Source organism: Schistocerca gregaria, chromosome X (assembly GCF_023897955.1).
Source record: "Schistocerca gregaria isolate iqSchGreg1 chromosome X, iqSchGreg1.2, whole genome shotgun sequence".
In the NCBI taxonomy this organism is placed as follows: Eukaryota; Metazoa; Arthropoda; class Insecta; order Orthoptera; family Acrididae; genus Schistocerca; species Schistocerca gregaria.
In genome coordinates, this window is record NC_064931.1 from 333,662,674 (window position 1) to 333,906,466 (window position 243,793).

The window sequence follows — 243,793 nt, forward strand, 5'->3', positions numbered from 1 at the left end:
ACTAAAACATTACAATGGACAACTGGTTTGCTTCTTCTGAAGTAGCCGACAAACTGGCTGACAAAAAGTTGACAATGGTTGGCACCTTACGCAAGAATAAACCAGAAATACCTGAATCCCTGCTTCAAACCAAGAATAGGCCAGTTTCTTCACCTGTATTCATTTACAGGAGAAAAAAAATGTGGGAGTCATACATTCGAAAGAAAAATAAAAACATTATTCTCCTATCAACGATTCATGAGATAGGTGAAATAGAGCAGAAGACAAAGAAGTCGAACATAGTACTTTTCTACAATGATAACAAAGGGGGAGTCGATGTATTTGATTTAATATGCCACAACAAGACCACAGCACGAAAAAACAGGCGCTGGACAATGCGATACATGTATGGGCTTTTAGATGCATTAGGAATAAATACCTATGACTTGTATAAGGATAATGGCGGCACAAACAGCCGAAACAATTTTCTCAAGTCATTGGCATTCGGGCTGGTTGAAGCAGAAATCATGGACAAAATCACGAGAAAAAAATTACCCAAAGAGCTTCGCATGACCATGGAACAGATTTTGACACATTTTGGGAGCGATATTCCACGCAATATTCCAAGATCAGCAGCACAACCAGAAACGATCTCAAAAAAAGTGGACGATGCTTTCTATGCAGTCGAAAAGAAGACCAGAAAAGTTCCTTTGAATGCTGTGTCTGTTCAAAACCAGTGTGCAAGGACCATCGGAAAAATATTAGCCAAATTTGCCATAACAGTTTAGTTTGAAAATGTTTGGTATATTCAAAATATCATCAAATTTTGAAAATAATTTATAAAATCTGTGTTTCCTTTCTCTTGAGTAACTATTTTTTCGCAGTTGTTAGCTTTACACTTTTTACCAATTCATATGTTATTTCCTTCAGTGATTCTTATGCCTTTTGATTTATTCTATTGTGTTTTGCAATGGCATAACACAGAGGGTAACTGAATGCAATAGATAAGTGCAGTGTCATATTTCTGTATATGACAACCATTATACAATTAAATGCATTGATATTATAGTTATGATTTGCTTTGTCATATTATAAAACATAACTATACTTTGTAATAAATGTTTCATATTGTGTGATTATTACTTTATGTTACTCCAAAACCTTTTTTGTGAAACAAATAATTCAGAAAAATGTGAGGTAAATTTTTACCCCACCTTGTTATTTACGCCTCAGAATTAGCACCTTGTTACTCTAGGGTTAAAACCTCGATAAGGAATCCAGTAGAGTTTGAGGAAGTAGCAGAGGCTGTTACCTCTGCCATAGTGACCTCATACCAGGACAACTACACAATCACCAAGAAGTGCACAAATAGGGGTGTGCCTTGGTGGAACAATAACTTGGAAACGCAAAGAAAACAGATACAAAGTCTGTATACCCTTGCGACCTGCAAAGGACAATGGGCAAAATATCGTGAGGCCCTTGTCAACTACAACCCTGCAAATAGACAAGCAAAGGAGGCATTCTGGAAGCCATTCTGTGAGGAAGTGGAGAGCACAGCTGCATAAGCCAGACTTCCTCACTAGAGTACCAGCTAATCCAGGAGGTACATTGAGGAAGGGGAAGGGGGAATATACAAAGACAGCACATGAGACGCTGGAACTGCTCCTCAAAACTCACTTTCCTCAATATGCTCTAGCAGATAACACAGACAAGAATATGTAGTCTTTCCAGCTCTCCTGCAACAGCCAGGAGAAAATCTCGTAAGAGTCCTATGTAGGCTATTCAGGGTTGGCCTAGCAGTGCGAATCATTCCCAATGTCTGGAGGGCAGTGGAGGTTGTCTTCATTCCAAAGCCAGGGAGAATAGATCATACCAAGGCCAAGGATATGAGACCAATAAGTCTGTCCTCCTTCATTCTTAAAACATTGGAAAAATCGGTTAATGTGTATGTTGGGGAGAGGAGGCTAATTAGGGCCCCTCTATATTCAAACCAACATGCATATCAACCAGGTAAATCATCTGAGACAGCTCTCCCTCTCCATCAACTCGTTGGGAGGGTGGAGAAAGCACTTCACTTTCAAGAAATAGCCCTCTGCATCATCCTTGACATCGTGGGGGCCTTCAGTAACACAACCTTCTATTCCATGGTAAAAATCTGAGGTGCATGACCTAGAGACTACTATATGTAAGTGAACTAGGGCCACGCTTAGTGGAAGGAAGCTAGAGGCTACCATGATGAATGAAAAGATGGTAATTAATATCACTAGACGTTGTGCACAAGGATCAGTTCTGTCCCCTTTATTGTAGGATCTAGTGGTGAACTATCTCATTAAGGAACTAAATTCCAGACAATGCTTTTGCCAAGGAGACGCAAATTTACTAACACAGTTAGAAATATGGCACATGGTACATTGGACATTGTGCAAGACTGGTGCATTAAACAGGATCTAAGGGTTAATCCTAAGAAGATTGCTGTGGTGCCATTCAGAAAGAGGCATATCCAACACTCAAGTTGGAATCTAAAGCCCTTTGATGAAACTCTACCTGTGAAATGGATAGTGAAATACGTAGGGGTAACCTTACATGAGAAACTAACATGGTCCCCTCACATAAGAGCATTTGCTCCAAGGCGAAAGGTACTCTAGTGAGTACCAGAAGGGCTTGTGACAAAAACTGGGACCTAAGTCCCAGATACACCATGGTGCTTAGGCCTAGGATTTCCTACAGGGCCATAGTTTGGTGGAAGAAGGTACAACACCAGGTTGCAGCTAAGGAGCTTGCTAATGTGCAGAGACTGGCCTGCTTAGCCATAACAGGCGGAATTAGTAGCACACCTTCCATCGGGATGGAAACCGGGATAGACATGCCTCCACTACACTTTTGAGTCAAGACAGAGGCAGCAGCTGGTGCATACACACTTAAAACTGGATCTCATAGGGATATCCAGAACCACACACTAAGATAGTCAATGAGGTAAATATAGGAATGGCTGGGCAAATGCCAGTTGACTATATAGTAACTCCCAACTGCTTGAGCAATCCTTACAATATAATAATTGGAAGCGGGGAGCAGTGAGAAAAAACTTTTCAACACCGTACTGGGGACATTTTTTTGTTCACCGATGGGTTGAAATCAGACCAAAGTGCTGGGATAGGGATGTACGGGGTTTTCTCTAGGAAAACTGTCATCGGTATTCCAAGCTGAAATTACTGCAATCAGGGCATGTGTGAAGAGAATATGTGTAGATGCTACAAGGACTGTAGCAACTACATCTCTTCAGACAGCCAGGCGGCTCTGAAATCATTGGCAGCTCTTTCAACGAGATCTAAAATTGTTGCAGAATTCCACAGGACTCTGGTGGAGCTAGGGGGAAGCAATAGTGTCGGTCCTTGGCCACTCAGGGATCTGTGGCAATGAACAAGCCGACAGATTGGCCAGGATTGGGGCAACGACTCCATTCATTGGACTGGAACTGTCGTGACAGTTACCACGGATATGATCAGACTAGAACTACAGGACTGGCTTAGTAAACAGAACATAGAATACGGGACAAAGGTCTATAAACAAAAACATGGTAAGGTAATGATGCCTAAGCTGTGTTTTAAAAGAAGCTCTGCAATCTTGGGATTGAACAGGAAAGAGATTAAACTCATGACTGGACTGATTACCGGCCATGTGAATTTCAAAAAACACCTATATACAAAGGGGTATAATGGAAGAAGATCCTAAATGTAGGATCTGTGATGGAGGTGAAGAAACTGCATCATATGTAATCTTCGCATGCATGGCACTGGAGAGCAAGAGATACAGAATTTTCGTTACAACTGGACCTGAAGAAATTGTGTTTAACAGAGAACAGGTAAAGGGACTCCTTGTACTATTTAAAGGCATTGGTTGGCTTTACTAGATATACAGTGAGCGACACAGCACAATAAACTCGGTTTCGTGCGGGCATTGGCAGGTTAGACCAAAGCTGTTTTAGCTTCCCTGCCAAAATCAAATCAAATCAAGGGAATAGATGATGAGAGAAGCAGACCTCCACCGATCTGAAAAACATATTTGGGAACTGTCTGATATTCGGCACAAATTTTAAAACACAAACACATGGAACTTGTGAGGTCTGTTCAAAAAATTCTGGAACATTCGTAATGTTTTCTCAATTGTGTGTTGGAGTGCTGTGCGGTTGGCATCGCTGCACACGACTGTGTTTAATATGTAACTGCAGGAGGTTTCATTGTTTTATATCTGTTAATTATGATTCAGTTCTATATTGAGTAGAACGTTGTGTCACACAGTTTGTGAATTTCGAGACGACAGAGTTAGAGGAACAACAGGTCTGCATCAAATTTTGCATGAAACTCAAGAAAACCTTTGCAGGAACACACCAAATGATGCAGGAAGCCTACAGTGATGAGTGCTTAAGCTATACTTGGAATTACAAATGGTTCACATAGTTTAAAAATGACCGAACGGAAGTTGAAAGTGACCCTCGTTCAGGAGGCCCACCGACCTCTAACACCGACGCTCATGTGAGGAACATCAACGAAATTGTGCGTGCCAACCAAAGACTGACTGTTCGAGAGATTGCAGAAGAATATTATGAAATCCTAACATAGCAACTTTGAATGCACTTTGTTGCTGCCAAGTTCGTATCATGGCTCATGAGGCAAGACCGGAAAGACCTTCGCTTCGCAATCTTTGATCAGCTTTTGGATCACGCAAATGAGAACGTGACGTTCCTTAGGACGATCATAACTGATGACGAGACATGGGTCTATAGTTATGATATTGAGAGCAAGGTTCAGTCTTCACAACGGGGCCGGAAAAGGTTCTCCAAGGCCAAAAAAGGGTCGTCAGGTCAGGTCAAATGTCAAAGCCATGCTGATAGTTTTCTTGGACTCTGAAGGATTGGTTCACCATGAATTTGTGCCACAAGGACAAACTGTTAATCGATGCGACGCCTACGGGAAAATGTGAAAACGAAACGGCCTGAAATGTGGGGAGACTATTCATGGCTCTTGCATCACGATAATGCACATGAACACTCTGTTGGTAAGTGACTACTGAACAAAAAACGAAATCACTGTGCTGCCTCATCCTCTGTAATCTCCAGATCTGGCCCCTGTGGATAGCTTTTTATTTCCGAAATTCAAAACCCCGTTGAAGAAGGAAGATTTGGAAATATAGAAGAGATAAAAGAAAATTCGCAGACGGCACTTGGCGCGAACCAGCAAGAGGCATACCAAGACTGCTTCCGGAAGTGGAAACAACGTTGGGAGCGGTGAATCAATTGTGGAGGAGAGTATTTCGAAGGATACCATGCACAATAAGTAAAAATTAAGTGTAGAAAAATTTTATCGACAAACTTCCAGAATTTTTTGAACAAACATCTTATGAGGGAGAATTAGCTTACTCACTGTTGAAAAACCTTTCGGTAAGAGAAATAAGTCAAATACAAAATTTAATTTTTTAAAATTCATTTTTGATCTCCCAACTTAAAAGTCGTTTTACAATTTTTAAAGCAGAAACAGAAATATTGTTCTCTTCATCTTCGCTATACATCTTGAGTTTGAGGATCTCCAGACAACTGTAAGATTCAAGATCACGTACTGATGCGTTCTTGACTATTTTCTTCAGCCATAACACCTTTTTCCTACCTTTAAGGTAAACTACACTATCAGTATGATCCAAATTGAGGATTTTCGTCAATATATCTTCCAGAAAAACGCCAGGTTTATCACAGTCCTTTGAACGATGATTTTTTTCAGCCATAATACTATTCTCTGAAGTTCCAGACCTCTTCGACTTCTGAATGGTTGAGGTATCTGAACAGTCATGAAGAATGTTGCTATTACATGTTCAGAATCCATAAAAGCTAGAAACGCAAGGTCTTTACACACAAACTATCAAAATTAATCTACAAACCCTTGGGTATCAGCAACAATATCCACAGTCTGAGACTCTATCGTGAAATGGTGCTAATGTGATGTTGTTGTTGTTGTTGTCTTCAGTCCTGAGACTGGTTTGATGCAGCTCTCCATGCTACTCTATTCTGTGCAAGCTGCTTCATCTCCCAGTACCTACTGCAACCTACATCCTTCTGAATCTGCTTAGTGTACTCATCTCTCGGTCTCCCTCTACGATTTTTACCCTCCACGCTGCCCTCCAATGCTAAATTTGTGATCCCTTGATGCCTCAAAACATGTCCTACCAACCGATCCCTTCTTCTAGTCAAGTTGTGCCACAAACTTCTCTTCTCCCCAATCCTATTCAATACCTCCTCATTAGTTACGTGATCTATCCACCTTATCTTCAGTATTCTTCTGTAGCACCACATTTCGAAAGCTTCTATTCTCTTCTTGTCCAAACTAGTTATCGTCCATGTTTCACTTCCATACATGGCTACACTCCAAACAAATACTTTCAGAAACGACTTCCTGATACATAAATCTATATTCGATGTTAACAAATTTCTCTTCTTCAGAAACGCTTTCCTTGCCATTGCCAGTCTACGTTTTATATCCTCTCTACTTCGACCATCATCAGTTATTTTACTTCCTAAATAGCAAAACTCCTTTACTACTTTAAGTGTCTCATTTCCTAATCTAATTCCCTCAGCATCACCCGACTTAATTCGACTACATTCCATTATCCTCGTTTTGCTTTTGTTAATGTTCATCTTATATCCTCCTTTCAAGACACTGTCCATTCCGTTCAACTGCTCTTCCAAGTCCTTTGCTGTCTCTGACAGAATTACAATGTCATCGGCGAACCTCAAAGTCTTTACTTCGTCTCCATGAATTTTAATACCTACTCCAAATTTTTCTTTTGTTTCCTTTACTGCTTGCTCAATATACAGATTGAACAACATCGGGGAGAGGCTACAACCCTGTCTCACTCCTTTCCCAACCACTGCTTCCCTTTCATGCCCCTCGACTCTTATTACTGCCATCTGGTTTCTGTACAAATTATAAATAGCCTTTCGCTCCCTGTATTTTACCCCTGCCACCTTTAGAATTTGAAAAAGAGTATTCCAGTCAACATTGTCAAAAGCTTTCTCTAAGTCTACAAATGCTAGAAACGTAGGTTTGCCTTTTCTTAATCTTTCTTCTAAGATAAGTCGTAACGTCAGTATTGCCTCACGTGTTCCAACATTTCGACGGAATCCAAACTGATCCTCCCCGAGGTCTGCATCTACCAGTTTTTCCATTCGTCTATAAAGAATTCGTGTTAGTATTTTGCAGCCGTGGCTTATTAAACTGATAGTTCGGTAATTTTCACATCTGTCAGCACCTGCTTTCTTTGGGATTGGAATTATTATATTCTTCTTGAAGTCTGAGGGTATTTCGCCTGTCTCATACATCTTGCTCACCAGCTGGTAGAGTTTTGTCATGACTGGCTCTCCCAAGGCCGTCAGTAGTTCTAATGGAATGTTGTCTACTCCGGGGGCCCTGTTTCGACTCAGGTCTTTCAGTGCTCTGTCAAACTCTTCACGCAGTATCGTATATCCCATTTCGTCTTCATCTACATCCTCTTCTATTTCCATAATATTGTCCTCAAGTACATCGCCCTTGTATAAACCTTCTATATACTCCTTCCACCTTTCTGCCTTCCCTTCTTTGCTTAGAACTGGGCTGCCATCTGAGCTCTTGATATTCATACACGTGGTTCTCTTCTCTCCAAAGGTCTCTTTAATTTTCCTGTAGGCAGTATCTATCTTACCCCTAGTGAGATAAGCTTCTACATCCTTACATTTGTCCTCTAACCATCCCTGTTTAGCCATTTTGCACTTCCTGTCGATCTCATTTTTGAGACGTTTGTATTCCTTTTTGCCTGCTTCATTTACTGCATTTTTATATTTTCTCCTTTCATCAATTAAATTCAATATTTCTTCTGTTACCCAAGGATTTCTAGCAGCTCTCGTCTTTGTACCTACTTTATCCTCTGCTGCCTTCACTACTATATCCCTCAGAGCTACCCATTCTTCTTCTACTGTATTTCTTTCCCCTATTCCTGTCAATTGTTCCCTTATGCTCTCTCTGAAACTCTGTACAACCTCTGGTTCTTTCAGTTTATCCAGGTCCCATCTCCTTAATTTCCCACATTTTTGCAGTTTCTTCAGTTTTAATCTACAGGTCATAACCAATAGATTGTGGTCAGAGTCCACATCTGCCCCTGGAAATGTCTTACAACTTAAAACCTGGTTCCTAAATCTCTGTCTTACCATTATATAATCTATCTGATACCTTTTAGTATCTCCAGGGTTCTTCCACGTATACAACCGCTTATGTGATGTATTGTTAGTTAATTTATACCGCCTACTGTACGATTCCGGTGAGTGGACAATAATTCACCACCCCATCGTGTAACAACACTGAAAATCCGGTAGTTTCTTTTGGGAAATTGTCTGATGACTCAAATTGTATACGAATATCAACAGGTCTGCCTTTGATGAGATTGTTTTGCTTTAATATTTCTACACAACAGGCGGAGCTAATTCATTCAACTTCTGTTGGCTCAGTGTTCATCTAGATCTGTCATCCGACTCGTAATAGGAGGTACAATACTTTGGATATATGTTACATAATAGGTTGTACACTGTATTACTCCAGTTCAGCTGTAAGTTATCATACGGATAGAATTCTCTATTTAGAAAGACCTTAGCATTTGTTAGTTTACAGCTGTGGAATACACTTGAATCTTTGTTTAAGTTCACTTTCTGTTTTGTCTGAAATGCCAGGATAATGAACCTCAGACACTCCAGCTGAATACTCGTCTTAACTGACAACGACTATCATCCAGTCGTCAGAAAAGCTGGATGTTCAAATAGTTCCCATGAGCGGAAGTATAACGACAGCATAGCAGAGAATTTCAGTACCCCAAGGAATCATAAGTGCTCTTCGTCCGATGCTGCAATGTGTTGCATTTCCAAGATGACCTCCAGCATTATTTTATTCTCTTCCAGATTTTGCTCTCCCTGAACATAAAAGTTATTATCCGTCACACTTCTTACTAAAATAAATTCTAGTTTCGAATGTAAAATAACATGTTTCGTATCATCCAAGAATCCAATGAGCATCTTTAGCGGTAAGCATACAGTAAAGTGGTTATAGTCACTTATCGATCTGTCTATGAACCATCCTGCAGACAATCCTCGTCAGTAGTTAATGCGGAAATGTATGTCTCAAGGGGTGATGCGATATACACGTTGTGAGTGTGGTTGATGTCGATTCCATTCAGTTCACATCTTATTCCTTGAAACAAAAAGGTGAACTATTATGAATCATTCTTGAAGTCAATGTGAGTTCTCTATTCTGCTTTTAAAAACTGCCCTTCTATGTAAAAGAAACTGCTACTTAGAAGTGCGAATGTATCCTGGTGTTGAATCAAAATTTGTATTTCATCGTTACTATCAAATGTCACTGAAACAAATGGTTTGTGGAAACGATATTCCTAACGGATGATTCGTTCATCATATTGAACTGGGAATGTTATATTGGACGATGTTATTGCGTGGTTTCAAACCTATCACTTTGAGAAACTTTAAATTCCCTGTTGTTGTTACACTGTGGTTCTGTTGCGGCGTGATGTGCTGACAACTGTGAGAGTCACATTTATATCTGATAGGTACTCATATTGCTTCAGGTATAGGCTTGCAACTATTTCCCTGCAACGATAATTAACGAAACCAGAAAGATTATCGTGTTGTGTGGAACCTGTATAATCTTATATCCTGGGCCTAATGTAGGGTAGTACCCAAAGATACTATATATTAGTCGGTCGTTCAAGTATGAATTCGTCGCAATATTACACGTGATTGTTTTTTGTTCACTGGTAATATATTTACAAGTTCTGCCGACTTGTAAAATTGGCTGTAAAGCTTGGCTTTGCGTGTAACTCGAACCCTTTTACAAATCGTTTTATATACACATTAAGACTGTCAGTATCATATGATCCTGGATGTATTTCCAAAACTTCGCCACGTGCTAAATGAAGCTTGTTGTTCGCCTCAGTCATGTTAGAAATGACATTGTACGTTCGAAGACCGATCAACGCAATACCCCACTCTCTCTCGCTTACGACAACTGGCGGAAAGTAATTCGCCTTTAATAACCGAGGACCGTTCTTTCAAAGTTAAGGTGTGTGACATGACATCTGGTGTCGACTGATGCTCTCATGTACATGCAGTTGTTTCTACCAAGAGAAACATTAGACAGAAATATCCACAGAGAGTTGAATCGAAGTCTTGGTAGTGTTGGAAATTGTAAAAGATATATTTGCTATTAGTAAAGTACCGTCGCAGTTGTTCTGACAGACGTAAATCACTATATGAGTCAAAGTAGTACAAATTATTCCTGTTCGTCTTAACATATGTAACCCAGTGATTTCCGGATTCCCGTGCAACATCAAGGTTCACAATGCTACATTATCCACATTTTCTTCAGAGTTCATCTCTCATAAATACTGCATGGAATCTCTGGATGCACGATTTTTTGACGAATTTGGGCAGACTTTTTAAGGTGTCTGCCAGGTAGTAGGGCTATGAGCTTCTTTTTTCTCATTCGCCGTCCAAATCTTTTCCCGTATAGTTTTAAATAGAGCCCTATGCCAATAGCTGTAGACAAAATAAGCTTGTTATGTCTCTGCGATTCCTAAAGTTGGTGTTCTGTGTTCTGTGCATTATTCGCTGTACATGCTGTGGCGTGAGCGCTGCTCGCCAGACACCACGCCTGACTAGCCGGCCCATGGCTGAGGATAAAAATGGAATAATTCCACCTGATGGCATAGGTAATGGTAGAATCCAGGACGTTTTCACCCATATTCCTCTTCTTCCTCCTTTCTGCTTCAGAGCACTTTCGGCCAGCGACAGCGATGACTGATTGCAATTTTTTAAACATCCCACAGGTTTCTTCACCTTCTTAAGTGGCTGACAAGTGGTGTCCATAATCTGATTGAAATTCAGTCCAGCACCAAATTTAAGTATGGCAAGCATTGCCTTATTGATTGCAAAAGCTGTGATACATTGACTTATGGTTATGTACCTTCTTCCATGCATTTGTATAGATTTATCGGCGAAAATTTGATCTGCGATGTGACACTCTGCTATACTTTTATTTGCATAGCAGGCAAATGCCCCTTACATATCTTCTCTAGTAGATAAATCCCCCTATCATAATGTGCCAGACGCTTTTGTAATTTTGTTTTTGGTCGACAATAGTGATACCCAGGTATATGCAATTCGATTGGCAGACTTTACCTTGCACGATGCGCATTGTATGATATGCATTATGATACTGAATGACTGGAAGGTTTGCACGCATTATTATAGACCATGGCTTTAGCATCCATGCAGCTGTTGTGCTTTGAAGAGAAGCCCAACGATTTCGCTAATGCCATCCTCCCTCGATGTCTTATAACGTGCTCTATGAGAAACACAAAGTCTGGCAATGTCTTGGCCTTCACTGTCTGTTTATAGGTAAGTCCTTGGATTTCTGCATTGCGTTTTTGAAACTGAAAATATCTTCATTGGCCAGTTCGGTAGATATGATTTGTCAAACACTGTCTTGCATTTTGAAACATGCACCGAATTGCCTACATTAAATTTCTGTTTGCATGGATCGAGCATTTAAATGCGATTGTATACTGTGTTTACAAGCTTGTTAAAGGTCGCATTTTAATGGTGTTACGTCGACAGTTGTTGTATTGCGCAATTATTTGTGGAAGAATATTGAGCCATTGATATGATCCTCAACGACTAAACTGAACCCACATACGGTTTTTTATTGTCCTGTTCAAATGCTGCATAATGCTCACTTTCATATGAGTGAACATCGAGTAGTCATGTATTCTGCACCAGTCCATTACCAGCCTGAAATAGCGATTGCAGAATTCACCTCCTTGACTAGTTTGAAGATTGTCAGGGCAGTTTTCCTCCCTGTCTGCAACAGCTATTCAAAGATCTCTGATACTTCCTAACCAGCCTTCACCAATCTTCCAGACGAATTTTGAATATATATCTGTAACCACTAAACTATACTTCAGACTTCTATTTACCCTTGAATATTGTCTCATATCCACAAGGACTGCTTGCTATAAATCATCCAAACGATGTAAAATGATATGTCTATGTTAAAATGACCTTCTAGTTGGTTTATGGAGCTTTCAGACATCCGTTTCGCTAATGCAATTTTCTCTTAGCTCGGAAATGAATGATATAATTTCGATCGTGTGCACTACACTCCCCATCATGAACGATGCTCTGAGTAGCCGTAATCGTTCTATGATTTTGTTAGGGTTGACATAGTGTATTTATTCCACAGGTCGCTTGTTTATTCTCTTATGCTCAATGTCGATACTTTTAGCTGCACCCTGTACAGCTTCTAACGCAGATCAATTAATATATATGTATCTCTTACTGCCCGGGCTTTTTATTGGTCCATGTGGCGTGTCGGTTAGACTGTGAACATTGGACATCTGGGGAGATACATGCTAGGTTTCGAAGTTTTTATGAATATCAGATCCACTAAACCACGTGTTCACTCAAACCTCCTCTCTCCGACGTGTAGTAAGTACCTGGTTAAGCACATTGGATGCTGTCTCAACATACATAGTTTACCCTGGTGACTCCATATGTCTTACCTATATTACTAGCTCTGTGATGGTTATTGCAGCCAGTAATAGTATATCTCTTGTCTTCCTCCTCCTCCTCTTCTTCTTCACCCCTTCTTTTGTCTCCATTCTTCGTGTGTGAGAGACTTTCATTTACTGGCCTAAACGTCTGTGAGAGAGTAGCCTATTACCTCGCTCCAGCTGTTCTAAGTTCAGCAGCAGTAATGTATGGAAAATAACCGAACATGCCTTGATACCTTTGTGTGTTGTCAATATACTATTGCCTAATAAACGATCTTCAAGATAGTATACAACTTATATACATACGTTAATGCATAGGGTCTCCATTTCATTTAGCTAACACTCCTTCAACCTCGTTAACTGTTCATTTACTAACCGTATTTTATCGCATAAGCTCCTCGCGTGCATATTCTCCTCCCCCTTAGATTTTTCATCATTAAAAACCTATTTTATTAATATAGAAATAACTGCCTCTTCTCCTCCCCCTTAGATTTTTCATCATTAAAAACCTATTTTATTAATATAGAAATAACTGCCTCTCCTGGTTCGGCATTCAAATGGCTTGACAATTGACAACAATGGACACACTCATACTTGGCATAAAAATATTTCCTTGTCACAACATACAGCAAATTTGAAAAGGGAAGTTGCAGACGTATTTATAAGTCAGTTTGTCACAAGTCATCATAATGACTAAATATTCAAACAAAACTTCAAAATTTAAATTAAATGTGTTATGCCGATATAGCCGTCGTGATAGCTGCAGGAAGACAATTCTCTGTTGATCCTAATTCAGTGTGGTATTGGTGGAGACAAAAAGATAAACTCATGGCTGCAAAGGTAAGCTCCAAATCTTTATGTGGGCCTAAAACTCGGAAATATCCTAAAACTGATAATGGTGTAATTGCTTATGTCAATGAATTTTGAAATGATGGTTGTGCTGTCTCTTGTGAAATGATTCAGAACAAAGCTCGCAAGATAGCTGCCATTCTTAACATTGACAGAAAGGATTTTAAAGCAAGCATTGGTTGGGTGATTCGTTTTATGAGTTGTCAAAATCTCAGTCTATGAAGGAGAACATCTTTACGTGAGCATTTACCTCAAGACTACACAGATAAAGTAATTGAGTTCCATCGTTATGTAATATAAGTGCGACAGCAATATGACTATTTCCTCTCCCAGGTTGGTAATGGTGACTAGATGCCAGTGTTTTTGATACACGTATGCCACATAATCCCACCGTTGCTCCAACTGGTTAAAAAAGTGTCCTTGTGAAGATGACTGGAATGGAGAAACTAAGAAGTACAGTGATGTGCATTACAGCAGATGCAAAAAACTTCCATTGTATCCCATCTTTAAAAGGAAGAATTAAAAGGAGTCTACCCCACGTGGTATTCACTTATGAGTTCAGGTAAAGGCCTGTATTACAGCAGATTTGATGGTGGATTCGTTGGAGAAAGTCTGGGGAAGACGACCAGGGACATTATTACGAAAGAAGTCCCTTCTTTGTCCTAGACAGCTCCGTGTTCACCTTGTGGCAGCTGTAAAGAAGAAAATGAAACGGATTAAGTCTTATCCTGTCATCATTCCTGGATGTTTAATGCCCATTCTTCAATCTTTAGATGTCAACATCAACAAACCTTTCAAAGAACATCTTCAGCGCCTGTATTCAGAATGGCTGGCAGTAGGATCTTATCGGCTGACTCCACGAGGCAAAGTAAGGAAGCCACTTATACCGACGATGTGCCAGTGGATAATCCGTGCATGGGAGAAAATTAGTGTCGCTATTGTTAAGAAAGTTTTTTTTAAGTGGAAATTCTTGTACCATTGACAGTTCTGAGGATGACATGTTATGGAATAGTAAAAATGAAGAAGATGATGTGTTATCTGAGTCTGCAAATAGTGATGATAGTGACGAAAGCAGGGCTGCAAAATAGTGAGAGCAAACAAACAATGAAACAATGCATTGCTGCTTTTCAATGTAGTTGTAATGAAACCGTGATATGAATCCTAACTTCTGTATTAATTGAAAATAAATACCGGTAGGTACCACTTTTTTACAAATTACCATAAATATAACTTTTACCTACCTAATTCTTCGTTACTCTTCCTTTCTGAATTCCTAGAGGCACCACTCTACTGCTCGCATAATTCTCTTCCTTGTGTTTTCAAGAAAAATTTTCGGGAAAAAGGGGGAATAACGGCTATAAAGTACGATATACTGATTAACCTCAGAATGCTTTAGTGCTTTCCCATCCACTTCGTTCCTCAATATTTACAGGAGAGATTTTTCCATATCTCCTAATGTAACTTCCATGACATTGGCCTTTAGATTTCCATTTTGACGGCATCCCCCATTTCTACAGTATGACGTTTAAGAGTTTCATTGATTTTTTTCCGTGGAGCTTTTAAGACTTTCAGTTTTTGTGTCTATGTGTAAATGGATGTGACGTCCTTGTAAACCTGTCCATAGCACACAACGCACTGATGCAGTTACATTACTGGTACACCATCTTTTGAGCAGAACGTCCTGAAAATTTCGTCTGTATGGGAAATCATTCAATTTCCTAGTTTTATCTATAACGAGAGAGCAATACGGCGAGTTATTCTAGCAATCATCGCATACAGTGACGAATTCACTGAATGACATGTCGGTTTCTACATGAGCTTGGCAAACATGTTTTAAATTTAGACTGACCTGTTTGACAGTGATAATAAGGTTCGTATTATCCGTAATCCGCTGCTTTGGGATCCTTAAGTGTGTCTGGCTCAAATAAAAGGCATTGACTTTCATCTGGTGGCCAAAGTAGAAATATTTTCAGATCTCATCCTGGCTCTCCAGTGCGACATCGTCAAATATAAAAGTGGTGTATGGTTTGTCCTTTTCAGGTGGGGGAACATACCTGCTTTTACTGAATGTCTGGTACGTTACTCCAACGATGTTGTAAGGAGTCTGTTGCAATAGCTGATATCTGGGCTGATATGATGTTTTTGAAAATATTTGTACATGCTCGAAGTGGACTCCCTCAGAGGGAGTTAGCAGTTATAGAAAAGCAAAGTAGTTTTTCCACAATCTGATGAGTCAGTAACTAGAAACTGGGAAGGAGTGACCCTTTCTTCTTCTTCTTCCTCTCAGTATCATTATAGGGCCACTTGGTAACTGCAAAGTCCTTGTGACGAGGATGTTTTGTCCTCTAGCTATGACTGCAGGATTATGTTGGTCTACAGAAGGTTTTATAGACAGAAATAAAACACATACTGCTCTTACTCTTTAAACTGTGGGTGACGTTATATAACGTAATTCTAAGATCCGATGGTTTTGGCTCAACTGCAGGAAGACGAAGAAATGTGCCTTATATTCATACATGTGTAGTCACACTCAGTGACAGCTGTAGGTATACATTCTGGGGATTCAAAAATTTTTAAATTCTGATAAATATGAGAGTGCGAAATTAATAGCATCTACTGTTTAACTGGTATGCTTATCAACATATTTATGCAACTTCAGCCGCTGTCAATAATAAAACAATAATAATAACACTAATAATAACATGTAGAACTTGTCTGAAAAAAGGAAGAATTTTTTTGTGGAATTTTGTTGTCTTGCATATAATTAAGTACAGTTTATGGCAAGAACGAAAAACTGTTTAAGATTTCGCTACTATCTGTTTCGCATTTATGTGTAAGTGGGAATTTTCGTGCCTTTCCATTTTTGGGGACAAATGTACAAGCACCCTAATTCATATATTAGCTAACGAATAAACTTCTAGGCTGAAAAATCAGGCACTCTTACGTTGCACCCACACAACAACTTGCGCTTATTTACACTTCTTTGATAAATGTTCGTTTGTACTGATGCTTATTTGATTTCGTCACTTTCTCAGACAACAGAACTGGTCTGAGATGCCCTAGTTTCATTGCGGCTAACATTTTCTGGTAATTTTCTTTTCTGTTAGCCCTTAATAGAATTTCAACAGAGTCGATACTCCAAAGGAAAGCCGATTCCTTCACAGTAGACAACCAACTCCAAATACAAACCGCCGTTTGCAGAAATGTTCCAACAAGGTCACTTGACTAGAATATAAATGATACGCTGAGAGAAATAAGGGCCAAAGGCACACCGTCTTCGAAACCCCATATTTAAGTGAATATCAGAGAAATCAGTGTGACAGCTTTTTGTAAATGTTCAGATATACATACAACGTGGACCTACAGTATAGATAAAACTCACTCACCATAAAATCAACAGATGTCAGAAGTATTAGGAAATGCTAGTCTCACAATCGACGATGATATGCTTTATGGTTCTCAGCGCTTCAGATGGATTGCTCTATGATAAAATCCAAAACTTTACGTACTATATCTCATTCAGACTCCCATAAAATAGGTTTTTCTATCATTATAGCTATAACACATACTGATGTCCTAGCTGATTTTACTATACAGTGACTGAATTCTCGTATCTGTGCAGTACGCTACCACCTCGGTGATCTCGGAGATCACTGTACCGCCTAGCAAGATTTACGCCAAGCAAAGCTAGATAAAAGTGTGCTGCCACCTTGTGGCATTGAAGCAAACTTGTAGTTGAGTGGTAAGGGGTGGCATTGCACGCCATGAAGCGTGCACATTGTTTATCAAATCCGTATGTATTTGGAGGAATTACGTCACGCCACATGCACATGCGCAGAAGCTCCTTAAAACATACATAAGTGAAGGTGTACTCAAGGCCCAGATGCCAAGAATCACCGAGTCTAGAGGAACAATATATAGTACAGCACGGTAGATTTAGTGCCATGTATTTCAGATTACAGCAGCTACATTGTATAACACCATTCGAAGAAAAATAATCAATAAATCTGCAAGGTGTCAAAATTTAGGGTGTTCATATGCTCTTGTGCTGTTGCACGGCAGCAGCCACTGGTCACACTCTTTTTTTGACTAACCCCACTATGACTAATACTTAATTATCGCCTGCATCGAAGAGGATAGCCGAGACAAGTGGTTCAACATCTTCTCCCTTTAAGAGCTGTTACTCGTCTGATAGAGAGCTATTTTGCCCTCATTAACGTATATAACATTCGCAGCTGAATGTGACACACTGCAAAAACTGGAAACTATAGGTATAACATCTTTGATTTCAGGCAGATAAAACGAACCACGCAGAGAGTGTCACAATCAGTTCATCAAATGACAAACAATGAATAAGGTCATGATACTGGAGACTAAATGCGATAGGAAGAGAATAATCGTTTTAGTCGTCAATTTACACACAAGCGATAAGTGTATACTACAAATTCTCAGCACTGAAGCATCTTTCAGCACACTGCAGTCAACCATTCATGCAGTTAATTGAAAGGAAGTTGGATTTAACGCCCCATCGACATCGAGGTCATTAGAGGTGCAGCACTAACTCAGATGGTGTCAAGGGTGGGGAAGGAATTCAGCTGTACCCTTTCAAAGGAACTATCCTGGCATTTGCCTAAAACTACTTAGAGAAATCACAGAAAACATAAATCTGGATGGCCGGATGCGGGTTTGAAATGTCGTCCTCCAAATGCGAGTATTTTGTGCTAATGACTGCTCCACCTCGCCCACTCACTGTTAATGGCGACTGCTGATTGCAGGACATTCAGTGAACCTCAGAGTTCAGTCATTCTATACATTCTTGAACTAATTATATCAGAATATGTGATGAAGATGCAGCTACAAGACAATGGATTTGATAAGATGTCAGGTGCTGTCACATGTTATATATTCAAATGGCTTGGATCTAAATACACTCCTGGAAATGGAAAAACGAACACATTGACACCGGTGTGTCAGACCCACCATACTTGCTCCGGACACTGCGAGAGGGCTGTACAAGCAATGATCACACGCACGGCACAGCGGACACACCAGAAACCGCGGTGTTGGCCGTCGAATGGCGCTAGCTGCGCAGCATTTGTGCACCGCCGCCGTCAGTGTCAGCCAGTTTGCCGTGGCATACGGAGCTCCATCGCAGTCTTTAACACTGGTAGCATGCCGCGAGAGCGTGGACGTGAACCGTATGACAGTTGACGGATTTTGAGCGAGGGCGTATAGTGGGCATGCGGGAGGGCGGGTGGACGTACTGCCGAATTGCTCAACACGTGGGGCGTGAGATCTCCACAGTACATCGATGTTGTCGCCAGTGGTCGGCGGAAGGTGCATGTGCCCGTCGACCTGGGACCGGACCGCAGCGATGCACGGATGCACGCCAAGACCGTAGGATCCTACGCAGTGCCGTAGGGGACCGCACCGCCACTTCCCAGCAAATTAGGGACACTGTTGCTCCTGGGGTATCGGCGAGGACCATTCGCAACCGTCTCCATGAAGCTGCGCTACGGTCCCGCACACCGTTAGGCCGTCTTCCGCTCACGCCCCAACATCGTGCAGCCCGCCTCCAGTGGTGTCGCGACAGGCGTGAATGGAGGGACGAATGGAGACGTGTCGTCTTCAGCGATGAGAGTCGCTTCTGCCTTGGTGCCAATGATGGTCGTATGCGTGTTTGGCGCCGTGCAGGTGAGCGCCACAATCAGGACTGCATACGACCGAGGCACACAGGGACAACACCCGGCATCATGGTGTGGGGAGCGATCTCCTACACTGGCCGTACACTTATGGTGATCGTCGAGGGGACACTGAATAGTGCACGGTACATCCAAACCGTCATCGAACCCATCGTTCTACCATTCCTAGACCGGCAAGGGAACTTGCTGTTCCAACAGGACAATGCACGTCCGCATGTATCCCGTGCCACCCAACGTGCTCTAGAAGGTGTAAGTCAACTACCCTGGCCAGCAAGATCTCCGGATCTGTCCCCCATTGAGCATGTTTGGGACTGGATGAAGCGTCGTCTCACGCGGTCTGCACGTCCAGCACGAACGCTGGTTCAACTGAGGCGCCAGGTGGAAATGGCATGGCAAGCCGTTCCACAGGACTACATCCAGCATCTCTACGATCGTCTCCATGGGTGAATAGCAGCCTGCATTGCTGCGAAAGGTGGATATGCACTGTACTAGTGCCGACATTGTGCATGCTCTGTTGCCTGTGTCTATGTGCCTGTGGTTCTGTCAATGTGATCATGTGATGTATCTGACCCCAGGAATGTGTCAATAAAGTTTCCCCTTCCTGGGACAATGAATTCACGGTGTTCTTATTTCAGTTTCCAGGAGTGTATTTATGAAAGGTGATTCTTGAAATTTCTAAGAAACTTAGGGAAGAGTGCTATAAATTGGATGGACTGGATTACTACCTGTTTCCTAAAGAACTGGTACCTGCTTTATGTAATATTACACACAAATTTCATAAGCTGCCACCAGTGTTTCAGAATGATGAGTTTATTTCCAAGCACAGGTATTGAGACAAGCATTTTCAGTTGCATAGAGATTGCAAGGTTGATGGTGACCCCTTACTAAAGTGTGATGTGAAGGTTGTAAAAAAGGGATCAAATAAAAAAATAAAAAGTTTTATAGTTATGTTGTCTCTCATATAAAAACGCGCAACTGATTAAGCAGAATCAGCTCATAATGATGGATGAACTCCCTTTTTTCTGTATTTGCTAGTACCCTACCGACTGCACTAAATATAATACTAGATAAGATGGCAGCTAGTGTTGATATACATAGTGTTCATGCGAAAAAAAGTGAAAATTATACCGATAAAAACAGCGTGTGCACGAATTGTAGTGATTGAATCAGAAAGTTAAATGATCGTGTAAGTAGTCTGCATCTAACCATTAATATTCTGATGAGCGAACCGGCGCGCAAGCCGGGTGCATCACGCTCCACTGACTCCTCGCCAACGACATCTAGTGAACAAATCTCCAGCTGCGACATAGGTCTTAATGTATCCAACACAGTTTTGAGTGCAACGGGGACAAACGGTGTTAATGGACAAGCACACCAGCAGAAGGACAGTAGAGGTAGCTATAAGAATCTTATTATTCTTCATCAAAATATCAGAAGTCTCAAAAGTAAATTAGAGTTTTTATCTGTAAATTTAGGGGACATGGACACTGTTGACCGTCCTCATGTTTTATGCCTTACTGAGCATCATGTAACAGTTGGAATTGATGGGCTGCAGCTTGATGGGTATGATCTAGCTACTCATTACTGCAGAACAAGTAAGGAGAAAGGTGGTGCTGTAATTTATATAGACAGTAAAATCATTTATAAATCTTTAGATCTAAGTAAGTATTGTGTAGATCAACATTTTGAAGTTTGCGGGACTGAAATTTCTGCAAAGGACATGTTACTTACTGTGCTTGCAATTTACAGAGCTCCAGCAGGGAAGTTTTGCATCTTTATGAATAAGTTAGAATCTCTTTTGACCAAATTGTTCTCTAAAACTAGAAATTTAATAATTGTAGGTGACTTTAATGTCAACTTCTTAACTGATAACAACCTCAAAACTGACCTGGACCACTTAATGAATTCTTACAACTTGGCTGCGATGGTTACCTGGCCCACTAGAGTTACAGAAAATTGCAAGAGCCTTCTAGATAATATTTTCATTGACAAGAATAGAGTCAACAGTGCTAGTGTGAGCAAAGTAATTTATGGCCTGTCTGACCATGATGGACAACTTCTGAAAGTAAATAACATCAGTTTGTGCAATAAAATCTCCCACACCTATAGGTCCTATAGATGTATAAACACTGAAACTGTGTCTGCCTTTAACGACTATTTGTCACAGATAGATTGGGAGCCAGTGTACAGCACATCAGATGTTAATGATAAATTTAACCTTTTTTTAAATGAATTTATATCTGTATTTGAAATGGCTTTCCCAAAAAAAACTGTCAGAAAGAACAATGAGGTTTCTTCCAGTAAACCATGGATTACTGGAGGTATAAAAATTTCTTGCAGGGCTAAGAGGGAGTTACATGCCTCACTAAGAGTATCAAATGATCCCCTTGAAAGGTCTCATTATAAGTTATATTGTAAAATTTTAAAAAGGGTGATAAACAAATCCAAGAGCCTGTATATTAAGTCTGAAACTGATAAATCTGAGAACAAAATAAAAGCAGTTTGGAATGTTATAAAGAGAGAGTGTGGCAAGAGTAACAAGAATGTTAATACCACAGAGATAAGCTATAAGGATGAGGTTATTCATAATCCTGTAACAGTTTCCAACATATTCAACAATCACTTCATAACTGCAGCAGAACAAGTAGGTTGTAACGGTTCCTTAAATGCTGCTACGCATTTATTACACAGAGCTAACCCTAACACATATGACCCAATTTGTATTGCCCCAGTTACTATTACTGAAGTTAAAAATACCATCAAGGCCTTAAAAAATAAAAATTCCACTGGTATTGACAACATTTCACCAAAAATACTGAAGCATTGTAGTGACCACATATGTCAAGTCCTGTGTCACATTTTTAATGAGTCTATCCAGCAAGGTGTTGTCCCAGAGAGATTAAAGCTTGCCGTTGTGAAACCACTTTTCAAGAAGGGTGACAAAACTAATTTATCTAACTACCGTCCAATATCACTACTAAGTAGTTTCTCAAAAGTATTAGAGAAACTAATGTATACAAGAATTGTAGAACATCTTAACAGCCACAACATACTCAACAGAAACCAGTTTGGTTTCCAAAAAGGTAGATCAACTGAGCAGGCTATTTTTTCTCTCACAAATGAAATTTTAGAGTCAATAAATAATAAAATGTCACCTATTGGAATTTTTTGTGACTTGTCTAAGGCCTTTGACTGTGTGGACCACAACATTCTCTTACATAAGGCTAATTTTTATGGCTTGCGAGGTAGCATTGGTAGATGGATAGAATCATATCTGCAAAACAGAAAACAGAAGGTGATAATTAATGGTGCCAATGATAGTCCCATTTCTTCTGATTGGGGCACATTAAAGTGTGGTGTGCCTCAGGGGTCCATCCTAGGACCTTTGCTTTTCCTTATCTTCATCAATGATCTCCCACTTTGCACAGACACCGAGTGTAAATTTACTCTTTTTGCCGATGACACCACTATTCTGCTTGAAAGTCGAACTAACAGTGACCTAGAAAATAAATGTAATGCTGTACTCGTTGACATCCTACACTGGTTTAAGTGCAACGGACTAACTCTAAACATTCAGAAAACTCAGTATATGCAATTTCACACATCTCAACAAGAAAATGAAGTATGCCACTTAAACTGTGGTAACCAAAATATACTACACTGTGAATCATCTAAGTTCTTGGGCATTCTAATTGATGGCAAGCTGAACTGGTCTGAGCATATCTTAGACCTACATAGAAGGCTCAGTGTGGCAACTTATGCTCTGCGTGTAATCACCCCCATTGGTGATGAGGACGCTACTAAAGCTGCCTACTTTGGTTATTTTCATTCTATCATGTCGTATGGCATAATATTTTGGGGCAACAAGCCTTTAGCCAAAAAAATATTTACTGCACAGAAGAGAGCTGTTAGAATCATGAGTGGTGTTCATCCAAGATATTCTTGCAGAAGTCTGTTTCATAAGTTACAAATATTAACACTTACCTCTCAATTCATATTTTCTTTGATGATTTTTGTTTCTAACAACCTATCTCTTTTTAAAACTAATAGTGAATGTCATGCTCATAATACTAGGTCTAAAAATGATCTACATAGGGATCTGAAACATTTAAGTCTTGTTCAGAAAGGTGTTCATTATTCAGCCACAAAAATTTTCAACTCCCTTCCATCAGTTATTAAAGATCACATTAAGGTCTTACCTACTTTTAAATGTAAATTGAGAGAATACCTAATGGTAAATTCCTTCTATTCTCTTGATGAGTATCTACAGATAAAGCAATGATTTTTTATACTGATAAAAATTTGTTTGCTATAGATCACATTAACTGTTTAATTTGGAAAATGTACTATATTTCCTTTTTAGGTATTGTTTTATATTACTTGAGCTATACCTTTGATTTGATTTTAACCTACAAACTTATTCATAATCTTATGGTACATTTTTGTCATTTTATATATGTGTATTATTTGTTTAATTTGGAAAATGTACTATATTTCCTTTTTAGGTATTGTTTTATATTACTTGAGCTATACCTTTGATTTGATTTTAACCTACAAACTTATTCATAATCTTATGGTACATTTTTGTCTTTTTATATATGTGTATTATATCTGTTGTATGTAATCATGACTCATTCCACATCCTTGTGATTTATCACAATACGGATTAATGGAATACGAAATAAATAAAATAAAAAAAATAAAAAAAATAAAAAAAAATAAAAAAAACTTACTTCCAGATAGTGTGAACCTACAGCAAACTTTTCTCACAATAACCTCGAAATTCCAGGCAAAGTGAAAAACAAAGTGCCTCATTCTCATCGAAGCTAATTGTATGAACCTAGTATCGTGTCTACAAGCAGATTCAGCGTGGAATCAACTGTGCATGTGATAAAACTAATTTCCGAGGTAAATATGAAACTACAAATACGCGGAGTAATACATCCAAAATAATGCCTAACAACTCAATTACTGTTATAAAAGAAAATGAGACTGAAAGACCTGAACACTTGTGTGACTTAAATATCAATTGTTTGTCCAGCGCCCATACTAAATATTTTGGCTATAACGCCTGTGGCCCTTCTGAACACGCAGAGAAACCTAAACGAAGAAAAGTAGTTGTGATGGCAGACAGTCATGGTCGTGGATTTGCTCGCCTTCTGAGCGGTCAGTCCAGTTTACAAACAATCGCTTACATAAAGCCTGGTGCTTCTATGTCGGCAGTTTGCAAGCATGTACGATCCGCTGACATTGCTGACTTATCCTCTGAAGACTTTGTTGTGCTATTTGGTGGGTCAAATGACGTGTACAAAAACGAAACTCACAAAGCAAAACAGGAACTAAAAAGGTGTTTAGGACAGTTGACACATACAAATGTTTTAGTTGTGAACATCCTACATCGGCATGACTTAATGTCATGGTCATGCGTAAATAAAGAAATAATCAGTGCCAACCAACAAATTTCATTACTTTGCAAACATTTCAGAAATGTAGAACTCCTAAATATTAACGGTATTGGGCGCAGATTCAACACATTACATAGATTGCACGTTAACAACGTGGCGAAGAAACTTCTCGTCAGAAAAATTAAAGAAATTATCAACAAGAGGCATCAGACACTCAAAAGCAAAATAATCCTGGAATCCCCCCCAATATACGAAGGAAACAACGCCAGCAAGACCTCACTCACCATCATCAACAGCAACAAAAGAAGAAACAAGGTGCCTCCAATATTCAGGCACAGCAACAACAATGAATGCAGTAACAGCTCCAATTGCAGACCCAGCTCTAACACCAGCAGCAATATTATCAACAGTAGCATCATCAGCAGAATCAACAACCAGAGCAGCTGAACAACTACCAGTGGAGCCAGACACAGAAGAAAATTCAGCTGCAGATGATAGTAAAAGAATAAGTGCAGTCGGGAAAAGAAAAGCAGTACTTCCAGCACACCTGAATGATTTTTTATTGACAAGATAAAGGTAAGTGATCAATTAAATATTCCAAAGTCTAACAATGTGTCAAAGCCTAACAAATCTTATAATTTAATAATATTGGAGGGGGGGATTCCAGGATGATTTTGCTTTTGGGTGTCTGATGCCTCTTGTTGATAATTTCTTTAATCATTGCTAAACAAATTAAGTGAATTTGAAATTTTATGTACTGAAGGCAGCAGAGGATCAAGTAGCTAAAAAGACGAGAACTAGTAGAAATCTTTGGGTAACAGAAGAAATATTGAATTTAATTGATGAAAGGAGAAAATATAAAAATGCAGTAAATGAAGCAGGCAAAAAGGAATACAGACGTCTCAAAAATGAGATCGACAGGAAGTGCAATATGGCTAAGCAGGAATGGCTAGAGGACAAATGTAAGGATGTAGAGGCTTATCTCACTAGAGGTAAGATAGATACTGCCTACAGGAAAATTAAAGAGACCTTTGGAGATAAGAGAACCACTTGTATGAACATCAAGAGCTCAGATGGAAACCCAGTTCTAAGCAAAGAAGGGAAAGCAGAAAGGTGGAAGGAGTATATAGAGGGTCTATACAAGTGCGATGTACTTGAGGACAATATTATGGAAATGGAAGAGGATGTAGATGAAGGTGAAATGGGAGATACGATACTGCGTGAAGAGTTTGACAGAGGATGAAAGACCTGAGTCGAAACAAGGCCCCTGGAGTAGACAACATTCCATTGGAACTACTGACGGCCTTGGGAGAGCCAGTCCTGACAAAACTCTACCATCTGGTGAGCAAGATGTATGAGACAGGTGAAATACCCTCAGACTTCAAGAAGAATATAATAATTCCAATCCCAAAGAAAGCAGGTGTTGGCAGATGTGAAAATTACCGAACTATCAGTTTAATAAGTCACAGCTGCAAAATACTAACGCGAATTCTTTACAGACGAATGGAAAAACTAGTAGAATCCGACCTCGGGGAAGATTAGTTTGGATTCCGTAGAAATGTTGGAACACGTGAGGCAATACTAACCCTACGACTTATCTTAGAAGGTAGATTAAGCAAGGGCAAACCTACATTTCTAGCATTTGTAGACTTAGAGAAAGCTTTTGACAATGTTGACTGGAATACTCTCTTTCAAATCCTGAAGGTGGCAGGGGTAAAATACAGGGAGCGAAAGGCTATTTACAATTTGTACAGAAACCAGATGGCAGTTATAAGAGCCGAGGGACATGAAAGGGAAGCAGTGGTTGGGAAGGGAGTGAGACAGGGCTGTAGTCTATCCCCGATGTTATTCAATCTGTATATTGAGCAAGCAGTGAAGGAAACAAAAGAAAAATTCGGAGTAGGTATTAAAGTCCATGGAGAAGAAATAAAAATTTGAGGTTCGCCGATGACATTGTAATTCTGTCAGAGACAGCAAAGTACTTGGAAGAGCAGTTGAATGGAATGGACAGTGTCTTGAGAGGAGTATATAAGATGAACATCAACAAAAGCAAAACGAGGATAATGGAATGTAGTCGAATTAAGTCGGGTGATGCTGAAGGAATTAGATTAGGGAATGAGACACTTACAGTAGTAAAGGAGTTTTGCTATTTGGGGAGCAAAATAACTGATGATGGTCGAAGTAGAGAGGATATAAACTGTAGACTGGCAATGGAAAGGAAAGCGTTTCTGAAGAAGAGAAGTTTGTTAACATCTAGTATAGATTTAAGTGTCAGGAAGACATTTCTGAAACTATTTGTATGGAGTGTAGCGATGTATGGAAGTGAATCATGGACGATAAATAGTTTGGACAAGAAGAGAATAGAAGCTTTCGAAATGTGGTGAAACAGAATAATGCTGAAGATGAGATGGGTAGATCACATAACTAATGAGGAAGTATTGAATAGGATTGGGGAGAAGAGAAGTTTGTGGTGCAACTTGACCAGAAGAAGGGATCGGTTGGTAGGACATGTGCTGAGGCATCAAGGGATCACCAATTTAGTATTGGAGGGCAGCGTGGAGGGTAAAAATCGTAGAGGGAGACCAAGAGATGAATACACTACGCAGATTCAGAAGGATGTAGGTTGCAGTAGGTACTGGGAGATGAAGATGCTTGCACAGGATAGAGTAGCATGGAGAACTGCATCAAACCAGCCTCAGGACTGGAGACCACAACAACAACATGTACTGATGAGCTAAATAACGCTTCTGTAATGTGTATAACTGAACACTGGCTGCCTACAGATGCAATGTCAGTCACAAAACTTGCAGACTTCAATCTTTCATCACCATTCTACAGAATTACACCCAGTCATGGAGGGTCATGTATATTTGTTAAAAGTATCATTGATTGTCGTAAAGTATCCGCCGTTGATCTCTCTGCATTAAAATTAATAATCATCTGTGTATATAGAAGCCCTGATGGGAACTTAAATGATTTCTGTCATCAACTAGAAGCAGCTTTAAATACTATAAAAAACTTCAACAAAGCAGTGATCATATGTGGAGATTTTAATATCGATTTTCAAGAAATCTTTAAAGACCAGCATAGCTTAATGGCCCTATTGGAATCATATAACATAAAAGTCATCATAGATTCTCCCACAAGAGTTACACCAATGACTAGCTCAACAATTGATCAGATATTTATAAATACAAATGTAAATCACAATTTCTGTGCTGGAAATATTAATACTGGCTTCAGTGTTCACTATGCACAGTTTATTGCTTTACACAACCCAAGTAAAACAAACGAGGAAGAACTTGTAAAAGAAACAAGGAAATTCACTAACAAACAAATAAACATTTTTATACAGACACAAAGTGAAGAAACCTGGTATGAACTGTATACTTGTGAAAATACTAACAAAAAGTTTGAAAAAATCATGGCAACCTTCATGTCATACTTTGAAGCTGCATTTCCATAAAAAAAACTAGAATGTCAACCTCACTTCAAAAAGAACAAATGGATTACAACAGGTATTATAATCTCTTGTGCAGAGAAAAGAAGGTTACACAATATAGTAAAGACACAGAACATGTCTCATGAATTTAATTTGTACCTGAATAATTACAAGAGGATCCTCAAAAATGTTGTAAGGAAAGCTAAAACACTGCCAAATGACAAATACATTGAAAATTCAAAAAACAAATCTAAAGCTATATGGGAAGCTATAAAAATCAAACAACAAATGAAACTAAACAATATAAAAATATAAACTTATGTTATGAAGGACAAATGATTTCTTGCCCAACAAAAATTGCAGGGACCTACAACAAATATTTTGCAAACTTAAGTGAACAGTTGGTGAGTGGAGTCGAAGAACACAACAAAATATCCCATCCATCATCCAATACTGTGAGAAATGTGTCTACATCATTGTTCCTTTCACCCACAAATATTGAAGAAATTTTATCAGTTATAAAAACCTTGGAAATAGGGTACTCATGTGGAATCGATGGAATACCAGATGCAGTTATTAAATATGCTGTCTTGCCTTAGCTGAACCCTTGACAAACTTGTGCAACAGCTACTGGCATCAGGAACTTCCCTTCATGCTGGCACCTGCAGACCGAGCATGCCTCTATCACCTGCCAACATACACTTGAGCACAGTGTCAATGTATGAAGAAAATAAAGTGCATACATAAACAATACCAGTGTTATATTAGAGGAGCAAGAGAGAATTTTCTTTTTTCGTGCAGTGTGATGTTACTGGGATATTTTTTTAACAAGTGGTTGCAGGTTATGCATTGTGATGTTAGTCGCAATACCATATTTTTTAGTGCTCTGGGATGTTAAGTTCCACAATCGTATTCTTTTTAAATAAAATCGATTATGTATTGTGTGCAGGGGCGTATTATTGTGCTGGAAACTGAGAGTGCTTCAAGGTGGTGGCAGTGTTGGTCCAAAGTCCTGATTAAAAACGGCAGTCTGAGGATTATGCTAAGGAGCAGTTGGAGTGATGGTGGTGGTGAGGGAACGACCAGTTTCAGAGCAGTGGGTGTGTAATTTTTGGGGTCATAAATTAGCATAATTAAAAATAACAGTTATCACTTCCCATTAAAGCTTTGAATACGTAAGTAAACATGCCGCCATCATGCACATAAATTATGGTAATTATCATGCCATCCATTGATCATTAATTATAAACAAAACATGGGCCCAAGTGACAAGTTTGTTAACATAAGTGCCATTAAATTAGGTTAGCACAAGTGGTTGTTTGTTTACATAAGAGAACAATACTCCCCCCCCCCCCTCCCTGAAATTGCTGGTGAACCTACACAGACATTTTCCTATTATACATTTATATACACTCCTGGAAATTGAAATAAGAACACCGTGAATTCATTGGAAGGGGAAACTTTATTGACACATTCCTGGGGTCAGATACATCACATGAGCACACTGACAGAACCACAGGCACATAGACACAGGCAACAGAGCATGCACAATGTAGGCACTAGTACAGTGTATATACACCTTTCGCAGCAATGCAAGCTGCTATTCTCCCATGGAGACGATCGTAGAGATGCTGGATGTAGTCCTATGGAACGGCTTGCCATGCCATTTCCACCTGGCGCCTCAGTTGGACCAGCGTTCGTGCTGGACGTGCAGACCGCGTGAGACGACGCTTCATCCAGTCCCAAACATGCTCAATGGGGGACAGATCCGGAGATCTTACTGGCCAGGGTAGTTGACTTACACCTTCTAGAGCACGTTGGGTGGCACGGGATACATGCGGACGTGCATTGTCCTGTTGGAACAGCAAGTTCCCTTGCCGGTCTAGGAATGGTAGAACGATGGGTTCGATGACGGTTTGGATGTACCGTGCACTATTCAGTGTCCTCTCGACGATCACCAGAGGTGTACGGCCAGTGTAGGAGATCGCTCCCCACACCATGATGCCGGGTGTTGGCCCTGTGTGCCTCGGTCGTATGCAGTCCTGATTGTGGCGCTCACCTGCACGGCGCCAAACACGCATACGACCATCATTGGCACCAAGGCAGAAGCGACTCTCATCGCTGAAGACGACACGTCTCCATTCGTCCCTCCATTCACGCCTGTCGCGACACCACTGGAGGCGGGCTGCACGATGTTGGGGCGTGAGCGGAAGACGGCCTAACGGTGTGTGGCACCGTAGCGCAGCTTCATGGAGACGGTTGCGAATGGTCCTCGCCGATACCCCAGGAGCAACAGTGTCCCTAATTTGCTGGGAAGTGGCGGTGCGGTCCCCTACGGCACTGCGTAGGATCCTACGGTCTTGGCGTGCATCCGTGCGTCGCTGCGGTCCGGTCCCAGGTCGACGGGCACTACGGTACGTCCACCCGGCCTCCCGCATGCCCACTATACGCCCTCGCTCAAAGTCCGTCAACTGCACATACGGTTCACGTCCACGCTGTCGCGGCATGCTACCAGTGTTAAAGACTGCGATGGAGCTCCGTATGCTACGGCAAACTGGCTGACACTGACGGCGGCGGTGCACAAATGCTGCGCAGCTAGCGCCATTCGACGGCCAACACCGCGGTTCCTGTTGTGTCCGCTGTGCCGTGCGTGTGATCATTGCTTGTACAGCCCTCTCGCAGTGTCCGGAGCAAGTATGGTGGGTCTGACACACCGGTGTCAATGTGTTCTTTTTTTTCCATTTCCAGGAGTGTATATAACATACATATTAAAAACATGTAGGCCTTGTCTGTCTGAATGTTTATTAGAGAATTGTGTAAAAATGTTAAGTACGTCAGTCAAGAATATTTTGAAGAAAAAATGCTGCACTTGGTGGTTGGCTTGTGATTCCTCATTCCAGTTCAAGACAAAATTGTACCTAACAAAAACTTGCGACGAAATAGGCTTAATAGAAATGCAATTAAGAAACTGAGGCCCTTGCAACGCTGTAACTGCGCTGTAACAGGTAGCATGAACTTTGCACTAGGTCACAGCTGTGCCACTAGCTTAGTGAGACGAGGGAATATCAACATAAATGATATGCAGGCTCATAAATGTTAGTGTCGCGTTCAAGCCAAAGTTTTTTTTCAGAAAATTATGTCCAATTTTTTAAATATAAATGCCCTGAAAAACACTGTCAGTGAACAGTTACTGAAATCAGTTACATTTTCGTTTAATTTAATTTCTACTGTAAATTTCTTAACTAGGGTATACAAATGTTCTAAGACTGCCATTGATAATATCTTTATAGACAGTTCTAGGCAACTAAGCCACATTACAAAACCAGTAGTAAATGGGATATCTGACCATGACATGCAACACCTAACAATAAATTTTGAAAATAGCCAGTGTGAAACATCTATCTAAATGAGTACAGAAGGCCATTAAGCTAGTAAAAAACTAAGAAATTTAGGAGAGTGCTTAAAGAAATTAATTGGATGGATGTTTTCAGCATACAAGACAGAAATGGAAAATACAAAACATTCAATAATAAAGTTAGCACCTTATTTGAAAATTGTTTTCCTCTGAAGGAAACTAAAACTAAGCAGAAGTCTAATAAGAAACCATGGATCACACAAGGGATAAAGATATCATGTAAAGCAAAAAGGAAACTATGTCTGATATGTAGGGACATCGTTGATACTAGCATTATAGCTCATTACAAAAATTACTGCAAAATACTGAAGAAGGTTATCGAGAAATCTAAACACCTGCATTATGAGAAGAAGATAAATACATCCAGCGATAAAATAAAAACAATATGGGATATAGTTAATCAGAGACAGGTAGGACCAGAAATGGGGAGGAATAAATACCTCTAAAAATAAATGAAACCCTGGAAACAAACACATGTTGTGTTGCAAACCATTTAAACAAAAATTTTGTTTCTGTTGCTGATAGCATGGGGCTGTCAGGTTCAGTAAATAATGTAATGGAATACCCGAGACCAGTGCACACAAGCAATCTCAGTAAAATGGAATTCACACTTACTTTACCCACAGAAATAGAATCCATCATAAAGTCCTTGAAATAAAAGCATTCTAGTGGTTATGATAACATATCAACAAAGTTAATAAAAGAGTGTTCATGTGAGCTTACTCATATCTTAAGTCATTTGTGTAATCAATCACTTATCACAGGAACATTCCCAGACTGGCTTAAATATGCTGAAGTTATACCTCTTCACAAGAAAGAGGACAAACAAATGCCGTCAAATTACAGACCAATCTCACTTTTGTCAGTTTTTTTCAAAATCTTTGAAAAGGTTGTGTTCAAACGTCTACTTAAGCACCTAAGTAAAACTAACGTACTGTCAAAGTCACGGTTTCAGTCTCTTAAGGGTTCTGATATTGAGAAGTCTACTTACACTTAATTCATTAGATAACAAATTAAAGGCAACTGTCATATTCTGTGACCCGTCAAAGGCTTTTGACTGTGTAAATCACAGCATTCTTTTAAGTAAATTAAAATATTATGGCATCACTGGTAGTGCTGCAAAGTGGTTTCGGTCATATCTTACTAATAGAAAAGAAAGGGTGTCATTACGTAACACGTCAGCAGTAGGCAATCTGACATCATCTAACTGGGAAGAAAGTACATGTGGTGTTCCCCAAAGTTCCATACTAGGTCCACTACTTTTTCTTCTGTATATTAATGACCTGTCATCTGTTACATTACCAGATGCCAAGTTTGTCTTATTTGCAGATGATACGTACATTGCAATAAACAGTAAATAAAATATAAATTTAGCAATTGCAACTGATCAAAATTTTAACAACATTAATAAGTGGTTTCTTAGCCAATTCACTGTCATCAAACTCTGAAAATACCCACTATATGCAGTTCAGAACATCCAAGAGATTTCCTTCTAGTGTGTGTACAAAATATGATGACATGGAAAGAGGAGAAGTTGAGAGTGTAAAGTTCTTAGGATTACAACTTGATAATAAATTCAGTTAGGAGCAACATACTAATGAACTGCTAAAGCGCCTAAACAAGTCTGTGTTTTAATGCGAATGATGTCAGACATAGGAGATATAAATATAAAAAAAACTGCCATATTTTGCTTATTTTCACTCAATTATGTCATATAGTATCATATTTTGGGGTAACTCCTCAAACCGAGGAAAAATTTTTAGAGTACAGAAGAAGAGTAATGGGTAGTGTAAATCCAAGAATATCATGTCGAAACCTATTCAAAGAATTGGGAATACTAACCACAGCTTCTCAGTATATTTATTCCTTAATTACGTTTGTTGTAAATAATCCATCTCTTTTTCCATCTAACTGCTTAGTTCAGAGTATCAATACTAGGAATAAGAACAAAATACATAAATATTTAAAATCACTTACTCTTACGTATAAAGGAGCCCAGTATTCAGCAAAGCATATTTTCAATACATTACCAGCAACCATTAAGAGTTTAGTTTCAGACAAGGCACCATTTAAATATAATTTAAAAGAATTTTTGGTGGCCAACTCCTTCTATTCCATCCATGAATTTCTCAACAAGTGCAGTAGACCATTCTAATGAAAATTTATTATATTATAATTTTTGACAATACTTTGCTGTAACTACCTACTGTGTGAATGATGGATGTATGGAAAGCAGATGTAAGTCTTGAGTCTGTAAATAGTGGAAGTTTAATTTTAAATCTTGTTCATAATTTGACTGTTCTTAACTGAAGATCATTGAAATGAATAAGTTACTTTAATTTTTGACAATACTTGGTTGTAATAGCCAAGTAACTAGCTACTGTGTGAATGGTGGATTTCACTAAAGCAGATGTAAGTATTAAACCTGTAAATATTAGAAGTTTAAATTTAATTCATGTATGTAGTGTTACTGTTTATTGACTAAGGATTAAAATTAATGATACTCAAGTTTCTCTAATTGTAATTTTGTAATGTGTTTTTCTGACATCTTCCACACCCAGAAGGATATCCTGTTTCTTGGGTATATGGAATGAATGATTAATCTAATCTTATCTAATCTTTACACCTCCACAATGGGTGATATTGTCTATTTATTTTTGTTACCATTACCTTTATTTAAACATTAAGACATGACATTAACTGCTTACAGATTTAAATGTCCACCTTGTTTCGTTCATGACACAATTCAAGCCAATAGAAAATAGCAGTGGTCACAGTAACATCGTTTGTATCCAGTGAGGTACAAAAAAACACAGTAGGTAGGCTACACTAGATTGCACATTATGCTACCTAAAATAATTCCATTCTGAACATTTGACGTTCAGTCTTTATCTTCCCAGAGCTGGTACATACACATATGAGCAACGTTCACTTTAGAGAAGTAGTTCAAAGGGACCGCCTTGTATTTGCAAACACTTCGCCACTCGCAGGCGCATACTTTGCTGGACCCTACGCAATATATTTGCATCCACTACTGTTGAAGGGCATGTGCGCGACCTGTTAGGTTGTGTACATCTATAGGTGAAGTACTACAAACTTGTTCCTTTAAGTGTCCCCATAAATAAAAATCAAATGGATTAAGGTGTGGGGAACGTGGAGACCATGGCATTGGACCTCCACAACCAGTACATTGCCTTGGAGACGCTTCATTTAAATAGTAATGCAAGTTAGTTCTAAAGTGTGGCAGTGTACCATCATGCTGGAACCATAACTGTCGCTGAACACCAAGTAGAACGTTTTCTAATGCATCAAGCAAACAACTGCAAAGAAACATACGATACAGAGGCACATTCAACTTGTTCAGCAAACGGTAAGGACCCGCCGGCCGGTGTGTCTGAGCGGTTCTAGGCGCTGCAGTCTGGAACCGCGCGACCGCTACGGTTGCAGGTTCTAATCCTGCCTCGGACATGGATGTGTGTTATGTCCTTAGGTTAGGGACTGATGACCTCAGAAGTTAAGTCCCATAGTGCTCAAAGCCATCTGAACCATTTTGGTAAGGGCCGAAAAGCACTCCTCCCATGATTCTGGTTCACAAGTTTATGCCAAAGAATGCCTACAAGCCACGTTCACAGTTGACATGGACTGTGTTCTGACCAATAATGGCTGTTGTGGAGGTTGAAAATAACTTCACAAGTGAAGATAGACCCGTCAATCCATATAATGATATTTACAAAATGTTTTTTATCTTCCACTTGGTGCAAAAGCAATTCACAAAACTATACTTTTCGAATGCGGTCTTCTGGGTGCTAGTGTTGAGTTAATGTGTTACGATCTGGGTGCAGTGCTTCATCCTGCAACACTTCAACAACCAGTCTTTGTGATATCTGGATCTGCCTTGCAATATCACTGGCACTTCGCTGAGCAACATATTTACAAAATGTTTTTTATCTTCCACTTGGTGCAAAAGCCATTCACAAAACTATACTATTCGAATGCGGTCTTCTGGGTGCTAGTGTTGAGTTAATGTGTTACGATCTGGGTGCAGTTCTTCATCCTGCAACACTTCAGCAACCAGTCTTTGTGTTATCTGGATGTGGTGTCACCGCCAGACACCACACTTGCTAGGTGGTAGCCTTTAAATCGGCCGCGATCCGGACCCGCGTGTCGCCACTATCAGTGATTGCAGACCGAGAGCCGCCACACGGCAGGTCTAGAGAGACTTCCTAGCACTCGCCCCAGTTGTACAGCCGACTTTGCTAGCGATGGTTCACTGACTTCTACGCTCTCATTTGCCGAGACGATAGTTAGCATAGCCTTCAGCTACGTTATTTGCTACGACCTAGCAAGGCGCCATTATCCGTTACTATTGATATTGTAAAATATGTACCGTCCAGACCGACGTTCATCATTAATGAATTAAAGTTAAGTATTCCACCAGCTACGTCCGTTTTTCTGAAGTCTAATTCCCTTGTCATGTTCCAGACCTCACGCCAGCCTGCGTGAGCTGAGACGCTTGCATTTCGGCCACCTTTAGTAATACGGTGTTGGCTCTCCTGCCAACCACAACATTGGCGACGAGAGTAAAAGTGTTCTTGTCGATATTGCCCTGATTTACTTGTGTAATAGCTTCGCCACAATCTGCAGATATACTGTCCGAATTTTATCGCTTACAGAATCAGCAGACGCAGGCCTTACTGGATGCCCTTGGACAGCTCGTCCAGGGTCAACGTGCAATGCAAAATGATGCGGCAGCCGCCGCTCCACCGCTAACGCAGCCACAACACGCTGTTGCACCCACTTTTCGACCTTTCGATGCTGCACTGGAAAGCTGGACGGAGTGGTCCCGCCAATTTGGATTCCATCTCGCCGCATACAGAATTCAAGGTAACGAGCGGCAGCCTTTTTTGTTATCTTCCGTCGGGGTGACCACGCACCGTGTGATAGTTACTACGTCGCGTCGGGAAAATAATTTGACTCTGTCCTACGAAGAAATTTTGTCTGCATTGGATGCATATTTCAAAGAATCAGTCAATGTAGTTGCGAAACGGTATACCTTCTTTCGTACAAAACGTACGGCAGGTCAGACTAATCGGGAGTGGGTTGCAACCTTGCAAGGTCTTACTAGGGATTGTGCTTTTGAGTGTCAATGTGGACTCCCTTATTCAGATACTATGGCACGTGATGCAATTGCACAGAACGTTTCTGATGTTCGTATAAGGGAACACATTTTGAAACTAGTAAATCCCTCCCTTCAACAAGTGATGGACATATTGGATCGGCAGGACACACTTGACTTTGCCCAGGAATCATTTGAAACTTCGCCAGCAGTGTGTCAGGTTAACCGGCCCGCCGGGCGAGCTGCACGGAGCAGTAAACAGCCCTCGCGCCCGGCCGCGCCGCTGCCGCCAGGCTCTCAGCCACGTGTGCCGCGCCGCAACCAAATGCAGTGATCAAATCATGCCCGCGGTGTGCTACTAAACATTCGCGTGAGAATTGCCCGTGACGCCAAGCTATTTGCTTTTATTGTAATAAAAAAGGACATGTTCAGAGTGTTTGCCAGAAAAAGCTCAGATCGCAAGCGCAAAACCGTTCCAGGCCCTTTGCTTCGCGCCGGAATCGGAATCGAACCAAGGATACTCAGGCTCGCGAAACTTCGCCCATGGAAATTCATGTAGTTCATTCCACTCCGCCTAGTGCCACTCTCTCTAACAGTGACTGTGTTCGTCCCAAAAATAGTGTGCGTCGACATCGCCGGAACTCCCTTCAAGTCGCAAGTCGTTGCACGAGACAGTCGCTCTTGTCGTCAGCAGGACAATAAACTTTTTGTAGACTTGGACATTAACGGCAAAGTGATACCATTCCAGCTCGATACTGGAGCTGCAGTTTCACTGATCAATCAAGACACTTACAAACTGCTGTGCACACCTCCGTTGCGTGCCGCAAGTGTTCAGCTAAGCAGCTATTCAGGTCAACAGATCCCTGTGTTAGGACAGTGCAGCCTTCTTGCAACATACAAAGGACAAACAAAACTTGTGTCATTTTACGTCCTTCGTTCTTCTTCTGCAGTGAACTTGTTTGGTCTCGATTTATTTCAGTTGTTTAACTTGTCTATAGTAAATCAGGTCCTATCAGTGAACCAGACGGTGCCTTCAGACAGTGTTTCTCGTCTATGTGAAGAATTTGCAGACATTTTTGCACCGGGCCTCGGTTGCGCTAAGAACTATGAAGCACATTTGGAACTGAAAGTGAACGCGCAACCGAAATTTTTCAGAGCGCGCAATGTTCCCCACGCATTGCGTGATGAGGTCGCATAAACATTACACGATTGAGCGTGTGCAGGCTTCTCTCTGGGCATCACCCTTAGTAATTTTGCCAAAACCTTCCGGAAAGTGGAGACTTTGTCTGGACTTCAAGGCAACAGTGAATCCACAACTAGTGATTGCAGCTTTTCCTTTACCCCGCCCAGAAGATCTTTTTGACAACCAGTGCCCGGGTAAATATTTCCGAAGTTGGACCTAGCAGGTGCGTACTTGCAAATACCGGTGGACGAAGAATTCCAGAGCGTTTTGGTGGTTAACACGCATCTTGGGTTGTATCGATTCAAACGACTGCCATTCGGGTGTACATCCGCCCCTGCATTGTGTCAGCAATATCTGCAAACTGTTTGTGCGTCGGTGCCTACTGCAGCAAATTATCTGGACGATATTGTGATTTCTGGAAAGACGGAAGAAGAACATTTGACCAATCTCAGAACATTATTTCAGGTCTTGCGACAAAATGGTCTTCGCTTGCGGAAGGACAAATGTGTGTTTTTTGCTCGGGACGTGCCATACTTGCGCCATGTACTCAATGCCCAAGGCATACATCCCAGTCCCACGCACCTTCGTGCCATAGAAGACTTGCCTTCGTCGCAGAATTTGAAGCTGCTACTGAGTGTGCTGGGACAAATTTCGTATTATAACAGATATATTCCGCATGCATCTTCCATTTCAGCTCCGCTTCATCGCTTACGCCGTAAGGGTGTTCCGTTCGTCTGGACGACGGAATGCGAACGCGCCTTTCGCCGGTTGAAATCAGCGTTGCTTTCCAATACTTGCCTTACGCCATTCGATCCCCAGAAGCTCCTCTTGTTGATGGTGGATGCATCGGATTTCGGGATCGGTGCTGTGCTTGCACATAAAGATGGATCGCACGATCGCCCTATTGCCTTTACGTCCAAATTGCTCTCGTCTGCGCAAAGAAATTATTCACAGATCGAGAAAGAAGCATTGGCTCTCGTATTTGGTGTTACAAAGTTTCATGATTTCTTGTATGGTCGTCACTTTACAATAATCACAGACCACAAACCTTTGACATCGCTTTTTTATCCGACCAAGCCTGTACCTCCACGTACAGCGCAGAAATTCATTCGCTGGTCTATTTTCCTCTCGCAGTACGGCTACGATGTCTTGTATCGGTCCACTGCTAAGCACGGAAACGCCGATGCGTTGTCCCGCTTGCCTGTTGCTGAGGATAGGACATTCGATTCCTCCGAACTTGCTTGCATGTTCATTGATGCGGAAACCGATGACGTGGTTGAATCGTTTCCGATTGATTTTCGTCGTGTAGCTACAGCCACAGCTGCCAGTCCTGTCCTTGCTCCCGTTCTACGTTTTGTTGCTACGCAATGGCCCTTGTCAAAGTCACGGTTCGGGGACCCGTTGGTTCGCCGATTTTTTGCTCACAAGGAGAGACTTTTTGTACGACGTGGTGTTTTGCTGTTGCGTTCTGATAATGATCAGTCCAGGGTCGTGGTCCCACCTTCGTTACAGTCCTCTGTCTTACAGCTTCTCCACCAAGGACATTGGGGTATAGTGAGAACGAAACAACTTGCTCGTCAGCACTGTACTTGGTTCGGAATCGATGCCGCGATTACGAACATGTGCTCTTCTTGCATGGTGTGTGCCGAACAACAATCAGCACCACCGCGGAAATTCTTTGCATGGCCAAAAGCCACTTCCCCTTGTCAACGCTTACACATCGATTTTGCTGGTCCATTCTGGAATGCACGATGGTTGGTTGTGGTAGATTCATTCAGTAATTTTCCTTTTGTTGTCCGGATGTGTTCCACGACGTCATCTGCCACCATCCAAGCGTTATCCGCTATCTTTTGCATTGAAGGTCTTCCACAGACTATTGTTTCCGACAATGGCCCACAATTCATGTCCGCAGAATTTCAGTCATTCTGCAAGGCCAATGGTATTCAACATCTGACGTCCGCGCCGTTTTCGCCACAGTCAAACGGTGCCGCTGAACAATTGGTCAGGACTTTCAAGTCACAGATGTTGAAGTTGAAAGAGTCGCATTCTCGGGAGGACGCGTTATTGCTCTTTTTGTCCTCGTATCGCTCTCAGCCCCGAGATGGTCGCTCGCCGTCTGAGTTGCTCCACGGTCGTCATCATCGAACCTTGATGTCTTTGCTACATCCGCCGCATCAGGTTCCTGTGCAACGGCAGACACCTGCTTTTGCTCCAGGCGACGTTGTCTACTACCGAGGTTCACGGCGTTGGCTCGAAGGGAGCATTCTTCGCTGCCTCGGACGCGCTATGTATCGGGTTTTGGGGGCCTCTGGTGAGGTGCGCCGGCATCTCAACCAGCTGCGCTTTTGTCGTCGCACGGGATCTGCCGCTCGCCGTCTACTTACAGCGACGGTGCCGTCCGGTCAGCGCCCCGGGGACCCATCTACTGGCTCGCCTCAGCCCCAAGTGTTACGGACGCTGCCTTCCATTTTGCCCCATGGCGACGCGCCGCCGCCACCGCCACCGCCGCCGCCGCCGCCGCCGCCTGTTCTCCCGCCGGCGACGCGCGCAGTGGACGCGCCGCTGCAACCAAGGGGCGCCTCCCTGGGTCACGCGCCTCCGATCGCTTCCCGTGACCAGTTGTCCTCCGACATGGAACTCTTGCCCGCTCCGGACCATATGTCGTCTTCGCCCGTCGGGTGCCCCGGCCCGATGGAGGTCGACCCTTCGGCCCCTCCTGTCTCTCTACGGGCGCATACACCGCATGTTGGCGTGCACCCTGGAGCAGGTTTTCAGGCGTTTTCTAGCTCCCCGCGGTCCGAATGGCAGGGTGCGGGTGGCACAGCCTCGCCTGTTGTTAGGCTCCCCACCTCGTCGCATACGTCAACATGGGGTCCTCCCCACGGGCGGAAGCCTTATGCCACAACCGTACGCCGATTTGCGGGGGAGGAATGTGGTGTCACCGCCAGACACCACACTTGCTAGGTGGTAGCCTTTAAATCGGCCGCGATCCGGTAGTATACGTCGGACCCGCGTGTCGCCACTATCAGTGATTGCAGACCGAGCGCCGCCACACGGCAGGTCTAGAGAGACTTCCTAGCACTCGCCCCAGTTGTACAGCCGACTTTGCTAGCGATGGTTCACTGACTTCTACGCTCTCATTTGCCGAGACGATAGTTAGCATAGCCTTCAGCTACGTTATTTGCTACGACCTAGCAAGGCGCCATTATCCGTAACTATTGATATTGTAAAATATGTACCGTCCAGACCGACGTTCATCATTAATGGATTAAAGTTAAGTATTCCACCAGCTACGTCCGTTTTTCTGAAGTCTAATTTCCTTGTCATGTTCCAGACCTCACGCCAGCCTGCATGAGCTGAGACGCGTGCATTTCGGCCTCCTTTAGTAATACAGTGTTGGCTCTCCTGCCAAACAAAACACTGGATCTGCCTTGCAATATCACTGACACTTCGCTGAGGTGCCTGGTGAATTGCTTCAAGAGTCACGTCCTCTGTGAGTGGAGTATGTCTAGTGCTTGGATAACCTCTGTCCATTAGTTGAGGATGAAGACCATCACTTTCCTGAAGGCGTTGCACCGGGCAATGGGGCAAATTCTTATCAGGAAGGTGCCTTTGAGGGTAACATCCAGCAACGCACAAACATCAGCTGCAGCTTGGTTATTGGTTGGAATCAGCACCAAAAGCATCATTTGTGTACTCCATTGTGAAGCTGCCCTACAGCAGCTTGACAGAACCAGTTATGGTTGGGCACTGTGCAGTCAGTAGACACAGGTATGCACTTTAACGGATCCCACTGTCATGTGATAGGCTACTGTCATATGATGAAGTGATGTCCTACTTATAACGACGAGAACTAGTGAACGGACGTCTAAAAAATAAAAAAAAGGTACCTGATGCCGATTCAAACCATAGCTCTACTCATTCCTATGTACATTCCGATGTGCTGCATGGTGTAACAGTGCTGCCAGCTCCTCGTTTTCATACGTGTGTTTTCAAAATGTACCAGATGTGAATTCGTCACACAAACTTTTGTCTTGAAATTGGATGAGGAATCCCATGCCATCCTCCAAGAGTGGCATTTTTCCTTCACCCTGTATATCGAGGGACCATAAAGGGTGTCTTGAGGAAAATATTGAGGACAGGAAATCATGTCCAGAAACATTATCCAACGACTCTACCAGGCATCAAAGCTATAGGCACCAGTGCCTACCACTAGGCCACCCCTTTCACAGTAAACGTGACTTTGAACGCTTATGGACTGTAGTCAGGATGTCTGGCAATGTTGGTTTTTTTTCAGTGATCACAACTGATTGCCACGATCGCCAGTGGAGAAGAGCTAACTGCTTTGTAGAAAGGCCTTATCTCTGTGGCGTCTTTGGAGCAGAGCTCCCTATTTTTGGGAACCTTTTTCTTTGGACTAGCGAGTCTGGCATAAACTTTCTGCCCTTGATATGTGTAACAGCCATAATTGTCGTATGTACAATTCTTCAATAAATGTATATTTCATATCAAAGTGAGTTATTTCTCGATTAATCTCTCATGATAACCACAGTGGTGACCCTGACACCGTCGACGTCTTATCCAGCGTTATTTGTGCTTGTTTTCGTCATTCATTCACATCGCGTGTCAGACTGCATTGTTTATGCCACAATACATCTACCTGTGACTTCCGTTGCAAGTATAACGACCCCATTAACACTACCGACTGCGACCATGAGTGGACAAGTCCACCTCCTTCGAACTTGGTTAAAAGTAAACAGTTATTTACCCCCGACCATGCTGGCGATCACCTAACCTTACCCGATTCAACATGGCCAACAGATAGTGTGGCAGCACACCAACAGCCACAGCATGGACAGTGCTCAGCGGCTAACCACAACATGGAGGACGTTCCAGTTAAAGACATTGTGGTCTATTCTTCATGTACATTGTTACCTTCAGGATGGCTTGGCGCACCAGCTAATTTCCTGAACTGTGACTCGAACATTACAATGCACAGGGTAGCACATTCTCATTTACATAGTGTCGCAGAACTCCCTCCCTCCCCCCCCCCCCCCCCCCCCCCCCCCCCGCCCGCCCCTCGCACATCGTTTCGGCGACGCCGGTTGCCTCGACCGCGCCAGTTTCCACGACCGTCGCACCGTGGTTGCACCACGACCGCCTTCTGCTTGCTTCTGTAATGGCGATGGCCGTTCCACCCACGCTGGTTCAGGAGTCCGCCGCCCTGTTGCTCCACCACAACCACCCTCTGCCCCCTGTTGCACACGGCACCAGCTGTTACACCCGCGCCGCGTTCTTTGTCAGCCCTGCTGGCTGAACACTCGTTGCTGGCTTATATGCCCGCTGCCGGCTCTCGTCCCACCATATCGTGTGCTGCATGCAGCCACCGTCCCACCCAGACCTCGGACGATGCCCTGTTCACCGCTACCGCACTTTCGGCCTCGCAGGGTGTCGGAGGCGCCCTACTTGGCCTGCACCGATCTCCAGCTGCCAGCGCAGACTCAACATGTGTTCCCAGGCAGGTTCCCTAAGCATTGCAAAAAGACAACCCATAAACCTTCTGGACATCCACGGCATCTCCAACGATGGCGCCCGTTTTGTCCGCCTGGTGAGCCATCTAAACACATATACAGACCTCATCAGTGACTTCCTCCTCTCACTGCCCTCCTCGCACAAATATTCGATGGCCAAATCACTGCTCATCGGACGCCTTTCCCACCCTCTGACAGAGACTACCCACCACATAGCACATGAGGAGAATTTTGATGACCACACACCTTCCCAATTTTGGCGGCATCTATGTGCTGTAATCGATGACCACGCATTGCCTCTTTGGACGTTTCGGATGACAACAGAACCTGGTGTGAAATATCAAACATTCTAAAAACGTCTGAAGTTGCTTCAGGACCCTACCTTGACATTTGGGTAAGCCCATTACGCCACATCTGGTTTACACCTCAAAATGAACGGAAAATATTTTAAAATGTACTGTGTTTATGCAGCAAGTAATGATGAACATTTAGGTGTATCAGTAGGATGGATAGAAGCGCTCGCCGTTGAAAACAGAGTGAGGCATCAGCAAATAGAACCAAAGACAGTTTCCAGCCGCGTGTGAAGTGTGCGGGGCTGGCCCGGCGTTCAGGTGGTTGTTAAGGTAGCGGTCAGCGCACCAAGGAGTGAGTACACGACTGGTTGCAGTCTTGGCCTCCATCATACCACCACCTAAGCTCCACCTCCTCACTATCTCCAAGTGGCCCACCGTTTACATGCAGTTAAATATCCAGAAGGTGCAAAATCTGAAAAGGGAAATGCAAAGGCTCAATCTAGGTATAGTAGCGGTCAGTAAAGTGAAATGGAAAGGAAACAAGAATTTCTGATCATATGAGTATAGCATAACACCAACAGCTAGTAAAAATGGTATAACGGGAGTACGATTGGTTATGAATAGAAGGGTAGGGCAGAGAGCGTGTTCCTGTGAACACTTAAGTGAAACGGTTGTTCCTATCAGAATCGACAGCAAATCAACACCAACAACGACAGTTCAGGTATACGTCCGGCGTCGCAAGCTTAAAATGAAGAGATAGAGAAAATATATGAGGATATTGAAATGGTAATACAGTACTTGAAGGGAGATGAAAATCTAATAGTCACTGGGGACTCGAATACAGTTGTAGGGCAAGGAGTAGAAGAAAAGGTTACAGGAGAATATGGGCTTGGTACTAGAAATGAGAGAGAAGAAAGACTAATTGGGTTCTGTAATAAATTACAGCTAGTAATAGCGAATACCCTGTTCCAGAATCACAAGAGGAGGAGGTATACTTCGGAAAGGGTTATACAGGAAGATTTCAGCTAGACCACATAATGGTCAGACAGAGATTCCGATATCAGATACTGGATTGTAAGGCATACACATAAGCAGATAAAGACTCAGATCAAAATGTAGCAGTGATGAACAGTAGGCTGAAGTTGAAAGAGATTAGTCAGGAAGAATCAATACGCAAAGAAGTGGGATACGCAAGTACTAAGGAATGATGACATATGCTTGAAGTTTTCCAAGGTTCAAAAAATGGTTCAAATGGCTCTGAGCACTATGGGACTTAACTGCTGTGGTCATCAGTCCCCTAGAAATTAGAATTACTTAAACCTAACTAACCTAAGGACATCACACACATCCATGCCCGAGGCAGGATTCGAACCTGCGCCCGTAGCGGTCGCGTGGTTCCAGACTGTAGCGCCTAGAACTGCTCGGCCACTCCGGCCGGCGAAGTTCTCCAAGGTTATATATATATATATATATATATATATATATATATATATATATATATATATATGAGTCAGCTAACATTACCGCTGGATGTATTTCGTAAACCACATCAAATACTGACGAATCGATTCCACAGACCGAACGTGAGGAAAGGGGCTAGTGTAATTGGTTAATACAAACCATAAAAAAATGCACGGAAGTATGTTTTTTAACACAAACCTACGGTTTTTTTTAATGGAACCCCGTTAGTTTTGTTAGCACATCTGAACATATAAACAAATACGTAATCAGTGCCGTTTGTTGCATTGTAAAATGTTGATTACATCCGAAGATATTGTAACCTAAAGTTGACGCTTGAGTACCACTCCTCCGCTGTTCGATCGTGTGTATCGGAGAGCACCAAATTACGTAGGGATCCAAAGGGAACGGTGACGGACCTTAGGAACAGAAGAGACTGGAACAGCACATTACGTCCACATGCTAACACCTTTTTATTGGTCTTTTTCACTGACGCAAATGTACATTACCATGAGGGGTGAGGTACACGTACACACGTGGTTTCCGTTTTCAATTACGGAGTGGAATAGAGTGTGTCCCGACATGTCAGGTCAATAGATGTTCAATGTGGTGGCCATCATTTGCTGCACACAGTTTCAATCTCTGGCGTAATGAATGTCGTACACGCCGCAGTACATATGGTGTAATGTCGCCGCAGGCTGCCACAATACGTTGTTTCATATCCTCTGGGGTTGTAGGCACATCACGGTACACATTCTCCTTTAACGTACCCCACAGAAAGAAGTCCAGAGATGTAAGATCAGGAGAACGGGCTGGACAATTTATACGTCCTCCACGTCCTATGAAACGCCCGTCGAGCATCCCGTCAAGGGTCAGCCTAGTGTTAATTGCGGAATGTGCAGGTGCACCATCATGCTGACACCATAAACGTCGACCCGTTTCCAGTGGGACATTTTCGAGCAACGTTGGCAGATCATTCTGTGGGAACGCGATGTATGTTGCAGCTGTTTGAGCCTCTGCAATGAAGTGAGGACCAATGAGGTGGTCGCCAATGATTCCGCACCGTACATTTACAGTCCACGGTCGCTGTCGCTCTACCTGTCTGAGCCAGCGCGGGTTGTCCACGGACCAGTAATGCATGTTCCGTAGATTCACTGCCCCGTGGTTTGTGAAACCCGCTTCATCGGTAAACAGGTAGAACTGCAACGCATTCTCTGTTAATGCCCATTGACAGAATTGCACTCGATGATTAAAGTCATCACCATGTAATTGCCGATGTAGCGACATATGAAACGGGTGAAAGCGGTGACGATGCAGTATGCGCATGACACTACTTTGACTCAGTCCACCGGCCCTTGCAATGTCAAATATGGTTCAAATGGCTGTGAGCACTATGGGACTCAACATCTGTGGTCATAAGTCCCCTAGAACTTAGAACTACTTAAACCAAACTAACCTAAGGACATCACACACATCCACGCCCGAGGCAGGATTCGAACCTGCGACCGTAGCGGTCGCCCGGTTTCGGACTGAGCGCCTAGAACCGCGAGACCACCGCGGCCGGCCACTCTCGCAATGTCCCGTGTACTCATGTGTGGGTTCATGGCAACAGCAGCTAACACACCAACTGCACCCGCTTCCCACTTCTCCTATGACGGGCCTGTTACGGACCCGTTTGCGTGCTACGACCATACCTGTTGCATACAGTTGGCGGTAGATGTTTTGCAATGTGCGGCACGTTGGATGCTCTCTGTCCGGGTACCGTTCTGCATACACCCTGCAGGCTTCAGCTGCATTTCGTCGACACCCGCCATAGACGAATATCATCTCCGCCTTTTCAGAGTTCGAATACACCATGGTCACAGTTCCTAAAACACTACACTATCACAGATGTCTGGTTACACGGTGTACTACAGGTGGTCTGCGTGCGGAGACGAATGCAGAATAACAATAGCAGCAAGCGCTACATGCGGACACTGCGACAGCTAGACCAAACCACAACAGTGCACTACAGCCACACTCGTAAACACGGTCGTCATCGTAAACATGTCCCTGCAGATGCTGCTCGCCGACCGTGGCCCGTGTTTGTTACAACCCGCAACTGAGCGTCGGAGGTTTCAAGCGTCAACTTTAGGTTACAATATCTCCTGATGTAATTAACATTTTAGAATGCAACAAACGGCACTGATTGCGTGTTTGTTTATACGTTCAGATGTACTAACAAAACTAACGTGGTTCTATTTTTAAAAAACCTAGGTTTGTGTTAAAAAACATACTTCCGTGCATTTTTTTATGGTTTGTATTAAACAATTACACTAGCCGCTCTCCTCAAGTTCGGACTGTGGAATCGGTTCGTCGGTATTTGATGTGGCTTACGAAATATATCCAGTGGTAACGTTAGGTGACTCACCCTGTATGTGAATAGCTCAGTAGGCAGTAAAGTTGAAGAGGGATGGACATCTCTAAAAAGGGCAATATCGGAAGTTGGAAGGAGAAACATAGGTATAAAGAAGGTAACTGCGAAGAAACCATAGGTAACAGAAGAAATACTTCAGTTGATCGATGAAACAAGGCAGTACAAAAATGTTCAGGAAAATTCAGGAATACAGAAATACAGTTTGCTGAGGAATGAAATAAACTTCAAATGCCGGGAAGCTAAGACGAAATGGCTGCATGAAAAATGTGAAGAAATCGAAAAAGAACTAATTGTCAGGACTAACTCATCATATACGAAAATCCAAATAACCATCTGTGAAGTTAAAAGCAAGGATGGTAATATTAAGAGTGCAACGGGAATCCCACCATTAAATGCAGAGGACAGAGCAGATAGTTGGAAAGAGTAAACTGAAAGCCTCTACAGGGGGAACATTTGTCTGATGTGCTGGAAGAAGAAACAGGAGTTGATTTAGAAGCGATAGGGGATCCAGTATTAGAAGCAGAATTTAAGAGAGCTTTGGAGGACTTAAAATCGAATAAGGCAGAAGGGATAGATAACATTCCATCAGAGTTTCTAAAATCATTGGGGGAAAGTGGCAAAAAAAAAAAAAACGACTATTCACGTTGGTGTGTAGAATGTTTGAGTCTGAGGACATACCATCTGACTTTCGGAAAAATATCATCCACACAATTCCGAAGACTGCAAGAGTTGACAAGTGCGAGAATTATCTCACAATCAGCTTAACAATTCATGCATCCAAGTTACTGACAAGAATAATATATATAAGAATGCAAAAGAGAATTGAGGATGTGTTACATGACGATCAAATTGGCTTTAGAAAAGGTAAAGCCAGAGAGGCATTTCTGACGTTGCGGTTGATAATGGAAGCGATACTAAGGAAAAATCAAAACACATTCATAGGAGTTGTCGACCTGGAAAAAGCGTTCGAGAATGTAAAATGGTGCAAGATGTTCGAAATTCTGAGGAAAAAAGGGGTAAGCTGTAGCGAGAGACGGGTAATATACAATATGTACAAGAGCCGAGATGGGATAATAGTAGTCGATGACCAAGAATGAAGTGCTCAGATTAAAAAAGGTGTAAGATGGGGATGTAGTCTTTCGTTGCTGCTGTTTAGTCTGTACATCGAAGTAGCAGTGATGGTAATGAAAGAAAAGTTCAGGACTGGAATTAAAATTCAAGGTGAAAGGATATCAGTGATACCGTTCACTGATGACATCGCTATCCTGAGTGAAAGTGAAGAAGAATTACATGATTTGCCGAAAGGAATGAACAGTCTAATGAGTAAATCAAAGAAAGACAAAAGTAGTGAGAAATAGCAGAAATGAGAACAGCGAGAAAATTGACATAATGATAGATGGTCACGAAGTAGATGCACTTAAGGAATTCTAGTAGCTAGACAGCAAAATAACCAATGACGGATGAAGCAAGGAGGACATCAAAAGCAGACTAGCACTGGCGAAAAGGGCATTCATGGCCAAGAGAAGTCTACTAGTATCAAACATAGTGCCTAATTTGAAGAAGAAATTTCTGAGAATGTACGTTTGGAGCACAGCACTGTATGATAGTGAAACGTGTGGGAAAACCAGAAGAGAAAAGAATCGATGCATTTGAGATGGGGTGCTACAGACGAATGTTGAAAATCGGGTGGACTGATAAGTTAGGGAAAGAGTAGGTTATGCACAATTGAAGAAGAAAGGAATATGTGAAAAAACACTGAGAAGAAGAAGGGACAGGATTGTAGGACATCTGTTGAGACATCAGGAAATGACTTCCAAGGTAGTAGAGGGAACTGTACAGGAAGACAGAGACTAGAATAGGTCGAGCAAATAATTGAGGACGTAGGTTGCCAATGCTACTCTGCGATGAAGAGGTTGGCACAGGAAAGGAATTCGTGGCGAGTCACATCAAAACCAGACGACTGATGACTAAAAAAAAAAAAAAAAATCCAATGTGGTTGGCACACCTTTCAGGTCACATTTCTTTATCAGTGTCAATAATTGTCATTATAGTGACTAGAATCTGACAAGACTAGAGTCGCCTCGAGAACCAGTACAAACAGGCTGACTGGCTGAGGGTGCCACAGTGAATCACCAGAGAGTAAGTCGGTGGACAACAACTAGAGAAGAACAAACAACGGAGATGGCACAGCAGAATAAAAAGTCCCACGAATAAACCAAGATCGAAAACCTAAGGTGTAGCGAATTCAGAACCAAAAGCGATGTGTAGCGAGATCAATACAATAGCACATTACAGACTGTGGAGCTGCTGTGCTGCTGACTTTAAAAGGACCACCGTGGGCGCTGATAGGCTGGCAAGATGGCCATGTCCTCATGGCAGAACTCACAGTGGTGACATCAGCAAGACTTAGCAGCACCATCTAGCAGCTGTCATTGAGTTCCATACCTTCCAATGGACATTCAAACTCGCCAGGTCAGGATACCAGAGCCCTCCCCATGAAATCGACATGTAGAGCCAGAAGTATCCAAGACGATACTTGGAAAGGTGACTTGATGGAATTGGTTTAGATCCAGCACAGAAATACGCCTGTTGGGAGGTAGAAACTGGGTTGCCTGGCAATGTGCTGGTGCCTGGCAGTGCGTATGGTAACGATGATGGTAGCTTAGAGGGTGGAGGGCGCAATGAGATCTCCACTTCCGTGCCTGCATACTCAGGTACTACCACTAGTGTCCTTGCACATCAGCTGTACCAGTGCAAGTATGGGAGCAGCGAGGGCAGGCATTCCCGATGTTATTGAGCTGATGGCAGTGGCACAGTCGGGAGACATGGATATAGCTGGTTAGTATGCCAGCACTCAAACCCCTCAGATAACCCGTTTGTATGCAGCATTGACAGTGAATTGGCACCAGAGAAGAATCAAACTGTCACCATATGTGGCTTAAATATGGGAGGGTAGGACCAAGGCTGGGGAACCAAGACTAGCAGGTGTCCAGAGTTAGTCAAAGAATAGTAGCTCGTACGTCCACATGGAAACAGATCTCCTGGTTTGTAATCTGGAGGTTGATAAACAACATAATGGCAGAAGGAACGCCTCGAGAAACAACTGCCTGAAATTCATGCAGCATCCCTTCACGCAAGTGGAGAGTGACATCTGGCTGCCCTGACAGCTGATGACAGGTAGTGCAGAGATGCCAATCTTCCAAAACAGGTGCAGTGTGCCCAGCGATATGGACAGTACACATGTGGGTGTGCCAAGAAGTAGTCAGGACATGATGGGAGAACCCACTGCTTTCGCCAACGAGCTGTGGCAGACTGTTCAGAGGCCACTGGCAGGCTGTTCAGAGGGCACTGACACGTCAAAATCGACGAATCACGATGCTGCCATCGTCAGAAAGACGAAAATTCCACCCCGAGGTGGCAGCTGTACTGCAACCACTGGGGCTCGAGCCATGAGGCATTCGTTTGCTTCCTGCATGATCTTCAAAGAGTTTGTGATTTTCAAAATATCGTCCAAGGAGGGGAGGGTTGTCGAGTTCGAGAACTGCTGCGAATGCTCTCGGATCAGGAGCCAATCGGATCACTCTGTCGTGGATCAAAAAAATCTGCATATGAAGTTTTGCAAGCCAGGTTTGTGCAAGTCAAATTGCAATGTAGACTCAAGCCTTGCAAATCCGTCCCCACGAGTGGTATGAATGATCTGTTTGCTTGTGGTATTGACGTAATTCGAGGCAGAATATGATCACATGGAAAAATTACAAATAACAATTGAGGAGTAATAAACACATCTTCTTGAACATGAGTGCGACAAGTTTAGAGAATGGAGTCAACTGTTTCAGTAAGAAAATCTTCTGAGAGGGAAGCCCAAGAAAGGTAGAGCGACCATTGGAGAGTGCCATCCGAAACTTGAAAAGCGGCGAAGAACTGTTCTAGCTGCTGCAAAAATGTGTTCCAATGCTCTTTGGAGTCGTTAGACGGTGGAAACACGTGTGAGCGACACACTGCCCGTGAAATGATCACAGCCTGGATGTGTTGGGAACCCCGAGCCTGCAGTAGAATCTTCAAAAGCTGAATTTGTTGCTGCTGTTGTTGAAATTATTGTTGGAACTGGTTTCTGCTGCTGAAACTGCTGCTGAAGGAGCAGCTATTTCAGTTTCTGTTATTGTTCCACAAGCTGCAAGAGCTTTGCATCCCTGGAAGGCTGATAACATGTTACCTCATCACCAGTTATTGTGGCTGGAATCTTACAAGAAGGGAAACGGCTCAAGAAGCCAAAGAAACAGGCTGACTGGCAGGGGGGAGTGCTGCAACACTTTGTAAATGAGAATGTGCTAACCTGTGGATTGTAATGTTCGATTCACAGTCCTGGAAATTAGCTGGTGCGCCAAACCATCCTGAAGGTAACTATGTACATGAAGTATAGACCACTCCATGTTGTGATTAGGCGCTGGGCACTGTCCATGTTGTGACTGTTGATGTGCTGCCACACTAACTGGTGGCCACGTTGAACGGGGTAAGGTTAGGTGATCGCCGGCATGGTCGGGGGTAAATAACTGTTTACTTTTAACCAAGTTCGAAGGAGGTGGACTTGTCCACTCATGGTCGCAGTCGGTAGTGTTAATGGGGCTCGTTATACTTGCGCAGCGATTATCCAGAGTGTAATTAGGTCAAACTCAAATGACAGAGGTAGCACAGTACATTAAGAAGTCCAGCACGTAAACCAATATCAGAAATCTAAGACGTAGTGAATTCAGAACATAGAGAACGATGTGTAGCGAAATCAATACAACAGCACAGAGAAATCGTGACTGACTAAAGAGCTCCTACACTGCTGGTTTTAAAGGGGCAACTACAGGCGCTGATAGGCTGGCAAGGTAGGTGTGTCCTCATGATAGCATTCGCAGCTGCGACATCAGCGCCCACAGATGTAGCTGCGCCATCTAGCTATTACAGAGTTGCATATCTTCTGGAGTACCTTCAAATTTGCTGGGGCCAGAGTACCAGAGTCTTGGTAAACCATTTCCTCAGAAAAGAGGTTCGTAATGGATACAGTGTGAATATGTTACATTAACTGTGCTCTAAAGTGTGCTTATGGTTCAAGATGGAGGTAACATCATGGTGGGTATGTATCCTGACTACCCCAAGAATACCCAGACCATAAGAGGGGGAGTGTTGTCACCCACTGTATTACAGGGAGTGTAAAGAAAATCTCGAAATGCATCGTACAACATAAAGACACTGTCATACTCTAACAATAAGTATTATGTGGTTATTATTCTAATAGTCCTTGGTGAATTTCGGTCATGTGAACCACTACAAAGCATATATGAAAACTTCCACCTCTGTAGCTGCAAAAGAACATATCGTACACAGGCATTTGCTTTAAAACAAAATGCTGAGCAAACAATGTGGCGTTAGCGGACGCTTTTAGCAGTATGTAGCAAAATATGAAACTCAGTGGCATTCAGCCTGCTCATTCTTGAAAAGAAAAAGGCAGGAAACTGATTCGATCACTATAGCAGTAAGCAGTACAACAACATAGAGCAAGAGCCTACCCAATGGTAGCACATAAGGGTATAGAACAGCAACTAGTGAACCCAGTGCAGAAGTAGACCATGAAAGGATGACCAGAGAAGGCTTAAATGACTTATTCTTCTTTTATTTGTGCTTTTGTTCCACATCAGTGCATGGTAGGCATGGTTATGAACGGATTTGGTACGATTTATTTAAGGAGTGGCCTGATGCTTTTTCTGTTGCTACCTCTTTACCCCCCACCCCCACCCTTTTCCCTCATCAGGGTGGACTGTGTGTACCTCAACGGTTTGTGTATGGTGCTATTCATGTGGAAATGGACAAAAGCCTTTTGAATGTTTGCACATTGTGTAACTGAAGTGGGGCTTGATTACCAGTCCAGTTTTCACCTCGTGGTATGTGAGAAACTGCGTAAAAACCACATCCAGGCTAGCTGTCACACCAGTCTTCACTGTTAATTAACCAGTTGGATTCGATCCAGGGGCAACACACCTCTTATCCCAGAAGCTGCACTCTAACACACATTTCTATCCAGGAGGGTCAGAATCCTTAAATTACAAGCTTCCAAAATTTAGTCTTTCTTTTGACGCAATGTCAGGAAATTCAGCAGTCCACAGGAAAGATCACAACAGGAATATGGCAGTAAATGGTGGTTGCAAATGGCTGGACTGGAGTGTGGTCACCAGCCACACGTTGCTAAGTGCAAGTCACTGATGGAGGTCTGTCCAGAATGCCATTAGGCGACGAACGGCGCTCACGTTCGCTTGCCACCTGAGAAGTGAGTGCTCGCAGTTAAATGGGACTGTCAGACGTTATTATATAGCACAGGGGAAGTGCAAAAAAGGCGCTGTCTTCTGAGGAATTGGCATAGTTAATTTCAGTGTATATACATATTTACTGTGCAGTGCCCAAAGTGGAGAGCAGCTCGTTTTAAATCAATGAAAAGCAGCATGATGGCCAGATTAGGAAATTCAAAATCAAGATCAGACACAACAACATCAAGTTACAACACGTCCTTCCGGATACCTACATGTTTGTGGTATGCGATGGTGTCTTGATATGCTTAGAATGCTGCAAAGAACAAAAACCTGTAAGGACTTTACAATACCTTCCACGCAAATTAGGCCTAAGGCAATTTGAAGGCGAACAGTGTTAAGCGGAGGTGTGAAAATTCAAGAAAGCGCTGTTAAGCAATGTGACTGAAGGAAGTTTTGATCAAATGGAAGTCGAGAAATAACATCTGAATAATTTTTCACAACATTTTCACTGTGTGTTTTCTTTTTTTTTCAGGAGGAATGCTCAACAAATAACTCTACAGTTAGAACATGTTACGATACTGCTTTTGAGTTTGCAACGCATTGCTCAGTTTCATAGATTTTTCAGTTGATGTTGACAATGTGGGAACTGAGCTACACTTTGGAACTTAAAGGCCTACAATGTGACAGTTATCTAGTAAGTCTCACAAAAAGTTAGTCATCCAGACTTCTATTTCCTTCACATAAATTTCCAAGATTTTACAAGTATATAGCTACAGTTACGTCGATGTTTCGATCTGCATACTGGTGTGAACTTTTCTGCAGTGAATAGAACGAAACCTGCCCACAGAACCTCACTGGTGCGTTTAAACTTAAAAGCGCTTGCCTTTTAATTAGCAGCGCAGAAAAAGTGGTACCAGTCATTGACGCTTAAGTGAACAGCAAAATAAGCAGTATTCATTGACATTCTATGATTAATGTTTAAATAAAATGGTAACAAATAAAATTTTGTCTGCTATAATTTCTTGCTAAAACAGGATTCGTGATAAAGTGGTGTGGATAGTATGATAAATCATGCTTCATACTTTGCTGCTCCATGTTGATCACTTCACAAGAGTATAAAAAGAGATGCTCCATTTCGTTGTTATTTCTCATTAATACAACAGCCTTGGAAAATAAATTTGTCATGAAATGCATTAATGAGTTATCATGAAGCAATGTATCTCTATAGAACATGACAGTATCGGCAGTAGACTTTTAAGATTCGTTGTGAAGCTGTCTTGTTCCTATTCCTCCCCCCTCCCCTCCACCCAATCCCATACCTTCCTCTCACGCCATCGTTCCTCACCATATGTCGCCGTGAACCAGCCGGTTGCTCACTGCTGTGGCATGAGCGCAATCCAGTTCACACAAGCAGATCAGTGAACAGGCCTGGTCTAAAACACTGTTGGTTAAGGCAACAGATGGTTCCTAGTCATATTGCTGCAGCGCTCAAGGATGCTCGGATCAAAGGTGCGCCTAGGCTGCGAAATGGGCGACTCCTTCTTTGTCTTTGGTGCTCCTTTAACTGTGCGAGCTTTATCTCCTGGCTGTTCTTCAGATACAGCAGGTGGGGATGGCGTAATGTTTCACTGATAGGACTTTAATCTGACAGACTCGACTACCAACGAACTACATGCCAGTAGTATTTCTGCATTGACAGGAGACGTTAAGTTTGTAATGTCTAGAGTCCTTCATAGAATAGAGAGAATTTCTTTATCTTTCTCTTTTTAATCACTATGTTTCGCAACCCAATCCAGTCATAACGCTTGTCCGTACCTGTTTGGAAGTGGTTTTGAGATTATTCTACTAAATTCACCTCTAAATCATGACAAGCATTTTACTTTCTCCAAATCAACACCCAGAGGTAGTTTATCTATTTCAAAAGATGAAGTCATTGGGCATTCATACACTACTTCATAAGATGAATGCCCTTTTGGATTTATGGATTCCGCTATTTTAAAAGAACAGAATGTGGGGGAGATAACGATTCCAGTCGTTACATGTCTTATTCACATAACAGGATAACATTCGAACTGTGGACGCATTCAGTGCAACCATTGACCTTGGGATGGAAGGGGGTCATTCTCCAATTTTTTAATCCTTAACAGTTTACTCACTTTTACATATAATGTGGATAGAAAATTTGTTCCTTGGTCCGCCAATATGGAGTCAGGATTGCGCTACAGGCTTTGCCGTCATATCTGTAATGGCACTAGCACTAAATACTCGGAAACATGATCAATATTTGACAGAATATATTTAGTTTCCTGCTGTGTCTGAGAAAAGGGTCGCAGGGCGTCCAGAGCCCTGATTTCAAGAGGTCTACAAGCTTCCAGCAAGGCTTGTTATGGACTTTTGTGCCTCCATAATATGGCGCCTGGGGAACACACAGATGTAACCTCCTATGTTCCAGTGTCAATTGCACCACAAATAATAGGTAGCGACTAAAATGTTTGTGGCCCATTTGCCACTGTGACAGGCTTGTACGCTATCATGGCATTGGACAATGACAAGAGTTTGGGGAGCTTTGGTAATACTATCAGAGTCCCAAGAGAAGTATTGTAGTATAACAAAACTTTATCTACCTACACTACACGAATCTTTCTACTCAACGAATCAGCATTTTGATAAAGTTTGCCTGGTTTATGATTGTATAGTAGTTATATTCACTCCACTTCGTGGCCCAATGCATTAATTGTCTACTGGGGTCCTTCAAATTAATGAGCCATAAAAAGACAGCATGGTCAGTCTCCACTGTGAACTTCCTGACATACAAATAATATCTAAACTAGTTCATACCAAACGCCTAAGCTAACATCTCCTGCTCTGTGGTGCTGTAATTAACTTCAGCATTACTCAGCTGGCAGGAAGCATAACCAAAAAGTTTTCATTTGCCATCATGTTTCTGGTTCAAAATGCAATGTACGCCAAAATCTGAGGCCTCATCTAACAATATGAATGGCTTCCCAATTTCAGGGTATACCAGCAAAGGGGAACTCGTTAACACATCTTTAACTTATTACATAGCAATTTCACATTCTAGAGACCATTCAAAGGCTACTCTGTCCCTCAATAGCTTCATTAGACATTCAGTTACTGTTTTACAATCTTTTACAAGATAATGGTTATAGTTCACCACTCCTAAAAAGGTATTTAACTCTCTTAGATTAGAGGTAGCAAATAACTCTACTACTACTACTACTACTACTACTGTCAGCCACAGATCTGATTTTACCCCAACACAACTAATACTTAACTTGTGGCTCTGCAATAGAACTTTCTCTAATTTCAAACTAAAATGGGCACTTTGTAATCTTGGACAATACAATCCTCTATCATTCAGTGTGCACCTCAATGGTTTGAGAAAACACTGTGATATAATCTAAATAAACGAAACCTGATATAGGTTTCAACCTTCACAACAATTCTACAAACTTCTGAAACATGGCAGGCGCAGGACCAAAAAGCATCCTTGAAAACTTGTACATCTGGAAGGTACTATGAAAACAGTCTTTGGTCTTGTACTGAGAAGGTATTATAATTTGGGGATTGCCTGATTCCATGTATAAAGTAGTGAGTAATTTACAGTTCCCCAATCTGTTCAAGGTTTCATCAATTCAGGGCAAAGGGTAAGTGTCTGGTATAGGGACATTATTTACACCCTCATATCTACATCTACATGTACATGACTACTCTGCAATTCACATTTAAGTGCTTGGCAGAGGGTTCATCGAACCACAATCATACTATCTCTCTACCATTCCACTCCCAAACAGCGTGCGGGTAAAACGAACACCTAAACCTTTCTGTTTGAGCTCTGATTTCTCTTATTTTATTTTGGTGATCATTCCTACCTATTTAGATTGGCCTCAACAAAATATTTTCGCATTCACATCCACAGACAGGCGATAGGACTTCTGACTGTTAATTGATTTCTTAGGTACAACCATTTCTGGTGAAGCTCGGGGGTTAGGAGATGCTTGTATGACTCCTGTATCAGGTTGTTGCTGGATAGTTTCATCCACAAGTTTGTAAATGATCTATTCTGTACAGTTTCTGTGCTATTAGCTTAGCATCTCTGGTTAGAATTTAATGTTAAGTGAGCTCAGTAGCTGGTAAATATTGCCTTTTCTCAAACAACCAGGTGTAGTCCTCCAACAAGGGGACTACATGGCATCGAATTTTCGTAATATTTTATATTTACGGTATGTTCATAATTCGAAGGTACCTCTCCCCAAGCAGTTCGATGCAACTGTACAAAATATTTAAGAATATAGACTTGGAAGTTTTGTGGCCATTTTTAATATGTTAAGCTAAGGTGGTATTCTTTTGACAAGCAGCATGGCTATGCAGTAGAGCACTCACCTAAAGCCTCACACTGCAACTCTGAAATTTTCTCTGTTGACTCAATTTTAGTACATATTTTCTCCTAACATGTACCTCCTCATGCTCCTCTGGTGACATGTTTATGTGTGTTACAGATGCCTTACCTCCCAGATTATCTTTAAATCTTATATGTTTCCAATTTCCACCACTTTCAAACTTTAAACGTCTGTTCTTACAGTGTAGGTTGGTGTGATAGTGCGTCAAAACTCTGGGCCAACAATTACATCATTAACTAGTCCTGGAACGATCAAACAACCTATTTTAAATTCCTGTCCATCGCACTTAATTCTAATAACAATTCCTGTTTCAAAGGAATATAATATTCCACCTGTTGCCAGATTTACTTTCGCCCCCATCACAAAAAAACCACCTTTCTGTCATTTTAACATTTGCATAAAGGGATCTTCTGCAGCTAACACGGAATTTCCAGAGTCCCAAGCTCCCCTATCTTCACCCCACTTAAATTAATTTCAATCACTATTTGTAGGTATGAGAACTTATTCCGCTCCCAGAGACCTGGGTTAAACAATTTATTCAGTGCCACACAAATCTCCAATGATTTACACAAATATCACTTTCCTCCTTACACAACAAATTAGAATCTAATATACTGTCCTGAATCAGCTACAGTACTTAATAATCATTCGTTTACCTCCTATGCAGTATTTACGAGTTCTGAATCTTGCTGCAGCCCATCATTAAACATCATCTTCTCTCCTATTAGCTGAAAGCTTATCAGTTGAGATGCCTGCTACAGTATCACCTGCTTCAAATCCTAATATGTTAATTTAGCCTCCAGCACACATACTTCTGGCTCCATTATTTCCATGGCACAAACAATTAACTCACCAACATCAGACTCACTGTTATCACTGCTATATGCTGCATCTTTAAATTGCTCCACTCATCTAATCTCTGCATCCAATAGATTTATTTTTCCTGCCAACTCAGTCACACATGATTCAGTACTTACTTCTTCCACACATCTCTCTCTAACACCATTCAAAACATTAAACAACTAGCCAATTTGACAAATATCTTTAAAAACCATTCTTCCTTTTCGTAGATTCCCTGTTCACACTTCTCCAACCGCCAAAAATTATGTCCACACCATATACTTGTTCACGCTCTGCTCTTCTGCTTTATTTAATCTTTTATTCTTCCTGCTCATAGTGCTTTTCTTCACTGTTTTCTCAATTCATCTTGGAATCCAAGATGTGGTGCACCTTAGCTTTCCATCTGATGTTGCCTGTTATTAGCATTATTCTGGCTGCTTTGCCTGCTTCCTTCATCATTATTCGTGTTGCCACTACATTGTTGACTGAAATTTTCCTCCTGTTGAAAATCGCTGGCCCTGTCCTCCATCAGTTCCTGTTCTAATTACTGATTTCTATTTTTGACATCCATGACTTCAGAAGAAAGTTCACCCATTTCATTTCTGATTGTAGCATTTTGAAGTTTCCATCAATTATTCTCACAATTTTACCTTCAACCTTTACAGTTTTGTTTTACATACTACCCATTTTATTTTCCACAACACCCAACTGTATTTATAACACTCTTATTGACAGAATAATCATTAATACTTGATCTGTGGCTTCACTTTCTTGTCTGACCATTACATACTTGGCGATTGATCACCTCTGCACCATTCACACTTGCAAGTGACTGTACAGCAAGCTGCACTATTTATCTCAGCTGTCTCGCACTGCATGATTGCTGATGGCAAGAAGTTGGTGGCTGCTTTCATATATGACAGTAGCTGCTGTTGGCTAGTTGTTGGCAGTTCTGCTGTACAGTTTGTTACTGCTTGCAAGTCCCCAACAAAATGCTTAAGTGCTTTTATTAATCAGTGCTGCACTATGAGATAACCTAATCTTGGACCTGTCACCCCTTACTGAAGAATAATAATGGCAGTGGTTCAAGTCAGTGATCGAGCTTATTGACAGTTTGGCTCTTAGTCTAAGTTTTTACACTAGTAACAGCACCAGTGGTCGAATCTAAAGGTTTTTAACAGGAAAATACCAATCACACATACACACTGCCAGACAACAAAGAAAATAAATAAATAGTTCCTAAACACTTTAAATAAAAGTGATAAACTAAATGAAACATGTAATTGGATAAGGTAGTCAACACAGTGACGAAGTTGATTTAAAATTGAGTGCTGTGTTAACAGTAGAACTCACAAACAAGGTGATTGCCTTACAAAAGGTTATTAAAAGCATGTTGTGACATGACTCCCCTATGATTCATTATTAGCCTTTGGTAGCTCATCATCTAGTATCCGTCATCTTATTGCTGGCTGTAATTTAATTTTCCACCAATTGTTGAAATGATGTACACGACACAGCATCAGTTCACATTTTATATATTCACGTTTACTGACAGTAACTCACTTGATGATCAGGTTAGTTTAAGTGTCTCATGGTGAATATTAACCACAAGTAAGCACATTTAACTATGAACTACTTAGAAAAGGTAATCTCTTATACTATTCATTCCCATGAAAAGTTCAGACTTAATAACACAAATACAAGACACTTTCTATGCAATGCTGACAAAGTGAATTACTCCTGCCAGTTTGAGAAGACTTTTACCATGACATTTGCACTGATATATGAATGTTAACATACTGGGGGTAAACTCTGACATAGATGTTCATACTTTGATTACCGGATGCTGACTGACTCACTTATAGATGCATAGGAATACTTATTAGACAACGTTATTATGTTATAGTTTATGATAATAACAATATTGAAGGAAGTTGCAGTGATGTTATAAATAAACAATTACTAATTTGGTTTAGCTAAATGAAGGATTACTGAAAAATTAATAAAGGAGGCTGCACTATTTACTAAACACTGTGTACACCTCTGCTGGTATTCACCAATTTCTTGTAACATTCTCACGTTTGAAATTATCATAATTTTTTAATTAAAACATCATAATAAAAATATATTTTTATTCAAAAAAATATGGCTATAAATTATTACATCATTTCTCAACATTACACCATCTTAAAGGTCAAGATAGCCAAAATATGTTATGGGAGAAAGAAATTATAATTACAAATATCAATAGGTTTTTGAAAAACATGAAGTACTTACTAAAAACAAAAACTGAAGAGCTTTTGGCTGAGGTACATTATTTTACAAACCATTAGCTATTTTCTTACTGAAAATCTTAATTTCATGTGTTTTGCAGGAATCTAATGTTTTTTTAATAATTCTTGAAATAAATTGTTTTTAGGCAAACTATCTATCCATTTGCAGTTAAATGTCATTAATGTACTTTATTAATTAGACATGGAATAAGCAATTAATCATTTTACATGATAGAGTGTATGTCTTATGTATATAATGAAAAGGGGAAAAAATACATGTAAGGAGTAGAATTATAGCAAATGGAGCCATGCCCCACCTCACATCGTTTCGTTACCCCAATTAAATTGTACAGTTAGCTATTACAAATAAGCAACTGGATAATTCAATGTAAAAAATTCAAGCAATATACACAAAAATTATCTAACATACAGTTTTTGTAGAACATGAAATTTTCTTGCTAAAAGCAAGATTATTAACTTCTGAATTATATGTCTGTTTAGATATCTAGCCAGTAGTTATTACATATGCTATATTTCAGTGCAAAAATTCTGAGCCAAGCTGATCAAGTTTCTATAACACACAGATTACAAATTTTCAAAACACAAAATTACTCTGACACAAGGAACTGGAAATCAGTACAATGTTATTCGCAATTTAAACCTTTTTTCCCTTTAAACAAATGTTTTAAATTGTTGAAACAAACATTAATATAAACTATTTTCTGTCTTTTTCGATAAGTCTTTCCTACCAGCATTTAAATCAGTTTACTTCAGTACCTAACTGTAATGATAAAAATGACAGTAAGGTTTCCCTATTCTTCACTCACTGCACATGCTTTTTGTAGACCCTGTATGCAGTCACCATTGTGCACCAGTTTTGGTCTGGCATGGCTCCCATTACTATCATATTACATTAAACCCCAATACTATAGAATGCAGTACTGCTTCACAGTAGCTGAATATGAATCAAACTTGTATACAAAACCCAGTCGCCTTCTCCCAGTCCATCTAATCCTTCCTGTCCCTTTCTCCATCTCCTCATCATCCCTCTCTGTCCATTTTATCCTCCTCCTCCTCTCACTCTGTCCATCTCCTCTCCCCTCTGACCTTGAGCTTTATTGTTATTGCAAACAAAACCTTGATTGGGAAAAAAATCAATTATAACGAATGGGTAAATCAATTGGTATCATTACTATAAGGGGTGCAGGAGAGGCTTCATCATCTAATGGGTCTCTGAGAAGGATAAAAACTTCAATGATAATATTTCTCTTAGTTTTTATATTTAACAGGTAGGACTACAAAATTTCAGCCGATTCAGATTCCATAGTAGTATTCTAATCACAAGTCTATAAGCCATAAGTATGTACCTCTTTTATTATATGTAATGAGAAAGAATATATCTAGAATAAACAGTTTGTCTAATGATTTAAATGCCTTGATGTGTAAGCTAAAACTGACTGTGAGAAAGAAAACGAAACCAGGCATTTTCACAGCACAGCATTTTCTTTCTCAAAGTCAGTTTAAACACAAAGTCTGTAAATTGTTGTTTAAAAAATATAGGCCTATAGGTTATGTCCAACTGAATGTTAGGAGAGTATTGTGAAATAATTTGAAGTAAAACTGTCACGAACTCTTTGAGATGTTTCCTAGTGCTGTTTCCCTTTTGTGTATTAAATATATAGTTATGCATTACACGTATTTAAAAAAGTACAGCAAATGAACTTCTAAATATTTATTACAGCATCATGTAAGAGTTGGAAATAAATCGATCAAGAATTTTTGAGGTTTCTGCTAACTAACATTTCCCCTTTATGTATATATTTATAAATTATATGTATTTAAAAATATACAACCCTATGTCTGTCCGATTTTGTATCAGAGTATTTTGTAAAAATTTGAAATAAACTGATCAAGAACTTCTCAGGGTTTTGCTAACAACGTTTCCCCTTTATGTATTATATGAAAATTTATATACCATATATATTAAAAGGTGTGGGCCTGTGTCCATACAAAAGTTTATAGGAGTGTAATGTAAAAATAGGAAAAAATCAAGATTTTTACTAAAACCTTTCCCCTTTACCTGTTAAATACATATTTATGTACCATATATATTAAAAATGTGTTGCATCTGTCTAGCCAAACGTTTACAGAGCATCCTGTAAAAATCTTTAGTAAATCAGTCAAAAGCTTTTTGAGCTTTTTCCTAACAATGTTCCCTCTTTATGGATTACACATATATTAAAAGTATCTAGCTCATGCCTCCCTGAGCATTTATTACATTATTATGTAAAAACTGTAACTAAATCGACCGAGAATTTTTCAAGACTTTTGGTAACAACCTTCAACTACAACTTGTTTTCGTGCAGAAAAATGGATATATATATATATATATATATATATATATATATATATAAAATAACATATGCCTGGCCAAACATTTATTAGGATTTTATGTAAAAACTTAAAGTAAATTTGTCAAGTACTTCCAAGATTTTTGCTACAAACCTTTCCCTTTTATATAGTAAATGTACAATTACATGCAATACACATTAAAGAAATGTGTAGGCTACGTAAGTCTGAATGTTTGTTACAGAATCATCTAAAAATCTTAATTAAATCGATCAAGAATTTTGGGAGATTTTTGTTAACAACATTTCTCTTTTATATAGTGTATATATACTACATATGTAGTTATATACCATTTATATAAGTAGTGTTGGCCATCTGTACATTTATTAGAGTATCATGTAAAAATTTAAAATGATTGTGTCAAGAAATTTTCGAGATTTTTGCTGTCAACCTTTCCACGTTATACAGTATATGTACACTTACATACCATACACATATTTAAGATAATTTGTAGCCTATGTCCATCTGAATGTTTATTACAGGATTGTGGAAAAATCTGAATCACATTGGTCAAAAACTTTGAGATTTTTTAACAGTGTTAAACTACAACTTGTCTTTGTATTATAGTATAGATACAAATAATTGTGTACCATACGCTTTAAAAGAATATGTAGCCTATCTTTGTCCCAAAATTTATTAGAATATCACGTAAAATTTGTAATATATTGGTCAGGAACATTTCGAGTTAAGTAAATGAAGGTGTAAGTAAATAAATGACAAACACTAAGTTCACATAACGAAGGTTTATTCAGCACTTGCACATACAAAAGCACAGAGCGAACTGCCAGAACACATGTGTATATATACAGTTACAGGACATTCCAGTACAATGCTTCTTCACATTTGTGGATACTTCTAGAATGGACTCGAACCGAATACAGAAATTAAAACTGTACAGTCCAGGTGAGTTTTGAACTCACAACCCTCCATGCAACAATTTAGTATCGTCACCACGACACCTGGTGCTACTCAGCTTCTTCTGTGATAATATTTATGTACCAAATATATTAAACATTATATAGCCTATATCTGTCTTAACGAATATTAGAGTACCAGGTAAAGTGTTTAAGAATGTTTCTCTTTTATATAGTACATATATATTTATACTCCACATATATTTAAAAAAGTAGCATATATCCATCTGGTATGTTTTATTAGAGTATCATGTAAAAATCTAAATTAATTTCGTCAGGAACTTTCTGACATTTTTGTTAACAGCCTTCCCCATTTATATGACATACATATACTTATATACGATATATATTTGAATATATGTAGCCTATGTATCTCTGAATGCTTATTAGAGCATCGTTTAAAAATTTAAAGGAGACTGGTCATGAACTTTTCGATAGTTTTGGTAACAACATTTAACTACAAATTGTCTTCTTATATATATATATATATATATATATATATATATATATATATATATATATATATATATATATATATATATATATATATATATAAAATCACATGATTTGCTATCAAATGTACAGTTCAGCTGAATGTTTATTATGGCATCATGTAAAAAGTCTCAAAGAAATCAGTCAAGCATTTGAAACCTTTTGTTTAACGCATCCAGTACCTCACAAAGAAAAGAGAATACTTCTAAAGCCGAACTGTAGATTTGATAGCAAATAGTGTGATATAAAATGATCAATTATCCTTATATACACATCCTTTTCAATAACTTTTACAAACACTGATGACATAGAAATAGGTCTAAAATTATCTACATTATCCTTTTCTCCCTTTTTATAAAGTGGCTTTACTACTGAGTACTTTAATCGCTCAGGAAAATGACCACTCCTGAAGGAAAAATTACAAATGTGGCTTGTATAGAGGGCTAACATGTGCAGCACAGTACTTTAATATTCTGCTAGACACTTCATCATAACCATGAGAGTCCTTAGTCTTCAGTGATTTAATTATTGACTCAATCTCCCTCTTGTCTGTATCACAGAGGAGTATTTCAGAGATAAATCTTGGAAAGGCATTTGCCAAGAAAGTTGTATGATTTCCTGTAGAAACTAAATTTTTGTTTGATTCACCAGCAATGCTCAGAAAATGATTGTTAAATACTGTACATATATCTGTTTTATCAGTAACAGAAATATTTTTATTGCGAACTGACTTTACATCGTTGACCTTGTGCTGCTCACCAGACACTTTCTTCACAACTGACCATATGGTTTCAATTTTATCCTGTGAATTAGCTATTCTATTTGTGTACCACATACTCTTTGCCTTCCTAATAACATTTTTAAACATCAAACAATACTGTTTGTAATGGGCTACTGTATCTTGATTGTGACTACTTCTGACATTTTGATATAATTTCCACATTGTTCTACAAGATATGCTTATCCCACTAGTCAGCCACCCGGGCTGCATATTACTGCTAGTACCCCATTTAGAATGTTCCAATGGAAGGAAACTCTCAAAGAGAATGAGAAATGTGTTAATGAAAGCATTGTATTTACCATCTTTGTTATCGGCACTATAAACATCCTGCCATTCTTGTTCTTTGACAAGGTTTAAAAAGCTCTCTAATACTGTTGGATTAACTTTCCTACATAGTTTGTAATTATATGTTACATTAGTTTGAGTACAAAAGCCTTTTCGTGTTAAAATTTGTGTATCATGTCCTGAAAGGCCATTTACCCTTTCACTAACAGACTGTCCATCTAGTAATGAAGAGTGAATAAAAATATTTTGTATGTCTGTGCTACTGTTCCCCTGCACCCTAGTTGGAAAAAAACACCATCTGCATCAGATCATATGAATTTAAGAGATCTACCAACATCGTTTTTCTTGCACTGCCATATACAAAATTAATATTGATGTCACCACATATAACTAATTACTGGTACTTCCTACAAAGTAAATCAAGAACCCTCTCTAGCTTGAGCAGAAATGCTCTGAAGTTGGAGTTAGGGGACCTATAAACAACAACAATTAGAAGTTTATTTGCACTAAATTCAACTGCCCCTGCACAACATTCTAATATGCGTTCAGTGCAGTGTTGTGATATGTCTATGGACTCAAATGGAAGACTGTTTTTTACATACATAGCCACTCCCCCACCCCACAAGGAACTCCTTGAAAAACAGCCAGCTAATCTGTATCCTCGTAAAGGAAACCTCTGATTCGTCAAATTATTTAAGTGATGCTCTGATATACCAATAATTTCAGAGTCAACATCTACAAGCAATTCCTCTCTTCTGCCTCTCATATTTTGATGAAATATGCTAATTCCTTCTCTACTTGAAACCATTACATCCTCTGAAGGTGAGCCTTTAGTAAGAGCGACTTCCTTTAAGCAGGTACACCTATCAGCTGACTTTAATCTAAAAAAGGTGCAGCTCTAACACCAACTACTACAGGAATTTTTCCATGAGTGACACCACCACCACCACCACCACCACCCACTACACTGTCACATATTAGCTTTGCCAACCTCTCCTTCCCATACCTCTAGAGATGCATACCATGCCTTTTGAAACCCGATCTAGTGAAAGACCCAACTGGCACCATTGAGATACGACCCATGCCGCCTGCCATCAGCGCCGTCCCCGGCCCCATGTTAATGCACCTAACAGCCGCATTAAGGTGAGGCCGATCATGGCACATAAACAGTTGCACGAAATGCACATTAATGCCACCAGTTTGAGTAGCTATCTTTATCAGGTCACCACCTAAATCATATTCCCCGTCCCTTTCAAGACTGTTACCTGCTCCACCCACTACCACTACCTGATCCTCCTTCGTAAAATTCCTACATAACTCCCCTATGCTGTCAGTCACTTGAGCCAACCCTCCACTAGGCTTCACAATGGTAGTGACCTGGTACTCACTCCCCAACACTTCCTGCAACTACTGGCCCTCACCTCTACCATGACAACTGCCAAGCAGCAGAATGTTCTTCCTTGTGCTAGACTTTGCAACCGACCTAGCTGCTGAGGACTGCTGCATGCTCCCTACATCTACAGCTACATGAGGCTCCTCTCCACTCAACTCTGACAGTTGGTTAAATCTATTGGATATATGCAAAGGCTCTTCCTAGCTGCTTTCTAGCCAACTGCCAGTTCCCATTCCACACCACCCTGCACCCTCCTCAACCAATCTAGTTCCTCCTTTGTGCGATGTAACTGCAACTGAAGGGCGAAAGAACCGACACGTCACTGGGTGGGGAATGTTTTCAAACTGCATGGGCACCCATGCTACACATATTGTAAAAACGCCTGTGAAGCTGCATCAGAATTGGTGGTAGTGGCAATACATCCAAAATTGAGAGGAAAATCTTGGAGAGTTTCAAAATTCTGAGAACTGATTTCGAAACATGATTCCTCAGACAAATTAAATGCTTTATTGGTACTGGCCAGTAACCACAACAATATCTGAGCATTCTAATGTTGTGCATTGGTACTGTACAGCAGCTAATACTGATAACAGGACAATATCAGAGCCTAATCGTGTAATTTTTACAGTTCGGGGTGGGACAGGCTTGGCAGAACTGAAAAAGGCTGTCAAAAGCCAATGATCTGTCAGTAAATAGAACTTCTGACTATACAAATACTGGTGGAATTTTGTAACACCATAGATAATTGTGAGCCCCCCCCCTTTTTTTCAAGCTTAATGTAGTTTTACACTGCACTTTAAGAGTTTTCAAGGCAAAATCAATAAGTCTATGAGAGAGCACCTTTCTCCAATTAAAAAAAATGGTTCAAACAATTCTAAGCACTATAGGACTTACCATCTGAAGTCACCAGTCCCCTAGACTTAGAACTACTTAAACCTAACTAACCTAAGGACATAACACATCCATGCCAAAGGCAGGATTCGAACCTGCGGCTGTTTCAGCAGTGTGGCTATGTACTGAAGCGCCTAGAACTGCTCGGCCACAGCGGCTGGCTTTCTCCAATTCCATAAGATGCATCCAGAGCTAACATGACTGACTGAGCTGAGTCAAAAGAAATCAAACATCTAAGACTTAACAATGCATCTTTCAATTGGTGAAACGCATTTTGGCATTCTTTGGATCACACAGAAGGACCATTTATCCAGTACAGCTGGTTAAGTAGAGCAGCAATTTGTGAAGCACGTAGAATAAATTTCGTATAATAGATAAGCTTCCCCCATGACTGATTGGAACTCCTTAATGTCATGGGGCATTTGCATATCCCTAATTGCAGTCTAGTGCGAAGGATATATACACTGTGAGCTTATGACACAATCTAAGTACTTCAGTTCTTCCCGGAAGAAAGAGCACTTTAAGCCAGCAGCAGAACGAACTTAGAAAAAGCAGTCTAAATTTGCTAAATGCTGAGCACGCATACGATCTGCAATGGCAATATCGCCTAACTAGTTTGCACTAGTGAGGATTTTAGCTATTAATTGTTCAGAAACTGTTGAAAAATTGCAGGAGCAGAAGTCTTCCAAACGGTAGTCTCTGAAACTGGAACAAACCTGAGTGTTTATCGCCAAGTACATATACCTCTTGCAAATCAGTATCTGCCCTGTCCATCAATCCCACTGGACGTAGAGCAGGAAAAGAATCCATTAATGTTTGTTTGTGTACTGTTGTCTTAAAGTCTGCACACAAACTTAAACCACCTGAAGGCATCTTCAGAACGACGATGGGTGATGCCCATTGCTTGAGATAATGGGTTGGATAACCTCTTTGTCTTACAATTGTCGCAATTCCTGATCAGATTGGTTATGTAAGGCATAGGGGACAGGTTGTGTGCGAAAAAATCGCGGCTGTGCATTGTCATTCACAGTTGTTTTAGCTTCAAAAGCTTTACCCCTACCTATACCTGGTTAAATAATTCCTTGTACTTACTACACAACTCAGAAACGCTAGTATGAGGCATAGAAACACTGATTTGTAACACATTGTTTTGAATGCACAGACTGAATAAATGAGATAAATCTAATCCGAAAATGTTTGCGCCGTTCTTAGAACGTGAAACGAAACACACTTTGCCATGCCCTGAGGTTGCTGTCAAACTACACACGCCAAGGACTGGAATGTCATGTCATGTGCACTGTCGGCAAAGAAATTATGTTGCTGTAGATGTTGATCCTGTCGTAAGTATGTTTGTTTATACAGGAATCAGAAGCACCAATCTCCCTCTGCAACTTCATTGTATTTTGTAAAACGTTTAATTGAACAAAGAGTTTGTTTGCCTGCTGATGTACTGCAGTGGGAGATTTCCGCAATGCGGTAAGTTCTTGGTTCGGCTCATGAATGTTGTGACACATACTGTGGACACCTGTTGACAGCATATATGCCTTTAGTGTGTGCTATCGCAAGTGGCTGTTGCTCTGGCCTTGCTTTCCACATAAACACATTGATTGAAAGTGAATGTGTGAAAGGAATTTTCTTTATGAGGAAGACAGCCTTTCCTATGATGCATCTACAATTACTGGGGAAATGCTTTTCCTTCCAGAGTGTTGTAACACACACTGGTGCTACAAAGCTGAAAGTTTGTACTTCTACTGTTCTCACTTTTTGTCTGAGGTCTCTTCTTATTTACTTGAACACTATTTTTTATATTTTTTATTTACACGTCATGCTCCATAAGACCAAATTGAGGAGCAAATCACCAAGGCCATGGAACATGTCAGTACATGTAATTACAACATAAAAGTAGTAACAGATAAAGAGTCAGTCCATAAGTTTAAGTAATTGCAATCAACAATACAATAAGAATCAGCTTAATTTTTCAAGGAAGTCCTCGATAGAATAGAATGAGTGGCCCATGAGGAAACTCTTCATTTTCTATTTGAAAGCGCATGGATTACTGCTAAGATTTTTGAATTCTAGTGGTAGCTTATTGAAAATAGATGCAGCAGTACACTGCACACCTTTCTGCACAAGAGTTAAGGAAGTCCGATCCAAATGCAGGTTTGATTTCTGCTGCATATTAACTGAGTGAAAGCTGCTTATTCTTGGGAATAAGGTAATACTTTTAACCAGAAATGACAGCAAGGAATATATATATATATATATATATACACATCCTTTTAGAATTGGAAGAGTTGCCCCAAAATATAATACCATACAACATGAGCGAATGAAAATAAGCAAAGTAGACTAATTTCCATGTCGAAAACCCACTCACTTCTGATACCCTTCGAATAGTACAAAAATGCCAGAAGTAAGTCTTTGAACAAGGTCCTGAATGTGGGCTTTCCATGACAGCTTACTATCTATCTGAATACCTAGAAATCTGAACTGTAAAGTTTCAAGAATCATACACCCATTCTGTGAAATTAAAATGTCAGGTTTTGTTAAATTTTCTATTAGAAATTGTAAAAACTGAGTCTTACTCTGATTTAGTGTTGGTTTATTATCTAGAAGCCATAAACTTAGTTCATGTACTGCACTATTTGAAACCGAGCCAATGTTGCACACAATATCCTTTACTACCAAGCTAGTGTCATCAGCAAACAGAAATATTTTTGAGTTACCCGTAATACTAAAGGGCATATTTATATAAATAAGGAACAGGAGTAGCTCCAACACTGATCCCTGGGGCACTCCCCACTTAGCAGTACCCCACTCAGACCCATCATCACAGCCGTTATCAACATTGTGAATAATGACCTTTTGCTGCCTGTTGCGAAAGTAAGAAGTGAACCAATTGTGAGCTACTCCCCGTATTCCGTAATGGTACAACTTCTGGAGCAATATTTTGTGATCAACACAATCAAATGCCTTAGTTAAATGGTGTTCTGCTGTTGCACACAGAGAACGACGACGAGCGTTTGAGGTAGAGGAATGTGGTTTCGTCAAGAAATTATGGAGTTACACCAGAGTCGGAAACGCACATCGATACCACAAACGTTAGCGAGGTTTCACTGCAATCTGCAACGACGAATGGGAGAGGCTGAGGAAGACATTCCCTCCCTCTTCTCAGCACAGCAGTGCCCTTGCACTAAGGTCAATACATGGAAGCCCTCTGTCCCAGTTCGTGACCTCAGCTGAGCAGTCAACATCACTGAATAGAATTTAAGTGTTATTCAACTCTCAGATGGAAATGTATTTCTTTAAACGTTGAAAATTGTACTTCAAGTGAAGAGTTAGTTAATTAGTGCATCAAGTTATGCTTTAATAGCCAATGACAGTTGTAAATTATGAAGCACTCCTGTGGCAAAGGATTATATCAAGTTAAGTAAATCTCTTTATAATTATGTAATAAAGTGAACTAATATTTCATCTGTTTTAGTTCCAACGTGTCTTCCCCCTGAGAAATCAAAGAACTGACAGTTATGGCTGAACAGTTTTAGTTTCGTCTGGTTGTAATGGATGTCAGGATTGGGATAGTGGTATATATGTAGTATAATCAACCTTTTAAACGTATATTGCTTTCTCATCTCTGTAGCTGGTATCTCTACATGCTTTCCTCACTGAATGAAATAATGTAATTTCTAACCTTACAGATATGCAGGATCCATCAACTCTCGTCGTAAATGTAACTCTATCTTACAATTATAGAGTGTGGGATTATGGCTGTTCGATGAATTGTAAAAACAATATTCCAACAGCCATTATTTTTATAACTTTTTATTTAGACTATCAGTTTCGATTCCTCAATAGAGGAATTTTTTGGCCCTGTAAGACAAAAAAGCATCCAGTTGTATAAGAATATAACAGGAAACCAAGAAGTACACGTCTGAAGAGCACACATTACTTGTGAAATTTAAGGAAAACCAGGGGCAAATATTGGTTTCCTGTCATATATATGTATGGCTGGATGCTTTTTGTCATTCATGCTACAGGACCTGAAGATGACTGTTGAGGAGTCGAAACCGGTAGCCTAAATAAAAAGCTATAAAAATAGTGAGTGTTGGAATACTATTTTTACAGTATCGCTCATAGTGGTTCTACTATAATGGCATGCTGCGTTATACGAGCTTTCAGTGACATATGTTATTTCAGGTCCCCTGTACTATAATGTTATGTTATGGAAACAACTGAGCTATCAGGAGTCTTCCAGCTGTTGCACTTTATTTCTTATGGACAGGAAACTTTGATGGAGACCTGAGCACCACTGAGAACTGCTTACCTTTGAGACATTTTCATTTTACCTGTTTTTGTGTAAAAATTCATTTGGATGATTAGAAGCTACAGTTTTTTTGCCGTTGACTTCTCGTCCCCTGCTGTGTTTTGCTGGCACTGACAATGGTTCTGTCGCTTCTATTTGTCTTTCAGGTGTTTTTGTTGTTCTTTGGATCTAGCAATGCGTTGCGACTAACGTTTTGGTTTCTGTAACCTTTATTATTATTATTATTATTATTATTATTATTATTATTATTATTATTATTTCCTTCGTTATCGGGTTCGTTAGATATTCTTTCCCCAAGCCATTGAGGTATAGTCCATTTTGTGTTTGTAATGTACGACCTATATGTCAATGCATTTCTGATTTTTAAAATGTCTGCAGATATTAGCAAACAGATTATTGGTACTTTGTATTGCTGCCTTAAAGCACGACTGTCTGACAAGATCATGGTGATAAGAAATATTCGAAATTACGACATTTATAAGTGTAACTTTTTCAGACGTTATTTAAGGCTCAAATCCCACAGAGTTGGTATGGCATAGACTCGCCACTTTGTGGTGTGCACCACACTTGTTTGTCGACATGAGTGGCGCACCGAAGAGGAGTGTGGCAAAGATGTCCAAAAGACAAGCTGCTGTTTCCATTAACCTCAAATCATCCTATCTGTCTTATAAAATTGTCTTATATAGATTCAGCGAAAATACATCTGTCTCTGTAAATAGTTTCTCAGTAAAACTTTCACTTTTTCACATAAAAAATTAAAAACCACTGTTTTCAGATCCATGTGAGTTCTCCACTTTTCAGTCTCTCTCGTTAGATTTTTCGATATTTAATAGTCTGACATCACAGTTTAAAAGTGAAGTGATTTTATTTTCTTCATTGCCCATACTTACTGCTGCACTTCCCAAATAAATAAACCACAGGGCATATTTTGAAAAGTTTGCAGTGAAGCACGTGGCCTGTGGCCTGTTTACATTTGGTGGATTTTAGGACACACATTGCTGCACACACGTTTCAGTGTCCTATTCCTCTACTTCCAACAGCGCCCCCTAGAAGTCTTGTAAACCGAGATGGCTGACATTCTCACAAAGATTATCACTGTTGATGAAGAGCGACGCGCAGTGGAGTCCCGTTCTTCGGCAGGTAAAATAGTACACTGGGTTTTGAATCTGCATGCAGCACATGTCAGAATACCAGGTGCTGGTGGCTGAAGTATAGTGGCTTGAACTAGGAGATCCATAGACCTTGTGCAATCTCATTTCTTGAGGTTTTTGTTTTTGCCCACACACTGTTGTACCTGATGTACACTCAGAGAATTTGCTAGCAGGCAGCACCCACAGTTGGTGGCAGAGAAGCGATGTTGGCAGTTGTTCTGAATGCTAATTTGATGTAATTTCGGCATCTGAGGTGATTCAGAGACACTTTGCATCTATCATCATACTGTTTGATGAGGAATCGCTTACCACACTCCACTACGGCCTCCTTGTCCGCATTTAGAGCTTTAAATATTTGCTGGTCCTATTGCAATTCACGGTTTTTTTCAGTGTAGTGATGCATTTCACTCTGTCCTCATTGTAAATGGAAGAGATAGTGTCACAGCTATTGAGTGCATGCAAAAACAAGATCTTTCCTCAAATGTGGTGGCCAGTTCCCTGAGCAGAGTAAAACTGCTGTGTGGTTTTCCCTTTCCCCAGGTTAATCAATTATACATTGCCTTATTGATTGAGATCTGTTACAATGACGAGAATGACCATGTCTACCCCAAAAATTACGACAGATGAATGTGTGGGGGCCAAAGATAATGTGATGTTGATAACCAAAGGTATCAGCATCTTCCGCAGTTTGCTTGGAAGCTCTAACCGCTTTGGCCATTTAAACCTATATTTAGCAGTCCTTGTTCTTCGACTCAGAGGGGAAGTTTTTCTGAGCGACATGTGTTAATATCATTTCATGGAACATTATCCCTACAGAGCTGTGTTTGTGGAACATTCTCACTCGCTTGTTCACCTTAATTTTTCTTTAGTGTACTTTGTTTCAACATGGTTCATGAATATTAACCACAGTGTTGCCCTTCAGAGGGGCAGCCTTCCCATCCTCCCTCTTCTTACTTGCATCAAGAACGTTCTACAAGCCCACTTTGGGCCTAAGTGGTGACACTTTTCTCCCATCGTCCATTATACTACCACATAGAACACACTTTGCACTTGAACTCACTAAGTATGATTATTTTATACATTTATAGTGAACTTATCGACTGCAAATACGTTCTAAGCAGCCATCTGACGGCAGAATCTTAAACAACTGCCAGTTCATCTACATCTGTATGTCCATGGATAGTCTGCAAATTACATTTTAAGTGCCTTGTAGGCAGTTCATCGAAACACCTTTACAATAATTCTCTATTATTCCACACTCTAACAGTGTACACAAAAAAATCAATATATGTGTGGTCTCCGATATCCCTTATGTTATGATGTTGTTTTCTCACTATGTAAGCCATCATCAATAAAATATTTTTGTATTCAGAGCAGAAAGTTTGTGATTGAAATTTTCATGAAAAGATCATGCCACAACAAAAAACACCTTTGCTTTAATGATGTCCACCCCAAATCCTGAATGATGTCCGTGACACTCTTCCCCCATATTTCTTGGTAATTAAAAAGGTGCTCCCCGTCTTTGAAATTTCTCCTTTAAACCTATCTGAAACAGATCCCAAACTGTGCAGCACTGTTCCAAACGAGAAGGGACAAGTGTAGTATAGGCAGTCTCTTCAGTAGATCTGATGCATCTTCAAAGTGACTGCCAATAAATTATAGTCTTTGGTTCACCTTCCTCAGAACATTTTTTCTGTGAATTATTCCCAAAGTAAGTTGTTCCTGACTACAATTCATAGGTAATTAGTTAAATTCAGGGAAGGGAAAACTGCCTGGGCTAACAGCAAATAACTTAAGGGGGTGGCACTGTCACAAGTGACAGATCAGCAGTTTTTTAAGGGTAGGGAGGGCAGAAACAAAAGATGTTCAGAGGCAGGCTGGAAATGATTTTCACATTGATGAAACAGGTTTGCCAGAAAGCAAATTTTAATGTACACAATTCATGCAGACAGCCTCTGATTGAAACTAGAGATACACAAAAATTGGCAGGAAAAGTAGGTTCATCCAGTTGTAATTCATCCAGTGCACAAAATCAGTTATCATTACTGCATCAGAATATCTGAGGACTAAGAGGTAAGTTGAATGAGTTGCTTATTTGTGTTGAAGAATGAGAGCTGAGCAAACCAGTTGATATAATCTGCCTCTCTGAACAGCATGTGACCATTTGTATAGATATGTCAAATGTTAATTTCTTATTTCTGTATAGAAAAGATGGAGAAAGGAGGAGTTGCCATATTTGTCAGAAACAGTTTATTAATATCAATATTCTTGAAATCAAAACATTGCTCAGGGCAACAATTAGAATCTTGTGCAACAGAAGTAGTCTTTCATAATAAGTCCTTTGTAATAGCAGTGTATACAGATGACCTTCAGAAAATTTTAACCTCTTAATTAAAAAATCTGGAAGATCTGCTGTCCCATCTCATGGTAAAAAAAAAAAGGAAATAGTGGTTGCTAATGATTTTAATGAGGATTTATTGAAAAGTTCTGTCAGTGAACAATTGTTGCAGTCAGTGACAATATCATTCAATTTAGTTCCTATTGTGAACTTTGCTACCACAATATGTAAATGCTCTGAAACTGCTTTTGATAATATCTTTGTAGACCAATCTAAGTGGAAAAGTCATATCACAAAACCAATAGTTAATGGGCTATCTTATCATGATATGCAACTTCTTGTGTTAAATTTTGAAACACATCAGGATTAAAAAATCTATTAAATCTGATTACAGGAGGGTAATAAATAAGTCAAATAGTGAGAAATTCAAGACATTGCTTAAAGACTTAGTGTTTACAATACTCTGACTCAAATGGAATTTGGTAACAAGTACATGTAGTGTTGTAAACCTCTTAAACAAGTACTTCACTTCTGTTACTGACAGCTTGGGGTTATCACATTCGGTTAACAGTGCAATGGAGTCTGAGACCAGTCTTTAAAAATAACTTCAGTAAAATGGAAATGACACGTCTCCCAAAGAAGTAGCATCCATCACAAAATCCTTAAAATCTAAGTATTCCAGTGGGTATGATAACATATCAAATGAAGTTAAAGAGTGCTCATGTGAGTTGAGTTCTATCTTAAGTTATTTGTGTAATCAAATTTTTTACCAGCATAACATTTCCAGGCTGGCGAAAATACGCTGAAGTTAGTCTCTTTACAAGAAGAGGGATAAAGAGATACCCTCAAACCATCGACCCAGTTCACTTTTGCCAACTTTCTCAAAAATATTTGAAAAGGTTGTGTTCAAGTGTCTCCTTAAGCATCTGACTGCAAATGATACACTCCTGGAAATGGAAAAAAGAACACACTGACACCGGTGTGTCAGACCCACCATACTTGCTCCGGAACCTGCGAGAGGGCTGTACAAGCAATGATCACACGCACGGCACAGCGGACACACCAGGAACTGCGGTGTTGGCCGTCGAATGGCGCTAGCTGCGCAGCATTTGTGCACCGCCGCCGTCAGTGACAGCCAGTTTGCTGTGGCATACGGAGCTCCACCACAGTCTTTAACACTGGTAGCATGCCGCGACAGCGTGGACGTGAACCGTATGTGCACTTGACGGACTTTGAGCGAGGGCGTATAGTGTGCATGCGGGAGGCCGGGTGGACGTACCGCCAAATTGCTCAACACGTGGGGGCGTGAGGTCTCCACAGTACGTCGATGTTGTCGCCAGTGGTCGGCAGAAGGTGCACGTGCCCGTCGACCTGGGACCGGACCGCAGCGACGCACGGATGCACGCCAAGACCGTAGGATCCTACGCAGTGCCATAGGGGATCACACCGCCACTTCCCAGCAAATTAGGGACACTGTTGCTCCTGGGGTATCGGCGAGGACCATTCGCAACCGTCTCCATGAAGCTGGGCTACGGTCCCGCACACCATTAGGCCGTCTTCCGCTCATGCCCCAACATCGTGCAGCCCGCCTCCAGTGGTGTCGCAACAGGTGTGAATGGAGGGACGAATGGAGACGTGTCGTCTTCAGCGATGAGAGTCACTTCTGCCTTGGTGCCAATGATGGTCATATGCGTGTTTGGCGCCATGCAGGTGAGCGCCACAATCAGGACTGCATACGACCAAGGCACACAGGGCCAACACCCGGCATCATGGTGTGGGGAGCGATCTCCTACACTGGCCATACACCTCTGGTGATCGTCGAGGGGACACTGAATAGTGCACGGTACATCCAAACCGTCATCGAACCCATCGTTCTACCATTCCTAGACCGGCAAGGGAACTTGCTGTTCCAACAGGACAATGCACGTCCGCATGTATCCCGTGCCACCCAACGTGCTCTAGAAGGTGTAAGTCAACTACCCTGGCCAGCAAGATCTCCGGATCTGTCCCCCATTGAGCATGTTTGGGACTGGATGAAGCGTCGTCTCACGCGGTCTGCACGTCCAGCACGAACGCTGGTCCAACTGAGGCGCCAGGTGGAAATGGCATGGCAAGCCATTCCGCAGGACTACATCCAGCATCTCTGCGATCGTCTCCATGGGAGACTAGCAGCCTGCATTGGGGCGAAAGGTGGATATACACTGTACTAGTGCCGACATTGTGCATGCTCTGTTGCCTGTGTCTATGTGCCTGTGGTTCTGTCAGTGTGATCATGTGATGTATCTGACCCCAGGAATGTGTCAATAAAGTTTCCCCTTCCTAGGACAATGAATTCACGGTGTTCTTATTTCAATTTCCAGGAGTGTATATTGTCCAAGTCACAGTTCGGATTTCTTAAGGATCTGATATAGAGAAGGCTATTTAAACTTACAGTGAGAATGTACTTAATTCACTAGATAATAAATTAGAGACTACTGGCATTTTCTGTGACCTGTCAAAAGCCTTTGTGTGAACCACAGGACTCTCTTAAATAAATTAGAATATTATGGTGTCACTGGCAATGCTGCGAAATGGTTTGAGACTTATCTAACAGGAAACAAAGGGTATCGTCGTGAAATACATGTGCCGTAAGCCGTCAGTCTTCATCTGACTGGGAATTAATTACATGCAGTGTTCCTCAATGTTCCATCTCGGGTCCATTGCTTTTTCTTGTGCACATTAATGTTACATTGCCAGATACAAAGTTTGTTTTGTTTGCTGATGATACAAACATTGCAATAAGTAACAAGTCAAGTACAGATTTAGAAATAGCTGCTAATCAAATCTTCACCAACATTAATAAGTGGTTTAAGACTAATTCACTGTCATTAAGCTTTGAGAAGACCCACTATGTGCAGTTCATAACATGTAAAGGCTGGCCCACACTGAGCGCGCCACGCCGTGCCCGCGCGTCAGCGGCGTGGTTGCCATGGAAACGCCGTCAGCGGCGCGGAGATCTCTGCGTCGCGGTTTGACCCTGTCGAACTGCTTCCGCTGCCGCGCTCCAGGTCCGCGCCGCCAATCACAGAACGCGCTCAGCGTGACGTCAGGTCCAAACGAACTTTCGCCGAACCGCTGGCGCGGCGGCAGCTATGAAATACTTTTCATCCGATTCCAAGGAAACTATTCGGTAGAAAAATTTGATTCTTGTGCATGTTACAGCCTGATATCTTCTCTCGATAAAGGACCGAGTTTCTTTTGTTATTCGTCGTGGTTACTTGCTGTATCGCATTTATGTAACCCTTTACACGAAATTTTAATGTGTGCAGAGGTAAAAACGCATTGCGTGGACTTTGCGTACAGTTCATCTTAGGAAATACATTATTGCGTATGAAATTTAGTCAACATATCGACATTGTTTTTAAGCTGAGAGCAGAACGATAGTTATCACAGTTCTCGAGATATTGAATGATACGTCGGCGGACGAGCTGTGCGGTGACCGCGCGCGGGTTGCTCGCGACGCGACCGATACTTTGTCCTGCTCATCGTAAACCATGTGGCTGTATCAAACGCAAATTTCGTAAACGGTTCAAGAAACCGAAACTTTTTTTTTTGCAAACAATAACTTGTAAAAAGTCTTGTATTTCGTCGCATGATAAATTTCCAAACTCTGTTTATCTACCGAGATATGAAAGTACCTACAGTTTTTTCGGAAGGGATAGATGAATTTTTTAAACGGCATTTAATAGCATGTGGAATTAGAAGTTAAACCGAAACTAATTTGCTGGTATTTCATAAGATGTAATTTTTATTTATCTACAGCTATTGATTATTTCCTTTGGTAAGTAATAAATGTTTTTTTCTCGATCCAGTGTACTTTAGTGGTTCAAGACGCGTTTCGCCTTTTACTTTAAGGTATCTTCGGTGGAATCTAGAATGGTTCAGTTTTGTTTTGATATGTGATACTTGCAGATTATAAAACAGTTCACATCTTTTTTTACGTGAATAGCTGTTTACTTACAGTTAATCGAGTTTTTGGCGGACATATACGTTTCCCCTCACCTGGTCACATGCTGGAGGTTGAACTAAAACTTAGAGTATGGAACATAAGCACATTTTCATGTTCGCTCTTTTTTCTTCTGTCACTAGCTGTAGACATTATACCGAAAACTTTGCAGTCGTAACTACAATGTGTTCACATGTCCCTTCCTGTTTTGTTTATGTACATGTTGCCAACGTAAAGAATTATCTGCTGAAAACTAATGTTTGTTTATTTCTGTTCTCCTTATATTTGTATGTATGTGTGGCTAGCCAGTGATAGTTGTAGAAAGTTGAAAGTGAATGCAGTAATTGTCAGACAGCGGTTGAAAGATTTGGCGTTCAGCTGATTTCAGTTTTGGTTTAAATGTTTTGTGGAGGAGTGCATGAAAAGAGTCAATTCAATGCTTACATTAATAGATGAAACAGTAGAATAGCATTTCAACAGATGATTATCATCAGAATACTACCACCCAACTTCTTTGTCCTCACTCTTTGACCCCTCATAATATGTCCTGTCAACTTACCCCTCTTGTAGTCAAAGTTGTACCGTAATTTCCCCTTCCTCCTGTATTTAATTCCGTACCTCTTCTTTAGTTACACGATCCTTATACCTAATCTTCAGCATTCTTATTGATCACCACGTTTTGAAAGCTTCCATTGTCTTCTTGACAGAACTGTTCATCGCTCATGTTTCACTTACATACAAGGCTGCACTCCACACAAATACCTCTGTAAAATCATTAGAATTTATATTCGATGTGAACAAATTTTCTTTTTCAGAATGGTTTTCTTGCTATTCACAGTCTTCATTTTATATCCTCTCTACTTCTGCCTTCTCAATTACTGCTTCCCTTTCAAGTCATTGAAGTCTTAGAAATGCAGTTTGGTTTCTGTACAAGTTGTACATAATCTTGTGGCCCTGTGTTTTATCGGTGACATCTCCAGAACTTCAAAGAATGTTTTAAGTAAGATTGTCAAAACCTTTCTCTAAACATGCAAATGCTACAAACAGCAGTTCTTCTGTGTGTGTGTGTACTTAGCTAAGTAGTATTGCCTTGCGTGTTCAGACATCTCACAGGAATCTAACATTTTGCTTATGTTAGTTTGTACAACCCCTCCCCCTCTCCTCTCTACATATTCCTTCCACTTTATAGCCTTCTCTTATTTGCTTAGTTCTGGATTGCAAATGAGTTCTTGACAGTTGCTTCTCCTTTGAGCAAAGTTTTCTTTGTTCTTTCTCATTTTCATTCCCCTATGTTTTCCAAGTGCAAAATCGCGTTGCAATTTTGGACTTTGTCGACATCATGTTTAGACATTTCTATTTCCCATGGCCTACTTTATTTGTTGCATTTCTTATATTTTTCCCTCATGTCAAATTTAATATATCTCGTTTTATCTAACGATTTCTACTGTACCTTTTACCGTTCTCATACTCTGCCGCATTCACCACTTCTTCTCTCAAAGATATCCATTCGTATTCTAGCGGATTCCTTCCTCTGTGTCAGTCAGTCGCTGCATTACAGTAACTTTAAGATTATCGAAGAACTGTGAGTCTTGACTTATTCAAGTTCCATTTCCTTAATTTGCTACTGTTTACTGACTCTTTAGTTGTGTTAACTGCATCTCGTAAACAGTAAATTATTGTAGGTTTGCGTCTGCACCGGGAAATGTCTTATAATTTAAAATCTGGTTTCGAAAACTCTGTTGCAAATATGTATTATTCTTTCATGATTCTGAAGCAAGGTGCTGGCGATGATTACATTATGCTCTGCGCTAAATTCTATCAGGTGGCTTCCACTTTCATCCCTTCCCCCAAGCCTTTGTGTTCTTACTGTTTTCCTGTACCTGCTACCGTATCACATTTTAAATTTTTGTCTCACTTAACTATCTGAATAATCTCTTTTGTCGTACATTGTTTCAATGTGTTAGGAGATAGTGAACAATCATGAACAGTAGTCATGAAATCTGTTTATGGTGAAATGAGAAAATATGAGTAAATATGTGAAAGAGTAAATTGTACAGAAAATGAAAAACTGGTATGTCTTCACCCAACTTCGTCTTTCCTTCATGTAGGAGTAAGATGTAGTTAATTAACGCACCGGGCATTTCAGTGGGTCCCGCTCCGTACCTCAGTGGCTGTCCGTCATTGGCTACCACTAGCGTCTGCCGCTTCCAGATGGGAACGCCAATTCCGCGAGCCGTCGGGGCGAAGCGGACAACGCTTGCTGCTGCCGCCGTTGCCGCGCTGTAGTGGGAACCGGCCTTCCAGTTGGAGCGCGGTCTGAAGGTGGAGCGAGACGAAGCCCTGTCTAAACTGAGCGCGCACTTCCTTTGATGTACCGACAACAGCCGGAAAACTGCGCGGCGTGGCACGACGCGGAGCGGTTCGCCGTCCGCACTGAGCGCGCAGAGCCGTTTTGCGCAGCGTGGTGCGGCGCTCTCAGAGTGGATCTGCCTTGAGAGATTTCCTTCCAGCATGTGTATAGAATATGAAGACATGCAGATCAAAGAGGTTGACAGTGTTAAACTTCTGGGAGTACAACACGATAATAAATTCAGTTCAGAAGGGCATACCACAGAATTGTTGTAGTGCCTAAATAAGTCTGTATTTGCCATAAGAATGATGTCAAATGCAGGAGATATAAATATAAAAAACCTGCTTACTTTCATTCTATTATGTAATATCGGATCATATTCTGGAGCAACTCGTCAAACCGAGCAAAACTTTTTAGGGTGCAAAAGCATGGTGTAAATTCGAGATCATCATGTAGAAACCTGTTCAAGAACCTTTGTATTCAAACCGCTGCACCTCAGTATATTCATTCCTTAATGAAATTTGTGGCAAGTAATACATCTCTATTTCCAACCAATAGCTCAATACATAGTATCAATACTAAGAATAAGACCAGTTTACACAAAGACCTAAAATCACTTACCTTGGTCCAAAAAGGGGTCCAATATTCAGGAGCACACATTTGCTATAAATTGCCAGCAACCATTAAAAATTGGTTTCAAATAAAGCACGGTTTAAACAGAGTTTGAAAGACTTTTTGATAGTTAACTCCTCTTACTCCATAGACGAATATCTTAACAGAGACTGTTAAGCCAGTTTAAGTAAAAATATCTGTTATATTTCAGTTTTGACAGCACTTGATCACAACAGTCAAGATTACGTATTTTGTGTATGATAAATATGTTAATAGTGCATAACAATGTTTCATTCTGACAGCATGCTAATTCTGTAAATATTAGCAGTTCCAGTCTACCACATAGTATTCACCTATTTCGACAATCTCCTGACACATGAACAGGGTAGTAAGTATTATATTCAAATGCTTTATGTTTTAATGTTATACTTGATGACATATTCCACACCCACGAAAATCATTTCATGTTTTGGGCCCATGGAACGAAAACTGAATCTAATCTAATTTATGGCATTTACATTTGATTGATTTGTAATCGAAATTTAACTTTTAGAACTACTCAGCTTTGCCGAAAAGTGCGTGGTTTCCTAGTTAGAAGCATAAAACTCATGAAAGTTTCATTTAATAGTGGTTTTTCTGTTTCGATATATTTCCGGGCCGAAATTTTGGTGGGATTTAAAAATGTGGATCAGCACCCTTGAAACATATAGAAAGTTTGTAAAAAAAAAAAGGCTTCTACAAAAAATAAATTTCTTTCATTTCTATCAACAACCACAAAACGTTTGGCCCTTAGACTACCGGTTTCGGTCAGCAATTACCAATCTCGAATCTGTTTTTGTAACACGTCTTAATATAACAAAGCCATAGTATCATCGTTGCAAAATATACACAAAATCGCTTTAGCATCCGCGCACATATTTAAAATATGGCATACACGGTGCCACAAACTATCCACTATTTGGTCTTTTTGATCACCATTTGCCTGGACTACAGCGCCACGCCATTTCTGTGTGAAACTGGCCTAGATTACGCGTATCACTCGGAGTTTCATTTTGATATACATCGTTTCAGCCTCCCAGAAGTACGACAATGTCTTTATCGTGTAGATATTTTACCTCTGCAAATGGAAAACATTTCCTGGTTTCACTATGCCACACGAATATATATTAGTGTTTTCTTTTAGTTTATTTGCAAGTACACAGCCATAGCTGTCTGAAAGTACGAACATTTTGCTATTATTGGACTTCACAGTTAGAGGGTCGTTTTGTATTGTTTCATTGAACACTTCATTACATCTCTGGGTCGCCAAATTTGCACTGGACACATTCATACATAATTTCTTATTTGGTAGCGTCGATAAATTTTCTTCTCCTGCCTTATTCACAGTCCTTTTCCTTTTTGTATTGTTCACAAGAACTGCATACTGCACTACCACAATCGGCAATGGGATGTACCTGAAATTAGTTTTCGTGAACAAAGCTTATTACTTTCAGAGTTTTTCGATTTATCTCTTTTTTCTTGCTGGTATTGGATTTCACATTTGTCCTACTGTTTCCGTAAGGGTCGTACAACCACGCGGAAATTTTATCATGTTCAGTTTACTTTTTCCGTGCTATAATTTCGTCCTACGCGTTCTTAAAGTGCAGATAATATTACTATGGACTCCATTTGCAATGATAACGATGTTTACGATATTTCATTTTGTAAGTGATGCATATTATTAATCTCAATGAAAGAAACATTAAGGCACACATCAAATATACGACAAAAAACACTGATAATAATGTTTTACATTTGGAGTGCTACAAACACATCGTGTTCTCCAAGTTGTTGCCACTTTCTCAGCATACCTATTTTTTTTCTTTTGTCACATTTTTGCTTACGTTGAAAGTTATTTCATCCATTTTTATTTACTGGGATCTTTTAATTTTACCGTAAGCAACTATGAAGACGTTAGCAGTGCATTTAAACATTGACGGAAAAAAATCGTAACACCAAGGAGAGTTGTGCGACAAAAACGAAAACTGGTAGGCGTATTTCTACATCAGAAAGATGACGTCTATTCAGATTTTGCGCCAGTCACGTAAGAGTGGAGTAGTAACGCCATTATGAGAATGCAAATCAGGTGTGCATTCTGCGATACTGTAGAAAGACTTGGCAGCTATGTAGCACCTGTACATGACTGATGGCAGCGATGGTCACGAGATTGTACAGTCGCAAGAAGACTGGGCTCTTGACGGTCATGTGGCACTACCAAGAGGGAAGACCATCACGTCCGGCGTATGAATCTGGCGCATCGTACTGCATGTGTAGCAGCAATTTGGGCAACAATTGGCACCATAGTGACACAAATAATTGTTGCAAATCGGTTACTTCAAGGAGAATTCCGAGCCAGATAACCTGTAGTAGCATGCACTCCACCGCCCCAAACCACCACCATTTGCGACTTCAGTGGACTCAAGGAGAGCTCATTGGTGGGTAGGGTAGAGGTTTTTTGTTTTCTGACGAAAGCTGGTTCTGGTTGGTTTGTAGGATTAAAGGGACAAGACTACTATGGTCATCGGTCCCTTGTTCCATAAGAACTAAAACCACCCGATGAGAATAAAAAACGAACAACAGGAAAGACAGCAGAAGAAACAGGACATGAAATACTCTGACAGAGATCAGACAAAACAAATTAAAACACACAGTGTGACGGTGGTTGGCCGACCATAGAGAAAAAGAGGAAAAGCCAACCACGAAGAACACTTTAAAAACTCAGTTTAAAATCAGAGGCTAAAAGCCAGAATCAACACTAAAAAACATACACTCAGATTAAAGGATAAAAAACCCCTGCCCGAATAAAACACAAAACCAAGTCCACCATGACAGAGTCATCTGATAAAAGAGCAGAGAGCGTGTCAGGCATTGCAAAAGTATGCCTGAGCACGGTTAAAAGGGCGCACTCAGACAGAATATGGACCACCGTCAAGGACGCCCCACAACGACAAAGAGGGGGATCCTCACGACACAGTAAATAACTGTGCGTGAGTCGGGTGTGGCCAATGTGGAGCCGACAAAGGACGACTGATTCCCTGCGGCTGGCTCGCATGGATGACCGCCACACAGTAGTCGTGTCCTTGACGGCATGGAGTTTGTTAGGGGTGGTCAGACCGCTCCATTCAGCATCCCAAAACGAGAGAACTTTGCGGCGTAAGACTGCCCGCAAATCAGCCGCCAGGAGGCCAATCTCCAGAGATGGCACACTGGTGGCCTCTTTCGCCAGGCAGTCAACAGTTTCGTTGCCAGGTATACCAACATGGCCTGGGGTCCAAACAAAGACCACAGACCTGCCGCTACGGGCGAGAGTATGCAGGGACTCCTGGATAGCCATCACCACACGAGAACGAGGGAAACACTGGTCGAGAGCTCGTAAACCGCTCAGGGAATCGCTACAGATAACGAAGGACTCACCTGAGCAGGAGCGGATATACTCTAGGGCACGAAAGATGGCAACCAGCTCAGCAGTGTAAACACTGCAGCCAGCCGGCAACGAACATTGTTCAGAATGGTCCCCTAGAGTTAGTGCATAACCGACGCGACCAGCAACCACCGAACCGTCGGTGTAGACAACGCCAGAGCCCTGATACGTGGCCAGGATGGAATAAAAGCGGCGTCGGAAGGCCTCCGGAGGGACTGAGTCCTTCGGGCCATGTGCCAAATCGAGCCGAAGGCAAGGGCGAGGCACACACCACGGGGCTGTACGCAGAGGGGACCGGAAAGGAGGTGGAACAGGGAAACACCCAAGCCAAGAAAGAAGCTGCTTGACACGTACGGCGATCAGACAACCCAACCGGGGCTGACGTTCTGGCAGATGAACGACTGACTGCGGGAAGAGGACACGATAATTTGGATGCCCGGGCAAGCTAAAAACATGGGCAGCATAAGTAGCCAGTAATTGTTGGCGTCGTAACCGCAGTGGAGGGACACCTGCCTCGACAAGTATGCTGTCTACAGGGCTGGTTCGGAAGGCACCAGTGGCAAGGCGTATCCCACTGTGGAGGATTGGGTCCAGCACCCGCAACACAGATGGGGATGCTGAGCCATAAGCCAGACTCCCGTAGTCCAGACGGGACTGGAATCACGCCTGGTAATGCCGTAGGAGAGTAGATCGGTCGGCGCCCCACCTGGTGTGGCTCAGGCATCGCATAGCATTTAGATGCCGCCAACACGCCTGTTTAAGCTGCCGAATATGAGGCAGCCAAGTCAACTGGGCATCAAAAACCATGCCCAAAAACCTATGTGACTCCACCACTTTAAGAAGCTCGCCGTCAAGATAAAGCCGCGGCTCCGGGTGAACAGTGCATCGCCGGCAGAAATGCATAACGCAGGTCTTGGCTGCGGAAAACTGAAAACCATGAGCTACAGCCCAAGACTGCGCCTTGCGGATTGCGCCCTGTAGCTGACGTTCAGCAGCTGCAATGCCAATAGAGATGTAGTAAAGGCAGAAGTCGTCAGCATACAGCGAAGCGGAGACAGTATTTCCCACGGCTGCAGCGAGCCCGTTAGTAGCTATTAAAAACAGACACACACTGACAACAGAACCCTGTGGCACACCGCTCTCCTAGACTTGGGAGGAACTATATGAGGCCACGACGTGCACGCTGACGGTACGATACGACAGAAAATTGCGGATATAGATCGGCAGAGGGCCCCGAAGACCCCATCCATGAAGCTTAGAAAGGATGTGATGACGCCATGTCGTATCATACGCCTTCCGCATGTCGAAAAAGACAGCAACCAGATGCTGATGGCGGGCAAAGGCAGTACGGATGGCCGACTCCAGGCTCACCAGATTGTCGGCGGCGGAGCGGCCTTTACGGAACCCACCCTGAGACGGAGCCAGAAGGCCTCGAGACTCCAGTACCCTATTCAAGCGCCGGCTCACCATCCGTTCAAGCAACTTGCAAAGAACGTTGGTGAGGCTAATGGGACAGTAGCTGTCCATCTCCAAAGGGTTCTTCCCTGGTTTCAAAATGGGGACAACAAGACTTTCCCGCCATTGCAATGGAAACTCACCCTCGACTCAAATGCGGTTGTAAAGATCGAAGAGGCGTCACTGGCAGTCCACTGAAAGGTGTTTCACCATCTGAGAGTGGATGCTATCTGGGCCAGGAGCGGTATCAGGACAAGCGGCGAGGGCACTTCGAAATTCCCACTCACTGAATGGAACATTGTACAATTCAGGATGGTGAGCGCGAAAAGAAAGACTCCGACGTTCTATCCGCTCCTTAATGGAGCGGAAGCCCAAGGGGTAGTTGGCAGAAGCGGAATTCATAGCAAAGTGCTCTGCCAAGTGGTTTGCAATGACGTCGGAGTCAGTGCCAACTGCTCCATTCAGTGAGAGCGCAGGGACACTGACAGGGGTCCCATAGCCATAGAGGCGGCGAATCTTGGCCCAGACCTGCGATGGAGTGACATGGAGGCCAATGGTGGACACATACCGCTCCCAGCACTCCTGCTTGCGTTGGCGGATAATGCAGCGGGCTCACGCACACAGCCGTTTGAAGGCGCTAAGGTGGTCGATTGAGGGATGTCGCTTGTGACGCTGGAGCGCCCGCCGGCGAGCTTTAATCACTTCAGCGACCTCAGGCGACCACCAAGGCACAGTCCGCCGCCGAAAGGACCCAGAAGAACGGGGAATGGCAGAGTCGGTGGCAGTAACGATGCCGGTGGTGACCGATTGAACCACTGCATCAATGGCATCGTTAGAGAGAGGCTCAATAGCGACAGTGGAGGAGAACAAGTTCCAGCCAGCCTTATTCAGAGCCCATCTGCTAGGGCGCCCAGAAGACTGACGCTGTGGCAGTGACAGAAAGATCGGAAAGTGGTCACTACCACACAGGTCGTCATGCACTCTCCATTGCACAGACGGTAAGAGGCTAGGGCTACAGATGGAAAGGTCAATGGCGGAGTACGTGCCATGCGCCACACTGAAGTGTGTGATGGCACCATCATTTAAGATCGAGAGATCGAGCTGCGCCAATAAATGCTCAATGATGGCGCCTCGACCTGTTGCCACTGACCCACCCCACAGATGGTTATGGGCGTTAAAGTCCCCCAGCAACAGGAAAGGTGGAGGCAATTGAGCTATCAGAGCAGCCAGGACATGCTGCGCGACATCACCATCCAGTGGAAGGTAAAGACTGCAGACGGTAACAGCCTGTGGCGTCCATACCCGAACAGCAACAGCCTCTGAAGGTGTGTGGAGAGGTACAGACTCGCTGTGAAGAGTGTTCAGGACATAGATGCAGATGCCACCAGACACCCTTTCATAAGCCGCCCGGTTCTTATAATAACCCCGGTAGCAACAGAGGGCGGGGATTCGCATTGCCGGAAAACAAGTTTCCTGCAGAGCAATGCAGAGGAAAGGGTGAAGGCTGATAAGTTGGCGGAGCTCAGCTAGATGGTGGAAGAAACCGCTGCAGTTCCACTGGACGATGGTGTTGTCCATGGCTGAGAAAGGCTTGACGGGACTGGGAAGGGAGATTACGCCGCTGGGTCACCTGCTGCCTCCTATTTAGCACCTGTGATAGTGCTTTCCATGGCGTCTGATGGACCGGCGAGATCGAGGTCCTCAGCGGACGCCAGAATCTCCACCGCAACCTCAGACGCAGAGCTGGAAGGTTGCGGTGGGATGGCTGCCACCGCGAGTTCCTTGGACTGAGAGCTCTTCTTGGGTTTCTCACGCCGTTCCTTGGGTCGCACCGGCTGGGAGGGCTTCACCGATTCAGTCTCCGGGACGGAGGAGGATCGTGAAGCCCTACGACCACCTGATTGCGGGCACTTACGCCATTTTCGGTCGTCAGGCTTCTCACTGGCGGAAACCTGGGAAGGGAGGGACCCAAGGGACCCCTTGCGAGCGCGAGAAGCCGAAGAAGTTGGACACTTAGAAGTGGGGACGGATGTCCCCGATGGGTGGGATGGTGTTGCTCCTGAGGTAGGTGGCGCAGGACCAACCCGGTGGGTAGAGCCCCCCACTGGTGAGGGTGCAGGAGGAGTTTTACTACTCGTCGATCTGGCCACAAGTGGTGAAACAGACGGGGCGAGCACAGGTGTTGTAGCAGCAGCATAGGAAGATGTCATTCTCACAGGATGGAGTTGGTCGTATTTCCTCTTGGCCTCAGTATAGGTTAGTCGGTCCAGGGTCTTGTATTCCATGACTTTACGCTCTTTCTGGAAAATTCGGCAGTCTGGCGAGCAAGGTGAATGGTGCTCCCCGCAGTTGACATAGATGGGAGGCGGGGCACATAGAGTTTTGGGATGTGATGGGCGTCCGCAATCTCGACATGTGAGGCTGGAAGTGCAGCGAGAAGACATATGGCCGAACTTCCAGCACTTAAATCACCGCATCGGGGGAGGGATATAGGGCTTAACGTCACATCGGTAGACCATCACCTTGACTTTTTCCGGTAATGTATCCCCTTCGAAGGCCAAGATGAAGGCAACGGTAGCAATCTGATTTTCCTTCGGACCCCGATGAACGCGCCAGACGAAATGTACACCTCGGCGCTCTAAATTGGCGCGCAGCTCTTCATCAGACTGCAAAAGAAGATACCTATGGTAAATAACTCCCTGGACCATATTTAAACTCTTATGGGGTGCGATCGTAACGGCAACATCCCCCAACTTGTCACAAGCGAGTAACCGTCATGACTGGGCAGAGGATGCCGTTTGTATCAGGACTGACCCAGAGTGCATTTTTGACAAGCCCTCCACCTCTCCAAACTTGTCCTCTAAATGCTCGACGAAGAACTGAGGCTTTGTGGAGAGAAAAGACACCCCATCAACCCTCGTACAAACTAAGAAGCGGGGCGAATAACTGCTACTGCCATCCTGAGACTTACGTTCCTCCCACGGTGTGGCCAGGGAAGGGAACGTTTTCAGATCGTACTTCTGAGCATTAAACTGAGCCCGAGAACACTTAGAGACTGCTGGCGGCTGGCCACCAGCGAGAGACGATGTACCACGCTTCATTGCGGGTCATCCGCCCTGATGCCACCTACTCCGACCAAGGGCCCTCCCCACGGGCGCCACCCAGCCACGGCAAGAGCCACCTGGCAGGATGGCCGTTGCCGGGAGTCCCGATACCCCAGGAGGATAGGCATCTACTCCTTGGCATACATGGGGAGTTAACGGCGCAGGCATCAGTAGAGCAATCCCTGTGTTGTCAGGGGGCTACAACCAACAGGGTACATGGCGGCTCCACCACAACAGACTGGCTACCGTGCTGGATGTTAGGTAACATGTGGTCCATGGTCGCCGTCGGTGCAGAAAGAGGCACTGCACAGTGCAAGGTATAATCTGCACGCAGAAACAGAGTCATGCCCAAGAGATGGAGAGCGGACAGGACTGCAGTTCAACGGTGTATAAGCTGGCGAAAGGTCTGACCGCAAGATGGACACAATGCGCCAAGTAAGGCGCCCTTCTCCAAATGGCTCGCTCTTCGGAAAATTTTGAGAGATGAAGGTCAAACCCAACAGGGGACCATCATATAATGCCGAAAAGTTTGAGACTCCTTTTAGTCGCCTCTTACGACAGGCAGGAACACCGCGGGCCTATTCTAACCCCCGAACCCGCAGGGGGCAAAGCTGGTTCTGCCTCGGTGGCAGTGACGGTTGTGTGTTGGTTAGGTGGCGGCCTGTCGAGGTCCTACAACTGACCTGTCTGCATGCGAGACATACTGCATCTGCACCTGGAATTGTGATCTGGCGTGCGATTTCGTATGACACCAGGAGCACTCTCGTGGTTATCCGACGCACCCTGACTGCAAAATTTATGTTACTCTGGTGATTTGACCTGTCACACTGCCATTCATGAATAGGTTTCCAGGTGGTGTTTCCAACAGAATAACGCCAGCCCACATACTGCAGTAGTAGCAACAATGTGTTTTCAGAGTGTCAACATGTCTCCAGAAAAAGTCATTATACTCTAACATAATGCACGTTTGCATGCTTGTATTCAACACTCTGGCAGTTACATCATTTATTAATGTACCAGCATTTCGCATTTGCAATGGCTTATCTTGTGCTTACTTTAACATGTGATCTTGCAATGTTAATCACTTAAATATGTTACCTAGACAGAAGTAATCCTGGAATTTCATCACTCTTATATTACTTTTTTTGGTGTTGCAATTTATTTTTCGTCAGCGTCTTTCCAACTGTCTTCTTGTTTATGTTTTCAGATCACTTAAGTGCTGTCGGGTTTCGCTAATTTTTGGATGGGTCACCGTCTGGGTCTGCCGAGTGCTGTTGGCAAACGGGGTGCACTCAGCCAATTGAGAAGCTACTCAACGGAGAAGTAGCGGCACCATTAACGGAAACTAACAACCAGGAGAGCGATGTGCTGACCATATGCCCCTCTGTATCCGCATGTGGTAATTCCTAAGGGATAGGGATGATACAGCACCCAGTCAGTACTGTTGGCCCTTCAAGGCCTGTTTGGACAGTGTTTGTTTTTTGTTAATGTTTAGCTTTACTAACTTGCTAGTGGCCTGAAATCTTAATTCACCCCCATAATTGCATACTCTTATACTGTACATTAGTTACACATCTAGAGAACTTCCCTTTGATGTATCTCATTCATAATTATTACATATATTACTTTTGCTGAGATAATCATCCTATCATACTTTTACATTTACCCTGGAACCAGTCCCCAACATTGAAAATTATCACATGACTTCCTCATATTATAACCACGACTGTACCCAGGCACACACTTCTCCCTGAAGCCACATTCATGGACATCATTTTGCTCCAGATGAAGAGGTGCATTCCTCAGTACGATCCGTTTTGTAGGCAACCGCATACATTTTTCCATGAATGCTCTGACCATCTTGTCTTGCAGTGGGATAAACACATCCATCCATACTCCGCAAGTCACCTGACAATGTGTGGTGGAGGGTACCTTGAGTACCTCAATCTGTTATCCCTTCCATTCCAGTCTCGCATTGTTCGTGGAAAGAAAGATTATCAGTATGCCTCTGTGTGGGCTCTAATATCTTCGATTTTATCCTCATGGTCTCTTCTCAAGATATACATAGAAGGAAGCAATATACTGTTTGACTCCTCGGTGAAGGTTTGTTCTCAAAACTTTAACACAAGCCCGTACCGAGATACTGAGCGTCTCTCCTGCAGAGTCTTCCACTGGAGTTTATCTATCATCTCCGTAACGCTTTCGTGATTACTAAATGATCCTGTAAAGAAGTGCACTGCTGTCCGTTGGATCTTCTCTTTCTCTTATATCAACCCTATCTGGTACGGATCCCACACTGGTGAGCAGTATTCAAGCAATGGGCGAACATGTGTACTGTAACCTACTTCCTTTGTTTTCGGACTGCATTTCCTTAGGATTCGTCCAGTGAATCTCAGTCTGGCATCTGCTTTACTGACGATTAATTTTATATGGTCATTACATTTTAAATCACTCCTAATGCCTACTGGCAGATAATTTATGGAATTAATTGCTTCCAGCTGCTGACCTGCTATATTGTAGCTAAACAATAAAGAATCTTGCTTCCTATATATTCACAGCACATTACACTTGTCTACATTGAGATTCAATTGCCATTCCCTGCACCATGCATCAATTCGTTGCAGATCCTCCTGCATTTCAGTACAATTTTCCATTGTTACAATCTCTCGATATACTACCGCATCATCCGCAAAAAGCCTCAGTGAACTTCCGATGTTATCCACAAGGTCATTTATATATACTGTGAATAGCAATGGTCCTAAGACACTACCCTGCAGCACACTTCGGAAGACTTCTCTCCATTGAGAATGACAAGCTGCATTCGGTTATCTAGGAACACTTCAATACAATGACACAATTGGTCTGATAGTCCATATGCTCTTACTTCGTTCATTAAACAACTGTGGGGAACTGTATCAAATGCCTTGCGGAAGTCAAGAAACACGGCATCTACATGGGAACCCGTATCCATGGCCCTCTGAGTCTCGTGGAAGAATAGCGCAAGCTCAGTTTCACACGATTGTCTTTTTCGAAATCCATGCTGATTCCTACAGAGTATATTTCTAGTCTCCAGGAAAAGTCACTATACTCTAACATAAAGTGTGTTCCAAAATTCTACAACAACAACAACAACAACAACATTGGTAGAAGTAGGCTGTGATTCAGGAAAAGAAGAGTAATCACTACCAGGTTGAGGCTCCATGCTTGTCAAAACATGTACTCACGTGGAATAGAAACCCTCTGGAGGCTTTTAAGCATTGGTTTTTGTTTTACCCTCTGGTTCCCAGCCCAGTTTTGCATCACTGGCTGAAATCCCGTATTTACTATTCAAGGCAATTGCAGTTACAGAACACCACCCAACAAGGTCTTTAAATATTGCCTTACTCGAAAACACCATTCTGTTAAACATAGTAGATTAATTGACTACTGCCTTCCTGAGTACATAGTGTCAACTTATTCAAATTATTTTTAAATAATTCCAGCTCCATTATTTTATTGCCAGTTTCAAAAGCCTTGCACTATTCAATCTGGCATTCTATCACAGTATCACCAAATGTATCAGTATTTACATAAGCAATTTTCTCAGCAAACCAACCTGTCACATTGTTTATCTCATCCTTCCCTATTTGCTCTGTTTTAAAAACCAGTTCACTACTACTGGTATCAGATCAACTACTTCTGACTCAGTCTAACAAGAATTAACATCCATATGCTTATAACATTTATCTCCAATTTCTTTTCTCCTAACACACCTCATACATTATTAAGAGTCAACTGAAAAACTGTATTCTGTGTTAACATTTTTACCTTTGATTTTAATACATTCTTTCACTGAATGGACTGCATCCCCTGGTCCAGCTGAGAGGAAATAGTTACTGTATGTTCCACTACTTTGAGACCATCTGCAGCCATGATGAACTTCATGTTCCCAAACAACAATGTCATGTCACTGGACCACAATTGTTCATGACTGATTTGAAGAACAGTCTGGACAATTTGAGCAAATGATCGGCTACCCAGATCACCCAACATAAATTCCATTAAACATTTATGGGACATAATCAAGAAGTCAATACACACACAAAATCCTGCAACAGCAACACTTTCACAGTTATGGACGGCTATAGAGACAACAGGGCCCAATATTTCTGCAAGGGACTTCCAATGACTTAAGTCCATGCCACATCAAGTTGCCACACTATGGTGGGCAAAAGGTGGTCTGACATGATATTAGGAGGTATCCTATGACTTTAGTCACCTGAGTGTACAGTATAATCATCACTGTCGCAAATGAATACAACATAAGGAACTCATCCTTCCCGACTAATGATTGACTGCTGCTTTAACCTTGTCACTTTGACTGTCACTGTGGCTGGCCAGGACGACTGCTGGTCAAAAACATATGACCCCAAGGTGCTTCAGCACCACCTACTTTAAACCTCGTTGACCAGACCATACTAGTCATATTCATGACTGGTTACAGAACTGTCATTAAAATGATCACCATCAACAAGTACATATATTTCATTACAATAATATAGATCAAACGTAAGTGTATTCTGATGCTGATTATTCCCCCACCTTCCATATCATTCGAACATGAATATTGCAGCAGTTATTGATAAAAACAATGGATGGTGGCATCATGCACTACTTTAAAATGAATAGACCAAAGAAATATACTGAAGAGCCAAAGAAACTGGAGCACCTGCCTAATATCACGTAGGGCCCTCGTGATCACACAGAAGTGCCACAACACGACATGGAATGGACTTGACTAATGTCTGAAGTAGTGCTGAAGGAAATCTACACCATGAATCCTACAGGGCTGTCCATAAATCCGTAAGAGTACTTGGGGGTGGAGATCTCTTCTGAACAGCACATGGCAAGGCATCCCATATATGCTCAATAATGTTCATGTCTGGTGAGTTTGGTGGCCAGCGAAGTGTTTAAACTCAGAAGAGTATTCCTGGATCCCCTCGTAACAATTCTGTACGTGTGGGGTGTTGCATTGTCCTGCTGGAACTGCCCAAGTCCGTCGGACTGCACAATGGACATCAATTGATGCAGGTGATCAGACAGGATGCTTATGTGTCACCTGCCAGAGTCTTATCTAGACATATCAGGGGCCTCATATCACTCCAACCACACAACCCGAAAGGTACACAAACTTCTACTCTTTCTTGTGTTTCAGTCAGTTCATAGGTAGCACACATCAGATTTGAATCACGACCAATTTACATAATGGCCTGGTTCAGTCTACCTTTTCAGCACATGAATGTAATTTAGATCTAAAACAAACCGTAATTATGGAAATGCGAAAAATATAAGGGAACACATACTGACTCTGAGCTCTAGTTCATTTGATGAAATTGTATTGATTAGAGATGTCATTACTCTGGTACTATTTATGTTTTTGCATAACCAAGTTATTATGTGTTTATAGCATTTATAAGCTATATTCTGAGTGGCTGCATTGGTCTGCCAGTAGTTTAACTAAGATGTGTGTTAAATCATAGTTTACAAAATGCTGTGTTGCTTGTGAACTCTAGATCATGTAGTGAAGTGTAATGCTGCAAAGAGCTCATGAAGTCAAGGTTGGTTGGTTAGTTTGGGGAGGTAAGGAACTGAACGACAAGGTCATCAGTCCCTCAAACCACGAGTGATGGACCCGAAAGTAGAGTTGTCCACTAAAATTGTTTTCTGATCCAGTCAGGAGATTCATAACAGTAAAAGTGATAAGGTTAAAAATGTAATGGACATCATTTGTACTGTCAATAATAAAATCAAGATGATGGGCATTCAGAGAGAAAAACGAGAACAAGTTCAACCATTTGTGAATCATTCCCCAAGATGAGAGGCAAAGTATCCACAAGTTGACACTTGATATAGATGGCCGAAAGGTGGGGGCATTCCACCAAGATGTGAGCTACTGTTTTTAAGAATCCACAAGTACAATGTGGGGATGGCTCATTACACAAAAGAAAACCATGAGTTAACCTGGTATGACGGATGCAGAGATGACATAGGTCTGTGGATTCCTTCTGGAAGAAGTGGAAGGCAGAGCATAATGCTGCTCGACTGTGCTGAATTTACTAGATGGGGTAGCAGCTCATCAGATGGTGATCCATTTCCAAGTGAGCAATGATCTCACAGTCATCCTCAAGTCCACACTTGGAGTCGGCAACGTGAACAAGGAACAAGTAAGTGCTCCTCTAGTCAGATGGTCAGCCAGTTCATTCCCCAGAATACTCACATTATTTGGAACCCAGAAAAAAGACAACTGAGCATGGAGCATGACAAAGGTTAGTGTAAAGGTCATGAATAGTGGAGACCAAAAGATGGCAAGAATAGCATTGGTCAATAGCCTGGAGACTGCTCATTGAGTCCTACATATTAAAACACAGTTAAGGGAGACCCATATAATAAAATGGAGGGCTCTGTTAACGGCTGTCAGTTTTGCTGTCAAGACACTACATGTTTACGAAACCCAGCAGATGTAAAAGCATACCATAGTCTTAGAGCTGTGTGTCTAAGAGACAATAGCAACCTGGAACTCTTTAAGAACTGGACGTAACAGATGCAGAAAGATCATGGGGGTGACACACTGTAGAACCTTGGAAGAGATTGATCCTAGTATGTGGCCTGGGCACCATCCAAGGCACAAGAAAACTCAGAGCACAGTCCAGGGAGGGGAGACAGAGAACTTAAGTGAGGCAAATTCCAACTGCTAATACCACAGAGTGTGGGGATCAGGAGGATGGCACCCTTTGTATGTGAAGAGAACGGTATATGTGGGATGATCACGGAACTGTCAAATGGCAATTGCAAATGAGACCAAGAGCTGGTACCATTGAATCTGAAGAGGGAACACAGATGCTTTGGCAGAGAGACTGTCTATGGGACTTACTAGAAAGGCACCAGTAGCCAGATGCATGCCACAACAGTGGACTGGGTCTAACAGTTTTAAAACTGAATGAGCCACTGACCCACAAACTTGGCAACCAGAGTCCAATCAGGACGAAACCAGGGACTGGTAACTAAGGCTAAGAGTAGCACAATCTGTGCCCCACAACTAGTGGGCAAATAAGCAGAGAACATTAGGCTTCTGTATGCTGCTAGTGTTTGGATGACAAATATGGGTCAGCCAAATCAGCTTTTTAAAAAAGCAGGCCCTAGAAATTGGATTGTGCTACAACATTGTTGGATACCTAAGTACAGCTGCTGGTCAGGATGAACCATACTACAATGGCAACAATACATGACCTGTGTTTTTGTAGAAGAGAACTGGAAACCAAGGAAAGAGCCCATGCAGAGGCCCACTGGACGGCAAGTTGAAACTGGCGTTCAGCAGAGGCTACTAAGGGAGAGCTGCACTAAATCCAAAAATTAACATACAATTTCTTGGACCCATGGGGAGCAGAGTGAAGTGCCGACTAGCCTGGAACTACCAGAGGGATAAAAACTGGCAGAGGGCCTAAAAAGTCACAGTCACAGACAGTGAGTAACCAGGCGGTGTCATATGCCTTATGCAGATAAAAACAGAGTGCAATGTCAGATGGTTGATTCTCAACCTTCCCTCTCCGAAACCACATTGGTCATGGAGGAAAAAGGGCCTGTGACTCAAGAATCAATCATAATCTGTGGGCAACCATACTTTCATGCAGCTTACAGAGTATCTTGGTCAGGCTATTCGGCCAGTAACTGTTGGGAGACATTGGGTGCTTGCCTGTCTTAAGGACTGGGACAACTATGCTATGTCTTCATTCCAAGGGGAAGGTATCTTGACCTTGGAACCAAAGGCAGTTTAAGACACTGAGGAGATGTTACCTTTTGGGAACATTCAGGAGGTGGATCATCCGATTGTGAATTGAATCAGGAATTGGGACTGTGTCATGGGACAAGGCAAAAGATTAAAGGAGTTTCCAGTGAATATCTTCAACTTGTTGCTTTTGCAGTGTAAAGGTGACTGGATAGGAAGAGGACACCAATGCTGTCACAAAGTGGGTCACAAGGTGATCCTCAAGAACTGAAGAATAGGTACGAAGACCACCCTGCACCACAAGACCTGGAACAGCTGTGGAATACTGACAGCCCATAAGACCACAGTGCTTGTAGCACACCTGAAATGAAGAGGCGTGTGTCCCCAGGCAGGAGACATAATGCCCCCTAGCATTCTTTCTTACTGCTTTTGATAGACAAACTATGCCTTAGCACAAAGTCACCTGAAACTGATAAGGTCAGTCTGCAAAGGATGTCATTTGAATCGTTGCAGGGCTTGTTGGAAATCCTTAATAGCTACTTAAATATCCTTGGTGCACCATGGCAGTAGCTGACAGTGGAGCAACCTGTAGAAAGAGGAATAGCAATCCCAGCAGTGTGGATTATCAAGTATGAGACACCTTGCACAACCTCATCAACACAGTCCACCAGAGAAGTGGTGAATGTAACAGCAGCGGAGGCATACAAAGGCCGGCTGGTTCTGTGAAGTGGTCAATGTGATAGTTGTTCTATCTGGTGGTGGCAAGGAAATGACAGCATCACCAGAAAGTGGTCACAGTCACAAACGTCATCATACAGTGACCAATGTAGAAAAGCCATACAATTAGGGGAAAATATTGTTAGATCAACAGTTGAAAATGTGCCACAGGTGGCACTGAAATGGGTAGAAGAACCATCACTGAGGAGGCACAGATCGTGGTCTATGACAAACTGGTCAACTAGAAGACCCATACCAAACGAAGTGGTATTTCACACAGGTGTGGTGTACAATGAAGTCCCCAAGCAGGAGAGGGGGAAAAAAATAGGGGAGGGGGTTACAAATTAATGTGGTCAATTCTATATAAGTAAGTGGCCTGCCTGAAGGTAAGTAAATGTTGCAAATGGTAATCACTGAGGTGGTTTGCACCCACACTGCTATTGCCTCCAGTGAGGTAAGAAGGGGAACGCATTCGCTGATATCTGTATGAACCGAAGCACAAATCCCTTCTGATGCCCTGTTTGGGCCAGCACAGTTCTGACAGAATGAATGCTAACCATGGAGTGTTGGAGGATGGTCCCCAGTGCAGTGTGTTTCTTGAAGAGCAATGCAAACCAGAGAAAGAAAGTTTAAGTCATTTCATGTGCGACTGTTCTTTATGGTACCACCAACTCCGAAAAGGGGCTCTCCCCGTGAGCACCACCCAGCCACAGCAACCATTACCTGGCCAGTAAACCATTGCCCGTAGTCCCTGTGCCCCAGCCACGACAGGCACATACTCCTAGGCTTGTGTGAGGAGTTTCCAACTCAGACAACAACAGTGTGGTCCCTGCGTGGTCACAGAGCTACCAATGAACAAGTACATGCGACCCCCCACCCATCCCCAAAACAGAATGGCTACCATGCTGGGTTTTGAGCATAGTACTTTTGCGAGAAAGGATGGGTGCAAACAGAGAAAGGCACAAAAGGAGGAATTTACACCACACTGAGGACTTTTCCTGCATGATTTGCATTTCTGTAAAATTTAGAAAAGGAGTAGAAAGTCAAACACAACAAGGGAACCATATAGTTAGCAATGAAAAGTTGTTGAGTGCCAGAAGTGAAGAAAACTAGTGTCCAACATCAAAAATCAGATCCAAGTACAACTATCACTAAGAAGACCATTCAATGGAAAGGCAGAGAGGAAGAAAGAATGGTAGAAGGACAGACTTGCAGCAAAAAAAGGAAAGTTGGGCTAGGGGCACATGGTCCCAAGCCTGTTCTCATGAGAGAGATGTGAGCCCCATGGGAAAGGGTGTGGGGTTTGAAGTTAAGACACGCAATTTGGTATCCTCATATACTTTGAGTCCGCATTATATTAAGTTTTTGGTACTTCTCATATATCTCCAAGGTATTTTCAGTGGTTGGAAAGTGTCACTTTGCCACCAGAGTGCATGTCCCTCCCACCATCTGCATTGTACCTGTCCTTATATGGCACAGCTCACCCTCTGTGCCCATACTAGCCAAGTCAAACAGGGTGCTCTTGGTCCTGCACGCCTCTGCTGTACCTAGCCGAGACCCAGACAGGCTCATAAACGCATCTAAGTGGGTAATAGGTTAGTTACTTGGTTGATGTGATCAGATAAAAATTGATATAATAAATGCAATGAATCTCCTTGTAGGTGTCAGTTTAATTTCCTTTCCCAGGTACAGGGCACACTTGGAGAGAGTATGTACTGCATCATAATTTTGTGTTTGTACAGCATCACATCTATCAATAGAAGCTGAATCTTTGTTGTTCCAATATATGTCCATGTTTTCTTTAAGAATCTGTAGTGAGGAAGTAACTATTTATTTGCTAACAACATGAAGTATGAATTGGAGATATGTTATAGGTGTGCGGACAATTATTTGACATTTCTTCAATAGTAACAAATAGTAGTGGAGATAAATAAGTGGTATGCAGGATAACTTCTATGAAGTTTGGAAGGCAGGAGATGAGCTACTGGCAGAAGTAAAGCTGTTAGGGTAGATCGTGAATCGTGTTTGTATAGCTCAGTCAATACAGCACTTGCCCACAGGAGGCAGAGATCTCAGGTTTGAGCCCAGATCTGGCACACAGTTTTAATCTGAAAGAAAGATTCAATTCAGCACACACTCAGCTATAGAGCAAAATTCTTTCTGGTAAGTAAGTGGTTGCTGGGCTATGGAATCAGAACATTAGGGGAGGATTGCATACTACTCTAACAAATGCTAAGATTTATATGATATTAAAAAGAAAACACTTGCCTACAGTTCTGCAAAATTATTTTTATTTTGCTACGAATGGCTTTCAGCTTGTTGGACCATCTTCAGGTGACAACAGTTGCCACCTGATGATGGAGATGCTGGAATTGGGCTCATGACAATATAAAACAAATTTTGCCAACAGTAAGAATATTCTCATGTCCTGCCAAGCAACAATGAAAAATTCAGGTAATGTTAACTAATATTTAGGTTCGAACTGAATAGAATATTTTATCTAAATTATTTTTAAATGGTTGTAATGATGTAGAAACCAAAGTTTCCTGCACATCTTAGATCTTCAGCAACTAGTCATATGAAGAATGAATTAAATAAAGGGAAGTCCAGGATGGAATAACAATAATATTCCAAAAAAGGGTAGATTGTTACTCACCACTGAAAACTGCTATATATTTACACTTTTGGTAAGAAAGCCTTCTTCTGAAATAGAAAGACACACACATTCACACAAGCACATGGCCACTGTCTCCAGGCATTCGTGCTGGACTGCAACTGCATCTGCAACTGATGGGTGCAGCAATCTGGTCTCTGCAGTGGGAGTAAGAAGGCACCATGGGGTATAGAGAGAGGGAGAGGGGGAGGGGGGAAGGGGGAGAGGGGGGGAAGGGGGGAAGGGGGAGAGGGGGGGAAGGGGGGAAGGGGGGAGGAGAGAGAGAGAGAGAGAGAGAGAGAGAGAGAGAGAGAGAGAGAGAGAGAGAGAGAGAGAGAGAGAGAGCAGGGTAGTGTTGGCAGAAGGTGCTTATAGGTGCATTTAGGGATATGGTGAGGACAGGGGAGGGCTGCTAAGTGCATTTGGGCCATTTGTGTGTGTGTGTGTGTGTGTGGGAGGGGGGGGGGAGACTCGAAAAAGAGAAAAGGGGTAAAAGACTAGTATATGTGTTGGTGGAATAAGAGGCTGTGTAGTGCTGCAGCTGGGGATAGGTAGGTGAAGGACAGTGACTAGTTAAGGCTCAGGCCACGAGTGTTATGGGAAAGTACCATATATTGTAAGGACAGTTCCCACCTAGCAGATTCAGAACCTAGTATTGGTAGGAGGATAGGATCCAGATGGCACAGGTTGTAAAGCAGTCATTGAAATGAAGTGCATTATGTTGGGCAGCATGCTCAGAAACTCAGTGAACCAGCTATCTCTTCACCACAGTTTGGTGGTGGCCATTCAGACAGAAAACTTGTTGGTTGACTGCTTCCACAAGTAGTGCTGCCTTTGATGGGATAGGAGATGTCTGTGACCAGACTGGAGTATGTGGTGGTGGGAGAATGTATGGGACAAATCTTCCATCTAGGTCCATTGCAGGGATATGAGGCATGGGGTTGGGAGCAGGGTTGGAGTAGGGGTGGACAAGAATATTGTGTAGGTTTGGCAAGCGTCAGAATACCACTGTGAGAGGGATGCGAAGGATATTCCCCATTTCAGGGCATGATGAAAGGTAGTCGAAACTCTGGCAGAGAATGTGATTCAGTCGCTCCAGTCCTGGGTGATACTGAGTCACAAGAGAAGTGCTGCTTGTGGCCAGACAATGGGTATGTGGGAGGCTGTAGGCAACTGGAGAGGAAATACATGGGAGATCTGTTTCTGTACAAGGTTGGGAGAGTAATTTCGATCTGTGAATGTCTCAGTGTGAACCTTGGTATATCTGGAGAGGGACTGCTGATCATTACAGGTGTGATGACCATGGGTGACTTGGCTGTACGGAAGGGACTTCATATAGAATGGGTGGCAGCTGTCGAAGTGGAGGTATTGCTGGCAGTTGGTAAGTTAGATAGGGACATAGCTACTGATGTAGCCATCTTTGAGGCAGTCGTCAACATTGAGGAAGGTGGCTCATTGAGGAGCACCAGAGGAAGCAAATGGGGGAGAAGGTGTTGAGGTCCTGAAGCAATGTGGATAGGGTATTCTCATCTTTGGTCCATGTCATCAAGCTGTCATCAATTAATCGGAACTAAGTGAGGAGTTTGGGCTCCTGGATGGTGAGGAAGGATTGCCCTTGATGGCACATGAACAGGTTGGCATAGAATGGTGCCATGCACCTGCACTTTGCTGTACCACAGATTTGTTTGTAGGCATTGCCTTCAAAGGAGAAGTAATTGTGGGTGAGAATAAAGTTAGTTGATCATGGTCACCAGGAAGGAGGTCGTAGGTTTGGACTCAGTTGGGCATTGGGAAAGGTACTGTTCAATAGCTCCAAGGACATGTGCATTGGGGACGTCAGTGTAAGGCAGGTGGCATTGACAGATGAGCAGGGCACTGTGTGGTAAAGAAACAACAACTAAGTTGCAACCACTGTGCCATTCTACATGGGCATGACAACTAACAAGCTGTATGCCCACATTAATGGCTATTGCGTAACTGTGACCCAGAGACAGTTGGATCACCTAGTTGTTAAGCATGCTGCCCAGCATGATGTGCATCACTTCAAATATTGTTTCACAGCCTGTGCCACTATTCCTACCACCACCAGATTTTCTGAACTGCGCAGGTGGGAGCGCTCCCTGCAGTATCTCCCATGTTCCCATAACACCACTGGCCTCAACCTTCGTGAGTCCCTGTCCTCCATCAATCTATCCCCTTGCCTGCTCCAATTCCAGAACTACAGAACCTCCTATGATGCCAATGCACCCACTAGTTCTTCCCCCTTCTCTACTTTTCTCTCCATTCCCACCCTCACCTCTCAGTCCCTCCCAAATGTCCCAACTGCACCTATGAGTCCCACTTTGTTCCCACCACGCTGCTGAATACTTCCACAAGCAGCCCTGCACCATTCCCCCACCCCTATCCTGCTATCCATCACTCGATGTCACCTCCTTATGCCCACTGCTCTCACCAGGCACAGTCCCAGTACGGCCTGTGTGTGTCTTTCCTGTTTTAGGAGGAGGCCTTTTGGCTGAAAGGTTAAATGTATAGCTGTCTTTTCACCGCACCTGTCTGCGACTCAACATCGCCTCTACACGAATGATAAATCAATGTTTTTTTAATACATATTAAGAATTTATTTGAACACAGTACAATAATAAAACACTTATTTCATTTAGGACCTTCTAACTTGGCACTCAAAATCCAAAATACTTAAAACACCTTCTTCATTGTATTCTACATAATCTTCATCAAGATTTATATCAGTGAAAGTGCTATTATTCCTCTTTGTTGTTACAATCCAACCACCCTGAAAGTTAACACACAATGTATTAGTATTTTTCCAACAAAAATGTCAGTACCATAATTTATTACATGGCAACAAAAGTTCGATGTATACAAAGACTGCTAAAGTTCACTGTGAATTTTTCCTTTAGTATGATGTTCAGGTGAATATAACAGAAGTTTTTTGTGCAACTACACAGCAGAAGGCCTCACTTAAGAGTAATGGATGACTTTATACAACCCAATGTTTTTTTACATTAACTCTCACAAGTGGAATTCAACATCTTAAGGGGTGCTTACCACCACCAATGTACGACTCTAAGATATCGTTCAAGTACAACCTTTCAAATAATATGCTTCATGGACCATGGTTGGTTGGTTAAAGGGACCAAACCACTAGGTCATCAGTCCCTTTTTCTTCGAACAGACAAGTCTACAAAACTGTACATCAGAGATGGCCTACCGCGCAAAACCCAGGGAAAGAAAATCCCAAGGTCTACCAAAGATCAACAAAGACAAGATAAGGGGCAAAAAAGAGGAAAGGGAGATATAGCAAAAAAGGCAAACAAGGTTCCCGGTGTGCAGAGCAGCCACAAGCCCCTGAAAGAGTGCAATGAGGGGAAATACACCCCCCCCCCCCCTCCCTGCAACTTATCAGAGACATGCCACTCAGAAATTGTCTAGAACAGACTAGCAATGCAGACAGAGCATGAAAACCACAGATAGATAAAAGATACACATGGGCCAGGGTGGACTACAAAGCCCGAACAGCTGCAGCCTAGTCTGGGCAGAGGAGGCAACAAAGTGATCTGCCAATGGGTTGATAAAGCTAAGTGGCCCTCCCTTAAACAGAGTGGTAAAAGCCCCTTTCGTGAATAAAAGGCATTTTTTCCTAACACCAGCGGTAGCAAGTCAGGGAGATTAAGCATCCGCCGCAGGGCACCTAGGTTGGGACAGTCAGCAAAATGTGAACCACCATCAAACAGTAACCACAACAACCGAGCAGGTGGGTCCTCACACAGGAGGACATGGACATGAGACTGCCAAGTGTGGCTGATGCAGAGCTGGCAAAGGATGATAGAGTCCTAGTGAGGGGCCTGCATGGAGGACCTCTGCAGATTCGTAGTCTCCTTTATCACCTGTAGTTAGTTTGGTGAAGTCAGAGTGTGCCATTCCACATTCCAGATAACTAAAACCGGACGGCGTAAGACCAATTGGACCTTGTGATAGGTCAAGGCAAAGCTTTGGCCAAGAGATGCACCATCAAGGTGTACATGAATGTGGCTGGAGGAGAAGTGGTAGAAAAAACAACTGGAATTCAGTGAGAAGGTACCAGAGACAGGTTGCAATCATAATCCCTCATCTGGGCTGCTGTTGCGGGAGACGGATTTCTGTGTTTGTAAACAGCAGATGGTATTTAAGATGTTTAGGGGAGCTGTGAACATGTGTAGCATAATTGACAAATCATTGAAGGGTACCCAGCCTCCACATGTAAGCTGTTCGCAGGGATAGTTCAAAAGACACCTTCCGCAAGTCTAACCCCACAGTGGCGTATCTGATATAGTATCTACAATGCTGAGGGTGATACCAAACTGTAATGCCACACTCCCAGGATGAAGATGGCATTGTATCAGGGTTTTGTAAAGCTGCAGATGGGTAGTGCAATCTGCACCCCAACTGGTGTCACTCAGACAGCGAAGTGTATTAAGATGCAGAAAACACTTTTGCTTAAGCTGGTGAATGTGGGGAACCTATGTCAACCAAGCATTGAAGACCAGTCCTAAAAAGCAGTAGGTCCCCACCACACTGAGAAGTTGGTTGTCAAGGTAAAGTTCTGGTTGTTAGTGAAAGGTAAGATACTGACAGAAGCACATGGCAAGAGTCTTGGCAGCTGAAAATCAAAAGCCATGGGTGGAGGACCATGCCTGCATCTTTTGTATGGCACCTTGCAGTCAATGTTTAGCAACACCCACGTTAGAGGAGCAATAGCAGAGTCAAAAGTCATCAGCGTACAAGGAGTGTGGTAGTGAGGAGTCAGCAGCTACTGTTAGACCATTGATTGTTATTACAAAGAGGGGCACTTAGTACAGAGCCCTGCAGGACCCACTCTCTTGGATACGGGGAGAACGGTGGGAGGCACCAACCTGAACCCGGAAAATATGATGAGACAAGAAGTTTTGTATAAAAATCCAGAGCTGACTCTGGAGATCTCACTTATTTGAGGTAGCGAGGATGTGGTATCACCATGTGGTGTCATAAGCTTTTATTGCATTTCAAAGAAGACAGCTATAAGATGCTAATGTCGGGCAAAAGCTATTCAGATGGCAGACTCCACGTAAATCAGATTATCAGTACTGCAACGACCTTGGTGAAAACCACACCGGGATTGAGCCAGAAAACCCCTAGATGCAAGAAGACAATACAGCCGCCGGCTCATCATATGTTCAAGAAACTTACAGAGAATATTGGTGAGACTAATTGGGCAATAACTGTCCCTCTCTCGAGGGTGCTTGCCCAGTTTCAGTACTGAGATGATGATGCTTTCTCACCACTGTGACGGGAACTCGCCCTTGCTCCAGACGCAGTTAAAGACAGCAGGAATTTGATGCTGACAATAGTCTGGAAAATCCTGAAGAATTAAGCTGTATAAATTGCAGGTCATCTACCACAGAAACTCTTAGACCAGCAATGCCACATTGCAAAAGATAGCTCTGAGCACTATGGGACCTAACTTCTGAGGCCATCAGTCCCCTAGAACTTAGAACTACTTAAACCTAACTAACCTAAGAACATCACGCACATCCACGCCCGAGGCAGGATTCGAACCTGCGACCGCAGTGGTCGCGCGGTTACAGACTGTAGCACCTAGAACCGCTCGGACACTCCGGCCAGCGCCACATTGCAGCAGCTGTTGTTACTGTCATTTTTTATATGCTGAGTCAGAGATGGGCATAACTGGACCACAGATTAGATGTGTGCTGTGCGATGAAGGGTGCAAAAAAATCTTCGAGACTTTATCTTTTAAATACTGTATCATTTGTTACATTGTTCTTGTCCATTGATCTTTACTCATTTTTCAGAATGTTTCACGGAGTTTACAAGTACGCCGTACTATGAATCAATACAATATGTGAAAAAGTCAGAAACATATATCAATTCTCTGAACTGAAGAAACTTTCAGGAATTCCTCGTAGTCATTTTCACGGTTATAGAACATTCTGTGTGTGATATAAAGGTACAGAGAACCACTCACAATGTAGACATTAGATAGAGAAATGAACAAGTAGCTGAACTTGCTTTCCTCTTAAAGTCCAGTTGGGATGCAGCACCACTGTGAGGGTGGAGAAGTGGGAGTAAAGAGGGGGCCAGGTGTACTACTGTTCAGCATTTCCCCTACACAGTGAGTAGTTTTCTTTAACAAGTGCACCATATTTACTCCCATTAAACTTAGCACTTAATTAAATAAAAGTACTTACACCTGGTCTAATGCCAATCAGTTCAATCCCACGACACTCAAACGTAGCAATAGGCTGGAAATCATTTCTGTTTCCATCATATGGCTTCATGGAATCCTCCATAATAACTGAATCAAGAGAGAGAAAAAAATGCAATTTAAGTATTGAAATCAGAGACAGAGTTATAATTCAGGTATAATACACAGAGGCCACCCATCCAAGTCCTAAACTACATGTTACAGAACAAGTAAGGTTAAAAAATCATTTGTTCATTAACACGTTCACACTGGAGTGTAGCACTGGTGGCTCACACTAGCTCTTCCTCTTGCTCATGCTCAATTCCAACAACTGTGCTACCAGCAACACAATAACAGGTGTATTACCTATCAGCTAGGCACAACGAACAAGTTTGAATATAATTTTTTTGTGACCCTTTAATGGAGAACTTTCTGAACAAATGAGGTATCACATAATTTCTGATTAATTCAGTGTAAAATTATATGATCTCTCATTGGATTAAAAATATAAGTTCAAAGTACTGAAACAGTAGTCTTGAGTGTTTGAATAAGACCACTGCCCCATGGCAAGAAACAGGGAAAGTAGCATTGCCAGATGGAGGAAAGTACAATTATACGTCCCACCCCACAGCAGTAAACACAATTCGCAGTGCCACTGTGAATATGTTAATTTACACACACATATAGAAACTAAAGTTCTTGCAAACACAAACAGTCAAACTAGGATATATGAGAAAATTCTGCTCCCACTTATAATAATGGGTCGCATCATTATCACCCCCTGAATCCTTTAAGAGGGAATACAAAGATCTCTGCAAGTGATATCACCTGTCATTCAACCCGTATTATTAAGAGTGACTTCCAGGAAATGTGGGAAGACACCAACTTTATCCACACACATACTTCATTTGTAATTTTGAGCTTATCATTGTTATATATCTACAAATTTGGATAAATTATAAGTATGTGGATAAAGCAGGTGATTGATTATTTGTACACATACTATGAAATGCAATATATTGTTCTTGGATATGTTACACAAAGACACATGTAAATTTTTGTTTCTGTATACATCTACATCCATCCATCCATCCATCCATCCATCCATCCATCCATCCATACATACATACATACTCCACCAGCCACCATACGATGCACTGCAGAGGGTATCCCATACCACTGTTAGTCACTCGCTTTCCTGTTCCACCTGCAAATAGAGTGAGTGAAAAATGGCTGTGTACACTTTTGTATGAGCCTTGACTCCTGTTAACTTGTCTTTGCAGTCCTGACACAAGATGTGTTCGTGGCAGTAGTATCATTCTACAGTGTCACAAATGCTGGTTCTCTAAACTTCCTCAACAGTGTTTCACAAAAAGAATGCCCTCTTCCCTTCAGAGGTTTCCCCTTGAGTTCATAGAGCATTCTGTAATATTCACATGATGATTGAAGTTACCAGTAAAAATCTAGCAGCTTAAATCTGAATTTCTTCAATGTCTTCCTTTACTCAGACCTAGTGGGGATCCCAAACAATCTAGCTGTTCTCAAAAATGAGTTCCAGAAGTGTTCTGCATGCATTCTTCTTTACAGATGAACTACATTTTCCTAGAATTCTCTCAATAAACTGCAGTGGATCATTCGCCTTTCCTGCATCTGTTCTTACACGCTTGTTCCATTTCACATTGCTTTGCAACATTGTGCAGAACATTTTTATCTTTGCATTATGTTAGCATTTCAGAAAACAATGACAAATTGGTTGACAAGTGTCAATTAGTAAAGAAGGTGTGTTTCATCTTAAGATGTCTGAGCAAAACAGTAAACTGCCTTTGTTATGTGATAAAATGTGCATGTGTTTGAAGATGTGTAGCTGCACAGTGAGTTACTAGGAAAGTTTGGTTTGCCTCAAACCACCTTTTATAAGACTGTAAAAGACAAAGGTTCCATGAAGTCTTGGTTCTCTGAGGGACATCGAAATATTTGGAGACTGTTAGTAAATATCCTAATGTTGAGAAGTATCTTGGAAAAAAAATCATAAAAATATTCCTGCAGATGGCTCACAGACGAAAAACTTAACAACTCACAAAACAGGGAGTATCAAATTTTATAGCTAATAATGGTCAGTTTACAAGGAAAAGTAGGGGGAGGGGGCGCACATACATTGCTTAAAAAAAAAAAAAAAAAAAAAGAACCCATGTGAAATTGAAACACATGAATGGCATGTGTACTCAGTTACGTGAAGACCAGCCAGTACCTTTAAAAGTGTACACTCCTGCAATGCAGACAACACTTAATGTGTGGATGGCAAACATTTTTCAACTAGCTCCCAGGTAAGCTAAAACATTCACATTTAGAGGGGAAGAGCTTACCAATATACAGATATATCTAAACAAAGAAGCATAGGAAGCTGACAGAGTTCTAACAGTAAGCACACCATCTTACATATAAGTTATTACAGTATTTTACATTTAAACACATACTCTCTTCATGTTTCTCCTTTAAGCTTGACTAAGAAACTTAGAGGTTTTCATTAATCTATGTACAAATTCACTTCCAAATATAAGAGAGGAAAAATAAATCTCAGTCCCTTCAACGCTCTCATCCACGTTTCACTGTATCATAAAAAGAATGTTAGAGTCTTTCATTTGATCTGTGTGGTTAGATGACCACTAAGAGAGACCCCCCCTCTTTCACCCCTCCTCAAAGTAATGTTCACACACCACAAACATTTTAAAGCTAGTATTACACTTAGCCCACTGCAGTTTTTAAAAAGATTCTTCATGGAACATAAGGAACACACACAATGAGACCAGTCTACCAGAGTAACTGCCTTCATTGTGATGTTCTACATACATAAAGAACATTTATATTTCATTAATGAAGTGTCATAAGGAGGAAATCTCTGGCGCAGGACATTTCTTTCACCTTTTATTTTATTTTACATGGCTAGTTCCAGAGGACCAAACTAAGGAGCAAACTAAGGAGCAAACCTCCGTGGTCACAGTGTTTCAGTACATGAAATTAACATCAGAAAAGTTAAAAACAGATAAAATTTATGTAACTCCTATGCAGATGATATCGAGATTTTGGCATCAACAATAATTGTGATGGCTCCTCTTCTAAATGTCAGAGTAGCAGTCCTGTACCGTTTACAACATCACGCATAATACACTGGTCTATCCTTCAAACAAAAATGCTTTCGACAAAATTTCCAGTTGGGGTGATTAATGACAGCTAGTCCTAAATGTGGAAAAATGTAAATTAATGTGGGTGAGTGGAAAGATCAAACACGTAATGTTCAGGTACAGTATTATTAGTGTCCTGCTTGACACAGTCAAGTTGTTTAAATATCTGGGAATAACTTTACAAAGTGATGCAAGATGGAACGAGCATGTGAGAATAGGGGTGTGGAGATGAATGGTCCACTTTGATTTATTGGGAGAATTTTACTAAAGAGTGGTTCACCTGTAAAGGAGACCGTATATATAACACTGGTGTGACCTACTCTTCAGTACTGCTTGAGTGTTTGGGATCCATACAAGGTCAGATTGAAGGAAGACATGAAAGCAATTCAGAGGCAGGCTGCCAGACTTGGCACCGGTAGGTTCAAACAACACGTGAGTGTTATGGAGATGCTTCAGGAATTCAAATGGGAATCCCTGGAGGGAAGGCAGTGTTCTCTTCGAGAAACTCTATTGAGAAAATTTAGAGAACTGATAGTTGAAACTGACTGCTGAATGATTCTACTGCCGCCAACATACATTGCGCATAGACCACAAAGATAAGATATAAGAAATTAAGGCTCATATGAAGGCATATAGACAGTCGTTTCTTCCTCACTCTATTTGCGAGTGTAACAGGAAAGAAAATGACAAGGCTCATATGCAGTCATGTAGTCAGTCGTTTTTTCCTCACTATTTGTGAGTGGAACAGGAAAGGAAACAACTGGTAGTGGTACATGGTACCCTCCACCATCCACCATATGATGGCTATCGCATGCAGAGTATCTATGTAGATGTAGAGATATATCAAATGTAGTTGAAAGCTCTTTAGAATCCAAATAATCTTAAACAGTAAGTCTTTGGAAATATGGAAAGAAGTACCCTATAGCAATATGTTATATGGAGATCAATGCAATTTTAGTCCATTTATTTGATGATCCATGTATTAGATGATCTGACAGCAGTATATAAGTGCCAACCAGATAAAAGTGCATGAAGTCTGTCCTGTATCATAACATGTTTAATATAAAACTTGATGACATTTATAGTAATGAAACCAATTGATTTTCTACATACACCAACATAAACAGGCAAGAACTGACGAGTTCTCTTATGAAAAGTTCAAATGGTTTTGGCAACAAGAGACTGGATTGCTAACTTCTCACTGCTCTCATGTCAACTGACTTTCTTGAAATGTTTAGCTGATCCTCTTCTGTGGGTAGTCGGCTGCATCGATTACAACAACTTTCTTCTTTGAAGAAAGAATGCTGGATAGAGGAATTTAAACGACTCTCTCACTCTCTCTGCTCTTGAAATAATTTGGTACTTGCATAATACTTTGAGTTCAGTTCTGTTATATTTTCATTTCCACAAAGAACAATGTCACAAGTTTCACATACGCATTCAAACTCTTGCAAGTCAACTGTGTCGTTAACCATTAGAATCTATTTTTTTCTCACTATTTGTGAGTGGAACAGGAAAGGAAACAACTAGTAGTGGTACATGGTACCCTCCACCATGCACCGTGTTGTTACAATATCAAAGACAGGTCTTGCTTCTAGCAAGTCTACACCAAGGATTAAGTAAGAGTCACAAGTCAAATCCTGTCTCATTTGTCTATAACGATTACAATTATTCCACCACCAAGGAACAACACATAATTACCCCTACTTTGCATACAGCTTCTATGGTGCAAGAGGCAAACACTTGTAGGCATCGATCAACTGCCCCGCTTACAGTTTTCTCATAGCCAACTTCCCACCTGTACACAGAAACTGATGTGGCAGTAGATACTTTTCCACTATTCCACACTCATACTTCAAATTCAGGTATTCAAGACGAAGGAAAGACAGCCGCTGATGAAGTATCAGTGCAGCAGCAGTGCAGTAGCGAGTCACATATTTAGCTTTCATATTTGTTTTGTAGTTTGATTCTTAATTTCTTTCCGAGTGTTTGTGTGCTTGCATATTTAATTACACAAAATTCTTGCGTATTCTCGTATTTTAGAGGAGTAATATTGCTTATTGATAGCTGTAGAGTATATATTCGCAGAGTCATTAGATAACAGAAGTAGGATGGATAGGGTGTGTGCATGTTGTGTGCGGGCGCAGGAGGAACTGGCCGTGGTTCGTGAGCAGCTGAGCGTGCTGTTGGCCACAGTCAGAAACATTCAGGCTGCTGCCTCGAGGTGCAGCAATGGCGGAGGGTCTGGCTCGTCGCTTGAGACACCCCAGGTGTCGCTTGCTGCGTCTGCTGACTCAGCCGCCAAGGCACCTTCTAGTGTACCCGTCACGTTGGGGCTGCCCTCACCTCAGGGTGAGTGGCGGACTGCAACGTGTTCGCGTCGCTCGTGGTGGAGGGTCAATGTGGAGGCTTTCTGGCTCGCCTTGCACATTTGTCTTGTCAGTGGGCAGGTGGCCGCTCCTTCAGCAGGGCCCGAGCAGACACACGGGGACAAGGGCTTGCTGGTTATTTGGAGCTCCAATGTTAGGCGGGTGATGGAGCCCCTTAGGGGAATAGCGTACAGGGCTGGAAAGAAATCCAACATGCGCTCGGTTTGTCTGCCGGGGGGGCCTCATCCGAGATGTGGAGGCGGCCTTGCCTGCGGCTATCGAGCATACGGGGTGCAGTCGTCTGCAAGTAGTTGCTCACGTCAGCACCAATGATGCCTGTTGCTTGGGTTCTGAGGCAATCCTCAGTTTGTACAGGCGGCTGGCAGATTTGGTGTAGACCACTGGCCTCCTACGTGGGGAGCAAGTAGAGCTCTCTACTTGCAGCATCGTTCCCAGAGTGGATCGGGGTCCTTCAGTTTGGAGCCGAGTAGAGGGTCTCAACCAGAGGTTACGTTGACTCTGTGACAGTCTTGGCTGCAGATTTCTAGACTTGTGCTATTGGGTGGGGAATTGTAGGATGCCCCTACATAGGTCAGGGGTGCACTACACAAAGGAAGTGGCTACTCGGGTAGCAGAGTATTTGTGGCTTGCACATTGGGTTTTTTTAGACTAGGCAGTAGTGCGAGGTGTCCTGATGAACACTCAGTCGACGTGCCGGCAGGAAAATCAGGACACGCTCAGTGTAAAGACACTTCAGCTATCAAGATATTAGCAGTAAATTTTCAGTGTGTTCGGAATAAATTTCCTGAATTTACTGTCCTCCAAGAAGCGTGTGGCGTGCAAATTATTCTCGGGACTGAGACCTGGATGAACCCTGAGATAGGAAGTTCTGAAATATTTAGTTAGAGTTGGAACGTGTATTGGAAAGACAGATTAGACACCGTAGGAGGTAGTGTCCTCATTGCAGTTGACAAAATGGTGCAAATGGCTCTGAGCACTATGAGACTTAATATCTATGGTCATCAGTCCCCTAGAACTTAGAACTACTTAAACCTAACTAACCTAAGGACAGCACAACCCAGTCATCATGAGGCAGAGAAAATCCCTGACCCCACCGGGAATCGAACCCGGGAACCCAGGCGCGGGAAGCGAGAATGCTACCACACGACCACGAGCTGTGGACGCAGTAGACAAAAATATTGTGTCTACTGTGGTCGAAGTAGAGTGTGATTATGACGTTATCTGGACACGTTTAACAGGTATAGGGGAAATAAAGTTAATTGTGGAGTGTTATTACCGGCCACCAGGTTCTGCCGTGACAGTTCTAGATTCATTCAAAGAGAGTCTACATTCTGTATCACAGAAGTACTCGGATAATGCTATATTAGTCGGAGGCGACTTCAACCTACCTAGTATAGACTGGGATGTCTATGGATTCATTACAGGCGGTACAGACAAGCCGTCGTGTGAATTACTTTTGAACACATTATCCGAAAACTGTCTTGAGCAGCTAAATCGACAGCCAACGCGTAATGGAAATATTTTGATCTGGTAGCCACAAACAGACCAGACCTCATTGATGGTGTCAGTGTTGAGACAGGGAGTAGTGATCATGATGATGTCATTACGACTATGGTTACGGAAGTTAAAAAGTCGGTCAAGAAGGCTAGGAGAGTATTCTTACTAGAAAGAGCAGATAGGCAGTTGTTAGCATCCCACTTAGTAAATCAATCGACTTCATTTACTTCCGGTACGATGGACGTGGAAGAATTATGGGCAAATTTTAAACACATTGTAAATCACGCATTGGACAAGTATGTGCCGAAAAAGTGGGTTACGGACGGAAAAGACCCACTAAGGTTGAACAGTGCAATTCGGAGAATGCTCAGGAAGCAAAGGCAGTTGCACTTGCGGTACACGAGAGATCGGGAGAATGAGGACAGGCAAAAGTTAGTAGAGATTCGTGCTGCTGTAAAAAGAGCGATGCGCGAAGCATTCAACCACTACCGCCGTCATACCTTCGCAAAAGATATTGCTGAAAACCCAAGGAAATTCTGGCCTTACATAAAATCGGTAAGCGGGTCGAAGGCTTCCATTCCGTCACTCACTTATCAGTCTGGCCTGGCAATGGAAGACAGCAAAACGAAAACTGAAATTTTAAATTTAGCATTTGAGAAATCTTTCATGTAGGAGGATTCGTATAAACATACCGCCGTTTGAGTCTCGTACAGATTCGCGTATGGAGGACATCCCTGGGGTTGTGAAACAGCTGAATGGGTTAAAAATAAATAAATCACCAGGTCCTGATGGGATTCCAATTTGGTTTTACAGAGAGTACTCTACTGCATTGGCTCCTTACTTAGCTTGTATTTATCATGAATCTCTCGAACAATGTAAAGTCCCGAGTGACTGGAAAAAACGCAGGTGACACCTGTATATAAGAAGGGTAGAAGGACAGATCCTCAAAATTACAGACCAATATCCTTAACATCGATTTGTTGCAGGATTCTCGAACATATTCTCAGTTCGAATATAATGAATTTCCTTGAGACAGAGAAGTTGCTGTCCATGCATCAGCACGGCTTTTGAAAGCATCACTCCTGCAAAATGCAACTTGCCCTTTTTTCACATGATATCTTGCGAACCATGGATGAAGGGTATCAGATGGATTCCATATTCCTTGACTTCCAGAAAGCATTTGACTCGGTGCCCCACTGCAGACTCCTAACTAAGGTACGAGCATATGGGATTGGTTCCAAAGTTTTAGGTGGCTCGAAGACTTCTTAAGTAATAGAACCCAGTACATGTCCTCGATGGTGGGTGTTCATCGGAGGTGAGGATCTCATCTGGAGTGCCCCAGGGAAGTGTGGTAGGTCCGCTGTTGTTTTCTATCTACATAAATGATCTTTTGGATAGGGTGGATAGCAATGTGTAGCTGTTTGCTGATGACACTGTGGTGTACGGGAAGGTGTCGTCGTAGAGGGACTGTAGTAGGATACAAAATAACTTCGACAGTATTTGTGATTGGTGTAAAGAATGGCAGCTAGCTCTACATCTACATCTACATGACTACTCTGCAATTCACATTTAAGTGCTTGGCAGAGGGTTCATCGAACCACAATCATACTATCTCTCTACTATTCCACTCCCGAACAGCAAGCGGGAAAAACGAACACCTAAACCTTTCTGTTCGAGCTCTGATTTCTCTTATTTTATTTTGATGATCATTCCTACCTATGTAGGTTGGGCTCAACAAAATATTTTCGCATTCGGAAGAGAAAATTGGTGACTGAAATTTCGTAAAAAGCTCTCGCCGCGACGAAAAACGTCTATGCTGTAACGACTTCCATCCCAACTCGTGTATCATATCTGCCACACTCTCTCCTCTATAACGCGATAATACAAAACGAGCTGCCCTTCTTTGCACCCTCTCGATGTCCTCCGTCAATCCCACCTGGTAAGGATCCCACACCGCGCAGCAATATTCTAACAGAGGACGAACGAGTTTAGTGTAAGCTGTCTCTTTAGTGGACTTGTTGCATCTTCCAAGTGTCCTGCCAATGAAACGCAACCTTTGGCTCGCCTTCCCGACAATATTATCTATGTGGTCCTTCCAACTGAAGTTGTTCGTAATTTTAACACCCAGGTACTTAGTTGAATTGACAGCCTTGAGAATTGTACTATTTATCGAGTAATCGAATTCCAACGGAGTTCTTTTGGAACTCATGTGGATCATCTCACACTTTTCGTTATTTAGCGTCAACTGCCACCTGACACACCATACAGCAATCTTTTCTAAATCGCTTTGCAGCTGATACTGGTCTTCGGATGACCTTACTAGACGGTAAATTACAGCATCATCTGCGAACAGTCTAAGAGAACTGCTCAGATTGTCACCCAGGTCATTTATATAGATCAGGAACAGTAGAGGTCCCAGGACGCTTCCCTGGGGAACACCTGATATCACTTCAGTTTTACTCGATGATTTGCCGTCTATTACTACGAACTGCGACCTTCCTGACAGGAAATCACGAATCCAGTCGCACAACTGAGACGATACCCCATAGCTCCGCAGCTTGATTAGAAGTTGCTTGTGAGGAACGGTGTCAAAAGCTTTCCGGAAATCTAGAAATACGGAATCAACTTGAGATCCCCTGTCGATAGCGGCCATTACTTCGTGCGAATAAAGAGCTAGCTGCGTTGCACAAGAGCGATGTTTTCTGAAGCCATGCTGATTACATGTCAATAGATCGTTCTCTTCGAGGTGATTCATAATGTTTGAATACAGTATATGCTCCAAAACTCTACTGCAGACCGACGTCAATGATATAGGTCTGTAGTTAAATGGATTACTCCTACTACCCTTCTTGAACACTGGTGCGACCTGCGCAATTTTCCAATCTGTAGGTACAGATCTATCGGTGAGCGAGCGGTTGTATATGAGTGCTAAGTAGGGAGCTATAGTATCAGCGTAATCTGAAAGGAACCTAATCGGTATACAATCTGGACCTGAAGACTTGCCCGTATCAAGCGATTTGAGTTGCTTCGCAACCCCTAAGGTATCTACTTCTAAGAAACTCATGCTAGCAGATGTTCGTGTTTCAAATTCTGGAATATTCCATTCGTCTTCCCTGGTGAAGGAATTTCGGAAAACTGCGTTCAATAACTCCGCTTTAGCGGCACAGTCGTCGATAACAGTACCATCGGCACTGCGCAGCGAAGGTATCGACTGCGTCTTGCCGCTTGTGTACTTTACATACGACCAGAATTTCTTCGGATTTTCTACCAAATTTCGAGACAATGTTTCGTTGTGGAACCTATTAAAGGCATCTCGCATCGAAGTACGCGCCAAATTTCACGCGTCTGTAAATTTTAGCCCATCTTCAGGATTTCGCGTTCTTCTGAACTTCGCATGCTTTTTCCGTTGCCTCTGCAACAGCGTTCGGACCTTTTTTGTGTACCACACGGGGGATCCGTTCCATCTCTTACCAATTTATGAGGTATGAATATCTCAATTGCTGTTGCTACTATATCTTTGAATTTGAGCCACATCTCGTCTACATTCGCATAGTCAGTTCGGAAGGAATGGAAATTGTCTTTTAGGAAGGCTTCTAGTGGCACTTTATCCGCTTTTTTAAATAAAATTATTTTGCGTTTGTTTCTGATGGATTTGGAAGAAATTGTATTGAGCCTAGCTACAATGACCTTGTGATCACTAATCCCTGTCATGATGCTCTCTATCAGCTCTGGATTGTTTGTGGCCAAGAGGTCAAGTGTGTTTTCGCAACCATTTACAATTCGCGTGGGTTCGTGGACTAACTGCTCGAAATAATTTTCGGAGAATGCATTTAGGACATTCTCGGAAGACGTTTTCTGCCTACCACTGGTTTTGAACAAGTATTTTTGCCAACATACCGAGGGTAGGTTGAAGTCCCCACCAACTATAACCGTATGAGTGGGGTATTTATTTGTTACGAGACTCAAACTTTCTCTGAACTGTTCCGCAACTGTATCATCGGAGTCTGGGGTTCGGTAGAAGGAGCCAATTATTAACTTAATTCGGCTGTTAAGTATAACCTCCACCCACACCAATTTGCACGGAGTATCTACTTCGACTTCACTACAAGATAAACCACTACTGACAGACACCAACACTCCACCACCAATTCTGCCTAATCTATCTTTCCTGAACACCATCTGAGACTTCGTAAAAATTTCTGCAGAACTTATTTCAGGCTTTAGCCAGCTTTCTGTACCTATAACGATATCAGCTTCTGTGCTTTCTATTAGCGCTTGAAGCTCAGGGACTTTTCCAGCGCAACTACAACAGTTTACAACTATAATTCCGACTGTTCCTTGATCCAAGCACGTCCTGTAATTGCCAAGCACCCTTTGACATTGCAGCCCATCCCGCACTTTCCCGAGGCCTTCTAACATAAAAAACTGCCCAGTCCATGCCACACAGCCTCCGCTACCCGTGTAGCCGCCAGCTGAGAGTAGTGAACTCCTGACCTATTCAGCGGAACCCGAAACCCCACCACCCTATGGCGCAAGTCAAGGAATCTGCAGCCAATACGGTCGCAAAACCGTCTGAGCCTCTGATTCAGACCCTCCACCCGGCTCTGCACCAAAGGTCCGCAGTCGGTTCTGTCAATGATGCTGCAGATGGTGAGCTCTGCCTTCATCTCGTAAGCAAGACCGGCAGCCTTCACCAAATCAGATAGCCGCTGGAATCCAGAGAGAATTTCCTCAGATCCAAAGCGACACACGTCATTAGTGCCGACATGTGCCACCACCTGCAGCTGGCTGCACCCTGTGCTCTTCATGGCATCCGGAAGGACCCTTTCCACGTCAGGAATGACTCCTCCCGGAATGCACACGGAGTGCACACTGGATTTCTTCCCCTCCTTAGCCGCCATATCCCTAAGGGGCCCCATTACGTGCCTAACATTGGAGCTCCCAACTACAAATATAACTAAATATAGATAAATGTAAATTAATGCAGATGAATAGGAGAAAGAATCCTGTAATGTTTGAAAACTTCATTAGTAGTGTAGCGCTTGACATAGTCATGTCGATTAAATATTTGGGCGTAACATTGCAGAGCGATATGAAATGGGACAACCATGTAATGGCTGTTGTGGGGAAGGCGGATAGTCATCTTCGGTTCATTGGTAGAATTTTGGGAAGATGTGGTTCATCTGTAAAGGAGACCGCTTACAAAACACTAATACGACCTATTCTTGAGTACTGCTCAAGCATTTGGGATCCCTATCAGGTCAGATTGAGGGAGGACATAGAAGCAATTCAGAGGCGGTCTGCTAGGTTTGTTACTGGTAGGTTTGATCATCATGCGAGTGTTACAGAAATGCTTCAGGAACTTGGGTGGGAGTCTCTAGAGGAAAGGAGGTGTTCTTTTCGTGAATCACTACGTAGGAAATTTAGAGAACCAGCATTTGAGGCTGACTGCAGTATAATTTTACTGCCACCAACTTACATTTCACGGAAAGACCACAAAGATAAGTTAAGAGAGATTAGGGCTCGTACAGAGGCATATAGGCAGTCATTTTTCCCTCGTTCTGTTTGGGAATGGAACAGGGAGAGAAGACGCTTGTTGTGGTATGAGGTACCCACTGTATGGTGGATTGCGGAGTATGTATGTAGATGTTTCTAGAAATTACTCCGAAATTCTCGAAGCACTACATATCCCTCCCGTCAGCCTGAACAAGCGATATTTTACACATAATCAATATGAACCTTAATATCATACATCATAACAATCTACATTTTAAAAATATTAGATTTCTACATAGATTTATATGCATATTTCTGTCATTCTGTATTACTTTTACTTGTGAACTGTGAGGACACTGACCTTAACTCCAATTATAAACTCCAGGTGTCATGGACACCTGAATATTTCATGCTTTATTCTAAAACTTCGTACTACGTTTTCTCAGTACGTACAAGTACCATTATTATATCAGTCTGTAGCCTGGAGGAACTTTGGGCAAAAATAAAAGTGTTTTTGACACACCTAAAACCTAATAATGCTAGTGGTCTATAGAATCCAAACTTACCAGACTAATTCGTATCAAATTCTGTGACTTCTGTCACAATACTGTAATTTTTCCCTTTAGGGCCAGTACCTACACCTTACATATGGGTTGACCCTATGAGAGTCCCCCCTCCTTCCGTTTCGGTAGGTACGCCCCTCTAAATTCCTGTTCTACTATGGTAGAAATCAATCCCCTTCTTAGTGCCCCTGTCCGCACAGTATAGGTCAGCCTTCCTTTGGTCCGCCTAACTGCCTTTTATATACAATAAATACTGGGTGTGCCCCCTTATCCTTCCGGAGTAGGCCTCATGGTTCATTGCCCTAGTATACATCTTTATGTACACTATCATTAAATATTCTCTGGAAAATTTGAAAATCTACTTCACTTTTCACACTCACTCCTTAATAATTCATTTCATACCCTAGAGTCGTCCTTTACTTATCACTTCTACGTTTCCAGCATATACTTCATGCCTACATACATTATTCAATCTATAATATGCTTACTTAAGTTACGAGTCCCACTATCCTACAAGTCATCAGAATATTTGTTACTCTGACAATCCTTACTAATTATCACAATGTATTCCTCTCCGGCTTATGCTCTCCTTAATTTACTCATGCTTCCTTCTCAGGTGTATTTGATGTGTAGTTTATCTTACTTATATATCTATGTATATGTACGATGTAAAATCATCATAGTCTTTACATATCTAAATATATTTCTTTAGATACAGATACGCGATGTAGAACCAACAATGTGTGCATTTCTTTACATACAGATATGCGATGTAGAACCAACAATGTGTGCATGTCTTTCGAGCCGCCTCCTCATGTGTATCTGGTATAGACTTTTCATAGTAGATGTATACAATATGATGTAGAACCATCACCATGAACAATGTGTGCATGTCTCTCTAATGTACACATAGCTTTCCCCCTACAACCCTTGGCAGTTCTTACATCATTTCAGTACGTCCTTTTATTGTTTGTGTCTTTGTGTTCCATTGTGTGTATGCGTAAACGTGTCTATGTATCCTGATTCTTTGGCCTGCTTATATGAAATAAGTTGTAGGTTATTGGAAACAACGGACATTAAGAAGGCCTTCAGCAACAGAAGTTTTTAATATGAAAAGCGGGAAAGATAGGAAGGTACTTAAATGAGAATTAAGAAAGGAAAATGTAGAAATGGTTGCTAAGATCGAAGGAGTGAAAGAAGATAGCCCCAAAGACAGGAAACCATTCCCATGGATCCCTACCTCACCGGTACTTTAGTGAGAAGCCAGAGGTGGTATGGTGTTAAATCATCTCCTACAGAACGGACATTCTCACCTTCACCCTTGAAGTCACCGAAAAAAATCTTAGCAACACCTATGGAACGGCAAATGGTGAAGAATCGGTCACACTTATCTGCGAGGGTTGTTTGAAAGGTGTGGTGTGTGTTTAGCGTTAGTTATGTCTGTACCTACATTACCCACCCCTTTCAAAATTGATACAAACCCTCCCATCTGCATTACATCTCATAAAATGTAAAAAATATTCTGTATTAAGTATAAAATTATGTATCACATTATCACAATTATTTAATTATTCATATATCATCATTTGTTCTGTTAATCTAATATCCTTTGCAGTTTTTTAGTACCCCTACACTGAGGTTTGCATAGAGGAAGTGGAGAAGAGATTACTTTCAAAGAATAGCTTAGGCAAAAATAAGACATAACTATACATGGATGGCAGGAGAGACTGGCTGGCTAGACAAATTTAGTCTATCTTACCTCAGGGGCAATGTGCGCACCCACTCCCATCTCATGTCGTGGCCTAGCAAGTCAAATAAGTTGAGATAACATGGGACGAGTCATGAAGACAGGCAGGGGTGCCCCTGATATAACCGAGGATGGATAATGCCACAAAATTTCCTAACATGCACAACTCTCAAACAACCAAGGATGACTTAATCACTTTTCTTAGTGGGCACAATCCTCTAACAACTGATGTACTGCTGCCTGTGGTAACCAAACATCCTATCAAGTAACATGTCCCATCTTTTGTAATGTCCAGGGGACCATCACGAATTGCAGTGACTTCAGTGGAATTATTGTCTTTGAATAAAAGGACCATTTCTGTTTGTCTCTTTTTTCTTACAGTTACCTTCTTTACTAGTCTATAGCCGTTCTTTTAATGTATGGACCACATTCACCATCAAGTTATGATACTTGGGAGTGACATATATCATGTGAAACTTAGTTTTGTCCTGCAGTCTTGCACACCAGTGTATATTGTAACAATATCATATCGTCAAAACATTCTCATGATGTTGCAGACATACTCAAAAACCTATCTTCATAACAGACTAGTTCAACACACATGCAACGACATTCCCTAAGCCTTCTCTTTTTATTGATGTCATGGATACAACATCCTCTTTTCTTTGCAGCTGCAATTTCATAGTGTTAATATGAGAAACAGTTGGTCCTCTCATCAAAGCTACTCATTTCTGTACAAAAGCTGTAGCTTATAACAAAAATATAAAATTAAATTGCAGTATGCAAACAGACCAGATTGATCACACAAAGATATAGCATCCCCCATGATGCTACCAAATCATCTACTACCACAACAATCTCTCAATACGATCAAGCTGCTACTGCAGTTTTGGCCATTTTCATAGTGTAACAAGTGACACAGCAACAGCAGTTGCTGTGGCCAGCTGATCTTGACTGTGTGGCATCCCTTGCTGTTTAACACTGCCACCAATCACATGGCGTGCGCCACGCCAAGACGGACCCAAGTTTTAATTCTGCTGCTCCTAAATATGAGCCCAGAGCCTTAACCACTGTGTCATTTTGTTTGGCACATTAATTAAAAAGAAGGATATTCTGTAACTAGAACAGAACAGGTAGTGTGATATAGTATGTCTGTAAAATGAAGAATGACCATCAATCATGTTTAGAGATGTGGCCTTTGCCAGAAAAATGCTATGGCTGCCATACAGCCACATTAAGAATTTGTTTCCCTTTCTATCAGTAGTGCAGTATGTGGCAATTTATATAGGACCATATTTTTGTCCTTGTTACATTACTTTCTGGAATCAGCTACTTCCATTTATATACAATGCCTGACAAAAAAAAGTGATGCACCCAAAACATGTGCACAGATGTCAACTTCGTATATGAATGCACCATCAGGCGATGTGTAAATGAAATTCTCTGGGACACACAGAATGGCCACCAGGGTGTAATAGTTTTGTTCATATTTAGTGTTGTTACCAGACACAGTAGTGTCAGAAGTTGTACTGAATGGGAACATGAGGGTAGGCATATTTGTCACCAAGGTACCAGCTGAACCCATCTGACCACCACATGGGACGATTGCCATATTATGCACCAAGCAAATCATAGTCGATTCACATCTGTGCCTGCCAGCCGAGAACCAGTAATGGATGCAACATTGTGTGTCATGCTGCACCAGTGCTTGGAGAATAGCAACAGACGGACTAGTGAATCACCCTCCAAAGCGCAGGCTGCTGCTACACCACAGCACAAAAGGCTGAGTTTGGAATAATGATGTGACCAGAAAGCATAGACTGCTGATGAATGGCATCTCATCATGTTCGGTCATCAGTCACAGTTCTGTACAACTCAGAACAACCATTGGTGGCAAGTACGGTAGCAGATTGAGGAGAGATCCCACTCTCCTAATGGTTTGGAGAGATACAATGCTGTTAATCCTGGTTTATTATGGTGTAGGCAGTCACTGGGTATGACTTCAGATCATGGGTGATAGTGATTGAGGGAACTACGAGAACATAAAGATATGTCACGGATAGCCTGTATCCTCATGTGTTACACCTCATGCAACAATATTGTGGTGACATTTTCGAGCTGCACAATGCTTGCCCACAAGTGGCACTTGTTTCTGTGCACTGTCTGCATGATGCTGAGGGACTCATTTGCCAGTAAGAACCTCAAGATGACAAACTCAGACGTCAACCCTGTCCCTGTGCCAGTATATCAAGGACCAGCTACAACATTTGTGGGCCAGCTTTCCTCAGGAGAGGATAAAATTGCTTTAGGATACCCTTCCCAGCCAAATCAGTGTCTGCATCAAGGCCAGAACCGGTGAAACATCATACTAATTAGTGGGCTCATACTGCCAAGTTTTTGTACTTTTGGTTTGTTTTTGTAATCACGGAAATAATATCACATGCCCTCTTAACCCATGAAGTTTCATTTCTTTTCCTCCTCCTCCTCTTGGTGCTTAACCTTTATTGTCAACCAGTGCATATAATGAATTAGTTGTACTAATGAGAGTATACGGTTATTTCTAATGTAATTAGTACTTTGTGCTACAGAGTTTACATAAAAGGAACTGTTGGGGTACTATCTCAAGTCCTAATGAAGAGACTGTGATCCACAAAAATTACTTCTTGCTGTAAAACAGACTACAGTCCTTAGCAGAAATATGTTTTAGACAAGATACTGCATGAAAGGGATTTCTCTGAAGGAGATGTGGAAATTAATGAAAAATGGTAGTAGAGGAAACTGGTATAATCGACTTACAATGCAAATACTTGATTACAGCAATAAAATTAATAGAAGGAAGGCAAAGAGGTTTCTCCCTTATCTATTAAACATAAGGTGACAGCAATATTACTTTCAGAAAATGTGGCAGAATCTCAACATTGAAGCCACCATGACAGTGGAAATAACAAAATTATCAAGGCGAATACTTGAATTACTAGCGAGTTTTTAACAAGTACATGGTCAATTTATGACGAACTGAATTATGAACATTTTTTCAACTTGATTTTGATGCAAATAATTCCTACCTTGTCACCAAAAAGTATTATTGTAACTGACAAAATGTCATACCATAACAATGCCTACATTCTTTTCCCCTTACCTTTTTTTAACATGCTAATATGCTCCATACTGGATGTTGTCCTTTGTAACTCCCATATGGAGAAAGGGCAATTGCACTCCTTCCTTTCGAGAAAGACATCTTTAGGATAGCTTGGTTGGTTGGTTGGTTGGTTGAAAAGACAGGTATGGGACCAAACTAAGAGGTCGTCGGTCCCTTGTTCCCAATAAACTAATTACACAAGGGAAAGAAGAAAAGATAGACATACAGCACAATAACAAGAGAAAGGAAGAACCAGAAGAACGACGGAAGGGCAACCATTCACTACTATGGACAAAAACAGCAAAAGAAAACCATAGTGAGAAGCAAGAAACAGGTAGAAGGGATAAAAGCAAAAGAGCAGATGACCATGGCTTGCAGACACGAGAATAAAAATAAAAAGCCAGACGCACTGTGACACATTAAAACATCCAGCCTAAAATCATTAGAGTGGAGAACACCAAGGGACAAACGACATGCCCTAAAACTTATACAGAATCATAAAACCCACCGTCATGTATAAAATGTAAAACAAAATTAGCCGATGAGGCGTTGTCAGCTAAAATTAGTGGCAGTGAGTACGGTAACTGTAGAGTCCATCGCAGGGCAGCCAAAAAAGGACAGCTCACAAAGATATGGGCCACTGTCAGCCGGGCACTGTACCGACACTGAGGTGGGTCATCATGGCGCAGGAGGTAGCCATGTGTCACCCAAGCGTGGCCAATGCGGAGCCGGCAGAGAAACACAGAGTCCCTGTGAGAGGCCTGCACAGAGGACTGCCACACATTCATAGTCTCTTTAATGGCACACAGTTTGTTGTGTGTGCTGAGGCTATGCCATTTCGTTTCCCAAAGCCACAATACCTTTCGGCATAGTACTGAATGCAAGTCAGTTGCAGAGAAACCGATCTTCATAAGCAGTTTCTGCGTAGCCTGTTTGGCCAGCCCTAGTCAGCAAGTTTGTTGCCTGGGATTCTGACGTGACCTGAGGCCCAGATAAACAGCACTGAATGACTGGACTGTTCCAGGGCATAGATGGAATCCTGGATGGTCGCTATCAAAGGAGGATGATGGCACCACTGGTCGAGAGCTTGTAGGTTGCTCAAGGGGTCAGTACACAAAAGAAACGCCTCCCCAGGGCATGAACGGATGTGCTCAAGAGCATGAGATATAGCCACCAGCGCTGCAGTGAAAACACTGTAGCCATCAGGCAAGGAATGCTATTTATTATGTCCTCCATGGACACATGGAAAGCCGATGTGAGCATCAGCCATCGAGCCGTCAGTGTAAACCACTCTGTTGCCTTGGTACTTGTCAAGAATCGAGAGGAAGTGGCAGCGGAGGTGCTGCCAGCACTTCCGCTTAAGCTGACGAAGGTGAGGAAGTCAAGTCAATCGGGCATGAAAAACCAGTCCTGAGAATCAATATGCCTTCATTCCAGTGAGAGGATCATCGTTAAGGTAAAGTTCTGGTTCTGAATGAATGGTGCGATGCCGACAAAAGTGCATAACACATGACTTTGCAGCCGAAAACTGGAAACCGTGGGGTAGAGCCCAACACTGCGCCTTGTGGATGGCTCCCAGCAGGCACTGCTTGGTAACACAAGTTCTGGTGGAGTACTATGAAATGTAGAAGTCGTCTGCATACAGAGAAGGTGATACTGACGGCCCTACAGCTGCTGCTAGGCCATTAATGGTCACTAAAAAGAGAGATTTACTCAATACAGAGCCCTGCGGAACCCTAGTCTCCTTGATATGGGGGGAAACTATGGGAGGCACCAACTTGGATATGGAAAGTATGAAGCGACAGGAAATTCTGGATAAAAATCAGGAGTGGGCCTCAAAGACCCCACCTGTATAACATGGCAAGGATATGATGTCGCCAGGTCGTGTGATACACTTTTCATAAATCAAAAAAGACGGCAACCAGGTGTTGGCCTCTGGAAAAGGCTGTTCAAATGGCAGACTCTAGGGACACAAGACCATCAGTAGTAGAGCGACCCTGGCGGAAGCCACCCTGACATGGAGCCAGTAGGCCACATGACTCCAGGACCCAACCCAACCGCCAACACACCATACGTTCCAGCAGCCTACAAAGAACGTTGGTGAGGCTGATGGGCTGATAGCTAGCCACATCAATTGGCTTTTTACCAGGTTTGAGCACCGGAATGATCGTGCTCTCCCACCATTGCGATGTTAAGACACCATTGCACCACATCCAGCTGAAGATGATGATGAGTTTTCGCTTGTAATCAGATGAGAGATGTTTAGTCATCTGACCGTGGATCCAATCTGGTCCAGGAGCTGTGTCGGGGCATTATGCAAGGGCACTGAGGAGATCCCACTCGGTAAATGCGGCATTATAGGGTTCACTGTGGCGTATAGTAAAATAGAGGACTTTTCATTCCAGCCACCGGTTGAGAGTGTGAAAGGCTGGAGGGTAATTCTCCGAAGCAGAGGCTCAAGCACAGTGTTCAGCAATGGCTTTTGCGTCGGTAGATAACACGCCATTTATGTTAACACCGGGAACACCTGTTAGGGTCTTCTACCTGAAAAGACATTTGATCTTTGGCCAGACTTGGGAAGGTAATGTATGGCACCCAATGGTCGAGACATCTCTCTCCCAACACTCCTGCTTCCGCCATTTAATAAGTTGGCAAACGCGAGCACGGAGCCGTTTGAAGGCTATGAGGTGCTCAAGGGAACAGTGCTGCTTATGCCACTGTAGAGCTCGCCGATGCTCCTTAATTGCCTCAGTGACTTCCAGCGACCACCAAGGGACTGTCTTTCACCGGGGCACCATAAAGAGCGAGGGATCATGTTTTCTGCCACAGAAACAATCGCTGAAGTCGCCTGCTCCATCATCACATCAATGTTACCGTGTGGGGGAGATTCAACGGTGACAGTAGAGGTTAAACTTTCCCAGTCCACCTTCCTTAAAGCTCATCTGGGCAGGCGTCCATGGGCTTGACGCCAGGCCAGTGGCAGGAAGATGGGGAAGTGGGGAATTAGAGAGATTCGAGCGCGCACAGAGGCTTTCTGGCAGTCATCCTTCCCGCGAACCATATGTGACTGGAACAGGAAAGGGAGGTAACGAAAGTGGCACGTGAAGTGCCCTCCGCCACACACCATTGGGTGGCTTGCGGAGTATAAATGTAGGTAGGAATGTATGTGTAGGTAGGTAGGAGGATGACGTCATCGTGAGACTGGGGAGGCGTGGAACCTTCAATGAGGCAGTTTACATCTCAGGGTCACCTGCTGACACCGACTTTTTGCCTGAGCAGTCTATATCCATTGTGTCTGAGGATCTGGCAAGATCTAGGTCCTCAGCGGACACCAAAATCTCCACTCCATTCTCAGCCGCAGAGCTTGTAGGTAGCGGTGGTGTGGGTGCCACTGCAATTCCCTTGGTCTTGGGGACCTTCCTTTTTGGATTTCTCTCGCTGTTCCTTGAGTTTCCCTGGCTGGGAGGACTTCACCAATTCAGTCTCTGGTACTGAGGATGAGTGTGAAGCCCTCCAATCAGCTGCTTTTGGGCTCTTCTGCCAATGGCAGGTGTCATCTCTCCCTCTAGCAAACACCTGGGAAGGGAGTGACCAAAGGGACCCCTTCCTAGCGAGAGCAGCTGAAGAATTTGTGTGCTTCTCCAGCTTAGAAGTGGGGACGGACGTCCCCGATAGTTGGGGGTTGTTGCTCCAGAACTAGGTGGTGCAGGAGCAACAAGGAGGGAAGCGCCCCTCACCATCAAGGCAGAGGGTGTAGTCTTCTGCCTCTGAGAGGTGACTGGGGTTGACGGAGCTGATGGGGCTACAACTGTTGTAGTGGCAGTATAAGACGCTGTCATGCGTACAGGATGTAAGCATTCAAATTTCCTCTTAGCCTCACTCTAGGTCAGTCGGTCCAGGGTCTCGTACTCCAGGATTTCCCTTTCATTCTGGAGAATCCTGCAGTCTGGCAAGCAAGGCAAATGGTTCTCTTCATAGTTGACACAGATGAGAGGAGGGGCACATGGGGTATTGGGATGAGATGGGCGTCCACAATCTCGAAATGTGACACTAGAAGTACAGCGGAAAGACATATGACCAAACTTCCATTTAAAGCACCGCACTGGGAGAGGGATATAGGATTTTACATCACAGAAGTAGACCATCACCTTGACCTTCTTGGGTAATTTATCACCCTCAAATGCCAAGATGAATGCACCAGTGGCAACCTGATATCCCTTGGACCCGGATGGACACGCTGAATGATACGTACACCTCGCCTCTTCACATTCTAAAGTGCAACCAAGCAAACAAGTCCATTATTATCATCAGTGTAGAAAATGATACTGCACAGTGGATGGAAAAAATACGCACCCAGGAGGGTGACCTCGCCCAACAGTTGAAGGACGAGCATAAGTGTAGATCCACATCGACGAAGGATGCAATAGGTGTCAGTGCATGATGGACACAATGCACCATGTAGGGTGCCCTTCCCCAATTGGCTCGCTCTGCAGGAAAATTTTAAAAAATGGAGGTCAAACACTACAGGAGACCATCACATTAAGGCTGAAATGTGAGACACTCCTTTTAGTCACCTCTTACGACAGGCAGGAATACCTTGGGACTAATCTAAACCCCAGATCCGCAGGGGGTAGTAGGTGCTGCCTTTGGGTAACATCCAAGTGTTGAATCATCTGTTTGTGGATGGAATCTGGGCCTGGGGCTGTGTCATGTGAAGAGGTTTGAGACTGCAAGAATTCCCATTCAGTGTAGGGTTCAGCATGGTGCAGATTGAAACAAAAGGGGGTCTGTTCAACTCGGCGTTTCTGCTGGAGAAAGGCAGTGGGATAGGAAGAGGACACCGAAGCTGTCGCAAAGTGTGTCACGGGGTGTTCTGCAATGACCAATGGGTCAGTGGACAGAGCATCAGTCTGGACAGTTGACTGTCGCTGGTGACCTAGAAGGCTACAGAGCTTGGACCAAACCTGCGATGAAGAGGCATACATCCCCAGTGTAGAAACATAGCGCTCCCAGCATCGCTTTTGACTCTGCTTAGTAAGTTAACGAGCCTTAGCATGGAGATGCTTAAAAGTGAGAAGGTTGGTCTGTGAAGGGTGTCATTTAAATTGCATCAGCCCCTGTTGGCTGTACTGGACAGCAACTGCTATGTTCTTGGTCCACTACAGTACCACCCAACGATGAGGGGGACCACGTGTGGATATGGGGACAGCAGTGCCAGCAGCATGAAGAGTAGTGGCAGGGGCTCCCTGCACGACCACATCAATGCAATTTGTGAGGGATGTTTCAAAATGCACAGCAAACATACATAAAGGCCAACTGTCCCTGCAGAATGCCCAACATGTGGTAGAGGAATGATAGGATCACCGGAAAGTGGTCACTGTCACAAAGCTCACTGATTGATAGCAGTAAAAGTGCCATGAGGAGCACTTAAGAGAGTAGGGGAATCTTCATTGAGGAGACACAAATTGAAATTGGTCAATTAGGAGACCCCTACCTGCTGAAGTGGCACTGCGCCACAGGGGATGGAGGGCACTGAAGTCCCCGATGAGGAAACAGGGCAGGAGTTTCTGTATTAAGGTAGACAGTTCAGCATAACGAAGTAGCTTACCTGGACGGAGGTAGACATTGCAAATGGTCTTTGCCAGTGTTGTTTGCACTCTAACCACTATTGCTTCCAGATTGGTATGAAGGGGGATCCAGTTACTAATGACATATGACATCGGAGCAAACCAAATCACAGACCCCCCGATGCTATGTAGGGGCCAGTAAGTTCTGACAGAATGCCTCATAACCACAAAATGTTGGAGAGTGGTCATCATGGAAGTGCATTTCTTGAAGAGCAAGACAGAATGCATAATACAAGGAAACAAGACACTGTATTTCTGATAGGTGATGATAGTATCCGTTGGATAATCCACCGGATTATTGTCTGGTGAGAGTTCAGGTTAGACAAAGAAGCCGAGAGGTGGTCATGTCACTCCATCAGTGGTCATCACCACCAAGGATGGGGTGATCCATAAATAAGATGACAGACAAAGGTTGTGACAGGGGAGATGGCACCTTTGGAAGCACCGCAGAAGGGGGAGTGGCCTTATCTTAGGACTTAAGTTTCTTCTTCTTCTTCTCATTTGGAGGTGGAGGAGGGCAGGGCACAGGAGGAGTACAGGCGTCCACAAGATCCACAACCAAAAGAGAGCAGATGACCTTGGGGCGCACAGATGGTGCGTTTCATGGCCGAGTTGTGGTAGTAAGTTTCTGGCCTGAGAGATGCCAAGAATAGGGGTCTTTGGGGGGGGACCATCACCAGTAGGTACCAAAGAAGGGGGGCACTTCTTCAGCCAGGGAAAGTGAGTGGCTCCTGGAGGTTGTGGGAACTGTATGGGAGGGGGATGGGAGAGGGGGATGGCACTGGGGTAAGGAAGAGGTAGGAAGGGGAAAGGATGTAACAGAGGCAAAAGTTGAAGAAAGTGACACTGGATGGAGTGTCTCATATTTTTTGCAAGCCTCAACATAAGACAGGCGATGCTGGGACTTGTACTCATATAAGTTCTTTTCTCTCTTGTAATCTGGCGAGAGAGGGGGTGGGGTGGTCATGACAATTGACACCCTCATGGAGTGGGTGTCCACAATCACCACACAGAGGGTCTGACATACATAGTGAATACATATGTCCAAAACGCAAGCACCAGAAGCACCTCAATGGGTGGTGGGACGTACAGCTTCATGTCACATCTGTAGCAAACAATGTAGACCTTCTCTGGGAGGGTATGCCCCTTGAAAGCCAGAATGGAGGTGCCGGGATCAGTGCGGTTGTCTTTGAGAACACTCTTCCCACATCAAACAAAATGCTCCAGTTTAGCCTGGAGTTCACCAGTTTGTGGAATGAGGTCCCCATGAAAAATCACTCCCTGGACCATAGTCAGATACTGGTGATGGTTAATAGGCACTAGGACATTGCAAAGTCGATCACAACCACTAAGAGCTACAGACTGGGCGGCAGAATAAACTTGAATCAACAGAGAGACCGCCCACATCTTACTGAAAGACTTCACTTCACCAAACTTGTCCTCAATTTTCTCTACAAAAAACAATGGCTTTGTGGCGGGGAATGTGTCCTGTACGTCCTAGTACAGATGAGGTAGTGGGGAAAGTGTTTCTTCCCAAGATGGTGAGCCTGGGCCTCCTCCCACGGTGTAGCCAGGGAAGAGAAAGCTGCATTCAATGATCCGTCACCATTCAATGATATGGCCTTTTGAGAATGGCCAGGTTCTTGTAGCTTGATATGCTTTATGCGCCAAGCATCTGCCCTGATACCACCCACTCCCATCAGGGGCTCTCACCACTGGGCACCACCCAGCCACAGCAAGGGCTGCCTGGCACAACGGCCGTTGCCAGGCGTTCCGATGCTCCAAGAAGACAAGCAACCACTCCTTGGCATACATGGGGAGGGAACAACTCAGGTATCAGTAGTGTGATCCCTGTGTTGTCAGGGGGCTCAGCCAGACAGGTACATAACAGCACCACCACATGGACAGGCTACACACGCTGGTGACCATGTAGGGTGGAGGGGGGCAGGGGGGCTATGGTGGGGAAGGAAGAAGGGAAGGAGTCGGGAGAGGAATCCACACTGTAGGTGCTAGAGAGGGAGTTCTTACCCAAAGGGCTCACACTAAAAATAGGAAATTTAGAAGTGGAGGTCAAACCTCAAGCAGGGACCTAAACACCAAAAAGGATGAAAGACAACAGGCAGGATGAACAAAAATGCAAGCAATACAGGGAACCAGGTGGATAGCCAGGTCAACATAAATCAGAACAGAGAGAGAGAGAGAGAGAGAGAGAGAGAGAGAGAGAGAGAGAGAGAGAGAGAGAGAGAGAGAAGGGGTAGCAGGGAAGGAGCAAGGATAGAGAGGGAGGGGCAGGGTGAAGGAAATGCAGCCAGTATAGGAAGATTGCGCAGCAATAGCTCCGGGCCCTGTGTGTGCCACGTACAAACTAATGAAACAATCATGAGCCCCCCCCCCCCCCCCCCCCCGGGGGGGGGATTGGCTAACTTGATTCTTCAAGAGTAATATGACTTTCAGATCACCCCCAAACTGACACAATGTCAAACATCTATAATATTTTAAGGGAAATAAAGTTTGCTTTACTGAAGCAAAAATTGGTAACTGGAAGGCCTACGTATATAGAACTGTCCCCCTCCATCCCCCCTCCATTAAGCATTTGTGTGTCTCCTAATATTTAACAATTCACTATTTCTTTATCTGTCAATCCCCATACAGTTTTGCAGTGGTAGTAGACCCATCATCGCTGCATGTTACCATAGATCTACTACCTGTGAGAATACAGTAAAGCTTCACTAAAATGCACTACTACTGCATTTGCTTTGCATTTAGCATCTTGGTGATTTTCAATTCTCCCATCTCAACCAATGATGTATCATTACACTGTGTCATGACAGATTATTCCCAGCCCATTACAGACATAGAACAAAACAAAATTGTTTAATATTTCTTTGGTAAGGGACCAACCTGTTTTCATTTTGTTACTACCTGCACCAACAGATGTGGTCACCAAGATAAAATTTTTCATCTCATGTAACAAGAAATTAACTGGAAACACTCCTTTGTTACACTACAGCAACAGTTTATGACACAATTTAAATGTTAACAGCCTTATTAGTTTCTACACAGTGGTGGTATTATTCTTGCTAATGAGACTAAATATCAATCCAATGTGATTGTCTCACTAACAGGAACACTACAATCTCAGATTTACCATTTGTCGTAATTATGACACCGTATATGTAATTTCTGGTGTGCATGTCCTTATGAATCTCCTATCCATCTTGCATCTATGTTCTCTGCTCATGAAACACAGTGCACCACTCTCACAAAAGTATCCATCACAGAAGATAGATAAAATGAATTTAGTCCAATTCATTATATGCACTGTAGACCTAAAAACATGATGTGATTAAAGTTAGCAAAGTTTAAGCACATTTTCACAAGTACTAGAGGGGGAGGGGGAGGGGGCACCCCAAAGGCACTACAGACGTTGGGCACCAGAACTGCCATCGACACAAGAAAAGGGGAAACAAAAAGGAAAAAAAGACCAGACAAAATATGGGGAAAAAAGGGGAGAAAAATTGACTGGCATAGAGGACAGGCCAAAATCCTCCCAAACCAATGGCAATGCTAACCGAGGGCCTCCAATTCCGGAAGGAAATTCAGGTGTTTAAATCTCTGAGGACAAACCACTCATGAAGAAAACTGAGAATGGATGTAAACCATGCGAGGATCATCCACTAAAACACAATACAGGTAAGTTGGGACGGCATACTTTGAGCAAAGGGCCAAAAGGCAGGGGCAGTCCAGTGAAATATGGATCACTGTGAGGTGGGCCCTGCAACTACAAAGGAGGGGAGGGGGGAGCAGGGGCTCATTACAGGGTAAAAACCAAGAGTCCACCACGTACGGCCAATAAAAAGAAGGCAGAGGATTGTAGGTTCCCAATGGGAGAAGCAGAGTGAAGAACACCATGGGGTGGGAATCCCTTAGAACACAAAAAGTTTATTAGACAGGGCATGGTCCTCCAATAGTGCCCCATGACTGAGCCAGAAGGAATTTGATGTGAAGCAACAAAGCCACCCCTGTAAGTGTCGCAGAGAATGAGGGGTAGGTGACTGCCTCCCAGCCAGACAATCAGCAAGCTCATTATCTGAGATACCCACGTGGCTAGGAACCCAAAGGAAATCAACTGGACAAGCAGCAGGGTCCAAACAGGTGAAGTCACAGATGACAGATCAAGGGGTGGTGGGAAAAACACTGGGCTATAGCCTGAAGTTCACTCACTGAGTCCGTACAATGGAAAAACTAGGGTGAGGGAGGACCGTTTAATAAAGTAGATGGCACAATAGATGGCCATCAGTTCCAAAGTAAACACCCTACACGTGGCAAGCAAGAGACTGTGTTCCATGCCAATAGGAGATATGAAGGCGTACCCTACATCATTGGTGGATTTAGAGCCATCAGTGTAAAAAAACAATCGCATCCTGAAACTTCCGTAGGAGCAGGTGGAACAAACAAAGGAACATTACCTGAGTGATGGAGGCTTTCGGATCCAGGAAGAGATCCATCTGAATCCACAGCTGAGGAACTAACCAAGAGAGGGTGTCTGGGAGAAAACATAAGGAATGAGACAAAGAAGCAAGATGGAAACTGCAGCAGAGATAAGAGAAGTGGAACCCAACTGGTAAAGCCACCCGAGGTTGGGAAGTTGGTGAGCCACATCCCGAAGTGCGAAAAATATAGAATAGGAAAGGTGATCAGGAAAAGAGCAGATCGTGATGGCATAGGAAGCCAGGAGCTGGGACATATGAACTGAAGAAGTTGGGAGTGGGGATCCCAGCATCAACCAGAGGACTGTCGACAGCGCTAGTGCGGAAGGCACTGATGGTGGATGAGGTTCAAAAGGGGCTGTGTGGAAGGGACAGCTAAGCCATAAACTTGACAACCATAGTACAGACAGGACAGAACTAAGGCCCAATAAGGGCAGAGAAGAGTCGAATGATCCAAACCACAAAAGTTGTGAGCAAGGAAGCAAACGTCATTGAGTTTATGGAGACAGCCAATCTTCAGAAGCAGATATGGGGGCACCCAAGTAAGCTTGTTGTGAAAAAGAAGGCCCAAGAGACAGAACTAGGGGACCACAGTCAGGTGTTGGGTGTTGCGGTAGAGCTCCGGACAGAATGGGCCATAGTACAGTAGCAGGAATGCACCATCCACGATTTGGGGGAGGGGGGATTGAAAACCATGTTAGTATGTCCTCACAGAAGCATGATGAAAACCTGGAGGTCTTGCTAAACAGAGGTCACCGAGGAGGAACTAGTCCAGATACAGAAATCATTCATACACAGAGCAGGGGTGGCCCACTGTCTGACAGAGATCATGAGTCCATTAATAGTGATGAGAACAAGGAGGACACTTAATACTGAGCCCTGTGGAATATCATTCTCCTGGATCTGTGAAAAGCTGAGAATGTTGTCAGCCTGCACTTTGAATGGGAGAAGAACTGGCAAATAAAAATTGGGATGGGCCTCAAAGAGTGTAATAAAGATTTGATGGTGCCAAGCTGTCACAGACCTTATGAAACTTGCAACTGGCCAGTAACTATGAAGAGAGAATGGATCCTTACCAGGCTTAAGGACATGAATCACAATACCGCCTCTCTACTGAGGATGGGTGGGGGATGCCTTGGAGCCAAATATAGTTGAACACCCAGGGGAGATATTGTTGTTGTGGAGGATTGAGGTGTTGAGGCATTGGTTATGGATGGAATTGGGGACAGTGGCTGAATCGTGGAAAGAGGAGAGGACCAGAAGAAGTTCCCATTCAGTAAAAGGTTCATTGTAGAATTCTGCGTGACAAGGGGTGAAACAAAATTGGGAAGCTTCAGCTTGATGTTTCCAGAGGAGGATGGTGGCTGGACAAATGGGTCTCAAGCGTTTCGCGAGAACTGAAATGATAATTAAATGGACACCCTAGCTGCAAACAGGCGTTGATGTACTTCATTAGGGACATGTTGAAAATGTATGCCCCGACCGGGACTTGAACCCGGGATCTCCTGCTTACATGGCAGGCGCCCTATCCATCTGAGCCACCAAGGGCACAGAGGATAGCGCGACTGCGGGGACTTATCCCTTGCACACTCCCCTGAGACCCACATTCCAAACATGTCCACACCACTACATTCGAGTGCGCCTAAGAAATGTTTGCCCATCATACTCATTACTCGTGGCAGATTAATCTACCAAGTCCCGTACGAGTTCGGGCATAGTGTGTGCCTTCGCACAAGGTGGTCAACGGTCGGAAGCCATATTTTAACTATACATGATGATAGTATCTGTTCCTGAAAGAACAGTTATCGTAGATGACCATGCAGCTTTGCTAGAAATGAAATGATAATTAAATGGACACCCTAGCTGCAAACAGGCAAGAACCAATGGACCCACACAAAGGACACCTGAAAGGACAAGGACCAGGGTAAAAGATATGTCATTGGCAACCTTGGAGAGTGCAGATCATAGCCCATACCCGTGACAAAGGGACAGAACAACCAAGGGAGGAGAAAGTATTCGCAACACACCCCCTTGCTCTGTTTGATTAAAAAGCTTCACTGTGAAGACATTTAAAGGTAATAAGACGGGCAGAGGGCAGGTGTCACTTAAGGCACTGCCAAGCCTGATGGCGATCACGGATACAATGGCTGTGGCCATTCTCCACCACGCAACTGGCTGGCAGCAAGAAGGGGACTGATTGGGGGGGGGGGGGGGGGGGCAGCAATGCCAGTGGTGCGAATAATTGTATCAGGCATGTCACAGATGAATTCATCAATAGAACCTGACAAGGAGTGGGTAAACATGACATGGGAAGTATATAGAAGTGAATCACAGTGCAATGGAAAGCCTGGCAGGATAACCTGGCCATCAGGAGGTGAGAAGGGAACAAGAGAATTAATGGGAAGTGATCACTATCACAGAGGTCATCGTGCAGAGAATTAATGGGAAGTGGTCTCTATTGCAGAGGTCATACTGAGGTAACCAGTGTAATGAAGGGAGAACAGAAGGGGAAGTGGGCAAAAGATCTATGGCAGAGAAAGTGCCATAAGTGGCACTTAAGGGGGTGGGGGAACCATAATTACGAAGGCACAGTTTGTGGTCTGCAAGAAACTGGCTTACGATGATACACCAACTACATAAAACACTGCCCAACAAGGGGTGATGGGTGTTAAAATCCTGAGGAGGAGGAAGGTAGGGGGTAGACACTGGAGGAGAGAAGTTAGGGCAGTGGGTGTAGGTGTCCTGTCATGAGGGAGATAGAGACTGTACACCATAACTGCAGAGTCCGAGTGGACCTGGATGTCAACTGCTTCCAATTCGGTACGAAGTCGACGAGTTGTTTAATTCTGTCATCAGCACTTTGAAAATCCTAGAGTTTTCTTTGTCAGAGACCATGAATGTTATGATATTTCCTTTCTTTTTAATCTTGCCTGCATCTCTCCATTTTCATGGAGAAAATAGATTGTGCTGGTTGAGATGCAGTGCACAATTGTTTGTCTGTTGGATTACAAAGACTAGCAGACATTTTCATTAGCAGTTATTACCATCAGTTTTGTCAGAAGTACACTTCAGACAGTAAACTCAGAAGTATTGGTACCAGCTTCCTTTGTTTCAGTTTGTGCAAATGTATTTACCTTTATAACAGGTGTTTAAGAGCCAAAGTAAATGTCAGTGTCAAGAAAATAGGAGTTGTGACACCAGCAGACATTCTTTGCTTTAGTACATTATTGTTTCAGACCTCAATGAGTGATAACTTTATTTTGGATTAACAGATAACCTCAACAGTTCATGCAGACTTTTTACACAAACATATTTTCCCAGTTCGTGAAGGTAGATACTGTCTTCAACCCATAATTTTTTTCCAAGTCTCATGATTAGAGTCACATTCTATCCTTCCTCTCACTCGCAAATATACAATATATTTAATCTTCCTTCACTATGCCAGATTTCCACTAGAATCATGAGTCTTGGATTATTAACCAACAAAGTTAATCAAGAAGGAAGGTTAGAGTGTAACATCTCAATTGCACTGACATTGTAAGAAGCTGAAGTGAGAGAGGGTCTGCTGTTTTTTTTTTTTTTTTACCTTCAGATATTTTATTTATTTTTTTGCTGCAATTGTTATTCATCTCCTCAGCAACACCATAACTGATTTTACTCTAAAAATACAAGGGACACACATGGAGACAGTAATAAATGTACTTGTAACATTACTAGACAGAACCAGCAGCCATTACTTACCATGAGAGGTAAAATATCAGTACTGCCAATAGGCACTATAAAAACACACCAAACTATCTTAGTTTTTGGAACTTACAGTTTCATTCTCAGGGAGGAGATAATAATTGTTTGGTGAAGGTTAAGACAAAAATGCAGGTCCCATAGGCTCAGAAAGTCTGAGTGATGTGCCGTTCCTGTCTCATCTTCCCCAACCTATCTCACTCTCCTCTACCCAAGAATGGAACCATTAGTTTCGAAAGCTAGTATAGTGTTGTGGATTTGTTTATGTGCGTAATGACAGTACTGCATATTTAACAATAATCCAAAGCTTGTAGAGTCACTACAACACTGAACACTGTTCTTATGGCTATCTTGGTAATAGAATACTCTCACTTACTGATGCTATTCTCCATCTTGCAAAATTTACACTTGGACGAGTAGTGAACATATCCTCTTCCAACACGTAGTGGTTTGGTTACACTTTTACATAATGTCTGCCAGTTGTCATACACTTCTTTACAATTAGCACACTTCACCTGAAATACACAATTGGAAGTTACTACTGTAAGAAGAGTGGTTCCCCACTTAGAAAATTATTTTAAAAATTACTATGTAGTAATATAACTCTACTAATACCAAGAATGGTTTCTTAGTTGAGGGAGCATAGCTCTGTGCTTATGTTGTCCTGTTTAATAATGTATGTAACAAATTGTGTCCAAAGTAAGAAAACAGTACAATGAAGTTTCATATGTTAACAGACACAGCACCCATGTATAAAACAAATGGATATGAAATCACCAATTTATTTATTTGTTACTACCTTCATTAGCATTGGAAATTATATAATGGCAATATAAACAAAGTTCTTTATATGTCTTATAGCAGAAAGAATGCCATTTAAAATTGTGTCAGTTCCACTTACATAATAAGTGCAAAATCCAGACTTGTTAACATAACACAATGTTGTCCACGGAAGGTACTGTATAGGTATTACAGGCACAAACTGTAGTTGACCACAGAATACGATCCACATGATGTACAGAAATGAAGCTTTGTCAGATAAGAGGTATTAATATGTTTTTAATCCCTCATACATTCTTGTTTCCAATTAAAATGTCTAACATCTTGTAAAGTCATAAAATATTAAGTAATACAATGACAGCGTGAGTTAAAAAAAGTTAGTTATGTAGATACTTGGAAACTATCATATTTTACGGACTATAAGATGCACTTTTTTCCTTCGAAAAAAAGCCTTCAAAATTCCCACCAGTCTTAAAAATGGCCATATATTCCATGCTGCAGGAAACCTATCTCTATCTGGCAACATTCAATTCAACTGGCAGCAGCAGTGCACCGATTCAACAAACACGAGTTGAAGGATTTACAAGCTTGCTAACACTGACTTCCTCCCACTCCACCACCATAAGCCCAGAACACTGCCTAGCATATGATGCGTCACTGCGGTTTAAGGTGCCACTGAACTTGAATTAAAAGTGATTTGTCTTATGTACTATCAGGAACAGTACAATATTTTTGTTAGTAGCTAGTTTCGTAATGTAAAAAAATAAAAATAAAAGGTATTCATATGATGCATGCTATAAACAAAGTAATAGCATACATGGAAGCAGCAGCTGAGAGGCATTTCAGGCCCCACCAACAGAAAAAACCATTTGCAACTGAGAGAGAGAGAGAGAGAGAGAGAGAGAGAGAGAGAGAGAGAGAGAGAGAGAGAGAGAGAGAGAGAACTGAATGCAAAATGGACAAAACTGGAAGACGACATACTGAAATGGATTCAAGGAAACTGCCAATAGGACATTGGAATTAATAAAAATGATTCAAATACACATTCATAAGCTACTGCTAAAGTGGAACTTAGCAGTCTTTAATGGTGGAGTTGGCTATAGCTACAGGTTTATGTAGCGCCATGGATTTAGCATCAGAAAATGCAACAAGAGTATGAAGAGAAAATATCTTTTCATCACTTTATTATTCAACATCAAAAGAATAACCAGTGTGTAACTATGCTAAACAGCGAAAATGGACGAAACTCCTGTGACATTTGATGTGCCAAGTAACAAAACTGTTGCCAATAAAGGTGCTAAAACTGTAACTATACAAACATGTGGACATAAAAAATGCACTACATTGTTGTCCTTTCATGTTGTGCTGATGGCATTAAAATCAATCCAATGATCATTTTCAACAATACCAAAACCTTCACAAATACCACAAGGTGGTGGTGTTCACATGAATGAAAAGGGTTGGATGGACGAGGCGCGTATAAAATTATGGATTAACAGAGTGTGGAAGAAATGGGTAGGTGCTTTATTGAAAAAGAGTTCACTTCTTGTGCTAGATCAGTCTAGTGATCATTTGAAAAATTCTGTGACAGAGAAATAGCTTGCTGCTATTTCAGAAGAACTTACTTCACAATTGTAACCTCTTGATGTCTCAATAAATAAACCATTTAAAGTGTATATGAGAGGAATGGAACAAATGGATGATGCATGAAACCAAACATGAATTCACACTGAAGGGAGCTTTAAAACAACCTACAATCAAAGAAGTGTGTCAGTGGATAAAACTGTCACAGTCTAGAGTGAGAGAAGACATTATTGTTAAATCTTTCAAGAAGCACGGCACAAGTAACACTCTCGATGTCAGTGAAGACCATCTTATATGAGACACTGAGAGCACAAGCAGACTAAACCTCACTTTTTGTGCATTTGAGGAACTGACATGATGTGGTAACAGTATACGATTATTATGCAATGCCTGTTGATCTGTTCATGTATCTAAAGGTTTGTCTCATTTAGCAACGTACACATTGCTGTTGCACTCAACTGCAGATAGACACTGTTGAGAGCAGGAGTGGACTATGTGTCATAGCCCATTTGTGCTCTGTGCTCTCTGTCCACTGTCACTGCGCGTGACGCCAGTAAACGAAAGACTTGTGTATTCAGCGTGGAACAACGTGGAACCACATGGTAGAGCATGCCAGTTGTTCAGCATGGAAGCCCCTGCGAAAAGTGTTGATGAGCAATTGCATGGTTAGTTGTCATCGTGTTCCTTTCTTTTGTTTGCAGATAACGTTGTTGAATGTACACAAATGTGTTCAGTACGCAAAGATATACAGAGGTGTCTCGAACGGTGACTGCCCACAAAATACAAGTCTTTTTCCATACAAAAACACAATGAAATACAAACAATACTTTATTTATTGCTATATTGTGTACTCGAGTAACAATCATTTTTAATGTTACGTGTTACAACAATGTTTTATCACCCGCTGAGTCGTGTTGTGCAATTGCTTCGCCTGTGGATACCAATGCCCACGTTGACCATTACTGTCATGTAGTTAATATTACATTGAGGGGTGGATATTTTTATTACAGAGATGTCTGCATTGAACAGGGAAGCACCAGGAGAAGATTGAGCGAGCACGGCTGCAGCAACAATCTTTTCAGAGGACATGCCAGAGACAAACGACGATGCCGTGGTACGGAGCCGTGGAAAGATGCACCTTAGAAATGAAGATAAATGGCTTTGTAATGTTGGTAAAGAATGGAGAGCACTAGGTCAAGAGTATGCCAAGCGTAAGGGTAACCTTGTACCTCGAAAGGAATTGCGGACAATCAGCGAGTGTTCATGCTGGTATGAGTGCCACAAAAACATCAACGAAGAACGGCAGGAACAAGTATTCAATGAGTTTTATAATTTAGGCAGCCATGACCTGAAGTCGGCTTTCCTGTTTACCACGATTAAAGTTGTTGATAAAGCACGGTCTTACATAGGTCAGCAACATTCACACAGGGAGAAGACAAAATTGTATTACTTGCTCAATTCAAATGGGTCTGAAACTGGGGTGTGCAAAAGATTCTTTCAGAACACGTTAGCCATATCTGCTGGAAGAATTGATAGGGTACTCAAGAATAAAAGGGGAAAGGCAACCCCTCCTTGCGATGGTAGAGGTAAAGGTGAACCCTGTAATATAACACTTCCCCACAAAGTTGATGTAGTAAAACATTTCACAGAAAAATTTCCCGCTTATGAAAGCAATTATGTGCATCATAAAAATAACGGTAGAAAGTATTTAGGACCAGATTTAAATTTATCAATCATGTATTCACTGTACTGTGCAGAGGAGCAAATGCCCCTTTCTCATTTTATTTTCCGCAAATTTTTTTACGAAAACTACAATTTGTCATTTCATCCACCAGTGTCCAACTCGTTATCGAACATGTGATGCTATGCAGGTAAGAATAACAGTTGCCGATAATGATATGTAGAGAATGAAGTCAATTGCAGAACATGAATTCCATCAGCAAAAGCTGAGTATGCACGGGCAGGTTTACAGAGTGATCCTTTGCTTAGCAAATCAGATGGTAACGTTACAGTGATAACATTTGATCTGATGAAAACTTTTCCTACACCGCTCATCTCAACTGAAGTTTGCTATTAAAAATGTCAGCTGTGGACATATTGCTTTGCCATCCACAATATGCACACTAATGATGCACACATGTTTCTGTCGAATGAATTCATTGGGTCAAGAAGGCCACAAGAAATTGGTTCTTGCTTGTCATATTTCATACGCAATTTTGTCAGAACTGAAAAACTAATTATGTACTCTGATCAGTGTGGAGGCCAGAATAGAAACGTAAAAGTTGCTGTGCTGTAACAATACATTGTAACCAGCTCAGCGTTCTCTGTGAAAGAAATATACCATAAATTTTCAGTTAGTGGACACTCGTACCTGCCCTACGATCAGGATTTTTGCTTGATTCAGAAATAAGTATTTTCCTAATATTTACCTTCCTGAACACTGGAATGATGTGGTAGTGAGTGATACAAAAAGAAATTCGTTCAAGGTAATCAGTATGAATGTGGAGTGTTTCTTTTGAGTTGTTTTGTTGAAAAGAAACGTTACAAATCGAAAAATATCGTGTGGGAATTGTATAGTACAATGATTGAACATACAGTGGCTGCAGTTTGAAGCAACTAACCGATTCAAAATATGGTATAAATACTCTAACACAAGCCAAAAGCCACTTCAGGAAATTGATGGGGCCAAACGAACATCCACATGCATCAGCAATCTTTAACTGCTTTATCCTAATGCACATGTGATTACAGAAGCAAAAAAGAAGGATCTGCTCAGTTTGCTTCTGTATGTACCTCTACATCACCATGATTTTACAAAAATTTAAAAGTGTCGTCAAATGCTGTACAAACATTCCCCGTGGGTGATTTTGAAATGCAACATAGTGCTTAAAATTACACAACTAATATAAAATGTTACATGTAATGCATACAATGTGTAATAATAATAATAATAATAATAATAACAATGTATCCTATTGTTACATGCAATCTGTGATGGACTTTGTGCAATGAACAGCATGAATAATCAGCACACTAACGGACCTGTGATTGAGAATGTTGAACTACTCAGAGTGTAAATGGACTAAGCCACAACAAAACTTCTAATACTCTACTATATAATTAACATTTGTAATGTATCTATATCAGAATATTGTTCAATAACACCACAGTTACATCATATGCATGTTAAAAGACTGCATCACAGAAAAACATTCTTTGAGTGTCCTTTTTATTAGGCCTATTTCCTCCATATTGACTTCCCAGGGCCTAGTCGACTTGTGCTCTCAGTGCCTCATATATGTAGGGGGCAACAATGACGATGGAGGAGGAGGAGTAGTTCTGATGATTTTCATGGTTTTGAATATCATTTCACTTTTATAAACTAAGATTTTTTTATTCTGCCTTTGCAGTCTAATAACAAAAATGATAAAATTGTTACCTTTCTCAAAACAATTGCTTAAAAATTCAAGTGCATCTTATAGTCTGTAAAATGTGGTATGCTTTGTCTCCGGTATAGTAACAACTATTTTTCTGCGCATTTTAAGTTTCATCAAGAGTGAGGTCATCCAAGGCAGGGCCTAAGCCAGAACTGAAATGGAGAAAGGAATAGATTTTCTGTGGCTTTTTATGTACTTACCCCAATCTTCACCAGAAGGAAGCTAGTATTAATGTAATGTAACTTTAATGGTTGTACTCGTGCCTGTCACTCCACCACTTTACCAATGAAAAACCTCACCTTGCTGGAAAATGTGTTGTCACACATTGTAATAATTCATAAGGTTGAAGGGAGACAACTTTCTGCTGTTCAAATTGAAAACCGTAGTAATTAAAAGGATCCCCACTCAATTTCTATACAGAGAAACTTCAATAATGACAGAACAGAAGACTTGCACCACCTGAATAGCCATGCATGTTACAGCACCTCTTCTGGGATAGGGAGGTGCAGTGGACCCAGATCAAACCTGCACAGCAGATTTACAACGAGGGACAGTGTGCTGGCCAGTATGGATCCAGTTTCTCACATCTGACTAGATGAATAATGGGCTGGTAGCCAAGTCCCACCTCAGTTACATGATTTGTATATATTTAAAATATGTCTACACACTGCAAATAAATAACACTACATGCAGACAGTTGAGGTACACATATTCTGTCCCAGAGAGGTAGAGGGAAAGGGGAGGAGGATGAGTAACGAGGTGTTGACAGGAAGGGCATCCTTTACATTAAGCATGGCAAATCCAATAGTAAACCATGCTGACCCAATGTGGATGCAGGACAGAGGCACAAGTAAAAGGAGATAAGACAGAAGACTCATATTTAATCAAGGGGTGGGAGCAATGTAAATTCAAAGTTTACACATCACGATGCAGGATTTTTTAGGTTTCTGCTTGATGGTCAGAAGGGAATGTCGGCATTGTTCCTTTAACAACAGCCAGACTACTTCCATCATTTTTGGCTGAGACTCGAACTCGGGACCTTCACTGTTTGAAAACTTAAACCTAACAGTCTGCGCAAAGGAACAGCATTGTGTCACAGTTCATCCCACAAAATTTATGTAGCAGATCACATTCCAGATCAGTCTCATTTCCTCAGGTTATTGACATTCTGCAGCTTGTGACAAATACTAATATCTATCAACAGTATCATTTATGTCATGGATTAACATTTTGGTACAAAGATGCATGGAATTTATTATGGTGGCCTATTCCAACATACCAGCATTTACAAATACTTTACTTTAAATAAAGGTCACCACCCTTGTTTTCATCTGTGAAATGACAATGAAAGATCACTTCTATGCCACAACCAGCTGTGTAGCAAGCTGATTTTGTTAAGATCCAAATCCCTACCAATGAACCAGAAACACACACATTACTACCAGTTTCCAATGAACAACCCCATCTGATGCCCTGTAATGGTTCAAAACTCTCAGTACAGAATAATTTCAGGGTCACAGTTCAAAAACCAAAAGTCCAACAACCACAGAAAATGAAATATGCCAGCTCCCACAGAATTAACATTTATTTTCAATTTATCAATAACAATTGCTAGTTATTTATTGGCTTATGATACCTCCAACAGATAAGACCAGCTTCTTCTAATTATCATACCACCCAACCTCTCCCCAAAACATGATATGATGATTAGCTTTCACTGTCAAAACTCTCACAAAATACTAAAGAAAAGTCATTTTGCATGACAGGCTGGGAGACCCCAAAGAGCATCTTCAACTGCCTGTGTTGGCAAGGTGTTTTCTACCCTTCATACTCTTAAGCACCTTTCCTTTATGAATTATGAGTGTTATATGTTGAAGATCAGTCAAATATACTACTACGCTCAAATAGCACAGAGGGTGCCACCAATCTTAACATCCCTAACAGGATGGACGGATCACCACCACTTCGCATGCCCTCATTTCACGAGACACAGTGGAGCGATTTAGGGTTTTATCCAGGACACTGACACGAGGACTGGTGATTATAGACCTTGCACCACCACCCCTCCTCTCCCTTCAGCCATTAAGCGAAAGGGAAAATGGTCAACAGCGTGCAACATACCCGGACAGGCACCCATCCAAGTACTGGCCACACTCAACATTGCTATACTTTTGTGATCTGACAGGAACCAGTTTATCCACCACAACAAGGCCATTGACACACAAGGTACTGACGTGGGGCTGACGAGATGTATGACTCATATACAGTATAATATGTAACATGAGGAACTCCCAGTCGACGAGTCTGAGATCAGTTTAGAGGGCTATCCAAAAGCGAGAAATGCCCTGTATTTTAGCACTTGCGTACCTCACAAAGGCATCAGAACCCCAGCATAATGAAACTGTCTCCCATTTTCAGTTAAATCAGTGGAACCAACAGCTGAAACTACAGATAGCTCTGTTCACACCTTGGTCCACATCAGACCCACCAATTACTAACAGTAACTGCACTTTGACAACTGCCAAACCTTCCACACCAAAAGATGCCTCCCATACTGCGATGATAGACGTATCTATAGTATATGAGTACTCCCTCTCCCTGTATTCCAAAGGCCCCATAATGGCCTTTGCACACCAGGCAATACCCTCCAGTCCTAATTCACAAACAGATCTCTCATGCCATATCCCCCTCCCCCCCCCCCCTTCTCTCTCTTTCTCTCTCTCTACGCACGCACGCACGCACGCACGCACACACACGCACACACGCACACACGCACACACGCGCACACACGCACACACACGCACACACGCACACACGCACACAACCAAGAACCAACCACAAACAGGCACTCTCCTTGTCCCCCAACAGCACTCTGGAGTGGAACGACTGGACCACACCATTCGTCAGGGCTTTGATTATCTACCATTATGCTCTGAAATGAGGCACATACTACTGATGACACTTTCAAACCCCTCCCACAGTGGTGTTGCACTGCCCACCCAACCTCTACAACATCCTAGTCCATCCCTATGCCACTCCCTCCCCCAGTCCCCTGCCACAGGAATTATAACCCTGTGGAAGACCCAGATGTAATGCCTGCCCAGTCCACCAACCCAGCACCACCTACTCCAGTCCTATCACAGGCTTACCTTACATTGGTATGACAACCTACCAGCTATCAACTATAATGAATGGCCAGTGCCAAACTGTTGGACCAGTTGGAAACATCACCCAGACTGTGGCAAAGCCATGTCTCCACAGTATACATTCTTCCAGGAGTGCTAGTTCTGCAAGTTTCATAGGAGACCTTCTGCGACGTTTGGAAGGTAGGAGACGAGGTACTGACAGAAGTGAAGCTGTGAAGATGGGTCATGAGTTGTGCTTGCGTAGCCCAGTTGCTAGAGCACTTGCCCGCGAAAGGCAAAGGTCCCGAGTTCAAGTCTTGGTCCGACACACAGTTCTAATCTGCCAGGAAGTTTCATATCAGCACACACTCCACTGCAGAGTGAAAATTTCATCCTGAACACCTTGTGAATTTAACGAGGCAAGCAACACACCAATCAGAGCCCCCGAGAATTCATTCTGTATGTCAGAAGATGGGATGAAATTAATATCAGTGTTACCCACTGAGCCATGTTCAGCTGCAAGTCTGTTCTAACAATTAAATTTCAACAATTCTCATAGAAACATTCTGATAGCCTGGAGCAGGGGTTTTCAGACTGTGTGTCACATCTTCCAGGGGCATCACGACCTCACAGTAGGGGTGTCACACGGGTTTCATAAAAATAGTAACTTTGTTTGTTTATTTTCTGAGTAAAGAAACAACATTTAACATCCTACTTATGTGGGGTAGGTTTTTCCACATTGACAGTTGTCACCACATAATACAGATCACAAATGAATGTGCCAAAAATATATAAGTTGCAATTTGCAATCTTGGGTTGAAATTTGAGAAACTGATGATGAAGAAGCAAGCTCATTCTTCCCACTGATTTTGTTGAAAGTATAAGATGTAATAATATTAAAATATGTTCTGTCAACAGCTAATAAACAAATAACTACTCTTATTCACATTTTTCTAAACTCAAGTTTATTCACCCCCATATTTCAGGTTGGATGTCATCTGTGAAAGGAGCCACAGTTGTTTATATTCAGATCAAGGGAAACATGGACTGAAAAAGTTTGAAAACCACTGGCCTAGAGGAATCATTAGTATGAAACCATAAGGAGCTAAATTAAAAACAAACTATGCCTACTGTGATACGCTGCATATAACATCTGCCCAATGTCCAGTTTGGTTAACTTCATATTATCGTTTTGGTTTGTCTTAAAGTGTACTGCAAGTTGGAAAAGCAATTCATCAGACACATTTGCTTTCATCAACAAAGCATCAATGGTGGTTATATAATAGTCACTGCAAGTAATTCATAGTTATCACCTGTTTATTATACACTCAAAGGAAGTTCTCCTTCAGTATGACATTACTACTGGCATTTTTTGTTCCTTTTTACATGCTCTAGAGACAAGTGCTGTTTATTTAACATTAGCAATGAACACGTTCACTGGTCTCAATTTGTTCATGGCTTTTTCAGACTGCTTTTTAGTCACTGTGCATGGTCTCTCTGCACAGTACACTTTCCTGATGTGAAATTGTGTGTTACTTGTGGGTGATGAAATTTCTGTGGATGTCTACATTTTGAAATTAGTGCTGTGTTGTCTTTTCATTTGTGGTTTTCTGTTTTGGGGGTACTGCTAATGAAAGCATTCTTAAGAAACACTGTTTACAACACTACATTAATCTAAAGAACTAAAGTGTTATCTACTTGATGTTTACAAGATAATTGCTGATAGTGCCAAAGAAAGAAGAATACCATCTCCTAAATAAGCTTTTCTGGCAATATGCTTAAGGAAAAAAAAGAAACAAAAAATAATGACAACAGCTACTGAAGAGAAGACATCCAGATACTTCCCCCTGGGACAAGAGGGTCATTTCACACATGAGCCACAACTAATCTCATCTCCTATCGTGAATTATGATGCTGCATAATTTCAAACACAGGATCTTTCATTTCTGATGATAGTGAGTTCTGGCAGGTTGTTTCTGTATTTACAGCTGCAATTTCAATTGGTTGTTGCAACTGTATGTCCAGTGCTTGCTTATGAATCTGTTCATTTTAACACTTCACAATTGACTTTGTGGTCAATGGTATCCTGCAAAACTAAATAACATAATAGTGAGGCAGTGTGTGGCACTTCACATTTCTCACATGTGAACTAATATGCCACCTACACATTATATGGCTGTTGTCATGATTAATAAAATTTCAGCCAGGATACTACCGCACAAGACCTTTTTGAAAATAAGAACCTAACATACCAAATTTCTTGAAAAGCTTATGACACAGTGTCTACTTATGGGCAAGATTCCTAAGAACCAATACACATCAGGAAAATACCACAAGATGGGGTGAGAAAAAGTTGCCTGCCGATTCAGAGCAGACATGCCAGTTCTATTGCTTTATGTATTATTGCCAATGCTCTTTTACTGGTTGGAATCACAAAAATTCTGAAGGTGATGACTGTAATGCCACAGATTGCAACTGTAGTATTGCTATGGCTTCTGATGCTTGTTTCCAATACTGCAGTAACAAACATTTTCTCTTTTCCTGTTTCCTGCTGTGCCAAGCGGTGTCGTGGTGTATTAGTGTCAGCAAGTCTGTAACTGATGCTTCCAGGTCTTCGTATGTGCAACAGTAGGTTTTCTTGTCCATGTCTACAATTTTTTTTTCAATGGTATTCCAACATTTATTATTTCATAAGCTTTGATACAGTTTGCAGCAAGAAAATATCTACAAATCCTAATGCTGTCATTGCAAGCAGGTTGCGATCCCACCAAACTACATACTAAAGAGTCAGTGGGGAGAAATCTGAAGTCCAAAACAAATATTAACGGTCCATTCATGCAATGTGTGATTTGTGTGGGCTGACAAACACTTTGCATCCACTGAAGGTAACATACCGACAGATACTGTTTAATGCTGGCCTTAAATGCTAGAATCAGTATAAAGATGGCCATAGAATTGCCAGTGGCATTGTGGCCTGCCCAGTAGTGCCCTGTTTTGGGTGTAACAATTTCCAGTTCTATTGGTGTCTCAGATTGAAGTGATTATTGACAGTATTGCTGAACATTAAACAAGTTAAGATGGTATTAATTTACAATCCAATGAACGTTAACTACAACCCACTGTTATTTTACTATACTGACAAAAGACTAACAAAACAAAAAATTTATAACAATGGAATCTGAGCCAATGAAGCTTCAGTTGAGCACAACTACATACCATACTTATAACACTGCAAAGCAATGTTGTCTAAAATAAATGCAAGGTATAATATACACTGTAAGTCAGAGGATATCGGAACACCCAAACACAGCAGTGTGTTGGCAATCTACACTGAAGCACCAAAGAAACTGGTATAGGCATGTGTATTCAAATACAGAGATATGTAAACAGGCAGAATACAGCACTGCAGTCAGCAACGCCTACATAAGACTACAAGAGTCTGGCGCAGTCATTAGATCAGTTACTGCTGATAAAATGGCAGATTATCAAAATTTAAGTGAGTTGGAATGTGGTGTTATAGTTGGCACACATGCAATGGGACAGCATCTCCCAAGGTATCAATGAAGTGAGGTTTCACAAGTGTGCCATGAATATCAGGAATCTGGTAAAACATCAAATCTCCGACAGCACTGCAACCAGAAAAACAGCCTGCAAGAACAGGATCAGCAACAACTGAAGAGAATCGTTCAACGTAACAGAAGTGCAATGCTTCCATAAACTGCTGCAGATTTCAATGCCGGGCCATCAGCAAGTGTCAGCATGAAAACCATTCAAAAAAACATGATCAATATGGGCTTTCAGAGCCGAAGGCCCACTAGTGTACCCTTGATGACTGCACGACACAAAGCTTTATGCCTCGCTGGGTCCCGTCAACATCGACACTGAACTGTTAATGGTTGGAAACATGTTGCCTGGAAGAGGCTAGTATCAAATTTTATCGAGCGGATTGATGTGTGGAGGTATGGACACAACCTCATGAATCCATGGACCCTGCATGTCAGCAGTGGACTGTTCAAGCTGGTGGAGGCTCTGTAAAGGTGTGGGGAATGTGCTATTGGTGTGATATGGGACCACTGATACATCTAGATATGACTGACAGGTGAGACATCAGTAAGCATCCTGTCTGATCACCTGCATCCATTCCTGTCCACTGTTAATTCCGACAGACTTGGGCAATTCCAGCAGGACAGTGCAACACTCCACATGACCCTAATTGCTACAAAGTGGCTCCAGGAACAGTCTTCCAAGTGTAAACTCTTCTGCTGGGCTCTCAACTTCCCAGGCATGAACATTATTGAGCATTCTAGGATGCCTTGCAATGTGCTGTTCAGAACAGATCTCCACCCTGTTGTACTCTTATACAGATATGTGGACTGCCCCGCACAATTCATGGTGTCAATTCCCTCTGGCACTACTTCAGACATAAGTCAAGTCCATGCCATGTCATGTTGTGACACTGCCACATGCTTGCAGGGGGCCTACACAATATTAGGCGCAAGTGCACCAGTTTCTTTGGCTCTTCAGTATATATATATCATAGGTTACACCTTTCTCTGTCATTTTAATTTCCTGGTAATATCAGGCATATTCAAAATGGAAAGGTCATTTGGTTGGTTGGTTTGTGGGATTAAAGAGACCAGACTACTATGGTCATCAGTCCCTTGATTCATAAGAACTAAAACCACCCGAAGAGAATAAAAAACGAACAACAGGAAAAACAGCAGACGAAACAGGACATGAAATTCTCTGACAGAGATCAGACAAAACAAATTAAAACACACAGTGTGACGGTGGTTGGCCGACCATAGAGAAAAAGAGGAAAAGCCAACCACGAAGAACACTTTAAAAACTCAGTTTAAAATCAGAGGCTAAAAGCCAGAATCAACACTAAAAAACATACACTCAGATTAAAGGATAAAAAACCCCTGCCCGAATAAAACACAAAACCAAGTCCACCATGACAGAGTCATCTGATAAAAGAGCAGAGAGCGTGTCAGGCATTGCAAAAGTATGCCTGAGCACGGTTAAAAGGGCGCACTCTGACAGATTATGGACCACCATCAAGGACGACCCACAACGACAAAGAGGGGGATCCTCACGACACAGTAAATATCTGTGCGTAAGTCTGGCCAATGCGGAGCCGACAAAGGACGACTGAGTCCCTGCGGTTGGCTCGCATGGATGACCGCCACACAGTCGTGTCCTTGACGGCATGGAGTTTGTTAGGGGTGGTCAGACCGCACCATTCAGCATCCCAAAACAGAGAACTTTGCGGCGTAAGACTGCCCGCAAATCAGCCGCCAGGAGGCCAATCTCCAGAGATGGCGCAATGGTGGCCTCTTTCGCCAGTCGGTCAACAGTTTCATTGCCGGGTATACCAACATGGCCTGGGGTCCAAACAAAGACCACAGACCTGCCGCTACAGATAACGAAGGACTCACCTGAGCAGGAGCAGATATACTCTAGGGCACGAAAGATGTCAACCAGCTCAGCAGTGTAAACACTGCAGCCAGCCGGCAACGAACGTTGTTCAGAATGGTCCCCTAGAGTTAGTGCATAACCGACTAGACCAGCAACCATTGAACCGTCAGTGTAGACAACGCCAGAGCCCTGATACGTGGCCAGGATGGAATAAAAGCGGCGTCGGAAGGCCTCCGGAGGGACTAAGTCCTTCGGGCCATGTGCAAAGTCGAGCCGAAGGCAAGGGCGAGGCACACACCACGGGGGTGTACTCAGAGGGGCCTGGAAAGGAGGTGGAACAAGGAAACACACAAGCCAGGAAAGAAGCTGCTTGACACGTACGGCGATCGGACAACCCAACCGGGGCCGACGTTCTGGCAGATAAACGACTGACTGCAGGAAGAGGACACGATAATTTGGATGCCCGGGCAAGCTAAAAACATGGGCAGCATAAGCAGCCAGTAATTGTTGGCGTCGTAACCGTAGTGGAGGGACACCTGCTACCACAAGTATGCTGTCCACAGGGCTGGTTCGGAAGGCACCAGTGGCAAGGCGTATCCCACTGTGGAGGATTGGGTCCAGCACCCGCAACGCAGATGGGGATGCTGAGCCATAAGCCATACTCCCGTAGTTCAGACGGGACTGGATTAACGCCTGGTACAGCCGTAGGAGAGTAGATCGGTCGGCGCCCCACCTGGTGTGGTTCAGGCATCGCATAGCATTTAGATGCCGCGAACACGCCTGTTTAAGCTGCCAAATATGAGGCAGCCAAGTCAACCGGGCATCAAAAACCATCCCCAAAAACCTGTGAGACTCCACCACTTTAAGAAGCTCGCCGTCAAGATAAAGCCGCGGCTCCGGGTGAACAGTGCGTCGCCGGCAGAAATGCATAACGCAGGTCTTGGCTGCGGAAAACTGAAAACCATGAGCTACAGCCCAAGACTGCGCCTTGCGGATTGCGCCCTGTAGCTGACGTTCAGCAGCTGCAATGCCAATAGAGCTGTAGTAAAGGCAGAAGTCGTCAGCATACAGCGAAGCGGAGACAGTATTTCCCACGGCTGCAGCGAGCCCGTTAGTAGCTATTAAAAACAGACACACACTGACAACAGAACCCTGTGGCACACCGCTCTCCTAGACTTGCGAGGAATTATATGAGGCCGCGACGTGCACGTGGAAGGTATGATACGACAGAAAATTGTGGATATAGATCGGCAGAGGGCCCCGAAGACCCCATCCATGAAGCGTAGAAAGGATGTGATGACGCCATGTCGTATCATATGCCTTCCGCATGTCGAAAAAGACAGCGACCAGATGCTGACGGCGGACAAAGGCAGTACGGATGGCCGACTCCAGGGTTACCAGATTGTCGGCAGCAGAGCAGCCTTTACGGAACCCACCCTGAGACGGAGCCAGAAGGCCTCGAGACTCCAGTACCCAATTCAAGTGCCGGCTCACCATCCGTTCAAGCAACTTGCAAAGAACGTTGGTGAGGCTAATGGGACAGTAGCTGTCCACCTCCAAAGGGTTCTTCCCCAGTTTCAGAATGGGGACAACAAGACTTTCCCGCCATTGCGACGGAAACTCACCCTCGACCGAAATACGGTTGTAAAGATCGAAGAGGCGTCACTGGCAGTCCACTGAAAGGTGTTTCAGCATCTGAGAGTGGATGCTATCTGGGCCAGGAGCGGTATCAGGACAAGCGGCGAGGGCACTTCGAAATTCCCACTCACTGAATGGAACATTGTACAATTCAGGATGGTGAGCGCGAAAGAAAGACTCCGACGTTCTATCCACTCCTTAATGGAGCGGAAGCCCAAGGGGTAGTTGGCAGAAGCGGAATTCATAGCAAAGTGCTCTGCCAAGCGGTTTGCAATGACGTCAGAGTCAGTGCAAACTGCTCCATTCAGTGAGAGCGCAGGGACACTGACAGGGGTCCCATAGCCATAGAGGCGGCGAATCTTGGCCCAGACCTGCATTGGCGGATAATGCAGCGGGCTCGCACACACAGCCATTTGAAGGCAATAAGGTGGTCGATTGAGGGATGTCGCTTGTGACGCTGGAGCGCCCACCGGTGAGCTTTAATCGCTTCAGCGATCTCAGGCGACCATCAAGGCACAGTCCGCCCGCTGAAGGGACCCAGAAGAACGGGGAATGGCAGAGTCGGCGGCAGTAACGATGCCGGTGGTGACCGATTGAACCACTGCATCAATGTCATCGTTAGAGAGAGGCTGAATAGCGGCAGTGGAGGAGAACAAGTCCCAGTCAGCCTTATTCAGAGCCCATCTGCTAGAGCGCCCAGAAGACTGACGCTGTGGCAGTGACAGAAAGATCGGAAAGTGGTCACTACCACACAGGTCGTCATGCACTCTCCATTGCACAGACGGTAAGAGGCTAGGGCTACAGATGGAAAGGTCAATGGCGGAGTATGTGCCATGCGCCACACTGAAGTGTGTGAAGGCACCATCATTTAATATCGAGAGATCGAGCTGCGCCAATAAATGCTCAACGATGGTGCCTCGACCTGTTGCCACTGACCCACCCCACAGATGGTTATGGGCGTTAAAGTCCCCCAGCAACAGGAAAGGTGGAGGCAATTGAGCTATCAGAGCAGCTAGGACATGCTGCGCGACATCACCATCCGGTGGAAGGTAAAGACTGCAGACAGTAACAGCCTGTGGCGTCCACACCCAAACAGCGACAGCCTCTGAAGGTGTGTGGAGAGGTACAGACTTGCTGTGAAGAGAGTTCAGGACATAGATGCAGACGCCACCAGACACCCTTTCATAAGCTGCCCGGTTCTTATAATAACCCCGGTAGCCACAGAGGGTGGGGGTTCGCATTGCCGGAAACCAAGTTTCCTGCAGAGCAATGCAGAGGAAAGTTTGAAGGCTGATAAGTTGGCGGAGCTCAGCTAGATGGTGGAAGAAACCGCTGCAATTCCACTGGACGATGGTGTTGTCCATGGCTGAGAAAGGCGTGACGGGACTGGGAAGGGAGATTACGCCGCTGGGTCACCTGCTGCCTCCGATTTAGCACCTGTGATAGTGCTTTCCATGGCGTCTGATGGACCGGCGAGATCGAGGTCCTCAGCGGACGCCAGAATCTCCACCGCATCCTCAGACGCAGAGCTGGAAGATTGCGGTGGGATGGCTGCCACCGCGAGTTCCTTGGGCTGAGAGCTCTTCTTGGGTTTCACACGCCGTTCCTTGGGTCGCACCGGCTGGGAGGGCTTCACCGATTCAGTCTCCGGGATGGAGGAGGAGCGTGAAGCCCTACGACCACCTGATTGCGGGCACTTACGCCATTGTCGGTCGTCAGGCTTCTCACTGGCGGAAACCTGGGAAGGGAGGGACCCAAGGGACCCCTTGCGAGCGCGAGAAGCCGAAGAAGTTGGACACTTGGAAGTGGGGACGGATGTCCCCGATGGGTGGGATGGTGTTGCTCCTGAGGTAGGTGGCACAGGACCAAGCCGGTGGGTAGAGCCCCCCACTGGCGAGGGGGCAGGAGGAGTTTTACTACTCGTCGATCCGGCCACAATTGGAGAAACAGACGGGGCTAGCACAGGTGTTGTAGCAGCAGCGTAGGAAGATGTCATTCTCACAGGATGGAGTCGGTCGTATTTCCTCTTGGCCTCAGTATAGTTTAGTCGGTCCAGGGTCTTGTATTCCATAATTTTACGCTCTTTCTGGAAAATTCAGCAGTCTGGCGAGCAAGGTGAATGGTGCTCCCCGCACTTGACATAGATGGGAGGCGGGGCACATGGAGTATTGGGATGTGATGGGCGTCCACAATCTCGACATGTGAGGCTGGAAGTGCAGCGAGAAGACATATGGCCGAACTTCCAGCACTTAAAGCACCGCATCAGGGGAGGGATATAGGGCTTAACGTCACATCGGTAGACCATCACCTTGACTTTTTCCGGTAATGTATCCCCTTCGAAGGCCAAGATGAAGGCACCGGTAGCAATCTGATTTTCCTTCGGACCCCGATGAACGCGCCAGACGAAATGTACACCTCGGCGCTCTAAATTGGCGCGCAGCTCTTCATCAGACTGCAAAAGAAGATACCTATGGTAAATAACTCCCTGGACCATATTTAAACACTTATGGGGTGCGATCGTAACGGCAACATCCCCCAACTTGTCACAAGCGAGTAACCGTCATGACTGGGCAGAGGATGCCGTTTATATCAGGACTGACCCAGAGTGCATTTTTGACAAGCCCTCCACCTCTCCAAACTTGTCCTCTAAATGCTCGACGAAGAACTGAGGCTTTGTGGAGAGAAAAGACTCCCCATCAGCCCTCGTACAAACTAAGAAGCGGGGCGAATAACTGCTACTGCCATCCTGAGACTTACGTTCCTCCCACGGTGTGGCCAGGGAGGGGAACGTTTTCAGATCGTACTTCTGAGCATTAAACTGAGCCCGAGAACACTTAGAGACTGCTGACGGCTGGCCACCAGCGAGAGACGATGTACCACGCATCATTGCGGGTCATCCGCCCTGATGCCACCTACTCCGACCAAGGGCCCTCCCCACGGGCGCCACCCAGCCACGGCAAGAGCCACCTGGCAGGATGGCCGTTGCCGGGAGTCCCGATACCCCAGGAGGATAGGCATCTACTCCTTGGCATACATGGGGAGTTAACGGCGCAGGCATCAGTAGAGCAATCCCTGTGTTGTCAGGGGGCTACAACCAACAGGGTACATGGCGGCTCCACCACAACAGACTGGCTACCGTGCTGGATGTTAGGTAACATGTGGTCCATGGTCGCCGTCGGTGCAGAAAGAGGCACTGCACAGTGCAAGGTATAATCTGCACGCAGAAACAGAGTCATGCCCAAGAGATGGAGAGCGGACAGGACTGCAAGTCAACGGTGTATAAGCTGGCGAAAAGTCTGATCGTAAGATGGACACAATGCACCAAGTAAGGCGCCCTTCCCCAATCGGCTCGCTCTTCGGAAAATTGTGAGAGATGGAGGTCAAACCCAACAGGGGACCATCATATAAGGCCGAAAAGTTTGGGACTCCTTTTAGTCGCCTCTTACGACAGGCAGGAATACCGCGGGCCTATTCTAACCCCCGAACCCGCAGGGGGAGGAAAGTCATTTGCTTGTATTTAAATGAAGGCAGCTCAGAACGAAGGTGCATGAGTGCAGTGTCATCTACTGATTGTTTATAAAGAAACAGTTTTGAGTCAGCAGCAGTACAACACACGACTTTAAAAAATCATTGCTCCCACCATTTGTAATATGCTTGCTATTATTTAATTTTTGTATGTAAAAGAATTTACAGAGGCTCAAATTTACCAGTTGTATTAGTTAATCAATCTGTAGTAATAACTGAGGGAAAAGTTAGACAACTCCACACTGTAAAAAAAAATCATTATGGAACCACAACAACAGCCTCGGATAATGGGTAGAACATACAGAACGTGACTTCAGCAAAGAGAAAGGACAGAAGGTTGGCTATAACAACTAGCTATATACGAACAATGTTGAAACCTAGAGAAATGGAAGAAATAGCTGAAGAGATCATGAACTTTATGTACGCTATTGTGACACTACAAGAAGTGAGATGGCAAGTCCAAGGACAGATATATACACCTCTGTATTCTTATCTCTATAGTGGACCAGAAAGAGAAATATGTCAATAACATAACAATAAAAGAGATTATTTTGAAGTTTGAACCTATAAATGAAAGACTCAATAGACAGAGAATAAATGGGATTATCAGGAATATAATGATAACAGCGTGTACATCAACAGAGGTGGTAGAAGAAGGAATAAAGGAAGACTTATGAAGACGTTAAGAAGTAGAAGTAGTAAAGTATGAAACTACAACCTACTGCCAGTTTTCTAACACTTTAATGCGTATTTTGGGCAAAATGAATGTGGAAGAGTCTCAGAGAGAGATACACATTACAAGAAAAAAGTAACAAGAGTGAAGATATGTTATGTCAGTTTTCTGCTAGAAATAATTTACCACGAGTACCTGTTTTCCATGTAAAAGAATTCATCTTGGAACATGGAGGTCAAGTATAAGTGGAGTAGTGAACTAAATAGATCTTATGTTAGTGCCACATCAGTCATAGATACATAGGGCGGTGGGGGTCCAAACTGTAATTCAGACCACTATGCTGCAAAAGCTGAGAAAGGCTATAAAAATTAAAAAGTTTTTGACAGTTGGCAAGGAAACAGTGGGAAATCAGGTTAGATGAAACAGGATCCAGATAGTGGCAAAAGAGGCAGCAGAAGAAATAACTGTGATAAGAAAGGAAAAGTATTGATGATGAATGTAGATTAGCAACAGAACATATTAAAGCAGAAAGACAGAGAATGCTATTGAGAGAGACAAGAAGAAATGTTGATGAGTATAAAGAATTAATGTCTAAAGCTCACTTGATACGCAAGAAAAAGATAAATAAACAGCTAGAAGCAAAATTTCAAGAAATAGATGAACTAAAGGAATATAATGAAACGAGGAAAAATTATTGAGCAATAGGAGAGATGAGAAAAAATGTTCAACTACCACAAAATGCATGTAAAATTAGAAATGGTAAAGGTAATCAGAGACAAACAAAAAATATTCCAGAGATGGGCAGAATATTTTGAAGATGTGCTCAATACCAGCTCAGACATGGGTTCAGAAGATCCACAAGAAAAGGAGGAGAATATAGAGGCAAGAGAAGATGAAAGAAGAAGCGACAAGACCAACAATGCAGGAGGTGGAGTTGGTGATACATAAATTGAAAAATAACTGTGCCCCTGGTGAAGATGAGGTAGGTTCAAAACTAATAAAATTCAGCAGTCATCCCATAATATGTGAAATACAACAATAAGTAAAGTGTGGGAAAATGAAAGGATGCCTGAGAGCTGGAAAACTGGAATAATATGCCCTACGTGTAACAAAGGAGAAAAGTTACCTTTTGAAAATTATATAGGCATAACTTTATCGAATACAGCCTACGAGGTACTTTCCAGGGCGCTTAATGAAAGGATAAAAAATGTGCTGACAATATCCTCAAGAAATACCAAGGTAGTTTTCAGCCAAATAGAGGCACTTCTGACCAAATGTTTGTTATTAGACAAATAATGGAAAAAAAATTATGAATATGACACCGATCAATATCAGTTTACTGACAGAGTTGTTAATGTTACAAAAATTAAATTAATGAGCAAAGCTCAGACACTGTCAATATCTTCAATATATTATCACTCCCCAACTGGATACAAACAAAGAGTGATATCATCAGAAACAAATTTTGCCACAGATGGATCAAACGTGAATAAATTTAACTAAAACAGCAGTCAACGTTAAAACGATTCTAAACAGTACAACATGACATGAACATCTTGAGAAATAATTATATGTATACATTAAATAAGCTAAATAAAAATCCAGGATGACAGAAAGCTATCACAACACTACAGCCAAGGAAGGCAACATGACTTATTGTGTATGATTGTAAATACACAAAGAAAAAACAAAAATTTCCCATTGAAAATGGCATTATTGAAGTTAAAAGATCCAAAACAAAAATTAAACAATGACTTAAGAAAAACTTGGATAGAACAAACATTTTACTTTTATAATCTGAAAATGTGGATACTCCAGTAATGAACCTTCAGATTCCAGACTGGAAGTTTCATATTTAAATACACTATCCAGAGAAATCTTTTCATCATATAGTGAATAACATTACATATTCATGTTATAAACTTAACTGGCTTTTGAAAAACACGCTAAAAAGTAAACACACATATCAGCAATCTTTCAGCATAAAAAAAAGAAAATGGCTATAAGTTTGCTAAATCAATGGAGAGCATAAAATTCAAAAGGATGCAATGTTAGCATCTTTGCACATTGCTAATTTATACAAAAATGTACCAGTCAAAAAACTATTCAAATTATAAAAAGAAATCCATCAACACTCAGAAAAAGAATAGTGAAGAAATAATTGAACTAGTCAAGATTTTAAAACTGATTTTATCTTTCAATTATTTTATCTATAACGGGAAAAAACTATCAGAAGAAAGAGGGTTTCACAATGGAAAACAGTTTAGCAGCACAATAGCAGAAATAGTCATCAGCTATTGGGAGAAGAGGTTTTCAAAACTGCTAGCATAACTCAAAAAGGAAACCTGTTTATAATAGAGAATATATAGATAATGCAATTCTCCTCTTTAAAGGCAATGAAGCAGACTCTTTGAGCTCTATGCACCCTAAAATCAAATTCACTCTTGAACAAGAGCGTGGTAACTTAACAGCCTGTACCTGGCTGTAACCAGAAAAATAAATGTTTTAAGATTTTACATAAAACCCACATGCACCAGTGTTATAATAAATGCCCATTTGTGGCATCCTCAGCACTACAAATGAACATCTGTCAGCTCCACGATTTGCCTCCTAGCATGCCCACCATTACAACAAAATTAAATAAAGAACTTGCTATACTGAAACAAATCACTGTAGTGAACCATTACAAAATCTCCACTGTCACTAACACTTATGGAAAAATTTAAAAAAATAAATGAATCACAGTGAAAGTTGAGGTAAATATTTCACAAATGGGAACCAAAAAACAAAAACTAAGCGTGTTGTTATGATGTATACTGGTAAAATGCCACAAAAAGTTAAGCACCGTTTCAAAAAATAAAATGTTAGAATAGGCTTTCAAGTAAACACTACCTTGAAAATATTTCCATCAACAACACTGGACCAAAACACGACAAGCTCCTGAATTAAAGCATATAGACATAAAACAGAATATGGAAGCGCTATATGTGGCAATCAATTTAAGACTACTTGACTTGCTAGAGATAGTGGAAAGCTTCAGCAATGAAAAGAGCTCTCCAGAACAAATTTTAAATGAACAGTGTGAATTTTTGTCAGAATTACTAACATTCTGGGAAGTTGCTTTAATGAGATAAAATGCTGATGTGTGTTGAACTGTTATGCGGCAGAATACAGAAATAAGAGTGATCATAAATCATTCTCTCATACAAAACTGAAAGGACACTGAGACCGCTTCTTCATGGCCCACATTCACTCTTCTACGAAACATCAGTAACTGAAAAGGACACTAGGAAATTAGAACATGCCTGAAGAAACTGAGTCCTACTGGCCACAGTCTACTTGTTGGCACTGCAATGTTCCCACTGTCTTTTTTACCTTGCATCTTGTATTTTTCAAAGTGATTTCACAATTTAATGATGTACACCTTTAGTTATGATTCCTGCCTGCTCATTTACACTAAGTTATTTACCTTCTCCAATACTCTTCCTATATTTTATGACCATTCAGTTGCTGACTCATCACCCATAACTTTAGTTTTTAACGCTCTTTATTGAATATTATGTTTAATTTCATTTGATATGACAAACTTAAATGTAAATGCATGTGCCATTGACCACTCTTGCAAATGGATGCTAGCTTCTATCTTTAAATGTCGAGTCACAGAATGAACAGTATGTTTGATGAAACACTGCGTTCACACTGCATTTGACTGGTTGCTCACTGTAATGAGGTTTCAATCATACATTCTCCATTATTTTCTATATACAGTACATATTGTATGTAGTTAGAACAGTTTATGAATTATGCTTTTTTCTGTTTATTGTAAGAGGGGCATTCAATAAGTAATGCAACACTTCTTTTTCTCAGCCAATTTTGGTTGAAAAATGTAGAATCTGCTGTGGGACATGGTGGAATATTCCCGCTTCAGCCCCAATAGTTTCCGACAGGTAGCAGCACTATATGTAGCCTTCAAAATGGTGTCTGTAATGGAGGTGTTTTTCAGCTGTCACCAAGTTTCTTTTGGTGGAGAACTGTAGCATAGCAGATATTCACAGGCACCTACAGAATGTCTACAGAGACCTGGCAGTAAAAAAAAGCATGGTGAATCATTGGGGGAAGCACCTGCCATCATCACAACAAGGCCGTGCAAACTTGTCTGCTCTCATGTGTACCGGCCAACCACACCTGGCACAGTTGTGACTCCTACAATGTGGAATATGTGGGCACTCTCACTTGTGAAGTGCATTGTGCTACCCTCAGGAAACTGAAGAATGACTTCAGTGTGTTTGTCACCACAAAAATGCAAACAAACGTCTGTTTCTCCTTGGCAACGCAAGGCCTTACACAAGTCTGTACATTCAGGAGGAGCTCACAGAACTTCACTGGACTGTTCTTTCTCATCCCCTCTACAGCCTGGAGCTCGCTTCCTCCAATGCCAATGATGGATGCACTCCATGAGAAGTAGTATGTGGATAATGGGGAGGTTATTAATGAAGTAAGATATTGGCTCCAGTGTTGACCAGTACACTGTTCCCATGAGGACATACAGGCCTTCCCAGTGAGCTGGCATAAGGCCGCCACACTGAACAAAGATTAAAAATAGGGTTTTGTACCCAAATGGGTGGGGAATAATATGATGTGTTGTAATCCTGAATAAAACTAACCTGCTTTCAGAAAGAAATGTGTAGCCTTACTTCAATGACATGTTTACACCAGTGACTGTTAAACTTTTTATTTCCACTATTGCAATTTTGGCATTAGGCCATAAGTGCAGCTGAAATACAAAATGTTTATACAATATTTCACAAAAATCTTTGTGTATTTTGACATTCAGCCAATTACACAAAACGAAAATTGCAGCTATGTAACCATGTTTACTTACTTGTTTTGGCTTTAAGCCATGTCTACTTTATACAAGCTGAAAGATTTACGCATCTTCATCATTTGCTGTTATATACATTCGTAATGCTGCTAAGTAGTATCTTAAAACAGCAAGGTCTGTACATACATATGTTCGTTTCACCATCACTAGTAACTTTTGCACTAAACAGCAGCAGCGAACTAGCGTTTACAGGCTACTGGTAGTCGTTTTGGTGCGTAAATGGATTACAGATATTATTTTTGTTCTGAGTACAGAGCCATTGCAATCCAGTGACTGTACTAGTTAGCATGGAGCTATGCACTCATTTTACAATTATGGAACATACTAAAATTTCTTACAAAACCTACTGTTAATGTTGGATGGGTGGAGGAAAAGGACATAATTTATTTCGTCATAGGTTTTTTAAAAACTTCGTAGTTAAAATACATGAAGGTTTTACATCATTTAATTAAAACACAGTTGGCGTGACATTCTGCCAACTTTACAAATATTTTAAGCACACCGATTGATCATCAACATATAGGCATAAATTCAGGTACCAGTCACTACAGAATTTGTATTTTCCCACCACAAAAAGTTTCATTTCCAATACAGAACAGAGTATAACAGCAGCAGTTTCATAACATAATTAGAATGTCTAACAAAAAATAGACACAGTTGTAATAAAGGAATATTGAACACTAACAACACAAAAATAAAGGAAAGGCAACTACTCACCTATAGCTGACTGGTGTGAGATGCATAGAAACACACAACAGAAACAGTGTTTATAATATTTTTGAGCTCTTGCTCTTTCTTTAGTAAAAGTACACACAATTGCGCGCACAACCACACACCCAAATATACATACCCATGGCCATGGTCTGAGTGTGTCTGTGTAGCAGAATGCGTAAATGTGTGTACTTCCACTAGAGAAAGAACAAGAACTTGGAAGAGATCATAAAATATTGTTTTCTGTTGAGTATTTCTGTGTTCCACACATCAGTCAGCTTTATTTTACATATTATCCATACAGGAATTTCCATTGTTGTTTGAGAATAACAACAGTTGCACAAAATATTAAAAAACCTAAAAAAATCAAAAGGGAACAATCTATCACAAATTTCAGAAGGCCTGCAGTGTTAGATTTTAACTACTTTCATCACTGGAGCATTTCAAAAAGTTAAATGAATGAACATGAATACAGAAACTTGGAAACAAAAGTAAATAACTTATTTTCTTCCCGAAATAGCAAAAAAGGGTGAAAAGATGCAAAAACTTAAAAAGGTTACAACATTAAAAAGAGACACATGACTAAAGGTAAGAAATAGTAGAAACTTGACTGTTCAGGTCTATATCTACTCTTCAAATACTGCCTTGGGTCAGGTTTGAGACTGCTTTCCACCAAGCAAGAACACCATTTTCATGCCTCCTTCCTCCTATTATATCTCTCAAACCACAATACAATTAGTCTATTTTCAGCCATGTCATTCAGAAGCAGTTTACACAGGGCTACTACATAGGACAACATATCAACTTCTTAAAATATGAATGCTTGAAGTCTTAGTAATACCATTAACTGTCAAAATACATGTAATTGTAACTAAAAGCAATAGGACTGTAATTACTAATACTTTTGCTTCATTATTTGCAGTTCTGGGTGAAATTAGCCCATCTTTTCAGCCGTCATTCACCACTATATTCATTGCTTTGGGTTCCTTCACAGCTGCGATCTTCCAAAATTATCAGAAAAACTGGTTCTTCTCTTAGTGCCATGTGAGACAAATCACACTATGTATTTCTCCATAGATTTCCTCTTAAATGTTTCTTGGTAGACACAGATTATATCTGATCACTGCCCCCCACCCCTCCCAAAACACACACACACACACACACACACACACACACACACACACACACACACTCTATCATGCTAAATAAGAGTTGGCAGACTGACTTCTACCCATGAAACATGGTTAACATGTTCCATTTTCTTTAAATCACTAATCAATGCCCTGTAGCAATCCATCTCAGATCTGACCACCTGACTGGAAAACTACCACCACAGTCACTGCACTGTCTACAACCAGTTTATAATATGTCATCCATGAACAAAACTGGGTAACAGTCTAACATTAAAAGGAAGAATGACACACACCAAAACACCACAAGTTTCCACTGGAATAAATGGAATTTATCATCTTCTCTAAGACCTCGCAAAGCCCACCTCAATGTTATTAAACAGTATCTCCAGCTAGCTGATGTCTCCACATTCTAGAGACTAGCCCTTCTCCCCAGAAACAGGAAAACCAGCACTGGCACTCACAATAGTGACCACCACCAGCTGATAGGTGCGGCCCAGAAATGATACATTACAAGGTAATATAGAGTAATGATAGGACTCAGATTTTTGGTCATTCCATCAAACCTATTTATGTGTAACCTAGTTTGCTGTAACAATTCAGAGATAACTTTTTGGTGAATATCGATGTGGGAATTTTTATTTGTTACTGTCAACAATGTATTACGATACTTGCTATGAGGGTGAATCAAAAGAAAACTTTAAATTTGTAATAAATCGAAATTTCGCGCCGTTGACCTGTAAGTTGGTAAGCTTGCTACAAACAGCGTGCAGAATGGCCTCGAGGTGGCAGCATAGTGCACATGCACACATACTGTTGCAGTACCAGTATAAAGATGGCTGCCCCACTTGCGACTTGCACCAGTGAAGAACAGCACTCTGTTATTCCGTTTCTGCGTAGTGAAGGTGTGAAACCTATTGAAATTCATCAACGAATGAAGGTTCAGTACGGTGATGCATGTTTGTCACAGCAGCAAGTCTACGAATGGAGTAGGAAGTTCGCAAATGGTGTGACTTCAGTGGAAGATGTTCCTTGCCCAGGTCAGGCACAACAAGTTGTGACTCCACAGAACATTGCAACAGTTGAAGCCATACTGAAGGAAAACTGCCGAGTGACACTGAATGACATTGCAGCATGTTTACAGATTAGTCATGGGTCAGCACACCACATTGTGCATGATGTTCTCCAGTTTCACAAAGTGTCTGCAAGATGGGTGCCATGGCAGCTGATGCCTGAGAACAATGTTTTGATGCTTGTGAAGAACTACTTCGGCGCTTTGAACGAGAAGGTGATAGCTTCCTTGCAAGAATTGCTGGGAATGAAAACTGGGTTCACTTCCACCAACCAGGAATGAGAATGGCACCATTCCTCATCACCAAAACCAAAGAAGTTTCGAACAGAACCATCAGCAAGGAAGGTTATGCTGACTCTTTTGGGACAAGAAAGGTGTCATTTTGGTGCATTACATGCCTAGAGGGACCACTGTCACCAGTGCATCATACATAGCTCTCCTAAAAAAATCATCTGCGGCCTGCAATCAAATCAAAGTGACGTGGATTGCTGTCAGCAGGTGTCCTTTTGCAACATGACAATGCAAGGCCCCACACTGCCCATACAACAGTTGCAACAATCACAGACCTGCATTATGAGTGTCTTCCTCATCCACCATACTCACCAGACCTTGCCCCCAAGTGATTTCCATATGTTTGGACCACTTAAAGACACAATGGGAGGAAAGAAGTTCCGTTCTGATGAAGAGGTACACCACGCGGTGCACGAGTGGTTGCACGGACTACCAAAAGAATTTTTTTCTAAAGGAAGTTATGCACTTTGTAAGTGCTGGGGGACTTGCACTGAGCGTGGGGGAGATTATGTTTAAAAGTGATACAGCTTTGTACCATTTCTACACAATAAATAATATTTTAAAAAATATTTAAGGTTTTCATTTAACTCACAATCGTACCTTTCATTTTGCCAATGTCATATGAACAGCATCAAAAACCCTACAAAATTAGGGAATAATTGATGTTTTAATTTTTTTTCGTCACACTTTTGCAACTTCCACATTCAAGTAGACTACCACGGGAGTTGTAAGTAACAGACAATAGAATGGATGATGATGATGATGATGATGATGATGATGATTGGTTTGTGGGGCGCTCAACTGCGCAGTTATCAGCTCCCGTACAAATTCCCAACCTTTGCTCAGTCCAAACTCTCCACTTTCAGGAATGATTATGAAAGGATGAGGACAACACAAACACCAACTCATCTTGAGGCACGTGAAAATCCCTGACCCCACTGGGAATGGAACCCGGGACCCCATGCTCAGGAAGCAAGAACGCAACTGCGAGAGCATAAGCTGTGGACAATAGCATTGAGGAATAGTCTAGGAGGAGGGGGACACTGAACTTATGCATATTATGCTCTACCACAGGGTGGCCAACTCTGCTCTTGACTCCATTTTGACAGCAGTTATTCTTTCAGGTTTATATGAAAGGTTGAGCAAAAGTTACAACCAAGGTGGTATGTGATGTGATTGCTTTCAGATGTGGCATTGCCTTTGATATGGTGGGATATGCCTGTGGTGGGATAGAAATAGGACACTCCTAACCAAAGACCTCACCATCATCGCCATAGGCAAATTTAATCATGCTGGACTCAAAAGATCTACTTTCCTCCTCTATACGACAGTAACACTTTAGCCATCAAAATCTCCAACAAAAATTGACAAAAAGCCAAGGTTAAGACTTGCTCTCTAAGTTAATAACTTGACCCACACTCCCTGGTTACCTTATAGGAATTCCTTACCTACAACATGGCCTCATCCTCCTTCCTAAATCCTTTCCCAGAAACATAAACCTCTTTTTTTAAAAAAAAAAAAAAAAAAATAATTGAAAAGCCATTAATCTAAAGACAGACCCTGATTTGGCCATCCTCTCTGCAGACAAAGGATTCATCACTGACATTAGGAACTGTTGTGATTAACGGAAAGTATCCATCAACGTCTGACTCTTCCACATACAAGCCATCCTGTATGCTCCATTGTAATTGAGTACTGTGCTTCTATGGAAAGGATCTTGGTTGTTTTTTTACCAGACCTGTAACTCCTTGCCTTCAGCCTGGCTTCCCAAAGACAAACCACTTCCACAATTGCCTCTCAATCATTCCCATTACCATCTGACACTCCTACACCTCAGTGTTGATCCTTCCATACACACCAACATCCCAGAGACCTATGTGCTTACTGTTCTCTAACACACTCTCTCCCAACATTCTACCACCTCCTAAGCCACCACCTCCTCCCTTATACACCTGGCCCACTACTTTCTTACCTCTAACTGCTGCTCTTTTGACAGGAAGATACACAAATAAACCAGTGGCACTGCCATGCGAACGAACATTGCAACCTATTTGTAGGCCATCTAGAGGAAACCTTCCGACCCACTCGTGATCCTAAATCCCTTGTATGGTTCAGATACAATGGTTTCTTCATGATATGGAAGCAGGGCCAAGAGACTTTCATTCCTCCACAGCCTCAACACCTTCTCCTCCACTCACTTCACACAGTCCTCTTCAGCCCTGTGGGTCACCTCCCTGAACAATGACCGATACCTCACTGATGATTCCATAAATACCACTGCCACATCTAGCTCACTGACCATCAACAGTGCCTCCATTTTGATAGTGGCCATCCCTTCCACACTTCAAAGTTTCTCCCATACCATCTGCCCACTATATACTGCACATGTGATATGACAAGCAAAATCCTGACCCATTATGCTGAAGGTCATCAGAAACAGGCATTACCCTTGAAACCTTGTCCCCAAACAAATCTCCCATGCCATATTCACACATGCCCCTCATCGTATCTCCAGTTCCATGAATCAGCAGCAAAGCAGCACCTCCCCTCATTATCCGTGTAACTCCAGAGAGGGATAAACACCATATCCTTCACTAGGGCTTCAAATACCTATATTCATGCCTGAAAGTGAGGATCATCATTACCACTATCCTATCAAAAGCTGTTTCCTTTACTTCTTCCATTATTTATATTTCACACAGGACTTTCAATTATGATACACCAAGTACACACATGTTGAGTCCCTGGTCTTCTACAAAGTAAACTATAATTGAAGGCTGAAAATTAAAACAGCATTATTTATGTGTAGATATTTAAAGAACTTACCATTATATTCCAGACATACTCATCTGGATTGAAGAACAAAGTCTCCACATTCTCAGTTTCAGCTTTGACATATACACTAAATCTCTGCAAAAGATGAAATTTGTTAGAATAAGGCTAGGTACAATTGTTATATTACAATGAAGAAATTTTTTTAACATTAACATCTTAGAACTTAACACTGCTTTTCTTGCTTAATAAAAGGAAAGTGATTACTGCACTACCATCTCTACAATTTTGTGAGCTTTCATACATAAAATTCCCACTTGTTTAAAACCCCGACATGGAGTACCTTACTATGAACAAATACACACAACTCAAGAATTAAATTTTATGTAGATATTTGAAAAGCACCAAATTACCAATCTCTGAAACATAACAAGTTGACAGAATATAAAGTAGATATGAAGATGGTTAGGTTAGGTTAGTGTTTTAACGTCCCATCGACAACGAGGTCATTAGAGACAGAGCGCAAGCTCGGGGTTAGGGAAGGACGGGGAAGGAAATCGGCCGTGCCCTTTCAAAGGAACCATCCCGGCATTTGCCTGAAACGATTTAGGGAAATCAAATACGAAGATGGTATCTGTTTTTCCAGACATGTCCGAAAGAACACATACCATCTTCATATAGGTAAGGCTTACTGGCCAATGATCTTTTTCAATGCGAATCCACTTACATTGTTCAAACTCTTATGGGAATCTGTAGACTGACTGCCACGACCAATGAGTATAGTGGACAGTTAATTGGAAATGTGGGTCTCATGAGAGCATGCCAGAGATAAATCCCTGCAGTCGCATTATCCTCTGTGTCCTTGATAGCTCAGTCGGATAGAGCATCTGCCATGAAAGCAAGAGATCCTGGGTTTGAGTCCCAGCTGAGGTATACATTTTCAACTGTCCACATTGATATTTATCAACACCTGTAAGCAGCTAACAGTCTGGATTTCACTGTAAATTCATTCTTGAATTTAGACAGTGAAGTGAAGACAGTAAGTGGGCCAGTAGAGTAGTGACAGCCTCAATGGAAATTCACCACTAAGGAGACACCATTACACTCTCCCCCCATGGACATGTTTCTTCTCATCCTATCATTGTAAGACATTCTCGATCCAGAATTATGGTGAATGTAACCTATTTCCTTATTATTCCTGTTGGTCCTTTTGCACTTGAGACACTGTCAAAGTGAACATCTCCCTCTCACCTACCTGCATATATGAGGGTCATAGAGAAATTAAGTTTCCAACCTAGTTACAAGTAAAACTTCACTGGCAACTGATATAGCATATTTGAGATATTTTCTCAACACAGTCACCAGCAGATCTAAGACATCTGTCATTGTGGGATCAACTTTCGTATTCCTGTTTGAAGTCTGCTGACTAGGAATGGAACCAATGTTTCACAGATGTTTTCATCTCTTTGGCATAGCAAAAATGCTGACAAAGAGGACAGAAGCCCTTGAGGTGCAAGGAAAGATGAAAATGTTGGGATCAATATCAGGACTGCATGGTAGATGATCGGACAGCTCCCACACAAACTTCTTTAGGACAACTGTCGCGTGTCGAGCTGTATGTAGGCGAGCATTGTCGTGGATCAACACAACATCTGCACTGAGCATCCCATGCCTCCCATTCTGAATAGCACACTGCAGTTGCAACAATGTTTTGCAAAATGGTAAGTGTTCACTGTTTAAACACTGGGCAGAAGGCAATGAGCAAAATGCCCTGCCTGTCCCAGAGCACCAGACATATCACTTTCCACACTGACAGTCTATTTGAACTTCATGTTAACTGGAGACCCACTGTGACACCAAGGTATCAACTGCCTCTGTTTTTCGCATAAAGTGAGCAACCCACACCTCATCACCGATGACAATCCTGTTGAGGAAATCAATGCCGTCATCTGGTACCTAAAGGACAGGTTCATCTAACAAGGACCACAATACCTGGCAATATCCATATTAGTGGAGTGCGCATTAACGTGCTGTCACACCAGCTTCACAAGCTCGTCATTGATGAGGGACAGTCATCCGCAGCCCTTTTCAAATGGACACTGACAACCTACAGAAAATGGCCTACACCAGTGATGTATTGTTTGTTTATTCACTACGTTTACCAGAACAATTGACACACCTGCTGATAAATGTCAATCAGCACTACATTTTGTGCACTGGGAAACTTTATCGGAGACCGAACCTCACATTCACCTGGAGAAAGAAAAAGAATGTTTACTAAAGTAGAAAAGAAAACTTGATTTCTGGGTGGCCTGAATATTTCTGTGTATGTGTGTGTGTGTGTGTGTGTGTGTGTGTGTGTGTGTGTGTGTTCCCAGATTTTCCTAGGATTTTGTCATGTATCACTTCTTTCACTTCTGGCAGTATTTCTTAATATGAAAATGTTGAGTTGCACTGTGGTTTGGACTCAACCTTCAACTGTATGTCTCCCTGTACCTGGCTGGGTTAGACAGCTAAAGAGTTGGAAGAAGGCTAAGGAATACCATTTCCAATAAGATCACATCTAGTAAAGCACTGTGGCATTACAATCAACCTTTGGGTTAGTGAAAGCTTTACCTTTTATTAGCAGGTAACACGATATTAAAATTAGTTGCTAGAATCAAAAATTGTGTGTGTGCGTAAAACACGCAAAAAAAGAGAAGAAAGTATGATCCACCCAGATATTAAAATGAATTCACATGGTTGGCAAACTACCCAGAAGCAAACTACATGCCAGCAACTTGCTTATAACTACAATGGGAGCAGACCAAACTTGACTATGAGGGGTGTTCAATAAATAATGCAACAATTTTTTCTATGCTAATTTTGGTTGAAAAAAAAAAGAATAATTTGTTGTGGGACATCATGGAATATTCCCACTTCAGCTCCTATGGTTTCATCAAGTTTCAACAGGTGGCACTGCTATGCATAGCCTTAAAAATGGCATCTGCAACAGAGGTGCATTCCAAGCATATAGCTTGATTAATTAATCAATTTTCAGTGGGGTCAAAAGTGGCAACACATGAAGGCTATTAGTATGTTTTTCCTTTTAACAATTGAAGGTTAAAGGCTTCGAGGAGAAGAAAATGATGGCCTGCCAATTTGATCTTTTGGGCATCATCTGAAGCAGAGCGCCTGGTAAAACGTAGAGACAACGAAAGAAAATATCACAAGATAAAGAAAGATGTGCTGGTCTGAAACAGTTAGAGAACTCCCCACCCCCTCGTCTAGTCTGTGGCAGGAGTTTAACTTCTGCACCTGTCTGGCAGTCACAGTATGATACTGGCTGAATGTTCACATCACAGAATGAGGAAAAAAAGGAAAAATAGACCATGGTGGCAAGCTTTGAATGAGTTCATATAAACAACTCTTTCAAATAAAACATATCAGATCTGCCACTTGAACATCACTTCCTAAAAGTAAAGACAAAGAGTTGTCAAGCTTCAGTGTTTGCAGCAAATCAGTGAAGTTGGGGCACTAACAGGATGTGGGATGTGGGCTGTGGGCCAGCAACAAGAGTGGTACCACGATGCCAGTAGATTCCCTTCCAGAATAGCAAAGGGAAGATAACCATGCAATCAAAAATCCTTTTATGGTACCTAGCTTGTTCGTAGTGGCCATAGCGAGTCAACCATGTCAGCTCCCGGTATCCTAATCTCCACAATTTCCATCTCTGTATCTTCCTTCCCTAACTGATCTAAAAGACATGACCCAGAATCCCTACATGGGGGGCGGGGGGCAGTTTAATACAACTGAGCTTGTACTAACATGTAGACATGTACGTAGGAAAGAAGATAATATACAGTCAAAACTCTACGAGTTCTCAAGATACCATTGGCTTATGGCCTGCAGGATGCTTCGAGTGTCGATACAGACAGGAAATTTTCGCAAATGCAAGTACAAATATAATGAAGGGCTTGGATAATGGCCACTAATTCTACTGTAAAAACACTACACCTCAATGCTGTGTGCATTATTCATGAACCCAAGATGTGTCCAGGTATAGCAAATGTGATCGACATTCTCTGAGCTGTCAATATAGATGACTGTCACCATGAACTGAGAGAAAAAACACCGAAACATTGAGGCAATCTAACATTTTTTTGTGCAATCGAAATATCCAGTGGGATCTTTGGATGAGGTACACACCACAGTGGAGGGGAAGGGTTTTCACAAAAGGTAGCCTGATGAAAGGGTTCAATGGAGAGAAATACAAGTCAGAGCAAAAAGACTCCAGACAAACTGCTGTTAGAACACCAGGCCTGGTCCAATCTTGTGAGAGGTGAATCCCCCAGTCAGCAAAAGGGATATGGTGATCAGAGTGTTCTGAATAGCTATGGTCACATATGGCATAATTTATTACTAATTGGTGACATCTGATCCATAAGGGATGGATCTGTGTTGACAGAAAGGCTGCCCATAGGATTCATCTTAGCCAGATCCTGCAGTTGTAGATCATGTCCATTAGCCTCTAATGTTGAGAAGACCACTGACCTGTAATCCAGAAGCCTATAATCCAGTAGGGATACCAATAATGGTGTGTAGACATGCAAGAGAATGAAGCTGCACCTCAGAAGATGGGACTGAGACAGTGAAATGTGTTGAGTTTATTTTTAAGCTGATGAATATATGTGGCACCCACATCAACCCAGCCTCAAAGAAAGGTTGGAAAAAAATGTTATGACTTTACTACATTGAACAGTTCATTACGAAGGTAAAGTTCCAGATTTGGATGAACAATTCCAAGTCAGTGTAAGTGTGTGACATGTCCTCACAGTGGAAAACTGGAACCATGGGTGAGAGCCCAAGACTGCACTTGACTGATGGTACCTTGCAACTGGTGTTCACCAATACAGTACTGATGACTGAAAAACTGCAGTAAAGACACAAGTTATCCACCTGTAAGTATGGTGAGATCATAGGGCCCACAGCCTCTGCAAGCCCATTAATCATCAACATACGAAGTATCACACTTAGCACACACCGCAGTGACTTCTTTCTCCTGTATTGTAGGGTAGGACAGGTTCTTATCCTCAACCTGTCTTTTGCGTAGATGGAGGAGTGAGGCATAGCCCTTGGATGCAGAGGCTTCAATGACATGTACCACGAACTGCTCTGCAATAACAGTACAGTCAGAATGGATACTGCTGTATAAGAGGATACTGGGAAATACTGGTTACTAGCTGGTAACCATAATACAACACAACTGGGCCCATCACTTTCAAGAAGCCCTATGGTAGCAACAAACCTTTCCCAATATTCTTTCTTCTGGAGTTTAATAAGTTAACATGCCTGGGACAGAGGCTTTTAAAGGCATTAAGATTTTCCACCGACAGGTGACACTTATGTAATTGGAGCACCCACATGCTATCCTTGATTGCCTTAGCAGTTTCCTGTGTGAAACATGGGAATATTTTCTGATGAGATTTTTTCGAAGAAAGGGGAATTGTCAATCCTACTGTTTTTAGTATTGAAGTAGTGTCCTGCAATAAGTCATCACTATTCTTTCATAGAGTAGCATGGGATAGTAGACCATCACTGTAAGTGTGGCAATTGGCTTTCTTGAGGACTCATCATCAAGGGCACACTGATGGATAGCAATGAGGAAGGGTCATGACAATCTGGAAATATTCACTCTCACAGAGGTCGTCATGTACCCTCCATTCTATTGACTTTGGCCAAATATCTCTTGATATATCAGTTACCTGTCTGGAAGGATGTAAGCACTGCAGAGTGTGAAATCCATAATTGCCCATATTTGAACAGCCACAGCTGCTAATGCTGTATTAAGTGGAACTTTTTTATCTGAGAAGTTTTTTCCTTTGAGCCCCAAACAACTATTTGATCCTGAGCTGGTCCAACATCTCAGTGACAATTTCCACTTCTTGCACTGGTCCGTCATCTGATCCAGTTGCGGAAACAGCTTTTGTTAGTTCAAAACCCAATCCTTAAGTGTTGAGGGGGGGGGGGGGGGGGGGGGGGGTGTCTTGTCAAGTCCCTCAGTTTTTGTTTTGTTTGCTGTTTTCTCTTTTTTTGATCCTACAAGAATTGGGGGTGTATCAGGCTAACAACACAGAGGCCCACAGAGCTCAAGGCTGCATGGATCGCACCTTGGGTGGGGTTCCTGGCGAATTAGGGAAGACCTATGGGAATTGAAGTAGAAGAGGTAGAGCACTGTGGGACACACTACATCTGGTTCATCCACTAAGACCCGTCCAGTATGGGAGACCCTGTCAGTAGCTGCACTAGATCTGGAATAGCCCTCAGCGTCACATGAACATCTGAGCCTCTCCACCTGCAAGGTCAGTGCTACATTAAGGTAGTGTGTCCCAGAGAGCAAAACAAAAAGAACAGCAAGGCAAAGGATGGCTTCCTAAAGATAAGTGGAGGGAATTAAAAAGTCTTGAACCTAAGCCCTACAACAAAAATCTGTCTCAGAGTGAAGGGGGTTACACACACCCCTTTACCTCCAAGACAGTGAACAAGAGAACAAGGGAGTCGACTAATACTCCCACTTCTCAGGATGATTGGATCCAGAAAAAACTGAAGCAAAAAAATAAGGAAACAGAACCGCAGCACTGCATTTCCATGTTTCAGGATGGCAGTTATCAAATAGGGATATCCACTGGTCATCATCATCTCACAGCAGGAGCAACTATAGCTCAGACAACTCTGAGAAGTATGACAAGACCAGGATTCAAATTCAGGATGGTCCATCTGGAAAAAGGTGCTCCAATATTTCTCTGTGAGGGGGTGCGAACAGTGGATTGGCTTAAGAATTTGGCACCTAAGATATCTCGGTGGGAGGACTGAAGCTGCTGGTCAGGGAGGTAGCTAAACTTTTCAGGACTGGAAAGGTATCAATTTTGGTACCAGAACTTCTTAAGGATGCTCCCCCAAAGACTCTGTGCAAGACAGTACAAGCACAGAACCAGGTCTTGATAGAGAACTTTAGGCTAACCAAGGTTATATCTGACAGCCAAACCTTTGTGGTGGAAGTCGGTGAAGAATCTCAGAGTGCAATACGAGAACAGCACCTACAACTGTATCCAGAGTTCTCGCATGTTACCATCAGGATATTTAGAGACATCAAAAGTGATCATGGTGGCACGTTGGTGCAGACAAACTTGCGGGGCCAACTGCTGCCCAGTCATCTTCTAGGGAGGTGGTGGTCTTGGCCCTGATTCAGGAACCCTACACAGGGTGTTACAAAAATGTACGGCCAAACTTTCAGGAAACATTCCTCACACACAAAGAAAGAAAATATGTTATGTGGACATGTGTCCGGAAACACTTACTATCTATGTTAGAGCTCATTTTATTACTTCTCTTCAAGTCACATTAATCATGGAATGGAAACACACAGCAACAGAACGTACCAGCGTGACTTCAAACACTTTGTTACAGGAAATGTTCCAAATGTCTTCCGTTAGCAAGGATACATGCATCCACCCTGCGTCGTGTGGAATCCCTGATGCGCTGATGCAGCCCTGGAGAATGGCGTATTGCATCACAGCCGACCACAATACGAGCACAAAGATTCTACATTTGGTATTGTGTAGAGCTTTCAAATGCCCCCATAAATGAAAGTCAAGAGGGTTGAGGTCAGGAGAACGTGGAGGCCATGGAATTGGTCCGCCTCTACCAATCCATCGGTCACCGAATCTGTTGTTGAGAAGCGTACGAACACTTCAACGGAAATGTGCAGGAGCTCCATCGTGCATGAACCACATGTTGTGTCATACTTGTAAAGGCACATGTTCTAGCAGCACAGGTAGAGTATCCCGTATGAAATCATGATAACGTGCTCCATTGTGCGTAGGTGGAAGAACATGGGGCCCAATCAAGACATCACCAACAATGCCTGCCCAAACGTTCACAGAAAATGTGTGTCGATGACGTGATTGCACAATTGCATGTGATTTCTCGTCAGCCCACACATGCTGATTGTGAAAATTTACAATTTGATCACGATGGAATGAAGCCTCATCCATAAAGAGAACATTTGCACTGAAGTGAGGATTGACACACTGTTGGATGAACCATTTGCAGAAGTGCACCCGTGGAGGCCAATTAGCTGCTGATAGTGGCTGCACATGCTGTACATGGTACGGAAACAGCTGGTTCTCCCGTAGCACTCTTCATACAGTGATGTGGTCAACGTTACCTTGTACAGAACAGGATGCTGACATTACGGTTATCGTCAACTGCTCGAAGAATTGCCTCGTCCATTGCAGGTGTCCTCGTCGTTCTAGGTCTTCCCCAGTCACGAGTCATAGGCTGGAATGTTCCGTGATCCCTAAGACGCCGATTAATTGCTTCGAACGTCTTCCTGTCGAGACACCTTCGTTCTGGAAATCTGTCTCTATACAAACGTACCGCACCACGGCTATTTCCCCGTGTTAATACATAAGTCAAATGGGCATCTGCCAACTCCGCACTTGTAAACATTGCACTGACTGCAAAACCACGTTCGTGATGAACACTAACCTGTTGATGCTACGTACTGATGTGCTTGATGCTGGTACTGTAGGGCAATGAGTCGCATGTCAACACAAGCACCGAAGTCAACATTACCTTCCTTCAATTGGGCCAACTGGCGGTGAATCGAGGAAGTACAGTACATACTGACGAAACTAAAATGAGCTCTAACATGGAAATTAAGCGTTTCCGGACACATGTCCACATAACATATTTTCTTTATTTGTGTGCGAGGAATGTTTCCTGAGAGTTTGGCCGTACCTTTTTGTAACACCCTGTATACACACACACATTTCAAGGGGAGTACTAGGTCTCAATGAAACTGGAAGTAAGTTGATTTATGCTAGGGGGCAAAAGCTCCAGATCTTGCATTTATGTCAAGAATGGAATTTCATTCACCAACAGAAAAGGTAAGTACTTATTTGACTGTCTATTCAAGAGCAACTCTGATATCTTGACTACGAGGTAGAAAATCCACTTCAGCAGTACATGAAGGGAAGAAGTAATTGATGTACCTTTCGGATTCACCTTAAACGATAATTGCATCAGGCAACGGCAAGTTGTATTCAGGTCGTCCTTATCTAATCATGTGTGTATTAAGTTTTAGGTTGATGAATCCTAGGAAAACAGACTCATACAGGAAAAACTGAACTCGTGCTTATTCGAAGTCAGAACTCTCATAAGAAATCCAGTAGGTCTTGGATACAGCACAATAAGGAACATATCTTGGTCGGACAGTAATCTGGTATTGTAAAGAAAGCAGATAAGAAAACTCCTGTCATGGCCAATTGTATAAAGCATTTAACCTTAGGTTAAAACAGAAAATGACCTTGGATCAAGCTTAACCTGGAAATCTGCATTGAATAAATGTTAATTCTAGATCATATCACTGTGAAGTTGGATCACAGCTGACTGGTGAAAATTTGTGGCTCAAAGTCGGGTTCAGCACTAATTACCAGTTTACAGCGTAGTGGTGTTACAATTCATAGCTTTCATTTTTAGCAGATACCAATTGAAATAATCTCTTAACACCTCTTGGAAGACAACTCATAATTTATGTGATTAGTTCAAAGGCATTTCACAGGCATTTACCAGCAGCGTAAGAAAAGAAAGTTCAAAAATATTTGCGGAGAACAGTTAACTATGGAAATTTTGATAGCAGTCAATAATGATTCAACAGCACCTATATATATTCTCTTTTGGCACAAGTAGCAGTACCTATGTAATTCACATTAAATTTTTAACTACTGAATATGTCTATAAATTGTTACAATTCCACGTGCATTGATAAATAAAACGTAAGTATTTTGAAATAAACTACCCACATAACTCTGTTTCATTAATTTTGGTGGCTCAGCGGTTGGGTTGCGGAATGCAGTGCAGAAAATCAGGAACCCATGTCAATTCTTGAAATTTTTTACTATTTTCTATACATTACTGGCTGTACAGATAATGATAACAACATTACCATGCTATCCCATACCACTGAAATCATATCATACTCCATTTAAGCTGAGGTTTTGTTTGGAGAAAAGTGCTCTAGAGCAGTTGCAACTAAGGCTCAGAGACTATCTGATAAAACAAAAAAAAAATGGCTCTGAGCACTGTGGGAATTAACCTCTGAGGTCACCAGTCACCTAGAACTTAGAACTACTTAAACCTAACTAACCTAAGGACATCACACACATCCATGCCCAAGGCAGGATTCGAACCTGCGACTGTAGCGGTAACACGGTTCCAGACTGAAGGACTAGAACCGTTCGGCCGCTCCGGCCGGCTATCTGATGAAACCAACCAACAAAAACTAACCACTGACTGCTATGTGCATACTGCTGTTAACCTTAAGATTTTATGCCACAGGAACCTTTCAAATAACGGTTGGTGATCTGTTTAAAGCTGACATAGCAACAGCTTGCAGAGCTGTCCAAAAGGTATCGGCCTTACGAGAGAGAATTAAAGTCAACAGCAACTTCCCTCCACACCTTTACCTTGTTGGCCAGAGTGACTACCTGGTCTGTTCCCCCCCCCCCCCCCCCCCCCCTCCACCCCAACTCAATTATATCTTGATACTGAGCCAACACAATTTCAAGCAGCAAATCTCTCTCATATTAAGACAAGTTTGATGATTGCTTCTCTTTCTGTTTACTTGCTCCCATAGTTACAGCATGACACCTTTGATAATAACATCTGCAATCGAAGCTCAATAATTGTGTCAATAGCCGAGTTTAGCTGTGTTGCCAAGCATGTTATGTGCTGCTTAAGATCAAATCTGACTCTGCTTCACTGGATCCAACTTTAGTGTTATATAATGGAGCTGAGTCCCAAACACAGTTCAATTTCTGATCTAATGTCATATTTGGTCTCCAGTCAGCAATATTTATACAATCGACAATAAATGTTGCAAGTAGGATAGGACAAAGGGCAAAATATTGGGAGGCCCTTACCAAATACAACCTTGCATTTAAGCAAGCAAACTTATCATCCTGGGAGGCATTCTGTGATGAGATGGAAGGTACATCTACTTGCACAAATTAATAAAATCCTCCCTCAAATAACACCTAATCCAGACAGGATAATGGGGATACAAGGACAGCATGTGAGACACTGGATATGCTCCTCAAGACCACCTTCTCACAATGCACACTGCCAGATAACAGACCAAGATTCAGTCCTTGGGAGGTTCTGGTTTACTGGTAACCAAAGGGAGAACTGGGCATCTGCCAGAGAATGTGTTGCTTTCATCTGTTCACGTCACCAGGCCCAGAATGAATCTTTCTGACTCTACTGCAACAGGCAGGGGAGGGATTAATTAGATTCATATACAGATTATTTAGTCAGCCTAGCAGCAGCAACAGTCACCCCTATTGCTTGGAGGAAAGTGAAGGTTCCATTCTGAAGCCACAGAGAACTGACCATACCAAGGCTAAGGATATGAGACTAATCGGACTGATCTCATTCTTCCTAAGGGCATTAGAAAATATTGATTACTTTGCACGTTAGGGAAAGGAGGTTAACAGATTCCTCTACATGAAAACCAACATCCATATCACCCAAGCAAATCATGTCAAACAGCCCCTCACCAACTAGTTGGGATCTTCGTACATCCATAATTGAAATGGAGGACAGTGGTTCGTCAGCTGGTATAAATGTATATTAAAAATGAAGAATTTCCTCCAGCTGTATTTAAGGTGTCAATTTTATTTTGGCAACTAGTTTCAGTGTTGTAACAATGTCATCTTTAGACCCATACACTTGTTGACGTGTACTGCATGCGGCTGATACTAGAAGTCAGTGGTGAGATATGGGCATGCTCCGTGTGGAAGTGGGTAGTAGCTAGTTGGGAAAAGCTCTACACACTCTGGAAATTGCTCTCTTCATCTTCCTATATATTGAGTGGGCTTTTAACAAAACAACCCCTGAATCCATCGTTTGAGCCGCAAAAGAGCATGGCATTAAGACCACCATATACGCACGTGGACGAAGACCATGACGAATAAACGAAAGGTAAAGGCTACCATGATGAATGAAAAAACTGATCAATGCAACAACAGGGTGTCTGTAAGGAGGGGTTTGTTCCCACTACTGTGGAACCTAGTGGTGAGTGAACTCAGAGAGTAAATACTAGAGTTTACTTTTGCCAAAGATACACAGATGATTTGGTTGTGGTAATACTTGACAAAATTTTAGTACCTTTAGAAGAATGGCTCAGTAAGCACTAAATATTCTAAAAAACTGGATGGATGGATGGATGGATGGATGGATGGATGGACTGGTTGATGGGGTTAAAGAGATCAAACTATGACGTCATCTGTGTCAAGTTTGGAATAGTCCCCAGAGAGGAAAAACACGAAAGACAAATTGTGATTAACCCGACTGTATCTGAAAATCAAGAAAACCAAGAGACAGAAGCAAGTAGACGAGCGAGATCAGTGAAAGGGTGAAGGTGGGAGAGTTGCCCCAGCCAGAAAGCAGCTTGAGGCCCCCTGAAAACATTACGTGACTGGAGAGATATCATATGCTTCTGACTAATGCCTGCACACCCCCATTACTACAAGAAAACTAGCTACATGGACAAGATAAAATCTCAGAAAACAGAACAATGATGATGATAAGGTAAACCAACATCAGACATAAAAGAATAAGAATTAAAAAGGTGGGATGAGCTGAGCACAGGCAGCCATGTGCCCCCTGGGTTGGAGCAGGCAACGGGGCATCCCTCCAATCTCTCAAATGGCTGATGAGGCAAATGCACCCTACATCAGAGAGAAGAGTAGAAACCACTTTCATGGTGGGTTGGTTGGTTTAAAGGTGGGAGAAGGGACCAAACTACGAGATCATTGGTCCCTTGTTCCTAATAAAACAACACCACAAGTGTGATAATAAAACTGACAAAACATGTAACACAAAACTGAAAGGAAGGAAAAGCCACAACAATGAAAGGAAGGCAACAAACACTAAAAGGAACGAAAGAGGACAAGAAAACAACTAGAAACAAAAGAGTAAAACATGAAAGCAGATTACAGTGGCTGGCCAACCACGAGAATGAAAAGGGAAAGCCAGCCACTCTGCAACACATTAAAATCTCCAACCTAAAAGCCCTAGTGTGGAGGACACAGAGGGACAAAGGACACACTCTAAAACCTACATAGAAGTATAAAATCCACGCTCTTGGATAAAACGTAAAACTAAATCTGCTGTGGAGGCATTGTTGCCCAACACCGAAGGCAGGGTCCTGAGAAAGTTAAAAGTCTGCTGCAAAGCGGCTAAAAGTGGGCAGTCCAGCAAGAGGTGGACCATTGTCATTTAGGAGCCACAGCAACACTGAGGTGGGCCTTCGCGATGTAGCAGATAACCATGCATTAGCCACATATGGCCAATGCAGAGCTAGCAGAAGACAACTGATTCCCTGCAAGAGGCATGCATGGAAGACTTCCACACATTCATAGTCTCCTTAATGACACGCAGTTTGTTGTGCGTGCTGTTATGCCATTCCGTCTCCCAAAGCCGCAAAACCCTTCAGTGTAAGACACAATGCAGGTCAGATTCGGAGATGCCTATCTTCGGAAGCAGTTTCCACGTTGCCTGTTAGGCCAGCCTGTCGGCAAGTTCGTTGCCAGGGATTCCGATGTGTCCTGGGGTCCACACAAACGCCATGGAACAGGAGGACTGTTCCAGGGCATAGATGGACTCCTGAATGGATGCTACCAGAGGGTGGCAAGGGTAGCACTGGTCGATAGCTTGTACGCTGCTCAATGAGTCAGAACACAGGAGAAATGACTCACCAGGGCATGAACAGATGTACTCAAGAGCACGAGATATGGCCAGTAGCTCTGCAGTGAAAACACTGCAGCCAACTGGCAAGGAGTGCTGCTCAATATGTCCTCCATGAACATATGTGAAGCGTGCACGACCATCGGCCATTGAGCTGTCAGTGTAAACCATTTCAGAGCCCTGTAACATGTCAAGAATCGAGAGGAAGTGACACCGGAGAGTGGCGGGGTTAATGGAGTCCTTAGCGAACCGCAATCGTTAACCCTGATCTGGGCCGCTGATGCGGGAGATGGACTGCCGCAGGTGAGAAAAGGAGACGGTAATTCGGATGCTCAGGGGAACTATGAATGTGTGCTGTGTAACTGGAGAGCAGTTGCGCATGTCTGATCTGCAGTGGAGGGGCACCAGCCTCCACCAGTACACTGGTCACTGGATTCAACCGTAAAGCTCCTGTCACTAATTGAACCCCACAGTGGTGCACAGAGTCACATAAATGCAATGCTCAAGGTGCTGCTGAACCATAAAACACACTCCCATAGTCAGTTTGAGATTGGACAACAGCTCTTTAGAGCTGCAGCAGCATACAGCGATCTGAACTCCAAATGGTGTTGCTCAGGCAACGGAGGGCACGGAGGTGCTGCCCGCACTTCTGCTTAAGCTGATGAAAATGAGGGAGCCAAGTCACTCGAGCATCGAAAACCAGTCCTAGGAATTGATATGTCTTCACTTCAGTGGGGGGATCATCATCAAGGTAAAGTGCATGACATGACTTTCTGGCTGAAAACTGGAAGCCGTGGGCTAGAGCCCATGACTGCGCCTTGTGGACGGCTACCTGGAGATGCCTCTCAGCAACAACAGTACTGGAGCAGCAGTACAAAATGCAGAAGTCGTCTGCATACAGAGAAAGTGGGACGGACGCCCTATAGCTGCTGCTAGACCATTAATGGCCACTAAAAAGAGAGACACACTCAATATAGAGCACTGCAGGACTCCATTCTCCGGGATATGGATGGAACTATGGGAGTCACAAACTTAAGACATGGAAAGTACGGAGCGACAGGAAGTTTTGGATAAAAATCGGGAGAGGTCCCCGGAGACCTTACTCATACAACGTGGCAATCAGGTGTTGCTGTCTGGGAAACGCTGTTCGGATGGCAGACTCGATGGACACTAGAATATCAGTAGCAGAGTGGCCCTCGCAGGAGCCACCCTGACATGGAGCCAGCAAGCCACATGACTCCAGGAACCAACCCAACCGCCGACATACCCTACGTTACAGCAGCTTATAAATAATGCTGGTGAGGCTGATGGGCCAATAGCTCTTCACATCAAGCGGGTTTTTACTGGGTTTGAGTAATGGAATGATGGTGTTCTCCCGCCATTGCAATGGAAAGATACCATCGCAACAGATCCGGTTGAGGATGATGAGATGTCACTTATGGTCAGATGAGAGATGTTTAATCATTTGGCTGTGGATCCGATCAGGCCCAGGAGCTGTGTCGGGGCAATGTGCAAGGGCACTGAGGAGCTCCCACTCTGTAAGTGGGGCATTATAGGATTCACTGCAGCATGTAGTGAATGAGAGGACGTTCCCTTCCAGCCACTGTTTGAGTGTGTGAAAGGCTGGGGGGTAATTCTACGATGCAGGTGCTCGGCAAAGTGCTCGGCAAAGTGCTCGGCAAAGTGCTCGGCAAAGTGCTCGGCAAAGTGCTCGGCAAAGTGCTCGGCAAAGTGCTCGGCAAAGTGCTCGGCAAAGTGCTCGGCAAAGTGCTCGGCAAAGTGCTCGGCAAAGTGCTCGGCAAAGTGCTCGGCAAAGTGCTCGGCAAAGTGCTCGGCAAAGTGCTCGACAAAGTGCTCGACAAAGTGCTCGGCAATTGGGTTGGCATCAGTATGTAACTCGCCACTTATGGTAACACAGCTGTTGGGGCCAGGTACCAGAAGAGTGATCTGATCTTTGCCCAGAGTTGGGAATGTGACATGTGGCACCCAATGGTGGAGACATCTCTCACCGAACACTCCTTTTTCCTTTGTTTGATAAGGTAGCGAACATGGGCAAGGAGCCATTTAAAGGCTATGAGGTGTTCCAGGGAAGTGCGCCACTTATGCTGCTGTAGAGCTCGCCGACACACTGTAATTGCTTCTGTGACTTCTGGCGACCACCAAGGGACTGCCTCATGCCTCAGGCACCCTAAAGAGCAAGAGATTGTGTTTTCTGCCACAGAAACAATAGTGCTAGTCACCTGCTCAACCATCACATCGATGTTACAGTGTGGGGGAGATTCATCAGGGGCAACAGAGGTGGAAGTTCCCCAGTCTGACTTGTTCAAAACCCATCGGGGCAGGCGTCTGTGTGCCCGACACTGGGGCAGTGACAGGAAGATGGGAAAGGGGTCACTGCCACACAGGTCGTCATGCTCTCCAGTGGATAGATGGGAGAAGTCCTGGGCTGAAAATTGATAAATCAATGGCCGAGTGACTACCATAAGCCACACTGAAATGTATTTACATTGCAGACAGTTACTTCCTGTGTTGTCCTTATTCTGACAGCCACACTTTCAAGAGGGGTTTGAAGGGGGCACAGGTTCACTACAGACCGAGTTTAGGAGATAAAACGCAAATTCCACCTGAAACTCTATTATAGTCGCTACGGTTCCTGTAATATCCCTTACAGCTGCAGAGGGCAGTGGTCTGCATTGCTGGGAACCAGGCTTCCTGGAGGGCAATGCAGATAGCAGGTGTAAAGCTTAACAGTTGTTGTAGCTCAGCCAGGCAGTGGAAAAAACCGCCGCAATTCCACTGTAGGATGGTATCGTGAGACTGGGAAGGCATGGAACATTCAATGAGGCAGTTTACACCTCAGTCACCTGCTGCCACTGATTTATTGCCTGAGCAGTCTATATCCATTGTGTCCGAGTCTGACGAAATCTAGGTCCTCAGCAAACGTCAAAATCTCCACCCCATCCTCAGCCACAAAGCTTGTAGTTAGCAGTGGTGTGGGCACCACCACTATTTCCTTGGTCTTAGGGGTTTTCTTTTTGGATTTCTCTCGCTACTCCTTGGGTTTCCCTGGCTGGGAGAACTTTACTGGCTCAGTCTCTTGGACTGAGGATGAGCGTGAAGCCCTATGACCAGCTGCTTTTGGGCTCTTCAGCCACTGGCAGGTGTCTTCTTTTCCACTAGAAGAAACCTGGGATGTGAGTGACCCGAGGGACCAATTCCTAGCGAGAGAAGGAGAAGAAAATTTATGCTTCTCCGGCTTAGACGGTTGGGGGGGGTGGGGGGTGGGGGGTACCTCCCGAAGTAGGTGGTGCAGGAGCAACAGGGAGGAAAATGCCCCCCACCATCAAGTGGGCAGGTGTATTGTTCCGGCTGAGAGGTGACCTGGGTTGGCGGAGCTGATGGTGCCAGAATTGTTGTATCCGCGGGGTATGGCCATGTCATATGCACAGGATGCAGACGTTCAAATTTTCTTTTAGCCTCAGTGTGGTCAGTCTGTCCAGGGTCTTGTAATCCACGATTTTCCTTTCTGCTTGGAGAATCCTGCAGTTTGGCGAGCAAGGCGAATGGGACTCTCCACAGTTGACCCAGGTGGGAGGCAGGGTACATGGTTTATTGGGATGTGATGAGCGTCCACAATCTCGACACATGACGCTGAAAGTACAGCGGGTAGAAATATGGCCGAACTTCCAGCACTTAAAGCACCGCATCGGGGAGAAGGTCCCTGTGAAATATGATACCCTGGAGCGTATTTAAGCTCTTATGGGGCATGATGGTTACAGAAGCACCCTCAGGTTGTCACAACTGAGTAACATCCATGACTGAGCAGAGGATGCTGTTTGGATCAAGACTGACCCAGATCTTATTTTCGACAAGCCCTCCACCTCCCCAACTTGTCCTCTAAATGCTCAACAAGAAATTGATGCTTCACTGTCATGAAAGATTCCACATCAGCTCTCGAGCATACAAGGTACCGGGGCGAATAAGATCCGCTGCCATCCTTAGCCTGATGTTCCTCCCATGGTGTGGCCAGGGAGGGGAACGATTTAGGGTCATACTTCTGCGTGTTCAATTGAGCTCGTGATCGCTTAGAGACTGCTGGTGTTCCACCACCAGCAAGAGATGATGGACTACACTTCATCGCGTGTCATCCGCCCTGATGCCACCCACTCCAACCAGGGGCCCTACCCACAGGGGCCACCCAGTCGCAGCAGGCCTTTGCCGGGAGTTCCGATGCCCCAGGGGGATGGGAATCTACACCCTTGGCATACATGAGGAGTTAACGGCGCAAGCATCAGCAGAGCGATGCCTGTGTGGTCAGGGGGCCTACAAGCAACAGGGTACATGGGAGCCCCACCACAGAAGACTGGCTACCGTGCTGGCTATCAGGTGCAAGTAACTCCATGGTCATTGTTGATGCATATAGCGACACTGCATAGTGCTTGGTAAATAATGCACCCAGGAAGGTGTCCTCGCCCAAGAGATGAGAATGAGCAGGTCTGAAATGCAAGGACGAGAAAGGGGGCTAAGGATCTCAATGCACGATGGACAAGATGCACCTTGTAAGGCTCCCTTCCCCAATTGGCTCGCTCTTCAGGAAAATTTTGAAGAATGGAGGTCAAACCCTACAGTGGACCATCATATGAAGTCCGAAACATGTGGAACTCCTTTTAGTCGCCTCTTACGACACACAGGATACCTTGGGCCTATTCTAACCCCTGGACCCACAGGGGGGACAATTCATTTAGACACATACTTAGGATTTAGTTACATGTATTACAATGTGTATGTTAAAGCTATATCCCAGCAGACCTCCATTTAATCCAATTTCAAGGGACTGAAAAATATTCAATTCAGTTTAACAAAGTTTGAATTAATGAGGTTTTCTGTAAAAATATATTACTTGACCAGTGCATATACATTAATTTGAAAACAAAATCATTGTTTGTTGAACAGCTGGCTGAAATAATATGGCATTCTCTCAAGATACGAGTACCACACCAAGAGCAGTCTAAATTGCCTTGGATACATAAGGAAGGGCAGCCAATCTTTTGAGAACAGCAAATGCAACTTCAATGCCGGGTTGCAGTGCCATACCTTCATGTTTCTCCTCAGAAGATGACAGTAAAGCATTATCATTAAATTCTGCACATAAGCAACAGAATCGATGTTGGGTTCTTCAGAAACACAGTAGTTGTCTTCCTGTGTCCATTCTTCAGTGTTGTCAGTACAAGTAGACACCCACCGGGTGTAAGCATTCAGAAGAGCAGCATCAGAATATGAAATTGTTTCTGCATTATGAGTATGTTCAGATATTTGATCGTCAGCTTCCTCTTCAGTTTCGGCGGCATTATCAGTTGCTGCGCAGGACTTCTTAAAACAGTTAGTAGTCATGAAACTTACTGGCAGATTAAAATTGTGTGCCGGACCAAAACTCGAACTCGGGACCTTTGCCTTTCGCGGGCAAGTGCTCTAGCAAACTGAGCTATCCAAGCACAACTCACGGCCCATCCTCACAGCTTTACTTCTGCCAGTACCTCTCCTCCTACCTTCCAAACTTTACAAAAGCTCTCCTACGAACCTTGCAGAACTAGCACTCCTGAAAGAAAGGACATTGCAGAGACCTGGCTTAGCCACAGGGTTGGGGATTTTTCCAGAATGAGATTTTCACTCTGCAGTGGAGTGTGCACTGATATGAAACTTCCTGGCAGGCTAGTTTGGAAGGTAGGAGGCGAGGTACTGTCAGAAGTAAAGCTGTGAGGATGGGGCGTGAGTCGTGCTTGGGTAGCTATGGTGGCAGAGCACTTGTCCACAAAAGGCAAAGGTCCCGAGTTTGAGTCTTGGTCCGAAACACAGTTTTAATCTGCCAGGAAGTTTCATATCAGCACACACTCCAGTGCAGAATGAAAATCTCATTCTAGTTAGTAGTCATGTCTGTTGTAACTTCATCCCATACAGCTGATATGTTGGAGATAGCTTGGGTAGTTTGATGGCACTGCTGGCAGCTTTAGCACATTGACATCTGTAATTACTCATCGTTTAGGTGATTATTCCCTTAACCTATGGCTCCAGACACATCATGGTGTGAGCCTTTTCCTCCACTTCAGGTTTGGTTGGCCTCATGTGCTTGCTAGTGTTACTAAATGAACAGCTTGCCCGATTTCCCACTATTATCTGTCTTGAATTTATTATTGATGAGAGAGCACACTTCAGGCTCTGGAACTGTTCTGCAACCTGTGTCTTAGTCTTCCCTTCATGGTCAACCATATGAAGAATTTGTTCCTCTTGTTTTAATGTCAGAGCATTACAAGCTTGTTTCTGTTTCAGCACTGTACTGTAAATGATGGGGAAAAACCACATTCACTCTTCACAAGCAGATACACAGAATGCTCTCGATTGTTGCATGTCACTTGCTGCATGCCGTCTGCTGACCAACCCCTCTCTTCCCCTGCCCTTGCATCTTCTGCTGTGGAAGTGACAGATGAGCAGCAATCAAGCGATCCGCCCATTGTTGCGAAATTACAGCACAGCATATCAGATATGGAAATTTTAGTTTGTAGTACAAATTATCTGACGTTCAGCTTAAATGATGGATTTTTTTATGTAATTTGGCAAGGACCAAACAGTTGGTATGGGTCAACCAAGTTCTCAGTTTATCTGATTTCAAAATAATGATGGTCTACTGTAATATCAAAACTCTATGGAAAATGTATTGGGGGGGGGGGGGGGGGGTGAGGAGGTAGATATTGCTGAAAAAGTACGTATGAAGATTTTGTCTCTGTTTACTTCATACGAAAAAAACACACATGCTGTGAAACACACAAATGATTAGATGTCACATTACTTACATATTTTAGTATACTGTTATGACTCTCCATTTACCCAGTTGTATAAACAACAATTTATATTCCATGATGATATTTCCTTGTATATAAATGTATGTACACTTATAACAATAATGGAAATGTGTAAAATAAAAGAAATGCAACCACTCACTTATAGCAGATTGATGTATGGAGCACAGAAACACATAATACAAAACTGCATTCACACTAGCTTTCAAGTACTAGTTCTTTTTCTAGTGAATGAGCAGACTGGTCAGTCTTGCTGTGGCTATAGGAATGTGTGTTTGGTTGCTTGTGTTTGTGAATGTTTGCACTTGACAGTGATCTGCTTTAGGTGAGTGGTTGGCTCTCTCTTATTTTATGTATATACTGTTATGGTTGTTTGGTCATTATTTGAACATGATGTTCTCAATCACATGACTTCATAGGTTTGGTTTGGTTTGTGGGGGTTAAAGGGACCAGACTGCTATGGTCATCGGTCCCTTTTTCCGAATACTAAAAACACCCACAGAGAATAAAAACGATCAACAGACAATAAGACAGATGACACAGAACAAGAGAAACGTAGACAAAGACCAGACAAGACGAACTAAAAGCACAAAGAGTGTAACGGTGGATGGCCGACCATACAAACAAAAAGGGAAAAGCCAACCAAGAAGGAACACATGGAGAGAAAAAAAAAAAAAAAAAACTGACAAATCGTAGGTCATAGGCCAGAAGCAACACAAAAACTCATACACTTACATTAAGCGATAAAATCCCCCTGCCTGAATAAAACGCAGAACTATGTCCACTATGGAAGAGTCGTCAGATAAAAGCGCAGAGAGCGTATCAGGCAGCGCAAAAGTCTGCCTGAGCACAGATAAAATGGCGCACTCCAACAGAATATGGACCACCGTCAAGGATGCCCCACAACGACAAAGAGGGGGATCCTCACATCTACATCTACATCTACATCCGTACTCCGCAAGCCACCTGACGGTGTGTGGCGGAGGGTACCCTGAGTACCTCTATCGGTTCTCCCTTCTATTCCAGTCTCGTATTGTACGTGGAAAGAAGGATTGTCGGTATGCTTCTGTGTGGGCTCTAATCTCTCTGATTTTATCCTCATGGTCTCTTCGCGAGATATACGTAGGAGGGAGCAATATACTGCTTGACTCTTCGGTGAAGGTATGTTCTCGAAACTTTAACAAAAGCCCGTACCGAGCTACTGAGCGTCTCTCCTGCAGAGTCTTCCACTGGAGTTTATCTATCATCTCCGTAACGCTTTCGCAATTACTAAATGATCCTGTAACGAAGCGCGCTGCTCTCCGTTGGATCTTCTCTATCTCTTCTATCAACCCTACCTGGTGCGGATCCCACACTCCTGAGCAGTATTCAAGCATTGGGCGAACGGGGCGAACGGGCGAACGGGCGAGGCACACACCACGAGGGTGTACACAGAGGGGCCCGGAAAGGAGGCGGTACAGGGAAACACCCCAGCCTGTAGAGAAGCTGTTTGACGCGTACGGCGATCGGACAACCCGACCTGTGACGACGTTCTGGCAGATGGACGACGGACTGCAGGAACGGGACACGATAATTTGGATGCCCGGGCAAGCTAAAAACATGGGCAGCATAAGCAGCCAGTAATTGTTGGCGTCGTATCCGCAGTGGAGGGACACCTGCCTCCACAAGTATGCTGTCCACAGGGCTGGTCCAGAAGGCACCAGTGGCAAGGCATATCCCACTGTGGAGGATTGGGTCCAGCACCCGCAACGCAGATGGGGATGCTGAGCCATAAGCCAGACTCCCATAGTCCAGACGGGACTGGATTAACGCCTGGTAAAGCCGTAGGAGAGTAGATCGGTCGGCACCCCACCTGGTGTGGCTCAGGCATCGCAGAGCATTTAGATGCCGCCAACACGCCTGTTTAAGCTGCCGAATATGAGGCAGCCAAGTCAACCGGGCATCAAAAACCACCCCCTAAAACCTACTTGACTCCACCACTGAAAGAAGCTCGCCGTCAAGATAAAGCCGCGGCTCCGGGTGAACAGTGTGTCGCCGGCAGAAATGCATAACGCAGGTCTTGGCTGCCGAAAACTGAAAACCATGCGCTACAGTCCAAGACTGCGCCTTGCGGATTGCGCCCTGTACCTGACGTTCAGCAGCTGCAATGCCAATAGAGCTGTAGTAAAGGCAGAAGTCGTCAGCATACAGCAAAGCGGAGACAGAATTTCCCACGGCCACAGCGAGCCCGTTAATGGCTATTAAAGACAGACAGACACTGAGAACAGAACCCTGTGGCACACCGTTCTCCTGGACTTGGGAGGAACTATATGAGGCCGCGACGTGCATGCGGAAGGTACGATATGACAGAAAATTGCGGATATAGATCGGCAGAGGGCCCCGAAGGCCCCATATATGAAGCATAGAAAGGATGAGATGATGCCATGTCGTATCATATGCCTTCCGCATGTCGAAAAAGACAGCGACCAGATGCTGACGGCGGGCAAAGGCAGTACGGATGGCCGACTCCAGGCTCACCAGATTGTCGGCGGAGCGGCCTTTACGGAACCTACCCTGAGACGGAGCCAGAAGGCCCCGAAACTCCAGTACCCAATTCAAGCGCCATCTCACCATCCATTCAAGCAACTTGCAAAGAACGTTGGTGAAGCTAATGGGACGGTAGCTGTCCACCTCCAAAGGGTTCTTCCCCAGTTTCAGAATGGGGACAACAAAACTTTCCCGCCATTGCGACGGAAACTCACCCTCAACCCAAATGCGGTTGTAAAGTTCATGGAGGTGTCGCTGGCAGTCCACTGAAAGGTGTTTCAGCATCTGAGAGTGGATGCTATCTGGGCCAGGAGCGGTATCAGGACAAGCGGCGAGGGCACTGCGGAATTCCCACTCACTGAATGAACATTGTACAATTCAGGATGGTGGGTGCGAAAAGAAAGACTTCGACGTTCTATCCGCTCTTTAATGGAGCAGAAGCCCAAGGGGTAGTTGGCAGAAGCGGAATTCAGAGCAAAGTGCTCTGCCAAGCGGTTTGCAATGACGTCAGAGTCAGTACGAACAGCTCCATTCAGTGAGAGCGCAGGGACGCTGACAGGGGTCCGATAGCCATAGAGGCTCAATAGCGGCAGTGGAGGAGAACAAGTCCCAGTCAGCCTTATTCAGAGCCCATCTGCTAGGGCGCCCAGAAGACTGACGCTGTGGCAGTGACAGAAAGATCGGAAAGTGGTCACTACCACACAGGTCGTCATGCACACTCCATTGCACAGACGGTAAGAGGCTAGGGCTACAAATCGAAAGGTCAATAGCGGAGTATGTGCCATGAGCCACACTGAAGTGTGTGAAGGCACCATCATTTAATATCGAGAGATCGAGCTGCGCCAATAAATGCTCAACGATGGCGCCTCGACCTGTTTCCACTGACCCACCCCACAGATGGTTATGGGCGTTAAAGTCGCCCAGTAACAAGAAAGGTGGCAGCAATTGGGCTATCAGAGCAGCCAGGACATGCCGCGCGACATCACCATCTGGAGGAAAATAATGACTGCAGACGGTAACAGCCTGTGGCGTCCACACCCAAACAGCGACAGCCTCTAAAGGTGTTTGGAGAGGTACAGACTCGCTGTGAAGAGAGTTCAGGACATAGATGCAGACGCCACCAGACACCCTTTCATAAGCTGCCCGGTTCTTATAATAACCCCGGTAGCCACAGAGGGTGGGGGTTCGCATTGCCGGAAACCAAGTTTCCTGCAGAGCAATGCAGAGGAAAGTTTGAAGGCTGATAAGTTGGCGGAGCTCAGCTAGATGGTGGAAGAAACCGCTGGAGTTCCACTGGACGATGGTGTTGTCCATGGCTGAGAAAGGCGTGACGGGACTGGGAAGGGAGATTACGCCGCTGGGTCACCTGCTGCCTCCGATTTAGCACCTGTGATAGTGCTTTCCATGGCATCTGATGGACCGTCGAGATCGAGGCCCTCAGCGGACGCCAGAATCTCCACCGCATCCTCAGACGCAGAGCTGGAAGGTTGCGGTGGGATGGCTGCCACCGCGAGTTCCTTGGGCTGAGAGCTCTTCTTGGGTTTCTCACGCCATTCCTTGGGTCGCACCGACTGGGAGGGCTTCACCGATTCAGTCTCCGGGACGGAGGAGGATCGTGAAGCCCTACGACCAGCTGATTGCGGGCACTTACGCCATTGTCGGTCGTCAGGCTTCTCACTGGCGGAAACCTGGGAAGGGAGGGACCCAAGGGACCCCTTGCGAGCGTGAGAAGCCGAAGAAGTTGAACACTTCTCCGGCTTAGAAGTGGGGACAGACGTCCCCGATGGGTGGGATGGTGTTGCTCCTGAGGTAGGTGGCGCAGGAGCAACCCGTTGGGTAGAGCCCCCTACTGGCGAGGGGGCAGGAGGAGTTTTACTACTCGTCGATCCGGCCACAATTGGAGAAACAGACGGGGCTAGCACAGGTGTTGTAGCAGCAGCGTAGGAAGATGTCATTCTCACAGGATGGAGTCGGTCGTATTTCCTTTTGGCCTCAGTATAGGTTAGTCGGTCCAGGGTCTTGTATTCCATGACTTTACGCTCTTTCTGAAAAATTCGGCAGTCTGGCGAGGAAGTTGAATGGTGTTCCCCGCAGTTGACACAGATGGGAGGCGGGGCACATGGAGTATTGGGATGTGATGGGCGTCCACAATCTCGACGTGAGGCTGGAAGTGCAGCGAGAAGACATATGGCCGAACTTCCAGCACTTAAAGCACCGCATCGGGGGAGGGATATAGGGCTTAACGTCACATCGGTAGACCATCACCTTGACCTTTTCCGGTAAGGTATCCCCTTCGAAGGCCAAGATGAAGGCACCGGTAGCAATCTGATTTTCCTTCGGACCCCGATGAACGCGCCGAACGAAATGTACACCCCGGCGCTCTCAATTGGCGCGCAGCTCTTCATCAGACTGCAAAAGAAGATAGCTATGGTAAATAACTCCCTGGACCATATTTAAACTCTTATGGGGTGTGATCGTAACGGCAACATCCCCCAACTTGTCACAAGCGAGTAACCATCGTGACTGGGCAGAGGATGCCGTTTGTATCAGGACTGACCCAGAGTGCATTTTTGACAAGCCCTCCACCTCCCCAAACTTGTCCTCTAAATGCTCGACGAAGAACTGAGGCTTTGTGGAGAGAAAAGACTCCCCATCAGCCCTCGTACAAACTAAGAAGCGGGGCGAATAACTGCTACTGCCATCCTGAGACTTACGTTCCTCCCACGGTGTGGCCAGGGAGGGGAACATTTTCGGATCGTACTTCTGAGCGTTAAACTGAGCCCGAGAACACTTAGAGACTGCTGGCGGCTGGCCACCAGCGAGAGACGATGTACCACACTTCATTGCGGGTCATCCGCCCTGATGCCACCTACTTCGACCAAGGGCCCTCCCCACGGGCGCCACCCAGCCACGGCAAGAGCCACCTGGCAGGATGGCCGTTGCCGGGAGTCCCGATACCCCAGGAGGATAGGCATCTACTCCTTGGCATACATGGGGAGTTAACGGCGCAGGCATCAGTAGAGCAATCCCTGTGTTGTCAGGGGGCTACAACCAACAGGGTACATGGCGGCTCCACCACAACAGACTGGCTACCGTGCTGGATGTTAGGTAACATGTGGTCCATGGTCGCCATCGGTGCAGAAAGAGGCACTGCACAGTGCAAGGTATAATCTGCACGCAGAAACAGAGTCATGCCCAAGAGATGGAGAGCGGACAGGACTGCAAGTCAACGGTGTATAAGCTGGCGAAAAGTCTGATCGTAAGATGGACACAATGCACCAAGTAAGGCGCCCTTCCCCAATCGGCTCACTCTTCGGAAAATTGTGAGAGATGGAGGTCAAACCCAACAGGGGACCATCATATAAGGCCGAAAAGTTTGGGACTCCTTTTAGTCGCCTCTTACGACAGGCAGGAATACCGCGGGCCTATTCTAACCCCCGAACCCGCCGGGGGTCATGACTTCATATAAGAAAACAGTTTCTCAAATAATTGCTGCTGATCTTATTTATTTTGTTGCTGAGAAATTTTACCTGACTTTTTTTGACCCATTTGTCTACTAATTCTTATACTTCCAGCTCAACCGTTTGTTTAGTATGTACCTGTTTTGTCCTGTGTGAGGAGAACCTGACTGTGTGTTATAGATACCACAAAAATGTTGTAGGACATGCTGATAGTGATACAATGAAGTGAAAGATTGCTAATTTGTACTTGAGCATAGATAAAATGATGAACTGATAAAAGAATAGGTACCTGAGTATGGACCATGACTACTGGTAAAAGAGAAGTCTAAAGAACTGACTGTCAGTCAAGGCCATAAGATAAAACCATTCACTCTGTAAACATTTGCAACACTTAGTTTTGACAAAATTTCTCATTTATTTTGCACCAATGAAAGACAAAATTTGTTAGTACTGGCTTCTTACATCACAGTACTCCCACCCACAAATACTTGTGTGGAATACTGGTACATTATGTAATGTAATTGAGCCGAAGATACAGTGTGAATCTTACTAAACCAGAGAGCATAATATCTCCATTACAAAAAGAAAAGCTCATACAAAAACTATGTCAACTAAAATTAAATATTTATGTTCCATGTCTTTAAAACAAAGCTGTAGTTTTTAACCAACAATTTTGTAGATTCAATTCTATTACATTTTGTTAAATATGTACTAGCACTGCCTCTGAAAAATATGTAAACTCCTTGCTTTGTATAGTATCTATGTACTTCTTGATCATGTACAGACTTGGCAGGAGGTTGTGATTGGTGGAATGTTGTGGTAAATGGTGGTCAAGTCATTTTGTGAGGCTGCAGAAAGCAGGCATATTCTTTGAGTTATTAGCTACATTGAGTCACAATGCACAAAGAGTTATAAATATTTAAAAGTTTTAGTTTTTTTTACTTCATTTCCTAACTTAAGATTCACCACACATTCACAATCCTTACATCAGTTAATTTTCTACATTCTGGGGCAGCCTACACACATTATCATGTCTTTGAAAAACACAACGAAGGCAGCATCAAGACAAAATGTTGTATCTCAGTATGTGAATAAGTCCATTAATGCATCTCACTTCATAATGTCACGTGTATGGTCTAACGACAAGTCATTCAATATGCAGCACTGAAGTGGTATATTACAAGTTACACAACATGACATCTAGTACCAAGTCGACCATTTTGAGTCCTGTGTCCCAGTTACCATATTTTCTGATTCAGAAGCAAATATGATGTTTAGTTTAATGATATGAAGAGATTTTGATTGATTCATTGAGAGGGGCATGGGACCGAACGGTGAGGTCATCAGTCCTGTGAATCCAAAGTGAGTTACAGAAGAAAGAGTCTGCAAAAATTGGATGGATTCAGTCAGGGAAGTCATATTACAAAATAATGAACATTAAACACACACAGTAAAAACATGAAAGCTGAGACCAAATCTAAAAACTGGAAAGGGGAGGGGGGCAGTCGTGGGGCACAAACTGTGAAGACTGCAAAAGAAGTCCCAACCACAACCAACCTTCCCCTGCTCCAAAACTAAAGGAGAACCTTGTATCTGGAAATAAAAACCACTTTCACGGAGGAAATTGAGGACCAGGTCAATCATTTGTGGATCGTCTGCTAATATTAAATTAAAGGAAGCAGGAGAACTAAACTCAACACGAAGGGCCGAAAGACGGGGACATGCCACCAATATGTGATATATCGTCAGTCTAGTGCCACAACCACGTTGTGGGGGTGGGTCATTCCGTAGGAGGAAACAATGGGTGAGCCGGGTATGACGAATGCATAAACGGCTTAAAACAGTGGACTCATTCCGAGAGGAGAGAAAAGAAGAGCACCAAACTGCAGTAGACTCCTTGACTGAGCGGAGTTTATTACTATGAGCACTAGCGTTCCAGATGGCATGCCACTGTTGGGCAAAGAGAGATTTGATGTAGATCTGCATATCCGCAGCTGGAATCGTGAAAGGAAAAGGGGGGTAAGTATCTGCTTCTCTGGCCAAGCGGTCAGCCAATTCATTCCCTGGGATGCCCACATGACTTGGGACCCAGAGAAAGATGACTGACCAGGTAGCACGTTCAAGGGCAGAGAGGTGGCTATGGATAGCAGAGGCCAAAGGGTGACAAGAATAGCATCAGTTGATAGCCTGCAGGCTGCTAGTGGAGACTGAACAAATTAAAACACTGTGGAGGGAGGCCTGAGAAACAAAAAGTAGAGCCCTGGAAATGGCTAGAAGCTCAGCTGTGAACACACTTCATGATCCTGGCAACAAATGGTGCTCGAAGCCAGTAGGAGACATGAAAAGTGTATCCCACCTATCATTAGTCTTAGAACCATCAGTGTAAAGGTGTAAAAGATGGTGGCACCCTGGAACTCTGCAAGGATGGCACATACAAGATGCCGGTAAACCACAGGAGTAACAGAGACCTTAGGACCCTGGAATAGATCAGACCTAATCCATCGTCTAGGAGGAGGGAGAAATCTCTCATTGGCGAAGAGCACAGGGTACACAGGATGGTCAGGGAACTGGCATATGGCTATTGCGTAAGAGACAAGGAGTTGGCTCCATCGGATGTGTAGAGGGGGAATCACTGCTTCTGTGAGGAGACTATCAACAGGACTAAAGCGAAAGGCACCAATAGCCAGACACACCCTACAATGCTGGACAGGGTCAAGGCATTTAAAAGTGGAAGGAGCTACTGAGCCATAGACCTGACTACCACAATCCAGTCTGGACAAGACCAGATGGAGAAGAGTGGAACGGTCTGCACCCCAAGATGTGTGGGCCAGGAGGCCGAGAGCATTAAGCTTCCACATGCATGTAGCCTTTAGGTGGCAAATGTGGGGCAGCCATATCAGCTAGTTATCAAAAATAAGGCCCAAGAAACGGGACTGTGCTATAACATCGAGGAGCTGGTTGTCTAAATAAAGTTCTGGATTGGGGTGTACTGTGGGTCAACGACATGAATGCATAACCCCCGTTTTGGAGGACAAAAACTGGAAGCCATGGGCAGTGGCCGACGCAAAGGCCTGTAGGATGGCACCTTTGAGCTCATGCTCAGCAGACGCTACCAAGGAGGAGCTGCACCAGATGCAAAAATTGTCTACGTACAATGCTGGGGTAACCAGAGATCCAACGAAGGTCACAAGCCCATTGATGGCAATGTGGATGAGTGCGACAGTTTGCACAGAACCCTGTCAGATACCATTCTCCTGAATCTGAGGGGCACTGAGTGAAGAGCAAACTCGAACCCAGAATAGCCGGTAAGATAAAAACTTGTGGATAAAAATCTGAAGGGGACCACAGAACCCCCAGTCATGGAGGATAACTAAAATGTGATGGCACCAAGCCACATGCCATATGCCTTATGTAGGTCAAAGAAAACTATGACAAGGTGCCAGCAGCAAGTTAAAGCCTGTTGGATGGCTGACTCGAATCAGAGTAAATGGTCAGTTGGAGATCGCACTGCCCAGAAGCCACACTGATACGGAGACAAAAGGCCCCGAGATTCCAATACCCAACATAATATGAAGTTGACCACACTTTCGAGCAGTTTACAGAGTACATTCATAAGGCTAATGAGGTGGTAGCTGTCTTAAGATGTTGGATTTTTCCCAGGCTTAAGGACATGGATAACTATACTGCCTCACCATTGTGATCGAAAAGCACCTGTGAGCCAGATTTGGTTGAAGACCATGAGGAGCTGTTGCCTCTGGGGAACGTCCAAGTGTTGGAGTATCTGATTGTGAATGGAATCTGGCCCTGTGGCTGTGTCTTGTGAAGAGCTAAGAGCCTGCACCAATTCCCACTCAGCGAAAGGTGCATTATAGGGTTCAACATGGTGCAGGAGAAATGGAGGGGGGTCTGTTCAAACTCTACATTTCTGCCAGAGAAAGGTAGGAGGGTAGGAAGCGGACGATGATGCCATCACAAAGTGTGTTCCGTGAAGACCAATGGATCAGTGCACAGAGCACCTTAGAGGTTCAGACTCTGGACAGTTGACTGTTGCTGGTGGCCCAAAACGCTATGGAGCTTTGACCAAACCTGCGATGAAGAGGGATACATACCCAGGGAGGAAACATAGCATTCCCAGTATTCGTTTTTACTCCACTTAATGAGGTAACACGCCCTAGTACGGAGACACTTAAAAGTGAGGAGGTTGGTCTGAGAAGGGCGTCAAATCGCTGCACCACCCACTGACAGTCCGGGACAGTGATGGTGACATCCTTGGTACCAGCCGACGACAAGGGAGCCCTGTGGATAGAGGAACAGCAGTGCAAGTAGAATGAAGGAGAGCAGCAGAGATGCCTTGCACAACTGTATCAATGGATTTCGAGAGGGAGGTGTCAAAGCGGACAGCAGACATGTATAAAGGCCAACTGGCCCTGCGGAATGCCCAACATGGGAGCCTGTCTGGTGGGCAGCAGGGGAACGATAGTATCACTGGAAAATGGTCAGTCACAAAGATCATCATGGCATGACCAATGTAAAGAAGCCACAAGGGCAGGGGAGGAGGTCGTGAGGTGCCATGATCAGTACTGAAGTGAGTACGGAAGCCATCATTGAGGGGAGACAAATCGAGGTCCATGGCAAGATGGTCGGTTAGCATAACCCTACCCATTGAAGTGACACTCCCCCACAGTGGATGGTGGGCATTGAAGTCCCCATGAAGGAGAAACGGGACTGGAGTTGCTGGATTACGGTAGACAGTGCAAATAATCAAGTGACCTACCTGGATGGAGGTAGACATTGCAAATGGTGATTGATGGAGTCGTTTGCACTCTAACTTCTACTACTTCCAAGGTGGTACATAGTGGGATCCAGTCACTAATGACATTAGAACGGACCAAAGAGCAGACTCCATCAGATGCTATTCCAGGTACAGCATGGTTCCGACAGAACACCCGATAACCACGTAAAGTTGGAGAGTGGTCATCACGGAAATGCATTTCTTGAAAAACAAGACAGAATGCAGAATAATCCACTGGATGACCGTGTGGCGCGAGTCCAAGGCAGACATGGAGAAGCCGAGGAGGAGGTCAGGTCACTTGGTCAGTTGTTGTCACCAACAAGGATGGAGTGACATCCACAAATAAGATGTCAGACCCAGGTTGTGAGGGGGGAGATGGCACCACTGGGGGCACTTTGTCTTGGGATCTATGTTACTACTTCTTCACTTTTCTGAGGTAGTGGAGAGCAGGGCACATGGTGAGTACAGGCTTCTGCAAGATCAGGAACCGAAAGATAGCAGGTGACCTTGGGGGCACACACAGATGGTGTGCCTCATAGCCAAGTGCTGATGGGAGTCTTCTGGCCTGAGAGACACTGGGGAGAGGGGTCCTAGGAGGGAGAAGAGATTTTGAGTTCATTATACACTGAAGGGCATAGTGCAAAATTTGATGATGATCGTTGGAGTGCAGGAAGGTGCAGACCACAACAGCACAAACTTCTAACAAACATATCACTGTTACACAGGCAACTAGCTACCTTTACAAATGAAAATCATGCTCTTTAGTACTTACCACCATTTTGCTTCAGAATATATATATATCTGCCTTTGGGGTGAATTATCTTAATATCTGAAACAAAGAAAAATAGATGTAGTACAAACACACACACACACACACACACACACACACACACACACACACACACACACACACGAGGCCCTCAAGTAACAAATTTATATTTTAAAATAGTAAATCTACATTACATTTATGAACACTTCCACAGTGATTATCAGTTGCCAAATTTTGAATTTGACATGGACAGAAGTGTGCAGCGATACAAGTTCTTGATATGATATTTGTTCTGTTTCGTATTTATATTATAGTGTATGTACTGTATTCAGACATTCTTGGCTTATCATCCAGTACATATTTGATATACAATGTTCATGTAAAAAATTGCCGATTCTTCAGAGTACATTAATCATTGGAACCCTGAAGGAATATATGGACACGGCACTATGAGTCAAACTAAGAATCTGCATAACTGCTTTGTCATGTCTGTAGAAGGAATATGCAGACAACACAGACAATAAAATGACATTGTAACAAAGTAATTCAAAACTCCTGGTAACATTTCTGTACTTTTGCTGCACAACTTTGTTGCCCATGAAGACAGAAAATTCCACATACGGCACAATTTTTTTTTCTTCCAACCTTCTCCTCCGATTCCTTCATTTTTCTATTCTTTGTACTGACAGTGCTGTTTACAGTACTGACATAGGCATCATTAATTGTTACAGAAAACTGATATTAAGTTAAGAAACAATCATCAAGCAACGAAGCACATATGGGCACCCAACAATTTTCATGTTCCATAAATGCCCACATGAAGGAAAACTTGAAATATTCAATAAGTCAATGAATGCATGCTCCTTTTGTATGTTGCACTTTAAACACTATTATTAAAGTTAGTACACTTGGAATTTTAATAATGGCACTATTTTGTTTATTTTATTTATACTTAATATGGTAATGAAGAAACTGCAAAAATGTGAGAAATTAAGGAGATGGGACCTGGATAAACTGAAAGAACCAGAGGTTCTACAGAGTTTCAGAGAGAGCATAAGGGAACAATTGACAGGAATAGGGGAAAGAAATACAGTAGAAGAAGAATGGGTAGCTCTGAGGAATGTAGTAGTGAAGGCAGCAGAGGATAAAGTAGGTACAAACACGAGGGCTGCTAGAAATCCTTGGGTAACAGAAGAAATATTGAATTTAATTGATGAAAGGAGAAAATATAAAAATGCAGTAAATGAAGCAGGCAAAAAGGAATACAAACGTCTCAAAAATGAGATCGACAGGAAGTGCAAAATGGCTAAACAGGGATGGCTAGAGGACAAATGTAAGGATGTAGAAGCTTATCTCACTAGGGGTAAGATAGATACTGCCTACAGGAAAATTAAAGAGACCTTTGGAGAGAAGAGAACCACGTGTATGAATATCAAGAGCTCAGATGGCAGCCCAGTTCTAAGCAAAGAAGGGAAGGCAGAAAGGTGGAAGGAGTATATAGAAGGCTTATACAAGGGCGATGTACTTGAGGACAATATTATGGAAATAGAAGAGGATGTAGATGAAGACGAAATGGGAGATACGATACTGCGTGAAGAGTTTGACAGAGCACTGAAAGACCTGAGTCGAAACAAGGCCCCCGGAGTAGACAACATTCCATTAGAACTACTGACGGCCTTGGGAGAGCCAGTCATGACAAAACTCTACCAGCTGGTGAGCAAGATGTATGAGACAGGCGAAATACCTTCAGACTTCAAGAAGAATATAATAATTCCAATCCCAAAGAAAGCAGGTGCTGACAGATGTGAAAATTACCGAACTATCAGTTTAATAAGCCACGGCTGCAAAATACTGACGCGAATTCTTTACAGACGAATGGAAAAACTGGTAGATGCTGACCTCGGGGAGGATCAGTTTGGATTCCGTCGAAATGTTGGAACACGTGAGGCAATACTGACCTTACGACTTATCTTAGAAGAAAGATTAAGAAAAGGCAAACCTACGTTTCTAGCATTTGTAGACTTAGAGAAAGCTTTTGACAATGTTGACTGGAATACTCTTTTTCAAATTCTAAAGGTGGCAGGGGTAAAATACAGGGAGCGAAAGGCTGTTTATAATTTGTACAGAAACCAGATGGCAGTAATAAGAGTTGAGGGGCATGAAAGGGAAGCAGTGGTTGGGAAAGGAGTGAGACAGGGCTGTAGCCTCTCCCCGATGTTATTCAATCTGTATATTGAGCAAGCAGTAAAGGAAACCAAAGAAAAATTTGGAGTAGGTATTAAAATTCATGGAGACGAAGTAAAAACTTTGAGGTTCGCCGATGACATTGTAATTCTGTCAGAGACGGCAAAGGACTTGGAAGAGCAGTTGAACGGAATGGACAGTGTCTTGAAAGGAGGATATAAGATGAACATTAACAAAAGCAAAACGAGGATAATGGAATGTAGTCAAATTAAATCGGGTGATGCTGAGGGAATTAGATTAGGAAATGAGACACTTAAAGTAGTAAAGGAGTTTTGCTATTTAGGAAGTAAAATAACTGATGATGGTCGAAGTAGAGAGGATATAAAATGTAGACTGGCAATGGCAAGGAAAGCGTTTCTGAAGAAGAGAAATTTGTTAACATCGAATATAGATTTATGTATCAGGAAGTCGTTTCTGAAAGTATTTGTTTGGAGTGTAGCCATGTATGGAAGTGAAACATGGACGATAACTAGTTTGGACAAGAAGAGAATAGAAGCTTTCGAAATGTGGTGCTACAGAAGAATACTGAAGATAAGGTGGATAGATCACGTAACTAATGAGGAGGTATTGAATAGGATTGGGGAGAAGAGAAGTTTGTGGCACAACTTGACTAGAAGAAGGGATCGGTTGGTAGGACATGTTTTGAGGCATCAAGGGATCACAAATTTAGCATTGGAGGGCAGCGTGGAGGGTAAAAATCGTAGAGGGAGACCGAGAGATGAGTACACTAAGCAGATTCAGAAGGATGTAGGTTGCAGTAGGTACTGGGAGATGAAGAAGCTTGCACAGGGTAGGATAGCATGGAGAGCTGCATCAAACCAGTCTCAGGACTGAAGACCACAACAAATACATGGTAATGAACATCTAAGTCAGCAAATATTTTAAAAAAATGCTATTCTCAAAATTCTGCTGCTTTTCCGTCTGTTCAGTTCTGTTTACTTGGACATGTATTTTACATGTATATGTGGACTACAATTAACTCAAATCCACTGAGACATAAATTGAAGCTGCGAGCAATATTGTTTGGACAAGATTCAGTATCACGGGTGGGCAATGGATTCTATCGACCACCAGACTCTCATCCTGATGCAACTGAAAAGTTCAGAGGTAACCTCGGTTTCCTAGTGTATAAGTTCCCAAATCATAATGTATTCAGCAGAGAAGACTTCAATAATTCAACAATCAGTTGGAGTAATTTTAGTGGTGAGCATGACAAGACACCCTGTGAGGCATTACTAAATGCCTTCTCTGAAAACTACTTAGAAGTGATGGTTCAGAACCCCACAAACTATGGAAATATATTATATCTAATGGCAACACACAGACCTGACCTCCTACAGGATGTTCTCAATGACATCGAGGCAGTTGTAGCAACAATGATTACCAAAGTACAAATGAGTGAGTAAATCTGTAGAGAGTTGTGTATACTCAGTAAACTCCATGAAAGGCAGTAATCTCATATCTCAAAGAAGAATTTCAAACTTTCAGTTGAAGACAGAAGCATGTAGAGAGACAATGGCTCCAGTTAAAAACAATAGTTGACCATACACTGGATAGATACGTACCTAGTAGAACAGTTTATAACGGGAAGACTTCTCCATGGTATGCAGTCACTGTAGAAAAACTTCTAAAGAAACAAACTAATGCATAACAACAGATGTAAAAGAAAGCATAGGGCTACAGATAGTGAGGCACCCAAAACGGACTTGCCTGTCAACAGGTCAATGCATGAAGCCTTCAATGACAATTGTAGCAGAATCTTACAAAAGCCTTCTCACAAAACCCAAGTAAATTCTGGTCACACATTCAGGCTGTCAGTAGAACGAGATTTGGTGTCCATATACACAAGTATGACAGGAACTGAAAATTTAGGGTACCAAAGCAAAAGCAGCTAACATCATTTGAAAATGTATCTTTACAAAGGAACTAGGAGTACAGCCTCAGTTTAATTCTCACACTACAGCAAAGATGGGTGAAATAGTTATTTGTACCAGCAGTGTCAAGAAACAGCTGAAAATAAATAATGTTCTAGGACTTTATAGAATCCCTGCCTATAAAAAATTTAAGGCTGCATTAGTCCCACTTTAAACTATAATCAACCATAGATTTCCCTAATAAATAACGGTGCCTAGTAGTTGGAAGAGATCAAATCTACCCTTAAGGAGGATTGCGGAAACAATTTATAAAATTCTTGTACAATATTTTTGACCTCTGTCTGCTGCAGAATCTTAGAACATATTCTGAGCTCAAAGGTAATGAGATATTTCGAACAGGATGATCACCACCGTGCCAACTAGCACTGGTTCTGAAAAATATATCATGTGGACCTGACACCTTTCTAACAGCCTAGGCAATGAAGACCAAATAAAGGTCTAAAAGGGACAAAAAATCAGCTACTCACAAAATTTTGTACAGTGGTAGTAGGTAATGTCAACAACATATTGAACATCCCCACCGCAAGGGTGCGTGCATGGTGGTGGGGGCCATTTAAAGGTCACTTTATGTTTTTCTTTAATACCTCTATAACTGCAACTTATAGCAAAAATGTTTAGCAGTACAAAATAAAATTACATTAAATTCCCTACAAAAAAAAAAAAGTTCTACTCATATTTTTCTCTAGGTCTAATAGTTCCCGCATTGCAGGGGATGGAAAAATTGCAGATTATTAAAAATAGTGTATTAATGGTATAACAATGTTTACTGTTAAATGAAGTATCTTAAATGTGTGTATCATGTCTAAGTGCAGTAAAGCTGTACTAAGGAATTAATTCTATTCTCAGTGTGTAACAGGGTGGAGGAAGCAGGGGAAGGGAGGAAGGGTAGATGTGTCAGGGAAGGTAGATCAACAGATTGCAGTCATGCAAACTGAAGAGTAATCATGTGATTCTACACACTAACTCGCTACATCACAATAAGCAACTACAAGGTGCTTCACAAAGTTATATGAATCCTCCACAACACGCCTTATGAAACACTGGTGATGGAGTGTGCAGACATGCCCAGGGGAGGGGGGTGAGGGGTGGAGCGAACCAAGCAACGAGATCATTGGTCCCATTGGATTTGGGAAAGACGGGGAAGGAAGTCACCCATGGCCTTTCAAAGGAACCATTCCAACATTTTCCTGGAGCAATTTAGGGAAATCACGGAAACCCTAAATCAGGATGGCAAGATGTGGGTTTCAACTGGCGTCCTGACGGATAAGTCCAGTGTGCTAACCACTGTGCCACTTCGGTAGGTGGGATGGGAGTATCTTAAAGTCCTTAACACTATATGGAATACAGATGTAAGTTACTAATACTAATGCAAGAAACACATATGGACAGAATCTATGTGAATCTCTCTGCACTGTTCTACACTGCTAGTAGCGAAAATGATTCTTAGTCACCTTGTACAGCAGCTGTAGCATTCTTCTGTAAAAGGCGAGTTCCCCATTATGAGAGCTGCTCAGTTTTCATTTTACAGATAGACTATACCTCCCCATCATTTTCTGTCCAGTTCTCTTATGTAAGTAGACAAAATAACATTACTGAGCCGGTCATACAGTGGAGTTGTTTTCAGTTTATTAAGTGAGTACTTATTTGCAGTTGATAACTGAGCTATTACGTAGAAATGTTTTAACAGTTGGAGCTGTTAACTGACTGCCATACTGAAGAGCCTGTCCTAAGTGAAACATGTTGTTAACACGTATTTGACAATGTTGATTTTATTGATTCCACTACCACTGTCCAGAATACTTTGCACTGCTTGAGGGCATGGAATGTGTCACCCTGGTATCAGCTCTTCCAACATCTGAAGAGGCCCAGAGGCTTAAATTGTCTCCCTCTGCAACAGAAGTCAAGCAATGCATTACAGCAGATTACTGTTCTAGAGAGTTGTATACCATCAGACATATTCACAGCAACCTTGAAAGATACACGGTGGTTGTGTGGTATGGGGCTCTACTCCTTGCAGCCCACTCTACAAGTGCCAGCACTTCCTGAATGGAAGAGATTTATGCAGAGTACCAGTAACACATTGTTGAAAGAAGTGCAGTAAGTTTCTTGTCATTCATTAACTCACGACTAAGTGACTATGATACCTTTCCCGCAAACACTACAAAGATCACTGACATCATCACGCCTACAAGTTACACACTTCTCAGCCACTGTTTATAGAAATGTATTCTATATGAAAACTCATTTAAAGATTGCAAATAAGTTCTCATCCAATAAATTGAAAGTAACCCTACTATATAAACATGAGCTCAATGAAGTTATTTTGTCTATCCACATAAGAGAACTAGCAAGAAATGCTGGGGTGGAACAGCCTGTCTGCAAAATGAAAAGTGAGCAGCACTCATGGTGGGAGAATGACGACTCAGACTCGGACTCAATTTCCCCACTAGCAGTGTAGAACAGTGTGGAAAGGTTTATGAAGATTCTGTCCACATGCATTTCCTACATTAGTATTATTAGTAACTCATTGTTATTCCGTGCAGTGCTAATGCAATTAACAACCCCCCCCCCTCCCTCCTCGGAGAATTCTGTGAACTGCATCACCAGTTATTCATGAAGTGCACTGTGGAGGGTCAGTATAACTTTGTGAAACACCTTGTAGTTGCATCTGTAATCACCTGCTTGCTCTTCATTTTACAGACCTATGAAGGAGGAGAGTGCATGAGCAAAAGCCAGCAATCTACCTTCCCTGATGCTTCTACCTCCATCCCCAGAATACAATCTATCCCTTAACACAGCTCTGCTGCACTTAGATGTAGTACACACATTTAAGATTTATTCTTAACCCACTTCATTTAACAAACACTATTTTTAATAATATATGATTTTTCTACTACCTGCAATGTGAAAATTATTAGTCCTAGAGAAAAAATAATAGGACTCTTTGTAATAAATTTAATGTAGTTTAATTTTATACTGGGAATCATGTTCACAAGCAGCTGTTATTTTCAAGTAAAACATAAAAAAGGAACCCTTTAAACAACCCCCCCCCCCCCCCCCACACACACACACACACACACACACGCACACGCACACGCCGCCAGTGGCAGCGGAGATGTTTATTATGATGTTGACACTTCTTCTTATTAATGCACAAAAATTTCCCTTCGCTGACTGGACTAAGTGCCATGGTCAAGCAACACACAACACCAAGGTTGTTTCCAGTGTCACAGAAGTTTTGCTGGGAAGCCCTTGCACAACCTCCATACAGTCCCAATCTCTCCCCATGCAATGTTCACATTTTTGAATCCCTGAAGAAAGACATTCGTGGCCATCAATTTGCTTCAGACAATGAGGTGCACACCTGTGTAGTTAAGTTACAGACTGTCCTGTAACATAATAAAATTTGGAGCCCACTAGCATCAGAGGGCTGCAAATATGGAGACATGAAGAATACAGATTTAGAATGTTAATTGTGTTTGTTTTCTTTAAAAAGCTCCAAGAGTTTTCACATAAAGTTTGCAGGCATTACCTCCCAGCATGACTTTGTAATAAACAATTTATTTACTTTTTTTCCCTTCTTTCTTGCTTTCATTTGTCTGGCAGAAAAGTTACAGGTCTTATTATTAATGTTGCTGCTTTGTATGTTTTATCAGCAAGTAAACAGGTTTTTCAGAACCTCATCAGCAAACTGAGGAATGATAAACCACATATAACACTGTACAAACAATTTTCCTTTCCAGAATCAGTTTTCACTCTGCAGCAGTGTGTGTGTCAATTTGAAGCTTCCTGCCAGATTACAGCTGTATGCTGCACCAGGACTAAATCTTGGGGTCTCGAGAACTGGCTGTGAAAGCTAAGGTCCCATGTGGGAATAGCAGCTTGGCATACAGTCTTAATCTGCAAAGTAGTTTCAACTCTCCTTTCAGCTGTATTATTGTGTAGTTCCAGTCATATAATGCTGGTTTTGGGGTAATCTGATTCATTTCCCATGAACCAGCTACATAATCAAAGTGTAATCAGCTTCCATGAAATATATTTCCTCAGATTTTCTGGATCCTTACAACAAAAGCTCATGGGCTCATAAGACACCTGGCTGCTGAGGCAATTGCTTGGGCTGATACAGCTTGAAGCAGCTCACTTTTCTTAGTTTGGAATAGGAGCTGATACAGGATTATGAAACAAATGTTTATTTAAAGACTCTCGAAAATCTGGGGAAGACCAGTTAGGGGAAGTTGACTACACCACTCTTCTCACAGGTGCTTAAATACTGAACCATATAAGCCAGTCAGTAGCAATATAAACTGAAGTGAACAATACAGGACACAGCTGTAAGAAAACCTACTTATGCAGAAGTCACTAGAAGCTGGTGTTTAGGAGTCGTATGCATGTGACATTTGTTAGATTCTGAGAATGAACACCAAGAAGAAATTTACTTGAATTACATTTCATTAAAATCATGGCCAAAAAAGTTTACAACAGGTGTGCAAACAGTTTGTCTTCAGTCTCATTACACACTCAGTACCAGGGTTTACACATAGGGTAGTTACGCTTGTGCCTATGGCACCGAGAGGAAAGGGAACCCAAAAGACCTGGATTGGCACTCGACTTTTTGAGGACGCTTCATCACAAAAAAGCCTGCCATTTTGAAAATATGGAAGGCAAGCCATATACAAAGTGTGTATTTAGCTTATTTGCAAAAGCACATAGTAAGTGAATGTTTTGGCAATGCATTTTATTTGGGAGGTGCTATTAACAAAGATGAGAAACCAACACCATTGAAGCTTTTGTCATTTCAGCTACAAAAATAACTAAACCAATTATATTGGAATGTTATGGTTGCATTCAAAATACACCTGTCAATGGCAATATCTAACTTTTAGAGAAAACGTCATTTCCTGTGTTGAGGACCGAAAAGAATTAAAAATTATCTCTGAATTAATGTTTTGTAAAGACGACTATGTATTATTTGTACAGAAAATTGAATGTGAAATTACAAATATGATTAAATTGTGATGGCACTATTGATGACTTCACCAGAAAGAAGTCTTCACGAAAAGATTTGTAGGTTACTGTTTATAGTCATGATTTAACATTAAAATACATTTACTTCTTTTTTGTGAATAAACTGAAGCAAATCAGTTTGATTTGTCCTGTTATTCTAAGTTGAAAATTGCTATTGCTTTTCCCTCCAACAAACCCCATTCCCATCCAAAACAGGGCACTATATAAGTCATGCTTGGCCCATCCCTCACTCCGGTACAAATTTCTGGAGAAATATACCTGTAAGCACAAACATAAATTAAGTACAGAGTCTATGATATGTTTCTTTTAAGTAATTCAATTATTGACTACTTTTTTTGTAAAATGCAATCTTAATTATGTAACATTTGAAAACAAAAATGCCACAATGTCTAGCCCTGCTCAGTACCTCCTGGAAAATGACCATCCAAGACTATTGAGCATGGCAGGATTTAATTTCATGCTTTGAACAATCACTGGATTGTTCCATCAGCTCAGATCTAGTAATGAATCACCTATGGAAAAATTTCATTAGGGTGTTAAATCGGACTAATGCACCTGTCATGCAGTAGATCCTGCTCAACATCTTCAGAGCACCTTGAAGTCAACTGTTATCTGTAACCACACATCAACAGCAGAATGTACTGAGCCACAATCATGCTAGAACCAGAGGTGTTTGTGAATGTCAAGCAGTAATGCATTCACAAGTTTAACATGTGCAGCAAACTACAGACTAATGGTAAGCATGTAGTAAGCAAAAGTATAAGTCTTAGAAAATGGTTATCAGACACTCCAGTCCAAATGTTCACAGTAAACAGAACATATGGAAATGGTTATTAGAGTCTGTGAGATTCTAGACACCAAATAGAAGATCTATTCTTACTACAGTCCATTGGCTGCCTGTTGCTAAAATGACAACAATTGAGGTTCGTCCAGAACGCACCAATCACAATGCCGACTCCACTACAGTGCGCAGGGTCTAGTAACCCTACACTGACCCATAAGTGACTCTCACTGGATTAAAATAAAAAATAATACTAGAATCTGTTGATCTCACTCCCAAGAAATTTTTCTGAGGGAGTGTTGGGAGTTTAATTCTCGTATACAGGTGGTCCTGAGGTCCTTTGAGGTAACCATGTTAGTTCACAGTCCAATAGCATTTCTAAAAAGCAATCATCATTTAACACTTCTAGGCTAAAAGCTACACCCAAAATCATTATAGGCCCATACCCATGTCTTCTGAATGGCCAATCAAAGATGAAGTTTTGTGAGTACAGGCAGAAGACAGTGACATACAAGGCCACTGATACATTTGGTCCCACAACAGCAGCTATTCCATTTAACAAAACTCATATCTGTGGAAAGTTACTTCAGACGCCCCACCCATGTAATGTAGATAAGATGTGGTGACACCATGTGGAAGTGGGGGTGCCAATGTGCAAAAGCATCACTGGCAGTAAAAAAGTCCAACAGGTGGTTTTGGATCTGAACATTCAAAACTCAAATTTCTTGTTCCACTTTCTATTATTGCATAGGTATAACTCCCACATCCCAAATCTCGTTCAACATCAAAAGGATGCTTTGCTAAAGTCACTAAGGTCATGAAGCATTTCATTATTTATGGGTTCTGCACCTGGGGAGGTATTTCTGCATTGTGCTAACTAACTGTTGAATTCCCAATCTGTAAAACTGGAATTATAGGTCTTACCAGTCGAACGTTAAAAGATTGCATACTATGTTTGGTTAAAATATGTTGAGTAAAATTGGCTGAAAATTGTTTGAAGCTGCCATTTCAGCATAGAATATTCCCAGTAATTTGGCTATATAGAAAAGATTGGTATGAAGTACTCTTCAGCCTAGAACTCCAGACATTCCAGATTGGAAACGATCCAACACCTGGACATGTGTTGTATGTATTCACTGAAGCAGTATACTGTTCCCAACAGTCCACTTTCTGTAGTTTCCTTAAATAACGCACTTTTACTCAGTCATTTATACAAAATCAGACTACTCACAGAACGTTCTTTGTTTTTGATAGCCTTGGCTATTTCTTGAGATCACCACAGTACAGTCTTGGATCAACATGGTCTAGACGAGTAGGATATCACTTTATGCACTGTAGGGGTAGTCACATTCACTGTTTCTTGTACTATGTCTTCAATGTCCTATTTTGGGGATACTGTGAAATTGGCTTATAAGCTCATAAGCAGCTTAAGCCGGTATTACACTATCAAATTTCTTTGTCATAGATTTGATCAAAGATGTGATAAAATATTTGTCATATATATTTGACAAAGATCTTTGACGTGGCGCTAAAAAGGGGTATTACACTGTCATCATATTTTTCATCAAAGTTCAAGATGGATGGCTGACAACAACAACTTGTTATTAACTGCAGTAGTTGCATGTACCACAACTGCACTGTGTGCACATGCGGAAGAGAAGCGGGGGCAAAAAAGGAAACGTACCTGGATGAAGCCGTGGGTTTTATGACAACACGATAAAAGCATTCAAGAAAACTTGTTATGTGAGCTTATAGTGGAGGATGTCAAGTCATATATCAATTACTTAAGAATGAATGAGCATACATTTCTGTGTGTGCTCAGTGAAGTGTATCTCCATATCACAAAGCACAATACTCTCTTAAGAACTGCTATATCTGCAGAAGACAGGTTCACTGTAACACTCTTATTCCTTGCTACAGGAGAGATTTAGGTTAGGTTAGGTCTCCAATCTTCTTAATCTATTCTTTATTCAAGGTGCCTCACGTTGTAAAGTGCCTCATCAGCTTCATACATCTCTATTAATTTTGTAGTTGCCAGTACACACCAACTGTTTTTTTTAAGGGTTTAAGGGCACTCAGCTACTGAGGTCATTAGCACCCAGCCACAATTGTAAGAGCACATAGAATCTAGTAAAATTCAAAGGGTGGGGGGGGGGGGGGGGGTGTGGAGGGGAGACACCAGAAAGTTCTTACAAAGATGCAGATAAAATAAGTGAAAGAGTTAGATGTCTTTGGACAAGCCAGTCAAAGTAATAAAACGAAGAACACGAGCAGCTGCTCGAGCTTCATCAGCTAAAATATCCTGTAAAGTAGATGGCAGAGACAGGACAACACGAGATTGACTAAAACAGAGACGACAATAAAACATGGCGCACTGTCAATGCATGACCACAAGGGCACTGGGGGGCTGGGTCACGGGAGAGCAGGTAGCGGTGGCTAAACCGGCAATGCCCAATCCGCAACCTGGTCAGAAGGACCTCTTCTCGCCGAGATGTTCGGGAGGAGGTTGTCCAAGCAGTTGGGAACGGTTTTACAGCCCGGAGCTTGTTTCCTTGAAGTGATGACCAAGTATCCCACCACAATGACACAAGCCACATACAAACAACCCCACTAATGTCAGATGACGGGACACAATGGGAAGCTGGCCGAGGCAGGAGGACTGCAGCCTTGGCTGCAGCAACAGCAGCCTCATTCCCAGGCACTCCTACATGGCCGGGAACCCACAGAAAGCTGACAGGAGAGCCATCAGCAGCAAACTAATGGAGGGACTGCTGGATCCGGTGCACCAAGGGATGGACCGGATATGGAGCTCCAAGGCTCTGAAGAGCACTGAGTGAATCAGAGCAAAGTACATACGATGAATGGTGGTGGCAGCGGGCATACTGAATGGCCTGATGGAGAGCAAAAAGCTCGGCCGTAAAGCTGGAACACTGGTCGAGGAGCCGGTATTTAAAGGTGACGGCCCCGACGACAAAGGCACAGCTGACACCATCGTCAGTTTTGGAGCCATCAGTGTAAATAAAGGTGTGACTGGCAAGTCGCGCACGAAGTTCGACAAACCGTGAGCAATACACTGCAGCCGGAGTACCCTCCTTCGGGAGCGAGCTGAGGTCGAGATGAATATGAACCGGAGCCTGGAGCAAAGGCGGTGTCGGGCTCTAACCCTCTCTGAAGGTGGTAGGGAGGGCAAAATCCAATTGTCGAAGCAGGCTATGAAAGCGGACTCCAGGGGGCAGCAGGGCAGACACGTACAACCCATACTGACGGTCGAGAGAATCGGCGAAGAAGGACTGATAAGAAGGGTGGTCGGGCATTGACAACAGCTGGCAGGCATACCGACAAAGCAGTACGCAGCGCCGGTAGGTCAATGGTAATTCGGCAGCTTCAGCATAAAGACTCTCGACGGGACTAGTGTAGAATGCTCCGGTCGCAAGACGTAACCCCCGATGGTGGATGGAGTTGAGACGGCGTAAGAGGGATGGCCGAGCAGACGAGTAGACGAGGCTCCCATAATCCAGCTTTGATCGGACTATAGACCGATACAAGCGAAGCAGGACAGTGCGATCCGCTCCCCAAGATGAACCACTAAGAACTCTGAGGACATTAAGGGAACGTGTACAACAGGCAGCCAAATAAGAGACGTGCGGAGACCAACAAAGTTTCCTGTCCAGTGTGAGCCCTAGAAACTTAGTTGTTTCCACGAATGGGAGAACAACGGGACCGAGATGTAAGGATGGCAGAAGGAACGTTTTATATCGCCAAAAGTTGATGCAAACCATCTTCTCTTCAGAGAACCGGAAGCCATTAGCCACACTCCATGAGTATAGGCTGTCAAGACAACGCTGAAGGCAGCGCTCCAGGAGGCATGTTCTCTGGGCACTGCAGTAGATCGCGAAGTCATCGACAAAAAGAGAGCCTGAGACATTAGGTGGAATGCAATCCATAATTGGATTGATCACTATGGCAAAAAGGGCTACGCTCAAGACGGAGCCCTGAGGCACTCCATTCTCCTGGAGGAAGACAATACGGAACCCCCACGTACCCGAAACTTTCGATCTGTTAAAAAGGAATCGATAAAAAGGGGCAGGCAACCGCGTAGACCACACCTGTGCATAGTGTGGAGGATACCTCCTCTCCAACAGGTATCATAAGCCTTCTCCAAATTGAAGAACAGGGCTACCATTTGGTGCTTTCGCAAAAAGTTGGTCATGATGAATGTCGACAAGGTCACAAGGTGGTCAACAGCGGAGCGGCGGCAACAAAAGCGGCATTGAACATTCGTAAGTAGCCGTCGAGATTCAAGAATCCAAACTAACCAAGCGTTAACCATGCGCTCCACCACCTTACAGACACAGCTTGTAAGAGAAATGGGACGGTAACTAGAAGGAAGGTGTCTATCCTTCCCAGGTTTGGGTACAGGAACAACGACGGCGTCACGCCAACGCATGGGGACTTGACCTTCGGTCCAGATGCCATTGTAGGTACGAAGAAGAAAGCTTTTGCCTGCCGGAGAAAGGTGTGTCAGCATCTGAACGTGAATGGCATCTGGCGTCTTTGATGACTCTACGGCATTGCACTCGGAGTCATTTGTATCCAATACAATTTGCCAATGTAGGATGGCGGCGAAAGGTGCGTAAACCACGTCGTCGAGCACGGATAGCGTCTCTACAAGCCTCAGTCCACCAGGGGACGGAAACGCGACGTGAAGAAGAGGTAGTATGAGGAATGGAACGTTCGGCAGCATTGATAACAGCTGTGAGGTATTCGACCTGACTTTCACAACTGAGAAAATCGTGGTCCGGAAAGGTCGCCAGGGAGGAGTAAAGTCCCCAGTCAGCTTTCGGTATGTTCCAGCTCGAAGGACGTGGGGATGGGGTGTGGTGCAGGAGACGAACGACACGGAGGAAATGGTCGCTCGAATAGGTGTCAGAAAGGACGCACCACTCGAACTGACGGGCAAGAGTGGTAGAACAGATCGAGAGGTCCAAGTGGGAGTAGGTATGAGCAGAGTCCGAGAGGAAAGTCGGGGCGCCAGTATTGAGGCAGACAAGATTGAGATGGTTGAAGACATCCGCCAAGAGGGAGCCCCTCTGAGAGGATGCAGGAGAGCCCCAAACGGGATGATGGGCATTGAGGTCGCCAAACAATAAAAACGGCGGAGGAAGTTGAACAATCAGGTGCATCAAGTCAGCCCGACTAACTGCGGATGACGATGGAGAAAGAGTAATACGGACAGCTATTGCTTGGAGTGGGGTGGTCAATGGGATGGGATGGTAATAGACATCGTCCCGAACGAGCAACATGACCCCACCATGAGCTGGAATACCGTCCACAGGGATGAGGTCAGACCGCTCCGAGATATAGTGGGTAAAAGCAATAGAGTCAGTTGGGCGCAATAAGGTTTCCTGGAGACCAAGGATGAGCGGACAGTGCAGGCGGAGGAACAGTTGTAATTCCTCCCGATTAGATTGAATACATCTTATGTTTCAACGTAACAAAGCCATCGCTAGTCAGAAAAAAGGGGGAATGAAACGGGTAAAGAGCTGGTCACCTCGACGGCCGTGGAGGGCCAGGTTTCGAGGGAACAACGCTACAACCAGCGGGAGGCGGATCCTGTTCTATCGAGTCGTCATTAGCTGCGGCCACATTCCTGGGTAGCGTAGGAGGGGCATCATCATTCGCCGACGACAGGCCAGCTGAGCGCCTGGCAGCAGAGCGTCCCAGTGAAACTGAGGATGGCCGGGAGCAGCGACTCACGGATGGTGCGTCAGACGAAATGCGCCGGGGTGGAGAGGGGGATAAAGACTTCTTCTTGGAGGCCTTCTTGGAAGTCCGATGAGGCACGGGGATGGTGGGCTGGACCCGAAGAAGGTCCTCATGCGCGGGGCCCGTTTTGGAACGCCGGACCTCGGAAGCCGGGGTCCGGAATGTTTCCTGAGAAGAGGATCGCTTCTCAGGTGGCGGAGGGGGAGGAAGGGTGGCCCCTGGGGCAGAGGGGGCAGGGGTCGCAAGGGAGGAGGATTTGGAAGGGAGGGATTTGGGAGGCGGAGGCATAGACCCCGGATGGGGTGAGGAGGTGGAGGGGGGACATAATAGGGGTGAGGATACTGTGGAAGGAGTGGACATGACTTGAGGCAAACGAAGTTGTCAACGTCATGGGATGGAGGTGATCATATTTCTTCCTGGCCTCAGAATAAGAGAGACGGTCCAAAGTTTTTAATTCTTGAATCTTCTTATCCTTCTGATACGCGGGGCTGTCTAAAGATCTAGGCGACTGGAGGCCAGGACAATTGACACACTGAGGTGGTGGGGTGCATGTATGTTCCTCACAAAGAGGATGTCCACAATCGCCTTAAGGGCCTCAGCCTCACACAATGACGACATGTGCCCGAAGTGCAAACACCGAAAGCAGCGCATAGGAGGCAGGACGTAAGGTCGCACGTCGCACCGGTAGCACATCATCTTTACCTTCTCCGGGAGAACGTCCCCCTCGAAGGCGAGGATAAAGGCCCCGGTGTCGATGCGACGGTCTTTGGGGCCGCGCTGGACTCGCCGGACGAAATGCACGCCTCGGCACTCCAGGTTGGTCCTGAGCTCCTCATCAGATTGCAGCAGCAGGTGACGACGAAAAATAACACCCCCTGCGTCCTATTCAGTGCCAGATGCGGGACAATGGACACTGGGATGTCCCCTAGTCGGTCGCACACCTGGAGCGCCGCCAACTGTGTGGCGGAGGTGCTCTTTATAAGAACGGATTCCGAACGCATTTTACTGAGAGCCTCGATTTCCCCGAAGATGTCCTCGATGTGCTGGACAAAGAACATGAGCTTGGAGGTGGCGAACGTCCCCCCATCGGTCCGAGAACAGACTAAATAGCGGGGGAAGTACTTCGCTCCAAGCCGGTGGGCCTGTCCTTCCTCCCAGGGAGTGGCTAAGGGGGAAAGGGCAGGAGAACCAAAACCAGAGACAGTACCTTTCTTTTTAAAAGACTCGGCCACAGATCAACCTGATACATGTTGACATTTCATCTGCGAAACGTCCGCCCCGATACCACCCACTCCGACCAGGGGCTCTCCCCACGGGCGCCACCCAGCCTCAGCAAAGGCCACCTGGCAGGATGACCATTGCCGGGATTCCTGATGCCCCCAAGGAGACGGGCATCTACTCCTTGGCCGACGTGGGGAGGGTGCAGCTCAGGTATCAGCAGTACGATCCCTGTGTTGTCAGGGGGCTACAACCTAGAGGGTACATGACGACCCCACCACAACGGGCTGGCTACCGTGCTGGATTTCGGGTGCCATGGAAAGTCCATGATCGTAGGTGCAGACGGGGACGCACTATGGGTGTAACTTGTGCAACCCATCCGGCGTTTAGGCCCAATTTGAGGAATAGTGGATGCGGTTACAATGCCGTTACAATGCTGAGTGCCAAGGTCTTAGTGTACTGAGGACCAGTGATACATCACGTAAGGTGTCCTTCCCCAAAAGGCTCATACTTCTGTAGAATTTTGAAAAATGGTGGTCAAAACCCAAGGAGGACCATCACATGGAAGGCCGAAACGGTTGAAACTCCTTTTAGTCACCTCGTACGGCAGGCAGGAATACCTCGGGCCTATTCTTACCCTGGACCCGCAGGGGGGCAGACCAACTGTATTTAATGGCAATGTTTATAAAACACTACAGATGACAGAACGCTGCAGCGATGCTAACACTACACTTAGTACCATTCACACAGCAGTGATCAGAAGATAAGTGACTTCTTTGATCAAATCTACAGCGAGGCCCTAGATTTGATCAAATATTTGACGACATTTGACAAAGTTCCCTATTAAACCATCAAATTTCTTTGACAATGATATTTGACAAAGAAATTTGATAGTGTAATACCAGCGTTATAAGGTTGTAAGCCACAAACCATTCCTAAAGCAGACACCTGGATTCTAATAGCTACAGCCTTGAGTGTGGTGTCTAGTAACACCTATTCGCTAATATTGTTAAATATTTTAGCTTTTACGTACTACAATAATTTTATAATTGTGCACCAGTTACCACATTTTATTAAAATTACATGTTTATATCTGCAGTTGACAATGAGTGATCTCTAGCAGCAATAAATGTGAATATGTTTTCTAGTAACTTTCACCACATGTCAGTTCAGTGGCACTCTTGTATCAGTGATGTACTCTGACTTTTATTACGGGATGGATGCATTTGGCTCATTTTTAAATACTGGTTGTAACTTTGACATGCCAATGCATTTTACATCAGTTATCCAGCTAATTAATATGTGGATTACATTTATAGCTCTATCAGGTATTTGCACTATCGTTTACCAAGGAATGTTCGACAATAATTCACCTTGTGTATTATATTTGTGACACTATGTTATTATCCATAATTTAATATTTTACACGTACATACATTATTCACAGATCAGACGATGGTAACAGTTTTACCAAAACCAGTCATCATAAATAAAAGCATTGCAAATACAATCTTGGCTCAGAAGCTGCCTTCCTTCAAGTTAAAAGAAGTTCACTTTCCAATCACAAATGCAGTAATATTCTCAGATAAAGAACTCTGCAAGATTCATGAACATTGATAAACTTTAATGTACCTTCTTCTCTACATGACAAAATATATTACAACACTGTCAATATGTGTCTGTTGTCTCTTCAAACAATCATCTGATTTATTTTCTAATCACCTCCTATGATACCACTCTAGATGACCACAGGGAAAACACTACCTGGGAGCTCTGATTTACTTACCAGTTAATCTGTTAACTAACAGCTGCCCCCTCTGCTTCCAAAAGCTTCACTAAAACAAGTAAAGAGCGAGTAACAGAATGTTGGTGGCAAGGACGAGTCCACAGTCCAGCCACTGGTATTCGAGTTCCTTCAGGTGCTTATTTAGCACCACAAACAGTTTATGTAAAGCAAAATAAGTGGCAAGTGACTACCACCCAGGTGGTTAATTAAACTGCTTAGGAAACCAGCAGTCAGATTAACAAGAAAATCCACTGGGCAGCTAATGTATTGGCTAGGTGTCATTTAACATTTCCAGGATGCTCAGCAAGCAGCCATTAAAGCACAGGGTGAAGTCACCAGTGCGTCATAGCTTATGACATAACCATGCAAACACATTTAATACATTCAGAAGCCAGTCTTGACTCCTTTGTATGCTTGGTTAAGTGATGAAAAATACCAGCCTTGTTCTTATAGTGGAAGCACAGCCATTGCAGATTGTGTACTATTTCCCACTATAGACCACCAATGTCCATATCTGCTGAACGGCCTACAGTGTCTTATCAATGCTGTGGTAAATTTTTTTGGATGTGCTGTGAGCTCATGTTGCTGGGCTCTGCTGACTAGGTCAAGTGTACACTACACAAAGGAAGCAGTTAATCGGGTATTAAAGCAAGTATGACATGTTCCATAAAATTTCGAGCGTGCAGCCACATAAATTTCACTACTAATATTTCAGCAGCATATCGTCCAGCCATCTTCAGAGTGAGCCAAGGTGACACATGCTCCAGCACTTACTCTGCCCTTTTAAACAAGCAGACCATGCTACTACTCATGCGGCCATTGATACACAAGCCGCCAGAGAAGTTGATCGTAAGCAAAGAGGTACAACATATGCGAGAAATTAGATCTATGGCTGCATGGTCCATCCACGCAGTGATATTGATGTATCACTGTGGTAGGCAACATCACATTGTCTTTGCGAGTTTATGACAGAAAAGTGCTGGATTCCCTGATTTGTCCAAGCTGAAGCACCTATCTCTATTAATTAAATTCGTCACCAACCAAATTTCAGTTGTATCTTTCACTACTGACTGCCAGAAAGATGAAGTCAAGGCTAAAATTTTGACATATCATATCACCACAGAGTATCCAGCATCAGTGCAGTGCTCTGCCACTACCAGTTTATTAGTTTGTACGAGCCAGATGTACCTGCAGTGCTCTGAGCTTATCTCTGGGACTGTGTGTCATCTGTACAATGGATTAACAGCAACACTCACAGGGAATCTTTTAAACCCCAGGATTCCGAAGCACCAAATCATCTTTAACTGAACCCAGGAGTGCTGTCGTCTTTGGCGGTGGGCAAAAAATTACTTTCACCTTGTGTTTGCTGAGAATCCATCCTATTTTCCAACATATGGCCATAAAGCCACAGACTTAAAACTTTCTGTATTTTTTTCTGCATTCCTTATGCCCACTGTTGGTTTTATTTGAGTGCCTCACATATCTGCTGTGGAGAGTACCCGTTTGCATCAAAAACTCTTCTCAAGTTTAGAAGCTCGCCCTCCAGACTGCTTTCATCAGCAAAGAGATCTGCACTGTGAACCAGAGTTCCGAGAACACTCGTCGTCTGCGAAGCACGGTAGCAGCTATTTGCATGTAAATATAAATCTGAATGGGTCAATTTCCGATATACTGCATGTCCCAAAGTGCAATCATCTTTGCGTCCTGCCAAAACATCCAAAAATGGAATGCACCCATCTTCACTATGGGGGCACACTACAAATGTGTCATCAAAATAACTCCAAAATACTGTGGACTTCAAGCTGCAGATTCCAGCACCTTTTCCTCAAAGTCCTCCATAAAAAATACGCCCACCACGGGCAACAAAGGACTACTCATGGTGGCACCATCAGTGTGTTCATAAAATTTGTTACTGAGTAAAAAATATGTCGAGGTCAAAACATGTTCAAACAAAGCTGAAATCTCTCTATCAAAGGTTTTGACAATAAGAAGGATTCTGAAAGAGGATCCTTTGTTAAATACGACACTACATCAAAACTGACTAAAATATCAGAACTGTTCAGTTTGAGTGATTTTAGCTTGCCAATGATCCCCGGAGTTTGTATGCAATGAGTGCATTTTCCCCGCAAGAGGCCTTAATAGCGGCACTAGGTGTTTGGCACAGTCATAGGTTGGAGAGCCAGTGTTACTCGCTATCAGACACAGGTTAACACCATTCTTACGGATCTTTGGAAGCCCATAAAGCCTCGGAGGAACCGCAACACTTGGTTTCAGTCTTCACACAACATCTGGTGGAAAAAAGCGAAGTACTCTTCCTTACCATCTGGTTAGTGGAGTCTTTACTGATCTTGAGGTATGTGCTATCACTCAGTAAATGATTCATTTTATCATGACGGTCATCACGAGGCATTAAAACAGTGGCATTACCTTTATCAGTTAGTAGAACCACCACCTCGATTTAAGAGGATGGGCCAAGTGCTGGAGCATCAGTCACCTCGGCTCACTCTGAAGAAGACTGGACAATATACAGCTGAAATATTAGAAGAAGAAGAAGAAGAAGAAGAAGAAGTTTATGTGGCTGCATGCCTAAAATTTTATGGAACAGACACTGCGCTGCGAAACTATGGAGATGCACATGAAGTGCCTCTTCGGAGAGGATACGGTTTTGTGTGTTCATCAATTGGATAAGTTAAGACAGTTAAGAGTGAGAGGTTACTGAACTCTAAGTTCTTTATTAAGGTGCAATGACCATGGCATAGTTCAAAGTTAGCCAGGCTAGTATATTTTATTTAGGTTGACTGTCGTACGTAAGATTTTAAGCTGGTGATGCTATTGGTAAGGAGAGGATCCGCTTTACCCGCCACAAACTGGACCTGGCTTCTGAACAACTTTACAGCCTGCATCTGAAGGTATCTGTGGAGTTACCCTACAATTCATGGACCTGGATTGGCAGTATAATGTGGGCCGAGTCAGACTGGTTTCATGAGGTAGCCACATCAAGACAGACAGCAAAGTTTAGCCAGCATGAGATGTCTTCGCAGCAAGAAACTGTTATTCGACACTCCATCATTAATATGATGGATAAAGATTTAGACGATGCTACAATGATGGTTTTAAGTAAAGGACTGAACTTCGCACCCACAGATTAGATTAGATTAATACTTGTTCCATAGATCATGAATACGACACTTCGTAATGATGTGGAACGTGTCAGGTTAATGAAAGATGTCTGTACAAGATATTACATTACACAAAATATTGCATGACACTAATGCTTAAGTTAGTTTTTTTTCCCTCCCTTAATTTATATCTAAAAATTCAGCCAATGAGTAGGAGGAGTTGTCATCTAGAAATTCTTTTAATTTATTTTTAAATGTTGGTTGACTATTTGTCAGGCTTTTGATGCTGTTTGGTAGGTGACCAAAGACTTTTGTGGCAGCATAATTTACCCCCTTCTGTGTCAAAGTCAGATTTAACCCTGCATAGTGAAGATCATCCTTTCTCCTGGTGTTATAACTATGCACACTGCTATTACTTTTGAACTGGGCTGGATTATTAACAACAAATTTCATAATTGAATATATATACTGTGAGGTTACTGTGAGGATCCCTAGATCCTTAAATAGATGTCTGCAGGATGACCGTGAGTGGGCTCCAGCAATTATTCTTATTACACGTTTTTGAGCAATGAATACTTTTCTACTCAACGATGAATTACCCCAGAATATGATACCATACGAAAGCAGTGAATGATAGTAGGCATAGTAAGCTAATTTACTGAGATTCTTATCACCAAAATTTGCAATAACCCTAATAGCATACGTAGCCGAACTCAGACGTTTCAGCAGACCATCAATGTGTTGCTTCCAGTTTAACCTCTCATCAATGGACACACCTAAAAATTTTGAAAATTCTACCTTAGCTACAGACTTCTGTTCAAAGTCTATATTTATTACTGGAGTTGTGCCATTTACTGTACAGAACTGTATATACTGTGTTTTATCAAAATTTAAAGAGTGTCCGTTTGCTGAGAACCACTTAATAATTTTGTGAAAAACATCATTTACAATTACATCACTTACTTCTTGGTTTTTGGATGTTATTACTATACTTGTATCATCAGCAAAAAGAACTAACTTTGCATCTTAATCAATATGGAATGGTAAGTCATTAAGTTTTTACCAATACCTGCATTCATCAGTGCCGTTGAAGAAGCTGTTTGACCTCTTTCTGTGGAATCAGGAGAAGAAATAAGATGTGATATTTGACTTGCAGTTATGAAGGTTCACCAACAAAAGGGTAACATATCTGTGGTAGAGGGGGCTGCATTACATAACCTCTGCCAGGATACCGAGACTAGTTCTTCCAGCTGAAAAAAGTAATGCCACTGTTTTTATGGGTTGTGGTGACTATCATGATAAAATGAACTGTTCACTGAGCGACATCACATACATCAAGATCAGTAAATACCCCACCAACCAGGTGGTAAGGAAGACTAATTCACTTCCTAACACCTCACCCTTTCCACCAGAAGTTGTGCCAAGATTCAAAACCAAGTGGTGCAGTTACTCCGATGCCTTATGGACTTCCAAAGATCCATATGAATGGTGTTCCTCTGCATCCAATAGTGAGCAACATTGGCTTGCCAACCTATGACTGTGCCAAACACTTAGCCTCATTATTGAGACCTCTGGTAGGAATATGCACTCATCACATACATAACTCTGTGGACTTCATTGGCAAACTAAAATCACTCAAACTGAACAGTTCTGGTACACTAGTCAGTTTCAAGGTAGTGTCATCGTCAAGAAAGGTTCCCCTTTCAGAATCACTATTTCTCATTGGCAAACCTTTGATAGAGAGATTTCAGCTTTGTTTCAACATGTTTTGACTTCGACATATTAAAACTCTATAACTAATTTTATGAGCAGACTGATGGTGTTGCCATGGAAAGTCCTTTGTCACCCTTGGCACGTATCTTTTTTTTATGGAGGACTTTGAGGAGAAGGCACTGGAATCTGCAGCTTGAAGCCCACAGTATTTTGGAGTTAATTTGATGACACATTTGTAGTGTGACCCCATGGTGAAGATAAATTAAAAGAATGTTTATTTCATCCCAATTCCATCCATAGACAAATTCAGTTCATGATGGAAATCGAGAAAGCTGAGTGCATTCATATTTTTGGATGTTTTGGTAGGACGCAAAGATGATAGCACTTGGGACATGCAGTATATCGGATACTGACCCATACATTTATATTTATGTACAAATAGTCGCCACCATCCTTTGCAGACGATGAGTGTTCTCAGAACTCTGGTACACAGAGCATACATCATTGCTGATGAAAGCAATCTGGAGTATGAGCTCCTACACTTGAGAAGACTTTTTAAGGCCAATAGGTACTTTCCACAGTAGATATGTAACACACTACAAATGAAACCAGCAGTGGGCATAAGGAATGCAGAAGAGGCAACGTTTTAAATCCATGGCTTTATGGCCATACATTGGAAGCCTATCATCAAAAATAGGACAGATTCTCAGCAAACACAAAGCGAAAATGATTCTTCACCCTCCACCAAAGATGGCAGCACTCCTGGGTTCTGTTAAAGATGATTTGGTGCTTCAGAAGTCTGGAGTTTACAAAATCCCCTCTGAATGTGGCTGTTCATACACCAGACAGACGACACATACAGTCCATGAGATAGGCACAGAGCACCGCAGGTACATCTGGCTCTTACAACCTAATAAATCGGCAGTGGCAGAGCTTTGTGTTGACACTGGACACTATGGTGTATGGTAATGTCAAAATTTTAGCCTCGACTTCATCTTCCTGGCACTCAGTAGCGAAAGGTGCAACTTAAATTCGGTTTGCGACGAATTTAATTAATAGAGATAGGGGCCTAAGCTTGGACAAATCATGGACTCAGGCACTTTCCATCAAACTCACAAAGTCGTCGCGATGGTGCATCTCACAGTGATACATCGATATCACGATGTGGATGGACCATAGATCTAATTTCATGCGCATGTTGTACCTCTTTGCTGTCAATCAACGTCTCTGGTGGCCTGTGTATCAGTGGCCACATGTGCAGTAGCATGGTCTGCTGGTTTAAAAAGACAGAGCGAGTGCTGGAGCTTCAGTCATTTTAAAATATGAAGATGCACTTAAGTATGACGTATTTGTGTGGGCTGACACACACACACACACACACACACAAACACACACACACACACAAACACACACACACACACACACACACACACAGTGTCCTTAAGTTACACAAGTCTCACTATTCTCACCTTGAGTAGCAACCTATTGTCTTCATTACTCAATGGGCATACAGTTTATTACAGTTAACATTTTGTACTGTTGCTATGACCTGTGCTTCTTATTACTAGCCTTCAGGTTTTTGATCAAGGCACCTCCTATTTGTGGACCTTTCTTCCTCTACTGTTTCTCACATATCCATCAATGTACTTTCCTCCCTTCTTCCTCCCCTAAGAGGGATATTGGAGTTGTCATTTATGTTCCAATGGGAGTTGTTGTTCCTCACTCCCATCCACTACAGTTTGCACAGAAATGTATATGCCTGTATTTTTCCAGTGACTAACAATGTCATGATGTGAACCCTGTATTCCCCAGTTCTGTGCAAGTTGTGCATCCCAGACAGCAGTCCAATGATCACATTTGCATTGATTTTTCAGATCTTTGTTCATTGTATATGGCTAGCTGTCATTAACATCCCGGCCCATACATTTTACAGATGTGACATGGCACATAAGTCCACAAATAAAAACCAGCCACCTGACACCCCCTGCACACACAGGCATCTCTCACAGATACACGGTTAATCTGGAGGGAATGGAAGTGAAGTCCCATGCTTCCGGACAGAGCGTAGGGGGACGATGCAGGAGACCCGTACTGCCGGACTAGGAAAGGTCCTAATGGAGGTGGTTTGCCGTTGCCTTCCTCCGACTGTAATGGGGATGGATGATGATGACGAGGAGGAGGAGGACAACAACACCCAGTCATCTTGGGACAGGTGAAAATCCCTGACCCTGCTGGGAATCGAACCCAGGACCCCACGCTCAGGAAGCGAGAACGCTACCGTGAGACCACAAGATGCAGACTTAATCTGGATATTTCAGTAAATTTCTTTATAAGGTGACTGAGGCACCCTTTGTGAAATATTATTTTACCACAAAAGTCCAATATAAATGTATTGCAAACACCAGTCAAATTTGGCAGTGCACCTCCTCTGTCTGGTCCCAGAATTGCTGCTGCCACTTTTGGAGAATTATAAGAACTTTCTAGCTGTAGGTCACGACCAGAGGGACTATATTCTTACTATTGGGAGTTGCACGGCACCATATAAATCAGATGCACCCTTGTCCCTATATTACAGACAGGTCAACAACATTGGCGGTGAGGAGACTATTATTGACACCTGTCTTGGGTCACTCAACTGATACCACTGCTACTAATGGAGCAGTGGGGGGAAGGGGTCAAATTTCTTGACATTTGCAAAGAGAGTAAGTAAGGTTGTTTCATAAATAACTATGCTTTCATGGCTGATGTTTCCTTCAGTTAAAACTTCATGGCTGAAAGGCAGTTGTCGATATATGAAACTATTCCCTGATGTTTCGTCTCTGACTGCAAGACATCTTTGACAGTTGCAGTTTTATCTCCAAAGATGTCTCCCACAGAGACTAAATGTCAGGGAATAGTTTTATATACTGAACATGACCTCTCAACCAGGAAGCTTTAACTGAACACATTTTGTATGTTTATATGCAGTACATTAAATTTTCTCACATTGAGGATCAGTTCAATCTTAGCATGTGTCAGTCACGTAAATTTCACAACATTTTCTGATGATGTAACTTACCTGTATACAACAGCACCACCTGCTAATGACACTGTATGTCAGATCGTTTATACAATTCATGAATAATATAAGGGAGAATTTCCTCAAAATACACTTACCTCCTGGCACTTCATAGTCTTAAACAAGGAACTGGAAACATTAGGTAAGGGATTTATTAGGAAGTACTGGTCCTACTTGTCTATGGTAAGAATGCCAGCCTGCACCTAGCTTGCGACCTAGCTGGGTCAACCAAAATGTGTGGTACTGGTTGCCAACTTTAATTTGTGATGTTAACAGTACATGTGACGTCATGGTTGTGCAGCATATGTGAAATGGATCGTGTCTGAACAGAGCATTTTGTCATGCGTGTTGGTGCGAGCTAGTATTGAATGTTGATGTTTTGAAGTTGCTTTCAACTGTTTGGTGTGATGCAGTGTTATATGTCAGGTGTTTTATACTACTTCATGTTGGAATTGTGTGTTTGGAGCTTTGTTATCGAGTTGTTTCAGTAGTTTTTTGGGCACAGATTTGTTTTCAGCTTTGGGATTATTAGTTTGGCAGGTTATTAATGCTTGGAAAATAATTTTTTGCTTTTCTTCTGTTATTAGTTATGGATCTGACAAGGAAAATCACTAGTAGACCATTGCACACACCACCAGAGGTGATATGGTGACGAAAATAAAGTTCCTCCAGTCATACGTCTGCTGGCAAAAGTATGTCAAGTCCTAATGTTTGCAGGGAATTTACGAAGTTAAGCAAAGCTTCTGTGTTTTGGATCAGGGATAAATATAGGTGGTGCTAGGTGAATTACTCCATACAGTTTTTGGTATGAAGAGTCTATGCTGTTGTGATACTGCAGAGTTCTTCCTGGAGGTAGTCACCCACAGTACTTGCTAAAATTATGCCCCAGTGTTGCTGGTTCCCTACTGTTGAAGTTTGGGTCTCTGAAACCATATATATATATATATATATTATGTTCCTTTATCGCCTGTAGATCCATACTGGATTGCAATGTTGCAATGTCATAGTTAAGCCCTCTTCTCTGGATGTTTTCCATGGCTACTATGTGTGGGTTTTTAGTAGTTGTGGGCCAAGTTGCAGGGATGAACATGGACCTGTGTGGTAGCAGCCAGTGATTTAGCAACATATTCAGCACTTAGATATGCCAGATTACACTGAGCAAAAGATGGATTCACTTTTTCAGTTTTACTTGGAAAATCAGTGTTTCACCCTCCATTCTGCAACTAGGCAAGGGTCTTGGTAAGGCAGCTATGAAACTTTACATGGTACAAAAATGTTTAATTATGGATGGGTCTGTAAAAATAAATGTTGCTTGTTTGCTAGTGGTGAAAGGCAAATGTTGGTCCCAATTCTTCCATCATCATCTGCAGGTTTTTTATGAACCCAGGTGTGGCAGACAGCAGGAAGAATTCACTCAACAATCAAAAGGACTTGCTGAAAGTTAACCCTTCTACAGACCATTCACAGTCCTCCAGTGCACTATGGAGTTCCCAGCAATAGTAATGAGTGTATAAACCCAAGACCCAGTTGCAAGGCATAATACCAGGCTTAAGATGCACTTACATCTGTGTAACTTGTGCCTAGTCACCATGTGCCTGTGCTTGTCCCATATGCAATTAGAGGCAAGTGTGTAGGTGCATGCCTCTTTCTCATCACATGCACCCAAGTGATCCCATTCACACCTTATTTTTTTTAGCACTGCGCCAGGACACGCAACTGCTTGAAGGAGAGGGAAAACCCTTTCCCAACTTTCACACTATAAAAACAGTAAGTTACATAAGACTTTCACCATCACCACACTTAATCCTATAAAAAAAACCTAGAAAATCAAAATTGGAATCAAAAACTTCCCTTGAGCTGTTATCCTTACATCTCCACATATGGCCATCCTTGGTCTGAGATGCTGGAACTTTAATAAGCCTCATTTCTTCACGACACACTGAACACTTCAAGACTTCAGTCAACAGGCCGAATAGCTGAAGAAATTTTATTAGAGACAACGCACTGTCCCACATCATCACCAACAACCAAAAACTGTTGACCCTGTCAGTCATATCCACACCTACTAAAGACATAAAGTAATTTACCAAAAATTACACACGATGAACAGAAAAAAAGTACATTAATGTCGACATAACAAAACCAAATTCGTTAACTCACTGAAAAATATTCCGCTGAAAGTACAGCCACCACTTATTCCACACACGTGCAATGCTACCACGCAAATGAAACCCATACGCCACATAACACACTACCCATAAACACACCACCAGAGAGCACCACCGGTCACATCAAAACGACACCTACAAACACGCCACTCTCTCAAACGAAACGCCGCGCTGTCATGACATCGCACACCACAACAGCCTTACGTAACGGGTTAAAGCCGATGAGTGGAATCTGACACTTCTGTTGATCCGATTTTTTAGCTGCATAACATTTCTCAATCGACTTTGATGAAAGTATTTGGTTTAAAAATCTGATTTTTTCACCTGTGGTAGTTTGGGATCTTAGCTTCTTAAACTAGTTACCTTTTCATAATCCATAATAGTCATTGTGAAATGGTGCTATTTGTCAAGCACATGTACTTGATTTACAGATCTTGTATTGGTAAAGTGTGATAGCACGTAGCCTACTGTTCACTACTTTTAGCCCACACATTACAGAGAGTGAAATACAGCTAAAAGTACAGAAGTATTTTTGAAATGGTGGTGACACTGTTTTCTTTCACAAGTATATGTGAGTTACTGAAGGGCATCAATGCTGGGAGTGCAAGGTGACAATTTGTGCAGGTTTAGCATAGAGTGAAAGACTGCAGGATAGAAAAATTAATTGCTAATGTGATTGCTAGTGTGAGCTGCTACAAGTATCTTTTCTTCTTTTATAATTATGTGATACATGATAGTGGTAATGGTTCATTGACTGGAGCTAAATATGGCCTCTCAGAATGACCCTCTTGTGAAAGACAGATTAAAAAGTGAAATTTCTTGAGATAATCCCATTTGGCTCACTAGTTCTCTTCCCACTGACACGTAACACTAAAAACAGTTCAGAAAACACAGATGAATTTTTCCCTTGACGACTACTGATCACATTGCAGTCATCTACTATGGTCATACAGCAGCCCACACCTCACATCATAAATAACAAGCAAGCAATTTTTGCCCACAGGTTGCAATTAAGTGGGATGTACATTTCATATATGAAACTAGAAGAGAATAAATTAATGTACAATGACATTTTGGTGTGGGTTGACTATAATAAAAACCTGAGATTCTATTTAATTGCTTTCTAGCTGGAATGAAATACACACGTCAGAAACAGAAGTACATTTACAGCTGCTTCTACATCTAAAGTGATAAATACACAAAGTTTTTCCCTCCAATATCTTCGCTTTCATATTTCTGAGAGAGTTCAATACCATTAGTTGGAGAATTACCTATCTCAACTTCACAGAAGTGTACACAGCTCTTAGAAAAAATATTTTCGTAGAAAATCCATGATGAAACCAAGGCCTAATGGAACTTACTTTCAATGGCCTTCTCTTTCGATCACCTGATCTCACACTGCAATTTTTTTCAGGTGTATGACTGTACTCTCGTTCAGTTCAAACCAGTAGAAATGAAACCATGAGGTGTGTGTGTGTGTGTGTGTGTGTTTTTCTACATTTTTTCCTTCTCATTGGTTGGCTAATCTGCACTGGCAAGAGAATTCCCACCCTTAGACAGCTGACATACACAATAGTAGGTACAAAGGTGCAGCCACCACTTCACTGCTAGCCCGTCTGAACCATCTTACAGAAAATGACAGTGTTTTATAGCTGTTGTTTTGACAGTACAGTTACTCAAGTTATGATGCGTTGGAGAAATAGGTTAGGGACTCATTTCATGAACACTAACCAACATTTACCTATGTTTTCCCTTACATGAACTAAACAACTTTTGTGAAAAAGTTATCCATATTACACATTGAACCATAGTATACCTCACTATCTGCTGCAGCACAATCAAGAAAAATTCCAAAACCTTAAATTTTCGTAGGAGTACAAGAACAATTGTGTATGACACAGTAAGAGGAACACTGTTTTGAAGGAAAACTTTTCACAGAACTGTCCCATTCATTATAGGTAAGTGCTTGTATTTTAAATTTTACAGATGTCCTTGAAGGAGGAGGGCATTTACAGCACTCCTGAGACTCCTCGGGAAGCAACAAAAGTCATCATATTGGATAGAGTCTGTGTGCCTCCAAAGCCAACTCATACTTGAGCTGCTACAAGTATCTTTTCTTCTTTTATAATTATGTAATGCATGATAGTGGTAATGGTTCATTGACTGGAGCTAATAATGACCTCTCAGAATGACCCTCTTGTGAAAGACAGATTAAAAAGTGAAATTTCTTGAGATAATCCCATTTGGATCACTAGTTCTCTTTCCATTGACACGTAACCATGCACACAGGAGGTCTTGGCATGAAAATGTCTTAAGACATTCTTTTAGTGTAGCCAAGGGCAAGTGGTACTGCATTTTGATGGACTTTCCCTCTGGACCACCTAATCTCGCTTTTCAAGGTTTTTTAAGTTTTTCTCTGTACATCTGAGATTTTTCCCATTTTGATTTCACCATTTTAACTGAAATAAAAGGACATAAGAAAATATCACTCTTTAGTTTCATATTGCTACAAGTCTATGAAAATAGATGGACTATGTACATGTTATTTTAATAATAAAACCAAGAAAAACTTTGCATGTACCAGTACAATACTTGTAATTTTTCCCCACCACTCATTAAAAAAGAATCCCCTGTGCAGTGACACTTTTGATAAGGACAGATTGGAGACGTTTAATAAGTCTACTGCAGAAGCTGAAGTGTAGCTTCATCAGCTTGCTCTGGCTGCCACCTCACATCACATCAGAAATAGTAAACATCTCGAATGTTGCCAGCAAGGTACAGCCCAGCTGCCAATGTGAACACTGCCTAAAAGCCGTGAGAGGACTAGCTAACATACGGCTTACTGTGGGGAAACACTTGCTATATACTTAACATTTACAATGAATAGCTCAAGAATATGCCAGTGTGTGTCTTTTATTTCCCTAAAATGTGAATCATAATGAATTCTAAACAGGAGATAACTTTATATTGAGGAAAAAATAACAAGCATCAAATAAAAATGGTCGTAATGACCTTCAGTTTATATTATTAATGTGTATTTTTGGTGCACTTTGAGAGCTCATGGAAATACGGAATTGTCCAATCCCGCCCATCTGCTTTGACCCATGATGTCACAAATATGTCGGAAACGACCATAAACCACGATTCCAATATGGTGCATATGAAATCGGTATGTACACATTATGAGGACGAAAATACATCGAAAAACAAACACACACACTTTCCACAAAAAGCCTAATGACACTAACAGGACAACCACTGGAAATGGGGTGTTTTTGGGTGGGGGCAAACTACATATAAACAAATTTAGACATCCACCTCATACAAAACGATGAAAGAAACAGACATCACAAAACTCCCCAAATACCACTAAACACAGTATCATCTGGAATCGGACACTTCCTTTGACCTATACAGCTCAACAGCAGCTCCCTATCCCATAAATTAGGATCAAACACTTCCCTTGGCCTATACAGCTCAAAAACATCTCCCGATACCAATATCAACATACACAGCCACACATTGGGATCGAACACTTCCCTTTATCCGTCATATCCATTCCTGAACAAAAACAACAACAGATTAATTTTACTAAATTTACCGTATGATGTACAGCGAACAACACTAAATTAATCTTCACACAAAATCGTTAACTCACTGAAACAAATTCCACTACAAACACAGCCGACACACTAACAATTCTGGATAATGAGCAAAAGCAAACTGAGCCCATTACACCACACAAACGAAAACCCTGAACATACCACCAGAGAGCACAACAAACCACAACATGATGATATCTACAAACACGTCACACTCACAAACCAAACTCTGTGCCGTCATGACATCACACACGACAAAACCCTTACGTCATCGGTCAAAGTCAACGCGTGAGATCAGACGCTTCTGTCGACCCGAGCTCATAGACTGAGGCATTAGAAAGAGTTTGAAACATCATGGTATTTTATTGTTGCTGTGATGAATTTTTATTAGATGAATTTTGTGGAACACAGAGGGAACTAGTTTCTGCAGTATATGGATCTGCAACAGACAAGGACTGGCTACTGAATAATGAAGAAATGCCGGATACTAGAGGTTGTATTTACAATCACACTTGCAAATCATAAAGGATTTTATGAATGCATACTTCCACTAGAGATTTCTGTGTTATTTTATTTGGTCTCCAATAAAAATTACTACTAAATGAAAGCAACTTGTAAAGCAACCAAGACAGCTCCGGCACATCAAAGACCCCAGAATCACTCCTTTTCTTTAACACATTTTCATCAGTAGGATGGACAAAAGTTTCTTTTGTTCTGGTTTGCCTTTGTTACATTCTGGTTATTTGGTTGGTTGGTTTGTAGGATTAAAGGACCAGACTGCTACGGTCATCGGTCCCTTTTTTCAGAAAACTAAAACCACCCACAGAGAATAAAAAACGAACAACAGAAAAGATGGCAGACGACACAGGACAAGAAATACTCAGACAGAGATCAGACAAAACGAATTAAAATCACACAGAGTGTGACGGTGGTTGGCCGACCAGAGAGAGAAAAAAAAGGAAAAGCCAACCACCGAGAACACATTAAAAACTCAGTTTAAAATCGTAGGCCAAAAGCCAGAATCAACACAAAAAAAACATATAAAAAAATGATAAAAACCCCTGCCCAAATAAAATGCAAAACTAAGTCCACTATGACAGAGTCATCTGTTAAAAGGGCAGGGAGCGTGTCAGGCAGCGCAAACGTCTGCCTGAGCACACTTAAAAGTGGACAGTCCAACAAAATGTGGAGCATCATCAAAGCCGACCCGCACTGACATAGAGGCGGGTCCTCATGCCGCAGTATAAAGCCGTGTGTCAAGCGGGCGTGGCCAATGTGGAGCCGGCAAAGGACTGCCGAGTCCCTGCGCAGGGATGACCGCCACACAGTCGCCGTCTCCTTGACGGCACAGAGTTTGTTAGGGGTGGTCAAGACTGTGCCATTCAGCGTCCCATAGCACAAAAAACTTTACGGCGTAAGACTGCTCACAAATCAGTCTCCTGTCTGGCCAGGCGGTCAACATTTTCATTGCCCGGGATACCGACATGACCGGGGGTTCACACAAAGACTACAGAGTGGCCGCAATGGGCAAGAGTATGCAGGGACTCCTGGATAGCCATCACCAGATGAGAACGAGGGAAACACTGGTCGAGAGCTCGTAAACCGCTCAGGGAATCGCTGCAGATAACCAAGGACTCACCTGAGTAGGATCGGGTATACTCTACGGCATGAAAGATGGCGACCAGATCAACAGTAAAAACGCTGCAGACAGCCGGCAAGGATCATTGTTCGTAATGGTCCCCTAGAGTTAGAGCATAACCGACACGACCAGCAACCATCAAACTGTCAGTGTATACAAAGCCAGAGCCCTGATACGTCTTTCAGGCCCTGTGCCAAGTCGAGCAGAAGACAAGGGAGAGGAACACACCATGGGGGTGTACGCAAAGGGGCCCGGAAAGGAGGCGGAACAGGGAAAACCCCAAGCCTGGAGAGAAGCTCTCTGACGTGGACCACGATCGTACAACCTGACCGGGGCAGACGTTCTCGCAGATGGATGACCGATTGCGGGAACAGAAGATGATAATTTGGATGCCTGGGCAAACTAAAAACATGGGCAGCATAAGCGGCCAGTAAAAGGTGGCGCCGTAACTGCAGTGGAGGGACACCTGCCTCCACAAGTAAGCTGTTCACAGGGCTGGTCCAGAAAGCACCAGTGACAAGGCATATCCCGCTGTGAAGGATTGGGTCCAGCACCCGCAACACCGAAGGGGATGCTGAACCATAAGCCAGGCTCCCATAATCCAGATGAGACTGGATGAACGCCTGGTAGAGCTGTAAGAGGGTAGATTGATCGGCGCCCCACCTGGTGTGGCTCAAGCATTGCAGAGCATTAAGATGACGCCAACACATCTGTTTAAACTGCCTAATATGAGGCAGCCAAGTCAACCGGGCATCAAAAACCACACCCAAAAACCTATGTGACACCACCACACCAAGAAGTTTGCCGTCAAGATAAAGCCGCCGCTCAGGGTGAACAGTGCATCACCGGCAGAAATGCATAACACATGTCTTGGCTGCCGAAAACTGGAAGCCATGCGCTACAGCTCAAGACTGCGCCTTGCGGACAGCGCCCTGCAGCTGCAATGCCAATAGAGCTATAGTAAAGGCAGAAGTAGTCAGCATACAAGGACACTGAGACAGACGTTCCCACCACCGCAGCAAGCCCGTTAATTGATATTAAAAATAGGCAGAGACTTAAAACAGATCCCTGCGGCACCCCATTCTCCTGAACTCGGGAGGAACTAAGAGGCCGCGACTTGCACACGGAAGGTACGATACCACAGAAAATTGCATATGAAAATCGGCAGCGGACTCCGAAGACCCCAATCATGAAGTGTAGAGAGGATGTGATGGCGCCACTTCGTATCATACGCCTTCCGCATGTGAAAGAAGACAGTGACGAGGTGCTGACGGAGGGCAAAGGCCGTACGGATGGCGGACTCCAGGCTCACCAGATTGTCAGCGGCAGAGCGGCCTTTTCGGAACCCACCCTAAAACAGAGTCAGGAGGCCCCGAGACTCGAGTACCCAACTCAATCGCCAGCTCACCATCGGTTCGAGTAGCTTGCAAAGAATGTTGATGAGGCTAATGGGGCATTAGCTGTCCACCTCCAAAGGGTTCTTGCCAGGTTTCAAAACTGGGATGACAATGCTTTCCTGTCATTGCGACGGAAATTCACCCTCGACCCAAATACGGTTGAGGAGGCGTCGCTTGCAGTCCAATGAAAGGTGTTTCAGCATCTGACAGTGGACGCGATCTGGCCCAGGAGTGGTATCAGGGCAAGTGGCTAGGGCGCTGTGAAATTCCCGCTCACTGAATGCAACATTGTGGGGTTTCAGGATGGTGAGTGTGAAAAGAAAGGCTCCGATATTCCATGGAGTTGAAGGCCAGTGGGTAATTCGCAGAAGTGGAACTCAGAGCAAAATGCTCTGCCAAACAGTTGGCAATGACTTCGGAGTCAGTACTAACTGCTCCATTCAGTGAGAACACAGGGACGCTGACAGGGGTCCAATAGCCATAGAGGCGTTGAATCTTGGCCCAGACCTGGGATGGAATGACATGGAGGCCAATGGTGGACATATACCACTCCCAGCACTCCTGCTTGCCTTGGCAGATAAGGCGGCGGGCTCGTGCATGCAGCCGTTTGAAGGCGAAGAGGTGTTCTATGGAGGGATGTCGCTTCTCTGGTTATTTGTGAGAAACTGGACAGTTAATTAGCTTCGCTCTGTCTTTACAATACATGAAATCAACCAGTCAGAAAAAAAGGAAATACACGATAATGCTGTTCTTATTCCACGTGTTTCTCATTAATCCACCTTGCCAAAGTGCTAAAGCAAAGGCAAATTTGAATGCATGCGAAAATCAATTTTAACTGTAGGAGTAGTAAAACAAAGCACCAAACAGGGAGAACAGCTGATATTCACCCAACTGTTGCACCTGTCTCCACATCTGGGATGGGGGAACTCCTGCACCAGTGCACAGTGGCTGATGCACACAAATCAGAGGCATGTGTGACTTTGTACCAGTGTATGTGCCTCCTTGGCTCTTCATGCAACAGCTGCATGAATTTAGTGGGCACAAAAAGTTGCACAAGCATAAACTCACCTTTAAGTGAAAAAAAGTTTTCTTTACCATTCCATGAGATGCTGTATGATGTGGTCATTCTTCCAAGGAGAATGCTTTACAGTTGCACCACAGTATGAAAAACCCCTATATAATATTGCTGACCTTTGACAGATGTCACCTGATTCAGACAACTGAAATGTGCTATGCAAATTAACATAAAGAGACATGGGTCATCCTCACCACTGCCTGTACTTTTAGTGTTCTAGCCACCCAATAAAACTGTCCATCACTGTGAAGAAGTTAAGAGAATCCAGCAGGGTGTAGACAATATCTAGATGCAGGTGTACAAAACCTGTGTCAGTAGTAACCAAGTTTCCAAGAGGTGGCTATACATGACATTGCTTTGCGCTTTTGGCAGGGAATGCTCTACAGGGTCCATGGTGGCAGTCTTCCTGCACACCACACAATAAAAAGTGTTCTCACCAGTTCCCTTGTAGTGCATATGCTTAGATGACTACTTCCATACAACACCTCATATACACAGTAACATACGGACGTGGCTGGCTCACTACAACTGAAGGGCCGATGGTCCTTACAGCATGACCCTTGCACTGCACCACTGAGAGGCCACTGAGTTCTATTGGTTAAGATGTGCTGCCAACTTGACAAGACTTTAGCAAACACATTTCCAGCAATAATGACATGCCTAATGCCAGTGGTGAAATGTGTAATGAAATTCAGGTGGTTCAACTGGTCTGATGGATGGCTGTTAAAGGGTTGTAAAAAATCAAATATCACCAGACAATGGTTGGTGTATATAGTGGAGAACTTCAGTCTGAAATATTTTCTGGCTCCATAGGCAGCTAGGAGCTCGGTATAGATTGGTGGCCAAAAGCACCATTATACTGCCAGTATTTTTGGACGACCATGCTGCCGCAGAACTGTACTCACAGAATGGGCGGAAGCATCTGCTATCTGGCACTCCAAAAATACAAGCAGAATATGTGAGCAGCAGAACCTATGTTATACTTACCTGGCAGTTATCTACACTGACATCCATTGCTTCCAAAACATCTAAGGTAGAAATGTTCATCCCACTTTGAAAGGCTTAAATATTATGTGTAAAACACCTGTTTCCACAACTCTGTTAAACTTCAGTTGGTTGATTTTGGTGAATATCGGGTTGGGGGGTCTAACAGCGAAGTCATCATCGGTCAAAAAACTTCAGTTCTCAAATCTGACAGCCAGGTGTGGCGCATTTCTGGCATCCACAGGAGGCAAACAGCTTCATCAGACAATTCTGAACACTCCAAAAAGTGACACAGCAATGAAAAGGATTTTCTATCACCCAGCTCCTTGTATGGTAGATAATTTACATCTACATCCATACTCCGCAAGCCACCTGACGGTGTGTGTCGGAGGGTTTACCCGTTGTATAGGCATTAGTGAAAATGTCATGAGGTCACTTCTCTTTGCCCTTGGTATAAGTCTGCCTCTAGGAAGTTTCGTGACCACATCACTCCCTTAAAGGGCAGTCTAAGATTATTGTAGTGTGGATTTATTTCCTTGCATCTGTATTGTGCCAGTACCAGTTGAGATGAAATGGTTTGTGGCATTTAACCATAGGGCTGGGCAGTCTGTCCATATAAGTTGGGCCCTGAAAGAGAAAAACTGCACATCCGCACTTGGATGCCCCATATAATGTGACTTCATCTCAATGACCTTATTACACGCAGGTAGTGGCAGGCTTCTGCCGTCAATTGTTATGGGGACTGATCTCACATCTAGTGTGACACTTTGTTGATGGCTTAGTTATAAACAAGTTTGCTGCCCTGAGGAAATTTCAGTGTAGTACTTCTCGCGTGTTATCTGCTGCCTACTTTGGTATACCCTGTGTGTAACGCAGCAACCAACACCACTAGCTGTTGCTCTTACGCCCAGAGGAGATCTTGCTGGTGGTACACCAGTTGCCACTGCTCTTGTAGCTGTACATTCTGCAGCTGGTACTGGCATGGTAGTTGTGCCTGCAGCTGCTTGAAATACACCTCTGATGGTGGGCCACCAGTACTCGTATGTTGCAGATGTTCAGTACTTGCACAGTGCACACACCAAGTGTCAGGTTTTGCACCAGGTTTACCGAATGTGGTGCACAAATGCGCTTAGACTGTATACAGTAATGCACATGTTCTACGGCATACAGGGAAGTGCCAACAACTATCGTCACACCAGTTGATAAAACTAAATCACCCGATACCGTACGTCAGCTTTGCCCACTGTCATCAAGGTGGCAGACATTGACAATTCGACCTGATGCAATATGGTGACCATGTTGTCATACATTGAAGGAGCAGACAGGGAAATGCCATTCTACAAAATATAAACAAATTAATTCACAGAAGAACACAAAACTAACGGGACCACCAGATGAATCAGGGGTTTTGAGTGGGGACAAGCAAAACATACAGCAATTCTAATTTATAATACATACTCGAACACTAACTTAAGGAAAAATCTAGTAAGCCAGGACTACACGAAACCCACAATGTTTTTATCATCAACTTCAACTGCCTTAAGTAGATAAACTGAACTCTACTATACCACCACATCCCAATCTACAAGAACTGGTATCGGTAATTTCAGTTTATCTACATAAGTGAAATACCAAGAAACCCCAACTCGTTCCAAAAACTAGTGTTGAAAACTTTACTTATATAACAAGAGCAAACCACCTTAATTAATCATTAACTGAACTAATGACGCAACCAACAAATTCATGAAAAACACCCTCTTCTGTATACAATCAAAAAATTGTCTTGCACGTAAACTCACACGCCATACTAAAAACATCAATCGAGACCCGATTTGCTGCAAAGACTAGACTTTAATTAGATAATAGTGGTAAATTTTCTGACTAGTCATGCACATAAGACATCTTGTCTCAATAAAGCATACAGAATAGCTGGTACAACTTCCACACTTACAGTGTACAACATACGTTAATACGCAAGGAACTTTTGGTACAAGCAGTCACTGACAACAAAACGAATTAGTATTATTCACAACAAACGAGAGTATCGCAACAAACTTTAATGCGATATGTTCTTCAAGTAAAACACATACGAACAAATTCACCAATATCTGACACATCAAACGATTACAAGTAACCAATACAACGATTCTTTGCGTGAAACCCACTAAATGCACTCTACCGATAGCATGCAACACTACATCAAATCACATAAACAAACAGCAACTACAGTTGACACTATAAACTTTGCAAAACAGATAGTACTAACCTTTACAACGACGTGAGAAGGTTGTCACATCTAAAATAGGCGATTTTACTAAGCTTGGGACGCCGGCACCTAAGCCACACAAAATCACACACCCTCTTCCTCTGCCAAACTGTGGCTAACTGCCGTGCCGTCACACTGAGCGTCTTTGTCAAAGATCATCATAGTTCGTTTCCAGTAAGAAATGCCGGTTTCCCCACATTGACTAAAGTGGCGCCACTTAACTTTAGCACAGTTTGACATAACAGTCGCGACATAACAGCGCTCCAAGCGCCCAGTAAGTTAAACTGTTGAGTTCGGTGCGATCGTGAAAACTTTAGCGAATAATACTTGTTTATTTTAGTTTGTACAATGGTTTTCACTAACG

General features: G+C 42.8%; 1 protein-coding gene and 1 non-coding gene across 2 annotated transcripts; both read right to left on the reverse strand.

Moving 5' to 3' along the window:
* Window positions 1-104,913: 104,913 nt before the first annotated feature.
* LOC126299363 (UPF0587 protein v1g245604) lies at window positions 104,914-243,574 on the reverse strand. Its single transcript, XM_049991224.1, has 6 exons — window positions 243,430-243,574; window positions 203,658-203,714; window positions 171,519-171,602; window positions 140,800-140,938; window positions 108,559-108,665; window positions 104,914-105,107 (listed from the first exon to the last, which is right to left on the reverse strand). Exons 2-6 carry the CDS (start codon window positions 203,661-203,663, stop codon window positions 104,973-104,975), a joined length of 471 nt encoding a protein of 156 aa, XP_049847181.1. The 5' UTR covers window positions 203,664-203,714; window positions 243,430-243,574; the 3' UTR covers window positions 104,914-104,972.
* On the reverse strand, window positions 138,157-138,231 carry Trnat-ugu (transfer RNA threonine (anticodon UGU)). Its single transcript has one exon. It is a non-coding gene; the product is annotated as a tRNA-Thr (tRNA).
* Window positions 243,575-243,793: the final 219 nt, after the last annotated feature.

Excerpts from the sequence above, each read along its gene's own strand:
- LOC126299363 (XM_049991224.1), bottom strand. Across the intron at positions 140,939-171,518 it reads AGTATGTCTGGAATATAATG|GTGAAGTGTGCTAATTGTAA; the intron begins GTAAGTTCTTTA and ends TGTGTATTTCAG. Across the intron at positions 105,108-108,558 it reads TGATTGGCATTAGACCAGGT|GGTGGTTGGATTGTAACAAC; the intron begins GTAAGTACTTTT and ends GTTAACTTTCAG.